The following is a 288,358-nucleotide window of genomic DNA, read 5'->3' on the forward strand; positions in this document are numbered from 1 at the left end:
CTGTTTGTTTAATCATTTGTTTTGTTTGGGTTTTAATACCTGAACCTTTTTCTTTTTTTTTTTCTTTTTTTTTTCTTTTTTTTTTTTTTGGTGGGGTTGGTGGTTGTTTTCTGCTGTTGTTTTTTTTTTATTATTATTAATTGGCAATAAATAAAATTCCCCAAGTCAAAGCTGTTTTACGCATGACATATCCAAATCATAATACTTGTGACAAGTGCTCTAAAACTTGTTCTTATTTCTTCTTACATGCATCAAAACACTCCAGATACATAAAGGACACTACATTGGACTATCAGGGAAAAGAATAAAATGAATATTCTATACCAGTATCACGGTTATTGCCGGTAGCAGTGTTACTAGCTATTCTGACTGGGGGAGTCATAAAAAAAAAACATTAGCGATCTTAATAGATAAACCCTGTGCTGATGGTTTTTTTTTGTTTTAGATTTTTTTTCCTCAGTGAAGAAAATAATGTAATGTTCAAAAGTTTTCTGGAAAAACAGCATCAGAAATTAAAATAATTATTGCATTTGAGGCAATAAAACTTACTTGGTAAATACTTCAACAGTCAATCCACTGTCTCTACCTTTGATACTTTTGGAAAACTGAAAGTATATCAAAGTCGTATGTGAGGAATCAATTCTAATTTAATTTCCTTCTTTCTTGAGCAAGACTAAAAAATCTGGGGATATGCATTAAAGAGTATGCCGTTTATACAGCACTTCCCTTTGGTTCTAAGGCATCTTTTAGCTGTCTACATGGGCATATCTATTTGCAATCTAATGCCAATACGAGTGCTCTAGAGCGTGCAACACATCAGCATGGCCAAAGATGATAAGGGACCTTCCACATGTGTGAAGCCAACGTGATTCGGAGGCACCAGCTGGCATCCAGGCAGCTAAAATAGACACCTGTGTTCAGGCAACTGAATCTTAGCCTGATGTCTCCTCTGTATGTAAATGACATAGTAGCCTGGGGAAAGGAGCTTAACCAGCACAGTATTGTAATTCTAATGTGCCACAATATAATGACAAGTGAACTCCTAATCACAGCTGCATAGGAAATAGTTCTCTGCCCACTGAGAGGGACTGAAACAAGAAACAAAAAAAAAATTGTGACAACAAAAAATAATATCTTGCCCTAAAATGAGATGAAAGTAAAAAAAAAAAAAAGTAAAAGAACCCAAAAGTACAAATAAAAACCTGTGTCTGAATCTTGAAACATTCTTGTTACAAGGGGTCTAAAATCTTTATCTTTTACCTCCTTTAAGAGAAAGACAGAGTAAAAAGAAAAAGGAACTTATCATTTTAAAGGTCATAATAAGATGGGATAATTTTGAACCTGAAGAGACAAATCATTTTTCACCGCTCCAAAGTCCTGTAATGAGCAGTATTCTTTTAGAATCATAGATTAACATTAATATTTTCATTTGAAATGTGCATTAATTTCTGAAGTGAAGTGCTGATGTTGTGTTCAGGATGAAGTTTGGTTCACATATTTGAGCAATCTTATAGAACATGATAAATATATATAAAAATAATATAAATATATATATATATAAAATATATATATATATATATATAAATAATAAAATTGAATAAAATAGTAAAACATGATAACATTAAACCGGGAGGTGTGCTTACCTAATGTGCTCTTCAGTTCATGGGACTGAACTATAACTGGTCTGAAGAAGATTTCCTGGAATGCATACAGTATGGATGTTGGGAGCTCAACACCAAATGCTTCCACTGTACAGAGAACCAAATAAAATAGACCCAAAATAATCGCTGATGTAGGTGTAACCATAGGCAATGTGGACTGTTTCTGCCTGTGTCCTTTTTGGTTCAGCGCATTCCTCTCTGGGCTGAATGAAGAGTAAAATACTAAGGTAGTTATGAAGAAGCAGCCTCAAACTACAGAGATTTCTGCTATTCCTATTCCCTAAATCTTCCCTTGGGGGAAGTTAAAAAACAAAACAAAACAAAACAAAAGCATAGTTCATCAAATCCTTCAAATCTTTCTACTCCTGAGTTGTTGATAATGTTTTTGCTTGATGCTTTAAGGTGGGAGGAAGAGAGATAGTTCAGGTCTACAGAGGTTAAAAGGCCTCGGGCCAAGCTTACCATCATCTCTCTCGCTGTGGACCACTTCTCTCCATTGGGAATAAGCCATCAGTGAAAATTAGGTTGTCACAGATCACAAGCTAATAACATGCTGACACTTTTTTGGATTCCTCAGTACCATCTTATTTAGGTCCCATGCCTCCTCGTGTTACCTTTTTTGGGGGGGGGTGTCTAGGTCATACTGTTATTTTTGCTGGAAATCAGGCTTTTAGTCTGTAGTCCTTGCAAGACTATTTTATGCATACTGTAAACTCCTTTGCAATCCTGAATACAGTTTGGTGTCTGCGGCTCTGCAGACAACAGTTTCCCAGGGAGTAGTCAGACACGGCAAAGCACAAATATCTTTATCTAAAACTTAAGTATGACAGAAGGAAACATATTATAAAAACTAAACAGCATAAATACATGACTACTAGTTAATACCCATCTAACTGCAGAGTCTATCAGAATCTTAAAGTGAGCATGTGACTCCAATCCAGATTAGGACAGTATGTCTCTATATTCCTGTTTCTGACACATTTTGCTGTCAGGCTTCCTAAGCCAGAAAAGCTGTTCCCTTCAGGAAGTAAAAATTTAAAAAGAGATCAGAATGTATACAAAGAGTATTGTGAATAGGCTTGTGTGTTTTTTTTTCTCCTGAATCCTCAGGAATACTGCAGTACTTAGCAATCATTAGAAATCCTGTAGAAAACTCAAATCATATAAAAATACTGCAACTTCAGCTGTTGTATGCCCTGTGTTGCGCATTTACAGTGTTTAACTTGAAACATCTATTGCAGATCCCTAAATCAGGAATGCAGGTTCTTTCACAGTGCAATTCACAACACCTAAGAAGAACCTGCGTCTCTCTATTGACTAAATAAGAGCTTAGGCGCTGAACTAAGAGGCTTGATGTTCAACATGGTGAATACCTCCTCTCCCTTCTGTCAACAGCGTTTATCACAATTTAATACAATTAATATGAAAGTGTTCTCATTTCCAAAGGAGCAAATTTGTGACATGGTATCATGAGCTTTTTTTTTTAAAACAAACAAACAAACAAACAAAAACCACAAATGAAACTCTTTAAAAAAAATTAATTGGGGATATATGCATCTATTTGCTTTTTTGCTGAGAATGAAGGTTAAATTTTCAGTCACAGTGAAAGGGCTTTTGAAGGCCAAAGGGCAACATGGCATTATCAACAGCAAGGTCTTCTTTTAGAAAAGTGCTTTCACACTTTGCTCAGCTTTTTCCCCTTTAAGTAAAAGGAAAATAGATTGTTTTGTGAGGAAAGGAAAAAAGGAAGGAAGGAGTACAATGAAACTGTCTACTATTGATCCTGTTAGTAATCGGTGAAAAGGTGGTGTTTACCCCAAATGTTACTGTCAAAAAAAAAAAAATGGAGAAAGGAGAAACAATTACAAGAGTGATATAAACTTACTCATGCAAGGCCAAAACGATTATCCCCACCCGTACCAAAAACGTTGTGCCCGTACCATCTCCTCATATTTCATTTCTATTTTTCAGGAAATAGGTGAAATATGAATTCCTGTAATGACCAGTATCTTGGAGGATTTGTGCGGGTTACTTCATTTGATGAAAGCTGTTTAGAAATGCCAAGTATTAGTATAGTTATTACTGTGAGAAAAAAGGCTAAATATATGCTCTTAGAAAGGGAACATAAAATACTCTGTTTATCCAGTCCAGAAAAGTGCTGGGTTTATTTTCTTTTGTTATGTTTTGTTTGTGGGTTTGTTTGGTTTGTTTGTTTGTTTGGTTCATTTGGTTTCCTTTTTTTAAAATTCTGTTAGAGTTTAATCCCATTAGTTCTACGCTAGAATTTAGTGGGTTTTACAGCACTAAAGTTTTATTACTTTGTATTTGTCAATATTACATTTAATACCTTCTGTGACAACCTATTTACAAATCAAATCTAAATCCCTTTTAAGTTTAGCTGTCTGTGTGATCTTCATTCATCATCTTTCATTTTTTTGTCCTCAGAAAATGCAACTAGATTGCAGTTGTTCTTTGTGTTTGTAGATCATCTTTCTGAATTAAAGTACATACATGCACAGCAGACTTTAAAGCATTAACCCCTATAGACCTGAAATAACGCTTTCTCTGGTTTGACATAGCTTCTTTCACAGGAACTGCTTTGCTATTTTTCAACCTGTTCTGTATCTCTGCCCATGTCCTGCCCTGAATCCTTGCTTCGTCTTGGAGATTAAGCAGGAACTTGTCATGTGGCATGTTAGAGAAGGCTTTCTGAAAAATCCAAATATATTATGTCATCTGTTGTGCCCTTAGCAACCCTGTCAGTACACCTCTGTGTAAATTCTTCTCCCCAAAAATGCAACAAACAAAAACACTAAGAAAATTATTAGACACAATTAATATATCTTTATTTACAGACAACTGTTTATATAGGGCTCACGCTCTGCCAGAAAGTTACCTTTGCAAACACTCCACCCTGCATTTTCCTAACTATCCCCACTAATAATAGTGATTACAGTAATAGTAATAATAACAACAATAAGAATAGTTCAGTGCTTCTTATCTACTGCCTTACAGTGTTTAATCTGTTTGATAACTCCAGAAAACCCCTATTTGCAAAGGTAGTCCAATTAAATACATATAAATGTATTCAAATGTTTAATTGGCTGGCAACGTAGTAAGTGTCCATAAAACATGGTTGGTCCTTAATCAGCAGACAAGAATGAGCTGTCAAATATTGTTATCCACTTGCTGTTTGAAAACCAAAGCTCTGAGGCAAAGAGGACGTTTTTCTTTTATTACCATGCCCCAACTCGGAATGAGCAAAGAAGAGAGACAGAGCAGATAACGGACCCCATTCATGAATGCAAAAGGCTATTTCTGAGTGGTAATTGCATTGTTTATGCCAGCAAAAATTGCATAACTCCCATTCTCTCTACAAATTACATGTTTTCTATGCTTCATTGGACATTTTACATAGAACACAAATGGAGCTTTTGCAATAGGTGGTACAAAGACTGCTATCAGAGCCAGTCTAAACCTCATTATTAAGGCTGGATGAAGCATTTGGCTTTCTTCAGGTTTTCAGCAAAGTCAACAGAATCCAAAACTCGCTTTATGGTTTCTCTTTTTATTTCTTCTCTGCTCCCGGTTTCCTGAGTTTTCTTAATGAAATGAAAATGGAGGTTGTCCAACCAAAGCTGTTCTAATTGCTTTAAGACACAGATCAGAGCTTAATGCGATCCATTAAATGCTGCCAGCCTGGGACAGGCAGAGGGTTTCATGTGCTGACTGCACAGCAGGCCTGCCTGGCCAAGGAAAAGGTCAGGCAGTTGCACAAAGCCAAAACACAGCACAACAAAACTTGTCAGCTGTATTGCTGCTGCGAACATGGGGAGGTCGTGTGAAAGGAACTTCCATTTCTCAATCCAAGTGCTTCTAAAGTGGTATCCATTCACCTCCGCATGATGCTATAGATTAACCTTTAGAAAGCAGCTTTGGACAGGTTTCTTTGATGCCTGATTTGACCCTGAAGTTCAAAAGAGCTGGTTACCCTGTACTTGTACAACTGAATTTGAAGATAGCAGTGAGTTCTGCTCTTGGAAATCATGTTCAATGCATGTACGAGGCTCAGTTGAGGCTACATTTGAATGAAAGGGCATGTACTTTGTACACGTCATTATAGCAATAGAACTGGATTAATCCTGACTGTGCTGCTTCTGTTAAAAGAGAGGAATTTACAACGCTGTTCCTACCTCTCATTGTAATTACTGTGTAGAAGTAATTTTTTATATATAGAGAAGCTTCTACGTATAGAAACAATTCTACTTGCGAGACTGACCATATGCATAAACAGATTAATTTTGATGTATTCCATTGTTTATTTCTCTTGCAAGCAGACTACATAACATTTATGCCAAACCTTTTTTCCAACATTTGATTCAAAGTGGATGCATATTTGTCAGTTTGATGAGCCTCTCTCTTTTCCCTTGTTGATAGTTAGACATGAAAATATTGCTGTTAGGTCCCATGGCTCTTTTTACAATTATTCCCTGAATAAATAATACTTAAAAACTCTTACAACTGAAGCAGTTTGTAAATGAGGAGATTTGCCAAAGTAGCAGCAGAAGTCAAGGCGGATGCCACAAATTGCATCTATCACATCTAAATCCTCCTTTTCACCTACTAATCAGAGACAGTACTGCCCAACCAGGACCAAGACTTTAATGCTCTTTCAAATCAAAAAGCATCTCTTCTCTCTTTTTCTTGTATTCAACTCAAGGAAACTGCATCTAAAGCACAGAAATTACCCATTAAAGTTATTTTTATTATTAGCATTTGCTTGCTTGGGTGGGGTGTGTGCCACGTTATTAGCTACTGTGAATTAGCTTCAGCCCCTTTGGTGCCTTCTCCAGAAATATTACTTTGGAATCACTACATTTCATTCACTGATGAGGTAAAAAGAACCTAATTATTCTGACAATTTTATCTAAGGCTTGCAGATTTTATGTACTGAGTGTATAAAAAATAACTTCTTGACGAATAATGCTCCAGGAGTACATTTTTGTAACCATCATCTGGAAGGGTCTTTTTTACAAGCAGATACGCAATTCTTCCAGTGGATGATAAATGCTAAATTTGCTTTACTTCAGGTATCACTGTCCTAATATACCTATATATAGATAAATATACATATATATATAATTTTTAATTGATATATAGCAGCTTCTCTACAGAACTGTGAATAGCAAAGAGACAAGTACCAAGGCTTTTTAATTTTCTCTTTATTAACCACGTGGTTCCTGTCTCATGATTCTTTGTCCTTCAGTTGAAATTGTGGGTAGCTTTTACTGCCGACATTTAAGAGCCCAGAACTAATGCAAAACAAGAGCCAGAAATGCTTTATTAATGGGTTAATATAAAATATCCATTCAAACAATGCATAAAAATAAAAATAACTTTAAAAAATGATGAGTTTTCAAAGTCAAGCTTTTAAAGGGGGGAACTGCTGGTGAATAGTGTCCAGAGAAGGGCAATGAAGCTGATGAGGGGTCTGGAGAACAAGTCATATGAGGAGAGGCTGAGGGAACTGGGGTTGTTTAGCCTTGAGAAGATCCTGATTTGAGGTACTGCCACCAGAAATAGCATTAAGTTCACTTTAACATTATTTTAAATGCAATTTAAAAAAAAAATGGATTAAAAGAAAGACAAAACAAGGAAAAGTGAAAAAAAATATCTTGGCCTCATCATCATGCTGTCTTCAAATTTCACTATTAATAAAGAAGTAGTAGAGGTAATGAGCGAAGTTTTCCCCTCGTTATCTACATGTGAACTAGATGTCTATACTCCTATTATAATCAATAGAGACTTAGGGCAGGATTCAACTACATCAACACAGGTATATACTGCCATCTCAGGTGCCAGTACACCTAAATGGAGCTGGCAAGTTAGAGACAAAACTTATGGAAGATCTGCAGCTGTTTGGAGATCGGCAGCTAGAGCCTGGGCATGACACCTTGTCTGTCTCACATTTTGGTACCTGAAGCCTGCTGAAGTGACTGCTTTAGTTAAAGCTGCAGAGATATTCAGCAAATCCTGATACCAGGACCTGGGATGTTAGTTACCAAAAAACAGGTGTCTATTGAGATTTGAAGTACTCTAACATATTAAATACACCTAGGTTAACATCCAAGACACAGGACCTACAAGAGGTGTATTCACTTGGCAAGTGACAGTTAGAGGACAATAAGCATCTCAAATACGTAAATATATTTAGGGAAACTTAGGCCAAAATATCTTCAAAATATCCTTTTTTTTTTTTTTTTTTTTCCCAGTGTGATATGTAAGAAATATCCTGTGATAAGTAAATGAAATATATCTAAGGTTAATGGAATTCATATAATGTGTGTATGTGCATATGCGCTTGTGCATATGGATGTGCATATAGTGTATGCATTTATGTTATGTAATGATTATTCTCAACAGACAATTCTTTTCCTGCAACCTTTATTCTTAGCTGTTTCAGGGCTTCTTCCTTTACGGAGCACTCAGAGGGAAATGAGTTTCTCTGCTACCAGTGTAGGTATAAACTGTTCTGCCTATCTGAATGTACTTTCCTGTGATACCCTGAAGCCAGAGTACCTCTGTGCCCTTTTCTTGGTAGGTCTATAACACAGTTTTAATGCAATCTTTCCTCCTCTTTCTACTAGGTTTATGAATACTACTAGGTTTATGAATTTTCTACTAGATAAATTAAGTTTGTTTCATTTCCAAATTGTATTAGCATTTTAATCCAAGAAACTCAGGGTTCTGTAATTACTTGGGAAAAATTAGTAGGGCATGAACATTTTTAAATGAGATTTGGAATCTCTAAATTCCAAGTTCAAACTTGTGGCAATTTGGGATCCTTCTCTCAGACAAAGATTAATTTAACTGGTCCCTGAGCTCTGGATTATTGCTGGAGAAGCCTAAAATTGATTTATACTGCCATTCTGGATCACAGAGTTCCTTATATGCCTAAACAGGAGCGCTCAGACATTTTGAGATCAAACTTAAGCTAAGCAGTTAGATGCTTGATGTTTTATCTAAGCTCCATCATGATTCAAAGACAGGCTGAGGAAGCGCGTGAATTCTAATCCCCTGGTGAGAATCCCTCTATTGACAACTTTTGAATCACCTTGTGAACATATTCCTTTGTTTCAGCTGTTTTAACATGCCGAGTAGGTACCTAAAAATAGCCTGAATCTTAGCATTTGATTTAAATGCTCAATGAAGTTTTAATAAATCTGACAAATCTCCTTTAAAAATTGGATCCCACTTCTCCCTCTCCTATCTGATAGAGTCTTCAAAGTGCATGTGTTCTCCTCATCCTCTCTGAAGATGGTTTGGTGGTTTGGTAGGGAAACCTTTGGGCTTTGTTGTTTGGTTTTTTTTTTTTTTTTACTTTACTCCATGTGGTTGGTTTTTTTTTCTTTCCTCCATGTTTTTTTTTGTTTTTTTTTTTTTTTCTTTACTTTCCTCCATGATACTCATCTCACGCTTTCAGGGTTGTGAGTTTTAAGGACAACAATCTGTTCTATATTTGTGTTTTTAAAGGCGACACAGGTTACTGAGTACCAGAAGCAACTCACGAAAGCGGAGCTAATTTGCACTTGTCCAAAATGTGCATGTCTGCACGTAAATGCAATAACTCCCGAATATCAGTTGCCAAGCAGGTACAGGTAAACCACAGGAGGATTTTTTTTTAACCAAATTGCCCATACTCCTATAAGCATATCTCAGAGTCTTTCATTAAAAAAGTTATTTGTCCATACGTGTGTTATCAGAATTTGGGTTTGTTCGCTGAAATGTGACTTCCATGTCTCTATGTTCTTTATGGATAAAATTTTGTAGTCATTGTTAGAAAATGTAGAACCCACAGGCCTGAAAATGCATCCATTTAGTCTAAGTGGCAAGTATCTTAACCTCTGTATACCTATTTTCTGTCAAAATAATGGATTAATATCTGAATTGTGTGGAGCAGGATATTTTTCACCAGCTGGACATCTCTGTTACAAACAGAATGTGTCTGGATAGATAATTTACACACTGCAAGATGAAACTAGCATCCCATCACTCTGAGAATAGGCTAAGTTCATACGAATTTTAATTCTCATTAAAATCATTGTGCTAGAGATGGAGAAACGTTGTGCTGTTTCTGTTTTCTAGTTTTTGGTTTTTGTTGTTGGTTTGCTGTTTTTTTTTCCCCCATTACATTCTTGTGCACTTAAAAAATAATTCAGGCTATTTCCATGCAAATTATACTTTTCCTGGATTCATTAAATGCTCTTTGCTGAAACCATAACTGGACTGTCTTCTCTCAAATTACCTATGCAGAATATTGAAAGGGTCAAAACAGTGCAGCATGCTACTGTATTTCACAGAATAGAAAAGCATGCAGATTGCTCTTGTTTCTCATTCTTGTAATAAGGGATAGTAACAAGAAAAGAAAATGTCTGAAAATGGTTTTGTTCCCATGTCTCAAATACCATAATTAGAATAAGAAATGCTACAAATTAACCCATTCTCATTACAGTCACTATATTATAATTTCACGGTCCTCTTCTGATGCTGTACTCTTGCTAAGCACATTTACATCTCATCAGTGAACACAAGCAGCCGATCTGCTGGCGGTGAATGCTTGATTCACTCCAATTTATGTCTTCTTTTCAGCTGGGGAATCCATTGTGTGAGCTAATAGCTGGTTTCCCATTCAAAATGACTGCAGATCTCTTCACATTTGGATACAGTGCAAGCATTGTCATTTTTTTTTTTTTTTAATGTGTCACATAATTGTTGCATTACACTACGTGCAAGCAGAAGAAAGGGAATTTTCAACATTAAATGAAACACAAAGGGCATTACTATGCTTTGCTCTCAGTGATGTGGGGGGGAAAGACAGGAATCCTTTTCTTTTAAGCCAAGTAGGGAGTATAGCTGCGATCTTTGTGATCAGCTGCGTAAAAGACTGAACTATGATTTCACCATCATCTACCCTACTTCTGCAAGGCTGGTTGTCAAAAAGAGGATTTTATTGAAACAATGACGTGGACAAATGTATCTTCTTATAGGCTGTTTAAATTTCCATGTCCCTACTACCTGACTTATTTGGGGATATTCCTGAAGCATAATTTCCAATCACAAAATTTTCATAGTATTGCTATTGCTAATGCAGTGCTGCACAAACAAAAATTGTACTTGTGTGCTTGTCTTATCTAACAATATTAGGTTGTTTTCTTGATTCAAGGTGTGTAGAGAGGAAAAGCTGTATTTGAGGTGTTTTGCTTCTTCACTTGTGCCTGGCTTGACAGCTAGAGAAAGAACAACCTACGGAAATCTCAGAGAGGTTTACTGTTGATGCTAATGGGATAGGATTTCATCGAAAAGATTTTGTCCTACCAGACAGGAGCGCTACATGCATTACCTTTGTAAGACCTTGGAGATTGACATAGGAGATGCACGATCAGTGACTCAAAACATGGGGTTATTTCACCTGTCCTTAATCATTAGTGCTTGGATTCACTTAATCTAACTTTAGACATTCCCAATACCAATGTTGACATCTGGGGCAGGATTGAGTTGCCTAAACATAGGAATTCAGTGCCACTTGAGTTTTTTTTTAAGATATTGAAGGCATACACAGGCCACTTATGTAGGGCACATAACTTACGGAGTGCCGCAGCTGGCCACCAGGTCTGATAGAATACAATACACAAAAATGTCAGTATATGCTTACATTTAGATGACTGAATATCACCTCTAACCTATCTGTTTGGATGTTCTAGGGTCAATTCAGTTGTCTATACGTTGGTGTATTTGAGATGCTCTGTTGTACCCTACCTACATCCTTATGCCAACCTTCATCACTCATGCCAAAGGGCACAAGTATTCTGCATGTATTGAATCATATGTATTTACCTTAATGAAAATGCCCTGGAAACCTTAAAGCTCTCAGTGGAACCATTTCTTGCTTTGCTAGTTAAATCTAGCTAATATTATAATCAATGAGAAAAATATTTACTTCCAGGTCATGGTTCTTCTCACCAGTTTTGCATATTTACCTTTAGATGAGATGAATGATACCCTGTAAATGTTTTTAACTGTTTTATTTTATTTTATTTTGTTTTGTTTTGTTTTGTTTTGTTTTATTTTATTTTATTTTATTTTATTTTATTTTATTTTATTTTATTTTTCTAGACCCAGTTTTAGAAGATGCAGGATTCTCAGCTGTGAAGACTGGCATGTCTCTTTGCCTTGCTTTTCCGTTCCTTACATTTCCTTGCTTTAGTTTTCATATAACTGAGAGCTCGGTAATTCAGTAATTCCACAATAATGTGCAAGCCAGGTTAACCACTGGCATGAAAGGGAGATTAGAGGTGAGAATCTGCCCTCACTTATGCCAACACAATTACAAGAACTGATGAGTCACAAAACTGAAGGTTATTCTATTCCATGATCCTATCTTTCAAAAGACTAATAGTATATATCTGGATAATACTTCTCCAGCTTCTGACATTAGGCTGTTTGGGATATACTGAGAATGTAGTTGCATTTGGATTACTGGGGGTGTAATCCCTTGACCAGTTAGTTTGAATTTGTCTGTTTCCTTGTGGAACCTTTGTACTTGCAACCGGCTTTGTCTTTGATTTCCATGCTTTAAACTACTAATTACAGGAAAAAGAATGCTATCATTCACTTTATGATTTATAGAGCTCTGCCATACACCTTTTGGTTATGCTTTCTAAGAGTGAAAAGTAATTTTTAACCCCTTCTCATACAGAAGAAGTCCCATACTTCTTATCATCTTTATCACCTTTCAATATACCTTCTCTCATTCTACCTTTTTTTAAAAAAAAAAAAAAAAAAGATTTAAACAAATGTGATATGAAGTAGTGTAACAACTAAAAGAAATACAGTAACAACTTTATGGAATTTCACCAGGAGCGCGGCAAACAGGATGGGCAAACAGGGCATGGCACAGCAGTTTGCGTGGCACTTTGTGTGGAGGGGCACATGAGAAGGGCACCTCTTTGAAGGAGAAGAGCATTCCACTGGTCAAGCACCATTTTGTGACCATCTGTATGGGTCAAGGACCCTCAAGGCACAATGGTGGGTGCTCGTCTGAGAGCAAAGGCTACAACTCAGGCTGGGGGCTCTGCACCATCCACCCCAGTGGTGGCAGATGTCTCCACCCAGATGGACCTGATGAAGGGAGAGGCTGTGGTGCAGATCTCAGACTGCAGGAGGTGCCTGGACCTTTCTCCAAGAGCAGGGCAAGGTGGCACAACTGAAAAAGGTGTGCCCAGGTGGAAGACCTCCTGAGCTGAGCTGCAGGAGGTGGTGAGGAGGCTGAGGAGATAGGCAGCTGGTTACAAGCACAGCCTGCAGTGCACCAGCAACCCACAGCCGGTCAAGAACCCCCACACTGGCACACGCAGAAGAAAGGGAGGCCAGTAACACAGAATGCAAGTTTGTAACTGAAAAGACCAATAGGAGGAAGAGACTTCCACCAAAAGCTGAGGTGCCCCTGCAGAACCTCTTCACTGCTCTGCCTAGTGAAGAAGCAAAACCTACTGTATCAGAAGAGGAGCAGGAGCTGAGTAAGACTACCCGATCTACCCCTGATATAACAACCAGTGTAACTAAGAAAAGGTGGCCAATGATAGTTGTAGGTGGCTCTCTTCTGAGAGGTGTGGAGGCACCCATTTGCCAGCCTGATGCACTCTCTGGGGAGGTGTGCTACTTGCTGGGGGCTCGTATCAGGGATGTAACTGAGAGACTACCAAACCTCATGCAGTCTTCAGACTATTATCCACTGCTGCTGTTCCATGTGGGCACCAGCGATGCAGCTGGGAGCAGCCTGAGACTATCAAGAAAGATTATAAAGCCCTGGCAGCAGTGGTCAGAGACTTGAGAGCACAGGTAGTTTTTTCATTAATCCTCCTGGTCAAAGGGAAGGAAGTTGACAGGGCCAGGCAAATATGGCTAATCAATAGCTGGCTACAGGACCAGTGCTACAGCCAGGGGTTCAGCTTCTTAGATCATGGAACTCACTTTGAGAAGCCTGATCTACTGGGACCAGATGGGGTCCACTTATCAGAAAAAGGGAAGAAACTCTTTGGTCAGAGGCTAGCCAACCTTGTGAAGAGGGCTTTAAACTAGAGTTGCCAGCGGAGGGGAACCAGATTTCATGCAACTTCTACCAGTACGATGCTGATACCAGTAGTAGAGACCCACAACCTGGAGAAGGGTTGCAAGTCAGCAGGAGAACACCTGGAGTGCAGCTTGAAGGTAAAAGAGCCACTCCAGCCAGGGAGCTAGATTCATCAGGGGGTCAACTTAAATGCTTCTATGCAAACACACATAGCATGGGGAACAAACAAGAGGAGTTAAAGACATGGGCATGCCTGCAAGGCTATGATCTAATTGGCATCACAGATACATGGTGGGATGGCTCCTGTGACTGGAGTGTTGAAATGGATGGATACAGGCTCTTCAGGAAGGACAGGCAGGGGAGATGAAGAGCGGGTGTTGCCCTCTATATAAAGGACCAGCTGGAGCGCATGGAGCTCTGACTGGAGACGGATGAGGAGCTGACCAAGAGGTTATGGGTCAAGATTAAAGGGAGGGAAGGGACAGGTGATGTTACAGCGGGGATCTGCTACAGGCCACCTGTCCAGGAAGACTGAGTGCATGAGGCCCTCTATAGACAGATAGGAGCAGCCACACATTTGCAAGCCCAGGTCTTTATGGGGGACTTCAACCATCCCGATAATTGTTGGAAAGGCAACACAGAAGGCCATAAACAATCCAGGCTGTTCCTGGAATGTGTTGATCATAACTTCCTTCTCCAAGTGACAGAGGAACTAACGAGGAGAGTTGCTGTGCTGGACCTGGTTCTCACCAACAAGGAGAGGCTGGTGGGGAATATCATGCTCAAAGGCAGCCTTCACTGCAGAGAACATGAGATGGTGGAGTTTCAGATCCTTAGCGTGGCGAGGAGGGCACACAGTAAGCTTGTTAGCCTGGACTTCAGGAGAGCAGACTTTAGCCTCTTCAGGGATCTGCTTGATGGAGTATAGTGAGATAAAGCCCTGGAAGGAAGAGGGGCCCAAAAAAGCTGGTTAATATTTAAGGACCACCTCCTCCAAGCTCAGGAGCGATACAGGCCTGTGTGGATGAAAATGGGGCTCCTGGACAATCTCAAACAGAAAAAGGAAGCCTACAGAGGGTGGAAACAAGGGCAGGTAACCTGGGAGGTGTACACAGAAATTGTCCGAACAGCCAGGGATCAGGTTAGGGAAGCTAAAGCCCAGATAAAGGTAAATCTGGCCAGGGGGCATCAGGGGCAACAAGAAAACCTTCTATAGGTGTATCAGTTACGAAAGGAAGACTAAGGAAAATGTGGGACCACTTGGGAACGAAACAGGAGACCTGGTCACCCAGGACATGGAGAAGGCTGAGATACTCAATGACTTCTTTGCTTTGGTCTTCACCAGGAAAATGTCTAACCACACTGACCAAGTTGCAGAAAGAAAAGGCAGGGACCGCAAGAATTGTAGGAGAACACCAGCTTCGAGACCATCTGAAGAAGCTAAAGGTGCACAAGTCCATGGGACCTGATGAGATTCATTTGTGGGTCCTGAGGGAACTGGCGGATAAGGTTGCCAAGCCACTATCCATCATATTTGAGAAGTCATGGCACTCTGGTGAAGTTCCCACTGTCTGGAAACATAACCCCCACTTTTAAAAAAGGAAAAAAAGAAGACCCGGTGAACTACAGTCCTGTCAGTCTCACCTATGATCCTGGCAAGATCACGGAGCAGATCCTCCTGGAAACTATGGTAAGGCACATGGAAAATAAGGAGGTGATTAGTGACAGCTGACATGGCTTCACCAAGGGCAAATCATGCCTGACAGATTCGGTGGTCTTCCACAATGGTGTTACATCATTGGTGGATAGGGGGAGAGCAACAGATGTCATCTACCTGGACTTGTACAAAGCATTTGACACTGTTCTGTATGATATTCTGGTCTCTAAAGTGGAGAGTCGTGGATTTGACAGATGGACCACTCGATGGATAAGGAACTGGCTAGATGGTCATACTCAAAGAGTCACAGCTAATGGCTCCATGTTCAAGTGGCAACCAGTGAGAAGTGGTGTTCCTCAGGGGTCAGCACTGGGGCTTGTGCTGTCTAACATCTTTGTTGGTGACATGGATGTTGGGATGGAGTGCATCCTCAGCAAGTTTGCCAACAACACCAAGCAGTGTGGAGCGATTGACACACTGGAGGGAAGGGATACCATTCAGAGAGACCTTGACAGACTTGAGAGGCGGGCCTGTTCAAACCTCATGAAGTTCAACAAGGAGACCAAGTGTAAGGTCCTGCATGTGAGTCGAGGCAATCCCAAGCACAAATACAGGCTGGGCAGGGAATGAATTGAGAGCAGCCCTGAGGAGAAGGACTCGGGGGTGTTGGTTGATGAGAAGCTCAACATGAGGTGGCAATGTGAGCTCACAGTACAGAAGGCCAACCTGGGCTGCATCAAAAGATGTGTGGCCAGCTGGTCAAGGGAGGTGATTTTTCCCCTCTGCTCTGCTCTCATAAGACCCCACCTAAAATATTACCTCCAACTCTGGAGCCCCCAACACAAGAAGGACATGGACCTATTGGAGTAGGTCCAGAGGAAGGCCTTGGAGATGATCAGAGGGCTGGAGCAGCTCTCCTATGAAGACAGATTGAGAGACTTGAGGTTGTTCAGCCTGGAGAAGAGAAGGCTCCAGGGAGCCTTCCAGTATCTGAAGGGAGCCTACAGGAAAGCTGGAGAGGAACTTTTTACAAGGGCATGTAGTAATAGGACGAGGGGTAATGGCTTCAGACTGGAAGAGGGTAGATTTAGAATAGATACGAGGAAAAAAAAAAAAATCACTATGAGAGTGGTGAAGCACTAGAACAGGTTGCCCAGGGAAATTGTGGATGCCCCATCCTTGGAAGTGTTCAAGGCCAGATTGGATGGCGCTTTGAGCAGCTGGTCTAGTGGTAAGTGTCCCTGCCCATGGCAGGGGTGTTGGAACTAGGTGAACTTTAAAGGTCCCTTCCAACTTAAACCATTCTATGATTCTATGATAATTGAGAAGACCACTGGACCTGCGACTATATTTGTACTTGTTCGGCGAAGACAGCAAATTAGTGTCAACATTAGCAGTGTGTGTCCAGCTGCAATATGAACCGTTGGAATCTGAAGTAAGGACCTAAATCTGTAATCGTTGAAGTAATTTTCAGCACTTCCATTAACTTCAGTGTTTCAGACTTGGGTTTTTTTGAAACACTAAGCCCCTTTTATGCACATCACGGAACAGCAATTTTCAGTTACCGCTGACCCGAGTTAGATTTCAGTGGGTAACCTCCAAGCGCAAGGCTCTCTGCTGCATTTCAATACCCTGAGCCATCCAACCCCTTCTTGTTTTTATTTTTAATGTTAATAAAAAAAAAAAAAGCCAAAAAAGAACAATCTGTCATGGATGTGTATGATAATTGACATAATAGACCCTAACAGCTACTTTGGAGCATAATAGACCATGACAGCTTCATTGGAGCTTACTCAGAGATTGAGATAAAAAGTTTTATTACTATAAAATACATTCACACTTACCATATTTTGCTATACTTTAATTAAAAATAAAATCTAGACAAAAATATCATTCTTTTATATACAGTGTTATTTTTTATTTAAATATCAGGCTGCTACACAAACACAAAAAATCAGTATCTTAAAAGAAATGGCAAGCAAGGATTTAACAGAAAGCCTTTCCAGAATTTATGTGTTCAGAATGACAGAGTACTGGATGGTCTTCTAGCTTGTCTAACCTTGCTAGGTGAAGAAGATATGGCATTGTGGTAATTGCAAGTGAAAGTGAAAATTTTTGTGCAGGGAGAAGAGAATGCAGAAGCCCCAAAGTTTATCTTAGCACTTTGATGAGCTGACCAAACTGGTAGCAAAATTTGGTTTCCCAGAGTTATGGAGAGAGACGTGCTAAGAGCAAACCATGCACAGAGGGGGTAATTTTTCAATGGTTCTAAAAGCTGCTTTGGGGAATCATCAAAAATGACAGGAATATGAGAAACTGGAAGCATTATTCAATCTCCCACCAGAAAAAAGAAAAAATCCCCCATCATTAGTAAAAGGATAGCTTTCTGTAGGTTGTTCATTTCCTAAAAAGCAAAAAAAAAGATGCAGGTTTACTGGTCTGGGAGGTGGCTACCGTGGGTAGGCAAGTGCAACAAATATTTGTGGTTATTTTTTTTTCTCCTTTTAGTCAATGTATCATCTTTTGGACACAATTAACTTTGTGACAATGTCGTGTTTTGCACCTTAATACCTCAAAACTCTGAAGAAAGAAAGAAAGAAACTTAGACCGAAATATCCATGCCCTTGAATGTTTGCTTGCATACTGAATCTCATTTTTTATTTAATTTTTGCCTCATTTTTTGAGGGTTCTATGTCACTATTTTAAGTGCTTAGAAATGGCATACAGTAAGGAAACACGGCTGAGTGAAGGAGTGCAAGGGAGAAAGCTTGGTCATCAGACTTTTGCTTAGCAGCGTTTACTGTTGTCTCACATTTGACTTGAGCCGTGAGGTCTGCAATGATGTTCCATTACACGCCAGGGGCCCTTAGACTCCACTCCATGGACCTTGAACTAAAAAAACAGGTGCATTAGCTTCAGTGAAACAGTTCTCTGGCACATCTGTACCCCTTCTAGTAATGGAGATAGCTAAGTCAGACGTTAATTACCATGTCTTGTTCCTTGTGAATGTACACCAAGTACACAACATGTATTTTAAGAAAGCAAAACTTCAGATTTAGGAGATCCGGATGGAGATACTGCTGCTAGGCAAATCTTATAACAGAATGGGGTACATCTCTGAGTTAATATAGAAGATTTTAGTATCCCGCCTCAGTACTTTGGAATCTCTCTGGAGCCAAAAGAAAGTGATCAGAACTCCCAGAGACATCTCACTTATTGCAGAACCCTCCTTAGGTTTGGGAATTCAGTTTTTCTCCATCAAGTAGAGAGGCACTCTTAATTGCCATCTTCCACTTGGTGACTGAAATTTATCCCCTCACTGACTAAAGAGGAAGCATGGTTGACAAGATTAGACTAGTTGCAAGGAAACTTCAGAGAGATTATTCCCTTTATGGAGACAGACATTCTGAATTGCCTTCCCAGGACTCCTGATAGTTTTTGATAGAGCCTGCAGGAAGCCATTTTCAGCAGGAAATATCTTGCCTCCTTCGCATGTAAGGAAAACACAGCTCGACAGGGGGGCTCATATTCAGGCTGAGAATACCAGGCTGCATGTTAGCTACCGCCGAGTTCCAGAGTGGGACTGAAGTTCAGACATATCTCTCTGATTAACTTTTCCTTCTTGTTTGTTCCATAAACAATTCAGAGGCTGAAAGTTCATTTAAATAAATTTAGAAATAAGCTGTGTATTTCATACAGCATTCTGAATCAACCAGCTGCAGCCAAGTAAACTCAGAGAAACCTGAATAATATTTTTAAAAATAGGCAGTCTCCCAACCAGCTACCTGAATTTGTCAGCATATAAAAATACTGTTACTTATCTACATAATAGAGTTATTTATTATTAGACTTTGTGAAGGGTTTATACATACTGTAAAAAAGTCTGATAATAATGGTAGACATGCTACTTTGAATTACCACTGTAAAGAAGGGGAACATTTTCTTGTATTACTTTTCTCTGGTTAATTTGAGATCAAATATTTCTAACACTGGCAGTAGGAAAGGCAAGAGTCATGGAAAAATGTCTGACAGAACTAATGTCTTAGGCAACTGAATTCTTTGAGAAAATTTCATAGAGATCACCTTTTTGGAAAACAGAGGAAGTGAAAAAATAGAATCATAGAATCATAGAATAGTTTAGGTTGGAAGGGACCTTGAAGATCATCAAGTTCCAACCCCCCTGCCATAGGCAGGGACACCTCTCACTAGACCAGGTTGCCCAAGGCCACGTCCAGCCTGGCCTTGAACACCTCCAGGGATGGGGGCTTCAACAACCTCTAAATAAATATAGCTGAGAACTTCATAGGGACATCAGAATAGGTTTGTCAACCAATGACCAAGCAGTTTACTACTTATCTCTCTCTGTGAAATATGAAATAATCCAGTCTCTGTTCAGTTCCACAGCAATTAAACAATTTAAACAATTTTCTAGAATAGGATGGAAACTTCCCATGTGTCCTGAACAAAACTCAATGTTATGTGTAAACTATGTACTTTAGCCAAGAATGCAAAATATGGACTTTGTTAAATTGTTAATTAGATCATATTGTTGGATTTTTTTTTTTTTTTTCTCACTTATGTTATAAATTTAAATAATTTAGGAAAAAAAATGGAGTGTGAAGATTGCATAAATATTTTACTTGCTTATTTGAAGGGCATACTGTTATTGGAATACCTATGGCCGTACATGTAAATGTAGAATTTGGACTTGTATCATCACTGTACTTGCACAAAGATGTCCTGGAGGTTATATAATTTAGGATAATGGATTGATATTGTCATATTTCATCATAGTAATAACATTTTTAAGTGTAATAGTTTTTGAACAATTCTTTCAGAGCATCTAAATAAAATAAAAATCTTTTTATATGGATAAGCTTTTTCAGAACCAGGCTGTGTCCTATTTTTGACTAACACTAGGGAGCATAGTGACTTGTTAACTAACTTGAGGGGATTGTCAGTCAAACTTAAACACTGAAATGTTTGTGTGTAGTAAGTTTAGTTCTGGTCACAGCTTTGAGATGCTCTGGTGAAAATTGCAAATGAACCTGTCTCTTTCTTCAGAGACAGGGTTCATCTGTACTAATAGGCAAGGTCTCTTATCAGGGGCTGATTGAGACAATTAATTAGGTACTTCTGCTGGAGAACTTTAGCAACTATGTTCTGAACCTATTTTATGGTTGCTTAGATCTTGCACAGTGCAGTGATATAATTTTGTATCTTGGTCTTCTATTGGTACTATGCAGAATAGCTAGTGCATGTAATGCCATTTTTCAGAGTTTTTCTGAGACATTGTGTTCTTTGATGTCTATAAGTAAGAGTAATCTAATTTCCCAGTTGTCATTTAAAAGATTGTCAAAAAAAAAAAAATAGAAAATATCAATATTCAGGTTTCTCCTTTTCCTTTCCATTTCTGTGAATAGTTTCAATATCATACAAAGGATGCTTTTAGTATTCAGAACAGTCCTTTTTAAGCAAAAGCCTTAAAAAGACTGATTTGAAAAAGTTCCTTATTTCTATTATGATAGTCATCAGATTTGGTTTGAGATGTGGTTAAGGCTTGTTATTTTGACACAAGAAGTGTATCTAAAATAAGTCACAATCAGTTAAATTTTGCACCACAAAATAAAACTGGGGTGAAAACGATTTTTTTCCCAATTTCCTTTTTAAAATTATTTTTTTTTCCATATTAAGGCTTTAGATATTCTGATCTATGCCTGTTGGGGTTGTTGCGAAGACGTAATGAAAGGAATACCTTACGCTCAAATGTTCTTTTCTTACAAGCTCTTTCCTGTCATCAGTTTTTAACACACTTGCTGCTACATCAAAATCTGACTACTGTTTTAAGCTGCAACTTAGACTTCTATAAATCAGCACCTGAGCACTATATAGATCCCTCTGGCCATGTAATTTGAACATGTGGTTTACATTTCAACGAAATAGGACCATACAAGAAACTATTTGCAGCAGCCTAAGCAAAAACACAGCTCTTACAGAATATAATGTCCGGGTGGGTCTACCTGTGCATTTTTCTTCCTACTCATTTTGCTCGTGCATTTTCAATGCTGTCAAAGTGTTACCCTTTTGGTAAATTATTTGGTGTAAGTTTCTGGTGGTTTGCTCTGTTCTGAATCAATAGATGTGTATGCTGGGAAGAAATCCTGGGGGTAGTAAAATCGTGCATCCATAAATGCCTCTGCTGCACACACCTGTAATGGCACCAGAAGAACTACCAGATGGAAATCCTTGCTTATTAAAAGCTGAGCTTTGTGTTTTTATCACCTCCTGTTTAGATTTATGAATGTCATTTGATTTCGGTGGGCCTTGTGGACATTTATCAAATAAATAGCAATTCTCAGAGTACAGCAGTGTGAATATACCAAGCTTTCAGGTGACACCATGCTCCATGACCTGAATTAATTACCTGAAAAATTTCATAGGGCAGAAATTTCCTGTCATAAGCACGTTCTGGCCCCTGGGTCTTCCCACTCGGATCCTTCTCCTTGTCTGTTTATTTGTCACCGTGAAAGTTCCAGGGTTTTCACAGCATATGCAGCTACTACTCGCCCTACTTTTGAATGCAATAATAGCTCTGTATATGCAAGGGGTAAAATAAGACAACTGCCACTGATATCAGTGGGGTTCGAATTTTGAGTTCAAGGTAAGTTGGACAAAGGAATAAATCTTGAACAGGAGTATTTTACTCATGCTACACCTGTCAGACTCTGTAAATTGGATTAGTTAAGAGGTCCAGATGTCTGGTTGGATTTTCTCACATGGAAAGCAGTATTTAAGTGATTACTTTTAGGAATAGTTCCTCCTGCATTCATTGCTATTGTTGCTACATGACAAAACCCAGATGCTTTCTTTAAAAACGCCACCAAAAAAGGGCCTCCCTTAGGCTGTTCTCACTGCTGTTTCAGCTGCCCCTTGTGTTGGTGCCTTTCTTGAGAACACAAACTTTCTTCTGTTTTTTGAGATCTCAGAATTATTAGTGCTCTGATAATAACTGCAGTTTAATAAAAGATATTCTTCTATCATTTCCATTGGGCCCCAGGCTGCTGAAAGGGGAGATCCAGTCATAGATTAAAGTACAGATGAGCAAGTCCTATTCCTTGTGGTAAATTAAATCCAACACTGCCCTCTTCCTTAGGAATCAGAAATGGAGGATCAGGTCTGGCTTTCCCATTGGTAATAAATGTGCTTTATTCCTTTTTCAGGGTGTTGATAGCTCATGATGTTTTAATTTTAATAGCTTAGTCTGATGAGTTCACCACTCCACCATTAGTATTAATTAGTTATCTAGCAGCATGTTGGACTGACAGATCTTAACACCCCCCTCCTCAGGGGTTAATATCAATTAATGTAGAAAAAGACTGAAAGAGAGATTGGAGAAGTATAAAATTTATACTTGGATACTCTTTCCACCCTCCTTTCCTTTGTCTTTTATTTTACTGCAGGAATTATATACAATTGAATTGCATGACTCAAAGGTTGCAATAATAATAATGAAACCCCCATACAAAATACAGATTAAGAGAAATGAGCACCTAGCTGAATTGTGCCTAATCAATGGATTTGTGTCTGCACTGAATGTGTGGTGACTACATGCTATGAAAACCTACAGGATCACAGATCTTTTAATAATAACATTTCCCCTTTTTTTCTGATCATTCTCATAAAGGGCAGAATAAAATGAAAAGTTAATTTCAAATGTAAAATTTCCCTTTTATTCCTAGTATTTCTTTTTCTGCTGCCATCCCAACTGGCTGTCATATCATTTGACAAAAACTTTGAGTAATTTCTGATATTCCCCGAGTATCTGAAGAGAAGCTAAAAAAGCAAGGATTCATCGCAACCCGTTCTAGGCTTCTGTAATGCAAAGACCTATACATGAACTGCTTGTTTAAATCTTTTTTTGAATCTTTGGTAAGAAACAGAAACTTGAAGGTACCTTTCAATTCATGGTACAACGGCTGCCTAAAATAAGTCTGCTGAATTGGACTCTTTGAATGTTTATTATTAATTAATGATTCAGGTATTTTGGAACATAAGAGTGAGCAAACAAGCCTAAGGGTGAACAGTGAACAGAAATATCACGGTTCAAGTCACGGCTCCAATCAAATCTTCTTCTTACTGTCCATAATATAACAACAAACTAATCTTATTACTAGTCTGTTTGATTAACTCATCAAGCTGTTGAGTTTATAAGGTTGGTATGTTACTCATTACAGAGCTGGGAATGTTTCTTCTGCAATGACTTTTGCTTAGGAATTTCTTGCCTCAGAGCACAATCAAGATAAAACCAAGAGCAAGTGCCAGATTCTGCACCTGGGATAGGATAATACTGATTATACATACAAAGTGGGGAAAGAGAGGCTGTAAAGCAGCCCCATGGAAAGAGATCTGGCAATTTGGCAATTTGATGGCAAAATGAATGAGTCAACAGTGTGCCCTGGCAACCATGACGGCCAACCGTCTCATGGGGTGCATCAAGCACAGCATAGCCAGATGGTAGAGGGAGGTAATTGTCCCAATCTACACTGCACTGGTGCAGCCCTACCTTGAGTACTGTGCGCAGTTTTGAGGTCCTCAATATAAGAAGGACATCAAAGTGCTAGAGTGTGTCCAGAGCAGGGTGACCAAGATGGTGAAATGTACCGAGGGCAAGAGGAGTGGCTGAGGTCACCCGGTTTGTTCAGCTTGGAACAGAAAAGGTCGAGAGGTGACCTCATCATAGTTGACAACTTCCTCAGGGTGGGTCAGTGGAGGGGAAGGTGCTGATCTCTCTCTGGTGACCAGCAATATGACATGAGGAAATGGAATGAAGGTGCACCAGGGAAAGTTCAGATCAACTATTACTAAAATGTTAGTCACTGAGAGGGTAGTCAGTCAGTAGAACAGGCTCCTCAGGGAAGTGGTCACAGCACCAAGCCTTTCAGAATTCGTGGAGCATGTGAACAATGCTCTTGGTCATATGATTTAGTTTTAGGTAGTCCTGTGAGGAGTTGGACTCAACGATCCCCATGGGTCCCTTCCAACTTGAGATATTCTATGATTCTGTGATTCTTTTTAATTGTTTGGACATATTATTTTGAATATTTGGGAATCTAAATTGAAATTTGTGGTTGATAAATATCTTGGTTTGCCATGATTTTATTCTCTTCAGAAATCGGCTAGGCATCTGTTTGATTCCATGGGGAAAAATTAGTTCTGTTTGTAGTTCAGCCTTTAAGGAAACAATTATTTAATCTATATTGCAGCTAGTTCTAGTCCTTGTTCAACTATCTCACCTCTTGTTTATAACTCCTAGAGTGTGTAGGCATTTCTAAGAACTCCTGTAAGACATCAACTTTTATATTCACTTTTACTTGACATCTAGATGCACATAAGGACAATGAGTTCTTCAGGATTCAGAGAAGAAGGCATTTTAAATATTACTTGTATATCATAAAGGTGAGAGGTTTCTGAAATATGTCTATTATTTCTTGTGCTATTAGTTCAGGCACAACCAAAAGGGTGGGATTTACCCGCTGGGTGCAAGTAAACACAGATCTGTAGAACAGTATGTTTGTAGCTTCTATAGATATTGCCATATTGAAGTTAATTCTATAAATAAGAAATTGATGGTACTATGCTTATTCATACCGATTAGGATGCTACATCATGTGTTTGCTCGATGATTCTGATAGGATAAATTGTATGGTACTGCTCAGTATTTGCAAATAACAGTGGGATTAAACACACACATGCATATAGTCATCTGCACTCTAAATGCTTAATTTTATGAATTTGTAGGTAATAATATAATTTTATGTCAGGTCTGTTAAGATGATATTTTTATTTGCTGTTGTACATATATGATTTTTATAAACCATTTGGTTAGCTTATATATTTTACTGGATTAGATGCAACATTTCAAATGAGTAAACATATTTTTAAAGTCTTCAAAACCAGAACTTGGAAGTGTAACATTCAAACTCCTCTTTAAAGAGATTTTTTATCAAACAGAATAAGACTTTTTAAAGAGCTTAGTTGTCATTGAAAAGACACTGATGCAAACTAGTTGAATAACTGGGACATTTTTGCCAATCAACTTTTTAACAATATTTTTTATTTTTAATCTCCTGACTGCAAAGCATAGCTGATGGGCTTTTATCATGTTTTATGTATAAAGTTGATATACATCAATTATTTCAGCAGCAAATGTATCATATGTTAAGCTGATTGCCAAGTATTGCTTGCCTTTCCAGAAGAAAAAAAAAAAAAAAAAAAAGACCAAAAGAAAAGACTCCAAAACACAGAAAAAAAAATCCAACTTTAAAGTGGGTGACTCTTTAAGAAATTATCAAGAGCCTACAAGGGAAAATATCCAGTCAAAAATATGGGAATTAGTTCAGTTTTATCTTGGGAAAAAGATGTAAATTAACTTCAGACCCCAGAATCCTAAACTTCCAATATTGAAGCGTAAAAAAGGCTTAGTAAGCAAGAGAACTGGGCATGTGTTATGCACGCAACCACCTAATAGTGCAAACCATGTAACAGGGCTCTTTACAGAGTAGAACTAAGACATTGTGTCACAAACCTGTTTGTGTTTCCACTTTTAGAACTATAATTCAGAGTTGTTTGAATTTATGGGCGTAACGGGGAGGAGTGGCAGCTAGCTGATACTGTGGGAGGTAGAAGTTTCACGTTGGAGAGCGTAGTGCTGAAATGGAAAGTTAATAGATACCCAAAAAGTATGGAAAGTTATTGATACCCAAAGCTTGACCCAGTGCATCTTCCACTGGAAAATTATGTTTTGAAGAAACTGAAGATTTAAAGACCCCCTGTCATGAGAAGGCAAGAAAAATACCCATGGCCACAGGGACGGACAGGAGATTTCTGGACATCATCACTCGAGCCTACTGCTTCAGAAGGACCTAAATGTGCAGTTGGAGGAAAGACAGAGCTGGGGCTACAACTGACTCTCAAATTAGGATCCTGTAAAGTAAAAATTTCTTCTGTGCCAGTGGGATGCCAAACACATGTCAGGGAAAAGGAAAGAGGAAAGCAAGTTTCCAAGGGGCCGTGCTTCCAAAGATCAACCTAACCTTAGCAGGCTTAGATTTTAGGAAGCTAAATGCAATGACAAACGGAGTTGGAGTTGGGTTTGAGTGAGACATTTCCTCATCAGCAGTTTTAGTGTTTGATGCTGACGCAGTTATCACACTGTTAAGGTAATGCTGAAGCCACTGCTGCAATGGAGAACTTAAGATGTAGTAGAAGGTAACTTGAAGTGGCATATTTCTTCCTAAAATTTATTTTCAATGAATATTTAAATAGACCTGGGGGCTGACCTCTAATTAACATGGATCAATGCAATATGCCATGTGAAATTAGACAAGCTCTCCAAATGACCCAGAAAACATAGATAAAATAGATATATATAAACAATTGTTTAAGTGTGAGTTTGCAGTGAGTGAAAGGACAATTCAAACCACCTAGCCATAGGTGCCTGTGTAAATAGACTAGTCACCTAGCTGACCCTTATAGAGTCAATGGAGAAAGGCAGACCCTTGCAGATAATGGCTCAGACTACAGGTGTGCGGAACTGGACTTGGGTGGCTCTTCTCCCTCTGCGATGTCTATACATGAAATACAAACTTGGCTGATTATGCACACATAATTCAGACATAATTCATGCCAGCATCTTAGTCTGTATTAAATACATGGCTACTGAAGGTAAGTATGCAACACAATTTCTATTTTTGCAATATTCATCAAGAGTGTAGCCGCAAGCCCTGCCACACCAGTCAGCTTCAACGGTATTTCCTGCTGAAAAGCAGGAAGAAATAAAGGTGTTTTATTATTTTATAGCATCTTTAGCTCTTCTGTGCTGACAGGAAAAAGCCAGATTGTTTTTTTAAGATGAAATCTGGTCTGGAATAGTGGTATGTTTTCTTTAGTCAGTATATAGTGAAACTGTCAAAGGAAGGACAGTTGATGTCAGAAAGGTTCATATTTATTCATGTTTAAATTGAAGTTGGCTGTGTTTGCTCTCATTACTGCTGTCATAAATGGTCAAGGACATCTAGGTATGTGTTTTCATAAATGATGTGATCATTCCAATACAACAATTCTGAATATTGAGTCCTATAGCTCCATTATAGTTTCCAAAACACTCCTGATGCAGCATTATTTAGGAATCTGAAACCTACTTATCTCTTTTAGAAATGCAATTGCTATGACAACTCAAAGCAGCTCAATATCCCTTCTTGAAACAGATTTGAAAATCAGAATTGTATGGTCAGCCAATCTGTTGTGAAAGTGGACAGTGTAGCGGAGGTGAATGAGAATTGCTTATGCCTTGGGGAACACATTTATTTATTGATACTGAAATAGTTTCATTTTAAATGGCAAGAACTGAGAGAAACAAAAGTTTAAAATCCCTTATGTAATATTTAACAATTTTAGACAAACATCTAAGACCACACAAGATTTGACTCGTTCATTACAGTGAACTTGCTCTTTGCTGCATGCAGTATCTGTGCATTTCATTTCAATTAAAATATAAAGGCACACATCAAATCATTCCTGCTTACAAAGACAAGACCACCTAGTGGTTTCTGTATGCTTAATTCACTCTCTCCTGCCACAACCGCTTGAGGCTTTGATTAGCTTTATCTTACTTGCAAGAGGCACCCCATGTAGAAGGAGACAGACTGATAAGCTTTCCTGTTGTCTCTGCAATTCTGAAGGAAGCTTGCTCCATTCTGATCATTGAGCTACCTGCAAAATACACTTTAGAAATCAAACAGGCTCTTATTCTTACCTAGCCTGTTTCAAACACTAAAGCAAAACTTGATGAATCTTCTGATGACTGACATGCTGAACTAATACTTGCTGAGGCAAGGACTACAATGTCCTTCTTTTAATCTTTTAAACAAAAATTCATCTTCAGTCCGAATACTTTTCTGCTTCTCTTTGTATTATTTGTGTGTGTGTGCGCCAATTTGTGTGTCTGCGTAATTCTTTGTAGTTTGTTTAGCAGACTTTCATAAACTTGGTAAGCTCATCTTTTTTCTTTTTCCTATAGGAATTTAAAGATGGAAGGGGAAAGGATTGAGCCTGAAAAGGAGAAGGAATGCTGAAAGAAGTAAACTTATATTTTTGAGAAGCTTTGGGTTAGGAGTAATATTAAGACTGAACTGTGTAAACACACTTTGCCAGGGCTAGGTATCAGCTATGCTGCAATTTATGGTTATGTCAAGGTTGTCTGCAGCATGTGGATCAACTCTCTTTTGTAAGGTATGCATACACATTTAAAGAAAAAAGGTTCCTCTCAAATTACCATTATAGTGTGGGTTTAAATAAAATACTGATGATCACTAGCTGTTTACAAAGCACCTTTAACTGAGGAATGAATCCTATTATGAATATAAAATGTTTCAGTGTTCACAAAAAAATAAAAGAAAACAAAAAATGGTGTATTACGAGTACTCATTTTTCCTGTTTTTTCTTGCTTCTTAGGTAGTTAGGTATACATTCAATGTACAGGTATTGAGGTTTTATATTTGTCATAAATACATATACACGTGGCACTGGATATGATGGTAATAAATAATTTTTAATTGCATGCTTAAAACTAATCTCTTATACTGATATCAATGTTATCATATATTAAATTGACTGAGGAAAGTGTATCCATAGCCTGTAATTTCTCTTCTTCACAAGATATTTGCAGATTCCTTGCCTTGCAAAGAATGTTCCTTTTATTTTCTTGGGTTTTTAGACTTGAAGTTTGCTTCTTTTAGACTTTTTTTTAGACTTGAAGTTTGCTTCTTTTTCTTTTTCTTTTTCTTTTTCTTTTTCTTTTTCTTTTTCTTTTTCTTTTTCTTTTTCTTTTTCTTTTTCTTTTTCTTTTTCTTTTTCTTTTTCTTTTTCTTTTTCTTTTTCTTTTTCTTTTTCTTTTTCTTTTCCTTTTCCTTTTTCTTTTCCTTTTTCTTTTCCTTTTTCTTTTTCTTTTCCTTCTGTGTTACATAATAATAAGGTAAAGACATACAGATTTGCCCCTGGAAACAGTTTTTGAATAGGTAAATCTTATATTTTCCATAGTTACAGGCATGGTCATAGCTATCTTTCCAGAGAAGTCTCAAAGGAAGAAATGTCCGTTACACACAGATGCTTGCACCATTTTTACTGATTAAATTATTAAAACACTTGACCATTAAAACAGTAATAATATGCCATGTGTCTTCTAAATTGGCTTTATTTAGTTCAGGAAACTATTAAGAAAACAAGATAGATAAGCATTTTTCCTCGCTCTCATTTGGTTACACCATAAAATTAGCAAATAATTTAAACTTAAAGTTCGCAGATCAGAAAAAGTGAATTCCAGTGAACTGAAAACTGAAGCCATCAGAATTAAAATGAAGAAAATTATGAAACTCCTCTAACACAAAATATTCTGTCTTAAAACATAGAATATTGAAACTGTTTAACACACGCTGTATTGCCAAGTGGAAAATCTTAACCTTTTCTAAAGGACATTTGAGGAAAGAAAAGACAGCCTATATAAACAAACTTGCCTGGTCCATGGGAATCTGAGAGTTCAAAACAGCTTCAGATGTCAGATTTTAATTTGCAGCGTATCTAACTCCTAATTAACCTAACTATGAAGCTCAGCTAGAAAGCGTATTGGGGGAAAAAAAAAAAACAAACAACAAAGCATGTTTCCAGTACAGCAGATAAATAGGTAGCTATTACCTAGGTGTTGTTTCTGGATAGTTTAACTCCATAGAGATCTTAAAATGGGATTGTTTACCAGTAATGAGTTTTCCCTAGGTGAGCAATTGTTTTTGCAGATGTATAGTATGTCGAAAGGCTCTATTTGCTTGTAGCCTGTATATACCTGTAATTTGCCTGTAAACTATACAGAGAGCATTTGCAGGAAAAAGCAAAATAAATGTACTTCATTCTGAAAGATTTTATTCTGGTTTTGGCTTCTCCATCTGCATTGTTTTCTTTAAGCATTTAGGTTAACATTGAAGTTCATTAAGATGCTTAAGCTTAGTTGCATAAGGGGTATAAGGAGTGGGACGGATAGCTTACTAAAATTGCAGCTCAGCTGGAGATTTTATTTCCGTACGTTTCAGAAAAATAATGCCTGTCTTGCAAGTTTAAACAAAATATGCTGTGGGTTTTTAAAGTCTTTAGTGGTTTTAGAATAAAGTAGCCAGCAATGCTTTCTGCCTCCCCGGATGTCATGCCTCATATCATCTAACAATGGAAAGAAATGAGGAAAGGTGGTGGTCTGGTGCATCAGGGCCTTATGTTTTGTACAGTCCCACAACACTGCTCCAGACATTAGAGAGAAAAAATGGAGACAAGAGTTATTGTGATTCTAGTGCCTCTGAACATGATGCCCAGGGCAGCCCTTTCCAGGAGCCTCAAGATGCTCAGAAATATCAGCCTAATGTTTGAGGAGACGGAGACAGGAGTCAAGCGCTGTGTCACAATGGATCTGTTTGAGGAGGTCCATTTGAGCAAGGGGTGTTTAAATAGTGTGAATATCTGTGAAAGAGCTGCAATGCAATCAAATGAAATGAATGTTAACCACAAACAAATAATATATTGAATTTTACCATCAATATGCCATTCACAAAGTTATAGCTAAGATTGTTTTGCATCTTTTCATCTATCTTTTCATAACTTACAGAGATCCCAAAAAAAAAAAAAAAGTACAGAGGTCCCACAAAAATTAATAGCACTTCCTATTTGTATACAGGATGATATTTTTAGTAGTGAGTTAAAATATGCAGAGAAAATGAGATTTAAAAATCAGGCCTTAAAAACAGAGAGCCTAGTATCAGATGGTTAATTCGTCCTGCCAGATCTTACTAATGCATCCGGTTTTCTTACTTATACAAAAAATAAAATTGAAAACTTGTGAATTTCTCACTTGAATATATCATGTGAGGTTAAGATGATTTTTTTTCCCATTCTGCATAAATAGAACTCCTCTTTTCATCATGGCCCAGTCTAAAGACAGCACTGGGATATAGCATTAAAATGCTGTCTTAGACTTAAACAACTTTAACTCTTGCAAAAAATGTATAATCAATGCATGAGAAGGAGAGAGAAGGTGAAAAATATGTAACCAAATGGGTTTAAAATCTGTTATTATAAAATGCAGTTCACCAAAACAAAATTATGTATTTTTTTTTACTTTAGACTAGCGACTGGACACAGAATCTATTAATGTGAAAGTTACTTCAGCATTTTTAAACATTTTATTTTTTTGGTCACATAATTTAAAACATTAAAATTCACATCTTATAGGATGCATTGGTTCTGAAAGCCTATTGAAATGCTGCTGTATTTCAAGTGGATATTTAAATCTTAAAATAATGTTAGTGTCTAAGCTTAAAGCTGTAAGCTGTCAACACAGACTACCTTTGCCTTGATTGAAGAAAGCCGTTAAACATTGCCTCATTAAAGTTTATTGACTTAAGCACATGCTTAAAGTCAATCATGTGCTTAAAAGCTGCTTCTCAAATAGGTCTGGTTTCCTGAATACTGAATTTAATTCTACGATGTATTGTGTTGAATGGATCATTGGCAATTAATACAATCACACTCTGTATCAGAAAAAGAAGTGAAAGACACTGTGTCCCTGAAATAGAAGGAAGTCCCTGGTTCCCAAGCGATCCTTGGGATCTAGTGGTGGATTCAAACAGAGAGAAGGGAAGCTATGAGGCAAAATGTCCAAACAAGAAGGAATCTGTAGATTTTTTTTTTTTCCCCCAAATATAGAAAAAGTTTATTTTTTGAAGGGGATAGAGATTATCCTTTGTCAAAATTGATTAATATCTAACAAAGGTCTCCTCTCCTCTCCTCTTACGTGCATTAGTACCTATTTCCAACCTCATACTAATGAAGGTCTTCTAGAGAAATTTAAGCTGCCCAGCATGTTTGCGTGGTTCATAAAAAAACACTGTCTTACCTTTAAAAAGGTGTATACCTTCATACTGTGAGTGATTATATCACACACTTCTTCACCTTACTCTACATCTTCTTGACAGCAGCGCTAAAACGCTCTTGGGATCAACGCGGCCACATGGCCCTGGGCAAACCCTGTGTTCTTTCGTTGGTTCCAGGATTACACCGAACCTGCTCCCCTGCCCCGGTAATGCATCATCGCAGCATCTTACTTTGATGATGCATTGCACCAATACATCACCACAGGACTGTCAGTCAGAAGATGGCACCAGCTCGGATAAACAGATCCAAAAGCAGGTTCAGTTTAATTACAGGACAGAAGGTGTCCTGATGTTCCTTGGAGACAAAATGCTTGTGCCAAGAATTAATATGCTTTGCATTGCTGTGCAGTGGTCTGACAAATACGCTGAAGCATCTGAAGAGAGTTCACACAGACTTTGTCAAGAGAGTAATTCTAAAACAAAGATGAAAAGTGAAAATCCTAATACCTTCTTCATAAAAAAAAAAATACAGACTCTAACGGTAATCTCTGTTTCAGTACTTCAAAGAAGCTTTACAAGGACGCTGTCAGGTCAGATTTGCTTTATCATGTAAGCTATATAAATATAAGTTGCTATTGGAAGAAACAGTTTCATCATCTTTCTTAAGGACAAACATTCTTTTTGTGGGAAGTTACACCAAGGAGCTACACCAAGCAGGTCACTGCTGCTTGTGGGAGCCAAGTTGCCCTAGGAAAAGTTATAAAACTGCGGACACCAATCCTTTTTAACATTTAATTTGATTTATGAGTCACTACCATATTTATTTGTTTATTTATTTTCTTATTTTGTTCTAAAAATAAACAGACAAGGAGATGTTCACAATTCATTCCTACCTAGCTGGTGATTGAAACCGTCTTTTATTATTATTGTTATTTTTCTCAGCTAGTGGACATATTTGCAACCTGAACACTGCAGCTTATTTCTACCACAAGAGCCTCAAAATGCATAATTACCTTTTTCAACAAGAGTTGTGCCTTCCTTTGCAAAATTAAGTACAATTTTATGGCAAGTTTAAACAGTAAGTTTATAAAGTCAAGTATAGAACAGTGCAGCGTATTTACGTACCATATAAATACACATATATTGATATATATGTAGGTATGTGAACTTCAGCACTTTCACATGCTTTTTTGTCTATGTTTATGTATATACATGTAATACATAACGAATAAAATCAGTACATTTTTCCACATGATATCATATTTTTGTGAAATTAGGTTTATCTTATATCATTCCCAGAGTGTCTGATGTTAGATATTTGTACTGACAGCACATCATTGCATTGTAAAGCTGTTAAGGGGAAGCTGGAACTTTTGGCCTCTGGGTTACATCCAGGTTTTGGAGGAAAAGGTTTGGCTTTTTGTTGGAAGTATTCTCCTGCTGTATTTGTAAATGTGGGGTTGGAATTTTGATTTTTTTTTTTTTTTTTTAACACATAGGCAAAAGGTTAAATTGTTGGGATTATCAAATCAGATGAATATTCTTTATCAGAGGATTATCAGTGAAGGAGTTTTAGGTGTTTCTGTTTTATCACTTTGACTATCAAAGTCCTTAGGAATCAAGCAAAACACATTGTTCTGGGCTCTGTGCAAGCAGAATAAAAAGTCTGGTGCATTTACAATCTTGACAAGGCAGCTAAAAAAATAAGAGAAAGAGGCAAACATAGAAGCAGCAAGATCAGCTCCGCTGTGTTTTATTGTGAGAGTTTGGGGCTTTTTTGTGTTCCTTTGTTTTGTTCTCTGACAGGTGTTTTTCTTTCCTGATTTGTTATTTTAGATTTCTTAGCAGGGATAAAGTTAGGAGGCAGATAATGGGATGAAAAATAATAAAGACAGAGAGGTTAACGATCTGGGGTCATGTCCGAACACTCTGGGCTACTGGGAATGAACCACACAGCCAGTTACTTCAAGGATAGAATATTCTTTATATAATCTGGAAAAAAATAAATAAAAAACTGAGACACCACCCCCCACCCCCCCCCCAAAAAAAAAAAAAAGCAAAAAAAAATAATCTGTTGAGAGATGAACTCTGTTCTTTGCTCCTTAAAATCTTTCTGCAACAGCTGTCCTGGTTTAAGTTTTTTCCGGGCTTATCTCTGTAATTCTTTTCTTGAGCATCACAGGGCTTAAGGAGAACAGAAGGGGGGGGGGGGGGAGGGGAGGGGGCGCGACTGCCCCCCGGGAACCTGGTTGCTCCTGCAACATCTCTAGTTAGTGAAATAATGTACGCAACACAAAAGAAGACATTCTTCTACAAAAACAACTATTGAGGGGTGGAGTGGATTTCAGTATCATCATGCCTGTAACATTGTCTCTCTATATTGCGTACTATACACTGAGTACTAAAACCCTTTCCATGTGTAAATGAACTAGATGTGTCCATTTAAAACCACAGTCTAAATTATACTAAAAATATTGTCCTGTGTAGGGCAATGTTGCTATTGACAGAGAAAACTTGTCTTACTAAAATTCAAAGTTAAAACTGCCTCGCACTTGAGAATAAGGGGAGACTGAGGATTGAGTCTGTCTCTAAGAAGTCCTACAGGTGCATTCCCTGCAGCCTTGACATGGAATCATGTAATTTTCAGAGTTGGAAGGGACCTCTAGAGATCATCTAGTCCAACTCCCCTGCTAAAGCAGGATTGCCTAGAGCACATTACTCAGGACTGCAATGGTCAGAGGACCATCGAAATCACAGACCTCCTTGGAGCACACCACTGATCTCATCTGACTTGTACACCTGCGTCACCTGGCTTTGTAGAGAGCAGGGCACACGGAAGGAAAGGCGGGAGGGACTTGGGTATGCTTTACCACGGGGTGAAAATACATTCAACATGTTCATCCAGACCTGTTTGCTTGGAGGTGTGCTTAGGTCCCTCACTTTAGACATAGCAGGAGTTAACCAGGCATTGAGACAAATGGTCCAGATCACCCACTGGACTAGGGTTTTTTTGGAGCTATTGTTTCAAGCTGTCAGCAATATACGAAAATCATCACTGTCCTGGTTTATACTCAGTTGATATTTTCATGGTTATTTTCATTACCATCTGTGCTAGAAATATTGCTTTTTAATGGACGCTCAGATTCTAGAGCACCAATTGCAAAGGATATTCAAAATGGACAACAATTTAGCTAAAAAGAAAACTATACCTGCCTAGATTTCCATTATTTAAATGAAAAGCAATAGAATCAGTAGGGAAATTTTTGGGGAGGGAAAGTTGAAAATTACCTCAGTTTTGGAATAATCTAAGGCATGATTTTTAAACATGTTTTTCCTCTATATTTCTTTCCCCAGCACACACATCTTTGATAATCTAACCAAGTGAAGCTCCTATTACTCTATGCTTGTGTTTTTTTCTCTCTCTGGATTCTTTTTTTACCATTTGACTGTAAGGATTTCTGGCACACTGTGTTGTTCCTATCGTGTGGTTTGCTTTAACTGATAGAGACATTTTGTGTGCTAAAACTCTGCCGCTGCACTGCTGTCTGCTAGTCTAAAGCTCAAAGAAACATACCACAGGAGGAGGGAATACGTTATAATTGTATAACTTTCTGAGCTTTTTTTTTTTTTTTTTTAATGTATTTTGTTTTCCTGAGGGCTGCGGGAGGAAAGAAAGGGCACAGAAATAGGAATACTAGCATGGTTCCTGATTTGTTTGTATTCAGGTCAGTAGACAGTGGCAGGACTGCTTCTGAGTGCTTCTCTCCTACTGTTGTACCCTATTCAGCCCTGTGACAGGAACATCAAGAAAACTTGGTTTGTATTTCTGTTTTAAAATATCTGCCAGAGTCCTGATCTATTTTCATCCTGAAGCACTGAGCAGCTAGAAAAACAACTGAATTATATAAGAAACCTTTTCCAAAGCAAAGATTCTGCGCTATTTGAAGAATAATTGCCAACAGCCATTCAGTTACCAATATATGCAGAGAAAGGTAATGTTCAAAATCTTTTAAATATTGCGTATCAAACTGTGGTGTATTTGGATACACATGCACACAGAGCACAATCATTTTTTACTACCACACTCCTCAGTTCGTAGAGCCTTGGACTGACTTCAAAATAGCTGATCTGAGTTCTGCGTCGGAACTGCTAAACTAACTCAGTTGCCCGACAGATATAGGAAAAGTTAAGCAGACAAACTGGAGGAAATTAAGATCTACATGTACAGCTGGGAATTTCTCAGTAAAATCATTTGTTATATGCTAAACCTCTGAGAGATACCTGGCATGGTCTATATTTTTTACTTGCCATTTATTTTTGTTGCTTGTTTTTCTTCATTTTAGAGACCCTATTGTAAAAGCAGTTTGTCAACAGGTTGCCAAGATTAAAAGTCCCAGTCTTGGGAACAGCCCCATTTTCATCATATCAGACATATCATTCTGTCTCATACATTACTCAGCTGAAGGAAAGAGACCAGAACCTAGGAAAATCTAAAAGCATAAAATGGAAATTATCGGTAAACAGATGAAATACATTGCTTTAATGGAGTCTATGGGGTTACTCTGACAGCCTTTCCCTAAAATGTTATGAGCCGCCTGGAACTTGGGGGAATTCAGAGAAAGGATAATAACAATACTTTGTAGTTTTTAGTGCCTTTCAAATAAGGGTCTCAAAACACTTCACAAACATTAATCAAATGTCATAACAGTGCTGTGAGATAGTAATCCATTATTATTCACAAACAACAAAAGATCCTTTAAAAACAAAAGTGAGTTAATGTTTCAAGTGTATTTGAGTGCAATCCAATTAAGCAGTCTCACTTGGTGTGTATAGTTTTAGCAGTGATTTTCCCCATATCGTGGGGAATTTTCCCCATATCGTGGCAAACAGCTAAGGGATTGGCTCAGTACTGTGCTAGGAACCAGTACTACCCCATATCTTCTTGTGATACTTGCGAGTCATACATGACTCTGAATCCCAGGATTTTATCTTGCTACCCTCATTTAACCTGGTCTAGTGGAAGGTGCCCCTGCCTATGGCAGGGAGTTTGGGACAAGGTGGTCTTTAAGGTCCCTTCCAACTCTAGCCATTCTATGACTCAATGATCCTATGATTTGAAAAATAGAGAACAGCACCTTTGTATCCAACCAAAACTTTGAAAATGTTTGCCTCGGCTTCCCCAGTCATGAACTGAAGCAGATATCCACATGAAGAGAAGAGAACTAGGACCAGTTGTGCATGAAAAACAGTCTGTTCAGGAAAAAAATGACTAGGATAAGATGATATCATGAAAAGAGTATATAATGTGATGGTTAAGTGGCTATCTAGAGAGGGCTAATGACTATGCAGTGTTTTACTGTATGACTATGTTTTATCATATAGCTGGTAAATCTAAAAATCTTTTTATGAGTGAGTATTATTTAGCTGTCCAATGCTAATAATTACTCAGCTTTGGATGATGTATGTACTATAGGTGATGCAGTTAATATATGTTGATTTGATTATATGTCAGAAAATGGACTCAAGTGAAAAATTAATTATAACAATATAGGTTATACGAAATGCCTGACTGCTTAATTTGTATCTAATTGTGGTTTTTAGGTTGGTTTTATTAGTATATCTTGCTTCATCTTACAACTCAGTTACTCAGTTAAAGCATTCATAAATACATCTCAGAATGTTAGTTCATTACTAGAAAGAGTTTCAAGAAAGCTTAGCAGTCATATCATGTAAACATCTATCTCATAATTAAAACTTAATTAATATGTTTGTAGCAACCATTTGCTCTTTAGGATGTATACAAAAATTGCCTAATGAAATCTAAATTTAATCCCTATTAGGAACACTTTAATTTAAATCTGATCGCAAATCTCTGTCTCCACTTTACTTTTTAAACATAAAAAGGAGCTCAAGAAGCCACAACATCTTAATCACAGATCTTTAGCTCAACTAGATCAATCTTTAAAAAGTTATGTTATTCTAGCAGTCTGCACACAAGGGCAAAAAGAATAACAAAGCTGCAGGAGAAAAAAAAAATAAAACAACCAAAGAAACCCACATATCCAAACAATGTATAATTGCTGTGTTTTTAAAACACGTTCTCTTGTTCCTCTCAGTTGTGTAAGGAGGCTTCACATTCTGCTAGATAGGCAGATTCGTTCATCCACTGAAAGCCTCGGAAAATCCAGGCACTCCTGCCTGTGAAATCAGGGTTTAACTGAGTAAAAGCATCAGGATTGGGCCCAGGACTAATATGTACTGCTGACAGCCTGAGCTGTGTCCCTGGTGGACTTACACATTTAGAAGTTGATGGTTATGGTGACATTACTGAAAGGCGAAAGAAAGTATAAAACATCTGCTGGGTAAGAGAGCAAAACAAAACTGGTATGTGCCCCAGAAGGCTTGTAAAGGGAAATGGGGTTAACATCCATAGCAAATGCAAGAGGAAATAATTCTCTCAAAAACTAAACAAGGTGAAAGTTAGCTTGGTTCCAACACTATGTATTAGTATTAGGGATAAGAAAACACAGCAGAAACAGGTTTTGTTGACAGGGAAAAAAAAAAAGAAAGAAAAAACAACCCACACACAAAACCCCAAATTAGAGTAGGGTAGCAGACTTAAATTTCAATAGCTGTTTTTCACCAATGAGATTCCTTCCAGCCAGAAAGAGAGGCAGGGTGGTTTCACCACTTTCCCACCTCCCCAATTCTCGCCCTTACCTTGTTGGGATGGGAAGGTTCAGGCAGCAGGAGATAAACACACAATACTAGGTAGGGTAGGGTAGTTCAACTTTTCTTCGTGAGCTCATATGTGCACTGAAGGAGGTACCTATATATCGATATTAATTGTGTGAAGGATCTTGCGGCACCTGGCAGTCCTGATTGCCAGTCTTTCCAAACCTGGCCAGACAAATTAAACACAAAGAGTATGTTCCCATGCCATACGTCCAGTGAATAAATTTGAGTTGTAGTTCCCATATGCTTTATTAGACTAGCTCCGTACATATATGTTGTGTTGAATATCTGTACCTGAGAGCACTCACTTTGCCGACTTTTAGGAAAAAGACAGGAAAATCTGCAACATGGCATTTGATCTGGTAATACAAGAATGCCTGAACTGCAGGCAATGCCTGGAAATCACAATTCTGGTTAATGGCCTTAGGGACCTCTTTCAAATGAAATTGTGTAGCCTGGTTCCTATGGAACTTTGCCTCACAGTGACACGGATGAGCAAAGATCTATCTCATCTTCTCTGCCACTGACCCTCAACACTACAATGAACTACGTGGTTCTGATTCATCTTCACACTGGTAAATGGCATTTTATGGGCCACTAACACGCCTGAACAAGCAGATGATGAAGGATGTTCCTGAACTGTTGCCTCATTTTCCTGCGGTGTCACTGTCTGTGTGTACGACTGCCCTTTTTCCATCTCCAGGCCAGAAAACTGCAGAAACACAGATATCATTGGTAAGATGGAAGAACAATAGGCCTGAAACTTCTCATTCTAGTAATGCCCTTGCTTTAAACCTTATATTTTCTCAGGTGCATGATAGGGGTTAGAAGCATCTGGCTACTATAAAATAGATAAACCACAGGTCTTCAGACATATTGCTGAGTGGCTTCAGGTATGAAGTAGGACTTCTGTCACTTTAAAATATTTGAAAATTTGTGTTTTATCATCACAGGCATTCAGATAATAAAATTCTGTATATTTTTCAATGCTTGGGTTAATTCTTTGCCTTAATGAATATGATGCTAGCATTTATTTGCAGAAAATATGTATAAGATCTGTTCTTCATATAGAAAAATTTTAAAAAAACTACAAGGAGGATTAATCTGTCCTAAAAACAGGTATGCAATCTAAACCAGCTGTGTAACTCCTTTTATTTTCACTGAAGAGAGACAAGCACTGCCAGGGAGCTACTTGTTTCCCTGTCTTAGTCACCTATCTTAGGACACAGGAATTACTCTCCAGATGTTGCCTGCATCTCTCCTTCTTACAGACGAAAATTTCAAAGCTCCTTTAAAAAAAAAAAAAAAGTCTACCATCTGAATGGCATTAAACCAAGGTGAATCTTACCCTTTGTATTCGTTTACTTTGATGAAGGTCCATTCACCTCAGTAAAAGGATCTATACAGAATCCCCAACCAAGTTCTTTTCATTCCTTAATGCAATCAGTAAGCGTGTCCAAAATGCAGTGTGGGATTTTCCAATCTGTTCAGTGTTCAAACATGAAAAAGTAAGTACCAAGACACTGAAACCTTCAAAACTTCTTCCTTCCTCCACACAAGCTGTTTAATTCATAATTTCCTTACCAAAACTTGTTTTGTCCTAGAAGCGACTGAACAGATTACAGTGCCCCCTATGGAGAAGTGAGTTCTCACAGTGGGAACCTCTACCTGGGAATGAATTTCTCTCTCAGTATTATGATAAATAATATTTGCCTTTCTACTGTACCACATTTATCTGCAGTTACAGTTTCTGATTTGCTGTTCTTTGTCACTCACTGTAGTACAAATATTTTAGCAGCAGAAAATAAGACCAATTTATCTGAATGATGTTCTTCTTGGTTATTAGATCTATTCATTGGACTCATAAACAAGTTGCTAAAGAGCTCTTTCCTCTCCTACTTTTCATATTTATACACTTGCTGCAGTCCTTTGCCTCTTTTACTCTCTTAATGGAGCAGCATAAAGGTGTTGTGGGTACAAAGAGCAGCCGTGAGGAAGAAGAGGAGGCAGTATCAGCAGCATTAGGTGTTTCACTTTCATGCATATACTTGCTCCCTGGTCCCGAAAGCATCGAGTTGTTGATGTGTAATCACAAATGGCTATGAAAAGAGTTGACAGTAGGCAATGAAAGGAGACAGCACAAGAACAGCGGTGCTAAGTGAGTGACTGTGCCTGGAAGCACTCTGGGAGTAAGTGTGAGAAGGCTGTGTCCTTATTTATTGCAGTAGTCTTATTAATATTCTTCTTGCTGAGCTGAAAATCAGAGTAATGAGGTGTAATTTTGTGTTTGCTTACCCACAGTCAGAAGACTTTATTTAACAGGTCCTATTACATTTAAAACTCAGGAAGCTGTGAATTTTAACAGTGGAGCAACTCACACCACTTCCATGAGCAAAGTCAAGACTGAGAACAAACAAATATTTGCTAATGTTAAATAAATTATATAGAGATATATGTGAGCATATACAGATATATGGGTATGAAGTCATGAATGTTACCCAGGAAATTTTAATTTCCCTTGTATTATTGAGTGGTTTTATCTTCATCATTGTCTTCTTTTATGGTTGATTTTCCTCTTATGACTTTGTCAGCTTTCTGACTGCAGCAGTAAATTTGCACTTTTATAACAAATGTTTAGCACTATCTGTTGGGTATCCACACATGTTACTCTTCTCAATGGGATCCCAAATTTTTGTAATGAGTATGTCATGGAGATTGTTATATTTTATTTCTAAGTATGAATTATGATTTTTTGTTCGCAGATGGAAATGTTAAATGCAGTATGTCTTGCAGATGATCACCTTTGCAAATAGACTCCTCTGTTTTTCATTTTCTTTATATAATAAATATAATAATATATTTAATGTTACTTTCAAAACATTTTCTCTTTTACCAGAAAATAAAACAGTATACATCTAAAAATCCAATCAGTTTAACACAATTTTCCAATTGTGTTTTGCTGCCAAGAGGTTGTCTCTATTATTATCAGTTCTGTAATAAAATTATGTATACACTTACATAAGACAATAGGAAGATGTTATCTCATAGTAGCTGTAGGTCTCCATCCTTTCCCATCTCTTTCAACACAAATATGTTTCAACCTAAGTAGGTTGAAATGCACTTTTCTAATGTAAAGTCAAATCACCGTCATTTCAAGGATTAAAAATAGCCAGGTTTGAAAAAAACGTAGTTTCATGAAAAGCAGAACTAAGGAAGCCTAATTTCCCACAGCTCTGTGTTTCACTTTATGACACATCAAAATATGCCCTCTCTTCTCTTGCATTACTCTTTTCTTTTTCTTTTTTTTTTTTTTTTTTTTTAACAAGCATCAGATGCTGTGACTAGATCTGAATTACAGTTCTATTGAATAAACAGTACGTGTGAGCCTCTGCCTTCTGCTTGCTGGAATGCTAAAAGAACAGGATTCTCCTATACTGTTAGAAGTACAAACAAATTGTCTGTAGCCTGTACAATAGATTATATAGGGCTATTGTAGGAACTTTACACCTTTGAGATCTCTTGCCAGAGTTGAATTTGGGCAGTGGGCTTAGAAAGACTAATATGCTTTTTTTTTTTTTTTTTTTTTTTTAATAGTATGATATTCAAATATGCACTTTTGGTGACTCCGCATCCGGAATTTTCAACATTTGCTTAACTAAATAATATGCATTTATTTTATTGCTGTTTAACCCATTCAAAACTTCTCAGTCATTCTGTTATTTTTATTCCAGTTTAAAGGACACCTGAATAATACACACTTAAACACACTCTTTTCCCAGGCCCTTATCAACATGGTTTCTCAGAGACTGTGTTGTTCCATCAAAATTACTTCTGCATTATCCAGACATTTCAGTATATTTTAGATTGCCAGTAGACATCCCTTTTACAGTCACCTTACAATATTAGATTTTGTAAATAAAAAACTGTTAAAGGTTCTCTAGCTGTGAAATAAGTGGGAAAAGAGTGAAGAAATGCATCAATGATACTGTAATTTTTTTATTTTTTTTTTGAGATTAAACATACTCTTGGCTTGGCATTAAAATTATATGAGTAGTATATGTGAAGACAAAAGAAGATGAAATGTAATAATGGATAATGACAACTAATAAGCATTTCTGCAAAAGCTGAAACCTCTCTTTTTAAGAACAGTAGAGGAAAGAGCATTAATTGGTGTGCATTAATTGGCTGCAACATTATTATGTTTCTCTACTATAATGTCATTATGAAAAAGTATTTACAATCACAATGGGTGCTTTCAGCAAAGAATAAGAAACGTGAATACTATTCAGCACCCTGATATGACCTTATCTGAAATTCTGGACACTATTCTGTTCATCCATATTCAAGATGCCCAAACTAAATGGGTGTGAAGAATAAGCATTAAAGTGATAGAGGAAGAGATACTCAATCACACACAAGAAAATGTATCCAGAAATATGAAGACTGAGCACTGACATAATTGCTTACAAAAATGGAAGTGGAGTAAAATGTCAGGTAGCCACAAGAAGCAGCGAAACGAAAGATACTATTGACAGAGAAAAAAATGGCTATAAATTGGGTCTGAATAAATTGAGTCTGGAAATAGAAGGGTCATACAATGGAATAAGGCTCTGGAGTGCCCTGACAGGAGGAGTAAGAAAAAGGTATCCTAACAAGCTTTAACCAGCCTATTAATTCTTATACTAACAGGTCAGCTGCTAGGTGATTGGAGTGTATGTTCTAACATACCTCTGCAGTTGTGTTCTCCAGCTATATTTCATAAGTATGAGATAGCTGTTTGCATTTTTTTTCTCAATGTGAAATGTCAAAAAGCACCTGGAAGAAAATTTGGATGGTCCAGTCACAGGCTGTCTAGGAAATAGTTGAAAAAACAGTTCAAATTTTTTCGTCTTGTTTGACTTGTGAAAGGACTGAGCTCCAGAGCTGCTAGGATGCTGGAATATGCAACGCTATGCCATACATAATTAACACCAGACTTAACCAAATCTGACAACTGAGCATAGACCTTGTATAGAAGACTAAATCTAGAAAAGTGCTTATGGCCTTTCTTCCTTAATTTATTTTTTGTTTATTTTATTATGTTCAAGAAAGAAGAAAACCTGCTGTACAGGGATGCTGCTGTCCTATGAATTTAATTGAAATTATTTATGACATATTATGTGTGGGGAAAAAAAGAATAAAATGCATCGTATTCCTCTCCCTTGCAAAAGTTAATACTTCATGGAAAAATGTTTTGAAACAGCATTATACTGAAACACTTATTACAGAAAGATAAGCAGGAAAGCAGATAAAAGAGAAGTGTCAAATTCTCTGCTGGTGTGCCTATGCCTGCTTCCTTCGTGGTCAGCAGAAATATGGTCCCCAGAATAAGCTAAAATCTTTAAGTGGTCATCAGCAGCTTCACTTCTGTGAATGCCTGAAAAAAAGGAGAACGCTCGTGACAACATTCAGGAGAAAAACTTTACTAAAGGGCAATTTGGGTCCCAGTTCTTCATAAAGGTTCACTTGGGCCTGTCGCATTTGCCTCCTTAGATCCTAGCAAAATCGAAGGTGCACCAGTCTCATTTCCAAGCAGCTGTCGTCTTTGTTCATTCTGCTGTGTGAGAGGCGTCAGTCAAGACTGAGGCTAGCACTAGTTCGATTCACGACTGCCTTATGCTTGCTAATCCTTTTTAGAAGAAAGAAAAACAAAATGTGTTTACCACTAAGCAATGTTAGTTCAACTGACTTTAAAATAAAGATTTATGATTTATGATAAATAATGGATAACTCCTTGCCAGACATTCATCCAGTCGAGTAGATATCAAATCTACTGGAAGATTCAAATGTTTAGCAGTTAGGCATGTAAGAGCTCTGTTGAGAGAATTTGGGGAAGTATTCTATGATTTCTCTGTGAGCATAGATGCAGGGATGCAGAAACACTTCACACAGGTTGGAGGTATGCTGGGAGTGTAGCAATTATTGTTAGCTATAATCTATAGTCATAGTATTAGTTTCTCAATATCTTTCTCATGTTATTTTAAAATAAAATAGAAGTATTCACTATTGTAGTTGGCAGGAAACAACTACTTTGTAACAGCTGTTCCATGCTGTTTCTACATTTCTAAAAATCTTATATGACATTGGTTAGTGGGATACGGGACAAGATAGGAAGGCCACAAAAGAGACTTAAACCTTGTTTGAAACACAGGTTTACGTATACATTGTCACATAATTTACAGCTGATGTACTCAGAGACTGATTTTGTTGCCATTTATAGTTATCCGTATTATATCAGGATAACTGAACTCATTGGTATTTTCTCTCTTATATGTAAGAATGAATTTGAGTCAGGCCCTATATTTTGAGAATGACAATAACAAATGTAAGTAGGTTAAGTGTATATATATTTCAGCTTTCTTTTTTCCTGCTTGCTGGGGAGTCTATCTGGTGTTTCGTGTAATATGGAAGTAAATTATTGACTATAATTTCCTACAGCAAATTAATTAAAAAAAAAAAACAAAAACAAAACAAACAGAGATTTTTTCACTGAGAAAGCTGAGACCAACAGCTTTTTCAGGATTCTGAAGTTAATAAAAATTACAAAGCAAAGAACCTTGCTCAGAGGTTGAGCTGACAAGTCCTAACATGACAGTCTGAGAGGTTTCACAGTTTGTGTAAAGAACAGCATACCAAATTTAAACACCCAGGGCATAATCTCCAGATGCACAGATGTGTATCTGTATGGAAAGATGATAAGTATAGTGCCACTTTTACCTTTTGCCTGTTCTTGAGGACAGCTGAAAGTTGAACTAATCCCTCAAATAGTCTAGAGCTTGTAGCTCAGACCTGTGCTAAATTGATCCAGGGGACGGCATTAATTCAGATTACATCTATAAACAATGGATTCAGAGACATTATTCCAGGTATTCATCCCATCCTATCAGACATGTTAAGGTAGCTGGAATGAGTTGCCCTCTGCAGGTTGCTTTTCTCCACTGGCAACAGTGGGAGATAACTTTAGGTTAGGCCTTATTTTTTGGAGATTAAAGTTAGGTGAGATCCTTAAGATCTGGATGTGACGTTAATGCAGTACTGCCCTCCTTCAGCCCAGAAAGCTTCTTCTCACCTTGCCCATTGAGAGTACCCTCTGCATTTGTAGAATAAGGAGGATGTGCCATAAACTGTAAGGGAATTTAACATTGGTTTAAGGCAATCTACTGAAGGCTGAAGACCCACTCTGCACTTCTTGTGGGTGATTATCATGTGGTTGTACCGGACGGTGTGTTATGAGCAGACTTGAGTTCATTGTATCAGCACCCCAGGGAACCTCCCGCCGAAATTTCAGTCACTGCTGTGCTGAGCCCAAGCTAATATGTCCTAATTTAGCCCAGTGGTATCGAGAGTTGCTTGTCTGCTAGATTTTCAGTCCTGTTCTTTGCCTGAGCTCTGGCAGAGCAAGCTCAATTACATTGCTGTTCTATATTCTATTCCTTATTACCTTTTTTTTTTTTTTTTTTTTGTGTGTCTGTGTGTGTGTTAACATGAAATTCTCTTAAGAGAATGGCACTCATCTGCGTCCTGTATAATCACATGAGCACATTTATATCTTGGCTGTATACTTCCCACAAATTAACTGTTCATTCACTGTGAAACAGTACGGTTCAAACATTTTATGAGCACCATTTTAATACACATGCTCACTGTGAAGATGATGGTGGGTGAACTGCATAACTATGCACTGGATCTGAGTTTCTTCTTTAAGCCTGCTAATTACTTTAATTGATGCCGATTCCAATTACTTTCTGGATAGGGCTTAGTTTAATTTATGCCTGTGCTGTTAATTTTCCCATGCAAATCCAACTTTTTGGCTGTGGAATCAAGTAACTTATAACTCACAGACAGCGCTTTTAGACCTTCTCCTTTCAAGAATTAATTAAACTGTATCATACAGTTTTACACATCAGTATGTAGAAGGGAGGTCAGCAACTAACAAAAAGTACCAGACATATCATGGATCTGATACTGCCTCTTTTAATCATGTTTAGTATCAGATAAAGTTCAATGACACTCTTTACTACCTTGGACATTAACATCAGAATTAGAACCAGTGACACAATCTTGAAGAAAACCTTTGGTTTGCCACAGCAGTCACTGCTTAATATTCTAGAAAACCAGATATTAATGAACTTTTCATTTAAAGGGGGAAAATGGTATCTGCTGAGGACAGAGAACGTTGCATCACTGAATAAAGCTATGCCAAGATTCCAACTTGCATATGTTTTACCAGGGCTTACCAACTGTCATTAAGGATAGGGGTGTGGGGGAGGTAGGGAAGATTTTATTCGTCACTGACATATTTATTCTTTCAAACAACAATGCTCCCCAAGTCCAGCTGTATGCTGAGAAATAAGTGGCGTCAATACACCATTTTCAAAGGCAATTTTATAATTTTCCTTCCCATCCTACTCTTATGAGGGTTTTCTTAAGTAGCCACATAGGAGAGGAGCTAAAATATAGTTTTGGAAGCATATTTTATTACACTTTGTCTACAAGCATGCATTTCAAAAAGCATTCTATTGGAGCACGTGGTTATTGTTAACACAATCCACAAGTCCTTAAGTACAGTAAATAATTTACACATCAGAAAATCGATTGTTACTCAGAAATGATTGCAACGCCTCTTTATCAGATTTTCAAATGTTTTCCCCTTACAACGGTCAAATACACTCACTTTGAAAAGTCTTGAATTTATCTGAAGCCCAAGGTGCTACAAAGTGTTAATACCAGTCTTTGTGCCCTGCATTCATCCAATGCACTGCATAGGCTGGTGGCAGAGACATGGGCTCTTCAGGGATACGAGATAGCTGTTTTCATTTTCATCTCAGTAGGAATTTTGCTTCTAAGAGACGTGAGAGGAATAAGGGTTAAAGTGAACACAAATCTCTTTCCCACTTACAATTTCCTTTTCTAGCTTAAAATCTGTGGTTTAGAACAGTTCACTTACTTGAAACCAGATTTCAGTCTGGATATAGAAAACAGCTTAAAATAAAAGATATACCCCAGTATCAGCTGGATTAAAGTACTGTATCATTTTTCAGGTTGCATAGTAGATTGGGAACAAAAGGATGAATAATTCAGGGTGTTACGGTTGTTTTGGTTAGGAGCAGAAATTGATGAAAAAGTCAAATGTGGGGTTTTTTTTTGCCATAGTTTTAAAATTTAAGCTAAACATTTTTTCTAACATATCTTTTTTTTCTCAGTGGGGATGTCACTGCCTATGTGGATTTCTGGTTCTTCTCAATCAATTTCTTCAGACTGTTCCCCTCTCTTTCCCTGGTGAACTGACCACTGCAAAAAAAAATCCATTCATGAAAATTCTCTGCCTGCTTGTTGAACATGTATGTATATTTTACATGGTACTAGGCACAACTTTTCTGTGGTGGCATTATCCAGTTTTCTTAAGGAACATATCTGTTTGTTTTAACCATACTGAAAGTAAAGTAACTGTTATGATGTATTTCAAATATTTTGAGAATTCTGACAAACTCAAACCAGCCATAACATATAAATTTGTATCTTATTTTCTATTTATTTGAATGCAAGTAATAATAAATATTAATAATCCGCTGAAAAATATTCTAAAGGTTTTCTATTTCAGAATAAGTATGACAGTGGTCTCATTTGGAAAGTCTCACCTTCAGGAATCAAGCAAGATATTGATTGTTCCAACCAATTATGTCACCATCTGAAAATGTAATTAAAAAGAGCTTTTGCATGACTTACTGTCTGACTAACCATGAACAAAGAAGTGCACACATGGGGACGTATTTTGCAGTCCTTAATCAAATGAAATCCTGTTGTTTTCAATGGTAGTTCCGCTCAATTAAGAACCACAGATTTGGGCCCATGCATTATAATGCACAAGGGCAAGTAGTGGCGTCAGAGATGGTTTTAGGATGACAATTAGCTTGTTTTCTGTTGAATATATGTATGAAGAAAATACAAGAGAAAGGGACTGATTCTGTACTTCTTTCTACATGGATTTTTACATATTCATCATCACATCAGAGTACCTTACCTTGCTGTGAGGATTTATACAGTGCTGGAAAACAAGAGAAGAAAAGTTTCTTGTCTTCTTGCCTTTTTGCTTACCTCAACCATTTGTAATCTTATCTTCTATTATTGCTCTGAATCAAGTTTTTAGAGCTGCATAACATGAAACATCTACCTAAAGCAATAAACTGAATATCTTTACTTAGCTCTCCAAACTCACTCGTTAGTTTGACTAGAGGCTGAACTGGATAGCTTAAGACTGGACACCTACTGCATGGACTGGCAGATGCGACAGCAGGATCTAGGGGACACCATTCTCAAGCACCAGACCGGGAAGTTTTTCCTTGGACATGGGCTCTTCCTTTGCGTTTATGCGACTGCACTGAGTTTTAGTATTTCTCTTGTTATCACATTCTAGAGATCAATCTTTCCCCAAGCTGAATACCTTTGAAGAAATAAGAGCACATCCGAGCATTTCTGATACTTAGTGGAAAAAGGACTTCCTTCAGGGGCCTCTATCAGCAGCACCAGCAGCTGGAGCAGGGATCACTGAATTCACCACACAGATCTCTACCAGCCAGCAGCATCTTCTGAATCCTCTGTGAATGGAGCAGACAGAAGAGTTTGAAAGTCACTGTCCTTCAAAAGTGAAGAACACTCTGACTTTTCCCATTCCCTTGTTTGGAAGTATGTTGTGTCATGGCAACAGTATAGCTTCGATACAGCACTTAAGTCAATGCAACTACTGAGTGAGAAGATGGAGCAGCTTTACAAGGCCCCGCAGAAAAGGTGAAACACTGTAATATTAAAGAAAAAAAAAAAAAAAAAAAAAGAACATGACTAAGAACTAATAATTCATGAATTGGAAATTACATTTCATTCTTGGCACCTTAGCCAATACTACTTGTGAGCAGTAAAAAAGGTATTCCGTAATTGTAATTAATTAATATTAAGTATTCCTTAATTGCTGTTTGAAAATGGCTTCCATTCAGACTCACCTAAACCTAGTCACTGTGTAGGATTCTCTGTGGTAAGAGAGAAATGCTTTGAAGGAAGCAGCTATAAAGAACAATGGCAATTCATGGTCTTGAACAACTGCAAAAAAATGAGTCAAGTAGAACTTCCCCAAATGTTAATCTCTTTTGCATCGGCAAATTAAAAAAAAAATAATAAAAAATATCCCAGATCATTTCCAGAGTATAAGCAAATGAGTCTGCAGGATGATCAGCTAAAAGTAATCTCTTGTGTGTAAGATGATTTTATCGTTCCCTGAGCTACTTGTCCCTTACTGTTCAGTTGGGAAACACAGTACCATTACAGACAGCTGCCACAGTGGAATAAGTCCATTGCACCAAATTCCTTGTATAAAAAACCCAAAATGTTGACAGGTGTGTCTTAATTAGTTTTGATATGTAATTAAGTTGTTTTCTTGAGAAGTGTCTTTCCCCTTCAGGTTTACTGTCTCTTGTATAATTTCCAGATCTATTCAACATATCTCAGAAGAAGAAAAATCTATTTTGGGAGCTATACACAGCCTGACATGAACTCACATATAACCTTATAAATACAACAAAAGAATACATGTCCCAGAAGCTGTAGAGGAATGAGATTTTATCATCTCAGGAGTACATTTCATTTTCTATTCAAACCAATATTTGGTCAATTTATTGTGGTAAGATATTGACCTTAGATTTTAGAAAATTAACCAAACGCATAAACCAATTTGATCTCAGCACTCTCAAGACCAGTATAACATAGGGTTGCACACAGCAAATCACAGAAATAGCACTGCATAGTGGAAGAATGTTTTCTGAGGTACTATTTATGGGGAGCAGGGCCCGATTGCATTGGTAGAATCTGATTAGTTAGCAAGAGAAGATGAGTTTTTTTTCTCTTGGGACTCAGAGGGAGATTGTAGTGAAGAAAGACGTAACGTAAGAAAAAGGAGGATTCTGGCCCCGTTGCAAAAGTATTAAGCCCAGTAACAATCTGTGAAGCTACCTGATTCCATCTTCCTCTTAGGCATTGACCTGTGTGGCATCAATCTAACAATTCAAATCATGACTAACTTGATGAGCTGTGAGCTTTGTGATGTTATATATTCTGTAAGGCTTCTTCACACCATCCTTAAAGGACTAGAAAGACCCTTGTACAACTTAAATGAAATACCTTTTCCTTTTCATGTTATTTCATCAGCCTCTTCTTCAAGATTCATTAGTGAATTACTAAGTAGGTAATAACCATATCAATAATAAAATGAATATGTAACAATGATAAAATCCCTTTTTAAAGATAGTAAAGAACAATTGGTAAATGTTTTTGTGACAATAAATCTGCTGTAACTTCAATACCCATTTCTGTTTCTATATGTTTTATCTAAGGAAAAAGGAATAGCATATAGTTATAATTTAATGGCAATAATTTGGCTTTACAATAGCTAGTCACCAGGACATTGGTTGACTGTCACTGTCACACATGATTATTGAACTATAATCCATATTCTGTAGTGCTCTGTTAAGACGATAAACTGTTACTTTCCGAGAAAATGTGTTCAGTGTAAATATCTTACTTTTAAAATTAAATAGTTATTTCACAGTTGAAAAATAATAATTAAAAAACCACTTTGACTTTTAATACCAAGTTAATACACACAATTGGGTTTTTAAAGGTGCGCTTCACCACTTTTTGGTGAATGAGTGTTTTTATTTTCTTTTAATTGGAAAATATTAATTTATAAATAGAATAATAACCTGTCAGCACTGGGTACCTGAAAGCCTAGATATTCAAGAACCAAGAGGAAACCTGGCTACGGTAATCCTCAAGAAAGTACAAGAGCTTTATGGATCTCTTCTTTCCCAGTGTTGTTATTGTACTTGTTTCAAACTGTTGCAGACTTCCTCCTTTCCCAAAAGGTCAAATTTACAAAGAAGCCCTCATCTTTTTTACCTCTAGACCAGTGGTTAATCCCAGTATTTGGCATATGCATTAGCCCTTTCAGCTGATGATACTGTTCAATGTGCCACTCAGGTGAAGTTCTGACCAAATTTCTTGTTGCCTTAATTCAGATCTTTTTCTTATTTCCTTTGACTTAGTTTTGTTTCATTTTGTTTTGTTTTGTTTTGTTTTTTCTGTTCCTTATATCCATCTATTTGACTATCACCCAACTTTTAACCTACCTATTCTTAATTCCAACACAGTTTCTGACTTTTTTCCTTGACCTTTGGCCTAAATTCTGAGCATAGTTGTTGCCTAGATTTTTGTACTATGGGACACCATTCTCAAGCACCAGACCGGGAAGTTTTTCCTTGGGCATGGGCTCTTCCTTTGCGTTTATGCAACTGCACTGAGTTTTAGTATTTCTCTTGTTATCACATTCTAGAGATCAATCTACTCAATTTCTCCTCAATTTTGGTTATCTATTTGTTGACTATATTTGCCCTTCAACAGGAAGATAATAAGAAATATGAAGAAAGTTGGGAGAAAACCCTAATGGCACAAAAGAATGAAGAAATCTAACCCATATATTGTGAAAATTCTCTAATCTAACAATATTCTGGGGAAAACAAATACAATCTCATAGTAATTCTTTTCAGTTACAGTAAAAAAAGAGGGGACATCAGCTCAAGGGAGCACTTTCTCGTGACACAGTTATTAGAAACAGCTAACTGTGGGTTTGTTTTAGGAAAAGGAAAGATTTAGGGCAACTAAGATGATTAAGGGATTGGAGCATCTCCCTTATGAGGAAAGGCTGAAGGAGCTGGGACTCTTTAGCCTGGAGAAGAGAAGGCTGAGGGGAGACCTTATTATGGCATACAAGTATCTAAAGGGTGGGTTGAAGGAGGATGGAGCCAGGCTCTTTTAAATGGTTCCCAGTGACAGGATGAGGAGTAATGAGTACAAGTCAGAACATAGGAAGTTCTGTTCAAATACACGGAAACACTTCTTTACAGTGAGGGTGACAGAGCACTGGAACAGGCTGCCCAGGGAGGTTGTGGAGTCCCCTTCCCTGGAGATTTTCAACACCCGCCTGGATGCAGTCCTGAGTAATGTGCTCTAGGCAATGCTGCTTTAGCAGGGGAGTTGGACTAGATGATCTCTAGAGGTCCCTTCCACCTCTGAAAACTTCGTGATTCTGTGATTTTTCACCCGGTACCAGAGCAACAGAGAAATATAATTTGGGAAATTCTTTGCAGATTAAAATATGAAATAGGCTCACACAGAGATGCCAGTTGATTTAGTTATTAAAGTTGTATTTAAGGCTAGATTTAAATTTTGAATGTCTTCCAAAAGTCACATTTTTTTTTATGAAGGAAAAATTTCTGAGGGAAACACATTTTGAGTTGTTCTAAAAATTTGCTTTTATGAAATCAAAACTTTTCCTTTCCATTTACTTTTTAGACATTATTCTATAACTCATATAGCACCACTGTTTTATTTTTTTTGATCAAATAATATGTGTTTATTACTTTGTTGGTTATTTTGTGTTGCTTTGGTAAATAGTTGTGCTACAGCAGGGAGAAAGGCTGTCTGTCTGTTTTGTCTTGCTCGCTGACCTCTTAATCATGTGTGATCTTCCAATCTTCTGAGGAAGACAGAAATTTTTCCTTCTTCTAGAGCAATGGGGGTTGTAGAGTGCTAGGTGCTGCAGACAGTATATGCATGAAGGACACAGCAAACTGTAAGGTTTCAGCATATGTAGGGACTGGGATGCAACTCATCTCACCAAACCAGGACAAATGTATCTTGTCTACACTTTGTGTCAGCCATAGAGGTTTATATCCTGTTCAAATGAACAGAATTCTATGACTTAGTTCAGCTGTTGATTCAGACATCTAGGACCCTATTCAGAAACACAAACATCTCATCCAAGATATCTAGATACATGTACGTACAACACAGGATACATAAAAGACCTTCTTAAAGTGACAGCCAGAGACGATGTGGAATTCCCTAGTGCATAAATGCAGCACAAACAAGCCTCCTGCACTGCAGTCAGTGCAGATCAAAGCACACTTCATCTGTCTAAAAACACGTTTGCTATAGCATAAACTGAATTCATCCTTTCACTGTATTGACTGACGGCTTGATTCAGTTACTCACATATAAATATCTAATGCTCTTTACCATGATCTAGCATATCCCAGCTACCTTCAAGCTTCCTACCCAGGAGATCATGGATCACTTTGAGTCCCTACGTCATAAATGTCAGCGTTACATAGATGCCTTAGATGCTCTAGAGCAGTTCAAAAAGCATCCCAATGGCGACTGAAGTCAAACTTCACATTTCTACTGACTATAACAGGACTGCTCAAACCTAACAAATAGATATCTGAGGAAGGATTATGCTACATTACCAAAATCATCTAGAGCCATGTGAGAGACTCTGGTTCTTTAAAACGCACGTACTAGGCTGGCAGACATGACACAAGATCAATGAGGGACTCATTCTCTTCTGGAGTGGTAGCTAGAATACTGACAAGGACATCCAAGACAAGACTGCAGCTGTTGAAGAGTGACTGAATTGAACCTTGGCTGCCTACATATGAGCTGGCCAGCCTGGTTTCTCTTTGTTGTTTGTAGAAGGAATTAAATTCTTTCTGGGGATGATTCATCTCATCATAAAGTAGACAACTGAAACAGGTCAGAGAAATAATGGCTGAAAATGACTATTTGTCATCATTGATGATAATGTAAGCCTAAAATCAACAGCTCAACTTAGACATCTGCTATATGGATATCTAGAGGTATGCATGATTAATATCATACCAGAACCCCCTTGAGAAAAGCAGGGAGAAGACATGCAATGAAGCATTACAGAACATCCCTATGGAACAAAGGGACTACACAGAGATATTGGTAACACAAGAAGTCATTTAAAGTTGAACTGAAAATAAGATTGGAGGACAGAACTTCTCCTGCAAAGACAAAGTAGGCTACATGTAGGTTTAATTTCAAATTATTTTATTTTATTTTATTTCATTTTATTTTATTTTATTTTATTCCAATCTGCCTCAACCAGTAAATAAGATTCTTTCTACATTCCAGGAACTGGGTTTGATCTGTTTTCTACTCTAATACCAGAAAGAATTAGAGAATTAAAGACATCTTCACTTTAAGGGAAAAGTGAAGACACTTTTCCCTTAAAGCTGCAGCTGAATCAGGCTTCTGATTTCTTTTTTCTGTTTCTTTTTTTTTTTTTTTTAAGGGAGACAGTCCTTTTAAAAAGACAGATTAGAACATGTCATTCCAAAAATAATAAATTTCCTAGCTTTTTACACATATCTTTTTTTTTTTTTCTTAGATTTTCTGCTAAAATAAAATGTTGCTAAACTTGACATGATTTTGGAAAGCAGTTTGATTTTTGGTTGAACCATATTTTCAAAGAGAAAACAGGCCTATGTATGGTTTTGTAATGAGGTCTAATAACAACATGTTTAGAATTTTAAATACTGAGGTGGTAATAACAGATTGGTTAGGCATTAATTCATAATTTAAATGTCAAAAATAGGGTCAAAATATGTTATTGCTTACCAATTTAAATGTTTAAAGAATATTTTTTTTAAAATATTAATTATAATAATATACCTAAAAACTTTTATAACTTCTAGAAATGAAATCTGAAGGAAAAGACCAAAGAGAATCTGCATGATAACCTCATCAGAAAACATACAGAATCTATACAAGGTGAAGATATGTGCCCTTTCCCTATTGGCATAGCTGCAGTCAGTCTGACTACTGGCAGGATCTTAAAGACAGGAGATAACCTTCTTATAAAACAGACAGACACAGCTTGAAGTGGAATATCCAGACCCCAGATAAAGCAAAGGGTTAGCTTGGGTTTGTTAAAACAATTTTGTGTGAGTTTTGTTACTTATTTTGAACACCACGATGCTATGATCGAATTTTTGCCATTATGAGATCCAAGTAGCTTCAGTTTAAAGCTAAAACATTTACCTTGTGCTTGATCAAGATGTAATTACTTTACCAGCAAGTTAAGGACAGCTGTGAAACATCATCAGGATTTGAAAGAATCTTTCATTATATATATATCTATACAATTCATATGTATGTATGTGTGTGTTTATATATGCCTGTATAAAACACTCTTAATTTTTTAGAATCAGCTCAACCATCTTCTTAGCTTGGGTTGATCAATATGCTGACAAACAATTCCCAAATGTAATTTGTAATTTAACCTGAACCAGACACCATACACAGTAAGCAGTAACTCAATTTTGAAGGATATACACGATTTTAGAAGCATGGATATGGTTTGTTCAGTACTATTTGCCCTCAGTTACAGAGAATATTCTCAGAAATATATCATTTATTAAAATATAGGTAGCCAGAATGTACAATGCAGATGATTCAGAGCTAACTCGTGGTATTTCCACTTAGAAATAGTTGTAAAATTTCTAGCAGTACCAAGTAGAAGATATATATTTTATATTTTTTAATAATAAAAGCTTTGTATTTGGAAATAGAAGTAGGTTAACTTTTCTGATTAGAAGCAGAGAAGAAAGACAACATTGCTCAAGTCTTCTCAGAAAAAAAAAAGATAATGTGATTTGTAGTTACAAAACTTCTTTATTCATCAGTTTGAACAAACTTTTGAATGGTAAAATAAATTTCAGGTAGGCAGAGGCTAAGATGCTGTGGTTGATATGCTATACAAAAAGCATAATGAACACTACCAAAATTAAATTCTTAAATGGGATTTTTAGAATCTGTGAAGGTCATTAGTGGGGCATGAAATCAAGCTAAAAGACGTCTAATGACAATAATTAGGAATGCTAGAATGACCCTACGAGTTCCCCACATAATTGCCAGTATCTGCCTGAAGTTTAGATACTTGCAAATACTATTTCTAAACTATTTTGATAATTCCTTGAGGAAAGAGAATAGCAGAAATTAAAGAAAGTGTGTAAAAATCTCTTCATCGTAGCACTGCTTTGTTAATTTTTCAGTTACTGGAGCTCAAATGAATTTTAGTTTTGGAATAATTATTGAGGAATCGGGGTAACCGTTCCCCAAATAAAGCAGCGATTTAGATACCCATGGAGAGATTTATGTATCTTACTTGCTGTCCTGCTGCTGTTCCAGATGTGTACAGGTCTTGCACACATCCTGGGTCACATCTGTTAGTCCTGTTCTGATGCCTTGTGTACTGCAGTGTCTAGACCACAGACACCCATGGGAGGCATCCAAAGCCTTCCTTTCTCCTCCAGAAGAAAAGTTCATTGTTACTGATCTGCAGAATTCACTTTGAAGGTCCACTTCAAGTTGTGGGAACAATTCCTGGCTTTCCAATTTAGGTACCTCTTTTGTCCACATCACAGCCTTATTTGAGAGTGAGGGTTTGAGTTACGTCAGCATTTAATTTTCCTGTATATTTAGCCTCTCAGCAATGAAGGGAATGCAATATGTTCAGTTAAATTACTGAATTCAGATGATCAAAAGGCCGGGATTCCCAGATATGCTGTGCCACGTACCTTCTTGCCCAGCCTAGATACCAAGTGGTATTGATTTGGGTCCAATTTGCAGCTGGAGAGAGCTGATTTATTAGAGCTAAGCATTCCTACTGAATGGGACAGCTAATTCCTATGTGGGCAAAGCAGCCTTTGTCGGACTGGGAAGCTGAGTACTTTGAGGTATCTGTCCGAAACAACTCTCTCAGGGGTGTCCTCTCTTAGAATCATAGAAACATAGGGTCTTGTCTATTGAAGTTGCCCTTTAGACGAGGAGAGCCAGAGCTCACCACTACAAATAGATATTAGCTAACTTTAAAATCCAAACAAATAAAAACAGGTAGGAAAGACTTCATTGGGAATTAGGGTCCTAAATGCATGTCACAGTCTAGGCCTAACCTCCTAGTTACAAAATTCTGATTAAAAACAAAATCCTGCCTCAAACGTTACCACCCCTTGAGGTATCTCAATTCATTAGGAAAAATGAGTCTTCTTAGAAATCTTCACATGACCAGGAAGCAATCTGGAGAACATACCTACCCAGCTCCCTAAAATACAGAAATTATTTGTACTTGGGTGTTCCTTCTTACTGGACTGATCCAATAACTGGATTATAGACATTCTAGTCCCTATGGACCATTTTTTTTGCAATATCTTTTCTACTTCAAAAACTCAGCAGATGCTGGCTTTCTTGTAAAAAAACGTCTGCAATGATTAGTGCAATAAATCAGTGTGGGGGTGCACACCCACCCTTGGCCAATAGCCTGGATAACATCACCTGTTAAGATAAGAATATGCGTGCACAAATTGTGTGGGGATTGAATAGACAAAACTCTCTGAATGGTGTTTGTCCACAAAATTATGGTGTTAAGGAGGAAACCTACCACCTGCCCCCAGGTGTTGATGTTAAGCAGGAAGGCAGTGATCAGCTAGATTAAACACTACACAAGAATTTCCAAAGACTTTTGGAACAAAGAACAAGGCAATCTGGAAAAAAGTATGTTAAAAAAATTAAATTAAAAAAAAAAAAAAAACAACCCAAAAAAACAACCAAACTAAACCCACCGTGAAAATATGTTACAGGAGAGAAAGATCTTGGAGAAGACGCAGCAAGAATCACACTGGATTTGTGCCTGCCACAGTGGACCTGCAGCACCCCAGCTTCAGCCCAGATCAGGCAGCACCTCTGCCCCATGGGGCACCAGGAGCAGCTTGCTTCTGGCAGTGGGGTGCTGGCATGGGACCAAGCACTCAGGGCCACCTCACTGCTGGGTGCAAGGGACCTTTTGGGGGTCCTCATCACACAGAGCTGGAGGCGTCACATCTCCTACACGGGGAACCTGAGGTGTTGGAAAGGGGTGCCAGCGACCTCTGGACAGGGAGCAGAGGAACTGTGGAGGAAGGATTAAATTTAGAGGGGTTTGGTTAAAAAAGAATGCTTAGAAATGTGTAGGTGCTTATTAACATTTTGTAAGCATCAAGAGTTGTGGTTTGTCTATTGCATTACTGGTATTGATCCCAAAAGTATAGCTCACTGATTGCTAGTTAATTATGTGACATTAATAAAATTATAAACTGTTTTGCTCCTGATTTTGGTTAAACTATTCAAACTGAGTATTTTTTTTCTTTTGGCAATCAGGAAGAACAAGTTCATATCCCAAAATGCCCTATTCAATCCTGGCCTTGTTAGTTTTTCTCACTTGCTCCGTGAGCAAATGAAAAAAGACAAGGATTGCATCCATTTTTCAAATATCAGACATAGACAGAGACATATTGAGGTCCAAGGCATACATGTCTGTTTGATTTGTCCAGGATATCCTGTTCTCTGTGTTTAGGAAGTACATATTAACTATAAATTATAAATTTTCAATATAAGCACTTTTACCTGGTTATCTCTGTCGTCAACACAGAGTAACAGGCTGCAATTCATTTGTCATGTTTTAGAAATCTGTTTAGGGATGAAATTAACTGCATCTTAAAACAATTTTTTCAGTGATTATAAAAGGATTCTAATGGATTAAATTATATCTGGTCAGGTGAATACTACTTCTACTGTTAACAATTTTTTTTTTCCACCATTCATATTTTGAATGTAAAAAGGTGCCTGCAGGAAAACCTGTCTTGGACAATTAAGCATGGGGAAATACTCATGAATAGCCTTCTGTTTAGCGTTTTCTTTTGCTGATTTCCGTATTTTTCTGGATTCTGGTTATTTGGATTGCATCCTTCAACACACCTGACTTTACATTCACTGTATTGGGAGTGTTTTGTATTGTGATCTATTGTACGGATGACAAAAAGGCAGGCAATGTGATCCTTATATCTTTGTTGGGTCCAGTGAGTAACTGCTACTTTAGCTTGAAGATTAGGATACACATTTGGGATGTACTGAAATCTTTTCAATTTGATTTTCTGGCTAATCTGAACCAGGAGCTTTATTATAGGTCTTCCACTTCATATTTTGCATGTACTAAACTTAGTTACTGATGCAAACTGGAAAGATTTTTTAAAGAAAAAAAAAAAAAAAAAAACTGCAGTAGGATGCTTACACTAAGATCAGCATGATGTGGAAACCCAGCTTCAAACTGCTGTCCTGAATCAGGCACAGTGCAACCTGAAAAACCTTCAGGTATTATAGGCCGTGTTAGCTCATCTGCTTAGCAGCAGAGGTCATGATGGAGCACATCACCCCAGTGGTCTATTATCTCCTCATGAAATTCAGAGACAAAATCAAGGATTCTTCTCTAGTATTAAGACTCTCTACAGGATTGGCACTAACTGGCAGAAAAATTGTCTTTCCCTGCATGATCCTGACCTCCCAAGGCATTACATTCGAGAGAGGATCTGAAACTCTTGACCAATCGAATAAAGTTCATGTGAAATATCTGACAGTATCTGGACACCTAACTGTGAATAAGAGTCACTATCATGCATATAAATATTTGTATAAGTAATGCAAGAGTAATTGCTTTTCTTTAGCTTTCCTTTAAGTTTCTTAAATGTGTATAACTTTCATATAGCAACAAAAAGGCAAACAACCTCCAGCCTCCTTCCCCCACCCAAGAAAAAGAAAACAAAAGAAAACAAAACAAAAAGAACAACCAAAGAACCGAAATCACCAAATTGATAGAAACAAGCCATAGGGCAGATAGAGAAGCAGAGGAAAGAGAGAGAATATTATTGACATTTTTCTCTTTATACACATGTGTTGAGGATTAGGAAAGTATATGAGATATAAGGGCTTATCCACTGGATTTTGAAAGGAACTAATTTTAAATTAAAACTGTCTATTTTTATTTTTTAGAAATAAAAAAGTAAAAAAGGCAAAGTATCCAGGTTGTGAGTTACAAAGAAATCTGTTGATTAAGTAATGTCAGTTTCACAAAGTGTACTACATAATGATGTAAAATATACCTATATGTATTACAATAAACTTTGAGGATTAACAACTAGACTAGTAAAGACCATGTCCATACAGTAACCTACAACTACTGCAAGGTATGTGTGCACCTTCCATATTGAGGTGGCACATAGACACAGCCTAATCCATGGTTCTCTCCCCATAGCCTGGTCTATAGACAAAGCAAATCTAAGTGCGTCGCCAAAAAGTGAGTCTGAATGAGAAAGGAACTGAGTCCCTAAGTCACTCTGCTCAATAGAAAGTAAACAAGCAAACTGCTGAACCTCATGTGCGAACCTCATAAAGTTCAAGGCCACATGCAAGGTTCTGTACATGGGCCAGGGCAATCATAGAATCATAGAATGGTTTAGGTTGGAAAGGACCTTGAAGATCACCGAGTTCCAACCCCCCTGCCATAGGCAGGGACACCTCCCACTAGACCAGGTTGCCCAAGACCACGTCCAGCCTGGCCTTGAACACCTCCAGGGATGGGGCCTCAACAACCTCTCTGGGCAACCTGTTCCAGTGTCTTTCCACCCTTAAAGTGAAAAATTTCTTCCTAATGTTCAATCTGAACCTGCCCTCTTTCAGTTTAAAGCCATTCCCCCTTGTCCTATCGCTACATGCCCTAAGCACAAATACAGGCTGGGCAGAGAATGGATTGAGAGCAGCCCTGAGGAGAAGGACTTGGGGGTGTTGGTTGATGAGAAGATCAACATGAGGTAGCAATGCATACTCTAAGCCCAGAAAGCCAACCACATCCTGGGCTGCATCAAAAGAAGTGTGGCGAGCAGGTCGAGGGAGGTCATTCTGCCACTCTGCTCTCGTGAAACCTGACCTGGAGTACTGCATCCAGCTCTGGAGCCCCTAATATAAGAAGGACCTGGACCTCTCAGAAAAAGTCCAGAGGAGGGCCACGAAGATGATCTGAGGGCTGGAGCAACTATTCTATGAAGACAGGCTGAGAAAGTTGGGGTTGTTCAGCCCGGAGAAGCAAAGACTCCAGAAAGACCTTATAGCAGCCTTCCAGTACATAAAGGGGGCCTGAAGTAAAGATGAGGAGGGAGTGTAGTGATAGAACGAGGGGTAACAGTTTAAAACTGAAAGGGAGTAGATTTAGACTTGATATTAGGAAGAATTTTTTTTACTGTGATGGTGGCTTCATAGAGGAGTTGTGGATGCCCCATCCTTGGAAGCGTTCAAGGTCAGGTTGGATGGGGCTTTGAGCAGCCTGGTCTAGTGGGAGATGTCCCTGCCCATGGCAGGGGGTATGGAATTAGATGATCTTCAAGGTCCCTTCCCATTCTAACCATTCCATATTTCTGTGAATGGAGGTGTTCTTGAATCCACTATGACTGCATCCTTAAAATCTTCACAAGTGCTACTTGACTGTCAGCACCAAAATATTTGCTGCTTGTAAGCATATGTAGATCAAAAATCAGGTGTCTTTTTGTTGATCAACACCTAGAGCTGGGATTGTCAGGTTGGTGGTTCTCCCCAAATCTCCACTTCAAGGTTAGTGAAGAAAGTATTCCTACGAAAGGCTTACTAGTCTCTGCCGAGTTAGTAGTTGACAGATAAGACTTTTTAGGTGTTACTTCTTCTCTGTTTTTTATGGTTTTAACTTTAAGGTAATTACGTAAATTTACATATCTATCTGGTTTTGTTAGAACTATAGAATTACAGAATATCTCAAGTTGGAAGGGATCCATAAGGATCATTGAGTCAAACTCCCTACTCCTGACAGGACCACCTAAAACAAAATTATATGACTAAAAGCATCATCCAGATGCTCCTTGAACTCTGAGTGGCTTGGTGCTGCAACCACTTCCCTGGGGAGCCTGTCCAGTGACTGACCACCCTCTTAGTGAAGAAACTTGTCCTAATGTCCAATCTGAACTTCCCCTGACATGAATTCATTCCATTTCCTCATGTCTTATTGCTGGTCACCAAAGACAGGTCAGCACCTTCCCCTCCACTGCCCTGCATTGAGGCAGTTATAGAATACGATGAGGTTGTTGTTGATGTTTTAATTTTTTATAACCAGAGTTTGAACTCAGGTCTGCTAAATTCTAGACTGTTAGATATTCTGAAGCAAAGTACGTTTCAGCTATTTCTCTATTAAAACTTTTGCAGTCCATATATACTATTAACTGTCATCAAAGTTGGTAGCTAACATTCGAAGATCTACTTTGCAGCTAGGTGGATAAGATGTTCCTCTGATATAAAGTGATGATCAGGTTCAACTTCCTACTCATTTAATATTCATTTGCAATGAAAGAGTGGTAAATAGTTTCAACAAATTAAAGATCAAGATCCACATCATCATATTCAGTAACTGAATTTTAGCATACTCTTCTAGAACGCAGGAGATGAGCATTCACATCTTTATGTCAGTCCAGCCAGAACAGAGATTTGTTAATGGGATTCCTCAGGGAAGATGTCATCTGGCAATGATAATAAGGGAGTAGATGGTAGCTTTACCCTTTTTTGGCATGTCCAAACAAAATCAAGCTGTGGAAGATGATTCCCAAATGATAGTTTTTCATGAAAAAGGAAACAGTTTTTGTCCTGTAATTAGGAATCTAACTGAGAGATGGGAAGGGGTGCTAGAACATGTTTCAGTGACCTTTCTGATTATCCAGCTCCTCCTATTCTTTACTGAACTTTGTAAATCTCTTTTTAGGTGCTCAAATCTTCCACAGTGTTTATCTGGGTGATAAAGTAAAGGCTGAGGATTCTATCAGAGAGTAGAGTGCCTGAAGTCAATTTCTGCAATTCATACCATCCCTTCAAAGATTTAGTCATAAGCACAGAAGGGTAAGCCTTCTTCAATCTTAGCTCTCTCTGTAAGCGCTAAAAGAAGAGCCAGTAGGTGCTAATTGAACTACTTCATACTTTGAGAATTGCAGAAAGGGGGAAAATACATTACATCAGCTGTTTGTTATAAACTGGAGCATTTTCACTTATGTTATGGAATCATAGAATCACAGGATAACTGAGTATGGGAGAGGTCTCTAATCCAACCTCCTGTTCTAGAATAGGGTTATCTAGGAAATCAGACCTAATTTCTCAGGTCTTTGTCCACTCATGCCTAAAAATATCCAAGGATACACACTGAATGTGCGTGTGTGTGCCCACACACATGCATATGTACATGTGAATCTGTATCAGCAACCGAAGCGGGACTGCAGCCTCAGGGGCTCATATATTCATATACCAGCAACTGGGGAGACTGAGATCAGGTGTAAACCCAGCTGCTGGAAGGATCACATTGTATTTACATATGTGTGTGTGTGTATCCTCATCCTGCTCAGCTAAAGAGGGAAGCAGAACGAGGCCATTACCGCTATTTGTGTTTGTGTGAGTGTGGAATGTGTCTGTCTGTGTCACTCTGTGTGGCCTATCATGCATATGTGTATATATATATATGTGGTGTAAAGGTGTGTTTGTGAGGTTTTGTGTTTGCGTGCCTATTGGAAATACAGGTTGAGGTACTAAATGCCTTCTTCACCTCAATGTTTACTACTAAGACCATCCTTCAGAAATCTAAGGATTCAGAGATTAGGCAAAAAGTTAGAAGCAAGGAAGACTCCCTTGGTGGAAGAGGATCAGTTTAGAGAATACCTAAGGAAACTGGACATACAAAATTCCATGGACTCTGACGGGGTGCATCCACAAGCGTTGTGAGAGCTGGCTGATGCCATTGCAAGGCCACTCTCAAGTACCTTCAAACAATCATGGTAATTGTAAGAGCTACCCAAGTACTGGAAGAAAGCAAACACCACTCATATCTTCAAGAAGGCTAAGAGAGAAGGACCCATAGAACTATAGACCCATTAACCTCACCTTGATTCCTGAGAAGGTAATAGAAGAACTAATCCTGGAAACCATTTTCAGGCACATAAAGAATGAGAAAGTTATCAGGAGTAGTCAGCACGGATTCACCAAGGGGAAGTCATGCTTGACCAACTTGATAGCCTTTTGTGATGAAATGATTGGCTTGGTAGAAGGGAAAGCAGTGGATATTGTCTACATCGACATCAGTAAAATCTATGATGTTGTCTCACCTAAGATCTTTATAGACAGTTTGTTGATGTACAGACTGGATGAGAAGATAGCGAGGTGAGTTGAAAACCATCTGAAAGACTGGGTCCAGAGGGCAGTGATCAGTGGTACAGTTTAGTTGGGGACCAGTGGCTAGTGATGGACCCCAGGATCAGTACTGAGTCTGATTCTGTTTTAAATCTTAAATAATGATCTGGATGATGGGGCAGAGTTCACCTCAGCAAGTTTTCTGAGGAAAAAACTTGGAGGGGTGGTTGATACGTCAGAGGGTTGTGCTGCTATCCAAAGGGACCTTGATAGGCGGTAGAAACAAGCTGAGAGGAACCTCATAAAGTTCAATAAGAGAAATGCCAAGTCCTATCTTAGGTGACCTTTTTCACGGTGATTTGACAGTCTTTTTAGTTTTAAATGTAGATTTCAAGAAATTACCTCCGAAGTAAATCAGTGTCTGTATTTCTTTACCAATGATAGGTTATCAGCTTTCAACAACTTGTGAAAATATTTATATATTTTTGTACACATGGGTATATAAACACAGACATATAAAATAATTTAACAACATGTATAGCCATCTATAAGTACATACAGACCTCAATGCATACATACACATACACATTCAGAGAGAGATTTTATAGAAAGATGTTTGTGCGTACACATGTATATACAGAGGTTTATTAAAAGTTAAAAGATCAGGCATTACAACAACGTAATGTAGACAAATAGGATTTGAATACAAATGACAAAGTAAAATAACTGTTTTAACTTCAGTCTTATCTCATGTGGTTTGCATGGATAAAACCTCTTTTCTATGGCTGGGAATTTAATTTCTGCTGAAGTATGCTAGTTTAAGCTCCTTGTGTTTCAGTCTTATGTTTTTTGTGAATAATCATTAAAAGAAAGTAAAATCAATACAGAGATTCCTTCTAGAACTCCAGAAATATTTGCAAATGCTGTAGCAAATACTGTTTGCTAGAATAGAGATAAATACATATATATATTCCATATACGTGGAATTCATTGCAGAGTTCTGGGATTAGAGCTCAGGATTGCATAGTAAACAGTTCCAAAAGCATTACCATAAGTCAGAGAATCAGAAGACTTCACACCTTAATATCCACCTGGGAGAGCTTTTAAGATAGGGGTGTCAGGAAGGAACAACAGATCTGAAACACTAACACAGCAGTGGGAAGTACTTCGGTGTTCTCCTGGGTAGAACCGGGCAAAATCCCTTCTGAACTTGACACTCACACTGTAATTTCTAAAATATACTGGATACCTTGTTTTGGTTATACTACAGTTATCTACAGGTATTTCATCTTAATGGAAAATCCCAAGTAATGTAGGCATCAGAACAGACCTTTGGTGGTTCTGAAGGGCTCTTTACTCACAACAGCATTTACTTTTCAAAGTAGTACAAACCCACTTAGTTGGACCACGCTACCGCTGATGTCAGATTGCCTTCTGTCACCTTTATAGCAAACAGTTGCCTTTTCAGAGTTCTTTCCTCCAAGAAACTGACAACCTCATTTTCAGTTCCACTATGAAATTCATGTGAAAAGGTCTTGGTCAATGTTTTGCTTTCAGCATCTCCTGTGTTGAACAACCAAGGATATCAGCTGGAAGAAGCAACCAATTAAAGGGACTCTGGAGATTCAAATAACTTGTGCTATTTTTTCACTGCTCATTGACTTTTAGCACACATTCAAAATCACAGACAAAATCAATGCAACTTTTCCACAGAGAGTGTCAGAATACCTCATGCATGTGCTTATTAATCTGTGTATGTAATGTAATTTAATATATGTGTATATAATGCATGCATTTTCATCTGCAACACAGACAGGATAAAATGTATCAACTTTTAAATTATGCAGAACCAACTTATTACAGTGATTGAATGGGGAAAATATAGCACAAATTTTCCATTTGTAAATACAAGTAGAAATTGATTCCATATAGAATAATTATATTATTATCAATAATATGCAGCCATCAAATAATAGTATTTTAAGAGGGTGCTGAGACATTCAGACATGTGTTATGATAGATATCCTTAATATTCCACAACAAGTAGTTATAGCATTTGGTGTTTGGATTTTTTTTTTCTCCGCACATATTACCCAGAAATAAACATACCATCTTGCTATGTAAGAACCACAATGGAATGTTTGTTTAAAGCTGGTCTACAAGAAAAGATCTTTTAAAACACCAGAATAATTTCTAGTACACTTGGGTTATTTGGAATTTACTTTACAAGAACAGATCTGGTCCAGTCATCCTCAATGAGTTATAGGACTGACCAGAACACAGTTCAAAAAGCTACGCCTCTGCATCCTGTAAAGCCTGGGTTGCGATGACAGCATTGCCACTTGGCATATAGTCCATAGGTAGCTGATCAAACTGCCTTCTGACAGCCTTTAACAGTTATTTTTGAGGGTAAGAGGCTCATTTCACACCAGCCACGCAGCACTGGGAAATGAGGCTTTGTGGAGTATTCTGTGTGATAGTATTTGAAGTGACTATGAAATGAGGTACAGGGAGATTGCTCTGCAGGATCGGTTACTGTAAGTACTTCAAATGTTTACCATTATACAGTACATTGACAAGCTCTTAACTCAGTGAGATGTCTGTTAATTCAGCATGCTTAACAAGAATTTCTGTCCTAATACTGAATAATAAAATAATGTTTAATACAGCCAAGCTAACTAAAAAACAAAATTCCAACCAGGACCACAGAGTCTGTAGGTTCTTGTGCTTTTAAAGTCTTCCGTTGGGTTTAGCCCTTAATATTTAGCTTCTACTGTAGGTTTTTTTTTTTTTTTTTTCTTTTTAACTCAACAAATATAGTTGCAGTTAACAGCTAAATAAGAGAGACACATTCCTTTTATACACAGAAATTCATAAAATCATAGAATGGTTTAGGTTGGAAGGCACCTTAAAGATCATCTAGTACCAAACCCCCCTGCCATGGGCAGTGACACCTCCCACTAGACCAGGTTGCTCAAAGCCCCATCCAGCCTGGCTTTGAACACCTTCAGGGATGAGGCCTCCACAACTTCTCTGAGCAACCTGTTCCAGTGCCTCACCACCCTCAGAGTGAAAAATTTCTTCCTAGTATCTAATCTAAATCTACCCTCTTCCAGTTTTAAACTGTTGGCCCTTGTCTTATCATTACATACCCTTGTAAAAAGTCCCTCCCTGGCTTTCTTGTAGGTGCCCTTCAGATACTGGAAAGCTGCTGTAAGGTCTCCTTGGACTCTTCTCTTCTCCAGGCTGAACAACCCCAACTCTCTCAACCTGTCTTCATAAGAGAGGTGCTCCAGCTCTCGGATCATCTTTATGGCCCTCCTCTGGACCCACTCCAACAGGTCCATGTCTATCCTATGTTGGGGTTTCCAGATCTGGACGTACTACTCCAGGTGGGGTTTCACGAGAGCAGAGTAGAGGGGAAGAGTCACCACCCTCGAGGTAAGTAAGCATGGAAACAAATTTTCACTGAGCGATAGGGGACAGGAAGTGACATATTAAGATGCATTTGCATGCCTAATGGTTTTGAAGATCTTGCTTGGCATATGGCAAATTTTTCCACCAAGCAAAAATACTTGTGATGGTTTTTTGTGCATCATGTAGGGCTAGCTAGAAACTTCAAAGAAACTGTGTTATCCTAAACCAAAGAAAAACAATCACTGTATTAACAAGTCAAATTATCTAAGTTATATTCATCATTTTTCACATTCTCAAGTCATTACGTATAGAGCCACAGTTCCCACAGAACCAAATGCAGACAGGTAATCAGCAATGCACAAAGAGTGCACCCAGTTGCTTACTTATAAACCCAAGTAAGGCTTAGATACAGTATTATATCTGCAGTACTTTTCTCAAAGCTGTAAGTCAAGAACAAATTTATTCACTATTATTAAGTTTATAAGGAATATAGTTCTCATGGATACAATAAAATGTAATGTTTTAGACTACTAGGGTGTTTATAGAAGATCTTGTATTTGAAATTCTGATAATGGCAAAACTCCCACTGGCATCAAGGAGAATTTTGCCTGCCAAAAGACTGCAAGATCAACCAGGCAGTATTTACAATAAATTTACAGTACATTTAAGGGCTTTTATGACTTCAAAAATCATTTTGTGATTTCCTACATAATAGGTCTCTAGACTTCTGATGAACTAATTTACAGATTCTTCTTCATGGATATTAGTTTACACACTTGAGAGAAAGGTACAAATTAGAATATCTTAGAGTAATGAATTTTGCCCTGTCTTAAACTTCAGGGATTTAGGATAAAAATGAACCATCAGATTTTTTTTTTTTTTTTTTTTTGGTTTTGGTCCAACCCTCCACATAACCAGACTCATAGTTCATCAAGAAGGTACTTTCTGCTGGAAAGAGAGCCAAATTTTGCCTAATTTTGTCATGGTAATCAGAGGTACTTACCTCTTTTATTTGCATGAAGAATACATTTGTGCTTTGTGCAGTCTCTAACTCTACTTTAGTTAATGCTAATAGTCTAAACATATATTTTCTAAATATGCATGAAAAGGGGAATATTAACAATATCCTACTGTGAGAGCCATTTAAAAGTCTCCTTGGTGCTCTATATTACCCAGGGAGTGGGTGAGAGGGAGACAGAGAAAGAGAGAAAAACAAAGGACAAAGAGAAAGAGAGAGGGGAAAAAGGGAGGCTAAGAGGAGGGGAAAGCTCTTCCAAAGGGTGATTCAGAGCAGAAACCTTATTGAAGTATTTTGATTCTGATTGGAAATTCCCACGTCAGTTGCCTGTGCTTAAGCACTATTAATAATCCTCAAAATGTCATGAAGAAAGAAAATAATGGAGTCATTTTTACTACACTTTGCACACTGATGATTTTATTCTGACTAAATGATATGGATTTAGACATCATGACAGATGTTTTCTGATACAGTAACATAAGGTGGCTTTTAGTCACTTGTTAATTTTGTTCTTTGGCCTCTCAACAACATCCTAGCAAAGTCAAATCTGAAGAAGACAAAAATACTACCTTGCAATTATTATCACTGTTTCATTAAACTGTTACAATTCCACTTTTCATATAAAGAAATCTAGAACTGGATAATTGCAGCGTGATTGCAGTAGTGATTTTCTCCTTCTGCCAATGACTTTGTATTGCAATTCTATTGCTCATAACCTTTGAATATCTGACATGTAATTTTGTTCTGATTTATTATACTTTAAATAATATTTGATTGGTATGAGCTACATGATGATATCATTTGCTCTGGGCTTTACAAATGCATCTGAGTGTTTGCCACACTGAGAAATTCATCTTAGGCATTCTGAAAAAGGTTACAGACACTAAATAGAATAGCTTATTTCATAAAGTGGCTGTTTTAATAGATTTCAAAATTTCATATCACTAGAAAAGTCAGTTTTAGAAATATTTTTTTTCTTAAGAGAAGAAAAAAAGCTCAATTTTCTATGTCTAGGTATACACATATAGATTACAGATGTGTTATTAAATTGCCTGCTTTTGAAAAGTATATACAGATCCATCAACAAATGGTGCAATGCAGTTTTATAATTCCCCTATCCAGTATGATCTCAGTATACTTTTTATGAGATTACATGGAAGAAAGTTACCCTACTGGACATCTTTGGATGGGGAATGCCAATGTGAACTATTTGAAGGAAATGGTCCAAAGGCGTACAGAAGCAGCTACCATTTTTGTTTAGAAGGATAAAATTCTCCTCTTCCCCTTAGCTTTTCTGACTAGTTCATACGAAGGTCGACCATGGGAAAATAGACCAGTGGCAGAGCAGGGAAAAAAGTGAAAAATTATCATCACACCTATTCTCTTCTCAGCACTGAGACAGCAGTGCTTTGTAAATACAAAAGACCCTTCCTGCAGCTCCAGCTTTAGCTAAGATCTGGTATTTGTAGTCATCTGGTATTTGTATGAGACCAATTCCTTTAGTTCAGTTGTGATCTTCTACCAGAATAATGTGGCTGGGGCTCATTTGCAGAAACAATATTTGAATCTCAATACAGGCTTTTCACAAACCTGTGAAGGTTGTCGTAGGGCTTTTGTGGGAGAACAATCCCTATTAGATAAAATAAAACTACTTTTTAAAATGATAACAGAGATGAAAAACAATAAAAAGAATGTACCTCTGCTATGGATTTTCAATGCTTGGAAGTCTATATACAAGTGGCCTACCAGTAAGTAGGGAAAAGCGTTTTCACCTTGTGTCTATACACACACAGACACCTCCACAGAACTTTGCTTTATGTTAAGAAACATGCCACTTCTTAGTTCCCTGGTATGATTCTTACAAAATTGTTGCATTTTTTTTTTTAAGTTTTAAAGGAAAGGATTATGCTGTAAAGTTTATAATTTTATCTTCAATTGGGAAAAAGATAATCTTTAAAAATAAAAGGTGTTTTCATGTTCTGAACGGCTTTTCTGCCTTTTTAAAATTTTACGTACATATGTTGTTACAGCAGCAGAAGGATTTATTTATAATGTTAGAAGTATAGATCACAAATATCTCATTGAAATGCAACTCTACAGCCAGCTGAGAAAGGAAGGCAAATGTTATCACAAGTTAAACTTGAGGAAATTAATAATATCTTAACACTGGGTACTCAAGCTTATGGGTAACAGAATATATAATAGGCAGAAACTGAAAAAGAACTTTTGGGAAAATAAAAGAATTAAAAATTAAAAATGTACAGCAGTATGCCTGTTCATTCACAGTGAACTGGCATTTGAAATATCTCATATTTATTCTTCTTTAATTATCGTTCTTCACAGATATGGGGCTTAGGCTGAACTGAAGTGTGTGCTACAGAACTAATGCTGCTACTAGCAACTTGCATTATATTGCCTGTCATTCATTTTATTAAGCACCTACCACCTTGAGTTTTATCACAGAGGACAGCGCACAAATAAGGGAATTTTAGGAATTTTGAAAACATTATTTTATTTACTTTTATTGTACAGATTTCCACTGCAGCTAAACGCGCATATTTAAAAAATTAAAAACATATAAACTGCATGTGCCACTCTCACTAACAAGAATAAATAAGACAAGCGTTCCTGCTAGAAATGTCATTTAGAGGCATCATTAGAAAACTCAGTAATACTTCTTTGAACAAAGTCTAGCAAACTAAGAAACTCTATTCATAAAAAAATAAATTAAATAATTGTCTCACAATGAAGACAGATAGGCTTCTCCAGCCATCAGAGGAGCAAATTCTAAAGGCAATGAGCATCCACACAGACTCCCTTTTGCTCAGCCTATAAAGATGATGTTCAGCACATCACGGCAGTGTCTTAATAGCTGTACTAATCCCTCTTCATAAGTGACAGGTTCCAAACTACACAGAGCTTTAGAAATTACTACAAATTTGAGCAGTGTACAGAGGAAAGGAAATACTTTAAAAGCATGAGAAAAGGTGGAGGATGGGAGCTTGTGAAGGTCTACCTACCAAAAAAGGACGGGGAAGTTCAGACAGTTTTCTGCTCACCTCTTTTCCCTCTGAGAAAATATATGTTGAAATAATCTAGTCTTCAAGGATTGGATACACCTGATCAAATATAAACATCCTTGGCACTGAAGTCACCAATGTCTTCCTCTAAATAGTTTCACTCAGGTTAACTAATGAATGGAAATAAGCGCTCATTCTTAAGAGAGAAATCATCTCCACCCCAACAAACGTGTTAAGAACAAGTAAAATGAATTGTGTCTTAAAAGTGCCATTTTTGTCCTCAAATATAAAGTCCTAGATGACTAGTTCATCTGTGGTTTCCTGAACTGCAGATGTTTAAGATAATTGCATACAGAGAACCAAAGTATTTATGCATTTCAGAAACCATGAGCTATGTTGAAAGGGCTGTAGACACATAGCTAGTCCTTTGTGGTAGAGGAATCTACCAGAAGGTACTGGAAAGATGCTGAAATCTATAGCGCCAAAAAATAACAGTGCTTTTTGTCACAGTCTAATTATCAGGGAAAGAAGCTGCGTGAAAGATCTTCCATAAAGACACAAACTTTCAGGTAACACCCTTAATTTTCTTCACCTCATATCTAAATGTGACAGATTCTAGTCACAAATGTTTTGAATCCTATGTTTGATGACACCTGGGCATCCTTAATAAATGCATAAATTGTATGTCTCCAAATTTTTAACTTAAAGTAATGACCTTCATGAAAAAGTTATGCTATAGGATTTCGTTCTTGAAAAAAAAAATGATGGCATAATATTCCTCCAAGCTTGCTGTCTGATTGAATATGTAATGTAACTCAAAATGTGAGAATGTCATAGGGCATCAGAGGAAAGAAGCTAGAAATACACACAAGGACATATACCATTACAACTTTGAAAAAATAGATTTTTTTTTTTCATCCTTATACTCAATTCCAACCTCCTTTCCCTTTTCTAATTAGCTTTCCTCTATAACTTCTCTTATAGCTCTTTAGCTTCTGGCTGGGATGACATGTAGAAAAATTCCTCTGAGGCCAATGTTAATGTGGTTCTCTGGATTGCCCAGTAGTAATCACAAAGTATTGTTGATAAAATCTCTCAAGCACAACACCTCCAGGATAACAGCCAGTGGCTAAGAAAGTAGGAATGACCCAAAGTTCATTTCCCTTTTTGTGTGAAAAGAGAATGACCCTCTCTCTCCTCTGCTGTTCTTCATTTCAAGGTCAACTCAGCTTACTATGATTTAACCGTGATAGATGATTACTCAGTACACGCCTAGCACTCTTACATTTTCTAACCTTTATTGTCCATGGTTAATCACTGAAATGGAAAATTAATACCATGCTATCATATGTATAAGTAGAGAATCTCTGTACCAGTGACCAATGACCAATCAACCAGTTCTGGTTGATTGTTGAATCTGATGGATGTTCTAAAAATCTATACCTTTGCAGCCTCCTGTGTTCATAAATAGGGTTAATGAGAGACAAAAGCTATATCTCCGATCCTAATCCCGAGAGTTCAGAATTCAGAATAGTCAGTGTTGTGCAGCATACAGTGTCAGTGATTAAATAAATATCTAACGTGTATTTTTTTTCTTATTTTCTGGGAGACCGCTTCATTTTATATTGTCCCGCTATGAAAACAAACTTGTAGATGTTGCTGTAAAATGCAGAACATAATTACTCTCTTGTTATAATTCTTTTGAGTCATCAATAATGGTATATAGATTGGTCAAGAGATGTGCAACATATAGAAGAACCTTTCCTTGTTTCTCAAATATGAATTATTTTAAAATTTCATTTTAAAAATAACACCATCCATGAGATTTCCTTTTTTAGTTAAAGTTCTCTACAAATGGAACTAGGATCAGAAATGCAGATGAAAGGCATTTGCAGGTGAAAAAAAAGAATCATTTGTCTCAGAAATTCCTAATGAAGTCTTAGTGCATACTGTATGCCTTCAGCACACAGGACTAGTGAATAGCAGCATAAGAAAAAAATCAAGCAGCCATTATCATTACTATCATCATCATCAGTCATCAGCTCCATCACACAGGTTTGTGCATATGCTGTAATGAAAAAAAAAAAAAAAAAAAAAAAAACAACAGAGAGAAAAGGAGAAAAGGCTCCTGCTAATTCTAGATTGCTGAATAATTTTAACTGAGCAGCAGACTATCCCTCTGAATGACCTCTTAAAGGAGATTACAATTCATCATCAGCTCTGTCATTAGTCTCATCAATATAATCCCATTTTATTCTCTTCTTCTTATTTATAGAGGCACTCATAGGAAAGGTTATCAGCACCCCCTGTGTAAGCATTCTTCTGTCCCCATGGATGCACAATATGTCACCAACTGTCAGTCAGATCATCACCGACACGGACAAGAAACAGTGGCTGTGTGACCGGCCTGTGCAGCATACTATATTCTTCCAGAAGAATAAACATGAGTCCAAAGGGACCATCGTAGATGTCGTCGAGCATGGAAATTTGGTGCAAATTCCCTGCTAAGTCAGTCAGACCAAATTATTTTTATGGTGTGTTCCTAAGGAGCCCTTGGTAAAGATAGTGGGTTTGCTAGTTTTGTTTTCTGCTAGTCTGCTTGTCAGGAGGCTCAAAAAATACTTTTTTATAATTTTCCCATAGTCCTTACAAGAATACAAATGAAAGCTGTGAGCCGCTGGAACTTTGTTGGAAATACGCTGGGCTGAGCATCAGCATTGCTATTTCCAACATAGAATACTAAAAAATACAGAACTTTATTTCCCTGTAATGACAGTTCTTTAACCTTCCTGACAAACCGTAGTAAGCAGCAGGGGTAAAAATGCCATTGTAGCTGGCTTAAAATTTGATGTGATTTTGAGAGTAAACTACAGGTGAGAAAATTCACATCCAAATTATGGGAAAATGCATTATAGAGGGAGATGTTTATACGTTGTTGTTTTGGTTTTTGCTTCGTATTGTCACAAATCACAGTGTTTCTGTGTGTACTGAGAGGGAAAATAATTGTGCAGGGTTAGGCTATTTCAGAGCTCTAGGAGCAGAGCTATGCGAAGTTTATGAGATATCCACATACCAACCTCCAAGAAAAATAATTTATAAAGCTTGGTGCAACCTTTATGTCCCAAAGTTCCCCAGGTAAGTTGGGAACAATATTTTATTAATGCTGTCTAAGCATTTACACATCCACCAAAATAAGATAGGAAGAAATTAGTTTATTAATCTCTCAGAAAGCATCTAACATCTAAATAAACACATTAAAAAATCTTATCTATCAATGCCACTGCAATATAATCCATTATCTTAGACATCTGCATGTACTTCAGAATTAGACACCAATACTTGTTGATGACTTTATGGACATGTCATCAGTTAAAGCTGATCGATACTTTCTTCTGACTTGCCTGGAATACTTAAAAAAGCATTCAATGTAAAATGACCCAGTATTACTATGAAAAGCCAAGTTTAGCAGTTGATGTTACGTATTTTCTCAAGTCTTAGCTGTCAAAACAGCTCTTGCACGGTTTGATGGCTTCTTTTCTTTTGTTTTGGTTTCAATCTATGAATATTCTGTGTAACTTTGTTCTAAAAGCATTCATCTTTGACATCTAAATACAATGTTTTAGGTTTTCTATAGATTTTTTTTTTTATTCTATTACTACATGATTTGTAAAATACCATATTACTTTAAGTCTATGCTGTGATGGTTTATATAGGTGTCTTTGACTTAGTGATTTTCTCTCTCAGAAAAGAACTGAGCACAAAGAGTTCTATGTTTGCTTTTTATTGTTCTGGTGAGAGGACATTAACTGCTATATATACAGAACAAAGCTCTTTCTAGGGATAAAACACACCTGAAATATCACCAGAAAAGCCAGAGATAGATAGAAAACTGGCAGCAGGTGGATGGCAGAAAGCTACTTCTCCAAGTCAGTCCAGACTATAGATGCTGAAGAACTCAGAAAGAAATAAGATCAGTATAAAAACGGTGCCAAATTATATTTTCTAGATCCTGTTAGAAGACAATATTCATACCTTGGACAGGGTTGTGCTATAGGTTCATTTTCACCAATGCACTTCAATGTGACTAATAAGACGATTTATCATAAACTAAACTTAAAACTATTTAATCAGGAAAATTATTCCTTATTATCAATTAACAAGTTTCTTCTGGCAACTCTGAGTCAAGTCCTCAGAGAAAGGAAAATAAACAGAGAATTTTACTGTAAAATATGTTCTAAATGCCAATCACTTCTACAATTTTCTCAATAAAGAATCAAGAAACTACTTCAACTTTTATGAAAAGGAAGAGATTCCTTTCTTATGTGCCATTAAGAATTAACTCAAATCTTTGACATTTTTCTGAGTAAATAAGGTCAATGATAGCAATGCATCCAAACCTAACTCTTTGTGAATAAACACTCGTCTAACAGATATTTCAGCAAAATTTTTAAATAAGCTGTATTTTATCAATATTTATGTATAATTTGAGTGATTAAAATAGGTTCCTAGGCCTTCTTTTTTTTTAAATATAGGTTTTTATTTAGAATCTTGCAGACAAAACTTATTTTTTCTTCAGGTTCTTATGCCTTCAAAGATACACTGCCAAATTTATAAGGAGTCCTTAAAACACTTGGAAGAGTTTTTCTCAAGTAGTAGATCACAATGAGGCAGTTCACAAACCATAACCAAACCAGAATGATTCAAAACATTTTAAGGCAATTTTTCATTTTCTTTAGATTTCTTGTATTATATCTTATAGTCTTTGCATTTTCAATAAATAAAGATTCATAAGAACTGTTTCAGCTCTTTACTCCTCTTATACAACCACACTGACCAAAAAAACCCCAGAGGAAATGGTGAAAATCAGAGAGTCTTAGCATGGCATCTTATTGTAGACAAACATTGCAAAAGATTTTCTGTATGAACCACTTCCCTTGTCAATATGGCATTACCACTGACTTTGGTTTGACCCTTGCTTTATATATTGTATGTATGATAACATGAAGTATCAAGAGTCCACATAATAAAGCCAGATGAAAACTGAGCAGAGTACAGCTTTTCTTATCTTCTCACGTGCTTATATAGCAAAAAGTTGTTCCTTTCATTAAATCAACTTAAAACACACTCCTGGGAACTTACAAATGAATTAGTGATACCGTTGACCCATGGTATTCTATCAAGATATTTATCTAGTTTTCATTAGCAAAGGAAAATAACTTAGAAAACCACTATCTATACAGAGTTAGATTTCCCATATTTGGTATACCTATTTTCAGAGAAGTGAAACTTTGGACTGTGCCTAAAACTGTAGCAATCTCTGACAGTTTGCATGTATACATTAGTGACTGTGAGATCAATTATTTCCAATGTATTTAGTATTTAGTTACTGTTGGATTTCGTTACTCAGAACAGGGATTTGCCTTTTCCTAGGCTTGGACAATGCATAAGTCATTCAGTACTGGCGGAAGCATGTGCATAATGAGCCCAAATTGCATTTACATTGACCTGCATTTTCCACCTGACTTAGGCTTTTTTCCCATATTGTGTCTCTTCTATAGCATATGATTCACAAACGCAGAGGAGACAGTAGTCATACACACCTAATGCCATGGATCAAACAAGGTAAGCATAAACAGAAGTGAGCAAATTTTAGCAAGTAAGTATTCGGAAGAAGTCTGTTACACAGTTTCAGAAAGATCACTTAGTCTAGACCTCAATAGCATTGGTAGGCATTGGCATTTTTTTCTAGGACTAAATAATGTTCTTTAGAGCTGAACAGCTGTAGACATAATGCTATCAGAATCAGGTTGTTAGCCAAAATAAGAAATGCAATTAAAATCCTTTTAAAGTCCATTTAATTAAAGCAGCAAAATACTCATTGGCAACTATGAAACCTACTTTAGAGATGACCCCAGTTGTCTTTTGATGCTTGTAAGTTATGTGTTTTCCACATGCAGCTTACAGTTCATTGTTACCCATACTTTTTCTATTATAATGAAGAGTGCAACAAATTGGCATGTACAATGGGTTCACAGGAGGAATGACCTCCCGTAAATGTATTTGTAAACACCACAGAGTGCTGCTGTTGTTCAGTACTATTTCATTTCTTCACTGGTTATTAGAGTTCAAATGAATTTAGTGCATGCGAAAGTTGCCAAACTGACCTCCAGGGAAGATACAGATTCTTGTATATAGAGGGAAAAAAAAAAAAAAAAAAAAGGATCCAAAGGGGGATATTATCCACTCCAATAAACTCTGGCCTTTTTATGGAAGGATTGTCTGAAACGTGCATGTCTAGACAGCCTTTATTCCATTACTCAGTTTGTTTACTTCCTATGCATTAATCACAGTTCTTTTAAAAATATGAAAAAGTTCATACACAGCCCTGTTTTTATACATAGAAGCAGAACTATGATGCATATGAGAACACAAAATCTTGATCTCTTTATTTATGAATGTTATATATGACTATATACACAATATAAGAGCTAAACCAAACCTTTTTTTCATGTGCAATGTAATTCGAGTTTTTATATGTCCATAAAGTTTCCTCTGAGGTGACAGATTCTTATTCAAGAACTAAAATTAGTTTTTCAGTACAAATAAAAAATTAACCATTTTAGAGATGATGATAATTTCTTCAAATTCTATTAACAATGGTTTTGAAAGATTGTGGCATTTGCCAAAAATTCATCCCTAGTTAAGCATTGTATTGTCATGTATCTTAGAAAATGAAGTGCAGGAATTTGTAACACACTGACTGTAACGTGTCTTTCCAGCGGGTATCATACATTAAAAGAGGACAAAGTTTTCATTATTCCCATCTAATGAAGTTATTTCTTCATTGAATTGCATGTTGTTCTTTTGACATCCATTTTTTTTCCCTCACATTTTCCCTTTCTTTCAGTTTTATAATACTTAGTGCCCACAGTCAAACTCAGTTGCACTACTGCAGTTACAGCCAAACTAGTCTCACCATATGCTGTTGATACTATCTGTAGTCTCATGCCTAACTTCTCTCTTTCCTCACAGCTCTCGGTTCCTTTCCAAATTGCAACTTTCCACATTTATTTCTCACAGTGAATATATTCATTATGTGAAATCTATCCATTGTCTTAAAACTTTACACTCAAGCATGTCTTTAAGGACTAGATTCTTCCAATTTAATTTTAGCTGTTTACTGCATCAGAGAATAGCAGTCACCCTGTAGCAAGTGGGAAGAGATAGGCTATTCTGGATCAACTCCTAGAAAACCTACAGTCCTAATGTAGATTTCTCAGATAAGTTCCTAAAATGGAATGGGATGGATCCAACAGTTGTGACTGATGGTGGCTCATGAGATGTCAAAACCTTTCCCCTAGGAATTGAAAGGAAGTCTCAACCTGAGCACAAGCATGGCACAGTAACGAATTTTTTTTTTTATTAACTAATTTTTCAGGATTTATGCCGCACACACTGAACAATAGGTCTGAGTCCACAAAATAATAGTGCTGTGTAAAATTATGATGTACCGCAGTGGATTTCTATTGGTTAGATTATTTACTGTACTATTATGCTTGTTTTGATTTTAGGGTTTGTGTTTGTTTTAATTCTGTTTAATACAGCTGATGGTATTTTCTACTACATCTCATTTTCTGTATCAGTCATAGGTGCAAAATCAGAATTTGTTGGTGACAACAATTTCTTGATGGCACAATAAATAAGCACTTTCTCATTTGTAACTAAGATGATCGCCAGAAAGATTCTCACTTTTGATGGATGATTCAGTAATATAAACAAAAATATGATCAGTAAATAATCATAAACTCATAGAATCATAGAATGGTTAGAGTTTGAAGGGACCTTGAAAATCATCTAGTTCCAGGCCCGCCTGTCCAGGTCCTTCTGGATAGCATCTCTCCTCTCGAGCGTGTTGACCGCACCACACAGCTTGGTGTCATTGGCAACCTTGCTGAGGGTGTACTCCATCCCAACATCCATGTTGCCAACAAAGATATTAAATAACACTGGTCCCAGTACTGACCCCTGAGGTATGGCACTCATCACTGCTTGTCCCTTAGACATCAAGCCATTGACAGCAACTCTTTGAATGTGACCATCCAGACAATTCCTTATCCACTGAGTGGTCCATCCATCAAATCAATGCCTGTCCAATTTAGAGACAAGGATGTAATGTTTTGCACAAGTCCAGGTAGATGACAACTGTGGCTCTTCCCTTATCCACCAATGCTGTAACACCGTTGTAGAAGGCCGCTATGATTGTCAGGCATGATTTGCCTTTTGTGAAGCCGTGTTGGCTGTCACCAACCACCTCCTTATTTTCCATGTGCCTTAGCAAAGCTTCCAGGAGGATCTGCTCCATGATCTTGCCAGCCACAGAGGTGAGACTGACTGGCCTGTAGTTACCTGGGTCTTCCTTGTTTCCCTTTTTGAAAATAGAGGTTATGTTTCCCCTTTTCCAGTTGGCAGGAACCTCACCTGACCTCCACGACTTCTCAAATATGATAGATAGTGGCTAATTATAGTGGATAGGGGACAATTAGAATTTCATGCAGGGTTAATACACAATTGATGGTTGTCATGGTTTAGGCTGGACTGGCCACTGAGGCAAAATGACAGATGTTGTCCCCTGCCTCTTTCTCCAAAGACAGTGGAGAGAGAGAGAATGAGACATGAATTTAGAGAGAACTAAACTACTTTAATGAAATTTAAAAAATAAAATAATAAAATGAAATAATGAAATATATACAAAACTGGATCAAGCTTCCAGGATGACAATCACATTGCCAGCAGGCATGGGGAAAGTCCCAGACTGGACTCAGCGATGTATGGGAACTGGATTCTGGATCTGAATGCACAGATCGGGAACAAAGATAGAGATCAAAGGCAGACGAGCAGACAGTCCTCCTCGGATGTCAGTCATTTAAGAAAGAGGGCTGAACCTTTGATCCCTTAGCTTTTATATGGAGCATGATACAGATGGGATGGAATACCTTGTTGGTCAGTTTTGGGTCACCTGTCCTGTCTGCTCCTCCCTGCAGGTGGGACCCCACTATGCTTTTCTGCTTCCGACCCTCCAACAGGGCATATAACAAAGTTGGTTGGCCTTGGGTGGTATAGCAATAAGTATAAGCAAGTGCCTCTCTGCCTACCATGCCTGGGCATCAACTATAAACATAGGTCTTATCACTCTGAAAGCAAACAATTTCTGTACAATATACTGTTAATTTCAGTAGTTAGAAGAGGCTTAGCTGCAAAGTAAAATTTACTGAACAGAAAATCGGTTCTGCTTTACCTCAAACTGGGACAATGGCATATGTACAGTTAATCATAACTTAACTGGATAACTTCTGTTAACTCAGTATAAGCAAACTGGTTGAAATAATCATTCTGGATAACAGGAAGCTTAACACCTGTCTGAAAAAAAAAAAAAAAAAAAGTCAGGGGAAAGTCAGGTAACTGTAGCAGAGAACTACAGATAAATTACCCTAACTTAAACTTTCTGAAATACTCTGCACCAAATAATAAACCAACCTATTGACAAGTACATAAGAGATAAGAATGAAGTACACAACACACAGAATGTAGTTCTGTGAAGAACAAGCAGGTTCAAACCAACCTAGACAATCCAATCTTTCTACAAAATGACAAATAGAAAGGGAACTCTGTGCCATGTAGGTTCACTTTTGTCACACATCTGTTGTTCTTTCATGTGACATCTTCTTAAGAAAATGGGAGAACTGTAGTTAAAGGACATTGGGGTGGTTGTAAACCAGATTGGATATCCATATCCACAGAGGAGGAAATAAACTGTCCTCCATATCCATGATGTATCAGACTGTCATGGTTGGCCAATAAACGAATGACAGATGCTCTCTTTAAGTGAAAAGTAAAATTACTGAAAAGAAAATTGGTTCTGTTTTACCTCAAACCAGGACACAGACGAGAAATAATGAGCTTCAAAGGCAACACAGAAAATTCAGAATAGACACTAGGGAAACATGTAAAGGTAAGGTAGTGAATTACAGGCGTAGATTGCTGGGGGAGTCTCTGTCATAGAAGTCTTTAAGAGAAATGGAAAAATGTCTGTGGGAAAATCATAGAGAGAGTTGATCCTGCTTTAGGGTATGGAAAAGGACTAGATGACCTCTCAATGCTGCCTTAGTCCTGTTTTTTCTGAGATTCTATTATGTAGATATCTAAATGTGAATATATTATTCGAAATGTTGTAAAAGGACAGTTAATATTTTATAATAATACTAAAATAGTTAATACTATCCAACAAATGTTGATAATGACACTTGTACTTTTTTTTTTTTACTTATAGTTTAAATTATGGTTGGTATTTGAATTAATATTACTGAGTAAAAGTGCTATCTATTATCTGAGATTTAATTTGTGAATCAATATCCAAAGAAAAGATTCAAGGTCACTACATTTTATTATAATTTCATAACGATAAATTTTATTTCCTGATAGGACCATGCAGGTTGATAGATACAAAGGTTTTATGAAAAAAAGAACCAGTGGAACAGTTCCAAGGATTAAGATCCATCTGCTCTGGTCTTTTTTATTGTCAATGAGATGACTTCTATTCATCCGTACAGTTTCTGTGTGGTAGAGTAAAAAAGTTGGGCTTCAGCAGTGAAGATAAGATTGAAATTCAGCTTTTTCAGAGGAATAATAGACAGGATCCCATGGGAGGCTGACCTGAACAGCAAAAGGGACTGATGAAATATGGTTTTCTTCACAGAAAAACTCCTTAAAACACGAGAATTTAAATCCCAATATGAACAAGAAGGTGTGGCAGGAGGCCAGCTGAGTCAATGCAGAAATCTTGGATAAGCTCAGACACAAAAAGAAAGTATACAGAGTGGAGCTGGGGACACTCCGCTCAGGAGTAATGCGGAAACATTGCCTAGGTGTCTAGGAAGACAATTAAAGAAACCAAAGTTCAGCTGGTGTTGAAAATGACAGGAGATTTGAAGGGGAAGAAGAAGCAATTCTACAGGTAAGTAGAGATTAAAAGGGAGATAAAGCAAAATATGGGCTTGCTGTTGAATAAGGTGGACACTTAGCTACATAGGATATTGAAAAGCCTGAAGTACACAACACCTTCTCTTCCCAGAAAGGTTTGCAACAGGCTACCCAAGTCTCTTTCCCTAGTAGCAGAGTATAGGGTAAAGTGCTACAAAATGTTCCAGAAGACCAATTAGATGGAAGATGTCTTAATGATATCTAGAGCAAACTTTACATACACAAGTCCAAGGGACCAGACTGTGTGCATCAAAAAGGGCTGATGACATTATTAGGCTGCTTTTATCATCTTTGAAAAGTTATAGAGACTAGAAGATGTCCCTGATGATAAGAAATACACAAATGTGATGCCCATTTTCAAGAAGAATGAAAACTGTCACACAAGGCTGTGTCACTTCTGCCTTTGAGATGATAAACCAAATCTTGCTGGATCTCATTTCCAGACTTATAAAGTACAAAAAAAAAAAAAAAAAAAGTCATTGGGAACAGTCAATATGTTGTGTGTGACCATAGTTCATGTGTAACCATGACAATTACCTTCTGTCATGAGATGACTGAGTGGACAAGAGGAGAGTGGTAATTGTCCTTTATCTTGACTTTAGAAATTATTTTGACACACTATTTCACAGTATTCATGTAGTGAAATTGGAGAGATAAAGATAGGCAGACTATGAGGTGAATAGAAATCTGGCTAGATTGCCAGACTGCCAAAGAACGCCAACAGACATCACTTCAAAGTCCAACTGACATCCAACTGACATTAGTGGCATTCTGCAGAAGTTGGTGTTAGAGCTGATGCACAACATGGATGATGGGATGGACTGCACCCTCATCAAATTCATTGACGACATGAACTTGGAAGAAGAGAAAGATATACTGGAGGATAGGAGTGCCATTTTGTCAAGCTGGAGATACCCAGTGAAATTCAGTAAAAACAAATGTAAAGTCCTGCACCTGAAATGGATTCAACCCATGCAACAGGATAGGCTAGAAACCTGCCGTGCAAAGGAGTCCTGATGAGCAGAAAATTGAACAGGAGACAGCAGAGTACACATGCTGAGTGCACAGAAGACAGTCAGATTGTCCTCAGATATGCTTAGTGAAAGATTGAGATACAACAGACAAACAAACATTACTGCAAAGAAAATTCTGATTAGAGAGAGAGATATATATAAAAGTATTCATGGTAATGGTGGTCAAGCCCTGGAACACTGGAATCTGAAATATCCAGCCCTGTTAGATATCCTCAAACCTAACAAATCTAACATAGCAGTCTAAATTCAAAGTTAGCCCTGATTTAATCAGGAGCTTGGGTAAGATGACCTACAGGGTCCCTTCATTCCTAACAATTTTTTGCTTGTATTATTCTTACATTTTTTTTTCAAAATTATAAGAAATCTACCTGTAATACCATATTTGTTGATTTAACCTTAGCTTCTTCTTTCAGAATTTCCTGTTCTTTTCTCTAGCTTCCTTAGCTGACTCAATTTTAAAAAACTCCTGTTGAGATTTATTTCCTTCAGATGTTGTACTCCATTATCATATTCACCACTGCTTGGCCATGTTGTGATTATTCTTTACATTTCATTCCTTTTGAACACTTAATCATTTTTGTTGCACTTTCCTGAACTCCCTCTGATTTGTTAATAAATGTGTGATATTGAGGTTCCCAGAACTGAACTTAGTCTTGCAAGTGTGATCACACTGGGGTCATATAGAAAGAAACTATTGTCTACCTGCTGTGTGACATGAATGTGACAGATTCCTTGGTCTCTAACAGTAATTCTCATTTCATTTAAAATATGAAGGGGAATGATCATTTCTGTGTTTTTGCAAGCCTGGTCCACAAACACAAACATGCACAAACACGCAGACATACACAGACGTATACAGACATACACAGTTCAGAGACATTAAGCTAATTTCTATATAACATCTCCTGTCAAAAAAGATTGCTCTAGGGGAAAAAAAAAATGTCTTGGCCTTTTTACAGTAGGAAAAATGGGGAAACTGGCTGGAAATAATAATAATTAATAAAAACCATCAGAACTAATATAGGGGTATATTAGTCAATGACTCATTTCCCGGGAATGGTATACCTGGTCATATAGTGATCTGGTGAAATGCTTTCATAAAAAAATTCAAATATGGAAGTAATTATAACACTTTTTGATTAAATAAATCACAAAGTATAACTGAGCATGAACTGGAGGAAGATATCTTGGGATACAAGGAGTAGAAATATTCTCAAAAGCTGTCTGCACTTAAAGCTAAGTTCTGCCTCCCTGGCAGACTGTCATCTGGTTTCAAACTAGCAGTGTCATAGAAGCCATCCCTTCTGTTTTAGCACAATTTTCTTTCTCTGGTCTTGATCAGTTTGGGGAATCTCTCTCAGACTATCCCATGAGAATCATCTTCACAGCAAAAGCTTCTGACTCCGCTTCACACCTGACTCTCAGTGAGATGAAGCATAGACTAAAGGATCTTGCTCCCCCTCAATTATATTCCTAGATGAAATACAGTTCAGACAGGTCCACAGGAGAAGGTTATGAACTACAAGCAAGAAGTGAGTTCAGAGGGTAAAAGTGACAATTATTTTTCTACATGAACAAAACTGAGAAAAGCATTGGCCTTTTCCTTAAAAATGTATCACGCTAAGTCCAATACTGATGTTTTTGTAGTCTTGCTTCACACAAATGTTGCAGACAAACTCCCTAAAAAAAAATCTGACAAACACCAATTTTTATATGATCATCTGATTACACTTTTAAAAAAAGAAATATCTAGAAAGCACTGCATCTTTTCATGACAAATAATTCTTTATAGATGAAGCAAAAACTCGACAAACTATGTAGAGGTATTTACCCTTATCCACCCATTTAAAAATCACATTTTGTACCTCCAGGAAATTCAATTGGAACATGACCTGCTTGAAACAGATATGGGCTGCGTTCCATATCATAAACTTACAGTCTTTGAAACCAAAAGGAGCAATAAAAAGTTGATTTTAAAGATATTTTTGCATGCACTTTTTCTGCTTGCACCTTTGGCAGGTGATCCTCAAGGGGTATAAAGTTAAATTAATTTCTGCAAATATATCTATGGTTTCAAAACTGCTCAAGGAGCTGACCTGGAGAAAAGAGACACCGATATGTGTCTCTCCAAGAGTTTCTGCCACTGAAAAGCAGTTTTCAAATTAATCTCTTGTCTCAGTTTGCTGAAGAGAGACTTTAAATCAAATGAAATGATTCAGACACAACTGAGTGTCTTCAGATAGGATCTAGTAGGGAATTGATATGTGACCATTTCACCCATTCTGCTCACATTCTGGGTTCATAGTCTTCCTCTGGTTTATTTTCCCCAAATGACTAAATATATTGCTTTGGCTATCACCTTAATTGTAATTTTCACTACTTGCTTAGGCACCTGAACTTCACTCTGAAATCATGCTAAGGCTCTTCTAGATGTTTGCTGAAGAAGAACACCATGAAATAATAATAATTTAAAAAGAGCATGTAGAAGAGCAACTCCTCCTTGAATACCTTGTGCTACAGTGTAATGGCAGTTGTAGTGTATGCTTCAGTTGTTCCACAAGGAATTTCAGCTGTAGAAACACATCTGCAGCCTAATTGCCTGCATAACCTTTTGGTTGTATTCCTTTGCAGTCATTTTTAGTTTTCTGTTCAGTGTGATCTCTTAATTCTGTCTTTTAAAAAAGCATTCTCCACTTTTCTTCGGTGTTTCCCCCCCCCCCCCCCAGATATGCCACTTATGTAAAAAAAATCTAAGTGATTAAAACTCACGTGACTTAAAACAGGCATTTTGCTGACTAGTTTCCCCTGCTTTCTGTACAGAAACAGTGGAAAATTGCATCAGATCTTCCACTGGTTTGGCTTGCATAACATCAAACAGACAAATTTTGTCTTGTATGTTTCTGCCATTTCTAGCATATTACTTTGCTGATCTTTCCATAAATATATTTTTTTAAAAAAACATATTAATTTGTTTTCCTGTATCATAAACCAATCCAAGGCCATTTTGAGAGTGACCATATTTAGTATAATAATGTTCTCAAAAATTCTTGTGGAATAAGGCATTAGAAACTAACTATTTTATTCACTATAATATTGCTGCTGGAGAGATCATAAACATATCAACATCCTTGTTTCTTCATCCCGAGTGTCATGATTGTGTCTTTTTTCACCAAAGCTCATGCGTTATTTGCCCTATTTTCCTGCTGAAAACACAGAGGCTTTAGTGGGTATTATTTATGCTTTGCGCTGAAGGATAGGCTTCTCTTTGAACTCAAGCTCTCTTCACATGTAGAGCCAGACAATAATATACAGGACAAATAGAATTAATTATAACGCCAGCTATGAATATTAATGCATGAAACATAATCTTACATTTTAGGATAAGTATTCTTATTCAAGACTTATAATCAGTATCTTTTTTTTCTAATGATGAGGCTCCCTAATCTCTTTTCAACAGCACTGCTTCTAATCAACATGAAGCAAACCACCACATTATTCAAAGAACAACTGTGCCTCTGTGGTCTGAACAGTAATGGAGTCTGACAACACATTATAAACCAAACTTTGTTGAGGCAGTAAGAAAGATGAGCAACAACGGCGATTCGCCAGATCACTGATAGCAAGCACAGGGTCGTAAGCAATGCCATCGCTCTGGTGGGCTATCAGAGACATGTCCGTGTCATCTGACAGCAACAGCCAATCGTGCATATGACTTTTGAATGCAGCTAAGAGTTGCGCCACTCCTTGACTCCACCAATGGGAGTGTGAGTTGAGAGAATCATACCTTACATGGCAGTAGCACACCCTACATGTCATCTCAGATGATGTGGGTGGCATCCTGCCTATGTGATGACGTTGAGCAGGGAGCAGGGAGTCCGCCTCCAAGAAAAGAGACACTCCTATAAAATTCCCAACAATTCTCAACTTCTGTTGTATTGTCAAGATTAGATCTGAAGGTACAAAGTAATATGAGTAAACATTTTTTTTCTTTTCTGTAGAGAGTTTTCTTTGGTATGGCAAACTAAAGGTTGAAGACAGAGCGAAGTTCAAGCTAGAAATAAGATAGAAAAATAAGGACAGCATATTACATGAACTGATTGTCTACAGCACCAATAGATATACATCTGGAAACTTTAGATGAATTGTGTTCATTTTTCCAAACAATATCCTCTGGTTCATTTGTTGTTGCTTGATAGGAACTCTGCACGAAATGAAGAACTGCCGCTTACCAAGTGTCAGACTTCTAGACAAAATGTCCATCGAGAAAAAAATCAGATATCAACATAAAATTATGGAATGACATTTTCTGAGCACAATGTTTTTGAGAAGTAAGGTATCATGATTTTTTTTTTCCCTCATTTAATTACGAATGAAGATTTGTGTGTGCAAAAAGTCGGTATAAGGGGTAGTAAGGACATGATTCTGCAGTGAAAGCAAACAAAGGTGTGGTTCATGATTATGCCTCCTAAAAGAGTTTTTCTGTTTGGTGCTCTGTGTATGATAAAACAAAACAACGTACACAGCAGCTTCTTATGCTTTTAAAGCCCATTCTCATTACACTGCACTGAACTTCAGGCTCTCTCTCTATCTGATTTACGTTCACCTTGAGTCAGTGCACAAAACTGGACCGGTACTCTATCTGCAGCCTTATTAGAGCCAAGCAGTGCAGAAAGATTAATTTACATACCTTATACACAGCACTTCCATTTCTATACTCCAGGACAGTAGAACAGCATGACATATTCAGTTCAAGTTCAATTTGGGAGCAAGTATGCTGACCAGATACTTTTCTTCAGAGCATCTTCCTGCCTGGTTTTCTTCTAAGCCATATTTGTACCGCTAATTCATTATTCCTGCCTAAGTGCAGAGCTTTAAAACTTTCTGTGGATTTTATTAGCTTATCTGCTTTTTTTCATTTCTGATCACTTCCCCAGTGGATCATTTGAGAAATTAAATAAATAATAATTCTATATTTCAACAATTAAATAATTCATGAAAAAATGGAACCGTACAGGACATATGAAAAGCCTCCACAGAACCTGTCTAAATACTACCTTCTGATTGACAGCCAATCACTGTTAATGACTTTCTGGGCACATCTGATCATTTTGCACATCTATAATAGTAATCATACTAAACTTATCTTTTGCTTATAAGTGTCATGTAAAGCATCTTCAAAAGATTAAGTAAATTCAAAATACCTAACAAAGCATATATATTTCTTCTTCTTTATCTGTAAGGCCGTTATCCTATCACAGAAAAGAAATTAGATTATTCTGACAAGCTTTGTTCCCAAGAAATCTGTTCAGGCAGTTACTCTACTGTTATGTTATCTCCAGGTGCTTATAAATTGTTTGATTATTTGTTCCAGCTTTCTATAAAAGGAACTAAAGCTGACTCACGTATGATTCCCCATTCCTACTTTTCTACCTTTTTGAAGATGAGAACTGTGATTTTCCTTTTTCCAACTCTCCAAAACTTCATAATCTTTCATGAATTCTGTAAGGTTTCAGCAAGTCTTTAAAGTTTTCTGAGTAAAATTCAATTGGACGAGCCAATGTAAAACTTCTAACTTACATTAGAGCTCTTTAATATACTTTTCCTTCCTCCAGACTGAGTCTTTACCTTTTTCTTGTTGATTATGTGTCAGTTGCCTGATCTCAGACAATCTTTTTTTAGAAAAATTCGAGGCTAAAAAGAACTTTAAATACTTTAGCATTCTTGGTATCATCATCAGTTGTTCCTTCCCTCAATCAGTTTTTTCCTTTATTTTCCTCGTGATACTAACATGCTTACTGAAAGATTTCTTATTGCTCTTTGTGATTCTTGCCAGTTGTGTCTTACTTTACATCTTGGTCTTTTATGATTTTTTCCCATATGTATTTGTCCTTAATAATTTGACCTCTTGTTCTGTGTTCTGTGTACTCCTTTCATGCAATTGAAATCACTGCAGAGTCATTAATTTACCAAATCTTGTTCTTTTTCTACACTTTCCTTCCAGTATTTGCATAGTCTGTGAATATGCTTTTAATATAGTTTCTTGATTAAACTCCCAAATTTCTTCTTCTTTGGACTTATTTCTCACAGAATATAAGTTCTCAAAATTCTTAATTATTGTTCTAATAAATTTGCATGTTCAAGTTTTATTTAATCTAATGTCTGAGAGTCAGGAGTTTTCCCCAAGGGAAATCTATAAAGGCAGTTAAAAGCATTTTAGTTTTCCTTGTTCTGTGGATTTTGACCTAGTTCCCACAATCTTCCAGATATTTTCATCTAGCAAATCCCCTGTTATTGAAGGACATAACCTGGATCTCTCCTGCTCTCTTGCTGTGGCACATTGTAATTTTTTTATTATAAACATCATTTGTCTTAAGGAACTAAACATAACCTTGAGGTTTGGGGATATGCAGAAATATGTGAAGTAAATGTTTAGAACAGCCTACCTATTATGAACTTATTCATAATTATCCAGGGACATTGACTTAAGGGCCAAGAGCTCTTATTAGTCTACTTTCCTTTCACATTAAATTAATGTATGTAGTTGTTAAATATTTTTGTTGCATAAAGATTATCATTTTACCTCAGTTCTGAATACTTGTGCGCAAACCTCTTACACCTAATGAGCTCTTTGCCATTTGTTAACCAATTATTTGCATGAAAACTGGGAACCTTAACTTGCCCGTTTTATAAGTTACTTTTATCTTCTCTCTCCAAAGATAACTAAAAAATAAAGGGAACCTCAAGAAAGCTAAAGTTTACTCTAATTTTCTGATGACATGTGAAAACTGTATATTATGGGTAACTGATATCTGTACTTCTGATGCAGTTGGATTTATACTGTGTCTGTCTTGGCCAGGACACAGGGAGTGAGAGGGGGGAAAAAAAAAATCTGAATTGTAGCTTCATTAAAACAAAATAACTGTTGAAGGTTTTCTTACCCAATTCAGAAATATCCACCCCAAAAATGCAACATATACTTGACCTAGAAAATGTGCTCATCGGATTACCATATGGTTTAATTCAAATCTATTTGTAAAGGAGGGACACTGCCACAGAGAATTAATCAGATATGATGCTCATAATGTAATACGAATCACAATAACAATCCTAAATAGCCATTGTGGTAAGAGCAGTGAAATGGAACTCAAAACGAACAGTGCAGATGAGAGTGCATCAGTTAGCTTGAAAGGACAGGAGATTTCCAATGGAGGAAGAGCAACCAAATACAGTATCTATTCAAAGACGATTACATGCAAATGTAAAGTGTCTTCCTAAAGCCAAGCACAGCTATTCTCCATATGAGTGGTAAAACACAATTAAATAGCTTTGTTGTTGTAGGATGTTTTCCCATTCATTTCCTAAGTCTCTCCCCTGTAGGATTCTTAGGCATCTAATGACATGGTTGAACTCAGATTACAACCTTACTCCAACGTGGGTACTAATCTGTCTCTATTCTGTGCATGTTTTCAGTAAACTTGTTCATCATGCTTTCCTACTGTGAAATCTGTTTATTTCACATTTTGCAACTGACTGAAAGATTCAACTGTTACTGGAGAATAGGGATAGTCTATCAGAGAGAAATACAAACAGGACAGTGTGATTTCATCATCTCCATTTAAAACAGAGTTTAAAAAAAAACAAAAGAGCATATCTTTTTGTCACAGGAGGTAAGGTAGACATGGAATTAAGAGGAATATCCTTATAACGGGCTTCCTTATTGCTGGCAACATAATAGATACAGGCACAAAACCTTGGGGACACTTGTAGCCTCAAATTCATACTTTCTGCTTAAATGGTTTTCTTATACTTTCAAAAAGGTCTCCACCCAGACAAATGAATTTGTCATTGCAGCGCAAGGAGACATCCACGGAGCCATCTTTAAGTGAGTGAGAAAGGGAAGCAAAGAAACAGTATTTGTGAAGAATAACCTGGTCTTGAACGTGAATTAGCAACTAGAGGAATACTCTCTGGCTGCTGACGTGCTGCATTCATGCTTCAGCGTCTTCACAGCTATTTTGTACAAGTAGCTTGATTAAAGTTGCTGCACAGTAAGCTGATTCATATTAGTCATGCTAGATAATAAAGGCAAGCAAATTTATTTTCTTAATACTGTTCATTCTTAACAGAGGACATTAGGCAGTCATCACTCTGCAAACACCACTGCTGTGATCTGGTTTGTTCTGTTGTATTGCCACTGTGTACCTCCTTTTAGTGAACTTTCACAGGACTTTGTCGTGCAAAATAGGAACAAATTGCTTATACACAAAGTTGCATTTAAGTGAAACCTGTTCAGTATGATTTCTTAGAGTACTGAAATATTCATCATAAGAAAAGGCAGGAGCTTTAGCAAAATTAATTTCTTACAAAAATGTCTGCTTCTTCAAGGTAATAAAGATAAAAATTTCTTTTCTGACTTTCACTTGATGACTGCAATACACATTATGGAGATAACGTTAAGATATGCCTCACTGTCTGCGGAGTAAATTATACACGTTTTTGGAGGGATATCAAAAGACTAAATTTATCCATATTTTCAGTTAGCCTCTGAAAATACTCAAAGCAGACTTCAGGTAAAATATTGAAATATGTAAGCTCATCACAACAACAGATATATGGGACAGGAGAAGAAAGCACACACAAAATTATGACTATATATATGCTATACTTTGACTCAGGATAATAAACCTGCCTAAGATATACAGCTCTATTCTGAGACCCAGCTGTGGAAATATTTCACCCATGCGCAATGCTGGTTTGGTTTCCAAGGCTGTCTCTCCAGAATCAAACAGACGTGTATAAGTAGCATGTAATATGTAAGTATGGCCAAAGGAAAAGAAAGACAATTGTCATTTATATTTATGTTTGATGTATACTGTGAAATGGAAATGCACTTTAGTGAGGAGTTAATCTTTAAAAGCGTTTGCACTTTCATTCAGAAAGGAGTCAAAATTCTGGCTTTCACCAGATGTTATCCAAGCCATTGTCTGGATAAGATCTCAAGAAAGCAAGGCTTCTTACAAACTTTGTCACATCTAACAAAACCACAAATATTGCCAATCCACGGAAACACTTTCAGTTAGGTTAATCTGATTTATTTTAGATGTTTGCATTGGGAAAACATAATTCACTGCAAGTGTCTATCTCTTTCCATTGACTATAAAAGGAGTCTGATACAAGTAGCCAAGGACTAAACATTTGCATTGTCTAAAGCTAGATTAAATGCATTTAGATTACAAACTGATTATTCAGAATTAATATCAGTTAACTACCTGAGTAATAATTACCTGTAATAATAACTAAATGTAATAATTACAGATGTGTATGAGCATTCCTAATAATGAGAATAAACTTGAAGGTAAAAAGTGTGCCTGAACTAGGCTTTGAGGTCCAAGACCCTTCCCAAGACCATGTATTCATCCAATGAAGCTAGAAATATAGTCTAAGAAGCCACCATGAGACATACTCCAGTGGCTATGAACCCAAGCTGGCTTGTTGAATGGTGTAGCCAGTTTTTTATACTACATTAACAGCTCAGGTATGTTACCAGCCCAGCTGTCCACAAAAATTTCTTCCAGCCATTTGTAGATCACCTGTCAACCTGCTGGGGTTTGTGAAGTAAATGGATTATGAAGTTTCTAGTGTGTTTTTTTTGTTTGTTTGTTTGTTTTGTGGTGTTATTTTGAAATAGATATTTAATTCCTGATTCCCTCTTCTCCTTCTCCTGGGGAAGGTCAAACATTGAAATCATTGTTACACCAACATCTCCAGCAAGTTATACTCAGAACTCAACTTCATCCCTGTAACTCTCTGGTAACTCCATTGTTTTTAACAGCTTTGCTATGTACCTAATCAAATAGTCTATGAACTAAATGAAACCAAAAATTGGCCCAAATCTCCTCTGTATTCCCTGTTGACATTTAAATCTAATACATAATAATTACTTAATAATTACTATTATAGTTGCTGAAAATGCCTAAAATGAATCATACAGTACATCATCGTTGAAATCAAAGTGATTTCTTTACAGCATGGTGCCAAAGGGGTAGATAGAGGGCTGCCCTGGGAAGCCACATAACAGTGAGGTGTTTGAGGGTGAACGGTCTGCACAGGTTAGAGGGAGTTTAATCCCATCCATACCACCTAGAAGGTACAGTTCCTAGAAACTCTGGAACTGGACCTTATTTTCACCTCAGACAACACTATTTGGTTCCCTACAAAACAGAGCCTGGACACTCCATCCTCAGCTTGGAATGGTAATATGGGTCTGGAAACAAACTGAACCACAAAATTATATGACAAAGAAAATGAATCTTATGTTATTGATACCTAAACGTTATGTAGTCATTTCACATCACTTAAAAGCTAGGGATGTAGTTTAAGTTTCTCATCTTGCTTGTTGACAAAGCTAGTCAACAAAGACACATGGATACCTCCAGAAAGAAAAAGCAATTTATCTTATGTGGCTTAGACATCTGTGTTCAAAACAGAGGTATTGGAATGGAAGCAACTCTTAGTCTTCATTGCCAATTAAATAAGCCTAGATGGATACACTGTTTGTTTATTTTTTAGGTTAACTAAAGTTAAATGAGATAAATCCCAGCCCTAGCCCTTAATTAATTACAAATGAAATTTAACAGGAACTGAAGCAATTCTTTCCAAACCTTCTCATTCCTATCATTACACCACGACACTATTTAAAAGCTACACTATGCTAGGGAAATTTGATTCTGTATTTTTTCTAATCTGATCACCTCCTCAAAATAAAAGGAAAAAAAGCTTCTTTTCTTCAGTCCGGAGACCCAGTAAAAAGACAGTGCTAGACCACAGCATGAAGAGTTATCTTCCAGATTTTCAACACAGGTTACTGAAATGTACAGCGAAGAAAATATTTTGCTAAAGTGAAGTAAGAATTTGTTAGTCAACACATAATTTATAACACGTAATTTATATATATAATAACACAAAATTAGCCATGTTAAAGCTGAAAAATGTGCGTTTATTTATTTTTTAATTCATTTTAAGAAAGGGCACACAATACTGAATTTGAGATAAAATCTCCTGGACCATCTGATATCTGTTCAAATGTGCTACAAGTTTATCACAGAAGGAATGAAGAATGGAAAATAACCTTTTAGGTCACACAGTACACACCTTGCTAGTGCAGTGTTTCAATTTTACAGTATTTTTTTTCTGTCAGTTTTGCTAACTCCAAAAACCCTCGTGTTGATTTAATCTTGCTTGTTTAATATATATAAATATACAGTATATGTACAAACACATTTAAACAAACATATGGGGGTTTTCAGCACGATGAATTCACGCTAGTGTATTTGGCAGTTATCTTCTCCTCCTACATTCAGGCTGTTCTATATAATGGGCTGGAATCTCTGCTCAGTACAGTAAATTATATCAGCGTCAGCCGGCATTACTGAAATTTAAAATCCCTCTTTTAGTTTCTCTTTTGAGTGTTTATGATTTCTCTCTCTTATATACATGTAAACACAGTCTCTCAGCTTCTCTCCCAAGCTTTGTATTCCCTCTCGCCCAACACACACAGAAACACACGTCTAACAGATTTTTCAGTTGCCTGAGATTCTTCAAAGATCTTCTGCCACAGAAATCCCCTGCATTTACCCCAAATTTTGTTGGTTAATTTGCTACCACCTCAACCTGCTTTTAATCTGCAGAAAGAGTCAGAGACTGTGGTGCCTAGGGAAGGAGGAGCAAGTGGCCAGGGAAACCTCTGAGAGGAAGGAGGAGAAATGGAGTGAGCTCTCTGGTTCACAGGCTTGAGGGGCCAGAGAAATGTTTTTGGATGTCGGCTGTGAGTTTCTCTCACAGTCAATAGGGTTCCTGATTACAGAATAGCATCAAGATGTTGTTCCCCTCACAGATATTGCCGGATCTCTCTAGATGTCTTATGTAAAATGAACAGGTTCTGTTCAAAATGGGGTGTTGCGGTTCAGACGCAGAATTCTGAAATGAGCAGATACTGTGAAGAGGAACACCCGATCATCCTGAATAACAACTCATGAGCAAACAGAGTAAGTATGTACTGTGAGGCATCTTCCATTCGCATTTCCATCAATACACAGAAAAAAAATGTGAAAGCCCCTCTAAAGTTTTATAATAATAATAATAAAAAAAAAACCACTAAACCAGAACAGCATGTTCATCTTTGCTTATTGAAATTCTCTCAGTCAGAGTCAATACAATAAGAAAATGTATACCATGGTGAGTAGGGGCTGCACATTCTGAATTGTGATCAGATTAGATCAACAACAATGTCTGAAGACCAAAGAAAATGGGTTTATTAAAATGTGCTCTGTCACCGAACTATAGCACGAACGGGGACACACACCAAGATTATAAAGGTTAACAGTTTGAATTGTTTACTTATTTTTAGTATTCATTTAAAAATACACTAAATTCAATGTTTTTAGGACAGAACTACTCCATGGATTCAAGAGTTTGACTCGAATATGCAGCAGTAATATTTTTACTGCTGATAACATCCATCTGTTAAAATGTACCTATAACCTATCTGGGCTTAGAATACTTTAGTCTTGTGAAAAGTGTATACAAATTTTTTTTTTTTTTTTTTTTTTTTATAGAGGAATGTAAATGGTACATAACTGATTAGCAAAACATTGTGCTGAATAATAGCTATGGGTTAGGAAATACAGTTTTTGTTAATTTACTTTATAGAAACAATAAGCACTCGGGCAAAGTCATCTCCCCTTGAAATTTTTCCCATTTGATTATTTGGTATTAACAAGTATTTTGTTTACCTTTTCTGATTCAAAAATGTTGCAATTGTTGTCCGCATTTAAAATAGAGATGTAAACTATTGAGCCAATTTCATTCTTATTGTAATTCCGTAGACTGAGAATTAAGTTTAAAATATGTGTATATGTATGTACGTGTGTGCGCGTGTGCTTGTATATATAGATATATATGTATGTGTATGTAGTGTAAAATTACAAACAGAATAAATGAGGAACTGAAAATTGCCAGTATTGTACTCAGTTGCTACCTGCTTTCTGGAGATAGTCACCTTGCAAGAGGAATGTTACAATAGAAGGTAACCGGGCTCTTCTGCTGTAAACATCTGCTTCTATTAGTTAAGCTCATCAACAGAAGTTTGGTGCAATTAATGTATGCAGCTTTAATGAAACATACAAAACAGTAATTGCAGCCATAATTATAATATAATTAAATTGTAATCATATAATTAAAGTAAGCTATATAAAAACTTTGCCTTTGAAACAGCTCAAAACAACACTGTACCTTTTTAACATCTCTTATCTACTTCTTTATAACTTTTTCTTCCAAATATATATAGAGACAATAGTATAAATTTAATAAGAAAGAACAATAACAGCAAAACTTACATCGTTTGCTTGACAACCTCGCATGGGTTTCCTGTGCATTTAATTTTTACTGAGCAAAGAGGTAGATACTCAAGTGCGGATACACTACTTATAGCCGTGGCCTTGTCACATTTCATTAGGAAAGCAAGTTTGGGTCCGGTCAACCCTCGGGTAGCAGACCTCCAAGGAGACATCAGGTGCTGCAGGAAGCGATATTACAGACTCCTTAAATAGCATCTTCTAAGTTGATCCCACAACAATGTTAAGTGACATTGCGATTTGTATGTGCTGCCATTGGAGGATATGACAGGGTATCTACTGTCATTTATGGATACCAAACAAAGTACAGCAGTGTCGTATTAGTAGAAAAAAAAAATAAAAAAAAAATCAAGGGGTCAGCATGCCTCTGAGGAAACATGATTGTTTATTCTTGGTATTTGGGTGATTTAATCTGTTCTCCTTGCTGCATAGTGACCTGTCCATCTTCTCATGTCATCTGTGATCCTGAAGGAGCAAAAAATGATTATAGTGTGGCCCATTTGTTTCAAACACAAGAAAAGGGAATTTGGTTTTGTTTTGTTGTCATCTTCCCAGTTTTTACAAAGAAGACAGTATTTAAATGGAGAAGTCTTGTGGGCATCTCTTTCATGTAAAATCACATTGTTTGGGACCTTTTTCATTTGTTGACTAGATATAGTAAGAAAATGCCTGACAACTTTTTTGCTTCTTCAGAACATGATACTTTGTTAAAAACAAGACATATCAACATTACCAACATTTTGTTTAAGAAGGATCTTTGCTCCCATGGCTGGCTGGTTATTGCTGAGTTGTATTTCTCCTTAGGTCTGCTTTGGAATGATCTAGAGTGGAAATCAAATATCATCTATTTTGCGAGTTTCTTTCTTCTTTTTCCTTTTCTTTTTTTTCCCCCCAACTGATTGTTGAAAGACGCAGAGCCTAGCTTTGAAAGTAATTTTTGTTTTATTTAAACAAGAAAACATAATAAATATTAGAATTTTTTTATGGCTTTGTACTTTTATTTGAATGAAAGCTATGAGCTGAAACAGGAAGAAAAATCAGCTTTGCATAATGAATGCACGGTTTATATTGGGTTTGAAAAACAGAAAATCATCAAGTCTTTTTATACTGTCAAGCATTTAAGTCAGAAGATGGTTGCAGGAAGTTATAATACAAAAGCAAATTTTATTAAAAAGGAGTCTCACAGAACTCTTCAAACCTTTTTCTCAAATATTCATGTCATAGGGAGCTTTGGTCAAGATACAAGAAGAATTGTAACAGGGTTAAAACACCAGGATGGAACTCATGAAGCCCACCTTCTAAACTCTTATTTTTTCTCCTTTTTTTCACCAAAGCCCATTCAACTTCAAAACTTCATTCTTAAAACTTCTAGTGGTTGAAGTTCCTGCCATGCATGAGGTTTATATGTGTACAGTTTATAAACCAGGAGCAGTTGCAAACCATTTACAGGCAAACATGCTGAAGATGAATTTAAGGGTGAGACAGTCAATTAATTATTGGCATGGTAAAGATCTTTATGCTTTTGGTTTGGGTTTTTTTTGTGGTTTTGGGGTGTTCTTTTTGTTTGTTTTTGGTTTTTTTTTGTTTTTTTTTTTTTTTTTTTTTAATTCTAGTTATTTAAGCATCATTGTACTGGGTTTGCATGGCAAGGTTTGGTAGTGGGGGGCTACAGGGGTGGCTTCCATAAGAAACTGTTAGAAGCTTCCTCTATGTCCGATAGAGCCATTGTCAGCCATCTCCAAGATGGACTCACCATTGGCCAAGGCCCAGCCCATCAGTGACCATGGCAACATATTTATGTGATAACGTATTTTAAAAGGGAAAAAAACCTGCTGCACAACAGCGGCCAGAGAGAGGAGGGAGAATATGTGAAACAACTCTACAGACTCCAGGGTCAGTAAAGAAGGAGAGGGAGCAGGTGCTCCAGGCACTGGAGCAGATTCCCCTGTGGCCCGTGGTGAAGACTATGGTAAGGCAGGCTGTCCCCCTGCAATCCATGGAGGTCCACGGTGAAGCAGGGGATGTTCCTAAAGGAAGCTGTGACCCCGTGGAGAGCTCATGCTAGGACAGGCTTCTGTCAGGAACTGCATCCCATGGAGAGGATCCCATGCTGGAGCAGATTTTCTGGCATGACTTGTGACCCAGTGGGGGACCCATGCTGGAGCAGTCTGATCCTGAAGGACCGCACTCTGTGGAAAGGCCACATGCTGGAGCAGTTCGTGAAGAACTGCAACCCGTGGGAAGGACCCACATTGCAGAAGTTTGTGGAGGACTGTCTCCCATGGGAGGAAGCCAGTGCTGGAGCAGGGGGAGAGTGTGAGGAGGAAGGAGCAGCAGAGACAACATATAATGAACTGACTGCACCCTTCGTTCTCCATCCCCCTGTGCCACTCAGGGTGGGAAAAGGTAGAGAAAATTAGGAGTGAAATGGAGCCTAGGAAGAAGAGAGAGGTAGGGGGAAGGTGATTTTAAAATTTATTTTCCCACTCTGATTTGATTGATAATAAATCAAACTAATTTCCCCAAGTCAAGTCAGTATTGCCTGTGACAGCAATTGGCGAGGGATCTCTCCCTGTCCTTATCTTGACCCATGAGCCTTTCGTTATATTTTCTCTCCCTTGATCAGCTGAGGAAGGGGACTAGAGTGCCTTTGGTGTACACCTGGTGTCCAGCCAGGGTCAACCCACCACATTTTTTTTCATTACTTTCTGTAACTCTTTTTTTTTTTAAATCTATTTACACGCAAGTCTATACTCCTGAATCCTTCTTTATCTTAACTAAAACTTGAAAATTATTCTGGTACAAACCTCTTAATAGAATTTTCTCTGTGACATCTGAAAACTGTAATGATATTCTCATCCTAAATGGATTATTTGAATAATACTGTGCAACATTAAAGAAGCATGCAATAGTGAGCTAAAGATGATTGCTGAATTTTCCCCAATCAGCTTCTTACCATTGTAGTTACATTTTACTTTGTTATCTATTCATAACTGCATTACCAAAAATATTAAACTAAAGTGAGAAGTAAAATGGATATCTATACACATGAGGAAATGTTTATCTCTACCTACCAGTGACCCCTGTGATTATGGCATCTCTGCTTCATGTATCTTACTTACCTGTGAAAATTATGACTTACTATCAATTATGACTTACTATCATTATGACTTACTATACTGTCCTTTAAATAATTTAGAAAATCTTTTTAAGCTCAGAGTTTCTGTGACTTAAGGGAGACATGCATTAGGAGTAGTGAACAGTAGCTCTCAAAACAAACAGAAAATGCATATTTTTATTCAGTTTGCAGATGGGAAACTAAAGCAACTATGTTTTAACTGTTTTTTCCAAGGTAATGTATACCAACCACCGCTGAGGTGTCTTGATACCCTATAAGATGTCTATTAGATTTGCTTGCTCTCTTAGTGCTAGCAGATTATGAAAAAAAAAAAAAAGTTTTTGGAGGTGCCTAACTATACTACATTTTGCAAGTGATTTTCAGACAAATTATTGTATTTATTTACAAGATGAAATTAGATGTGACGCACAGTTTGCACTAGCATCACCTTTTCAAAACAATGATAAGTGCGTCTTACAAATGTTTTCTATGTGAAGCCAAAAAGAATAATTTCAAAATGCACACTAGTCAGTTTGTGTATGACAACATTTTCTTACAGAAACTAATCTGAAGATATTTTTGGGAAAGTCTTTCTGTTATCATCAGCAACCAACTATTAATAGAGACCAACCACTAAAGCAAATATTCATAAATGTACACAGGATGTTGCTGACTGTCCAATAAAATCAGCATTTGACATATGGTGTCTATATAATTCATTGCTAATCCAAAATGTTTTTTGAAGCATTCATTTTAAAAGAACAGTATAAATACCAATGAAGTCACAACAGGAGGCACATGCTGAATAATTCCAGTTTCAGAATAAAGGAAAAGCAATTAACAAAAAAAAAAAAAGTAGTCTTAAACAGAGTATAAAGTCTTCAAGCTTTTTTTCTACTAGTTTTACAATTTTATCATAGGCTAGACAATTCTAACGATACCTTTTAGTTCTTCAAAACCCACTGCAATAATATAAGATTCCTCACCTATTTCAAGATGCTATTTCATGAGAAAAGTCTAATACCCTAAAACTTTTCTTTTAGTGGTCAGTGAGTAGGTCTGCACTGCTTATGGAAGACAATAACCTATACTGTGGCCAAAAATAGGAATATAGAAGGAGAAAAATGGCATGAAAATAGAGCAGAAAATAAATGGTCAAACAAAAATTTGCACTATAAAATGCTTAATTAGACAAAAAATAGTTTTCTGCATACAATGCGCAAAGGCGCATAAATCAGGTTTGATACTGGTTTCTGGTCTTGAGAATTTAGGCTATGATGAACAGACGCTCCTATACTAGATCTTGGGACTATTGTAAAATAAACTTTTCTGCAGTTTTGCAAAACGCTAATTTGAAGTTTTTACCTTTAACTTGTGAGTGCTTTAAGTTTCATTCAACCCAGAACATTACGATTGTCCTGAACATGAACAGGTAGTACCATCTTGTATGCCCTAGAGTATGTCTGATGTTATCCAGTGCAACTTGAGAAGGACGTAGCAATGCCAAAGGTCTCATGTCACATCCACCAGAACTATGTCTATTGTTCTGATATCCTAGGGTGTCTCAAGCAGTACTAGATGCCTGCATTTGGACAAGCGCATCAGCTCTTGCCGTCTTTCGCAGTTGTTCTTTCATTGGCAATACAACTTTGTGTTGGTTAGCAGTGGGTTGGTGGAGCAGACTGAATATTTTTGCTCAGTATCAATTTTTCTACTGTGGATGAGTGGTGGAAAGGAGCGGGTGAATATCATAGAAACATACAGACAGAAATACTTCACATTTCCCTTGTTTGTTGTTTTTTTTGTTTGTTTGTTTCTTTGTTTTAAGTTTGCTAATCTTTGTTTCCAGAACCAAAGGTAGCAGCTTTCTAGTGCATCATTTGCTCTTTTAGGCAACATTAGCAGTTACATGTTCCAGCATGGTGTGAAATTCCTCCAGTATATTTCATCTAGTTTTCTGTGCTTTCTCTGTGCTATCTGACCACCCTTCTGCTGCGTAATTTTCTATTTTAATGAAATAATATATTTCTAATATAAAGAAAATTATAAGAAGAAGAAACTCCCAGACCCAAATGAACCCATCTGAGGCCTGTAATAACCTCACAGCAAATGCTGACCTCTCTTCACTGGAAGGACACTAGGGCAGGTAAGCAGCTGAAGTTAGGTAAAATTTATTTAGGACCCAGGGTTCCTTTTACTGTTGCTTAAAAGTACATGTCCTCTTATGTGACACTTATAATTTTCTCTGAACAAGAGCAAACCTCAAATAATGTGATGTAACATAATGGATAACAGCAGAAAAAAAAAAAAAGGATTTTTTTTTCTAGTATTAAAATTCTGCATTGTCTAGATTTTTTACATGATTCCATCACAATAAATGGATAAATAAGTCCTTTTTCCTCAGATTTAAAAAGATATTAGTGGAAAGAAGAGATATTTTACCTAAGAGGCATTCAAAAGTCTTAACTTATAGTCACACTGAGCACTGATTTCGTTTTCACTGCAGGCTACTGATAGAAAAGTAATACAGTAATATATCCTTAACCTCTACCACAGCACACAAAGTCAATAAGAATGAGATGAATTTTCTAATATTGTTTTTCAAGTGTTATATACTTTCTATACACAATAAGTAACAATCCTAACTCAAGTAGTAGTATAACATAACTGTTCATTTAACAAAATAATAGTAATTTGGAAAAAAAAAAAAAAAAAAAGGAGGAGAGGAGGAGGTACTACAGGTGCTGGAGCAGAGATTCTCTTGCAGCCCACGGAGAAGACCATGGTGAAGCAGGCTGTCCCCCTGCAGTCCATGAAGGACTGTGATGGAGCAGATATCCACACTGCAGCAGTCGAGGACCCCACGTTGGAGCTGGTGGATAGGTCCTGAAGGAAGCTGAAGCCTACGGAGAACCCACACTGTAGCAGGTGGAAAGTGTGATTGAGGAAGGAGCTGCAGAGAGGAGCTGTTATAGACTGATTACAGTCCCCATTCCTCATCCCCCTGCACCGCTCACAGTGGGAGTAGAAGGAGTAAACCCAAGCTTTAGGAAAGGGGATAATAGTGGGGAATGGTGGTTTTGTTTTAATTTTGTCTTTGTTTCTCACCTTTATACTCTTTATGTTGGCAATAAATTAATTTTCCAAGTCATAGAATCATAAAATCATTGCATGGTTTGGGTTGGAAGGAACCTTTAAGATCATCTAGTTCCAACCCTCCTGCCATGGGCAGGGACACCTTCCACTAGACCAGGTTGCTCAAAGCCCTGTCCAACTTGGCCTTGAACACTTCTAGGGATGGAGCATCCACAGCTTCTCTAGGTAACCTGTCCCAGTGTCTCAAAAACCTCATCACAGTAAAGAATTTCTTCCTAATCTAAATTTACCCTCAGTTTAAAACCATTACTCCTCGTCCTATCAGTGAACTCCCTGATAAAGGCTGCTACAACGTCTTCCAGGAGCATTCTCATCTTTAGGCTAAAAAAACTCAACTCTCTCAGCCTGTCCTCGCTGGGGAGGTGTTCCAGCCCCCTGATCATCTTTGTGGCCCTCCTCTGGACCTGCTTGAGCAGGTTTGTGTCTTTCTTCTGTGAGGGTCTCCGAAACTAAACACAGTACTCCAGGTGGGGTCTCATGAGAGCAAGGAAGAGGGGCAGAATCACCTCCCTTGACCTGCTGGTCATGCTTCTTTTGATGCAGCCCAGGATACGATGGGCTTTCTGTGGCTGTGAGCGCACATTGCTGGCTCATATTCAGTTTTTTCCGACGAGTCTGTTTTGCCTGTGAGTGGTATCCCTGTCTTTATCTTTGCCCATAAGGCTTTTCATCTTATTTTCTCCCCCATACCCTGTGTAGGAGGGGCAGTGAGTGAAGAGCTGGGTAGGCATCTGGAAGCCAGCCAAGGTCAACCCACCACCCAGATTAAGAACGCGATGAGGAGGTTAAGGGATTTTAAGAACAGCCACCTCCTCTAGCAGGTTCAACCCAAGACTCCTTCTCCCCAGTGCCCGGAGGTCCCTGCTCAGGCTGAAGGGTGCAGCTGTCACTTTCCTGTTTTCAAATTCAACCATCATCACAGCTGAAAACTTATCAGAGACACAGACACACAGTTGCACACGCAGTTGCACACACGCACAGACACACACACAGAGGACACGGACATGGCTGGTTACACATGTGGCCACAGACAAGGTGCTGCTTCCAGCAGTACCCGCATTCAGGACTCACACCAGGCACAGGCACAGACAGACATGTCCCCTCCTCCTCTTGGGCTGGCAGAGGCAGAAGGTCACTAGTGCAGCACACACACACTACGCTCTTCAGGTTCACAAGCACATGCACATTCGCAGATCCCCCGAGCACTGGCACGGTCCCTCTGCCCACATGGCACCCCTGCCTGGATCCCGTTGTTAATGCCGTTATCTTGAAGAATCTTTTGTGTCCATACTTATTTTTATTTTGTTCCCTGGCATGTAACTTTAATCCTCAAACTCTCTGCAATGGCTACTAAATCTCAACTTACCCACTGCTCTCCCATGGTTATTTTAGCTCGATCTTCACTATTACTATGGACATAGCTCTTCAGGTGAGTGTTAATTATGTTTGAGGAGCTAATCCTGGTTTTGTTATTAATAGGAATGATAAAGATGAGATATAGTGATGTAATTCTGGCAGCTTGATGTACCAATTTTTAAATGGGTTTTTTTGCATTATAATGATGTAATTGTTTGACTCAGGCAAGAATAACTTCCATTATTTAGTTATCACATTTTCAAGGCTATCAATAATTCAAAAAATGAATTTTAAATCCAAATTATTTTCTTCTGGACTTCAAGGAAATTGGGTTACTTCAGTATTGTTAAAAGAGAATGTAGGCCCACAAACACATTCGTGACTTACAGGTCACATATGATAATTCCTATTGACAATCGCTGTCTGAGGCATCTCACTTTGTTCATTTTTAATACTTTAGATATACTCTTTATTGCTCATAAATCTGTGATCACAAAGAAAGGAAAGGCTGGTTTCATAACATTACTCTGTCATTAACCTCAGTTGTGTGTAAAGAACAGTCCCAATCTCTTAAATCTGTACATCTCATCATACTACCGTCAGCTGTGGTCATCTGCACTAGGGTGCCCAAGAAATTCAAACACAGAAAGCTTTAAGTCTTTATTGAAAAATTGTGACATTAATATATTAATTAAAGTGAAATTTGAAGAAATTGCACATGAAGGAACTTTGACAGTTTTAAGCAATAGGTAGGAAATCTATCCCAGAGCAAGAAACTTTGGGTTTATGCCATTTTTAGTGGATTGTAGAAAAAAGGATTCTGGAGCCAAACAGGGCAATAGTGTCATGAACCCTCAATTCCCCAGTTCCACCGATGGAACAAACCAATGGGCTTACATTTTCCACAAGCCAACAAGAACTGCCACTCATATTATTTAGGAAAATGTCTACAACATGCAGTTCAGATATACTATATTTTTAAGACTGACAGGACATTAGAAAAGTCTGAAATTCACAAAAAAAATCAGAATTTCAGCAGAAAATATCCACAGAAAAATTTTTTGGATCCCTGTAGGAAATTAATAATTCTCAAAGAATTCAGATGCCCATTTCAAATAATCACAGTGCTGAAATGCTACATATTTATGAAAGCTTCTCTGATCTTTGGACTTCTCCCTCTTAAATGTATATCATTAAAATATTATTTCTCACCCTAATCATATGCCTTATACCATTATACCTCCTCTGTATTTCCATGAGCTATCTGTGAATATTTACTTTTCCTGTTTGACTAGTGAATTCCCATCATCATAGTTACATCTGCAGAGTTAACAGGCACATGTTAAAAATGAAATATTTATTCCATTGTAATAAATATATCACCATGCTATTACAGTCTAGGAATAAAAAAAATATTGCAACTCATTAAAAAATAATATAACAATAAATATTTCTTTTAAAATATTTACAACTACATGCAACTTTCTACATCGCAGAAGTAGGGCAGGCTGCATAAACTGCACAATGTATTCAGTGATATTTTCAGCTTTGCCTAATAAAATAATAACACAATTTATTCTCATCTAAAAATTGAAGTCTAGAGCCATAACTCCATTTAGAAAACTTTTTCTCAACTAAATCAATGCGAATCATGTCCCTGTGTATAATTTAGTATAGATACCGTATATTTTAGTTACATTTGCCATCTGATGTTAACCACTATACAACATTAATATGCAAGACCAATGTATTTTTCCATTTTCTATCCCTTATGGTAATTTTTACTGAAGACTTAATTTTCCTCTAAAAAAATTTGATTAAATGGAGTTGGTAATGTATTGAAAATGTGCCTTTTGCAATTAAATGAATAGCAATTTGTTAAAAAAAAAACAAAATAACACCAAGGTACACAAAAATATTAAAGAGACTGTTTAAAGAGAATAATAAAATAAATTTTCCGAATGAAGATTTTTGGGATAACTTCTGAGGTTTTAGGAAGTCAGACTCTAAAAGGAAGAAAGAGGAACAAGACACACTGAATTCCAAACTTGTTTTTTATTTCTGAGCTATTAAAAATAATTGTGTATATATATCTCTGTAAAAATCCTGGAAAAATATTACTTTCTCCTTGATATTTGTTATGATTTCTAGAATTATTTCTGATTTGGGAAGGATCTTTGGTAACAGTCTTGCAACAAAGCTGTTTAACACTTACTCTGTAATGCTAATCTATTAATGACAGATTAATATAAATCAAAGCAAACACCTAAAATCCCTTAACGGCATTCACTCTCTATAGCACAAAAGCAAAACAATATTAGAAGAAGTAACAAGAATGTGAGGAAAATTGCTACTAAGTGACGACCTAGAACTTGATCTCGTTCTTCTGCCATTGAATGGCTGGAAGTGAAAAGACTTTGTCACATTCTCTAGACGCATTGACTGTGAATAAAACACACAGCTTAAGTTACTGAGGAATTGGTCAAGGATTAGACCTGACATGACATAATTGATTTTGAAGGCTTGAAGAGGAGTTTAGACCATTGTAGCTAAACAGGAAAACTGTCTAAGTAAATCAAAGAGTAACAAAATCCTGCCTTAAATGAAAGCTCACTGTTGATAAAGGATACATGCACAACCATTATCTTAAAATTAGTTACCATAAGTGAATTCATGAAATACCCAAAATTTGAGAAACATATACTCAGTTGAATTTGAGTTTGTTAGAAAAACAGAAACCCCAAGCCCTTGTGGTCCACTTAGACTTTCTGTATGGGCCTAATTAGGCGTTCTGGACTGTGTAGGCCACAGAATTTTTTTGAGGCATAAAACATATAACTGTGTTAGAAGGAGATGTTTTATTCTTTAACAGTGACAATTTCTCTGCGCTGACTGCAAAAAACATCCTAAGATGACTTTCTTTTAGACAGATTACAGTTGCAGATCCTTTCTAGAAGGAGAAGCTTTCAAACAGTCCTGGGGTAGGTGTGTAAACACTAGTAAGGAAATTACCTACACACTCTTCTTGCATGTTTTCTGTTTTCTGCAGTTTAGCATGCAAATCTGCTTTCTTGTTGTTTGTTTGTTTTCAGTTTCCTCATCAGACATCCAATACCCTCCATTCAAAGGCTACTGCAATTTTTAGCCTGAAAAGTCTTTGGTTTTCACCGGAGTCAGACCCGCAGACATCAAGATGCTTGAAATGAAAAAAAAGAAAAAGAACAAATCAAAGCAAAACTATTCAGACTTTTCCCTTAATTTCCCCAAACTTAGTTCTGAAGGTGTGTGAATAAATTTTATACCTCATAAATGATCTTTTATACAGAAAGCAGCGTTATTCTAAGTCATAAGAGGGAGTGAGACTGGATTAATGTACAAATGTTTCTTTCTATAGCTTTCCTGTTGCTTCATTTAGGGACCTTCTGCTCCATTTGCTTCTCTTTTTTTGCACGCTGTATCTCAGTTTTTCTTTTTCCACAGCTGCTGTTCCACAGGATGATGCCTTTCTTTTGTGCTATAGCACAATGGTTAGAGCACTCAGGATGTGGGAGAGCAGGTAAAGAACAAAATATAGTATGTGACTTAACAACATGATAGTTTATTTGAATGAAGCTTTCCAGAGATGATTCTTTGTTTAGCTTAAAACTGTTTCCTGTGTCATGAATAATATAAAAATTAGGTTGTCTTTATCTAAAGAAGTAATGTCTTTCAGGAACCTTCTCAGGAACAGAACTAAGAAAAAATGTGGCTTGGAATCAAATATACTACTTGGAGTCTGTCCGTTTTGCAAATCTGTTAGGAGTCTGAGCCTTATTGAATTTGCTTTGAAAGCTGCATCGGAAGTGATAAATGCTTAAACATTAAGATTGTCTTATAATTGCTAATGCCATATCCGAGGAGATAGAAACTTATTTATAGCCTTTTGCAGTCATACTGTAAGTGTCAAAAAAGATAGGTACAGTTTTCTTTAAAAAATTTAGCTATGTTGAGTTACGTAAATTATCCACATCATCCGAAGTGAAGATTGCTTTTTTAACTCAATAAATACAATGCAGCATTTTCCAAAGAATCAGCATTTTTCCCTCTTGAGTTGTCTGAAAAAGACTCTGAATTCAGAAACCATCTAGCAAAATCTTGCTTAGCTGTGAAATAAGCCTGAGGATGCTCTGCCAAGCATTACAACAAACTAGCTAAATCATTGACTATAACCCACAACAGAAAGGCTTCTAAATGGAAGACGATATGGGCTGGAAACCTTTTCCTGACCAGCAAAAATAGCAGCAGGACAGGGACAAATAAATAAAAGAATAGATTTCCAAAAGTAATATTCTATTCCACAGACAAATGAGAGCATTGTTATTCACTTTCTAATGACTTTACAACATTCCACTCAATTTTTATTTCTCAATATTTTATTTATTTTGAAATATGACATAAACATATATGAATATGACCTAAAATAGATCCTCTACTGTTTAATCTGATAATGTTAATTAATACATCAATTAAAAAATAATTAAGGGATTTAAAGTTACAGAACCATTGTTTTTTCAAGGCACGAACAGGCATATGTTTGTGGGTTTATCCTTCAGACCTGACTTGTTTTTTGAATTCATCTGGAGTGTAAAGTATAGCAATAGAGGCAGGTAGGATTCTTTAAATTAGCTTTTTTGTTGTTCCCAGTAGTCAAATAGTTTCCCAAGGGCATCTTTATCCTGTTCCTGTTTCACTGAATAAAAACACTGAATCTGACCAAAAAAGAGCAAATGAAGGTGGACGTGCTTTCTTGTCTCTGACTCTTCTACTTTCTCTTCCTTGCTGAGATTTCAGTAGAACACTGACAGCCAGCTTACACAGCAATGAAATCATTAGTTTTGCATTTATCACTATTAGTTTTGTACATAGAGATGCATATAAAATAACCTGGGGTAAAAACACACACTTGAAATTCTAACCTCTAAAGTCACAACACGTAATAGCCATTTTTAATTTTAAACATTTCTATCAGTCTTGTTATTTAATGAAATTATATGTTGTGTATAAACTTAAGCCTGATGATTGTAGGATCCTGATCTAAATGCCTAAATATACTTAAATGTACCTAAATAAAGGATAAGCATGTTAATCCATTCTAACCCTCAGCATTGGGGCTTTTATAAGAAAATGTAGTTTAAAAAAAATAATAGTATTTTATAGTATGTGTGTTGTAAAGTACTGCATGAAGATAAAAAAAGAAAAAGTTAGTTCATTTTTACTTCTGTTTCTATTAGTCATACAGAGATTTGAGAAAAATCATGATGCAACCAAAACTATTGTTCCAGGGTATCCTGTAGTAAAAGAACGGATACCAGTCTTCTTGACAGATGAGAAACAATTCCAGTGAAAGCTCAACTAATGTAAAAATGCTTAGAGGCCAGGGAATGACTGTGGCAATGGCTAAGATGCAGTGTTTCTTTTCATGGCATTTACAGTCACATCCCAGTTTGTACTAAGACCTTCACTTACCTTTTCTTCTCTCTTTAAACACGCTATTTCCACATTTATGCTTCTGCTCATTTTTGAGAAAACAAGCACAACACAAAAACGTGTTCTTTATTTCCCTCTTTCTTTCTTCCTTCCTTTCTTTCTTTTGTGCTCTAGGCAATCCTGCTTTAGCAGGGGCGTTGGACTAGATGATCTCTAGAGGTCCCTTCCAACTCTGAAACTCCATGATTCCGTGATTCCGTGATTTTATGCTTTTCTCTTTCTTTCTTTCCTTCTTTCCTTCTTTCCTCCTTTCCTCCTTTCCTCCTTCCTTCCTGCTATTCTTTCTTTCTTTCTTCTTTCTTCTTTCTTTTTCTTCATTCTTTCTTTCTTTCTTTCTTTCTTTCTTTCTTTCTTTCTTTCTTTCTTTCTTTCTTTCTTTCTTTCTATTATTTTTAGGTCCCCTGAACTTTGACGGAAAAGAAAAATATATTTAGTGTGAAAAAAGTGTTAGAAGTCTAAGTTGCATGTGTCTTGTTGTTTCCTTGCTTTTTAAAATCTCCTAAATTTACAGATAACTGTAAAAGTCTCATCAAAAAAAGAGAAGAGAAGAGAAAAGAAGAAAAGAAAAGAAAAGAAAAGAAAAGAAAAGAAAAGAAAAGAAAAGAAAAGAAAAGAAAAGAAAAGAAAAGAAAAGAAAAGAAAAGAAAAGAAAAGAAAAGAAAAGAAAAGAAAAGAAAAGAAAAGAAAAGAAAAGAAAAGAAAAGAAAAGAAAAGAAAAGAAAAGAAAAGAAAAGAAAAGAAAAGAAGAAAAGAAAAAAGTTCAAGCAGCAAAGCAGCATACCTGTAACATTATTGGAGACAGAAATAGAGGGAAGAAAGTCACCGCTGCATTGCATTATGTTACAGGTCCCTGATGGCAAAGACCTTGGAAAGGTACCATATGAAATACTGTGAGGTGAGAAGAAATTTCATTCTTACTATTTCATAAACAGAGCTACTTCTTGCAGGGAATTACATTATCTCCCCTGTGTAGAGGAAGGATTGGCAGCACGTGAGGGGAAGCAACAATTGTCATTGAGCAAATGTGTCATGCAAAATGGGAGAACGTTATTAGTGTTCCAGTAAGAAGTATGTCCACATTTTCACCATTTCCCCTGAGTCATCCACCATTTATTGGCTGAGGGGAAAAAAAAAGAACACTGTGTCTCTGTTTCTGAAGATACTTACCCTCATTGGGGAATGTCTCTCTCCTTTTCAATCTTTCCAACCACAATTCTTTATTGAGTGACTCCACAAAAACCAAACCAATACAAAGCATTCCGGAAGGACAGGAGCATATCTTGAGTGTAGGTTTAATGCATACTACTGCAAAAACATCCCCTCACACCACTACACACATGCACCAAATAAATACATTCAACATAGAAAACAGAGACTATCAGTATGAATTTCTTGGAAAAAAAGAACAAGATCTCATTTTCTTCCTTTGTTGTGATACCACGATGCTACATGCTGCCAGATCCTTCTCTTAAATTGCTCTCTAACAGCTAGGTGCCCTCCACAAAGCTGTCACCAGAGAAGAATAGCAAACACCAAGGTTGTTTTCGTTTGTTTAAGCTCCTGCTGTGCTGCTTGTCTCTAGTATCAAAGCATTCCTTTTTCAGAACAAATTTCTTTTAACATATTGTTCTCCCTTTCTAAGTTTCTGCTTGGTTCACATAACAAAATCTCCACCAAACACTCACTGATTTATTGAAAGAAGTTACATTTGCAAAAAAAAAAAAAAATAAAATGCTGCTGAGATATAGGTTCTCACACATTTAATCAGAAAGCAAGAGCTGATATATTGGTAACGTGATCCAAAATCACTATTATTAGGTTTCTGGACTTTGCTATCATGGACTAATTCTGTGGTCTATTTCTGTTCCTTCCATAGCAGAATTAGAACTTTAAACCTTCTGCTTCTGAAATTTGGAACAGGTTTTCTTTACCACTTACTTCTACGCAGCTTAGTACAATAAGGGCTAGTCTTTAAATATATTTTAAGTTCTGCAAATTTATATATACTTTATATATATACAAAAACAGTAATGTTAGTATAAAAAAGTAGGCAATATCTTTTCACTGTCAGAGCTAGTGATATTCCTGGCTTCAAACCCTATGGACCTTGTGTTTTTTTCAACTTTTTCAGTTTATGAAATATTAATAAATATGCAACACAACACAGTATACTAAAGTTACTAATGAAAAGTGAGGTCAACATTGTTTAAAAACACAGATAGAATAAGCAATTATTTAATAAGTATTTAATTGCTATATTATGTTCATTAATATACACTGTGGAATATCAGAGTTGTTAATAAAAAAAATGAAACCAGTAAGGAGATATACCCCAGAAAGAAAGCATCACCCTACTTGCAGTTTATTTTTCATCTCATAAATGATGTTTAAAAAGCAGTACTATTTAATTAAAACTGTAGTGAGAGCGCACTGCTTGATTCAGTCAATAGTGTCCTTCCTCCCAGAAGCTTCAGGGCAATATATGCCATTGTGTTCTCCTGGCCTTATCATTAGTCTTCCTTTTTTTCGATCACGTCTTGCCTACCTTACTTGCGACCGGCTCATCAAGTCAACATGATGAAAATGGATGTTATTAGACCTTCATTTTCACACTGAAATCCCGGAAGGGGAGCTATCCTGCTTACAGCTCTAATTGCTTTAACAGCACATCTTTCAGCACTTGTTCTTGCGGGTTTGATTCTGCAGCGCTTACTCAGCCTGAGTAGTGCTTTCTTCTGAGTAGTCTCATCGATACCCAGGAGCCTCCTCTCACGATTAAGTGCTACTCAGCAGGAGTAAAGATTGTAGAGATGAGCGGTGTGGGGTTATTTCAAAAGGGCAAAGCGACTAGGCACAGATTTGAGTGAAGAGGAATACAAACTTTGCTTATCTTACATTTGCCTTCCATGCACAGCTATCCCCCCTACCTGTCCTCACCGTCCTTCAGCTCACAAGTCTCTCAAGCACATAATAAGCAGAGTTCTAGTGAGTTGGAAACAGCCAATTCTGCTGATGCTGTAGCTCTAGTTCACTTTAAAGCCAATGCACGTTATTCAGGATATTTCTATAGAGCGGAAAAAGTACAGCCTAAAGTGGCTGCAGAGGTTCTGGTTTGCTCTCTTAAGATAATTCTGTTGAGGCAGTCTCCATTACAGTCATTAATTTAGACAAACAAGTGAAAATAATTTATAAAGAGTGAAAATATCTTTGACATATTATTTTATATATATTATTCGGTTTTCAGAAGGATTTAAGTCGGTTAGTCTTCCAGTTTGCCTTCAAAGTTTAGTAGAACTAGGTATCTAATTCTAATAGCACCAAGAACCTAAAGGAATCTGTTCATATACATTTGACACAAAGATAAAATTTGTCCTCTTCCATGAATGTTTAAGGCCGTTATATAAACTGGAAAATTGCCAAGAATGGCTCCTCCAATAAATAAAATGACTCTAGTAGGAAACATAATCTGTAATAGGAGCAGGTAACGGTGAGAAAGCAGCATGATACAGACCCATATTCAAATACCAGGTGCAAGACAGCAGTATTAGCGGACAAAGGTATTTCAGTGTAGAAAGATTCCTTCCCTAAAAGAACTGTACGGCTTTCCCTCTCATTACAAGCCCACTTACCTCCACAGAGTACTGCACTCTGTCAGCTTCATACACTCGGGGATTCACAAATCCGTGTCCTAACATCCAGAATTGTTCCCCAAATTGCAACATCAAGAACATCGCAACATCAAGAAAAAGAACTGAATGAAAGAAACACTGGTTTATTAAGTGGCCAATTAACCCAACCCGTATTTCACACACAGTCCATGATTTTCAGGCGAATTTCAGGTTGGTTAGCTAAAATCAAATCTTAAAAATACAGTGAATATGTTTCCTTCACCAGAAGAGCTTTACACTTACATATATAGCAAAATAAAATAATTAATCTGATAGGGTTTAGCACACAGCATTGCAATATTATGTAAAGAAACAAAATACAGTAAATAGTCTACTCATAGACATATACGGTCATAATCTCATTTCAATTCGGCATTGTTTTAAACAAGACAACATAAGTAAAAAATATCTAAGCTAACGTCTACTGAAATCAATGGCAAGATGCAGTGGATGTTGTGAAGATATATTATATATTGGCATATATAAGGTATACCAATTATCATTGTTATTATCTAGCTCTCTGTATTATTATCTAGCTCTCTGTAAATGCATATGCATGTTTTATGTTTCCTTCTTTGAGCTCAGAGCAGAAGGTAACTGTCTAATATCATCCAGAGTCTAATTCTTTGCACCAAAATGTAATAACCCAAACCACTTAGCTCAACGGGTGCCTGGGTCAGTTTCTGAAATTCCCTAAGAGATTACGAACTCCCAGTGTTTTCTAAACTTGTACAGTGCAAACTATAAAGACCAATAGTGGAGTTGAACATTGTTTTCTTTCTACGTTGTTTTTGTAATGAGGAGCTGTGGATATTTCATACCATTTTTGGGGATCAGTCATAAAAGCTAGTTCTAGATCGCTTATCCAGAGAGGATGTTTACGTCTTCTACAAGAGAAGCCTTTGTAACAGTCACCCGTTTTGTTTTTTTTTTTTTTTAGTGTTGGTGGCCCAATTCCTTTCCAAAAACTCATATTGTACCTACCTCCAGTAAAAGCAATGCTTTGTGTATAGCCTTTTTTTTTTTTCTTTTTTTTTTTTTTTTTTCAGGTACTAATACCTAAGGCAGTCGTGTCTCAATCAAGGAAAGGCTTCTTGGTGTCCGTTGTTACTTTCACGTTCATAACATTCTGGACTACTCACATTTTGTTCTTTGAATTACTCTGCTTACTAACAATTATGTTCGTTATTGCTTTTTTTTTTTTTTTCCAATGTTCTTCCTTCTGACATTATGGGCCTTGCAATGTTGCAAAGCTTTATCAGAATCACATTTCTGTGCAGGATTTCTAATAAGGCTTCCTTGATTAATTTTGCATGATCCTGTGTGCTTTTTCATACTGTAAAGCCTCTCTTTTCCAAAGTCTATTTCATTTTTTTTTTTTATCTTTTGAGATCTCTCAATTTAAGTTTCTCCTGTGTGGTTGAAGCTTTTATGATGTTTTTGTAATTAGTCAATTAAATTACAATATAAGTCATTCATCTATTCTCCAGCAGTCTCAACTTTGTTCAGCACCAGAATATAAAACTTAAATATAAAAATGCAACCATTGTTTAATTTTCTTATTTGATTTATAATCAGAAATCAGGTAGTATATTTCTAACTAGGTTCTTAGCAATTCTTGTGACCATTCATTTCCCATAACACATCAGCCAGATTTATCTTTCATAGTAAGATAGTAAACCTTCATATTACTGGATATTCAACATAGATACATTTAGACTGAAATTTGCATCATTGTCCTGCTTTTAGCTTCCCACTGGAAGAAATGGAAGTTTGATCGTGGGCTCCAATTTTGTGTGAATGTTGAAGCTGCTACCTGAAATGTTTCATCTGCTTCTTTAATATAACCTTGCAAGTACAATTTATGGCTTTGTTCACTATCTACTAAGTGTATTAATTAATCAGCATTTTATGAACCTAACACATTGTGGGTTTTGTTGCTTAGCAACAGAACTTCCTTCAACAAGGGGCTATATCTAGAGTCCTTTAAAAAGCTTTCATCTTTCATGGCATTTTTAAATTCAGTTAATCCCTTACTTTTAAAAAACAATGCATTTCTAATTTAAAAGGATAGATTATTTTATTTATTTTTTACTTCCATTTTAAAAAATAAAATGATGCTTAAGAATGACTATAGCTGCACTAACATAGTATGCATGGTAAATACATACAATAAAATCCAAACACCGGTAATCACATCAGCCAAATGTCAGAAGTTCTTTTCATTGCTGTGGGAAACATAGTCCCAATCTTTCCAAAATCCCTATCAAATCTGTATTAATTTCCTCCCTGTCTGGACACAAGCAATACAGTAATAAATTATACTTAAGTGTAAACTAAATTCCAAAATTGAGAACAGGACCTTTGTCATTTACAGACATTTTCATAGAATCATAGAATCATAGAATCATAGAATGGTTTAGGTTGGAAAGGACCTTGAAGATCATCGAGTTCCAACCCCCCTGCCATAGGCAGAGACACCTCCCACTAGACCAGGTCGCCCAAGGTCACATCCAGCCTGGCCTTGAACACCTCCAGGGATGTGGCCTCAACCATCTCTCTGGGCAACCTGTTCCAGTGCCTCACCACCCTCACAGTGAAAAACTTCTTCCTAATGTTCAATCTGAACCTGCCCTCTTTCAGTTTAAAGCCATTCCCCATCATCCTATCACTATATGCCCTAGTAAAAAGTCCTTCCCCAGCTCTCCTGTACGCTCCCTTTAGGTACTGGCAGGCCGCAATAAGATCTCCCCGGAGCCTTCTCTTCTCCAGGTTGAACAGCCCCAACTCTTTCAGCCTCTCCTCATAGCAGAGGTGCTCCAGCTCTCGGATCATCCTTGTGGATCTCCTCTGGACACGCTCCAGCAGGTCCATGTCCTTCCTATGTTGGGGACTCCAGAGCTGCATGCATTATTCCAGGTGGGGTCTCACGAGAGTGGAGTAGAAGGGCAGAATCACCTCCTTTGACCTGCTGGACACACTTCTTTTCATGCAGCCCAGGATATGGTTGACCTTCTGGGCTGCGGTCACACATTGCTGGCTCATGTTGAGCTTCTCGTCAATCACCACCTGCAGGTCCTTCTCCTCAGGGCTGCTCTCCAGCCATTCCCCACCGAGCCTGTATTTGTGCTTGGGATTGCCCCGACCCAGATGTAGGGCCTTGCACTTGGCCTTGTTGAACTGCATGAGGTTGGCTTGGGCCCACCTCTCCAGCCTGTCCAGGTCCCTCTGGATAGCATCCCTCCCCCCAGGTGTTGTCTACCTCTCCAAACAGCTTGGTATCATCGGCAAACTTGCTGAGGGTGCACTCGACCCCACTGTCCATGTCGCTGACAAAGATGTTGGACAGCACCGTTCGCAGTACCGACCCCTGAGTGCAACCTTCCAGCCAGTTCTTTACCCTCCGAGTGGTCCATTTGTTGAATCCATGTCTCTTCAATTTAGAGACCAGGATATTGTGTGGGACAGTGTCAAATGCTTTGCACAAATCCAAGTAGATTTTAAGTTCTAATTGTTGTTAAAATAGATGTTTCTCAGTCCATGAACTCTTCTGTGGCACATATAACAGCTCTGTTTGGTGCATCAAGGGTTCTGTTTTTAATTCCATTGTTATTCATAACATTATTAGAGTTAATATTAGTTTCTCTGTTTTATAAGTCTCATCAGCTTAAAGCTAAATTTATCCCCATTTGTGCAGGCAATAATTTCAGAGGGTACCTTCTAAGTTTCCATCCTTTGCAAGGAGTGTACACATTTAACAAACCTTTAGTCTGATTCTGGGAAATGTTGTATATCCACTTTATGTCTGTATCAGATGTTCAGGACTGGAATTATGTCTATGTCAATTTAGGAGTAGTTATAAAATCAATGATGTTAGCTCTTTATAGTAAGGTAAAGAGACCATATAGTAGATGAGAATAAAAACAGGAAAATGAAATTTACCCATTTTTAGCTTAGGCAGTATTGTCTTACCCCTTTTTCCCACTTGATTCATAACATAATTGTGTCAGTTTACCCACTTTTGTATACACATATACCACCATAGAAAGGATTTCGTTGGAGAGAAAATTGAGAATGCATAATGAGGTCATTTCGATTCTATGCTAATGAAGTTAGCCTTTGACAAGTGCTAAATAAACAAATATATTTTATGTGTACTTTTATGGTTTTCACAGAATTACAGAATCACAGAATTTTCAGAGTTTGAAGGGACCTCTAGAGATCATCTAGTCCAACTCCCCTGCTAAAGCAGGATTGCCTAGAGCACATTACTCGGGACTGCATCCAGGCGGGTCTTGAAAATCTCCAGGGAAGGGGACTCCACAACCTCCCTGGGCAGCCTGTGCCAGTGCTCTGTCACCTTCATCGTAAAGAAGTTTTCCCATGTATTTGAACGGAACTTCCTATGTTCTAACTTGTGCCCATTGCCCCTCGTCCTGTCACTGGGAACCATTGAAAAGAGCCTGGCTCCATCCTCCTTCAACCCACCCTTTAGATACTTGTACGCCATAATAAGGTCTCCCCTCAGCCTTCTCTTCTCCAGGCTAAAGAGTTCCAGCTCTCTCAGCCTTTCCTCATAAGGCAGATGCTCCAAGCCCTTAATCATCTTAGTTGCCCTTTTTCAGTTTTTTTTTTTTTTATTATTTATTTATTCATTTTTAATGACTGGGATTTCACAGTAGTGAAAGCTATGTTCTCTGATACACATACTCCACTACTGCTCATTGGTTTACTGTATGTAGTTATTTCGATAATTATGAGATCTTTAACTTTCTCTTTTCACATTATGTGAAATAATTCCATAAGCATAATCGTTCACATCCGTGGAGAATCTCCTGATAGGAAAATTAAATGGGAAAATTGAGGCATAAAAACGTTCCCCATCTGGTAGGTATTTTATTAAAATCTGTGTGAGACATAAAAGTATACTTTTTAGGGTCTTTTCTAGAATGGTGCATGCTTGATATATGCTGCATAATGTACTTACACAAGCTCTAACCAAAAGTTTGGATTACAGCAGTTATTTTTACAGACAGCTTTTGAGGGTTTTGGTGTCTTTTGTTTTGTTTTGCTGTTTTCCCTTTGGAGTGGCTGAATTCTGTTCTTATTTTTGATACAGATGAAAAGATAGAACATGGAGAGAACAAAGTTACACAGAAATGAAATATGACTCAAAAACCCTTTGTAATTCTTTCTTTTTGGTATTGCTCCTCCTTCAGATGCTCACTGTGTCTGTTCTTCACACTTTGTCTTCAGTCAGAACATTGTGAAAGATTGAGAGAACAAAAGATAAGTCATAATGTTTTTTTCCCTTTTTCACTTGAACAAGCTTGTTTCTCTCAGCTATTCAGCTAACGTCACAGGGAAAAGTCCTGAGGCCTACCACTCAGGTACATGACATTAATATAGAAAAAACTTCTTGCTAACCCAATGCATTGCATACAGATGATAAAGAATAAAGGTCTGTCTGCAGTTTTTTTCCATGTTGTTCTGTAGAACAACTGCTCAGAAGAAAGGACTGGTGAATGTAGTTTTGTTTTGCTTTTCATTTTTTGACACAACAGCTGAAAGTGTTGTGCCATTTTTCAAGTAGTTCAGTTTGCACAGCAACACTACCAGTGCAGTGTTTCTTAAAATGTTGATAGGGGATAAATATTGTTTTGTTAAATAATGTATTTTTGTTTTAGCAAAAAACAACAAATATTTAGAGCTTCCAATCACTTCAATGCAGTTACCTGTTGAAAAACTATTTTGCAAACAGAAAAGAAAAAAAAAAAAGCAGCAAGTTGTCATTCAGTTTTCATGGCTGGGAGTGAATATCTTAAAGTTTTGATTCATAGAATCACAGAATGGTTTGGGTTGAAAGGGACCTTGAAGATCATCTTGTTCCAACCCCCTGCCATGGGAAGGGACACCTCCCACTAGACCATGTTGTTCAAACCAGCCTGGCCTTGAACACCTCCAGGGATGGAGCTTCCACAACTTCTCTGGCCAACCTGTTCCAGTGCCTTACCACCCTCATAGTGAAAAATTGCTTCCTAATATCTAATCTAAATCTACCCTTTTCTGGTTTAAAGCCATTCCCCCTCATTCTATCACTACATACTCTTGCAGAGTCCTTCCCCAAGGACATTAATTGCATTAATGTAGAAAGGCAAGCAATTATGTGGAGTTAGAAGTTTGGGTGAGACTAAACCTATAGAAATAACAGTGTCAAAGAGATTTTATTACTGGATGTCATGGTTTCAGCTGGGATGGAGTTGACTTTCTTACTAGCAGATGGTATAATGATATGTTTTGGGTTTGGGATGGAAATGCTGTTGATAGATCACTAATGTTTGTGGTTGTTGCTAAGCAGTCAAGGCCTTTTCTACTTCTCACACTGCCCCACCAGCAAGTAGGCCAGGAGCACACAAAAAGTTGGGAGGCAACACAGATAGAACAGCTGACCCCAACTGACCAAGGGAATATTCCATATTATATGACGTCACGGTCAGTATATAAAGCTGGGAGAAGAAGAAAGGGAGGGACGTTTGGAGTGATGGCGTTTGTCTTTCCAGGTAATGTGATGGAGCCCTGCTACCCTGAAGATGGGAAATAGCAAAGAAATTCCTTGTTTTCCTTTGATTGCGTGCGTGGCTTTTGCTTTACCTGTTAAACTGGCTTTATCTCAACACACAAGTTTTCTCCCTTTTACTCTTCTGATTGTCTTCCCCATCCCACTGTGGGGGGAGTGAGTGAGCGGCTGCATGGTCCTGGCTGCTGGCTGGGGTTAAAGCACGATCCTTGGACCAAGCCATTATTATCACGTAGGTCTCTGCCACCTCTAAAGTAAATGTTATGAGCCTCCTACTGCTGACACAGTGGCTTTCTACATCATTCTATAGACGTACTAACTGCAGTTACCCAGTCTGGGAACTGGCTAGAATCTGTCTGCCTTGAGAATCAAAGACAAAAAGCCCACATCTGCCTGCAAAGTGACATGTAGCTTTTCCTAAAGAAATGCCATAATTCAGAAACAATTAACAGAACATTGAGAAAAGGAAGAATATTCAAGGGTTAGTCATGAAGATATTTAAGACAAGTTTTTCTGATTTGCCCTTTAGGAAATTAAAATACTACTCTTTATACACTGCCAAAATGTGGCTGAGTGTTTTACAAGATAATTATTAAGAAAATTCATCCTCATCACTGCACAATGTGTTAGTTTTTTTCCAATTTTCAAAAATACTGAACACCAAGTTGCTTCAGTTGAAGCTATGGAAGCCTTTTAATAGTCAGCAGCATTTGAAATAGACCTAAATATAATTTTCAAGTATAAGGTTGTATTTAAAGGTATCTTAGACTGCTGCTTGTTATGAGAGACTCTACTCAACTGACTAACCTTAGATTTCTGGTGCAGTTTCAAGACTGCTAGTATATCCAAGATATCCAGAGAGGGCTGGAAATGACATATGCAACATCCATGCATATAGATAACAATCAGGATACTACCAGGCATTTCAAATGACAATAGATGTTCATGTGAAAACAACTGAATCAAGTCCTATATTTTGATTGTAGATCCATTAGCTATAGTAGGAGCTCAGAAATAGTACCCAAAACTGCCTGTAACCTGGAGCTGAACCCTTCTCCTTAACTTAAGTGCCTAGAGCCATTTGAGCTGATGTAAAATATTTCAGCTGGCTTCCATCTGCCTCTTCAGAAAGATATCTCTCCAAGTTCTCCTTCTGGCCCTCTATGAACATTTTAGATAGTCCAGCAGATTTGATGTGGCACCTGACACTTATGTTTAGGCAACTGAAGTCCAGCATGGTTACAGTCAAAAGTAAAAAGAATAAAGAGTACAGGAAAGAGAGATTTTAGAGTGACTCATTCCATAATAAGAGATGTTTCATAATGGTAAATCATCCCACCAATGCTAGACTCTTCCGTTTCATCAGTAACTACAGATATCCTCCTTTTAGGAGGTTAGAGTTAGATGTTCTTAGTCCAGCTACAGGCTGATTTCTGAGCACCTTTCATCTATTCTATTGATGACTAAGTGGACAGACCCTTTTGGAAGGTTCCTGACATGATCATCTGCTTCTGCAATCACCCATTCACTGTGGCAATTAGCCAAATATCTGGCAGTTAATCGTTTGATTCAATTTTTAATAGTGTTACTTAGGATGAATACACTATCCTAAACAGAAGGAAGATTTCAAAAATAAATTGAGGTTCATAGAAAAAAAAAAGTATCATGTAAAAGCAATAGCAAATGCAAAGAATTTTTTAAAGTGCTATTTTGAGTTATTGTGATGGGAGCCAGAAGCTGAGAAAAAACTGCCTGTATCCAGAAACTACCTTATTTTTTCTTGTTTTTCAAATCTTTATTTCAGTCTCTAGCAAGTTCTGAATTATTGGTTTGCATGTTGAAAAAACTCACCCTAAAGTGAAAAAATGTTGAAAAGAGAAATTTGAATTGTAAATATCTCTATTAAAATAATTGTTTAGAAAAATGAATGAAAAAAAAAAACAACCAAAACAACAAAACCCATAGAATTTAGCATATAGGTAAATCATGCATGCTATCCAAGATAATAGTGTTTCATTTCAATAACTTCTTTAGCACTGAAGAATGAGATGAATACAGATTTCTCAGTTTTCGTGAAGTTATTTGTGTAGGGTTTTAACCTCTGATATGTATGGAGAAGAGCTGTGAACTGCTATCTTGTTTATGCCGTATTGACTTACTTCTAACTGCTTACAGAAATCTCTTTTTTTCCCATACTTCCCTGAAATATTATTCTTTAAACTTAAACTTATTTGTGAATGTGCTGGATACCAAACCTGAATGAATGGTACTTTTCCATTATGTTCTTTTACTGAAAAAAGTTTGACCAAATGCACATTGATTTTATCTTTTTATTCTTTTCTCCTTCTGTGGTGTGTCAAAAGACAAAAATTCTCTCTCTTGCAGATAGATAAACAGAAAAACTCTACCCACACCATACAGGCACACTACATTATCTTCTTTTACCTTCTATTTATGAAGTGGTGACATGGGTAGTGTTTTTAATTTAAATAAATTTCATTCAAGAAAAAACTGCTGAAAGGTGTCCAAGGACACCTCCTCTGGTCCAGGAAGTCTCTGGAGCATAAACCAGTATAAGCTCTAAGGAAATATTTGTCATGTTCTTGTAGTGGGTTCTCTGGGATTCTCCACTGGTGGTTTCTGCATGTCAGACTGATGGGTCTTTCATCTAATCTAATACAGTTTTGATGACATTAACAGAATGAACTAATGTTATACCACAGATCTTTTCTACAAATCTGCTCAGGTCTAAGGCAGGGAAGAAAATCTGAAATCCACAGCAACACCAGGATGTTCTGGTTTACACAATAGGCTGTTAAAAACAAAACAAAACAAAACAAAACAAAACAAAACAAAACAAAACAATAAAAAACAAGCCAACAAAACTTTAAAACATATTTTAGACTTTACACATTTAGACCTTTCATTAGAAGGGACATTTGTGTAACAAGGTATCTGCACAGAAGAGAAACTACAATGGAACAAAAATGGCCTTTCCTCAAAAAGATGCTAAGACATAAATTATAACTTATGCAGGACATAAATAAATGTACAAAAGTATAAATCAGAATATTTTTGATGATGGAGTGGTATAGCTAATCTTGTGACCTTTTCTTTGCTAAAGCTAAGAAAATGTCCAATATTTAAGCAATGACCATAACTTTCTATATTTCATCTTCCTTTTTATAAATAAATAAATAAATAAATAAATAGGGGAAAAGTCAACACCTTGAGATAGTCTGACTGGATGACTAATTCATAGAAGAACATTTAAAACTATTATTACAGAAACTAGCAAATGTATTGCATCCTTTTGCTGTTGTTGTTTATTAAAAAAGGTTGTTCAGAAATTGGATAGCGCTCATAGAACTGTGCAGACCAGTAAACTTATGGATATGCACAAACACAGACATAAAAAACGGTATTTGAGTATTTATTTATGAACTGTTTATAATGCTGTCCATATTATATTAGAAGAGAATCAGTGGCTCCTTGGGTTTTTCCATTGGCTGTTCCAACCATCCATCCATATCAATCTAAAAGACACAACCAATATCTAATGGAAATTCTAAAAGGCTTTGATACTTCAAAAACGTTTTAGGGCTTGTCAAGAAGCCACAAATAATATTTTCATCCAGCCAGGGCCAACCTCTTATGGATCTCCAAAGAACTGCTTTACCTGCTCCCTCCATCCTAGAACTGGGAAAATTGAAGCTATTCATCTCATCCAGGAGGATGTGATACTTAGAAAGACTTTATTGCGACCTTATTTTCTTTAATGTTCAGACAGACAGAACTAAAATATAAAGACTTTACAGATTATTTTCAGAGCGATTATAGGAGTGAAGCATCTGGCTTTTCTTTTACTACAATTAGGTGCCTTTCCTTGCCCTCATCCCTTTTCTGCCTGAAGTACTGGAAGTCACTATGAACTCCCGCTACTGAAAAATAATAAAAAGTTTGGCTAGACTTCTTGTTGACACTAAACAAAAAATAATAATAAAATAGAGCTAAAAGATCTTCATGTCTTTCAGTTTATCTCTATTTTAACTAAGTTTACTAGAAATTATTATTCCCCAAAACACTGCCAGTTTTTATTTTTTTTATATTCTTATTACGAGAACTTAACTTTTTGTTCAGAAGCTACGCATCATTTAGTTTCAAAAGTTTACCTTCCTCTTATATAGAATTTTTAGCAGATTTTCCATTGTCTGATTGTCCCGATCCAGTGTCGGGGAGGTTTCGTTATCATCCCAAGGACGAGATTAAGACACTGAAGTCGGTCAAATGTCATACAACCTTTTACGTAGTTTTCTTAACAAAAACCGAGAAAGAATGGTGAAAAGGGAAGGGAAGGCAAAGGGGAAAGGAAAGGCGAGTAAGGAAGGAAACAAAGAAAGAGAGAGAAAATTCGCTACTGCCACCCTGAGTCCAACGGTTTTTGGCTGAGTCTGGGGTCCGGAGATGCGCGCAGCAGGTAGGCGAGGAGAACAAAGAGCCCCGAGAAGCCCGCCAAAAACCTTATATATGGCTTGCTATCGACTGGAAGTGCTGGTCCCATACCAGCCTCTTCCTGCTCTTTTCGCGCCTTTAGTCCTTGCGCAGGCGCACAGAGTCATCCACTTCCAACACTGTGAAAAGATGATCCTTCCAGAAGATGGCGGCATGGTGGCAATGTCGAGACAAAATCACATCTGGTATTGGTTCTCTACACTGATTCAAGTATTAGTGTAGTAAGCTAGTGGATTTCCAACATGAAAGACAGAGCCATACAAGTGTAGCCTAAATTATCCCAGTTTCCTGTGATGCCATGAGTTAAGAAATATTACTTTTGGCCTTCAGATTTCAGTTCATTACCATGTTGCTTGGAGTAATATTTTTAGATCTGACTGCTTCTCTTTCTTATATCATATAGCTATTTTTCATATTTCTCAAAATCTTTTGAAAGTCACACAGTTTTCTATACCAAAGCATTTTAAGACTTACTGTATAGATTAATCTCTTTTTATTCAGAAGTATGAATTCCTTTTAATTTCTGTAAATCACTGACTTGTCTTTCCATGAAAGGACTGCGTGAATATTTTATAAAGCAATCTATTTTTCTTAATTTTTTATTTCAAGATGTTTATAGGTGTTCTCATTTCTTCATAGAAAACAAACCCAACAACAGAACATGAGGCAACTTTTGCTGTATTTTATAGTGGGAGTCTCATTTGCAATATATCTGGTGCCTTCAGTCATATAATGTTGCACAAATGTGATTGTGCTTGTCTGCCTCAGTAAAGTGTGCTGGGACTACCGAGGAAAACAACCTTCCAAAAACTACTCATCATACATATCTGGGAAAATGTAGACTGAAAAAACCTTCACTTCTATGGTTTGCCAAACTGAAGTGAAATAATGTATTCTTTAGATATCTGCTCTTGAAGAAGGTTGACTTTTCAGTGACAAACCTGATGTTGAGTCAACACCTGGAACAGGTTTAGCTATGTGCACAAGGGTTATTTGACAATGTTCATAGGTTTGATAAGGGTAATTTATTTTCTGTCTGCTGCATACAGGTCAGAACTACCAGCTGACTGGTTGCTTCAACCTCTTCAACTGGCAATGCAAGTCCTTCATGGAAGGGCAGGTGATCAGTTCTTTGTTATTCTGCCTTATCAGAGCAGTACAGAAGTATTGGTGAATTAGGCTCAACTTTCCGTGTCCGCACAAGAAGTTAGAAACAGGCAGGCCATGGGTAAAATCCTGACCTACAATTCTGTAATCATATAATATCATATTGCCAGTATAGTAAGAGGCCATAAGCTCTTTACTGAGTTTGTAAGACCTCAGGACTATGGATTGTCAGGCCTGCTCTTTCTGAACTTGTCTTGATCGAGAAAAAATTTTAGTCAAAAAAAATTATTACAGAGAGAGAAAGAACACATATGCAGAAAAAAAAAAATCAGTATGAATAATAATGTAGTTAAAATTGTTATACACAAACTCCTTAGTTTCTACCCTTTTTCCCGAATCACCCTTCCACTGCCTTCAAGTCCTGTCCCAGAAGGGCACAGGTTTTCTATAAGTTCTGTATCACATTCTGGGTACGTACATGTCTTGGTTAGCATTGGCCATTTCAAGTGATACCAGCATGTTATCCTCAGCAACTTCTGATTATATGTTGACCACAAAACCATTTTAGGGATTTTAGACACCTAAATGAAGTGTGTTCCTCAACTTCATCATCCACTGCAAAGGGGCGTAGGTCTTCAATACCCTACAATGTCTCAGAGGGCCCTCAGGTCGAGTCTTATCTCCGTGGACTGTAGCAGCAGCTGAAACACATCTGTACATACCTAGAAGAAGTTTTTGACATATTATTATATGTTAATAATAATTAATCTAAAATCAAATCCCATCATTATAGAAAAAAATAATAAAAATGCACAGAATCTACTTTAGAGTGGGGATCTGCTTGAAAAAAAAAAATCTATTCAATTAAGATACAAGGAACCTCAAATCAAATCCACCTTCTAAAGCAGACTGCAGCAAAGTCGTGAATCTAAGTTTCCTATTTCCTAGAAAACATTTATTTTAAGCACTTGCCTAACTAGTTACAGTGGGACTTTTTCCTTTTTATTAAGCTGAACTAATTAGTCAAATTCAGCATAGATTTGTCAGTGAATCTAGCTTTACCCAAGCTGATTTATAATTTGGGAGCATTTGTTTCATCAAACAAATTATGTGTTAAAATAGAAGCACAGATAACTAACTTTTCCTGTCCTAATTAAAATAACTGCACCAGAGTTCCTTTTCGGATTAGTTCTCTAGGTGCTATTCTGTGAAATACTGAGATACTTTAACTCTCTCATTAATTATTATATTTACATTGTATTAGCTGTCATCGTATTTTTCAAATCGCATTCCACTTGCCACATCTTTAACCCTTAGCATTGTTGCAGAGCATGCTGCATCAGGTTTGGAAGTGATACTGAGAAATCTACTTGGGGAAATAGTCTTTTTCTGTTTCCTTTCTTGTTTTTTTGTTTGGTTTTTTTTTTTTTTTTTCCCTCCACTTTACTCATTTGAAAAGGAAAGGATTAATAGTGTTTGGGAATTAATACTTTCTATTTCATTATGCCAGAGGGTTTATGTAGAGAAGAAAACGAGTGCCATTCGTACAATCTGTAACATCTGACATGTTGCACCAAACTCATTCACATTACTTACCATATCATATGCCAAACAGGGCCAGGATATTTCTTGATAACCAGCTTAATTGCTTATCACTCAGCAAAGTCAATTGAGCCACAATTTAATCTTTTAATTATCACTTAGGCACACCATTCTGACACAAAGTATTCACAATACATACCTAACTAATCACATTGCATACAAAGGTAGTAATTCAGAGTTTTGCCACGTATTTCATTACCGTGTATTTGCCAAGATTTTCATTGTTATTCGGGTGTTGTCACCTGTCACTCAGTGAAAACGCTTGGCTGGCATTATACTGCATCATTGATCTTACCTAGTGTGAAGGGGGTGACATAGCTTACGGCTTCTTCAATCATTTCCTGAATGTAAAAACTTTGCCAAGTTGCTTTAGATGACTAGGACATCAGGCTATAGCTGATAACTCTCTTTTGGAAAGCAAGGACTTTAATTCCTACCAAGACATTAACAGCCAAAGAAGGAAGGATTTTCCTATTATAATAGCGTACCTGGGATTTTCCAAGGATGAAAAAGTAAGAATACTTTAATAGAGGAAGGGATATTCCAAAACAAGATACCTTCTTGAAGGATACATTAGTGCTAACCCATTTTTCTTTGTAAGGGGTGTAGAACTGAACTTAGTCTTAAGGAATAACAAGAAAACATTTTATTTAAATAAGAATTAGCTCAAATTCTGCTTTTATCCACAAAATGAACCTTTTTATGTTTTGGATCTACCAAGAATGTTCTCTAAAGAGTACTAATATTTATTTCACAGCTTGCCTTAGGGAATTCAGTGTTTTAGAAATCCAAACGGTTTTCTCTGTCTAGACATGGGTAGGTGAGTTTCAAAACCTTGCACTACATATTTTTTTAGAACTGAATTGCTCTATCTTAACCTCAAAAGCTGTCACACTTTTATATTTTTATAGTAAATATGTATTTTGTTTTATAACAATTTGGTTTATAACAACATGAAGTAAAGAATACCTTTTGTCAAAATAATTTTGAAAACAACTCAGTTGAAATACAAGGTGTATAACAATTCAGTTTTCAAATATTATTTTGAAAATGTTGAAGACAATTTGATGACCTTCACCACCGTTGCTGTGATTTTAAAGTGTTTGTTTGATATTTTAAATGCAAAAACATTTTTTACATTTTGTTTTATAAGAAATTGATAGAGCAGCTTTTGATGTAAAAATATTCAATAAATGAAAGAAAGAAAAGGTACACAATAATGAACAAAAATAAAGATCAGAAGTTTATTGAAGAGTAATAAGATATGAAAGAGACACTGCAAAATTTAAGGGAATAGTAAGGCAACTATATATTTGTATGCAACACTGTCTTTTTTATATGCATATTTTCATGTATATATGTAGATTATATGTATGATTATTACATATATTTATCAACATATATGTATATAGCTAGGCACATGTATATAGACACACATATGTACATAAATTTATATTCCATTGCATTCATGTTTTCTTACTTTAAAAGTAAAAGAAATCAAAATAGTTGATTCCATTAACATGAATGAAATGTCAATATTAAGGAAGAAAAGCTGTTTGTTTGGTTGGTTGGTTTTTTTTTCATAAACTTCACTGTTTCTGTAAATAGGAAAAGTATTGATATAAAATAGACTTATACCAAGGACAATGATGACATTATTTATATCCTAGCAACATTTAAGTGTCATTTTAACAGCAGCTTCAAACAGTAATTCCAAAACCAGCAATTTCTGTAACCTACCTAAAAGGATTCTGAAAATGCTGGCTGAGGAGCACACTGACTCATTAACACTGATTTTCAGTTCGTATTATAACACTGGGGAAATCATAGAATGGGAACAAAGCTAATTTTGGATTAACACTTTAAAAACAAAACATGATCACCTGTGTCTGCCAATAAGATCAGCCCTGGGCAAACCAATAAATTATATTATATTATTTAATTGGTAAAGCATTAAAGCCATATAATTTATTCCACTGAATATTGGCAACTAGTTTGTTATCTGTCTTTGATAAGGCTACAAAAGTGGTATTCAAAATGTCATACAGTTTAGATTCTTTAAGGAATCTCACTCATTGCCAAATGATTTTATTACTGTGTGACATGTTGAATGGATTAAGAACTAGTCAACCCATAGATCTTGGCTTGATGCTATTCGGCACTGACAATCAGAGGGAAACAGAAGAGGGGTGGGATTTCATACAGCTTTGTACTAGTGTGACTGTCTCAGAAAGTTCTGTTCAATCCCTATTCCAAAAGGCATTCTGATATGCTGGAGAGTCAGTCTACATATATAAGCAATCAAAGTGGCACCACACATTAACAGACCCATGCTGCTCTGATTTTATCAAAGAAGAAAACTACAGAAAGGACTGACCAAAACCTTTTTGTAGAGGAATATGCTTAGTCAGACAGTAAATGATTCTTGAAAGTCCTCTTTAGGAGACTATAATATCATATTGCTAAATCATGGAAAGCATAGCATAAATAACAACTACTGTTATTATACACATAATGCAATTGGGTGTAAAAATGTTAATTCAGAAAAGACAAAGGGTTTAAATATCTACAGTGATAACTGTAGGAGATAATTTTCATACAGCACAATTTCACATTTGCCATGCATCCAGTTACAAAGGACAAAAGGCATGGAAGAGAAAGGAGAATTAATTTCTAACATAAGCAGAAAAGGGAGAAAAACTATTTGGAGAGATGTTATGAAAGGTGAGGGCCAGAATTCATGGAACAGATTGACAAAGAATTCCAGCTTCTCTAGTGAAGAAGAGTGTGCATAAGCCTAAGGAGCCATTTAAACTATCTTTATGTGTTCTTTGAGTTGTGCCTGTGGTGAAGAACAGCCACAGGAGATGTAAAAGCTGCATGGCTGGATTTGGTCATGTTGAATTGTGAGTCCTTTATTCTTTATTATAGGAGTTACCAGAGACATAAGTAGTGACATAGGCTACCTCAGTGTATGCCTACATATTACTGATATTTCCCTGCCAAATGACCTTATGTAATTGCCTTCTATCCGTGTATATCATACAGAAATCAAAAAGTTTATTGACTCTTCATTGAGTCTCATTTACATGTCAGAGTGCCAGGTTAGTTGCATATCTCTTTCAATAGTGCACAGAAGGATCTTGCTATTATTAACTAAAGATGGTACAAAGTCTAACAAAGTAAAACTGCTTAAAATGCATCTGCTTGAAAGAAATTATCAATAATGAAGACCTAGATAATTTTAGGGGTCACTTTTCATAATACGCTTTTATTACGGTATTGTGTTCTCTCCCAAAACACTCATGCAAGGCAAGCTATGTGCTTTACATTAACTTTTTAACTACATTTAGACTTCTTCCTTTTTACCTTCACTATAATCTCCAGAATGATTGATTGCTAAGGTGCAAGGAGTATATTTTTAATATATGATTTTCACAATATCTAAAGAAACATCTGTTTTTCCTTCAATGAAGCAGCTATGTTCTGGGACTTGCTCTCCAAATCATGAGGTAGTTTAGAGTCTAATATCAATGAGGAATGTATTTCATATGATGCATGTATTTCATTCAGCTACAGCTATTGGGCAAAAGAAAAAAAAATACAAATTCTTTATTAAAATTTTATTTCGAGTTCATCTCTAAATTCTAGCTACTCAAATAGTGAAAGCAGCTTTATGTAAATAAATCAAGTGCCTTCTCTGATGTTTTTATACTAACTAGAAAATAAAGTTAAAAATATGCAAAGAATCCAGGAACTTGAGTCAAAATACAATCAAACCAGGCATAAAGGTGTACCATATTCCAAGTACATCCAAAACATAGTAAGAGAAGAACAGGATAAATTCTTAAGAAGCTTAAACCATCTATCCCTATCCATATTATCCAAAGTTACAGGAGTTTCCAAAAGAACTCAAGCCCTTTCCTTATGCAAACAGACCTTTCAATTGAAACCTCTTTTTGTAGGGAAGTCCTTGCTCACCAACAGTCTTAGTTTCTTCCTCCTATTACATTTCCAGAACGTGCATGTAAATTATTTCTCTCCTCTGAGTTTTGAGAAAAAGGTTAGAGATATCGCTGAGTAGGTGAAATAGAAATTTTCTCAAATACAGTCAATATCTCATCTGAAATAAAGACACTTCAGTAGAATAATACTCATGTACATCAGGCGAAGGCCCAGGTCAAAGCACTGGAGGAGGCACAAGGGAGGATACTGGGATACAAAACCAGATTTCCAGTGCCACAGGTTCTCCTGATTAGCCTCCAGCTATGGCTCCAGCAGGGTGTAATTCATTTACACTCTGCTGTATCAACCATCACCATGTAAAAGTCTTGGATGTTACCAGGCATAGGAAAATCATACCATATGCTACGTAACAGGTGGATACATATATTACCTTAGAAATCTGGTGGGTTTTGTCTTTCAGGCCATCTTGACCTGATTCTGAATGTAATTTGATAAACTGGCTGGGGTGGTATCATCTGTAAGCTTCTCACTAAGTTATTGTAAGACAGGTGCTAGGAAAGAAAGAGATGTCATAGAAGAATCTAAAAGGTCACAAATATCTTGCATAACAACTGCCTCTATATATTGCTAAGCTGTAAAATGTGTGGAGCATACACATGGACAGAAGAATATAATTAGTATTAAAATGTTAGATATTCTATTATTTTGAAGTGAAAAGAGCTTCAAGCTTTCATTGTGGACATTAGTGTCTTTTATGATTTTATAGTACTTTCTTATTTTATTGTGCTTTTCACAACAGCTATTGATGGTTAGATATTTATGAAGTATATGCTTGATACGATTAAGCTATGAAAATTGAGTTCCATATAGAGTCATAGAATCCTCTAGGTTGGAAGGGGCCTTTAAGACCATCGAGTCCAACTATCAACCTAACCCTGCCAAAACTGCCACTAAACCATGTTCCTAAGCACCGTATCTACCCGTCTTTTAAATACCTTCAGGGATAGCAACTCCACCACTGCCCTGGGCAGTCTTTTCCAATGTTTGATAGCCCTTTCAGTGAAGAAATTTTTCCTAATATTAAATCTAAACCTCTCGTCCTATGATTTGTTACCTGGGAGAAGAGACAAACCTCCACCTTGCTACAACCTCTTTTCAGGTAGTTGTAGAGAGCAATAAGGTCTCCTCTGAGTGCCCTTTTCTCCAGGCTAAACAACCCCAGTTCCCTTAGCTGCTCCTCATAAGACTTGTGCTCTAGACCCCTCATCAGATTCATTGTCCTTCTGTGGACTTGCTCCAGCACCTCAGTATCCTTGTAGTGAGGGGCCCAAAGCTGAACACAGTATTTGAGGTGGGGCCTCACCAGTGCCGAGTACAGGGGGATGATCACCTCCTTAGTCCTGCTCACCACACTATTTCTGATACAAGCCAGGATGCTGTTGGCCTTCTTGGCCACCTGGGCACACTGCTGGCTCATATTCAGCTGGCTGTCCACCAATGCCCCCACGTCCTTTTCTGCTGGGCAGCTTTCCAGCCACTGTCCCCCAAGCCTGTAGCGCTGCATGGGGTTGTTGTGACCCAAGTGCAGGACCCGGCACTTGGCCTTGTTGAATCTCATACCACCGGCCTCAGGCCATCGATCCAGCCTGTCCAGATCCCTCTCCGAAGCCATCCTACCCTCAAGCAGATCGATGCTCCAGCCCAGCTTGGTGTCATCTGCAAAATTACTGAGGGTGGACTCGATCCCCCTGTCCAGGCCATCGATAAAGATATTAAAGAGAACTTTTAATGATGTTTGAAAATATAATCCAAACAGGAAACGTCTACACAATAGCTGCTCTTATATCACAAAAAAGGAAAAGAAAAAAAAAAACTACCCCTCATAAAGACACTTCTTCGCTACTTTCCTTTATTAATCTATACTTAACGAGAAGTAATCAACAGGCAGCAAGACATACTGGAGGAACTGCTGTATTTTGGCAAGCTGTGATCTCTGTCACATAACAGGTCTGCTCCATAATGGAAAAACAGCATTCTCCTGCATGCCAGTTTTTAATGGAATGATATGTCAGAAATTTGGAGCAATAGAAGAGATGTTTTCCTCCATTCCGACCTTTTATAGTAGCAGTGATGCAGTTAAACCAAATGAAAGCTGCAGCCCTAATAGCTTAGCTTCAGAGCAGAAATTCTTGCCAAATAGTATCTAATTATCTGCTGAATGTATTTCAGTATAAAAACATGTGTTAAAACCTTAAAAGATATCTCAGCATAGGAAAAATAATGTTGATAGGGAGAACAATTGTAAATCTTCAAATAATATTCCTTGGAATTATGACACAGGGAAATCAGGGCACATATAACGTCATAACCAAATAAAGCCCTTTGCTTTGGTCTGTGTTAGAAAAGTATTTCATGGAAATGCTGGAAACAACTGAGTGAAGGAATAATCTTTTGTCTAAAAATCATGTAAGTTGGAAACACTAAACAAAACTAGAGATTTCAAAACACACTAAAAAGTCCACTGTTGTTCCACTGGCTTGATTTTCCCCGGGAAATTGATGCTTTGATTACATCATTAAATATTTAATAACTCTGATTTAAAAATTTCCACTTTTATTATTCTATCATGAAATACGAATTAATATGTAAAACATAAGGCAGGAATGTCTTTCTGGAAAAAACAAAACAAAACAAAAAAACCAACAAAAAACCCTAAGCAAATTATCATTTACTTCTGATACTAGCCTTCCATTTCAAAGTGACTTATCTACTATTTCCAAAATTAGTTTGTCTACTTTGCCAAAACTAACCCCAGTGCCCAATAGCATTCTGTCAGGCAATATTTCGCATCATTGCAAGAAAGAACATAAAAAAACCCAAACCAAAACAAAACAGTATATTCTTCTGTGTATTGCATTATTCTTCACTTAAATGTAATCATTAAAATTATGGGAAAATAAATGCATCCTGGGCTGCATAAGGAAGAGTGTGGCCAGTAGGTCGAGGGAGGTCATTCTCCCCCTCTACTCTGCACTGGTGAGGCCACAACTGGAATACTGTGTCCAGTTTTGGGCTCCCCAGTTCAAGAGGGACAGGGAACTGCTGGAGCGAGTCCAGCGAAGGGCAACTAAGATGATTAAGGGATTGGAGCATCTGCCTTATGAGGAAAGGCTGAGAGAGCTGGGACTCTTTAGCCTGGAGAAGAGAAGGCTGAGGGGAGACCTTATTATGGCATACAGGTATCTAAAGGGTGGGTTGAAGGAGGATGGAGCCAGGCTCTTTTCAATGGTTCCCAGTGACAGGACGAGGGTTAATGGGCACAAGTTAGAACACAGGAAGTTCCGTTCAAATACACGGAAACACTTCTTTACGGTGAGGGTGACAGAGCACTGGCACAGGCTGCCCAGGGAGGTTGTGGAGTCCCCTTCCCTGGCGATTTTCAAGACCCGCCTGGATGCAGTCCTGAGTAATGTGCTCTGGGCAATCCTGCTTTAGCAGTGGAGTTGGACTAGATGATCTCTAGAGGTCCCTTCAAACTCTGAAAATTCTGTGATTCCGTGATAACAGTAGGAACAGTTAGCAAAAATTTAGTCCGAGGGCATATTCTGAACTCAGACAATAGCACTCTCTGCTGTCACTTGCCACATTTGAAACGCTATGTCACATGTGACATTATATGTTTCTCCACCCTTTTCCCCCATTAACTGTCAAATCAGAAAGAAAATTAGAACAAATAGAAACAAATAAGTGTTGTGCAGCATTATAACTATTTATGTGCTCTCTGTTAGTACCTACATCCCTCACACGTAGCTCAATCATACTAAGGTCCCACGGCCTCTGTCCATAATAATTTGCAATCTATTAACCTAGAAACTGCAGACAGAAAACCCAATCACTTATGTAAAGTTTTCTGGAAACTAAAACAATCTCAGGTTTGCTATGTTATATAGATTTCCAAGTTCAAGTCTTCTCTCAAGATATATCGAGATGACAAATAGATACCATCTGCAGAAGACCCAAAAGCACTTTTTTTCACAAGAGAGTTCTTACCCACATACAAGAAGACAGCGCAAGGAGGTTTGTTCTGAATTGCTCTTTCCTTCTGAATAGATTTTTCTGAATCTGTTCCACGTAATCTAAAATAATTAAATAGCTATTGATGCAGAGATAAATAGTAAGAGAAATATTAGGACACTTGTTCAGATGGCTAAACATCAAATATAGTCTTTACCTCAGGTAACCTTAGAGAACCAAAAGGTAATTATCCAGTCTACGATACTTACTTTTGGTTAAACTATCAATACAAGCACTATCTGAGGATGACTCATGCTACCTTAAATGCCTCTCTTAAAATGAAGTGTAGCAACTTCCAAAGGGTCTGTTTCTTTCCACGAATATAAAGGGAGTTTTGTTAACTACAATTCAAACATTAACTTTAGATATCTCAGTTAATTGGAATGAAACCTACCTAAAGATGTATCTCCAACGTAAGCTGTCTTTATTAACAGCAAGTCACTGAGTGTCATTCTGAGGATTTCTCACTCCTGAATACATCTTCCAGGGGGATACTCCACCACGTAGCAGGAGATGTGGTTTGACACACTCACCGGACAAGACTAACAACCTTGTTATCATAAAAATCTCACCTTTGAGTAAATGATGAATGCCTCTCTCTCAACCAATTTTTTAACATGTCCCATCACACCTCTTCCTCTCTCTCCTTTCTTTTTCTTACAAATATACCTGGAATCTTTTGTGCAAATAAATGTCAAATCCCTTGATTATTTTTTTTTCTCATTTTCATGAAAAGAACAGTAAATCCATATTAAAATCAAACTCTGATTGGGGATAGTGTCTTCCACCAATTTTCTGTTCATCCGCTGTACTGAGCACTTGATTGTTTGCATATGGCATGATGAAAGAGTACTGGTTTAAGTCCAGAGTTGTGGTCTTCCTTTCCTTTTCCATTTTTCTTCTCCTGCAGCTTTTACAGATGCTATACAAAGGTGAAAGGATGAGATCAACATGTAGTTCAGATAAGGTCTCGATATTAGAGACTGTGATATTAGCACATGGGCTGCAACTCATACTTAGGTTGTTCTTAATATATCATAGGCCACTAACGGCTCTAAAGACAAAACTATGTCAACCCTGTTGGATCTTTTTTTTTTCCTTAAGCCAATTACCTGAATTTATTTAAGTTAAATTATAGTCTCCATACTACAGGAAATTATGTCATGCTTCCATGTGTATGAGATTTTTCATATCTATGCTAAATGATAATGTTACCATGAAAATGCAAGCTCAACAATGAAGAAATTTTACAAAAACACTGTCCAGTGATCTAAATAATGAAGAAATCATCTAGCATAGTCCAAAATATGCAAAAATTTTAAGCAGCCTTTAGCACTTGGGGATTCCATTCAGATATTTCATTTTGAATGCATGTTTGTTAAAGCTTATGTTGTTACAGTATTGCGTAAGTATTCTTTCAGGTTAAAAAACAAAATTTTATAGTCTTAGGTTGTTTTGATTTTTTAGAGTCATAAGAGGGACTTTAAGCTTTCCTTGTGATACTCCTTAGTTCTTCTTTCACAGTGACTTCTATAACACATTTCAAAGTCAAGCAGAAACATAAATATGAAAATCACATTCAAGTCTCCCTTTGATTTTAAACCTATAATCAAGTTGTTGATGATAAATAAGGCAGAACAGAATTCAATTCTTCTGTTTCCTTCCGTCAGTTAAGGAATCTCTTCGAAAGATATCCAAGGTACAAGGATGACTATGAACATTGCTTTTTTAGGATCAGTTTATCTATTAAAGGTTCTAAAATACAACCAGATCCTTCACAGTACAGAGTTGCAATCAATGCCATGACATTTAATAAATGCTATAATAAATAGCATTAATATATTATATCAATAAAAATATTCATGGACAATATCTTATGAATTCTCAGATAGAAGCAACATAGACGTAGTGGACAAATAATAACATGACAGAAATTTTCTTATCTAACTTTATATTTCAAAAATAATCTAGGTAAATCATGCACATCCCCTAAAGTCAGCTACGATAAAGGAAATGTACTTGAGAGAAAAATTAATACCACGTGTTATAAGCACCTCTGTAGGGTGGGGGACAATGAATCACCTCTTTCTGTGTATTATTTTGGACTGTTAACTGTAGAAATCCTAGACAGCTAGTTTAAACTCTGTAGCAATGTTTTTGATTGTTGCAATTTGGACAGATGAGCTGGCACCCTTTGACTGCAGGACTGCCTAAGCTGTGGTGCACAAGTAGTATTGAGTGCTATTTTTAAGCTAATAAGCTCTGCTGTATGCAGCTTAACTGTTGCTACACTATGTGAATATATTTTCTCAGGTCAATAGTGCACAGGTCAGGTGCTTCACTGAGCAGTGCAGTCATACCCGTGTGTGTCCTAGGAGGGGATATTAGTACAGAGAGGACAGTAATTTTATCAGATAGACCTGAAAAACTGTGAGAACAGCATTAAAAAAAAAGCAAAAAAAAAAAAAAACCTTCCAAACCAGTCCCCCTCAAAAAACAAAACCAAACAAACAAACAAAAAACCCAAAAAACTAGAAAAGCAACCCCAAAACCACAGACCCCTCCAAAACAAACACAGTAGTGTTTCTGATTGCTGGAAGAAATAAATTCTGCAGATAATTTTCAGCCTGCTTGAAAGCTATTGCTTTATTTCATTTCAATCAGAGTGTTAAAGAAATTTTTTTATTATTATTATTTAATCTTTTAAAAATGGTCTTCTTATATGAATCCTAGATATTTTGTATGAAAAAATGAAGCTTGACAATATTTCTGTGGGGTACAGAATTCCTTGCTTAACAACAACGCTACTAGAATACAGAGGAAACAGACTTGAGCAAATGTTATATATAAAGCTCCACAACAATCTAACAATAGTTAGATGGTTCATTAACTAAGTTAGCTGCCTTTCAGTGGTTATTAAGCTGCCCTGGATAGAAAACAAATTCCTCTTTGTACTTAGTAGGCTATACTTTTACAGCTAAACTTTCATTGCAAATAATGCTCCTCCCTCCCTCCCTCCCTCCCTCCTTTTCTTCCTTCCTTCCCTACTTGTCCCTATTTGGAACTCTGTTTTCTCTTAAAGTGTTTGCAAACAAAGAGTCTTTAGCTTTTTTCTTATTCCTGCATAATTTGTCCTAAGACTTGTACAATTCAATATCTCATTGATTTCTGGGAAAACAAAACGAAATAAACCTAGTCTTTCTCTCTTACCTAAAAAAGAAGGCCAAGATGAGCTATAAAGCAGAGAGTGAGAGGACATGGTATTTTATAACAGAAAGTACTCTCCTGTTTTAACAGGCTTATTATAGCACTGTACAAATCTTATTAGTCTTAGTTCAACTATACTAAAAGGTTTTGTTGGGGTGATGTAGAAAGGATTTAGAAAATTGGCACAAATGAAATGTCACACGTTTTGAACAAAGTGTACCCACAAAGCCAGGTGAGCAGCTTGATTATTCCTGAACAAGTATGAAATATACACAACGAACAGGAGACAGACACTTCATCTACCAGGAGTGGATACATTTCTTTTTTTTTATGTATCTTAATCTAGATAAATATCTAATTTAAATTATCTGATGAGTAGTATGAGTATAGTAGATAAATAAGATGGAGTGTAGAAAGAGTGAGCTGCTAAGTCATCTTGAAAAAGAATCCCACCTCTGAAGACAGTTTTATTCCTTGTTAACATGTGTATAATAGTACTACCGCAAAAGACTATGAGTATGTGCAGGTGGGGTATATCTAGCTTCCATTATGTAGTGTAGCAATAGGTACACATTATTTGGCTAAACACTACACACTTAATAAATGCGGTGAACACATGACAGTAAATGCATATAGAGTTTAGTCCATTCTTTTGATTGAAAGAACAGAAGACATTATCTTATTAGTGAATGCAACAATTACTTTTTCTAAGGTCAATTAAAATCGGAGTTGTGTGTTTCTTTTTTTTAGGTGGCCTAAAGGGTGATATTCTTGCAAGAAACAGCTATGAATCTTAACCACAGAGCAAAGCCTATTTGACCTCATTTTAAAGACGCACATAACACTGTTCATCAAACTGTAACATGGGATACATTCCCACATAAAACAGTTCTATCTATCAGTTCCCATTCAATTTGAAAACAACACTGATGATGCATCCTCAAGGTGTTTGCCAGGTCCTCAAAGTCAATATTCTCACAAACATAGCAGATCATGACATGTAATTTATGTAGGAAATGAGCCAAGTTATAATTTTGTTAATTTAAGACCATCAGTGGAGTAAGTTTACCCACAAAAATCATCCTAAATATAATTAATAGATATAACCATAAATAGTATTAATGTGAAGCTGTTCTCCAAGTGTTAAGTGGTTGTTATGGTGATAACATATTAAACTAAAAATTACTATGAAAGTTACTCAATATTAATTCTAAATTTGCGAAACTATCAAGAGAGTTAGGAAATGAAGATTTAAAAAAAAATGATTCAAAGCACCTGCATGTGTTTCATGCGCAAAATTAATTGCCATATTAAATTAGCAGAATGACATTAAGGGACCATTAGTATCATTCATAATTATTCATTATCTTTAAGTTGAATCATATGTCATTTCCTTGACATAGTGAATTTATTATTTAAAAAGTTAGCTTTCCAAAATTCTAATTACGGGTATAGAGCCTATGGAAGATATAATATACATAGTAAGGAAACCCAAAGACAAATATTCTCAAGGAATTTTTCTGCAAAGAATGGAATATTTTATCTTGAAACTTAATCCAGTTGGGATGAAAGCTGGGACAGAGACAGTAAATTAGAATAGAATATCATGACAGAAAATAAAAAAAAAGGAAGAGTAATGGCATCAAGGGAATCAGTCACTGTTTTCCTTAATAGTCCAGATGTTACAGCACACATTTTTCATTTAATTCTTTAAACTAGGGTGTGACAAATGTCCCCAAAAGGCTATTAGGTGTATAACAGTTTCAAGAGCTCAGTCACAGAATCACAGAATAGTCAGGGTTGGAAGGGACCTCTGGAGATCATCTAGTCCAACCCCCCTGCCAGAGCAGGGTCACCTACAGCAGGTTGCACAGGACAGCGTCCAGGCGGGTTTTGAGTGTCTCCAGAGTGGGAGACTCCACACCCTGTCTGGGCAGCCTGTGCCAGTGTTCTGCCACCCTCAAAGTGAAGAAGTTCCTCCTCATGTTAAGATGGAACTTCCTATGTTCAAGCTTGTGCCCATTACCCCTCGTCCTATCAATGGGCACCACTGAAAAAAGACTCCTCCCATCCGTCTGGCATCCTCCCTTTAAGTATTTGAAAGTATTAATAAGATCCCCCCTCATTCTTTTATCTAGACTAAAGAGACCCAAGTTCCTCAGCCTTTCCTCATATGAAAGTTTTTGTTTTCTCATAAATTTAAATATTTTCACTGTTCATATGAAGATATTTGCTTCCTCTTGAGACTCTACACATAGGCTGTACAACCAGTCTGAGATGTACTTTTATTCTGGATTATTGGTTTACACACATATGCAAATATAATTCAACTTTTATTCCGGTACAGATTTCTGCTAAAATAAACTAGAGGTTGTAGAACCATGAGTTTAATCTTTACTCAAGTTCTCTGTGACAGATGGATTGGCTGCTTGGTCCCAGTTCTCCCCTGACATACCCCTAAGTGGCAATTAGTCTATGTCTTACATAGCCTCAGCTGTTCTGCACTGACAATGATAAACAATAACAAAAGCTCTAATGGCTGCAGTGGAGCCACACCAGCTGAAACTGTGATGCCATCTTCCCAAACAATATAGTGTCAGCTACCAACAAAAGCAAAACCATACATTTCAAAATTATTTTAAGGTTTTTAGGAAAAAAATAGAATTAAATAAATATTTTTTTAAAAAGTAGGCATTCTTAAAATACGTCACCAATTTCTTCATGTTCATACATGTGCAAATAGGTTCAATATGTTAAGGAGACTGAGGTGAAGTATTTTCTCCTCCTCCTCACCTTCTCACGTATACACAAACATCTTAACGCCCGTCACCCTCCTGGAGACAGCTCTGTTTCAGAACAGGAATTCCAGAAAGCAGTATCAGACTAGGAGTCACACACGCATTGTGTAAAGAATGGCAAGGAGTATCTCTTGAGCCATGGCACGTTCTTCTGCCTTGAGTCTTGTACTCTTTTCACACATTTCTCTGACAAAGTTCAGCACTATTCTTTCATTATTAGGCAGTAATATTATTTAGTATTTACAGGAGTGAACAAAGCTTAAGAAAATTTCCAAAACCAATGGATGGACTGTATCTTTCCCAAAATATACAAGTATATCCACAGAGTTCAGCTTTCATTTAGGGTTGCTTGAAAATCATCCCTTTTCTTTTAAGCCTTCTGCTAGTTATGAAAAATGGACCCCAGAACAACATCTATTATTCAGTTTTTCAATTAAAAAAAAACCAAAAACATATCCATGGACTTCAGGCCTTTCTCTGTAAAGTCACAAATACTGCAAATATAAGGGCGGCAGTTACTGCAATTAATTTCTTTTGATTTCAGAGCATTCAAGAAATAAATTATGCTATATCTGGCTCACCTTTGATGCTCTTGTTAAATTAAAAAAAAAAAAATCATTATTTTAACATAGGAAAAGATTGGCCATTACATCACCTAAAATGAACCTGTACCCAAAAAAGAATGATAACCTAATGAGCTGCAGTCAGCTCTTGATAATAGTGGAAAGATAGTGACAGCTTGTCATGTTGCAGTTTAGCTTCTCAGCCTCCCCTTTCTCCATGTCCTTACCCTCTCTCTGCTCAGCAACTACTGGAAATTAAGAAATTTATCTAAAATCCTCTTTCACAGACGTTCTGCAGCAAGACCACTGTCTGTCATATCCCCACTTTAATCCTAAAGGTGGGCACTCTTTTTACGACCCACGTAGCCTTACACGTCCAATGCATTTGGGTAAGAGAAACCAGCTATTCCACAATGGTCTCTGTCTTGAAATAACCGGTGTGTTCCTGGTACCCAGAACTGAGCCTCTGAGACAATTCAGTGTCTCTCTACTAGAAACCTACGCTCTCCTTACTTGCAGTCTCCTCTTTTGGCAGGACAAAAGTACCACCATTAATTTGGAACAGTAAACAACACCCATTCAACAAAATCAGTGTGTATGACCCGTCACTTACAAAGTCCTATTTCCAGCTGATCCCAAGGGCAAGGACAATGTTTGTTTGTTTTTCTTTTTTCCTTACCTTTTTCTCTCTGAAACACCTGTCCTTAATTTCATTCCTTTACAAGCTATACTGTGCACCACAAGTTACAAATAGCAAAATGCTAACTGAAGTAAGAAGAACTAAAACCCGTAAAAATGAATCTTCAACATTTTTCTTCAGATACCTGGAGTTTTTCAGATGAAATTGTAACCTTTCTACAACACATAAATTTTGAACTATCTTGCAATATTTGGAGCAATGATTTAAAAAGCTTTCTTTTTTTTTTTTTTTTTTCCTTACTTGTACAATCTTTTATTGTGATTGACTCTTCTCTGAAGTACCTATAGGCATTAAGTAAGCCAAGTGCAGTTGGTGAATTGGAATGGAGTCATTGACTGGAGTCAATTGCCTGTACACAATTATCATCTAAATTACTTTGTAAAACTATTTTACATGTTTCCTGCTTAAAAGCACAGTTACATCTTTATTCTTGATCTTTCTTCTGTTACTTTCAATAACCTTTAAGATGACTGACAATAGGATTTTTAGCTACTGTTTTTGTTCACAGTCAGCTTGGCCATTTCATACTTCTGCTTTCTTACCCACTTGGATTCTGAACAAACAAGATTTCTAAAGACCTCCCAACTCATTAACCCTACACCCTGTCTTAGGGAGAAACCAACTCACGTAATCAAACTCCCAAATCTTTTAAATTAAATTAAATAATTTCCCAGTGTAATGTTTTCTAACTGAAAAGTTTATTCATGATTTCTCTGGTCTTTCCACCAGTCCTTAGTCATATAGCATAGTTTTCAATCTCCAGATTCACTGCAGTTATAGGACTGTTCATTTTTCTTAATAAACAGTCAACAGCTATGCAGTTCTGACTGGTACCTGTGAATTTCAGCTTTCCTTGTTCCATCCACCTCAAGAGCACCTTGTCTAAGACAGTCTTTTGTCTATTCCTAAATTAGCGTCAATACCCTCCAGCTTAACCAAACAATTGCCACCGTCATAATTATTAAAAGTCTCTAAAACTTTTTATGTTACTAAAATAAACAAAAGGAAAACCTTGAACTTCCATTTTCCTTAGTCCAATGTAAACAAACATTTGAGGTACTTCTGCTGCAGAGCAAAAGCACTGCTTCCCTTGGCAAAAAGTCCTACTACTTTCATTAGACTGATCTTGAAATGCTGTGCAGGAGTCCATTTACTCCTCAAGAGTTGATCCCAAGTAAGATATTTGGTTAGTTCCAGGCATGTGACACTGGTGGTGCTATCTTCAGAGAAAGTGGGCCAACTGCTTTTGCATGCGTCATTAATGGAATGGAACCATTACCTGTTATGCCATTGTTCTTCTTTCTCAGGCTCCAGTACCTGAATATCTCACTTTCATCTTCCTCTTATCTCAAGAGTTATTTGCTCTATTCTAATTAATAATCTCCCTTCATCTTTTTCTTCTTCCCTATCTTTTCCTTTGAACTAGCATGAGTGAAAAAATAACCTTACAAAGTCTCTATGTAAGAAACTCAAATCAATGAGAATTCTGCAGGAATAGAGAATTACTTAATCATCCAAATGTTATTTGGCTGATGTTAAAAAGTCAGCAGGAGGAGCTCACAACATTAATTTTAATCAGTTGTTTAATAATTCTTCAAAACAGTGCCTTTTATATAAAACCTGTTTGCACAAATCCCCTTGGTGTTTCGACACAGCATATATCTGAATATAACTGAACTTGTAGTTAAAATTTAACAAATGTGATAGATGTCTCTTGGGGAGGAGCAGCTGGACCTCTGGATGTAAAATCTGTGAGTCCTTATTGCCTGAACTAAATGACCTAGCTTTCCTAGCTCAAAGGCTAGATTAGATTAAAAAATTATTTGTAGTTTAGTCACTATGGAGGGATTGAAAACCCCACTAAATGTGGGCTATGTGCATGTTCACATAATGTTTTCCTTTATTATTTATCCTTGGTTACTGCCTAGTTTGAGAAGACTGGTCTGAGTATGGCTTCAAAAATCTGTTTACTTTTTACTCCTGAAAGATCATTCGTTTCAACCTTCTTCCTAAGCCATTTGGAGGAGACTGCACTTAACTTTCTACCTTAGACACAGCTCCAAACGGAATCCCGTGATCCAAAAATCAGTTTTATGGAGGAATATACTGAGGAGAGGAGTCAGAGATGGGAAGAGACTATTAGGGCGTCCTCCAGCCATTACATTCACGCATACACTCACTTGAGCAAAACGCCTGGAGCAGAAAATTACACAATATAGATTTATAAAGTTCCTGTGTGTAGCAGTAAATAGGCAGGATTTAAATTTAAAACTGATAAAAGGATATACTTTGTTGCACATGCATAATTAACCAAGAGAGCTCATTGCCACAAAAATATCACTGAGGCCTTAAAGATTAGCAGAATTTTAAAAAGGATTAAACATTTATATGGATAATGAGAACATTCATATTTGCATGGAATTAGATTTATTTCTTTTAAAAAAAAATTTACAAACGATCTTATTTCAGGACATAAAACAACAGGTAGCCATTGGGAATGGGAAGAAAATTTCCCTCTCAGGAAAGTTACTGCATAATTGTTCATTTCAGATTCTTTATGAGCATGTGGTTCTAGTCACTGACAGCAGCAAGATGCTGGACTACACACAAATACTGCTTGATCAAGAATAGCAATTACCAGGCTCCTATTGACTTATGTTAATGACTGCACAGTTACTATGGTGGAAAAATAAATGTTTTGCCATTCAAATTTGTTCACGAGGAGATGAAGGTGGCACACAGACATAGAAATGTTTTATAAGGAATTCCTGCTTCTTTTGCAGCAAGGAATGCTTCTAGATAGATGTTTCAGAGAGTATTTAATGAGTGAGTGGCATAGAAATAAAATTATTGGCATGAACAAGTTAATGACCAATTAAGTACAAAAACAAAACTAAATTACTTGCATTGGTACCTAATTTAAAACTGTGATTGTAATCCAGGTAATGGAGCTCTGCTGGAAGTGTTCTTAGCACTCCCCTAACAAAAAAGTCATTACTGACTGGCCTGCTGCTTCGTATAATTGCTGTGATAAGCCACTGCAAATATAATTGGCTTTAGCTGAAAAATATTTCATCATAAAGCAAGAACAACAGTTGTACTTTGATTTATGTATTTATAGCAACTTAAGGAAGATCATTAACACATTTAGTTTCCAGACATTTCTGCTAAGGCAGAAAATGCAATGAAAAGATCTTAAAGGATCTTGAAGAAAGAATACACTTTTCCTCGAATTGTGTTCCTTTTGAACACTGAAATTACTTAAATAAGCACATTTAGTCTGTTAAAGCCAAAAGGGATTTCAGATTCATTTCTGTGCTCTTTTGGCAAGTTTTACCATTACAGTACAGTCTGAGAAGCTTGCTAGTCCTAAATGCATTCTGATTAATTTTGTATATTTCTCGTGCTTTCATGGATGTTCAATATCATGCTCTGTTCTCTTGCTTGTCCAGCTCAAACAAACAAGAATTTGTGGTAGCGATAGCTAAATATCTTAAAAATACTGAGTGTGAATATTCAATGGAAATCCACAAAACACCACAATTTTATTCTCTTGATTAAGACCCTTAATTCTAATTCTTCCAATGCTTGTTCTAAGGAATAAGTTTGTCAGTGGGAGCGTTCCTAGAAACATTCAATTTTAATTGAGCATTAAGCATATTCATGACAAGCTCATTTTAAAAAGTGTGTACACTGCAAACCTAATTATAAAGAGCTGCAGTCAGCCAGTCATGAAATACAACATCAAATCATAAAACACGTGACTTGTGTGTCCAATCAAACCTAATCAAAGCCATTTAAAAAATCAGTGCTGGCTACTCAATTAGCAGTTTAGCTAGACACTTTTCTGTATTCCTATTCTTCTATTGGCAAATACAAACACAGATACTGCATATGATTCTTGCCATTTCAATGGAAAATTGTAGAGACTAGTTTGATGTTTATATTCCAGAGCCTCAAAATTTCAACTAACTACATAAGTATATACATAAATAACTCAATAAAGCAACCAACTATACGTGTTTTTTTTTTTGGGGGGGGGAAAATCTTGAAAAAGTACACTTTTCAGTAACTAGCACTCATTATATTTGCCTTCATTAACCTGGCCCTGGTTTGATTGTTCACAGGAACAAATCTACAGCATAAACTGACGCAAGTAAAATTGATAAATTACAATTTAGGAAAGAGACATATAACATGACATTGTGTGTAGGCTGGTCGACACCTTTATTGCAAATTTTCATGCATATGCACAGGGAAATTACTGCATTTAAATTATTTTTTTAAATATGTTTCTGTTTTTATATTTATTTAAGTGAAATACTTTTAAAAATCACTTTTTCCTAAGCATTTTTTAACAATACTCTAATTATTTTGAAGCAAAGAATCAGAAATATTAGAAGGTTTTTTGTAGATTATAGTTGTCAATGTCAGCTAAGGGTCTTGATAAAACTTTATAGATTTTTTTACTAGGCACTCATAAAATTCTTCATAATAACCTGAAAGGTACATCTGGCCTAGTAATTCAGCACAGTCTTGCAAACTCTTTGGAGCATGCTGACCTTTGAGTATGAAAGAAGTTCCACTGACACTAATGGATTTTGGATCAAACCATAAAAAGAGCAAGCATCCAAAGTAGCACCTCTCATCACCAGAGAACTGCATCTGTTCTCTTCCTATATCATTAGCACAAGGAGCCAACCATTCATAAAGGTTACAATGTCATTGTGAAGAAATTCAGGAGTCACTGATACTGCATTATAATCAGTGTGTCTTTGGAAACGTTAAATCATCCACTGACTTAAAAAGTAGTCTGATCTAGTGCTTGATCCCATGTATAATATAATAGTACTACTTGATATTTATGTTAATGAGCTGAAGATAGGGAATAAGTATGATTATTTTAAGGCAAAAATATTGAAGCTGGTCTCCTCTACTAAGCAGTAAAGATACAGTGGAGGAAAACATGTCCTATTCCCATTGGAAAGAATATAGGAATTTTTATGTTAGCACATCTGTGTTTGAAATGCCACCTTTCTCTTACTGTGAATATGATTTCGTTAGAAACAATAACATCTTTGTAATGCTAGCAATTGTTTTTCCACTGAACTATTGTACTGGATCTGGCTGGCTGGAGTCAACTTTCCTCACAGCAGCCCATCCAATGCTGTATCTTGGATTTGTGACTAAAACAGAGTTGATAACACACCAGTGTTTTGCTGTGGCTTGGGTAGTGCTTGCACAGTGTCAGGGTGTGGTGGGTTGACCTTGGGTGGATGCCAGGTGCCCACCAAGCCACTCTATCGTTCCCTCTCTATTGAAAATACAGGGAAGAAAAATATGACAAAACACTTGTGGGTTGAGGTAAGGAGAGGGACATCACTTACCAGTTACCTTCACAGGCAACACAGACTTGACTTTGGGAAATTAATTTAATTTATTACCAACAAATCAGAGTAGGATAATGAGAAATAAGAACAAATCTTAAAAAACCTTCCCCCCACCCCTCCCTTCTTCCTGGGCACAATTTCACTCCTGATTTTCTCTACCTCCTCCCCCCCCCCCTCAAGCACCACAGGGGGACAGGGCATGAGGATTGTGGTCAGGTCATAACACTTTGCCTCTGCCGCTCCTTCCTCCTCACGATCTTCCCCTGTTCCAGCATGGGGTCCCTCCTATGGAAGACAGTGTCCACAAAATTCTCCAATGTGGGACTTTCCCATGGGCAACAGCTCTTCATGAACTGCTCCAGCATGGGTCCTTTCCATGGGGTGCAGTCCTTTAGGAACAGACTGCTCCAGCATGGGTCCCCCATGGGGTCACGAGTCCTGACAGCAAACCTGCTCCAGTGTGGTCTCCTGTCTCCACAGGTTCACAGGTCCTGCCAGGAGCCTGTTTCATCGTGGGCTTCCCATGGGGCCACAGCTTCCTTCAGGAAAATCCACCTGCTCTGGCATGGGGTCCTCCATGGACTGCAGGTGGATATCTGCTCCAACATGGACCTCCATGGGCTGCAGAGGGACAGCCTGCCTCACCATGGCCTTCACCACAGGCTGCAGGGGAATCTCTGCTCTAGCACCTGGAGTATCTCCTCCCCTTCCTTCTTCACTGACCTTGGTGTCTGCAGAGTTGTTTTTCTCATATTCTCACTCCTCTCTACCAGCTGCTGTTGTGCAGCAGTTTTTACCCCTTCTTAAATATATTTTCTCATTGGTGCCACCACCGTCATTGGGTGGCTAAGCTTTCACCAGTGGCAGGTCTGTCTTGGAGCCAGCTGGAAGTGGATCCATCTGACATCCAACCAAGGTCAGGTTGGACAAGGTTTTGAGTAACGTGGTGTAGTGGAAGGTGTCCCTGCTCATAGTGGAGGGATTGGAACTAGATGATCTTTAACGTCCCTTCCAAACCAAACCATTCTATGATTCTATGACATGGGGCAGCTTCTGGCATCTTCTCACAGAAGCCACCCCTGCAGCTCCCCCATTACGAAAACCTGGCCACGAAAACCCAATACACAGGGCTTTTTCTTTTTCTCACTCTTCCCACACAGCAAGTAAGCTGAGGTTCATCAAGAAACGGGGTGGGGACATAGCCAAGACAGCTGACCCATATTGATCAAAGGGATATTCCATACCATATAATGCCACGTTCAGCATTAAAAACTGGGGTAGACAAAGACGAAGGTGAGAGATTTTCTTCATTGTGGCTGTGGGTCAGACACTGACTGGGCATCAGTCTGCTTGTGGGAGGTGGTGAATGATTCCCTTTGCATTTTTTTTTTTTTCTCTCTTTCTTTCACTTACTAAACTATCCCTATCTTGACCCATGAGTTTTGTCACTCTTGCTCTTATTCTCTCTCTCATGCTGTTAGGGGGCAGGGAAGGAATGAGCGGCCATGCGGCTTAGCTGCTGACCAGGGTCAACCTACCATAGGTATGTGCTTGATAAAGTCATAGTTATAGTATAAAGTCTTGTTGTATAAAAACTTGCAGCCAATTGTCCAACATAAATGAACTGAAATGGTCTGAAATTATCAAGGAGAACATTTTGCTGCTGACATGTCAGTAGAATGATACCTTATGGGTTACATGATGGCATCTACCAGACACGCAGAGCTGGAAGAGCAGTGCCTGATAGCACTGTGCATGAGAAGAGGAAAGATCTCATCAACCTGTGGTCTCAACTAGCAGAACTGTCATGTTTAAGTAGGTACTGCAGTTTTCTAAAGTAACATTCAACAAACATGATGTGTTTGTATCAAACATCATTATATTTCTCTATTTTGAATCAGAACCACAGAATTCATTTGTTCCTGAAGCTATTCACCTGACGCTGTGTAACCTATTTAGACATAAAATTGTCACTCAAGAGGTAGTGGCACAGCTGGAGTTTTGATCACTGCTGTGTGTTGCCTATAAACAGCATCAGAAAGAAACTTCACCAAAAATCAGTATCACCCAAAAGAGCCTAACCTTTACTGTGTTGCTCAAGTTTTTGAATAGATTGAACTATGGTGTTGTTTCTGTGTCATACTCCAAATATACAAATCTGTCTCGAAATCTGCCTTCTCAGTTTCATGAATCATTTAGGTACACAATATGTTCACCCACACGAATCTGTGGTCTCTAGAAATTGTTTCATGGGCATCAATTCTTTCTCCTAATCTTACTCACTGCCCACAAGAAGCTACTACTGCCCGTATGAAATGTCTTATGAAAAAAAAAAAGGAAAAAATTATGTCTATGCAAATTCTGCTCTATGTAGGTGCTCTGTCACTTACTTTGTATTGTTGTCCAGGTCCAGAGAAATTTAGGAACTCATTGACCTCAATTCTTTGTTACAGTGTTTCTCAGTCCCTAGAGTGTTGTTTATTCTCTGCTTCATTAGAAATTAAAATAATTTAAGATTGTTCTTGACCTAGCTTTTTGAGAGTTTTATTGGGACAATTATGCATAAGAGAATTCCAGCAGAATGGAATGAGGAACAGCAATTGTAGGATAAGAATAGGTCACTGGGAGGTGGATGCATTAGGAATTAGCAGATACCCCTCTAACTGATGCATTGACTTAACACACTGAACAGTGCAGAAGACTCAATAATAAGAAAGAGAGCCTTGTATTACATTGATATGTCATTTTTGCTACCTTTCAAAAGGTGATTTTGGTTTTGCTTGCTAAATTTAAGCTAGTAAGTCATTAATCAATTAGAAGTTTATTTATTAGGCATGTCTTTAACAGATCTGAGATCAATGCAGGTTATCTACATCACAAAACAGCTCTTCTGAGCACAACATAGCACTTCTTTCAAGCTAAGGACTCCAGTGTTTATTTTCTGTGAAGGAGAATAATGTACTGATGATTATGTTTTACAAAACTAAAATAATTGGGAGAAGGTTCTTCATGGCTCTGTATGTGTGCGTGTTGGGAACATAGTTTGCAAAAGGCTAATTACAGCTTCTAGTATTTAAAACTCTAAGTGTTCCTGCACTTGCATGAATTTGAACAATTTAGGTATTGCTCTAAATTATGACTGTTCATTGTGATTCCCCAGGGGATCACACCCTAGCTGGGAATTACCAAAACAAGTCTCACTTTTTCTCCAGCTTGCAAACAACCTGATCGCATCACACAATGGCAACCTGTATGCTATCCTAAAGAAAAAGAAAAGCTATTAGGGATGGGTCCGCAGTTAATTTGATGTGCTAAAACAACCTCCTCTTCAGTAAAATTGCAATGACTGACAACAGCAAAAAATCTGGTCCCAAGAATTATACACCATTACAATTTTTCAATTTGATTGAAATATGCAATCACTTATACCATAAATACGTCATTTGTGCCTTAACTATACGATTTCAACAACTCAGGTCCTACATTCAGGGTGAATTTGCAGGATTTATTTTCTTATTCTTTTAATATAGCATGAATCTTGAACCACTGTAAATATGTTTTCTCCTTAACTTTCATTCCAGCTGATTCTAGCTGAAATCTTGCTGGCATTTTCAAAGAACACAGAGAACACGGCACAAAAATCCTCCTTTAAGTACCTTCAAAAAATAGGCTTCCCTCCTCATTCCTGCCCTCTCCTTTTCTCTCCATTCACAAGTTTAAAACATCAAGCTCAGCGATATTGAGAAATTTTGTCTTTCTCTCTCTTTTTCTAGACTTTTAAGAAAATCAATGTGTTATTTTCCCTGAATACAAGTCGCTGTCACAAAGCTTTTTACTAAGATTGAAGAAGTTCTGAATATTGCTCCAGAACTGACATTTCCACAATGATTGCCTGAAGTATTTCCAGTTTATTTATCTTTTCCCCTGCGTTGTCTAAGGGACTTGTATTATTTCAGTATCCACAAATTCATAATTCCCCACTGTCCTTCTCTGCCCCTGAAGAGCACAGAGTTTGTGGAATGTTCAACCTCTTTCTTTTAAAGTCAATTGAGGAAAAGCAATTTTTCTTCCCCATTATGCACCTCCACACCTCCAGAATCAAAGTCTTTCATCATCAAAAACCCGAGGCTCTGCCTCTTGCTATGGATAGATTGAAAAGCAATACTTTTGGATGGGCTTTTGGCAGAGTGTTTGTTTAACTTCTTGGTTTTGTTACTTTATTTCCCATTACAAAGTATGGTGAGACAACCTGTTTAAATAGCACTGTATAAACATTGCTGTTGTTCTTGAACCAACATTAGGTTCCATAGGTACCAAGCCATGGTAACACATGGATCTTTCACAGTTCAGTACCCAGAGTCACATTTTTGCAGGGGACAGTTCTAAATAATGCATGGTTACCAGTTCCCTGTAAAGTGACTGGTTGCCAAAAAAAGCCCTCATATTAAAGAAACACATATGGCAATTAAATATTTTCCAGTTTTTAAACTTGTCTAGTGATGATAAAGTGATAATTTGATTTCATGAGCTTGAACCATGCAAAAATTGTCTGCTCCTTTTTTTAAGAATGTTGACTTTTTATGTAATTGACAGTGCATTGTTGATTATATTGCTTTTGTCAGCTCAGATAAGACAAAGATCATATTAGCCTAAACAAAAAAGGACAAGATTAAAGAATCATCTATATCTCTTTCCTTCTGCATTCTTTTTCAAAAAATGATAATGCGTTCTTGTGCTGCTGGACCAATCCTGTCTACTAAACAATTTTTTGCATTAATTTATATGTTCCTCAGATCAGGCAACTCTTTAAATACATGAGTATATTGATTAGTTGCAATGCAACTGTAAGAACCTAAATCTCAGATTTTTATTATCTTCTACAAAATATAAACTTATAACCCCCCACAAAAACTAAAACTGACCAGCCAAAAAAACCTCAGTAAAATATTGAGCAGATATCCAATGGAAATGCATCTATAAAAAAAAAAGTTCATGTTGTCCCTTTGACTATGCATGTCCGCAATGTACATGGATTACTCCCAAAACTTTATATTTTAATGGGCATTTTTGACCTCTCCCACTACAGTCTTCTTTCTAATAAATACGTTAAGGGTCTGCAAAGATAATGGATTAAAGTTTACTTCTCCAGTTTTAGGAAATCCTCCTGTGGTAGAGCTGAACATTAAGTAGAAACCTACTGTGTTTGCACCTCTGGTGTTCCAGTTACCCCAGTTAGAAGATTACTTCCATGGGACCAAATCATACAGAACAGTCAGGTTGGTGCTCTGAGCCATGTCTAGACTGATGGTGATGTTGAGCCAGCTTTATATGCAAGGAGTCTGCAAGGATAACTGCTGCAATAAAGAATATGTTCTGGTTGGTATCAGTAATCTTTGTGGTAGGATTATAAAAGAGATAGTGGACTGGGCAGCAAAAGTACTATCACACAACAGCTAGAAACTAAAATGTCTGTGCAGTAAGTATGGTTTGTTTCTCTATTCGTATTTGTTTTAATTGTTCTAAAATAAAAAAAAATAAAAAAAAAAGGAAAAGTAGATTTAGCAAGACAATAGATGTGGAAGATTGCATTTTTTATAGGTAAATTGAGAGTAATTAAGATAATAGTATATAATCCATGAAAAGGGAAAATATTAAATTAATTGAAGGAGTTATTTGTTAAAAGCTTTTCATTGACTAACTCTAATAAACTTCATAAAATCAAATGAGAATTTGAAATACTGCTCCAAGCATGAGATGTGTCCTTGTCTTTTAGAGAAATCTTCTCTTCAGGTATTCAGATCACTTCATGAAATTCAGTTTTGTAGGTTACTGCAGTGACTGAGGTGGTTTTCCTCTGATTTTGGGGGTACACTGTATGGGTTATTAGCCATCTGGATGATTCTCTATACTTGGGACTTGATCCAGTAATATCAGCTTGTGTCAGGTAACACTATGAATGCAACATTAGCTGGTGTTATTTTAAGTCATGTTTGCTATGGCATAAGTGACTGTACAAAGTCTTAAACCATACTAAGTGTTAAACCATGCAAAGTGTTGTCATACAAAGTGTAAGACAGTGCAAAATCATTGTCTATGTCTTCAAACCTTCTAAAGGTGTCCATTATTATACTTATTAAGTTATGAACAGAAGTATCACCATACATTTATTCATCTCTCCATACTATTGAATTGTTTGAAACAGCTACATATTCCTCTTGTATGTCTATCAGCTTTTCTATAAATCTTCAAGTAAAGCTCTATCAAACACATCCTCACAGTCTATTCCAAACATTTTTTAAACATAAGCTTGATGGGATAACCACTGGTGTTACTTCTGCCAGTCATCCTTGAAGACTGGTCAGTTAACTGAAATTGGTTAAAAGATGTGGGATTTAAAAAGACACACAGGGAGTGCCTCATTTCATGGAAATATAGCCCTTTTAATGAGAAATCATTTAAGTATCCAGTAATTCAGGTACCAAAGTAAGAAATTTATTTTTACCTAAAATATATATTATTTTTTTTTTTTTTAAACTGGAGAACCAAAAACTTTCAGCTGGAAGCTTGAGATTAGCAGGGAGTAATTTATTTTTATATCTAGTGAATTGATATGGCAATTTAGGGAAACTATTTTTGAACTGATGGATGAAGGTAGGAAACATTGGTACTTTTCATACAGAATCATAGAATCATAGAATTGTCTAGGTTGGAAGGGACCTTTAACATCATCGAGTCCAACTGTCAACCTTACACTGCAAAAAACATCACTAAATCATGTACCTAAGCACCACGTTTACCTGGCCTTTAAATACTGTCAGGGATAGTGACTCCACCATTTTCCTAGGCAGCCTGTTGCAATGTTTGATAACCCTTCTTGTGAAGAAATTTTTCATAATATTAATTCTAAACTTCCCCTGGTGGAATTTAAGGACATTTCCTCTTATGCTATCACTTGTTACTTGGGAGAAGAGACCAACAGCCACCTTGCTACAACCTCCTTTCAGGTAGTTGTAGAGAGTAATAATGTCTCCCCTGAGTGCCCTTTTCTCCAGGCTAAACAACCCAAGTTCCCTCAGCCACTTTTCATAAGACTTGTGCTCTACACCCTTCACCAGCTTTATTGTCCTTCTCTGGACACGCTCCAGCACCTCAATGTCTTTCTTGTAGTGAGGGCCCCAAAGCTGAACAGAGTATTCGATGTGTAGCCTTACCAGCTCCCAGTACAGGGGAGTGATCACTTCCCTAGTCTTGCTCACCACACTACTCCTGATATAGACCAGGATGCCATCGGCCTTCTTGGCCACAGGGTGGACTCAATCTCTCTGTCCAGGTCATTGATATAGATATTAAACAGAACTGGACCAAATACTGAGATCTGGGGAATACCACTTGTGACCAGCCACCAACTGGATTTAGCTCCATTCACCACCACTTTTTGGGCCTGGTCATACAGCCAGTTTTTTAACCAGTGAAACGTGCACCCATCCAAGCCATAACCAGCCAGTTTCTCCAGGAGAATGCTGTAGAGACGGTGTCAAAGGCTTTACTAAAGTCTAGGTAAATAACATGCACAGCCTTTCCCTCATCCACTAAGTGGGTCGTCTTGTCATAGAAGGAGATCAGATTAGTCAAGCAGGACCTACTTTTCATGAAGCCGTGCTGACTGTGCCTGATCACCTGGTTGTCCTGCATGTGCCGCGTAATGGCACTCCACATGATCTTCTCCATAACCTTTGCCAGCACCAAGGTCAGGCTGACAGGCCTGTAGTTTCCCAGATCCTCCTTCCAGCCCTTCTTGCGGATGTGCATCACATTTGCTAACCTCCAGTCAACTGTGACCTCCTTGGTGACTGCTGATAAACGAAGAAAAGTGGCCTGGTGAGCACTTCCACCAGCTCCCTCAGTACCCTTGGGTGGATCCCATCTGGCCCCATAGACTTTTTTGTGTCTACGTGGTGTAGCAAGTTGCTAACAATTTCCCCGTGGATTATGGGGTTTCATTCTGCTCCCCATCCCTATCTACTAGCTCAGGGGGCTAGGTACTTAAGGAATGACTTGGTCTTATTATTAAAAACTGAGACAAAGAAGGCATTAAGTACCTGATCCTTTTCCTCATCCTTTGTCACTAGGTTTTCGTCCCTGTCTAATAAAGGATGGAGATTATCCTTAGTCCTCTTTCTATTGCTTATGTATTTATAGATTTTTTAATTGTCCTTAAAATCAGAACCCAGGTTAAGTTCAAGCTGAGCTTTGACCCTTCTAATTTTCTCCCTACACAGCCTCACTACACCTTTGTAGTCCTTGTGAGTGGCCTGCCCTTCCTTCCAAAGACCATAATTTCTCCTTTTTTCCCTGAATTAAGAAGTCATGACTATATGCATTCGGGTTTCGTGTTCTCTGATGTAATCCATAGGTGCCTTTAACTCTAATTTAAAGAACAAAGTCTGAATAAACTTTTGGGTTTTTTTTCTCTGCAAGCAAACAATTATCCTTAGGGTTGATCCTTCCCACTTTAAGATTGACTTTTGAGATAAGGTAGATAAATCACTCTCCAGATGTGCCTATTTCTCGTTATTGGTTACAAAGGGAAGTGATAGCCTCAGAAGTCTTATTTTCAGATACAGTAAGTCAGTTGAAATGGATTCTACCTAAAGGATAGAAATTCAAAATTTGTGATTCCAAAACCCTAATTATCATATTCTCATGTGCCAAAACCGAATTCTTCTTTTAGCTTGTTGCACTTCTACACATTTGTTTGGCCAGTGTTGAGGCTAGACCTACTACCGTAGGAAATTCAGGCTTTATTTCTCCCTATATTATTTGTCTTTTCCTTCTTCATAATAGATAGTTCTTTTTTACTGTCTTTAGAGTGAAATGCTGAAACTCTCTCTCCAAAATGAGAGCGGTTTCCATTCTGATTTGTATGGTTTCTCTTTTGGGGTTTTAGAAATGTAACACACTTTGAAAAGTCTGTAATTCTACCATAATAAAGGGAATTTTTAATATTTGCTTTTTAAGTTATGGCAAGGGTTCCCAGAGTAAAAAAGTGGATATGAAATCTAAGTAAATTAATTAAAGTTCCTTTAGGAAAATGATCCGCATATCCCCTGAGAGATATTTTTATATTTTTAATACAAAACCATCCTGCAATTTTAAAATAAGAAACTCCAGCTTAATAGTAATTTAAAATTTAATAGCATATTTTGAGTGTAAGTACTTTACTGGAAACAATGTTCAGTAACAAAATACATGACTAGGTTTGTCATGTGGTAATGTGCAAAATCCTCACCTGGGACACATTTTCTCATCATTAAAGGAGAAATTAACAAGTCAGTAATTGGCACTCTGAACTTCATTAGAGTATAGCTCACCAACAATCTACCTCAGTATCTGCAGGTCAGGAGACAGCCATTGTAGAACAATACCCACTTCTTATGAGGGTTTTAAGTGAAAGTATATGCATCCTTTCAATAACATTCACCTCTCTATTTGCATATATAAGGTTAGCTCCCAAGACCATTTTCATCTGGTCACAGAGCACAGATCTGTCTTGTAGAGGTAGAAAATGAAAAAGACTGTATTGGAGGAGCTCCAAAGATAAATATTGTCTTTTTTTTTGTTGTTTGTTTCAAACTAATACAAGGAACCACCAAGTTGCAAAAGGGCAGACATGCAGAGGGGCACGACAAGAAAGGAAGAAAACACTAAGAGATAAAACGAGAGAGAAAGAGAGGGTGAAAATGAAAGACAGAAAGAGAAAGGTAGAGAGAGAAGAAAAGAGAAAAAAATAAAAGAGAGGAAGAGCGAGAGGAAGGACAAAAGGCCGAGTGGGAGAGAGGAATGGTGAGAGAGAAAGGAATAGAAGAAGAGAGGAAGGGAAGGAAGAAGGGAGGAAGGGAAGGAGGAAGGAAGGAGGGAAGGAAGGAAGGAAGGAAGGATGGACAAAATGAAAAGAAAGAGGATGAGGCTGGGGTTGAGGAAGAGGAAGAAAGATAAAGAAAATTAGGTTATGCAGTGCATTGTAGTGTTTAGGTTGCTGGTTGAATTGTTTTCCTTTTGCTGATATTCATGAAAGAAAAATTTAAATATCGTATTATTGAATAATGTTAATCAGATTCAAACAAAATTTTTGTTTCCTGTTTAATTTATTTCTATTAGTGAAGTCCCTAGCAAATAAAATTTTTTGATTAATTGAACACATTCTACACTGAATTGTAAAAGGTTGTCATGAATGTGTGATGAAATTCAGCACAACACAATTTTAATTGTGAGAATTCAAGGAAGTTTTGAGGGGTGGGTTTGTTTTGTTTGTTTTGTTTTCTTAGTTTGTTTATGTGTGTCTCTTTTTGCTGTCTGATTGTGGGTTTGCCTGTATTTCTTTAGTGTACTTCTTATTTGAGTAGACAGCAGTTCTGTTTATACTGAACAAGGAGAGGGAGATTAGGTTTCTAATTTCTTAATAAGGACACAAATCTCAGAAGACCAACATAGACATATATACTGCTGAAATCAAATAGCAGGTAAGGTCCAGAGAGAATTATAAGATTTAGCTCACAATAGTTTTAATAAAAGTTGTAAATAATTATAATTATTTCAGAAGACAAAAAGAGAGAAGGATCTGTCACTGCAAACAGTCTGTAGAAAAGTACAACTGCAAACTCTGGCTATGTTAATAAATAAGATAGTTCAGGGACTCTTTGGACCTCAGGCTAATTGGCACAACGTAGCAGTTTTCTTTACAGTTAAGCTCTCTTAACCCCCTAAATAGACCAACTGTGTTCAAACTGCTGTTGAGAATGATCCTTGGCTCAGGCTTTTTCTGGGAGAAAGTTAGCTGGTCTTAACGATGGCATGCTAGGGACTATGCTAGCAATTTTGCAGTATAGGTAACTGCATGCCAATGTTCAGGCCCGTGCCATGTCCTATTCAATTAACTGTTACAGAAGTATCTCAAAATCACAAATTGCTTGGCTCACAATACTTGGGTCAGATTATTACCCGCAGTGATAACTACAAGGCCAAATAGGGCAGGTCTAGACCTATATAATTTTGGATCCTGACAGAGCTGACAAGTCTGCTAGGGCACTTACATGCAAATCTATTTTATCCGTATTTAAATTAAAGTTAGGAGCGCATTTACTCTATTTCTTTATACAGACAAAAAAAATAATTCTGAGGGCAGCATACACATACTTGGCCTAAATCACATTTTGAAGTCTAAGGTTGTTTAAAACCTAAATCAGCTTTCTGTAGTTGTTGTACCTCAAAGTAACTTAAGTAAATGGGACAAATCTGGTTGCTGGCAGTCTTTATTCTTCCTGAATCTTCCATGAATCTAACTGCTAAATGGTTAATGGTCCTACTTCAGGTTTTCTATTCAATAAATTATGTAAAAGAAAAAAAAAAAAAAAGGAAGATGTAATTTTGGATATTACCTTGTAATTATCTCTGTGTAGTTTCCCCTCCATTAAATCTCTTCATACAATTCAGAAATTCTTCTCATTTCTTGAAACTAATCAGGGTGGAAATTTGACACTGATGAAGACACCTGTTCTGCTTCAGTCCAGTTTTTTAGAAGGTGCCAAGAAAGGAACAAAAGAGATTTTAATCTTCTAAAAATTGTCTTATAAGGAGAAATGCAAGAAAATATTTAGCTTATTTAGAAGCGGGTTTTAGAAGTTGATGAAGATACCTATGGCAGTGATGGACGATGAATTCAGCAGAAACAAAACACAATAAATTCAAAGACTGAAAACCGAAGTTAAGAAATTCACATAAGGGTTGCAGCGCTAGCTTTTTAATAGTAAGAGAAACACAACACCGCAATAACTTGCAAAGGAATATGAGAAAGCACTTTCCGTTGGAAATGTATTTTCAAAAGCTTATGTTGTAACCTCGGTTTCTCTGGATGAGGTTGTAGCAGATGGCATGGGTTAAAACTTTAGGAAAAGGAAGTAACCTAATTTTAAGAATGGAGGAGCATCTCTGGCATGAACAACTCATCAGTCACTGAAAAAGTTGTGAAGACATGGAGAACCTTCCAGCGGGGGCAGATTTTGAGCACTGATGGTGGCAACAGCAAGGTGTTAAGCACCACAGGAAATTGAACAGGTTGATCAGGAATCACATTTTCTCTACCTGATCCTACCAGTGATGGTATCGAGAGAGAATGAAGCAAGAGGCCTGGGGACTCCAAGGCCCAGCTCAAGGACCACACTGTATGGCAAAGACATCAATGTTGACCTGCTCAACCTTCCTTCTGGACCCTGCCATACCTCCCACAGGACAGGAAATTCCTAAAAGTGTTTGTTTATTTGTGGTGTCAGAAGTGACATAATGATTAAATCAGTCACAGACACTTGTCAAAAAGGGAGCAAGAAAGAAGAACCTCTGGTCCCTGGATAGGAGGATGAACAGGACCTCTTAACATGCTCTTGGACCCAAATGCATGCCCCTGTTGGAAGGAGGAGGTAGAGTTTCCTGGGTTATTGGGAAATGAACTTCAGGCAGGGTTCAACCTGTAAAAGGGGAATAGGGAAAAAAAGTGAAACCTTAGTGTGAGGCTGTACCTTCACACAATACTTTAATGGAAAAAGTACAGAAACTGGAGGAACAGAAGGATGATCCAGAAAACAATGCAAGTGCATTAGAAAATACTAATGACTTGTTGAAAAGAAACTCTGAGAACTGCCCACCAAGACTGTGATATAGAGCAGAAAAATACATAGAGAACAGTGATGGAGCTGGCTTATCCCAAAGTGGAAGTGGCTGCCAAGTGAAAAGGGCTGTGTTCTTGATCTCTAAGGTCACTGCAGCCGTGTGATCCTGACTGGGACCTGGAACACCAGGATGGGGATGTCTGGTTTTCCTTTTTCTCCCCGTCCTCCAAGGACAGGGGGGTTTGTTGGCTCTACAGAAAGGGGCAGTCCCCATCACAATCATTAAATGACAAAGGTAGGGGTGGGGCAGATGTGTTTGCACCAGGGGCTGGCTGAGGCACATGACCAGGCGGACAGGACAAGGTGCTCAGGTGGCTGGAATGCAGCCTGAGTGGCCACAGTGGCGTGTCACCACCCATCCCTGCATCCCAAGGAGGATTGTGAGAGCTGGCAGGAGGAGTGATCACATGGTTGCTGCAGTGAAGGGAAGTCATGTAATTTGTAAAATTGCATGCATCTATGATTAAATGCTCTGGTATCCAAGTCTATTTAGTCTCCACACTGGAATTTGGTCTTGAACCATGACAGAGGTGGCAGGGGTGTGTGTCTGTTCCTGTCAGAAATGTTTTGTGATGCTGCAGCAGAGCATAGCTATAAAGCTCTTACCACTTTCCATCCACTTTCACTCATTATTAACATTTTTGGCTGTAGTTACAGATTAAAAACAAATCATTATGTTAATGACATGACTGCCTTTTCTGAAGAATTGGTGAAGCTGAATGGCCATTTTAGTTACTTCCACCCTTTGGCCAAAATTTATTCCAGTGAGCTGAACTTTCTCAAATAAGCACTAGCTTGAATTAGGTTCTTTCCAAAGGCAAATGTCAGAAATAAAACTCTCAAAGCACTATGCAAACAGATCTAAACTCTCGAACCAGACAGCTTGAACTAAGCATCCAAAATTTGCCTGAAGTCAGACAAGGTGAATCCATCTCAGTATTCCTTGCTTAGATGCTTCAGTTGATTGCCTAAAAGCAGGTGGAAGGAATATGAAACTTGATCTCAATTATTTCAAAAAAGAGTTATTTTCAATAACCTAGTGATAGCAAAAGATTATTATCTCATTACAGAGCTTTCCTCTTCCTACGTCTCTATAGTGAATTTACGCAAAAGACACCCATACAATTCTGACACAAAATCCCAAGGAGCTCTTAGGAATGCAGAGCTGAGATCAGACCATGGGTTGGGCCTAAATCAGTGGGGCCCATGCCTGGGCAGGGCAGGGCTCTGGTGGAGCTGGAGATTGGCATGCCCACGGCATCGCTGGGGAAGGGACTCTTGGATCTAAGCTGAGCTGGAATGAGGCTCCTGGGTCAATGGGTAGGGGCTGGGGGGAGGCCCGGCGGGATTGCAGGACTAGTCAGCACCAGTGAGGCCCATTAGAGCATTCAGACAGGGCCCTGACAGTTTTCATTAATGACAGCTGTACTTGCAAAGCAAATATGGGATGTTAGGCATGGAGAGGAATCTTAAACTAAGTTTGTGTGATCTTCATTGCACTGATTTTGTCTTACGCTTGTGTTTTCCCGGATATATTTCATCATCTCAGAGTGGAATAATTCAATAAAAGATCGTACATGTGTGACATTTTTTCTCTTGACACAGTTGCCTGGCAGTCCTTTTAAACTGCTTCCAACTCAAAGCTTCAATGTAGGGGCAGAGTACTTAGCAGCTTCAGCTGTAGCAGAGTGTGGGTTTCTTTTGGTGAGAGTGGCAACACAGTTAGCACTGAAAGAGTTATTTTTTTCTGTTGTTGCTGCTTTTATTTTTTTTTTTCCATAGTACTTTATTTGTCGACATTCATGTTCTTGCTAATGCTTCAGCAAAACTTAGAAGCATTCTTTATAGTGCCAAAGCTGTCAAAGGAAGGTTAGCACTTCAGTGTTAACATGGACAGCAGAAACATAGACAACCTAGAGATGAATTTCACAACATTGAAATAGTTAAACACTGATCGTAATGGCATGCCAATATAAAGTATAAATGGCTCACAGATTTGTGCTGACTGCCTACTTATCAAGGAAGTCTGTCGGTAGAGGTAAGGATATTTGTGCCCACAGAACCTCTACTTTCCAATTTAATTCTATTGATTAATAGGTTTATCTACTTCTTTATTACCTGGAGGCATTAGATAATGTGAATTTAAAAAACAGATCACAGTAGGAGACTGTAGCCCCATCCCTGTATTATGCTTCTTATTGTACCTTCAAGGAAGACCATGTGTCAGAATCAATACAGGAAGCAAAATGCCACCAGAGAAACTCTGGGAGTACTTGTGCTTGAAGCAAGAATAATTCTTTCTGTGACTTTGAAGAGCAGAGAGGAAGTGTGGATATCATACCCTATTTGCTGAAAATTATCATTTTAGTCTTTACCCAACAAGCTTTGGAATCAGGGAGAGTTTATAGACCTAGCACTTTGCAGAAACCAGTGACTATTCTAGGAGACACTTGGAATTTAGAAATCTCCTGCTCAAGAAAACTCAAACTTTCACATTTTGCCTGATCTTCATTTAATGAAACAAGATGTTTAGAAAAACCTTTTTCTCTCTTACTGTCAAAGCAAGGACAGTTGTACAAAAACGCTTTAAGGGAAACACAAAACTACATAATCTCTGTCAGTAAATGACACATCAGGTGTCCCATAATGTCAGCTTCTTTAAAATGAAACCTTTTAATTTCTATTTGAAGCTAAATGAACCACAGAAAATAACTCAATTAAAAGCACATCAAAATAAAATACAGAATGGATTTTGTCTGCAAGCAGCACACAGTTCATTCCATATCCTAAATTCTGCCCCCCCCAAAAACTAGGTATCATTACATTCTATAGCCATGGCAACAGCCTTGCTGCTATTTTTGATTAATTCATTTACCTGCTCAGGTTAAAACATCTTACAAGTTAATCCACAGTGTAACTGAATACCAGACCTTCCCCGTGCTATTGCTATGACAGCCAAGGTTTTAAAATCATAGGATCATAAAATTGTCTAGGTTGGAAGGGACCTTTAACATCGAGTCCAACCATCAACCTAACACTGCCAAAACCGCCAGTAAACCATGTCCCTAAGCACCATGTCTACCCGTCTTTTAGATACATCTAGGGATGGTGACTCCACCACTTTCCTGGGAAGCCTGTTCCAATGCTTGATAACCATTTCGGTGAAGAAATTTTTCCTAATATTCAATCTAAACCTCCCCTGGTGCAACTTGAGGTCATTTCCTCTTGTCCTATTTTAAGAAATAATACCCAGTGGATGGATTTCTCATCTGTAGGATGAATAGGTAAGTGTGAATTCTGAACTATGTCTTACAGTGTTGAAAAGTTACAGCTTCCAAAACTTTTGAGATTTTTTAATAACAGTTACTATAGATTATTATCTTTTCAGAAGATTTTATGACTTCCAAAAATTATTTGGGGAAAAAAAAAAAAAAAAACAAACATAAAACTTTTCACCCACTAAAAAAAAACCTCTGTCATTTGACCTTCAGTCAGCCAGTAAATCTTCAGTCATTTAGGAAATTCAAGGCCCTTCCAAGGTGTGGTTCTTCTCACTCTAAAATAGAATCTGAAATACGTCTAATGAATGGTACTCTGATGGTGCTTATTTCTCCTTTTTGACTATAAAAGGGCTGCTGCTGATGTCTTTGACAATAAACTTTAGACCTCTTTGGTGAGTTTTATCCCACCCAAGGAAATTCACTCTTTTGCCAATAAGACTCACAATCATAGCTGTGCCACATTCATCCTTTTTGGTGACACAACTTAGACTTATGTCCCAGTTTTAGAGGCCAGCTCAGACCACATCACGACAACTTAAATTGCTGAGACATGAAATGAGACCAGCAATCAGGTGTCCAAACCTCCATTTTACACATTATAGGTAATACAACACTGGCAATAGGGAAAGGTAGGGTTAAAGTGAAGCAATAGTGTTGCTCTGTATTCCTTCTGTGGCTTGGTTTTGAGATTTATGGGACCACACAAAGAACAAAATATACGTAACATCATATTAACCAGTAATGAAAGCATCTATTTGAAAAGGGAGCTGTCGTCTGTTCCAGGTAGAGCTCAAACATTTACATTAAACATTCACTGTATAAAAACCAAATAGATATTACAGTAAACTGTCTGTCTTAAGACATTCACCCACTGTAGCCTTTAGTGTTCATATTTATTTTTGTGGTTCTGGTAAATTTTCTTGAGGATCTACACTTTTCTAGCATCCCTTTTAAAATCTGGATTGTAACACTATAAAGTCTCCTAGCATATGTCCCAGAGCATTGGCTTTCAGTATAAAATATTTTGTTTTGGCATGGGTTACACAGGAAGTATGTATGGGCATCTTCCTAGTTAATCCCAAACCAAAGTTTCCACTTTCTCTAACCACCTTCTATATCCTGCAGCTCATCATTAAGTGTCCCATTGTCTACCTGGTCTCTCTGGGCCTTCCCATACAAAACTGCCCTTTCTCTGAGTCATCTCTGCCAAATTTCTTCTCTACTGCCAGAATTGCTTCAGCATTGCTAACTTACGGACATGCCATTTGGCACTCAGCAAGATCTATCAGAATTTCCAATTTATTGGATGCCCTCTATTCTCCGCTTGGCTCTCTCTCCTCAGATAATACCGTGCTTACATTTATAATCTTACAGCCACAATGCAGAACAAACTGACAAAAGCTTATGAGAAAAGAAAAGGAGCAGCTGAGAGGAAAAAGAATAAAGAACCTTGTTGTGTACCAGTCTGCTGCTCTTCATCTCTCCTCCCAGACTTCCTATTCTGTTTGGTCCAATCTCTTATGTCTGTTTTGTTTTTTTTTTTTTCTTTTTTATAGTGTCTGGATTATTTTCTACTTTAATAATTGTGTGTTTTTTTCAGTGTCTTTTCTTCAAATAATGCAGTATCTTCGGTTTTCAGATGGGCGTGAATAAAAGGCCAGTTGAAACATCCAAAGCTCTTGACATTCTCTTCCAAGTCAGGAACATATGCACTCCAAGTAAGCATATGCTCACTACACTTTAAAACCTGCCAAAGACTTATATAGAAGCAGATGTGTATATGAGTCTCCCTGTTTGAAACTTTGTACCTTTCTTATATATTAACATGTGGTCTCAGTTTCTACAATACGAATTAAGAGTGAACTTCTTTTAGTACCCCTAGCAAAGATACAGTCAACAGAGTCAATGATTTTTTTATGGTCTGGCAAAACATACATTCATGTTCACAAACAGGACTTTATTACTAGAATCAAAGGCTAATCGGCTCATAATCTATTTTTAAGATAAGCTGCAATAAGCAGCCCTTCAAATGGAAGGAAGTCCATGAATAATGGCTTGTCATCTAGCAGGAGCCAATAGTTATGTACTCAGGAATGACCTTAGTATGTTAATCCATTTTCAAGGAAAGCTGAGCAGTCACCTATCTGGGCTGCCTCCAAGGCTGACCCATTTAATTTTCTGCCTGGGAGACATCTCAGCGTTCTGCCTTCTCTTCCAGACCAAAGTGAATAGTTACTTGCCTGGAAGGCACTATACCAAGTTTGATGAATTGCCTCACAGGCTGACCCAAACCTATACCTGTCTGGAAGGCACTGTCTTTCTATTGACCTAATTATTAAGCAGACTGTAACAGTTACATATCCTAAGATGTGAGATGCAAATTATATCTAAAAGTGACTGTCTGTAGCTTTTGATTAATAATTTATATTTAAAATCATCTTGATTTTTAAAAGTAGCAGTGACTTTTCCTTCAGTAAAATATTAGAATAATCACTTAACCATTGCAAATCGTGATTCTTTTCTTTCTTTTTTTTTTTTTTTTTTTTTTTACTTGCTCAGTTTAATGAACTTTGTGCTGCAAAATGTAAAAGAACAGGCATTTATATTTCAGGTTTTCAAGGTCATTGTGAAGCTTAATTTATGACCATAAATGCCTTTGTAATCTTCATTTAAAAGATGGTATAAATTCAAAATAGTAGTGGTAGTATATCTTAAATCTGTTCTGAAGTTCACTAAACTCTTAAAAAATGAGCCATTGACCTGACAGCTTAGATTTCTAGCTGAACGTTGTCAATGACTACATAAGAACACACAGGTGAATTTGATAGTGAAAGAGTAATAAGATTTCATAACAAATTATGTGTTAAATAAAAAAGATAAAAAAAAAAAAAAAGAGCGGCAAAGGATGAATTGTGTAGTAAGATTAAAGGAAGATTAGAGAATATAAACAAAATTAGCACAGGAAAAACCATGACTTGAGAAACTTTCAGAAAGAATAAATTATCATCAAAAAGCAATAATCAATCCCTTAAGAAATGTTATCTCCACCATTATCACATTGAGGTAAATATATTTTCTCTGCACAAATTTTCAGAAGAAAGAATAGCAGAAAAAAAAAAAAAAAGAAAAAGATTGTTAAAATCAACTTCTATGTTATCAATAAAGGATTATTTAAATTGCAGTGATGAGCCCAGCCACACTTCACATGGAAGTCTGATGCTCCTCCCAAGACAACAAAGAAAATTTCTTCCATTCAACACATTTGGAGCTCTCTGTTATTACAGATATAATTTATCAAGCGAATGAAAAGGACAAAAATAAAACAGTCTAACCAGTTAAAACATGTATTGATATTTTTTTATCGGCTTTAGACTCATCTGATATTTTCCTTGTAGTACTCAGTGATATCTGCTTAGCTATTTTCTTTAATTTTCCATTTAGAAATAATATGATTTTGAAATAAGTGTATAAGTGATACAATTTCCATGTGTGATGAGTCAGATATCAAGTACCTGCACACATGCAGTCGATAGTGTAGTAGAGGGATTTAGACACATGATAACCAACCTTCAAAGTAAATAATTTATTTTCAAGGTTATGGACGTGAATATCATTACAGAATACAACAGGCAGAGCAGAAACTGCCTCTGAAATCAGAGAATACATCAGAGAGAGGAGGTCCAAGTCACAAAAGACAGACTATGACAGCTGACTGAGCTGTAGCCTATCTGTCTGGGATCCATAAATGAGATACTCTCTGCACTACGGACACAGTCTCAAGCAAAACTGCTCCATTCTCTTTCTGCATATTGTAGATTAGTCCAAAGAGTGCTCAGTAATCATTGCCGCGGAACCTAGGTGCAAAATCTATCCAAACAATTGACTTCTTTCCCCTGGCTGACAACTAGACTTTTTTTGGACATTCTGACTCCTCCAATTCTAAAGGCTTTCTGTCCCCTGTCATGTGATTTATTCTTACTATTACTGCTAGAACTGTTACCCCTAGAATTATTTATTAAATTGTGCCAGTGGTTTTATAAATTTCCAGAACATCAACTGAAACACATCAAGCAACCTGGCCTGTCATACAAACTGAGTTCAAAGGCAAAGCAACCTGACTCTTTTGCTGTTTAACAAAATCTATGAGAAAAAAAAAAAAAAAAGTAATATAATGCCCCAAGCCCTCTTTCTTTGTCTATGGAATCAAATGTCTAAAGAAGGAGATCTTATATTATTAATGATCAGAACTGTTGAGTAATCGAAATTTTCATGCCACAGAATTCCTCATATTTAAAAGACATCATTTTACTTTGAGTCAGAATACATACCTGAAAATGTAGCTCTTCCCCTAGAAGGGAAATTTTCAGAAATAATTAAGTTTCCTACTCACCCATTCCGTATTTTTTTCTCTTTTTTTAAAGCATATAAAAACACAGGGAAAAAAAAATATATATATTTTAGTGGTACAGACTTTCAGAAAACATATTTAAGTAGAAAAGAATACTACATAAATTAAGCACTCTCTTAGTCTTTAAATTAAATGCTCTCATTTGCTGTGTGCCATGGATCTCATGCTTTCTCATTTTTTTTAAGTCTTCCAACTGAAAACAAGACAGACAGGATCTCAATTTTTAACCCGATGAAAAAGTGAGTTTTCTATTTTTGCAAATGTGTTCGTGTTCAAAAATACTTTCAGGATTTTTTTTTTTTTTCATACTATAGTTAAAAGAAATAAATGCATAAGGAAAATGATCAAATACATTTAAAAAATAATAAAACAAAATACTGAAAGTTCAGGTCAACTTGAAAGATCTGTGTTAAAAATGGGGTTCTTTTAAGATGAGGTAGAAACAAAAACCCTGAAAAAAATCATCTTTACCTTGTGCTTAAAAGCCCTAAGGGCTGCACTTACAGTATGTCACCTTTATCACTCATGCTTGAAGTGGTTTACTGCTTAATCATGTGATAGTCTCAGCTTGAACAATATCTGAGAGAATGGAGAAATGCTGTCTTCTTCAACTCTCACTAGAGCACCGTGCGCGATAAAGTAGAAGGTTTGGTCAATACTCTTTTGCTTTTTGACCGCTTGTTAAAATTCTATAAAACTTACTGCAAAATTCTGAAGTGAGAAAACTCCCCTCCACCAGGACTTCTCTCAGCCCACTTTTAAACATGATCCATAATTTGATCAAATGCTCTTGGGCACTATTAAATAGTAATAATGAACTTCACCTAAAGCCCTTAGTAATTTTGTTCCACATTTCCTTCTCTAATTATCCACTATTCCCTATTTATTATTGCTTCATTCCCTGCCTTGAGGCCTTCTAAAAATACTAAGAATGATAAATTAAACAATACATTTTGGCACCAAGTTAACCAGTGGGGAGGGTTATAATTTAATGGGTTGTCTTCTGAATTAATTATTTCTGAATTATTTAATTGCAGCTTCTAAACAAAATTTCTTGCTGAAAGTGTGACACTGAAAGCCAAATTATCTTCCTATAGTCTCTAGCAAAAGGAAAAGCAAAACATTAAAAACATACATGTTTAAATTAAATTCACAACGTGTCTCTATGCAGATCAATAGAAACTTTCCATTTGCATTTATATTTATATTTTTGCTAATGAGCAGTGTCTTCTCCCAAGAGCCATAACAGTATTTTTCAGGGTAATCTCACAAGTGTAATCACTAGGCAAATGGCACTCTGGAGTTAATGACTTTTTTCCCCATCTTTATTTTTTTAAGTAAAAATAGACATTGGCTTTTATATGACGTCCTTATGCTTTTCATTCAAAATCAATTTTAAATAAAGCTCTGGTTTTCTTTTTAATGTTAGAACTTCCTGTTCACTCCCTGTTCTTTTCTGGTTTTGTTATTCAGTCCTGATATAACTTCACTTGTTCTTATTTTCTAAACTAAATATTTTTATTATTTTGAGGAATATGACATTTGGAGGAATGTTAAGTGGAGAGTGGCATTTGTGTGCTTTGTCTAACCAAGTTCATATGGATTAACCCATACAAAAATTTTGCTGAGATACAGCACAGCAAATCTGTCCCTATCTAGACACATACTCTAGACTTGCTTTTTTCTATTGATACTGAAAATTCTTACCATGGAAATACTTAAACATGCTATGCAGTTTATAACTTCTTTGGGATTGACAAAAGGAAGAGAAAATCAGGTCATGTGAGCCATTTAGTATGATGCCCTACATTTTACAGGACTATGTTCTTTCCTGTATAAAGGAAGATCATAAAAGGCACGTGGAAATCTGAGATTTATTCTTCATCCTACTAATTAATGTCTCTTTTTCAGAATAAAACTTTCAATACCATTGTGTTCTTCAGTTTTCATGCTTTTATACTTCTGTTTCAGTTTGTTTTCCTGCTATTTTTGGTGCTGTGGCTATGAGGTGCCAGACCAATGCTCCATTATTTATCATCCTACCAAAACCTGGTGCAGAGGAGGAAAGGAAAACATGTCCCAGTCTCCCAGAAACTCCAGATCACTTTAGTGATAATGCAATGGCTCCTGAATAGCTACAACAGATAAAAATATATTCTACGAAGCATGTCCTGTTTTCACCATTTAAACAGAAATTTACTAAAGCTTTTGTTGACATACTCTTAGCATGTATTAAGCAGGGTGGTTCCATCAAACCCATCCTGTAATTAATTGTGTTTCTCCAAATCATCCTAGGGCATGTCTGCAGGCTCATTCAGGTCCATTTTAAGATATTACCTATTTTTGAATTAAGAAGGCAAAATTCTTGTAGCATGTTCAATAAGGGATAGAGCAAAAAAAGTCCCACAAAAAATGTGTGAGAATCTATGAGCTAAAATTTTGCCTCTTACCATTTGATTTCTGTCTTCACCACTCCTGGACCGGTATTGTTTTTTCACTTTTAATTTACCAGCATACTCCCTCCAAATATATATGTGGATTCTGTAGGTGCACCAACCACTTTCTCGTGTACTAGAGGAGAGGCAGAGAAATCCTCTGATCCAGTTTTTGTCACTTAACATACCACTTTTCTAGCTCAAACCTCAACTGAGTGGTGGTGTCTGTAGCAGCTGCCTTCCTGGCCTAGGAAGAAGATAATGATGATAAAGTGATGTGGGCTATACTTGCCTGGAGGATCCCAAGCTTTAAGGCAATGCAGCAATTTAAAGCATCTGAGGCTGCAGTATCCTGGAAAATGTCCATGTATTATCTGAAGCAAGGTGAGAGCCTGTGGGCCAGAGCTCTCCTTACTGGTAGTCCAGCAGTTCTGCCTAGCCTACTCTGAATTTCAGTCTGAATCCCTTTGCGGGATATTGGTCCAAGAAGGGCGGACAAAAGCCTAACGACCCTCCGCCACTAGAAAAATGTCCAAGTATTTGTGCTGCTACCAGGGACAAATCCTCACTGTTACACAATGCTGTTGAGTCTCAGGGCTAAGAAGGAAAGTGTGACAGATCACAGAGGTGTTTGTGGTACAAGGACTAAATATTGCACGCTTTTTGGCTTGGCAGCAGTGAAGAAGGCTAGGTCTTTGCATTGCTTGAGCTTCTGATTTTCAGATCAAGAGACAATTAACTATGGATAACTGTCCATGGCCAGTTGGAAGAACTTTCTAAAGACTAGAGAAACAGAAGCAGTAAAAGGGATAGATCAAACTGTGATCTTTAGGCACTGGGTGAGGCTAGGAAACTACTGAGTGTACCTTCTTGCATTGAGGAAGATCCAAGTCTTAGAAATGATGAAAAGAAACAAATTATCCAAAATACTCAAATATGACTGAGTGACTCTTTCTGTTATTCACAAATTCATAGACTGAAAAGCACTGGAAGAAAAGTCCTGCCTTTGAAACTGCAGAGGGGTAAGTTTGTTTTTATTTAATTTGACTCATCATGACACCTGCAGTTTTCTCTGTTTAAAGAATTGTTCTGTTCTAGTATCTTATTTTCTGTTTCAAGCATATCATTCATCTAAAGCCTGGAAGCAAAGGGGAAGACCGGCTTGCTTCATAAAATAACCATAAAATAACTCTGATCTCTATGAGCCACTTAGAGGCAATGGGTTGATGAGTATCTTTTATTTTGTTGTTAGGCTTGATCATCCAGGACATAATTAGTGATAAAGTTGCTCTAAATTGCAGATCTTCCAAGTCCAGCTGATTAAATCTAGACATAATGGCCTCAATCTCTTTAATAAGCTTCCTTAATACGTCTTCCTTAACTCAAAGTCTGGAAGCTGTTAATCATATCTGTATTATGTGCAGGTGATCTAGCTTTCCTTTAGTCGTCTTTTTATAAATACTTGGCACATATCGGTCAATGAAGTATCTTGTTTGATAAAAGCATGCAGTCATATAGACTTACAGCAGCATGCCGTCTTGACTACAGCCAATAAACGTATCTCATTTTCTGGAGACCAATAAAAATTATTTAAAGAAATCAGATTACAATAATTATACTTGATAAGATTAATATATTAACCAGTTCAGAAAATAAAGGTAAAACAGGAAAAAAATGTTTCAAACAACACAACAACAGCAAAAAAAGTATTTAGAAATGTTTTAATTACTGGTATATTATTGTTTTACCATTTTGTATTAGAAAAAAACTGTGGGAACAACGTTGCAGAACATATTTATCCACTTACTAATAGTTTGGTTAAAAACATATGCACAGATATATGTTTCTTAGAAAAAAAATCCTGTTTCACATCTGAAAATAATGAACACGAAAATCCTCAAGTATTCAATAGGTTATACAAAGTCCAAAATGGCTGTGTAATTTTTGAACATAAAAACATAATTTGACTTTAAATAACTGCACAGAAGATTCACCATATGACATTTACAGACAGCTATGTTTGACTTGCTCTGTTAATTTTGAAAAGATATTTATAATTGTCTTAATTGTTTTGAAATAGTATCCACAACAATACTGGTTTCTTTTTATTTATTTTAAAAATATCATAATATATTTTTTTGTTCAAATAATCTATCATTTAATAGTAAAATAACATAGAGTTCATATATGCAAAAATAAAATATTTTCAGAGTATTTTATTTATTTTTAAGAAGCTTTGTATCTGTGTATAAAACCACTTCCTGCTTCTGCAGTCAAAACCATAATGCTCCTGATTAATTCTCTAAATAAAATTTTTATGCTATGTTTTGATGCAGTATTTTTCGTACTGATTTAGGAGAGTACAAGTACTGTGTATTTGCTTTTGCTAATGTCCTAAGCTGGCAAATGGACTAATGCTACTAAAATATATATATATGAGCTTTTTTCTTTAATAGAAGAGGATGAAAAAGAACTGCCATTCATAGCTGAGGTTTGAAATAAAGATTAGAGTGATTCCAGTAGTCAGTATGATCACAAAATAAATCTTTCTTACAATTTCACATGATTTTACTACTAGCTCTTTCAGCACAACTATGATTTTTTTTTTCTTTAATTTCATTGCAAGATTCATGAGCTGAAGCCTGCTACATCTTCTGTTCTATTTCTGCATTTTTCATTATCCCATTGTCATGTACCTGACATCCTCATGCAAATGTACAGTGACCTGTTCTATTCACTGTCATTCAGATATAAGTACTGTAGTTATTTAGGGGTGAATGCAAAAACTGAAGTAGCATTTGTAGTCTCAATGTGGATTTTTCAACTGAAACACCACAATAACATGTATGTATGCTCTCTATTGAGCTTCCTATTCCTTTTGTACAAAAGTGGTATTAAAGTTCTTTGATCATTTTAAATCTCTCTGTGTTCAAGTTCTTGTACAAATACTAAAACCATCTTCAGGAATTAGGTAAATTTGTAATTCTTTTGTGTACCAATAAAAGCTAATTTGCTTGGACATTTTTTCAGAACAAATAATCTAATCAGTTTTGAATTAAGTAACATATGCACAAAACTAAATGCTTATAGACAAGTGTTAGCTAATTGAGAAATTAGAGCCAGGTCTTGATACATTTTCTGGCTTTTCTGTCATTTCAGAGATAAAGATTTCTCATTATAATGGCTGCTATTCCCCTGATATGTAAAAGCTACACACTTAAAAAAATTATGGCATCCACATATCTACCCAGGAGTTCCTGAGCAAGAGTATGTACTCAAGGCCTACAAAGTTCATGTATGTGAAGTGATTCTAACATAGTTATGTGGTGAATTCCATGATCCAGACTCTCCCAGACTTGCTGTTTATCTGTAGACCTTAGGCATAAATTGGGGACAAAATAAAACACACAAAAAAGGAGTCACCACACAAAAGCTACTGCAAAAAGTAGCAGGTATCGTGCTCCTCATAGAGTATCCCTATCCCAATTATTTGTGTTTCATTGAGTATCTGTGTCAAATAAAAGCAAATACTGCAACCTGATTTTTTCCAAAGAAGCACTGGAACCTTTTATGAATGGACAATATGAAAGACGCTATGTTAGGAAACTGAATCAAAATTCCAAATGTTTGGAACTGCTCTTCTTAGAGAGAATATTTCCTTTTAGAGCAGCGTGTGAGAGAGAAGACAAGGACCAAATTTGCTTTCCATCTATACTTTCTAGCTGGTAAGGAAACTTTATTCCGTGCTAGGACTGTTGCTCTGTCTGAGCTACTGGGAGGTCCTGAAATTTCTTAAAGCTTGGAGAAGATGGGCTTCTCATAACACTGCATGTTCAGCTCAGATGAACAGCCGGAAACCTTATTCAAACCCTGAACCTAGAGCTGGAAAGATAGCTGATACAGTATGAGTAATAATGAAGGCCTCTCTATCAGAAGAGCTAGCCTGTCTTGATTCTTTCATTAATATTGAAAATCTTAACAGTGTTCTGCTCTGCAGGCTGCCCTACAGACACCTCTTTTGTATCTCAACTTGTACTAGGATTACCCCTATGTTTTTCTCTTCGGTCCTTGTACTGTGACATGTAAAGCAGTGAAGGTATAGGGAAAAAGCAAAGTTAAATCATTTCTTTGCCCTCCTTTCTGACATAAGGACCTTGGGAAGTCATATTTGGTCTCTGAAGTTTAATTTCTTCATCAGTAAATTGGAATGAGTTCCAGTTCTTCCTTGGCAAAGAGTTTTTTGTTCCCTGGCTGAAAAAGAAGCAACAGCCACTAATTAGGTATTATGGAAATATTAAAGTGTTTAATAGCAAGTACTCCTACGTGTACTAGACAGACAGATAGTTCTCTTGTACTTTATTTATTTGTAAAAAAAAGTATTGTGTTATGATTTCTAGAATCACCAAGTGAATCTATTATTGACATGTTTCTAACTTCATTGTATGATTTGAAAGCATCTTTTTTTATTTAATGTTGTTACCCTGAGGGAGGTAGAGAAAAAAGCAATAGAATAAGATTGACTGTAAATCACTGAGGACTCTCAGAGAGCCAGATCTCTTCCAGGGCTCTGCTATGGGGAAGACCACAGTGGTATTGTTTTATTATCTCTGCTTTCAAGATAACATGCTATGAATACTAATGTTAAGTGGCAACACCGAACAAGAGGTGGGGTGCAGGTATATAATAAGCAGCAATAAAGTGGGCTTGTCAGCTGTTATTTTCATCTTTTACTGAATAACTAAGTCTAATCTATAAGCAATTAATTTTGTTAAAAATGGTTTACGTGCATGCTGTACTGAATTGATTCCAAATTCTTGAGCTGCTCCTAAATAAGCTCATGTTTTTCATTAGGCATGTATAGTGTTTTGAAACTGGAAAAACTCACAGTTTCTCTTTCAGAGGAAATTTAAGCAGCAATGCAGCGACAATATACTTAAAAAATTCCCCCAAAAAAACTCTAAACAAACCAAACCCTTAAAATTTCAGCATTTGTCACATAGCAATAGTCATGGATAGCAGGCTATGTGACAGGATAAGACATGCTATATTACGTTGTTGCTAAATGTATGCCACAAAACAAAGTATTAAAGGAAAAAAAAAAAAAAAGTAGAATCATAGAATCATAGGGTTGGAAGGGACCTCTGTACAACCTCCCTGCCAGAGCAGGGACACCTTAGAGCAGGTTGCACAAGAACGCGTCCAGGCGGGTTTTGAATGTCTCCAGAGATGGAGACTCCACCACCTCCCTGGGCAGCCTGTTCCAGTGCTCTACCACCCTCAAGGTAAAGAAGTTCCTCCTCATGTTTAGGTGGAACTTCCTATACTCGAGTTTGTGCCCGTTACCTCTTGTCCTGTCACTGGGCACCACCGAAAAGAGCCTGGCCCCATTCTCCTGGCACCCACCGTTTAAGTATGTATAAGCACCGATCAGGTCCCCCTCAACTGTCTTTTTTACAGACTAAAGAGACCCAATTCCCTCAGTCTTTCTTCATAAGAGAGGTCTTCCAGTCCCCTAATCATCTTGGTAGCCCTATGCTGCACCCTCTCCAGCAGTTCCCTGTCCTTGAGCTGGGGAGCCCAGAACTGGACACAGTACTCCAGGTGTGGCCTCACCAAGGCAGAGAAGGGGGGGAGGATGACTTCCCTTGACCTGCTGGCCACACTCTTCTTGATGCACCCCAGGATGCCATTGGCCTTCTTGGCCACCGGGGCACATTGCTGGCTCATGGTCATCCTGTTGTCCACCAGGACTCCAGGTCTCTTTCTACAGAGCTGCTCTCCAGCAGGTCAGCCCCCAACCTGTACTGCTGCATGGGGTTATTCCTCCCCAGGTGCAGCACCCTACACTTGCCCTTACTGAATTTCATACGATTCCTCTCCGCCCAACTCTCCAGCCTGTCCAGGTCTCTCTGCATGGCAGCACAGCCTTCTGGTGTGTCAGCCACCCCTCCCAGTTTTGTGTCATCAGCAAACTTGCTGAGGGTGCACTCTATCCCCTCATCCAAGTCGTTGATGAATATATTGAACAGGACTGGACCCAGTACTGACCCCTGGGGAACAAAAATAAGTAAATAATGCTCAGATTTTTTTTTTTTTCTGACATTCCATCTTTTTTTCTTTTTCTCTCCAAAATATTAAGACTTTGACCAAAATATTTTACAATAATTGTGATAGTTTAGGTTGGAAAGTCATCTGATCTCACCTCCTGGAATTTCCATTATGGCAGATTTTGACCATTGCCTCTTAATCTTTCTCTTTGCACTTCTGAGAAGACTCTGGCTCTCTCCTCTCTGTAACTGGCAAAAGATAGGTGAATGCAGCAAACAGGTTGTCTCATAGCCTTGTCTTCTCCATGTTGAAGAAACCCAGCCTCTTCAGCCTTCCTTTGTTTCATGTGTTCCTCCTGCCTCTTCATCATCTTAGTAACCCTCTGTTAAGACTTGATCCAGTTTGTCAATATTTCTCCTGTATTGGGGAGCCCCAAACTGCAAACAATACTTCAGGTGCAGCCACAGAAGTGTCACACAGAGGAGAGCAATTGCTTCACTTTGCCTGCTGGCTATAGTTTTCCTAATGCAGACCAGTAAGTTGTTAGACTTCACTGAAACAAAGGCCCACTGCTGATTCACTTTCAATTTGTTGACAACCAGGACCATGAGATACTTTCACACAAAATAATTCCCCATCCAGTCAGCATCCACATGCATTGTGCACGATGTTATTACATCCCAAGCATGGGACTTTGTATTTGTATTGGTTGAACTTCATGAAGTTTCTGTCAGCCCATTCCTCCAGCTCGTAGAAGTCTTTCAGAATGACATTGTACTAATTAGTCCCCAAATTTGCTATTTTTCTGGAAACTTACAAAGTACATTCTTTTCCACAGTCTAGGTCATTGATGAAGATCTCACACAGGATCAGCCCTAGTAATAATCCCAAAGGAACATCACTCAAAAAGATGCTTTTGAACTGCTGACTACTTGTGATCAAGTTTTTCATCAGTCCAGTTGGTCTTACCTACCTTGTTCTCCACATTTCTAGGCCATTTCTCTGCAGTTATACTACAGGGATACTACAGATGAACCCGCTGAACTTGCCAACCCAGACAGTTAACTCAATGTAGAAGACAATGATGTTGAACAGGCGTGATTTGCCCTTGGTCAATCCATACTGTCTGTTTCCAGCTACCTTTTTGCTTGGAAATAACTTCCAAAAGAATTTCCTGCAATTTCTTCACAGACACTCTGTTATTATCTTGGATTGTCTTTCCATTTTAGAAGATAGGCATGATAATTGCCTTTTTCTGGGCCACAGGGAACTCCTTTGACAAGTACAACCCTTTGAAGATGACAGAGAGGGACCTTGTAATGGCATCTGCCAGGTCTCTCAGCACTTTTGAATATCTTTACTCTGTCCCCATTGTATGTTTACACAGTTTGTTAACATGGCCCCTTCCTTGATACTGTTCTGCTATTAAGTTGTCCTTCATTTAGGCATACATGGGAGGCCTGGCAGCAGACATTGCAAGTACAAACTGACACAAATGAGTCAATTAGTATCTCTGCCTTTCAATTCTCCACCATTAGCAAGTCACTTGCCTCGCTAATAACAAGTCTACGCCATCTTTAGTTTCTGTTCTTGTTGTTGCCAACATTCTTATGGAAGTAATTCCTGGTGCCTTTCACATCCCCCAGTTTCAACTACAGCTGAGCTACAGTTTGCCTAATTCCATCCATGCATCTCATCTAATATGTCTACTTTCCTCCTGGCAGGCAGTCTCTGTTTCCTCCTTCCATACATTTCTTATTTGCATTTGAGTTCAGTCAGGAAGTTTCATCCATGCTGGCCTTATGCCAAGCCAGTTTGACTTCAATACAACAGGATGGACCATCCTTGTGCTTTGAGGAATTTATCCTTGATGATAACCTGCTCTCTTTGGTTTTGGTTTGTTGGTTTTTTGTTTGGTTTTGGTTTGGTTTGGGTTTGTTTTTTTTTCTTTTTGCCTTCGAGGCAGCATCCAAGGGATTCTTTCTACCCATTCCCTCAACAAACAAAAGTCTGATTGTCTGAATCCCTTGTCTTTATTATGTTTTCTCTCTTCCTCATTTGCCTGAGGATATTTAATTACATAGTCTCATGGTCCCTGGAGTGAAGGCTGCTGTTGACCATTCACATCTCTCATTTTTATTCACAAGTATCAGATCTTGCAGATCTGACCTCTCAACTTCTGTCCATACAACATCTGCATCAAACTATTGTCCTTGACACACTACAGAAGTCTCCTGGTTTGCTTGCATCCAAACATATTGGTCTTCCAGCAGATGTTGGGGTAGTTGAAGTCCTCCATGATAACCTTGTATTGCCACCGTGAGATTTCTTCATGTTTTTTGAAGCATTTAATCAACTGTTTGATCAGGAGGTCAGTATCCAGTGCTTGCCATGAGGTTCTCCCTGGTTGTCTCTCCTCAAATCCAGTCTCAAAAGCAGCTAATCAGCCTGTTGTATGTTCCACAGCAAAGCTCCACGTATTTAGTTAACTTCTTGACATAAAGCACAACATTCCTTTGTTTTCTTCCCTGCCTCTTTTTCCAATATCAACCCATCACAACATGCCACACATTCCACTACTGCACGACTGCAAATGTAACAGGATTTACAATAACATTATAGCTAGGTTTGTTCCTGAATTATCCCTCTACCACAAAACCTGTTTGCGTCCTTTAATCTCCTATTCATCATTCAATTACACTTCCCTTAGAATTCTGTATTCTCTGGGCATAAGAAATCAGGTTTTATCTCTGAAGTTCAATTCAACACAACTCCATAATGTACTTCCCTGAGAACGAACATGAAATTTCTGTAGTTTGTTCAGGTTTGTTGTTTTTGTTTTTTGGGTTTTTTTTTGTTTGTTTGTTTGTTGTTTGTTTTTTTTTTTCCAATTCACATATCCACATCATGAGACAAATATGCCTTAACAACACAGTGTGCTACAATACAAAGCTGCCTTTTTGCTACAAGATATCAGTGAAATCCACTAGGTTTCCTGTATTCCTCTGTTCATGCTTACATTTCAACTATCGTTAAAAAAGACCTTTTAATTTAATATTTGGACATAAAGTGAGCAATTAACTATAACTCCATGACATCATGCACATAAATTAATTCTGTATTTATTATCTGAGAGAATATTAATGTGAAAATACACACACACAAAGTCTGTGAAAACTTCAAAATAAAACCTCTTTGAGAAAATGCCTGTTTCTGGACCGGAATTAGATTATCAACACTGTTAATTGCTATAATGACCACTGTATGTTTTTGGTACATCCAACTTGCACTTTCCAAAACAATATCTCAGTGTGATTTAGCAGTCAACATGGCTAATGGACCGTTGGCAATCAACAGTTTGGATGTGACCGACATATTTTAGAGAGTAAAAGAGATTAAAAGTATCAGCACAGTCTAGTCTGTGCCAGTTGGCCTCAGGGACAGACAATGGTCATGTACATATTTACTTTGTTAGTATACACAAGTACAGTAGGTGATTCATCGTTACTTGTCACTCACATTGAGTCCTAATTTAAAAAAAAAAAAAAAGAAAAAGATTATGCATTGCAAAAAATCTAAAGATTGGATATCTTAAAAATATAGCATAGGAATTCAGTTAATAATCATGTGAGGGGAATTACTCATAAGTAGGGGAACACAACATAAAAACAAATAAATCATGATGGCACTGCAGATGAATTAATTGTCCTCAGTACTTTTCTGTCACATTGATTTACAAGGCTTCTTCTTTTAGCCTTAGGTTTAGGAACATCTTATTTTTAGTCAACTTGGAACTGTAACTTTATTTTGAGAATTAATCGCAACTATTTTATAAAACTGCTCTATGAAATTGCATGTCTTATGATGTAGATTACTGATTGGTGCGGTGGAGAGGTTTTATTGCCCTGATGTTAGCTCTCATTGAAAGATGATTAACTGGATTTAGGATACTCTTCAGCTATTCAGATCACAGCTTTCATCCAAGTCATTCCCTATTTTCTTTTTGTCAATTTCAATGTTTCCATTCCATTTATGAAACTGTACAAGCTGTCACACTTTATAAATTTAATATATTCACAATCTATCCTTTCCTTAAATCGAAAATGCTTTAAGTTAGGCTGGTGGTTAACATGACTGAAATGAATTAAAAGATAACAGGACTGGTGTCTTATGCTTTTATTTTAATTAGAAACTTGTTGAAGTGGGTGCTAGGCAGGTCTCCACAAATGAGTGAAATTAAGTCCTAGCTTTTCTGTTCCAAGATATATATAGATGTGAAACTTTAGTGTGAAACTATGCCAACTTAAACCAGCACTCTTCTTATTTTGCTTCTCATCTTTACTCAACATTCAAGCTGATTTTTACTTTCTATAGCTCTTATATGCTATGGCTAGTTTGAAAATATTTTAGTAGTCCTTGCAGCTGCATTGCCTGGCTCGTTGTGGGGACACTATCAATTCTCCTTTTATTACCTTAACGTCTTTTCCCATTGCCCTCCAGTCTTAAGGTAGAGGTGAAACAAATGTGTTTTTTTTTTTCCATAAGCATAAGTTGTGTGATGCAGGTAGGCGATGTAGGGTTATACGATCCCTTTAGATTTCCCAAACCTGACACAGGAGATAAATAAATCTCACCATGAAAAATAAAAGTTCACATTCTGACCTATGTTGACTTGGGCATCTAACAGTTCATTGTCTAACAGATTCATGTCGTGTATTGTTTTTGCACTCAGTAAGATACAGTTAGCTACCTCCAGAAGGTAATTCATGTCATGTTAGGATGGGCAATAAAAATTACATTGATTGTCCTCTGGAGGTGTCTATTTTTTCTGCTAGAATGTGAAAGAAGACTTAAGATGACTACACTACACTATAGATGTCTAACTTTTAGACATACAGAAAGAGGTGAAAATATTTTTACCTTGTGTCTAACAGCTGGTAAAGTTGTTTTACATGTGATAAAGATTATATTTAAACAAATTATACAGTCACATAATAACACCTTTTTTTGTTTGTTTGTTTTTCATTGAAACACAAGTCCTGGACAACAGCTTTATATTGAAACTCTTAATTTTATTTTTAGAACAAATTTGAAAGTCAGATTTTCTGACAAAAATGCAGTCCATGCAAGTTCATAATATAGACAGTAATGTTATTTTTTGTGGGTTGTTTTGGTTTTTTTTTTTTTTTTTTCCTAAAAGATGAAATTTTAATCCAGTCTCTTGACTCTTGAAAAATCTGTGTTTGGCAATATTATTATTTTTTTATAAAATACTTGACTATTGTTTAATTACAGCAGGTCAAAATAGATAACGGTCTTGTCCTTCAGTGTAAACCCCCTTAAAGCACTCTTTATAACCAGTCAGGCACTTAGCACATACAAAATACCAGCAGATTCTATCATGACTACTACTCGTATCTGCGACATTTTTACTAAGTTCCTGATTGCCAGATGGGGAAAGAGAGGAACTGATAATGTTGCAGAAGGTACAATACTAGATGTATCAGCTTGCCAAAGGGGTCATCTCAGGGTAGAAAGAGAGATAAAAATCAAAGGGGTAGATAACACCGTCTTATTAATCGGTGTCTTACAGGAGGAAAGACCTGGGAGGAAGTCCATGCTCCTTGAACAAAAGGATAGATTTAAAAAAGAACACAGGCTACTGAAGCAGGATTTAATGGGAGTTTGACACAACACCATTTGTAATTCTATAAACATACATGTATAAGCACTTAAATACATTTAAGATACAGTTAAGTAATTCAGAGAAGATTTAACGCAAGTCTTTATGACTATGCACAGTAGAGGTAATATGGACATCTATCTTTGATAGAAAGGTCAGACAGGTTTAAACCCTATCATGAAGACTCATTTGGTAGTGTATGATAAATGATATATATTGACTAAAACCTCACACCCCTATTACCTTTAAGCATAAAACTGGAGACTTGGTCAAACCCTGCCTGTGTTGCCCCACATGCTCACCCTCCCTGTCCCCTACTCCTACCCTGAGCCACTTAGGTGTTCCGCAATTATTTTTTTTTTATGCCAGATCTGGAGCTTCCCTTAATAATCATCTGTGGCCCATGCACATATGCAAAATGAGTGTTCAGATATAATCTTGCACCTTTTGAATGAGTGTGTCTATGTATTGAGACAGACAAAATGGAACAATCACAATAATGACAGTAGGTTTTTGTCAGAAAATCTGTTTATGGGTATCTAAATCTGCCAGAGGTGTTGTAAACCTCCATTGCAGAAGAGGAAGAGGTGAAGACTTAAGACCTAGTCTTTTAAACATTGACATCCATATTGGCAAAAACATTGTCATACAAAGATCTAAAATTATTTCTTTACATTTCCTCTGGAAAAAGCAGATAAATATCCCTAGCTTCTCCGTGAAAGCACAGTAAAATGTCAAGATAAACATACAACCAACTTCTGGAGGACTTTTATGTGATTATTTTTTTCCAAATGATATTTCAGTATATGTTGAATATGTCCAATAGGATAATAATTTCTAACAATGCAGCAAAAAGTGTATGTTCCACATGTTAAATGTGAAGAAACTGTTAGTACTGTAAGAAGTGGTTTGTTAGTGCAAAGCTAGCATCTGTTCCCTTACAAAAAGGACCTTAAATGTCAACACTTATCAGGAATATTCAGATTTACAATCAGGAAAATGAGCTTTATTATTCTTGCTCACACAATCTGTGACCTGAAAGGGTATTTTTCTTTCTTTTTAACAATCTAAGGAATATAGTCTTTCTTTTGTTTTATGCCCCCACCTGAATTTCTCACTTCATTCTTCACGTATATGTCTACAGGATAGAAAGGGAGCTGATAGCATTTCAGATTAGAAGAGAGAAAAGAAAAAATACCACCAAAAATCCCTTAGATAGAGATGTCAAAGTATGATAACCATAAGAACGGATAACATGGATTTCATATTGCCATACCTTTTCTTCCACTTCATCACATTTTATACAAGCAGTTTCACACTGAGAAGATCCAACAATGTATGTCAGAGGTATGGAGAGAAAATTTTAACTCTTGAGTTTATATGAGAGACATACGGTTCTCTGCACTATAATTGATAATTTAGCTATGAAAACCTGTCCTCATGAAATCACTTGTGGTTATAGAGGTATTGTTTGTCTATATTTTTGACACTGCACTCTTAACTTATGCCTTTTCAGATGTCTGGTGAATAAGTATTCATAAAATAAGTGCATAAAATCTCTGTCAAATCAGTGGAGAGGATGTCCCACATGTGAGCATTTTGGTTCATGCTTCTTTGGATTCACAGTCAGAAATCATGCTGATGAGTTTCACACTTAAGAACAATGACTTATTCCTATGAGAGAAACTTTAACCGCAGGGTTCTAATTTTGAGCCTTTAGAAACAATCGCACTTCTTATCTCTTCAGTTCAGTAACCTTTGTATTATTTAAGTAAAGTGGATTAGTGTCCACTTGAGAGAGGAAGAGACTTCCCTCTATTTTTCTCCAAGTAGTTCAGAATAAAAAAGATTTGGGTACAACTGCCTTCTATTAGTCAGGCACCTGAGAGCATATCAAATAAATTTTATTGCTTTTTAGTCATGAGGTTACTGGAAAAAAAGTGCTGCAGCCAGCATTCATTCTTAACTTTCATGCAAGGGTAGCTCTGCCCGCCATTCCACAGAAGCTCCCACCAAATAAGGCTCTTGCAGGGGGGATACTATGGAAAACTGGTAGTTTGCTGTAGGATTTAGGTATAGGATGACTAAACACTGAGATTCAGACGTTCATATCTTACTGATGAACACTGGGGAATTTCAACTCCTTTCATAGTTTAAAAGACATGCTGAAGATCTCAAAAATGCTGTAGGTTGATGCAGTGGTTTGATTTTTGCTGGTTGCCAGTACCCCACCCGACCACTTTCTCACTCCCCTTCCTCAATGGGACAGGAGAAGAAAACAAGATGGAAAAGCTCATGGATTGAGACAAAGACAATTTAATAAGAAAAACAAAAGCTGTGTGCAGAAGCAAAACAAAAAAAAAGAATTTGTTCCCTACTGCCCATTGGTTATTAAGTTGGTGCTTTGTTTTGGAAGACAAAGAGGAATGAGAACCAAGATCAAATCCAGTGCTGCATGATGAGCAGAAACTCAGCCCAGAAAAAGGACAGGATCCAAGGCCAGAAATGGGAACTGGAAGCAGGGCACTTGCTGCATAGTCAGGTATGGAAGGAAAGGAACCAGTTTATGCACTAATATGCAACTGGAAGTACCTCTTCCTCCACCCAGGACTGGGATAAAATCCTCCTGTTGTACACCACCTGCTGTTGCTTCCTTGGTCCTTCCTCTGTAGGCATGAGAGTTGCATGCTGGTATTATTATTAGCTGCCTTGTTTTGAACAGTTTTGTCATCTACAGCTACTGAAGTTAATGGGACTGTTTATATGCCCTAAAGCATAACTGTGCTGAATCAGTGTCTTAAATGATAAATTGTATTGATTAAGTCAGAAATGATGACATACATCATTGCAGAGGAATTTCTTATGGTCGTTCGCACAGTTCAAACTGTCATCTCCAAATGTTATAGTGGTGTCTGTTCACTGAGAAACCAACAAGTCTACCCAGAATTTCTTAACATCAATTATTTGATGAAATTATGATAGGAAAATAATGTTTCTTTTGTCTTCAAAACAGAAGTTTATGCTTCTACAAATGCTTCTCCGTCAAAATCAGAAGTTTTCCCAAGCAGAATCCTGGATTCCACAGAGGTTTGTCACAAAACTAATGATTAATGAAACTTATACATGTAAAACCCTCCAAAAGATTGTGATAAAAAAATAAGACATTCCCACTTGCTTGGCATCAGAAGAGGTTTAGAAAAGGAAGCCCAAAGCAGTGTGTTTTCCACTGAAAAGAGGTAGAAGTTAAAGATCAAAGGAAAGGGTAATATTTACCTTTTCGCAGATAAAAAGCCATGTGGTAAGTTTAATGTAAGACAGATTTAATTGTGGATTGTTTCTTTTCTTTTCTTTTTTTTTTTTTTTTTTTTTCCTCCCCCTGCACAACTTTTTAGTTTGGAATCCTTAATCCTCATTTCTCGGTAACTGAAAACATGGAGTGAAAACTAAGCAGAATGGCAACAGTTGCTGAAGCGAATAATATAGCTAAAAATGTGATACATACTGGCTGGGATTCTAGACAATGTGTTGCATTCCTTTTATTCTCTGGACTGAGAGAACCATAAGATTCTTCCTATAAACAGTGCAAAAATTTGATGTGTAATGTATAGAGGTCATAAAATTTGATTCAGCTGGCAATATAAATAAATAAAATAATTCAGTCTGACATGCTTGCTAAAACCTGGACTGTAAACATTTAAAATAGTAATCACAGAGTATTTTTTTTTTCAGGTGAAAAAAGGAAAAAAGAAATAACTAAGCAGAAACTTTCCTGAAAGTACCAATGTTAAGTTTCTTTTTCTGAATGGTAAACAAGCTTTTTTAAATTAGTTCAGATGTGTATTTCATAGAAAACATTGAATGTATGATTATTTTTTAGAAAATATTGACCATATATGTTCAAATTGAGCTGAGTTCTCATAACCTTACAGTGAAATCAAAGAGATTATATAAACTATATACATGATATAAACAATATACACTGTATAAACAAAGAACAATATAAATTACCACACATGTTTACTTTAGGGTTTTGTCGGCATAGCATTGAAATTAATTTATGGGTTTCCCAATGTTAATGATGAGCAACCCCTACCCCAGTAACAATACTGTCTGAAGTAAGTAAAATATTTCAAAACCTATACAAGCTCTCTTTTTAAAAATTATTTAATATACTTTTCTTTTATCCTATATAATTTTATAAAAAGTAACCTACTTTGATATTTAATATAAGAACAGAAATTTTTTAGCTGTTTACTCTGTCCATATATGTCCCGTTTTGCAGTTTTTATTTGAACAACACCCAAGAACGGACACTTCATTTTGATACAAGTGACAAGATTTTGATAAAAATTGAAAATTTTCATAGAGCTACAGCTGGAATACAGAAACCATACCCATTTAAAGTAAGAATATCCATACCCCCTTCCCCCTTATCTTTCAGATATCAAAAAACGCTGGTTCTTTTACTGATAGTTCTGCCACCAACTGCTTCGAATTATATAATACTGCTCTCTTACCTTTCATATGTACTAATACACAACAAGAAACAGAAAATGAAACAAAACCCTAATAAAGTAATCAAACTATTTATCCCAAAGCTTAGGATGGAAGGAAGATGAGAGAGGTTTATCTCTACAAAATACAATTTTCAAGTCTTGCAGTAAAAAAAGGTATTGATTTTGTTTTTAAAAACACACAAGAGAATGGGAAAAAATGCAAGCCACTTTTAGTCAAATACATAATTTAAAGGACCTCTTAAAACTTGCAAAACACATAAACACCAAGAGATCTTTCTGCTGGCAAGCCTTTTCACCTCCCTGCTAGCTATTTTACCTCCCTTATTTCTATCACCCATCTCTCTGTCAAAAAAGCTTGACAAAATTGTTGAGCTAAGGACGACGCAGTTGATTGAGGGACTGGAGCATCTGGCATATAAGGAAAGGTTGAGAGATCTAAGACTGTTTAGCCTGGAGAAAGGAAAGTCCAGGAGAATCTTAACAATGTGTAGAAATACCTGATGGGGGCCGTAAAGAAGATGGAGCCAGCCTCTTCTCATTGCCCACTGATGGGACAAGAGGCGACGTCTAAACAATCAAAATTCATGAAATTCTATTTGAATGTAAGAAGACTACTTTTTCTGCTGTGGAGATTGTCAAACACTGGAAGAGGTATTCCAGAGAGGCTGTGGGGTTTCCGTCCTTCTCGATATTCATTACAAGACTGGACATGGTCCTTCTGTAGCTGACCTTGATTCCAGAAAGTGTTTGGAATAGACAGTCTGCAGAAGTGCCTTCCAGCCTCAGCAGCTCTGTGATTCTATGATTCTGTTATTTGTCACATCTTGCTTGCAAAACTGCTTGTCCAATTCAGTACCTCTTGTTCTGTTTATTTGTTTGTTTGCTTGCTTGTTGCAAACATTTAGAAGACAGATTTTGCTCTGTACAAACATTTCAGAAAGAGCTTTAATTAATAGAAGTACAGAGACTGATGTGCAAATGAGCATTCTTGTGTTTGATTACACATTCTTGAGTGCAATTATGGGGATTCACTTCAAAAGTGCTATCATACCCTTCCATAATGTATATTCATGTCCACTGGCACAACTCCTATTTCAAACCTCTGAGCAGATCTAATCAGCCCAAATTTAAAAGTAAATAGCTTGCTGGAAAAACATATTTCTCTTCTTTCTCCCTACATATGAAGCACATCATCATCACCAGAATTCAATCCTTAAACCTATAACTGTACCAGTTATACCACAGACTATAGGCTAGTCACGTGCACCACCAGCTTGCCTTCTATCTGCTCAGACATGGCAGGTAGAGTGCCTATGAAGAAAGTATAAATAAAAAACTGCGGCATTTTCAACGGTCACAGCTGGAGTCCAAGACAGTGTACTCCAGCACTGCACACCTGCGTTTAGGCAACTTAATACATCCCAACTTCGCTCAGGTGACTTGCTCTGTGAACTGTAGTAACTGTAATGGAAACTCAGACACCCAGCATATCTGCATTGCAGGCAACTGAATGGGCATCTGAATCCCAGGTCATTGTGTGTTATAACTAAAGTTTAGTAAAAAAAAAATGCACAACATAAAAATTTACATCAGGGAGACAAGGCAGCACTGTCAGCCATGATCTGAGCACTTTTAGCTTTACTAGAGCCCAATAAAATTAACAACACAATCCTTTAGATATTATTCTCTGTTCTCTGAGTTGAAAAAAATTCAGAAGAAGGACTATAGAGTCATATGGGGAAACTTGAAAGCGAAAGACTTACATTCTAAGCTTAAAAATGGCTTTGGAAACAGAGTTGACACTCTTCCTATAACTAAATAACTAACTAAATAAATAGGCACAAATATTTTCCCATATCTAGCTATGAGACTATTGTGCAGATACTGGGATGAAGGAAGACCTGCGAATGACTAAGGAAAATAGTATGAGTTATCATACTCCAACAAAGTCTAAGTAAGGAAATCTAATCAATCTTCAGCAAAACGCAAGGAAGAGACCTGTGTGGTTTTGAACAAAATTTTTACAATTTATGCAAAGCTTTAGAAGCAAGAGAGCGCTAATATTTTGTAAAGTTATGTGTAGAAATGACATCAACTGCAAGTAAAATGTGAAAAAAAGGCAAATTTGAAAAATATTTTGTAAATAGCTTTAATTTACCTGTTGGGTACTGGTAGAATTACCTTATATACACATATCCTTGTAAGAAGCAGAACTTCTGTACAATTACTATGAACTAGCTAGTGAGGTATGTATAGAGGCACAGTAAAAGAAAGTTAAGTTGGAGTTATTTGTGTTTTTATAATTTCTTAAAGTACAGCCTACAAGTTGATCATGAGTGTAACAGCAACTCCTTTGGTAATACTCCATCATCAAATGAAGATGTCTCTATTAAATCTCAGCATAATCTTTTCACTGTCTGGAATAAGTAATAATTTCATATGAGTCAGTAAAAATAGCCCCTGTAAGGTAGCTGTAGCAGAAGTGACTAGAATGTATCATAGTGTTTCCCACGGTCATTCATGTAGAGTATTTAACTGTAAAAGTAAATTACAAAGAGATGTGTTCTTACGTTCACGCATAGCTAAACTCTACATTTTGGCATGACTTTGCTTATTGTCAGCAAAGTATTTTTTCCTCTTTCAGTTGAAGACTTTGTTTAAAAGAGCATAGTTGGTAGTGCCTCAAACCATGAAAATATTAAAATGCTTTGATATATATTTGTTATTGTGCATTTAAGAGTGAAGTAATAATTTGCCCTCTTGATTGACTTCAAGACAGCAATTACACTGAATGTTTGAAAATGTAAGAAGTATACTACAGTAAGGTAGTCTGAATCTCCCTTCACAAACTATTATAATTTGCATCTCATGTTGATATTAACTTCAAGATAACTACTCTATTACTTAATAAAAAATAAAAATGGTTGTTCCTAACTACTGTCCAGCTCATCTACTGCACAGAAGCAAAGTAAAATCTGAATAAGTCAAGCTGTGATAACCTACACCAGAGTCAGAAGGTGAGTGCCTTCCTTCTTTCCACAGAAGTGCTTGGATGGAGATGAAAAGCAGATAAAAGGAAAATTCTAACCTTAAACTCAGCAAAAGTTATAGAATCTTTTTGAAAACTTAAGGTAAGATTAAATTTGCTTCCTCCTTAAATGAAAAATATGATTTCTAAGTCTGAGTTGGTCTCTATTAACTTCCTTCATAGTCAGTGGAAAGAAGTAGTGAAGTAGCTACTTCTAGAGAGCAATTCTTCTCATCCTGAGACAGGAAACTATAGTAGGTCAGATGGATCACCTTTAAGGATTCATGGGACTGCTCTGTTACACAGTCCTGCGGCTATAAAGGGAAACTGAAAAGTTGTCTTAGATTAGACAGCTAGATAGCTAAAGTTAAGTAAGATTAATCCTACCCTTGGTACCTAGTGTTTTGTATGCTTCCCATGTCATTCCAAAACATGAGACAACAAACACAACCTCAACATGGTAACTACAATCTATGCTTTTTGTGGCACTGCTCTAATTTTTAGATGATGTCTCTGCTATTTATTAAGTGAGAGCGGGTGATAAAAATTACTGAAGGAGAGAAGAAGATTAGCAAACCACAAAGATTTATCCCTATGCTTCTCCAGAGTGAACCATGTATTAGAACTACCTTAGCAATAGAAGCATAAAATTGCTGAGTTGCAGCTCTGATCTGTACTGGAAAGAGCAACGTACAACTCTCACTGTTTAATTCACCTTAGTTAGAGAGTTGTTCCTCTTGATCTGAGAATTTTAATGAGGAGACTATAGGATGGAAATACACACAAAAAAATTAAAATAAAAGGAAGCAGTTAATAAATTCAGAATGAAGAGTACTGGTGAACCTGTGACTTTGTTTTTAATGACTTGCTGCAAATTTAAATAACAGTTTAATATATACCATTCAAATAAGATGCTTGGTGAATAAGATTCCAAGAGGCTTTGCTTACCCCTGCATTTATTTTTTTATTTTATTTCTTAGCCTGATTAGAGGAAATTCCTTAATATTCAAGGCATTTCAATGAGCAGTGTATGGTATATTATTAATAGTTTGAGATCACTTTTAGAAAGATTTCTACAAGAAGAAGGTATAATTCCCTTTTAAAATGCAAGACTGATTTGCTGACCATAAGGGGTATTATTAGAGGTCACCATGTTGTGTACAATATGTCAGAGGATTGCCCATGCACCCACTGCACGAACAGAAAGAATATTGAATATTTTCCTTGTGTGGATATAGATTAAAAATCTATGATAATACCGTTCCCTTGAAAACACAGGCAAGTACTTTACTGAGCTTTTTCAGACATTTGGAAATTCATCCAGTTGGAAGGCTAGTGACAAATTTAAGGGTCTGTACGCCATCATAATTTTCCTCACCCAAACTCTGAAAATTGTCACTGCTTCCTGAAAAATGAGAAACTTCAAACATAATGGTTATTCTCTTTCTTATGGAATATAACGCATTCTCAAATTAGTTTTCTTGACTCTTGTTCTCTTTGTATACGTCAGAGCCCTAAAGGCACTATGGGATTTGTTTCCTCTGCCCAAACTCACCAAGGACCTCCCCACACCCTATCCATGGACCCAGGAGCCCCGTTTCAGCTCATCCCAGGGCCGCCAGCCCCTGCATCAGTAACGCCACAGGAGTGTTGGTCTCCAGCTGTGTCACAGCCTTGTCCTGCCTGATCATAGAATCCTTTGATCTGAACTCCAACTGGTGGCCTGAGTTCCTGGTCTGATCTCAGCCCCCACTGTCACTATGAACTTCCCTGACCACAACCAGACCTCATCCTAGCTCTAACCTATGGATTGGCTTTCAAACTTAACGTCAGACCTGCCTCATCACTACAATACGTCCTTATCATCTGGACTCTTGGTTGGCCCTGGCCAACCTCGCTGGGTCCTGTGGGACAGGACATGATGGCCCTGGGATTTCCCCTTGATGCCTGGCTCATCTTCTCTGACAGTGTATCAGCAGTACTTAATCCAACAAAAGAAGCTTATTGTGGTTTTCAGAATTCATTCAGAAACCTAGGTTTGTCTTGCACCCTCGTAGAGACACCACCTGGAAATTCAAAATAACATATCCTCAGGAGTCGCAGGGGAGCATTCAACAGAAAGCACAGAAATTAAATGAAGTAAAAGGCCTTAGGTAGTCCGGTTATACTTTTTCTTACTGACAAATGGATAAATAAAGGACATCTTCCAGACAGTCAGATCCTTTTTGGAAATGTTCTTGTCCCAGTGACACACAGCAACACATCAATAACAGTTGTTTATACTCCAGGAGGAAATCTATAAACATGACTAACCAAATACAAGATGCAAACAAACAATGCTAAAAAGCATGTTCCAAGTCTTATTGACTTTATTCAAAATTTAGAGAAAAATTGGAGTAGAAATATGACCTTGTATTTTTCTAAATGTTTTTTATATTAGTATATAGGCAACATATGATATGAAAATTTTCACCAAGTGGTTTCCCAGAAAGCCACAGTACAGAGAAATAAATTTTGAATTCTACATATTGTATCAGAGTCTACCTCAACTGAGATCTACTTGGCTGTGTGAATCCTTTTTATGGCTTAACAGTTCTTAAAGATTGTTTCTGCTTTCTGTTCCACTGGCAAAGGTATATCTGTTTCTACAACCCATTAGGTAGTCATAGCATATAACAGGTAGTTTCTGTCTACCAGGAATAAAGTATTAATTTAAGAATGTGGTGCAATATCATATGCTAGACATGTACATTTCTTGTTTCTGTGTTATTTTTTATCATCTACTCTAGCAATCTCATCTAAGGAAATATAAGGACTTCCTGCACTTTCTACTTTTAGAAAATACAGAGAGAATTGATTTGGGTCATAAAAGTCAGTGCATTAAGAACATTAACCAAGAATACAACTCTTGGAGATTTATAAATTAATGTGTGCCCTACTGACCATTAAAAAACATGAACCTTGCTTTTATCCTGTTTATAAGGTTGCTGTGAGGTTGAACAGAACAAAGTTGACATATCTGTAATCTCCAGTGGGTCTACTAATCCCTCCCTCTACTGCTGTCCAGACATTAACCTGTGACATGACTTGAGATGCAGCTTTCATCAGTGCCAAATGTCTGGCAGGTACAGTACATCTATTCTTTACAGATGAGTAGAGGTTTTTAACATTTAATACAAATCCTGCAGCATTTGTATTTATATTCTTTATGTTAATGTGGACAATCTTTTGACTCACAATGCTGAGCTCAAATACATTTTCTTCTGAGCTCCTAAATTCCTATGAGATTAAACCAAAACGGATTTGTCCATCACAACAAATCACATATTTAATATGATAGACAAAGGGAATTTACTAGGATATACTGATTTTTAAAAGCTTTTGGTTCTGTAAATCAGGTTTTCTGTTTTTGAGACTAATGCAATATGGGATAACTGATAAAATATTACCATGCCTTTGTTCCTATTAGAATATGAAAGCAAAATGTAATTGCCGTAAGCCATAAAATACAATAGCAATTTTAAACCCCTAGTGATTTCTTTTCTTTCACCTTTCCCTTGATTTTATTGCTATTATTAAACAAAGTTTGGAGTGGAATTGAAGTTCTGGGTGAGATGCATCAAACCAACCTCCTTCAAATCTCAGAGAGGGCGGGGATGAAAATGGGGGGAGGGAGGAACAGCTCAAGCCAGTGTGCCTCCCAGATTCCTGTTCAGCTATTAAAGACCTGTATTCAAAGTGGGGGAAAATCCTCTACAGATCATGACCCTCAGTGCAGTGAACCATCTAAAGAGGAGTTCCTATGTAAACAAACATTCATAAGCAATACCATAATCAGGAGATGAATATTGAGGACAGTGAAGGAATAGATGTTGGTGAGCTGTAAATGAAGATGTAAAATAGGATCGCGTGGAAAAATGTGTGATCTCCCTGCTATTTAACTTACCTTCATGACTTGTGCTAGGAAGTAAGTCTGAAAATGGCCAGTAATTGTATTTTTGTATGTGGAAATTGAATTGTTTTATTATCAGAGAGTAAAACTAATGAGGAGGGGAAAAAAAAATGTGACTTCAGAGCAATGACAGCACAATTGAGTTTTACTCTTCTCCCTGCCAATTTTGTCATTGACTTTATAATTAAAGCTTGAAGAGTTTCCTGCCTTATTTCTCTAGATTTCTTCAGAAGAGTAAAAAAAAAGATTGACTTAAACTGCAAAGTTCACCCTTTCCTGTTACTTGCACTAGAACCTTTCATTCTTTCAGGCCAAAATGTTTTGTTTGAATCATCTCGGGCTTGACAAACTTTCAGTAAATCTGAGGCCCGCTACAGAAACAATCTGCACCTGGACCATGAAATCTGAATCTGTGGCATTTGTGTAGGAACTCCCCCTCCACACAGTGAGGAAGGTTATTTTAGAAATCACGCAACCTGCACTTACCTGGGCTCTGTCTCAGCTTGAAATGTTTTCAGCACCTTGTAAAGGTGGCTGCTCCACTGGCTGTCTTCTTCTGGAACACAACATCCCAAGGAAACAGATACTAAAGATGGAATGTAGCATAACTCCCTGAATGAATGTTTTTCTTTTTTATCGTGTGCATCTGGTCTGCTTAACTTGTTTGTTGGATAACTTGCCCCAGTACTTACGTAGATCTGAGAGAGTTCATCCAAGGTTGCTGGATGCAGACACTCCAGGCTGTAATTTATTGATAATTGTGGAAGCTTCACTGCCTTTTCCTAGCAATCTTAATCTTATCTTTTTCTAGAGCTCCTGATTCTCCTGCAGTCTAGACCCATAGATTGTGCCAACTAAATTCCAAATATATTTGTTTCTTTGTGGAACATAACAACAAATGTAAAGGGACATAGAGACTTTGAAAGGCTATCTTAAAAAATCTTGTATCTTATTTTATACAGGACAAAAGTATAATTACGTGTATTAAATATACAACACCTATGCATGGCACAACACTTAATTTCTGTCTATTGAACCAGTCACTTGGATAATAACAAGTCATCTAGGTATCTCTGGATGCTTTATATTTTCCTCTTTTTCTGTATGAGATTTGTATCACAGAATACAATTTTTCTTCCCCTTCCTTATCTGTAGTAAAGTTCCTTCCATTCTGTTTCTCTAAAAGCAGCTTGTGAGAGATGTCTTTCAAAGTTTCCAGAACTCTTATCATAGGAAGTTCCTGCTGGTTCATCTTTACTATGTGAACTTATTAGTTCACTTGATTTGGCCTCTTTGCTATTATGATACCAGTGTATGTGCACATGGAAGACCTGTGGAATCCATAGGTACCTGAACTACATAGCTGTCCATTAGACACATATTCCTTGCATACAGTGAATATCTCAGGATAGAAAATAGCATTAAATTAAATAACTAAACAAAGAAACATAATATTTCACAATATTGGATTTTTAAAGAAATCTGATTTTTTAATTATTAGATGTCTTTCTATTTTTGAAGGAATAGCTATTTGACAAAGTAAAATATTATCCCCTATTTCTTAATTGGTACTGCTTCCAGATTTGGATTATGCATAACTGGGATTATCTTTTACCCTTAAATTGGAGGTTGTCAAAGTTAGCATTAAAATTTGAACATATCTATACCACAAAGCAAAGAAATACATTAGAGAGCTGCAATAAGAACACACCAGAATGCAGCTGATGAATACCGGAAATCAGTTATGTTAGCTAGGGAACAAAGAATAGAGGATGAAAAGCTCCTTGTAGAGAAACCCAGAAACAGCATTGTATTTTCTGGATTCATTTTCCATAAGTTATATTCAATCTATTTGTAAAAAGATTTCCTGTCATATTCTAAAATAAAAGTGGTTCTGAAAAAATGAAACAATTCTTTAAAATGGGGATTCCCAATAGTGGGAGAAGGTTGTGGTGCTCAGAAAGCATCACATTTTTGTAGTATGCAAGTCAATGGTACTGGTCAGTTAACAAAATTCAGGGGGGGGGGGGGGAAATCACCAAAAAACCCCACAACAGAAACCTCACTAACATTTTGCACATTAAGCACATTTGGCTTAGGTCAGTACCAGCTGTTCTTGGAGAACATCCAGCTTCTGTAGAAAATGGTGTTACAGGATGTAGAGGTGTTTCAAGGTCTTTGCAAAAAAAGAGAAAATTAGCTCTCCCTCTCTCTCCTTCGCTTTCAGGAAAAACAAAACAAAACAAAACAAAACACTATAGGGGTCTTTATCTTCCCTTCACCTTCGTGTTTTAACATGAGAAAAACTGTAATTTCTTTAAAGATAATACTACTTCCAGGGTCTATTATAGGTGTTGTAAAAGATGATCAGTGTACAGTACTGGGACCTTACACTTCTTTCTGAAGACCTCCAGAACAAGTAGTCTTAGCACCATTGTATTTTTTTCACGTCTCTTCTGACAGCACAGGGAAAGCTTCATTTCACCTCACAGATCTGATGCTCATTACTGGTGTTAGTTTATTTATTATCTCTTTCTCATAAATCCTACTGTTATCCAAGCTAATAGATATGGTACAGATGTCTTTCAGTGCACCGTGAGTGACCTCAAAGGATGGGAAGATAGAAATGCATTACTGTTCATGGATTGTCATGGCTACCCACAAGGACCCGTACTTCACAAACCTCCAGTCTTGTCATACTCAGCAAATTAGTTCAGATACTCACAGCTGAAATTGATGGTAAGTACCTGATTCAAAGTAGGTTTTCTTTTAAGTTGCAACTGTCGTATTAAATTAAATCATATTATGCTGTGTCACATCAGTATACGAGATTCTACTAAAGCAATATAACCCAAGATAACAGAAAAAACAAAAGGACTATAAGATACTTACTGCACTACCCAATTTAGAAACATATTGTACTGGCGTTTACTCCCCAAAATTTAAGAATGTTTTATCTACTTTGAAAGGTACAACTCTCCAGATTCCCAATTACCCATTTATAATGGTTACTTGACACTTCTGCTGTGGTCCATACAGTTTCTAATGCCTCAGTTATTTTCTCATGAAGGCTTCCGCCATCTCTTACTCTGTGATTTACTTATGATTTATCTCTCTTTCTTTCTAAAAAGGCACTATTCTACAACAACATATATAAATTCGTGCTCTGAGTGTGCAAAGCCATCCCATTTTACTGGTAAATTCAGCACTGGTAAATTTCGGTGAGTGTTTTAAATGCAATACAACATCGTGTCAAACTCACTGAGAGATCAGTGAATATGGAGTTGTGGTACTGAGGAAAACACCACATCCCACTGCTCCGCTGCAGTCCTTCTGGCCAATGTAGGATTCAAAAAAGAAAGTCAGATCATCTGTCCACAAGCAGAGAGCAATCACAGCAGTTTGGATCCCTGCAGGAAGAAATAAAACGATGGCTAGAAAAGAGGAAAAAAACGATGGCTAGAAAAGAGGAAAAAAAAAAAAAAGAAAGAAATCATAGAATGGTTTAGAGTTGGAAGGGACCTTAAAGATCACCTAGTTCCAACCCCCCTGCCAGGGGCAGAGATACCTTCCACTAGACCAGGTTGCTCAAAGCCCCATCCGACTTGACCTTGAACACTTCCAGGGATAGGGCATCCACATCTTCTCTGGGCAACCTGTTCCAGTGTCTCACCACCATCACAGTAAAGAATTTCTTCCTAATATTTATTCTAAGTCTGTTCTCTTTCAGTTTTAAAACATTAGCCCTTGTCCAATCAGAACACCCAAACAAATAAAACAATTTGCTTACCTTTAAGGAATGCTAGGAAACATGACAGCCCACAAAAGCTATATTTCAGAAATGTGGATGAATACAATAAAGAGAGAAAGAGATGAAAGTATTCTACACTTAAATAAATAAATAAATAACTACAGAAAAAGAAAGCGTACAAGTATCTAAAGGGTGGGTTGAAGGAGGATGGAGCCAGGCTCTTTTCAATGGTTCCAAGTAACAGGACGAGGGGCAATGGGCACAAGTTAGAACACAGGAAGTTCTGTTCAAATACACAGAAAAACTTCTTTACGGTGAGGCTGACAGAGCACTGGCACAGGCTGCCCAGGGAGGTGGTGGAGTCCCCTTCTCTGGAGCTTTTCAAGACCCGCCTGGATGCAGTCCTGAGTAACGTGCTCTAGGCAATGCTGCTTTAGCAGGGGAGTTGGACTAGATGATCTCTAGAGGTCCCTTCCAACTCTGATAATTCTGTGATTCTGTGAAAGTGCCAGGGTCAGGCCTTGATGACCACAGGAAATAGTTCAGTCAAGGTCCTCCCTTTTCACTGATTAGGTTATTATTTTTCCCCTACCCAATATTGTTCCTCTGATTGTCCCTTATCTTTGTGTTTACTGTGATTACCTTTTTATCGTATGAGCTAATAGCATGTAAGGTACAGAATATTCTATAACTAACAGTATGACACATACTCTGTAAATAATATGACACTATGACATAACATACTATGATTAGTGAGTCAAACATGTCCAGGACCATTTTCTGGTGCAGAGGTCATTTGGTATGGAATTGTTAATCTACATACCATCATATACTTTTGCTACCCAGAACAGCGTGGTCACATAAAAACAACATAGTAGAAAAGTCTCTTCTAACTATATTTGGGAATTATCTGAAACAGTTCTAGCTGGCCTCTGCCAAAACTGTGCCAAAAAAAAAAAAAAAAAAAAAAGACATTCTAACAAATTAGTAACATGGATCACTGGTTCTAGTTCCAGGAATATTTTTGGGTACTATTTCATATACTAGTACAGCTGTAACATGTATTTTCCCACAAAATGTTTATCTATAAAGCCAAGGGACAATTCAGGGCTGTGAACGTTAATTTGAGAAGATCATATTTTGTTCTAAGACATAGACGTGCAGGAGAACAGTGAGGATTAAGCTGCATGTGCACAAACATCACTACCTCCCATCGTATTGGGTGCATACAACATTGGCCAGACCTAATGAAGGCTGTTAACTTCTAAGGCCACTTTCCCCCCACCAAATTGGAACTTGCTTGTTCTCATATTCTTGGCTTGTTTAGGTAGCTCCACATTGCTAGCTTCTGTAGATGCCTTTCTTTGGTACAAATCTAACCATTAAGTGAGAAAAAAGCTTAGTTTTCTTTCATTAAGGCACTGAGGTTACCACTCTTAGGACTGTAAATCTAAGGCAGTTTTGGAAAGACATTTTGAGCATTTAAGTGATTTAGATGCTTCTGAAAATTGCCACTTATTCCTTAGACATATACCTCTAAGCACAGCTATAAAATTCTATGTGTGTTATATATAAGCTTGCTTCCCCCCAGCTCTTTTCAAAGAAACAGCTATCAGTTTTTCACAAATAATTATTAGCTAAGTAGTTAATGTAATTAATGCAACTCAGTAGTGTGTTAATTTTAAAAATGTTTCTTGATCATGGACATTGCTCTAGTCTATATTCTGCTTAAAAAATATTGTTCTTGCTCTTATATATTTAAGTTGTACGGCTGAATAAATATATTCTGACTTCTGCATTGTCATCAGGTTTTAGGTTTGGTCTCAAAGATAAATTCTTGATCTTTTTCAAAATTTATGGTCATCAATAAGTTTTATTAAGCTGTCTATTCTTCCTACAAATTATAGAATACTTTCTGCAGACTTGATTATGTCTCAGGGAGGAGAACATTAAATAAAAATACAGATGTATACATAGCATTTGCTAGGGGGATCATTAGCAGATTCTTCAAGAATGCTTCATATTTTACATGCTGTACCATTAGATCATAATAAAATATTATGTGAAAGATAGAAATATCTTGAATGAACATGAAGTACTCTTCAAGCTCTCTTTTCACACAAGTTTTGTATTTACTGAGGAATTTCTTGACATGTAATACACAGGTCTTCCATTCAGTAAAAAAAACCCCCAGAAGTTGTCACTTCTGAAGATGGATAACAATGACCAAACATTTACATGCACTTGAGACGGCTGAGAGGATAGTGAAAGAATGAACAACATTCAAAATGTCTAATTTCTGTCTGAATCATCCTTTTACATTCAGTGTGTTTGCTTTACACTCGACCTGCACAGAGTCACTCAGGGCAGAATTGCAAACTATGTGATTTAAGGTTTCTTCTAAAGGGCATACCTCTCCCTCACTGCTGGAAACAGAGACCTCTAGGTGAACAGTTGCTAACATCTGTTGGATAAATCAAGTATCTGCAATTGAGTTTGAATGTTCTTGTTCTTCATAAAATTGTCTTGCGCGGATGTCATTAAAACCAAAATCTTGGAAGCAATTAAAAAAAGTTGACATCCAGAAAATTTAGTTGGAGACTGGGAGAAAAGCCTGCTGGGATTACTTGCCAGTAGCTCTAGCACTGAATGATTGTTACTGTCATTAATAACTGAAAGACCTGAATCACAAATACCTGACTTGCAGTTAAAACTACATTCAATTGCATTTTCAAAAACTATTAGGAATTCAATTACAAGAAAAAAAGTAAAAGGAGATTTATTTCTTTAAAGATGCAAAAGAGCATGACAATTGGGTTGTCTGAAAAGGGAAGGATGGGCTTTCACTGACCAGTATGTAGGAGAAAACAACTTTAAGCTCTGATTCTGTGGAAACCAGATGTAACTTTATATCCTATTTGAAAGACGAAGCTTAATTTTAGAAATACACTTACAATATAAGTTAAGGCTAAAGCACTGTACTCATGATATTTAGGCTAATGGTCTTGCTCTGCCACAGACTTATGGTATAGTCTTGGCAAGACATGTGATTTGTATGTGGTTTAGCCTGGTATGGGGAATGTAAGAGTAATGTATTCTCTATGAAGAAGGAAGGAACTACCGCAGTAATTCATTTTATTCTACTGTGTAATAAAAAGTGTAAGTGTACTCTTAATCAGTTCCTCCCAATTCTAAAATACATATTTTTAAATAAAAGACATCTAATCTTGTTGAGAAATTGCTACTGATATAAAATTCATTATAGACATAGATAGGTAAAGCTTTCATTGACAATTCATAAGTCATTAACATGAGTATTAAAAAGTGTATTTCTTCTAATGGGGATACATTGTTATTTCATTGTCTATTTTTATGTAAAAACTGTAGTCACAGAGCCTAAAATCAGAAAGGATATTTACTCTGAATTCTTTTATATCCATAAGCTTAACTTTAAAATTATGGTGAAGCCTTTTGGCTAGACCGTCAAATATTGGAATAACCTGGACACTTCAGAGACATTTTATGAAGTACACAAGATTAGAGAGAAAGATGGTTTATTATCTAACCTTCCTTGACTCCAGGAAGAGTCAAGAAGAGTTGAACGTCTAGGTCCTTGCCTCCTTTCAACAAATTTCTGCTCTTCTGGAAACAAAAGATTAAGCTAAGGAGCCAGTAGGATTTAAAAAATGTTGGCTGTGTAGCACATCAACATTATAAAAGTTAGAAGAAAGAAAGAATCAGGAAGACCCTAGGGCCCTTATGAAATGTATACATAAATATGACTATTCACAATAAGCATATTAAGCACAAATGCATGAATATGGAGAACCAGGGCTATATGCCTATAGATATCGAAATTTCTTCACCTCAAATTCCAAAGAAAAAAAAAGTCCTTTATTATGCTCTCTGTGTGCTCCTCTAATCATTTTTTCTCCATCTATTTAGCCTTCTTCCTGCCTTCATATACATACATGTAAACCCACATATATGTATATACATAACTATTTTTAACTATTAACGGAATCACGGAATTTTCAGAGTTGGAAGGGACCTCTAGAGATCATCTAGTCCAACTCCCCTGCTAAAGCAGGATTGCCCAGAGCACATTACTCAGGACTGCATCCAGGCGGGTCTTGAAAATCTCCAGAGAAGGGGACTCCACCACCTCCCTGGGCAGCCTGTGCCAGTGCTCGGTCACCCTCACTGTAAAGAATTTTTTCCGTGTATTTGAATGGAACTTCCTGTGTTCTAACTTGTGCCCATTAACCCTCGTGCTGTCACTGGGAACCATTGAAAAGAGCCTGGCTCCATCCTCCTTCAAGCCACCCTTTAGATACTTGTACGCCATAATAAGGTCTCCCCTCGGCCTTCTCTTCTCCAGGCTAAAGAGTCCCAGCTCTCTCAGCCTTTCCTCATAAGGCAGATGCTCCAAGCCCTTAATCATCTTAGTTGCCCTTCGCTGGACTTGCTCCAGCAGTTCCCTGTCCCTCTTGAACTGGGGAGCCCAAAACTGGACACAGTATTCCAGTTGTGGCCTCACCAGTGCAGAGTAGAGGGGGAGAATGACCTCCCTCGACCTACTGACCACACTCTTCCCTATGCAGCCCAGGATTCCATTGGCCTTTTTGGCAACAAGGGCAATTTGCTTGCTCATGGATAATTTACTGTCTACTAGGACCCCCAGATCCTTCTCCTCAGAGCTACTTCCCATCAGGTCCACACCTAACCTATACTGGTGCCTAGCATTCTTTCTGCCCAGGTGCAGGACCTTGCACTTGCTTTTGTTGAACCTCATTATGTTCTTCTCTGCCCAACTCTCCAGCCTGTCCAGGTCACGCTGCATGGCACCACGGCCCTCTGGGGTGTCAGCCACCCCACCCAGTTTGGTATCATCAGCAAACTTGCTGAGGATACACTCTGTCCCCTCATCCAGGTCATTAATGAATATAGTAAACAAAATTGGACCGAGTATTCACCCCTGGGGGACACCACTGATTACAGGCCTTCAACTAGACTCTGTGCCGCTGATCACAACCCTCTGAGTCCTGTCCCGCAGCCAACTCTCAATCCACCTCACTGTCACCTCATCTAGCCCATACTTCCTCAGCTTCCTCATGAGGATGTTATGGGAGACAGTGTCAAAAGCCTTGCTAAAGTCAAGGTAGATGACATCCACGACTTTCCCCTCATCCAGCCAACCAGTTATAACATCATAGAAAGCTATCAGATTGGTCAAGCGTGATTTACTCTTGGTAAATCCATGTTGACCACTTCCAATAACTTCCTGTTCCTCAAAGTCTTTGGAGATGACATCCAGAATGAGTCGCTCCATTACCTTCCCAGGGACAGAGGTGAGACTAACTGGTCTGTAGTTCCCTGGGTCTTCCTTCTTGCCTTTTTTGAAGATCGGAGTGATGTCAGCCTTCCTCCAGTCCTCAGGCACCTCTCCTGTTCTCCATGACTGTTCAAAGATGATGGAGAGTGGTCTAGCAATAACATCCGCCAGCTCTCTCAGCACTCGCGGGTGCATGCCATCAGGGCCCATGGACTTGTGAATGTCCAGCTTGGCCAAGTGGTCTCTGACCCGGTCCTCCTCAACTGAGAGAAAATCTTCCTCTCTCCCCTTTGCCTTCAGAGTATGGGATTCATGAGGGACAGCTTTAGCAGTGAAGACTGAAGAAAAGAAGACATTCAGTAACTCTGCCTTCTCTGTGTCTTCTACCACTAGGGCACCTGTCTCACTCACCAGTGGGCCTACATTTTCCCTAGCCTTCCTTTTTCTATTGATATACTCAAAGAATCTCTTCTTATTGTCTTTAACTGCAGTGGCCAAGCTGAGTTCTGATTGAGCTTTGGCCCTTCTCATTTTCCCCCTACATAGCTTTGTTATATCTTGATAGTCCTCATAAGTAGCCAACCCCCTTTTCCAGAGAATGTAAACTTTCCTTTTTTTCCTGAGGTCCAGCCAAAGTTCTCTATTTAGGCAGGCTGGTCTTCTTCCCTATCTGCTCGTTTTTCGAGACAAGGGGATGGCCTTCTCCTGCGCTTTTAAGAGCACTTGCTTGAAGTATGCCCAGCCTTCCTGGGCACCTTTGCTCTTCAAAACTGCCTCCCAAGGGACACTCTCGACCATGCTCCTAAACAGGCTAAAGTCTGCCCTTCGGAAATCCAAGGTGTGAGTTCTGCTGGCTCCCCGCCTTACTTGATCAAGAATTGAAAATTCTATCATTTCCTGATCACTCTGCCCAAGGCGACCTCCAACCTTTACATCCCCCACAAGACCTTCTCCGTTAACAAACAGTAGGTCCAGTAGGACACTTCCCCTAGTTGGTTCCTTCACCAGCTGGGTTAGGAAGTTGTCTTCCACACACTCCAGGAACCTCCATGACTGTTCCCTCTCTGCCGCGTAGTATTTCCAGCAGACATCTGGGAAGTTGAAGTCCCCCACAAGAACAAGGGCAGATGATCGTGAGACCTCTGCCAGCTGCTTATAGAATACTTCATCGGTTTCTACATCCTGATTGGGAGGTCTATAACAAACTCCCACCACAATGTCTGCCTTCTTGGCCTTCCCCTTAATTCTTATCCATACACACTCAACACTGTCAGTCACACTGTTAAGTTCCAGACATTCAAAACTGCCCCTAACATAGAGGGCCACCCCACCACCTCTCCTTCCTTGCCTAGCCTTTTTGAAGAGTTGGTAGCCATCGGTTACAGCACTCCACTTGTGTGTGTCCTTCCACCACATTTCTGTGATGGCAACTATATCATAGTTTCCTTGCTGTACAATGACCTCCAGCTCCTCCTGTTTATTTCCCATGCTGCGTGCATTAGTATAGATGCACTTCAGCTGGGCTAATTGCCCTGCCACTTTCTCGGGGGGACAAGCCCTAATTCACACCTGATCATGCTCAGACACTACTGTAGCTACCCAATTATCACTACCCCTCATGTCTTTGCTGCCACACAATTCACCATCCCCCACCACCACTGGGACAGGCTGCAAGACCCTGCTAACACTTTTACCCAGAAGCACTGGTACGCTTCTCCCAGGTACCACTTTTGTAATCCTGGTTCCATCCCCATCCCCCTTCAAACCTAGTTTAAAGCCCTATAGATAAGCCCTGCTAGCTCTTGTCCCAGGATCTTTCTTCCCCTTCGGGTTGATCAGTAACTACCAAACCTGTCAGGAAGAAAAATATCAGAAACAATTGCACTAGGCATTTTTAATTGAATAGACAGGAACAATCCAAATTAGTAAATCTCATTCTTTATAGATTTACGCTGAAGGAGAGACTACCAGAGCTAAGCTATCATGTAGTCCAGGCAGAGGCCAGATAACCAGTAGGCAAACATACCATTTTAGACGTGACACACACATGCCACATTTTATTGTTGAAAGTGACATATGTGAAAGGAGTAAGAGGAAGGCTGAGAGATATTTACAGAGGAAGATGGAAGTGAAGGACACAGATGTGCGGAAAGCCAGGGTGGTTTGTTAACTCTATTGTGCATAGAAGTTCTTTGGAGATCGGACCCTGCCCTCCCTTTAACCACTCATATGATATAAATAGGGATAATAGATACTACTTATCACATAAAATAAATATATAAATAAATAATCTTTCCCACTTTGGAGTTTTCCTGTGATGAAAATGACAGCTGTGTGTTGAAGTACAGAAGAGACAAAGTCAAAGAGCATTATGTTAGCTGTGTTCACTTGAAACACCATACATAAAATAAGAGGAATTTTTTTCAGTATGCAGAGACATCAGAAGGAAGAATACAGTCAGGTGTAAGTAAAGAAACATCAGAAGGGAACAGACCAAACAATTGGATAGAGGAAGTTGAAGCTGCTTATTTGGTACTAATTCTCTGACCTGTAAACTCAGATGTTCTCACAACAAATACATATGTAGAAATAAATATATTGTCTAATTTTTACTGAAGAAAATGAATAAAATGATGGAATTTTATGAGGTAATATTTGAAGAACAAGTGATTTATTTTCCAGTAGGGTATATCATAAAGGAGGGGTCTCTGATCCAGAATGCAAATCAGAATAGGAGATAATGAGCAATTAAGTCATGAAATCAGCATTGACTATCAACTCTACTACCACCTGTATATCACTGGTGTCAGATTAGGAATATTGAATCACAAACATTTCTTATTCTCACTTATTTTAAATTAGGAATAGCTTCTCTATTTGAGTGATTCTGTTGTTGATGATATTGATGAAATTTTTAATTTTTCTCAGTGGATAGAATTTAAAAGTGGGAAAGAGGATCAGAATTTGTCTGTCACCAAACATCACATCATCTGTCAGCCACATGTTGCCCAAGGAAATGGGCAAGCTGTTAGCCTGTTACTAATTTTAGTTTGTTTTTATTCAGCTTGGCTTGTTCTCTTGGGTCACTAATTAAAGTTTATGTGCTATGATTCAAAATAAAGTTGTTGTTTTTTTCCTCCTGAAAATACTCGTTACAATTAAGAACTACCTCAATTTTTTTATGAAAGTATACCACAGATTACAAGGTGTTAATTTTTTGGCTTTCAGAAACAGAGAAGGATTTGTAGGACTGATCTAACAGTTCCCATCATAATTACTGCTGTAAAGAGAGTAGTTCCTGATGAGCTTGTATTTATGTGCTCCCAAAAATCTGAGAAAAATAACCATCATGGGGGTGAATTTTTGACTAAAAGGAAATTTGAGAAAAATACAATGTTGAATTCTGTGAAGAATAAATTACACCTTCACCTTTAAATTGAATGCAATCAGCATAAAAACCAAAATCGACTCAACTCTTTCTTTGGTTGTACCATTTTCTTTTCTGATAATCAATAGCATGATTTGAAAAGTTTATATGAATTGGAATTAAAAGCTATTGCTACTTTTTTCTCCTTCTGTTAAGCACTGGTTACTAATCAGAGGATAATTTTAGTCTGAAGGGACCTCAAGAGGTGATCTGATCCAACCTCAATAAGTAATGCCACCTTAAACTGTTCAAATAGAATGGAGAATCTGGCCTAGTATTTTACGCAGAATGTCATGTAATAAGATTATTAACATAAGTAATTATGCATAATTATCAAGATACAATTGTTCTTAGCCTGCAACATGGTACCACATTGCTACCAACTGCCATTTTTGTTATTTTCCAGTTGTCGTGGTTTAAGCCAAACTGGCTACTGGGGACATGGGGCACCCCAGATGGGACTGACAGATGCTTGCCTTTACCCCTCTTCAAAGAGATAGGCAGAGGAGGCAAAAAGAAACTTATGAGTTTAGAAGGAACTAAATTACTTTAATGAAATATTGATAATAAAATAAAAAGAAAACAATGAAATATATGCAAAACAGTATCAAGTTCTCAGGATGACAATCATGTCACTGGCTGGCACTGGGGATGTCCCAGACTGGACTTATTGATGCATGGGAACTGGATTCCAGATCTGGATTCAGGATTGGGATCAAAGGCAGAGGAACAGACAAGAGTCCTCCTCTGACACTGGCCATTGAAGAAAGAGGGCTGATCCCCCTGATCCTTAAGCTTTTATACTGAGCATGAGGCAGATGGGATGGAATACCCTGTTGGTCACTTTTGGGTCACCTGTCCTGTCTGCTCCTCCCTGCAGGTGGGACCCCACTATGCTTTTCTGCTTCCGACCCTCCAACGAGGCAAATATCAAAGTTGGTTGGCCTTGGGTGGTATAGCAATAAGTATAAGCAAGAGCCTCTCTGCATACCATGCCTGGGCATCAGCTATAAACAATTGGTCTTATCACTCTGAGAGTGAACATTGTCTGCACAATATGCTGCCAATTTCAGTATTTAGAAGAGGCCCAGCTAAGAAGCAAAGTTACCAAACAAAATTTATCCTGTTTTACCTCAAACCAGGACACCAGTATACAATTTTGCAGATATTAGCTCACATGAATCTGTAACGTAGTTTAAGTTTTCTATTAATGTGGTGAAAGGCTAAACATAAGGAGATTGCCCTGAGGTTTATTACTCTGACCTCTCTACTTCATACTCTAATTGTTCCCCATTGTCACATAAATGATGACTGGAGAAGGAGGACAAGTCAGGTTTATTACTCAGAACCATTCAGAAACAGGAGTCATTGACTGGATGGGAAAATCAACTTTTTCCACTCTGTCTACAAGAATGGATAGTTTTTCCTCCAGTTGTTAGCTCTTCCTAAATCAAGGCAATTAATGTCTCTAAAGACCCTAGTACAAAAAACCATAAAAATAGTAACAAAATTACTCTATTTTAGACCCAAAGAACATGTTACCTTCATAAAGTTGATGTATTTTTTAATGAATTAAATTGTTATATATAAAGGCCAAGACTGCTTTAGAGTTTAAATACTAAGAAAATCACAAGAATATGGGACAAGTTGATCAAACTATATGAATTTAAGGTGAAGTAAATGTTATGAGGGCAGTTATTTATGACCAATTGCTAATATAAGAAGGAACTGATCTATACATTTTTTTCCCAAAGTTGTCAGCAGACTTGTTCACTTTTGCATGCTCTGCTTCAATCCATGATTCACGAAAACATTCTTGTTCATGCTGAGATATATGCCCTATATGATGTGTTTAAGCACCAGTTTAAATAGGGATTCATTTACACATATCCCTTCATGCCACCTTAGTCTTGTATTAGAATCATTAACATCATATACAAAATTAATAATGCCATGTGGGTTTTTTTCTATAGAGATTTTTTTTTAATGTAACTGAGTAGATGCATAGATGAAATTTTAATCAAATTATTGAATTTTACAATGTAAACAATTTTAGCAAACTATATTGTATTCTTTTGTTAGAGATACAAGTGACTTGAATTTTCTTAACAACTTAAATGAAATTTGAAATAGAGGAACCACCAGAAACTAACGCTTATCTTTCTTTTGGCAGAAGTAACATTTTTAATAGGTAACTAGAAAACAGGGGGAATAAAATCGTGTGGTTAAATGACAAAACATATGAAGACTAAACAGATCAATGCCCTGTTCTGCTGAATATGAAAAAATAAACGGTGTAGAAATTGTTTCTGCAGTTTCAATGTGTTGGAGAATAAGGAAAATATGTAGTATGACTTTAGGAAAATCCAGTAGTTTGAACCCCCTCAATACCTAAAAGATATTCCAAGAACTAAAAGAAAAAGAAGAAAACCCACCAATATTCTCTCTGGGGTCTGTCAGTTGTCTTTTTGTTTCCTATCTTACTAATTCCAACCGCATCCATCTGGAAGCTCTGATTCCTGAAACTTGGTAAAATGAAATATACACAGACGCAGCAAAAAGCTGAAAATTCTCTTCTTTGGAAATTTATTTCCGGGCAGTGCATGGTCTTCACATTTCTGCGTCCTCTCACTTTTCACCAAGCATGACTCTTTGGAGAATGCTACAGAAAAAAAAAAAAAAAAAAAAGCACAAGCTTTATAGAATCATATTTTTCATATTTTAGAGGTTAGCAGGTCATATACATGATTCCTATGGAAAAGGATTAAATAGGAGATGTGCCTGATTATCATGTGATTCTATGAAGTGAGGAAAAGGGTAATGCCTAAGAACATGTTTAATCTTCTAACTCTCCATAGCCAGACTTTTTTTTCTTTGATTTTCTTAACATACATCTTTTAGAAGGATCTCCACTATGGACCACAGAGACAATCACACGTGAGTATGAGCTTTGATTTGTTTGGCTTATTTTTTCCTCTTATTCAGTCATATATAAGCACAAAGAATAAGAGAATCTGAAGCTAATGATTTTGAACTAATTCTAGAGAGAAGGGTGACATGCACAGAGGAAGGGAGCTCATCTCCAAGAATATCTTCACAAAGCTTTGTCTTCCTTCATTGGATATCCTATGAAATAAAACACTTTATTAACCCTCTTGTAAGTGTGGATCTTGTCTTTCCTTGCAAGAGTATTGAATCTCAACTTAAAAAGTTCTAAATTAGTGGTTATGTTTCTAAACATCTCAAAACTGGTGTTCTGAGTAATTTTACAGACTATGTTAACCTTTATCTGGCCAAAGAATATTTTCTAGTTAAAGCTTGCTTAGTTTATCAATGCGTATTTACAAACGTGTTTTCTCTGTGCATTGCTGTAAAAATAAGAAGTGAGCAACTTGTGTTTTTTTTCTAATTATAGTTAGGTTCATGCAGAGCTGTCCCTAAGAGATACACACTCAGCTGAATGAAATGCCTAGAATTTCAAAGAGTCTTAGAACATACATAAACATTCAGGAATCTTTGTTATGTCTTCTTGAGCTGATGTACTTGAATTCTGAGTAAAGCTGAGGATTAATTGTTTCTTATTCATGATTACAGCTAGAACCCACAGTTTAAATCAGGAATGGAGCATATCCCTAGGGCAGAACGAACTAATTGTGAGAACAGGATGGCCCAAATTAGACTTCATGTAACTTAAGTACTAATTGGAAACAACTAAGTTAGGAGACTAATTAAACTCCATAATTCATGCAGAGTGATATTTCAGAAGCCAAAAATTCATTAGCTTTTCTTCTTAAACATGCAGAAGATCCTTAATACCGACAGAAAAGAGTGTAGAGTCATGTCAGTGATTACTGAAGTACTCTGAAAGACAACGAAAAGCTTTAAGCCTGCAGTCAATGATCACACCTCCGTGTGACAATGGACTTGTACACAAATAAGGTGAAGACTACTTTTGTGAGAGAGATTTTTTTTTCTTTTTTCCACTAACTGAAAGGTAATAAGGAAAGGAAATAGCAATAGGGAAGGGAAACAATGGTTGTTACCAACCTCCCTACTTGTGCTGTTGTTGCATAGTGTCTCTTCACCTTTGCTTTGAGAAATATCAGAAATTTTAAAAGTGAAAAAAAAAAAAACACAAACAAACTAAGAATACAAACAAAATGTCTCTACTCAGATATGCCTCTGAATATTGAAAAGTGAATAAATAAGATGTGAAACCTACTAATTGTATTCCTTTGTGCATTAATGGAAATATTTAGATGAACACTGAAGACGGTATAAAAATTATAGGTAGAATAAAGTAAGATGCAAAAAGGGATTAAATGTTGATAACGTATGGGAAAATATGATTGTTCAGGATAAGTCAAAGTAGAAGAGTAAATTATATAAATTACTTTCTAAAAGATTTACTTGTAGAGGTTAGTAGTTATGAAAACAACCTAGGCAACAGTGTCCATGTTCAGCACATACTCGTCCCAAGAGATTTTACTTCAGCTTTTCTTTACGTGTGTCATTCATTGAGGTCACACTACTACATAACCTGCTACAGGTAATACATTTCCTACTCTGAAAAGATGTTGTCTCTTTCCAGTCCATGTTTTTGTATTAATCATCTGCTCTCAAAAGTGATAGTTTTTCTGGTTTGCATCCAGACTTCTACACACTATTACTTCAAACACAGTAACGAGCAAAAGAGACATCTAGGTTCAAAGGAGGGAAAGAATAGGAAAAAGTGCTCAAGATTGTCCCAAAGAGTCCTTCACTGCTGCCAGGGGAGTCCTAGGAAAAAAATATTTTCATAACGCAAAGTCCAAACAAGCTGCTTATCATCACAGAAAATAAAAAAAAGTGGAACTGATATGGTCAGTGGGCAAAAATATATTGCAAATCACATCTAGCCAAAAAGAGTTTGTTTTTTCTTGTTTTTTTTTTTTTTGTTTGTTTTTGTTTTTTGTTTTTTGTTGAGACCAAGCTTCTCAACAACTTAGTTTTCTACATTTTTAAGCAATACAGAAACCTAGGATAAATGATGCAGTTTAGCTGGGCATTGCTCCTTGAAAAAGAGAGGTCTGAATGTAATGTGTAATCTCGATGCAGTATAAGCAGGAGTGTAATTGGGTTTTGTTTATCCAGTATGTATGCCAATATGTGGACAGTACAACAGTCTATTGTGTTTGCTGGCAGGTAGATTTCTCATTTAGTGAGAAGATAGCTCTTCTAAAAAGCAAACACAGAACTTAATTGATAGTGAATGTTTAATTCATTTTCATAAAAATCAATAGTGTTTCTCAAGGGGATAAAGGTGAATTAATTCATTTATCTAGATCTTTAAGGCTGATGCATAGTAAACACAAAACGTTTAACAAAGGTTAAAGAGTGCTTGTTGAAAGGCCTTCAAGATAGCAACACTATTTTGATTTGTTTGATTTCTTAACACAGGGAGGATTATTTGTATTAAATTATCACTGTATTGTTCCACAGTAGAACAGGTGCTTCCGCATGTTATAGTCCTATTACTAGATATTTGCCACTCATGTAAATTCATAACACCTGCAACATGATCAAAACAGGCAAAAAAACCCTATCTGGTTGCTGAATAGAAGTGAAATTAATTGGTTTAACATGAAAAATATGAAAAAAAAAAAGATTATAGAAAGAAGAGGCTGGATACTAAATGCCAATAATAGTCTAAACAACACAAAGATCCAAAATACAGTAACCACTTCTACAAGCTTGTTGTTAGACTTCTTCTGTCTTGAGAGTTTTAGAGTCTCAATAACAATAAAAAGAATGAAGGACAGGAAAAAGGGTAAAAGCCAAAAGCCTAAAAATTGCAGGGCTTTCATACTGGTCCATTATTATTGATTTGCTTTGTTATTCCCTCTTTTGATTATTCAAAGTGTTTAAAAACTTGTCTTAAATTTAAATGTATTAAGACCTGTATTTTCCAAATCTATTTGCACAAGTATAAATCCTCCCTCCAGGACGTGCCTGGAATTTTATGTTATTAAAATTGCTACTAAAAATTGTGAGATTGTCACCAAGAGAGGAGATGACCTTGTTGAGAGTGAACAATTGAAGATATAATAACAAAGATATCACTCCTCTTCATATTCAGAATAAGATAAACTGAACACCTCAGTCACAGCATTTCTTTAATAAAAAAAGCATTGTTTGATCTGTTTTCCTTTGAAATAAGAATTAAACAATTTATTACCAATGGTCAAGCAGGTCTTGGTTGTTAACAGCACTAAGTGCACACTGCATTTCTAAATTCAGTCTGCTCCCTCCAAAAAAATGGTAAAGTATAAGCAGAACTATTGGTTCAGATTGCTTCAGCTGCACATGTAAAACATACACTTCCAAATTCAACTGCCCCATGTATACACGCTAAGGACTCAGTCACATTGGTATTTATCTGATGATGAATGTTTGCAAACACAAAAAAAGTTACTTGAGAGGCTGTTGGTTAGAGCAAAGTTTGTGTCTCATTATTGTCAAGAATTGCCAGAAATTTTAAGTATAAGTTGACTTATTTCATCAGCTGCAAATCGGCTGAGGAATGGTGTAACTACTAAACCTTAGTGGAACTCAATAATCAGGAACAGGGAAATGTGCCTCAGTTTTGTTCCTCTGTCCAACATTGGGAACTAGGGAACATTTTGAATCCTTTGCATTCAGCTTTGTAATTGGGTATGATGTCATTTAATCAGGTTTATGATGATTGATCCAAACATAATTGCCCATCAATAAGATAACCAGAAATAGATTGCAAGTTCTTATATGAAGGTCTAGTCAAGGTCTGACTTTCAGCACACAGCTACTACAATACCATGAGGCAAGCAAAAGTCTAAATCAATAGGATATTAGCTGTGTATTATATCTAATTAAAAATATAGGAAGCTATAGGCAAATCCAGCTGTATAGCAAATGTGATACAATTTATTCATCTATGCTCAGGTATTTTTATTTAAAGAGGATAAAAAATGCATCTGGAGGTTGTTAAAGAGTAGTTAATTACCTAACATGTTATCTTATCTGTTCTGATTGACTACACAGACTGCTTTAAGATATCTTGTTTATATGACAGTGCTTTTATTCACAATATATAGGTTAGTGTTTTCTTTGTCACTGCAGTAAAATGGTCTGCATGTAGTTTTGTTAGATTTTTTTTTTTTTTTTTCCATGTGATGTTGAATCTTTCTAATGAAGAATCACTAGAAAGACTCAGCAGAATGAATCAGCATATTTTTCTAGGAGTAGTTTAAATGAAGATGAATCGATTTCTCATTTACTTAGAAATTTAAGAACAACGTAAGAATGGCATTTAGTGCAATCCACTGCTGTATTCTTAACTATGATATCCTGTTTTGTTTATTATTTGGGGTGGGAGTTAATTAAAAGTTTTCTCTTTTTTTTCCCCCTGGAACAGCTGGAATAAGAGCGTTCTTTAAGGAAAAAAAAATGTTTTGGTTTGGGTGAAGCATCCTCTCCCAGAGGTTTCTGCTGGAAGCTCATTATCAGCCACCACATAATTTCAGTATGTATACATAAATATGTTATAATTGGGTTCAGTATAATAGCATAGCTGTTACATCACTTAAAAAACTGTACCTTCATATACAAAAATCAAGGGTGGGTTCATGACACTGCATCACTCAGGCCCATACAGAGATATTCAAGCCATCCCAACACAAGCTGGAGCTGGAACTAGAAGCAGTACTGTTGTGCCAACATTGTGCTGTGCCATAGCCAAGTAATCCTGTTTGGAGGCTACTCTGATACCAAGACCCAAGTGTGTATCTCTATATAGTGCTGCACAGTTCTTTATAAACAAACTAGGTTGTTCGGACGTTCTTTACATGGTACTGCATTGTGTGGTAAAGGAATACTCAAGTACTCTGATTTACTGTGCAAAACACTATGACTTTTGAAATATTAATGCAGCATTTAGTGTTTAATCCCATATTGCTATGAAAAACTAATTACATATTCAAAAACTAATTATATGGCAACAGAATTTCACAGCCTCTCAGATTAGGATGGTTCCAACACTACTTCAGAGAAAGGTTGGTACTATTCCAGGGTAGTGTTTTAGACTTAATTTCTAAAGGTTTGTCTATGTCCTATACTGAGGTTCATATAAACATGAGAAAACAAACAGCCAAACCAGCTAACCCTGATACTTCTGACAGTCTAGCCATGACAACACAGATGCCAAAGTGAGGACACTATGAAATACTGGATAAGCATTCAGAGAATAACAACTGATGTGTTGTAGTCCTAAGGTGCAGAATTCACATTTGTTCAAGGATATTAAGAAGACAAAGCAGCTATTTTTGTATACTGCTATTAGTGTTTAAGCTGATGACTTTCAAGAGACCTGAAATTTGCCTACATAAGCTTTAGTTGCACATTTAAACAGCAATGTGCTTGTACAGAGTTAGTCATTTTGTGTGCAAGCCTTAATTGTAAAATTAGGCCTGCTCTTGTTAGCAAAGAAACATTTGTTTCTCTACAGCAGAGAACAAAAACCAAATAATCATTTAATGGAGATCTTGCCGGCTCTGAACACCTCGTATTTTGAATGTTCTCTTTCCCGTATGATTTTGATACTGTGTGTTGTTGATCCTTCAAGCTATTAAACTCTGACTGTATTTCTGTTCTATATATATATCAGTACATATACTGCATGTACACCTTAAATAGATCATGTAAGGCAAGAAAGCAATTACCTTTAAGACAAAATATTGTCAAATACAACGTAGAGTGCATGCTCACCTCAGGTGTGAAGTTGGCCCATAGCTTATTAATATTGAAAATACTTCAGAAACATTTATCTCTAATGAAAGGAAATAAGACATAGTAAGTTTTCTTCACTTTGGACTTTTACAAACGCTAAAAAGAATACAGTTCCGTACCTGTATCACTGCAATAGTAACTGTAATATAAGGCGTCAATAAAAGTAAACAAGATATATGCTATCTGAGTGGCAAAAAGGATCCAGATCTTTTGCATGGTGGAGCCATCTACAGCTTTGTTTCATATTTTTCCAGCTGTTTCTTTATGGTAGCCTATGTTACTTAGAAGTTCAATGGGCAAATTTTGCCCGATTCTAAGTGTGAGTAAATACGAATACTTGCTCAGGCTGCAGTGAGATAGAAACGCTTTATGTATGCACCACGTTCTATGACTCTGTACCTGAATATCTTGTTAAGCAACTTGTCCCATACACGGTTCCAAATATACCATCTCTTTATGCAGAAATAAGAACGGTGGTCTTTCAAATTAGGTTCATTACAAAGAAAATGATCACTTGATTAAAACACTTAGATTAAAAATCTTGGTAGAATGTGTTTATTGTAAGTTCTGATTTTGCTTATTTTCTGACTATCATTTTGTGTCTTCTCTATAATTCAGAAATATAATAAAAAAAAATTCATATCTACTGCACTTTAATCTTTTCTTAATAAAATAGTTCCTCTTTTTTAAGAGGCAGACCCAATTGTTATATCCTCTTGTCAGACTTTTACTTTACTCTTATGATGATTTGTCTAAGGTAAAGAACATAAATACAGGAGCTGGTATGTTATATAATATGGCTAATTTAAGAAAAAAATATTTTTTCCATATCTAGTAGTATAAGAAATTGCACGGAATCAAGAACCAGAAAAGGAGTTTGGAAAACTTTTTTCTGCAATGACCCTTCATTTCCAAGTGACTGTGCTATCACAGTTTGCTTCCCTGTAGTTTTAAAAACAATATTGATCCAGAAGCTTCCTAAGAACCCATGCTGACAACTCTGCAATCACTATCTTTTCTTTTTAATTTCCTTGAGCAAGTGGAACTTCAGTAATTTAAAACTGTATGTGAGCAGCCCCGTCACAACTAATAGGTCTTCAGGACATTGGCATCTCTGGAGAAGCACCTTAGATCCTAATCCTAATGTCTCCAACTATTCAGTGATGTAGTAGCAATTACATAGGTCAGTGCATATCTTACATCAGTAGAGAAAATGTGACAGTCTAGTGTAAAAGGAAATAAGCCATTTTAGTGATACATAAAAGCATATATAAATCAAATATACTTCAGTAGAGAAATATATATCAAGTAGAAACTTATTTGTTTGCAGCATATACTGTGTTCCTAAGTGCATATCTTTCTTGGTTTATTTGTAGTCAATAACCAGTCAAGTGATTCAAATAATCTGGGGCAAGGGAAGGGTAGGCATTATAGACTATTTTGCTTCAAATACGTGGTTTTCTTGGTGGAGGATGGGGAACAGGGGGGCAAATTTAATTTTTAATTAGAGGTTAATAGGAAATTGTTTTCCTATTCCACAAGAAATTTGGAGATGTAAACATCTAGGTTTCCCATTAGAATGACAAGAAACTTGAACATTTAAAGTGGTCCTTCTTGTTCTAAAAAATGGTTTCATCTAATGTTTTGAAAATATTTTCTTTCTTTTTTTAATCTTTTTTTACTTGTTAATTATAATTAATGTTTTAAAAGGTGACTTTCTTCAAATGAACAATTTTTTCCCCATTTGCAAGATATTAAATGTGGTGCTTCAACAATTTTTAAACTTCCTTTAAAAAGGCTTTTGAAATGGAAAATTCTTTTAAACAGTCTTTTCCTCATAAATAGTTTCACTTTCAATAAGTGAATATATATAGGAAGAGGGAGGATGGGAAGCTTCTTTCAAAACCATAATAAATTTTCCAATCTGATTTCCAAAACCACTGCTAGTCTACACCTCTGCAGTGTGTGAAGGGGCATTTTTCTGAAGCAGGTGAAAAATGACATTGTGATTAACGCACAAGGCTGTGATTCAGAAGATTAGTAAACATGGGCGTTTTGTCACAAGCTTCCACTGTGATGTTAGATAATTTACTTACTTTCTGTTTCAGTCACCTCTTTTTGAATGAAACAGGTCTACCTTGCAGAGGTATTGTAAGGGTAAAGGTATTAACATCAAGTTGCTGTGGTGATGAAGGTTCTTTTAAGTGCCCACATAAAAATAGTGAATGTACTTGGACTGCAGTTCATTCAACAATTAATGAAAAACTGTATTTTCTTGCATATAAGTAGAGTGGAACTGTTCAATGCAGTTGCTCATTATGGTAATATATTACTGATTAAAGTATCAGTTTTATCTTTAAACTGAAATAGTCCCTGCAAATTTGTCCTGTGTGTCCTTAGCTCGCCTGTTAAACACTATTTGGAGGAGTATTTTAAACATCTTAATATTTGAGTTTCTTCTGAATTTAGAAAAAATATAAAAGTCCTATGAATTTTTTTTAAGTACTACAGTTATAAGTACAATCAATACCATTGCGTGATTCAGATGGATATGTAAATCCACACTACTCCACTTCCCTTAGATTTCAGGGTTTTCTCTCAGATCAATTTTATATTTACATTTCTATATTGGTAAAAATACATACCCATTACACATAAATATATATATAAAAATATGCAATTAGACATATACATATATAAAATATATTTTTAAAGGTGGTTTGAAAATACCAAATATGTTCTAAATATATTATGCCAAATATTCTCAATTCTGCATTTAATCAACTGGAGATAGAAGTAGTATTGACCAGATTTTGTCCCACCACAGTCATGGTGCTTTTATTTTTAAAAGTCTTCTGCTGCTTCCACCTAGGATACTTAGATACAAAACCAAATGTAGGCATCTAATATAAGACAGAAAACTGCTCCTCTCACGGCCTTGTCAGCGAGTAGGCCAGGAGTGCACAGAAAGTTGGGAGAGGATACAGCTGGCCCCAACCAACCAAGGAAATATTCCATACCATATGACATCATGCTCAACATATAAAGCTGGAGGAGCAAGGAAGGGAGAATATGTTCAGAGTGATGGCATTTGTCTTCCCAAGTAACCATTACGCATGATGGAGCCCTGCTTTCCTGGAGAAGGGTGAACATCTGCTTCCAATGGGAAGCAGTGAATGAATATCTATGTTTTGCTTTGCTTGCGTGCACAGCTTTGGTTTTACCTATTAAACTGTCTTTATCTCAACTCACCACTTTTTTCACTTTTACTTTTCTGATTCTCTTCCCCATCCCAGCTGGGGAAGTGAGCGAGCAGCTGTGTGGTCTTAGTTGCTGGCTGGGATTAAACCATGACATACAGAAACTCTTATTTTGAAAGTAAAATAAAGTTGAAAATTTTAATTCCAGAAATCTTAGTGACTTGTACTTTGCTTTTTTATTTTTTTATGTCAAGAATGATATGTTTATGGCTTATACAAAATAGCCACATTGTTTACTAACTTTATTTCAGAATATTTAATTAATGAACAAAATTATCTACTTTTAAAATATAGCTTGGATATTTTCTGGTTGACAAGAACTAGAAAGTTAGATGAGGAAAATAAAATTCATTCCAATAAAAACATATAAGTAACTATTATTATGAAAGTCCTGAAAACAATCTTTTGAGGATTTAAGATGCATGGTTACTCTTAAAGAAGTTTATTCTTTAAAAGCTGCACCATCATGCATTTTGTCTAATATAACTGATGCATATATTTTTTGACTAACTATTCTAACAAATAGGCAACTTTTTTTTTCCTGTTTATATTCATAACCACTCTTTATGCTCATATGACTGACTTGACTTCTTAATTTCCTGGGTTTTAAATGTCTTTTTTTTTGAAATGTTTGTTTAAGGTAGTTTGTCAAGTAACTGGTAATCTTCCACTTCACAAAGCAACTATAAACTTCTTTTGTTGTTATTGTTTTTTTATTCTAATCATGCTTGATTTGTTGTATTTTCTCTGGAAAGCAATATTTCACTGGTATCAAAATAGACATCAATCTTATGACAGCAAATGTGGTTAGCAGTGTACCGTACAAGCTATAAGGTCATTTTTTTTTAACAAAAAATACTTGGCTCACGAAGTCAGAACCTTTTCCTCTATTCCTCCCCACTCTTATGCTACAGAATTTTAATTTTTCTCAGCTGTCATAAACTCCATTTGGGAAGTCAGTCAGTTTCTGGGGTGGAAACCAGACTGCTGTGTCTCCTTTAGTTCATGCCCTGCTAGATGCCCACTGAATAGGCACTTATATATGGCTGTTACCTTGGGTTTCAAAAATGATGAATCAGAGAAAGGGCAGTAAAAGTGAATTTAGTTTCTCTGTTATGCTCGAACATCAGCATCTGAGGTTACACGTTATGCCATCAAAAGTCATAATCAAGGACTGGACATAGCCTATAGGTGCAACACTAAGGAAAGGTATAAACTCCTGTGTTCTAAAGTAGTCATGCAGTGTTTCTCGTGTTCAGACTTGATCATTTATTTTATTTACCCTTAAATGCCACCTTTGGAAGTAAAATGTGCTATGTAATCTGAAAGTTAAGGTTTATTGTCTTAGGTTTATCACACATACATTTTGATCTGGGTATACTCATCTAATTAATTATCATGGAATCAGAATCATAGAATCATAGAATGGTTTAGGTTGGAAAGGACCTTGAAGATCATCGAGTTCCAACCCCCCTGCCATAGGCAGGGACACCTCCCACTAGACCAGATTGCCCAAGGTCACGTCCAGCCTGGCCTTGAACACCTCCAGGGATGGGGCCTCAACAACCTCTCTGGGCAACCTGTTCCAGTGCTTTACCACCCTCAAAGTAAAAAATTTCTTCCTAATGTTTAATCTGAACCTGCCCTCTTCCAGTTTAAAGCCATTCCCTCTCCTCCTATCGCTTCATGCCGGAGTAAAAAGCCCTTCCACAGCTCTCCTGTAGGCCTCCTTTAGGTACTGGAAGGCCGCAATAAGATCTCCCCGGAGCCTTCTCTTCTCCAGGCTGAACAGCCCCAACTCTTTCAGCCTCTCCTCATAGGAGAGGTGCTCCAGCCCTTGGATCATCCTTGTGGCCCTCCTCTGGATGCACTCCAGCAGGTCCATGTCCTTCTTATGTTGGGGATTCCAGAGCTGCATGCGGTACTCCAGGTGGGGTCTCATGAGAGTAGAGTAGAGGGGCAGAATCACCTCCTTTGACCTGATGGACACACTTCTGGTGCAGCCCAGGATACGGTTGGCCTTCTGGGCTGCGGTCACACATTGCTGGCTCATGTTGAGCTTCTGGTCAATCACCACCTGCAGGTCCTTCTCCTCAGGGCTGCTCTCCAGCCATTCCCCACCGAGCCTGTATTTGTGCTTGGGATTGCCCCAACCCAGATGTAAGACCTTGCACTTGGCTTCGTTGAACTGCATGAAGTTGACTTGGGCCCACCTCTCCAGCCTGTCCAGGTCCCTCTGGATAGCATCCCTCCCCTCCAGCGTGTCTACCTCACCAAACAGCTTGGTATCCTTGGCAAACTTGCTATGGGTGCACTCGACCCCACTGTCCATGTCGCCGACAAAGATGAACAGTACAGGCCCCAGTACCAACCCCTGAGGAAGGCCAATCATCACTCCTCTCCACTTGGACATTGAGCCGTTGACCACAACACTTTGAGTGTGACCGTCCAGCCAGTTCTTTATCCACTGAGTGGTCCATTTGTTGAATCCATGTCTCTTCGATTTAGAGACCAGGATATTGTGTGGGACAGTCCAAGAAGATGACATCAGTTGATCTTCCCTTGTCCACTGCTGCTGTAACCGCTTTGTAGAAGGTCACCAAATATTTCAGGCATGACTTGCCCTTGGTGAAGCCATGCTGGCTGTCAGCAATCACCTCCTTGTTTTTGATGTGCTTCAGCAGAGTTTCCAGGGGGATCTGCTCCATGATCTTGCCAGCCACAGAGATGAGACTGGCTGACCTGTAGTTCCCTGGGTCTTCCTTGTTTCCCTTTTTGAGAATAGAGGTTATGTTTCCTCTTTTCCAGTCGGCAGGAACTTCACCAGACTGCCATGACTTCTCAAATATGATAGATAGTGGCTTAGTGACTTGATCTGCCAGTTCCCTCAGGACCTGCAGATCTATGTCTTCAGGTCCCGTGGACTTGTGCATCTTCAGATTCATCAGGTGGTCTCGCACTTGATCTTCACCTACAGTGGGCGGTTCTCCATTTTCCCAATTCTCGCCTTTGCATTCTGCGTCATGGGCAGTGCAGCTGCAGTCCTGGCCAGTGAAGACTGAGGCAAAAAAGTCATTGAGTACCTCAGCTCTGTCGCTGTCCCAGGTAACCAGTTCTTGCTTTTCCTCCCGGAGAGGGCCCACATTTTTCCTAGTCTTTCTTTTCTTGCTGACATACTGAAAGAAGGACTTTTTGTTTGTCTTAATGTCCCTGGCCAGATTTAGTTCTATCTGGGCTTTAGCTTGTCTATCCTGATCCCTGGCTGCTCGAACTATTCCTCTGTATACCTCCCAGGCTACCTGCCCCTGTTTTCACTCCCTATAGGCCTCCTTTTTTCCTTTTGGTCATGTCCAGGAGCTCCTTGTTCATCCATGCAGGCCTCCTGGCTTTTCTGCCTGCCTTCCTCTTTGTAGGGATGCATTCTTCCTGAGCTTGGAGGAGGTGGTCCTTGAATATTAACCAGCTTTCTTGGACCCGCCTTCCCTCCAGCACTTCATCCCATGGCACCATACCAAGCAGATTCTTCAAGAGGCCAAAGTCAGCTCTCCCGAAGTCCAGGGTGGTCAGCCTGCTGTGCACTTTCCTCGCTGCCTGAAGGATCTGAAACTCGACCATTTCATGGTCACTACAGCCTAGGCTAACCTTGAGTTTGACACTGTCTACCAGCCCCTCCTTGTTGGTAAGAACAAGATCCAGCGTAGCTCCCCTCCTCATTGGCTCCTCAACCACTTGGAGATAAATGTAAGCATTTCTTAATTCTATAAGGCTGGGAGAATTTGCAATTTGCATTCAAGGTTTTTACTTACTTTTTCTTTAAGTGGTGTAAAATAGAATAGAACAGTTGGTGAACTACAACATTTGATTCAGCCTTTCAGCTCTCTCAGATAACTTACTAATATTTTTAAATTGAGTTGAAATCTATTGTTCTCTCAGTCCTACACAGACAGGTAGCCGGGTGAGGCATGAGTTAAAAAGGGCAGAAATTGGACTCACAGTCAAACATAACATTGCAGCATAGCTATCTTTTAGGCTCAGAAACCTATGCAGCCTACCAGCAGCACAACAGGGAGAAAGACCACAGAAGGAAAGAGGAGAGCAGGTAAACAAGATGTTTAGCCAACCACGCTCCCTATTCAAGAACTCTGAACATCATGAGGTTTTGTTTGTTTGGTTTTTTGGGGTTTTTGTTTGTTTGTTTTATTTAATGATGTAGTGAGGTTTATGATTCAACTGTATTGCCATTGGTTCTCCAGAATTTGTTTTGCAAACCTGGACATTGGATAACTTTGGTTTCAGAAAGACAAATTGATGACAAAGGGGATGATGATTTTCTTCCACATTGGTAAAGTACTTCAAAAATTCCAGTAGAAACAAATGCTGCTGAAAAGAATATACATGAGAATGATGTTCCTGACACTCAAACTAAATTCATTATGTAACAGATCTTGTAGGAGTCACCCCGTCAAAAGAATTGTGAGGTCTAGCAAGAGGGTTCCTTCTCATAGAAACACTCTGCCTTCTGGGTGGAGCTATTTTCCCTAATGCTTGGTCTCGGTATTTTCCTTAATTCCACAGGGGAGCCATCTGCAGGAAGTGTTACTGGGTTAATTTGCTATATCATCAAGAAACCTTTTGCTTTAGAGAGGCTAGATATGACCCACAGACAACATGAAAATCAGACAGATGGTAAAATTTAAGCTACATAAATGGTGACATTTATGACTGTGGTTAATGTATTTCATCAGGCAGAAACATTAAACCCATCTCTAGATCTCAGCATTTTTCAGTTTCCATATATTCCAAAGTGAAACCTGCCATCAAACATTAAAAAAAAATCTTTCTTGCAAATATAGCAAATTATCCTTATCTGTAATGATCAGAGCTGGATACATTTGCATGGTTTCTCTACTGAAATTATTTATTCAATAAAATCCACAAACTCATAACCAAAGGCTCTCATACTTAAATTCTCTTCATTAAGCATTGCATTTTATGGCCTAAAAATGTTTTCAGCTGAATTTGAATAAAATGACTGCACATATGTGGTTAGTCAAGTTGATCTTACAGGGGAAAAAAAAAAAACACCAAACTAAAATTCCCTGTGGGTGATCAGCATATACAGTTATCCAAGGCCTGACTTCTGCTAGAAGAAGGCATTCTTAAATGTAATTTAATATCCTACTTTATCAAAGTAAAAAAAAAAAAATCCAAAATACAGTTTTTAGCTTTGCATTTTTCTCTCAGTATGTACACACCTTGATTTTTCTCCCACTCCCTTTATAATCTACTGCCTTTCCAAATAACTTTTTTTCCCAATGGTTCCTCCAGGTTCTACCTTCTGTCCCCTAACTTTTTACTTCAGACTCTGCTCAACCAAGTTCCCTTTCTCAAACAGGTATCCTAGCTAACTCCTTTCAGACTTATACTTCATGTTTTTTTTTTCTCTCATCTCCTGAGAGAAAACATGACATAGTAGGAGTCAACAATATTTTGTTGGTGACTCAGATATTGCTCCCTGTGAAATGTGCTCTCTAATTTTGTGTCATTGTATTCAATGAAAGAAGTTACTGTCACAATTTTGGGGTTTAACCAAATCTTTAATAGTTAGCCCTCAGTGACCTGAGCTGTGGAAATATGATTCTGCAGATGCTTTTCCAATTTTTAATTATACCTTGTCCATGTTAAAATATTTTACATTCCTTTACCAAAGAAGTTTTGTGAGTTGATAAATTCATATAACAATAAAAACAGAAAGAAATTTGCCTGCCACCAAAATCAATTATTAAATTACAAAATTAAAAAATAGAATTTGAAAATAAAATCTGAATTTTACATGCATAAATCATAGTTTCAGTTTTACATTGTTGGTGAGAAATTGCAAAAATTGCTGTTCATTTTCCAGAGGTCAAGAACAATGTGTCGTTCATTAGTTCCATTTTGGTTGTTTCTAGCCTGCACCTCAAATATATATAATTAGAAGTTTCCTAATGGTAGTGAAAGACTTATAAGCTAACAAAACTGCACAGGTAACTTCTATCAACAAATAAAGGTTGCACAACTTCTTATGTGCAAGAAGAGGACAATTTCATTAAATAAATTATACATCCTGAATGGTCTTTCAGGCCCAGTGGTATTTCATTTTAGGCATCATAAATCTGTCCTTTCACTTTGCTAGGCTCTGACCAGCTATTCTATGAAAAGCTTGAATACACAAGAACTTTCCTGCTTTAGAAAATTCTCTGAGTGCACTGCCCACCATTACCTCAAACAACTTTGAAATTAATGAAATCTGTTTCTGGTGTCCCAGCAAAAAGTTAGATTAGCCAAAGCCACCAAATGAAAAAAAACTTGCTATGACACAAATTGTGTTTTCTGTAAATAACACTGTACATAGTTAATGTTGGGCCTGAAGATTGAAAGTGTTAATAACACAGATTATTTTTTTGGTAAATTGTTGTTTGGCCATAAAGAATAGGATATCTGTTCCTTAGATCATCAGAATGACCAGATAGAGCCACAGGTTTTTTTTAGATTATTATCCAGATTAAGATTAATATTTCATTATGATAACAGCAACATCAGCACCACAGAATCACAGTGGGGCTGAGGTTGGAAGGGATTTCTGGAGATCATCTAATCCAACTCTTCTGCTCAGGCAGGGCCACCTAGAGTCCTGTCAGGCAAGACAGGCTCATTATTATCAAGAGGTGTGTTGAACATAATTTTTAAATGTTTAAAGGATTTAATGGAAAACTTGTGCTCATATAGTTGTGGGGAGGGAAAAAAAATACTGGTGTATTTGCATCTCTTTCACTAAATGGTGTTGAGTCAAAAGATGATCAGGAAGTACCTAGTCTCTGCTGTGTTCCCAGGCATCTGTTTATATGCATGTAATCACTGTGCATAGACATCCTGTTTGTAAGTTTGTGATTGCAATGCCCCATATTTCATAGATGTGTTGTGACTGTAACTGCATTAAAAGGGAAAATTAAATGGGGGGAATAAGATTCGAGCATCTTAAATAAAAAAAAATTAAAAAGCAGATCTCTGTGTCAATTAGATGAAGACATGGGGTTGAAAAATGGGAGTAGCAAGGAAAGGACAGAAACAGATAGGATGTGCCATTTGAACAAAAGAAATGCTGATTCAGGAAATAAAAGGTTTCAGAAAACTAAGTGTCCAGGTTAGGCTAGCCCCTGTGGCAGAACTAATTTGCCTGAATGATACTTGTATAGCAGAAAATCCAACCTGACATTGACCTTGCCGGTATTGCTGTGACAATGTTTTCACAAGGAAAAAAAAAATCTTGAAATAACGATTTCAACAGAGTCTAAACACATGGTTTTCTTCCACATAATGTAAATTTCTTCTTTTCCTACATAAGCCAGTCATGAGAAACAAAGGTGATTTCTGTTTTTTACTTGCATCAGTATTCTGCTTCCTTTATAGGGGTAGAGAATCAATGAATAAACTTTTATCAATTTTTCAAGGTGGTTCTAGTATAAGCAGAGGATTAGACCACAACTGTCAGAGGTTAGTAACCTCCTACACCCATTTCTTACTGTTAGGGTTTTTATAACTTGTCTTGTAGGAAACCAAACTTTTGCCTTTTCTTATTCTTGCACTACAGTCATGGAAGAATTTTAAAATGGAAGCAACAGAAAAAAAAAAAACAACAAAAATGACAAAACAAAACAAAACAAAACAAAAACCACAACCAAAACCAAAAATGGAATCTTCAAGAATTTTCAGTGTAAGCTTGCAGTACTCTGATAGCAGTATCACTGAAGTGAGAGAGAAACATTGACTGCAAAGCCAAGCGTTGTTGCTGCACAGCTCATTGAGAAAGGATAAGCATTCTTCTTGCAAGTGAGGTTGAGATAGTAAAAGATAGGAAGGACTGTTTCTCTGCAGTCACTTTGTTTTTCCTGTCTTTTCTTGTTCCCCACAAAACCTTTTCAAAGTTTCACATTATGAGAAAATGTGTTTCCAGCCAAGACAGTCAGAGCATGGCTCCTTCTCCATGTAAGCTCTTTGGGAAGCTTACAAATATAACGAGTGCAGATTTTTTCCCATCACTCAGCCATGTTCTGAGGCTCAAGGAGAAGAATGGCAAATGACAAATAGCTCAAGAGACCCAGACCTTGGACTCCCAACTGTCATGGCATTGCCACTAAATAGTTGATATGACACATCAACTCTTTGTTCACATGATTGTATAGGGTTGAAATAATGCCTTTGTTGAGTCTTTTCTAGAAGCATAATTATTTTTCTGACTTTGTTTATACTCGTCTACAAAACTGGTAGTCATATCACCTTTACAGTATTAGCTGGGTTTCAACATGTTCAGGTCAATGAGCTGAAAAATCACTTTGAAAGTCCTTAACCAGTATTTCTTGTAGACATAAAAAATAAGTCTGCCTGTGTCACGTAGTCTTATGCTTGCCTCTAAACTCCTTAAAGATGGTCACCTGGGGTTACTTACTGCTTCATATTTAAAACTTTGTTTACAGTAGAATGAAAACACAGTATGAGATACAAAATGACTTTCTGTGGAAAGAACTCTTTCTCAACAGCTCAGATTAAACAGTAAAACTTGATCAGCAAAGAGGTACAGTGATCCTTACTTTTAGGTTTAAAGTAGTTGATTTGACCCAGCTTTAGTTAGTACTAAACTATTCATGTCATTTGCCTATTTAATCAGCTTGTTTCCTCGGGTAAAATTCCTCTAGCCTAATTTTAGACTTAAAAACCCTTAAGGCTTCCAAAAGGTGACTTGTATCATCCTAAGACTGGTATCCAAAATAGAACATATGAATCACAGTTCAGTCATGGTTATTTTTCTTCTTCTGTAAGTGGATTTTGGATGACTTAGTGACACTTCACTACCTTAAATTTCTGAAACTAGGTAAGATAAATAGCATGTACAGTATCAAAAAATGTATTTTACAATGAGTGCATAAAAAACACATTGATGCCAATCAAATCAAAGCCCACATTACAACCACATAAGTGAAACTTTCCTATAGCATCATGATTCTCTGTATGCAGTTGTCAGTTCTACCTTTGATTATTACCTTCTACTTCTACCCAGTAGTAGGTATCTTCATTTAATTAACTCCTGTGAACTAGCATCTTCCACTTTCCCTGCCTTTTCTTCATCTTCAGACATCACTTTGTTGAACTCCTACAGGCCACTTGAAGTTCTGTTTATCCTTCTCCAACTTCCATCACATCCCTTTGAGTCTACATCTTCTGCCTATACCAAATTCCTTGTTCTTTTCACCTTTTCCCAGAGTCTCTCTTTACTTCTTTTCATTTAATCTGTGTTTCTCAGTCATAAGGCTCAACTGGAGAGTAAGACAGGTAACTTGACAGAAGATTTCTCTCTTTTACCAAGTGTATTGTCAGCAGGGAGTAGCTTCAGGCACTGTATGAAACAAGCTCTTCAGTGGGACATGGGAAGCAGAAGCACCTACCATTGTATTTGAAACCTTCAAATAACTAAGTGGTACTGCAGTCTTAAGTAAAATTTAAGACCATAGTAATTTAAATGGTGTCTATATCGGGGACTTCACTCGAACAACTCTGTTCAAGAATAAAAGAGTTCCAGCATAGATTTTGTTTGAACCTACATATTTTTAACTCAAGAGAGTAATGTCACTCTTTATTGGAACTGTGTGTATAAGTTTCAATTTTATTTCATGTAACATAAAAAACCCAACAACAACAAAACCAAACTTGTGCCAACTTTTATTTTTTAAATAGAATTGAAAGGTACTTTAGTTTTTTTCAGCTGCCATCTTGCAAAACACCTGTATCTAAAGCAGAACTTTTCTAGTGAAGAGCAAACCACATGGAAAAGTCACTTCACTGTTGCTGCTGCTGCAGTTTATGCCTTACATATGCCAAAACCATCCCTTTGACATCTGAAACAGAATTCCATTCCTGATAATAACAGGGTTATGGAGGAACAGTGAGTGCCTGGAACCTATGAAAGTGGCAATATTTGAAATCAAAAATCAGTTTTGTACTAGTTAGAAAATAGGTATCATCGACAATATTTATGAAATATGGTGCTCTGATGAGAGAGGCAATAGATCTATTTATTGAAGAAATGGTGGATGACAGTAGTGTTAAGTCTGGCTTTTTATCATCTAGAAATTCAACTAAAGTAAACCAAATATTTTTAGTGATTTTTAGTGTCTTCTGTTTCTCACAGAACATGAGGACAAATACACCTAATGCCTCAGTTTATTTGTAAATCAAGTAAGATTTTCTGAGTTGGCATTTATTGTCACATTTTAATTATATGTTTTTTGCTGAATATATGTTGCCTTTCCTCACAGGCTTGTCTCTAAAAAAAACCAAAACGTTAATTTACTAACTTAATTTTTAGGTTATTTCAAAGAGTATTTTCCTTATATGCTTATGAAGTTGGAATATTTATTAAGTTTACTTCCAGGACAGTGATATAAAAATGCATATTTCCTTTTTTAATAACACACGTTTTGTTTTTCAGATTACTTTTTTTTGTTTGTTTCTTTTGATGAACTGTAGGAAACGAACCTTAGGAGTTCTCCTATACTTCTGCAGCTTTGACCACATCCCTGGAGTCCATGTCTTGTCCTGTCCATATTAAATTCCTTGTTCCTTTCACGTTTTATCCAGGGTAAATTCTTACTTATTGCGATATTTTTTCCAAGTCTTTTATACATTTCTTCCTCCTTCTTATCTGAAGAAAATGACGCTTTCTCTAGTTCTCTCTAATGCTATCAGAGTTAGAATCATGAATTTCTACTTTCTGAAAATCTTGATATGCTGAAACGTTTTCGGGCTCTATTTATTTGAATTCAGCCACACTATTAAAAATATTGATGAGCAGATATTTATAAAGCAATAATTCTGAAGCTTGAAAAAATACCTTATAGACAGTTGCATTCAAAATCAACTATTTTATCTGAAGATTTTATGAGATTATTATTCAATTTCAGATGACTTCAGATGACATTTGAGAAAATTCCCTCTCTTGTTATATTCTTAGAGGATTTAAGTTTATAGCTGCAAACTACTCAAACTTGGTTTAGCTGAATTCCACCTTAAGCCCAGAATAAAATTCATAGGCTAAAATATGTGAATTCTAAATCAAGCAAGAAATAACAAATAAAAAAATGAAACACCACAATAAAACTAAGAAGCTTCGTTTTTTTCTCCTTCCTCCTTGAAAAAGCCAGTAGATTTTTTAAGTTATTGGCAGTTCTCAACCCCATAAAATCTAGTTACCAAACACAGAGGCAAAATAGCCTTCAGGGCTTTCTTTATGGAATTAAACATTTTTCTTTAAACTCTCCAATGAGCATGACCGTCTTTATTAACCTGTTTTACTAAACTACTTTTCCTCTTTTTGTTTTCATTAGATTTAACTCTGAGTTTGAATCACATGATAGCTACGTAAAATAATTTTGGAGTAATTCTGGAATTCAAAAGGGGGCAGAGAAGAATGTTTTTTTCTGTTATTCAAAATTGTATTTAAATTGTATTTCTTTCTACTGGTGCTGGTCATAGTCAGAAGCAGAATGACAGTTATTCAGGCTGCTCATCTGGGCTGATATATCAGAATATAAATTGATGAAAAATCACTTGTCAAAAAAAAACAGTGACAGATTCTAAAATCAGACTTCTAGTACTATTCTTTCTGCTGCCCTTGTCTCCAAATATTTTTTCCAAGTATTTTATTGTGCATTTTAAATCATTCGCTGACAAAGTTCTTCTTTCACTAATATTTTAGATGCTAGAAAAAAATTCTGTGTGTGTCTACAAGCTGTTTCAAATTCATTTTATTTGTTCATGTGCAGTCCTAAACTTTACAGCCTGCATCCATAACTAAAACTATATCCAGCAGAGAGGGCAGGCATAGGAAGAGTTTGATCTCCCATCTGTAATTCTTTCCTCATCTCAGCCTCGTGTTTTGATAAACTTCAATATTGAGACAAAAGGACAGTTAAATACCTGCTTCATATTAGTAGCTTTGATTTGCTTTGTTCTTTTTTTTCTCAAAGTTTCATTGTCATTTTTCTTTTACCATATCTCTGAAGTATCTTTTTCTTTTGAGGATTATGGCAAATACAAATCCAACTTGGGTATTGAAAACAACCTAATATATCAGTTTGGAATGCTACCAACTGTAGAAAAATCTGATTCTTCTATTTTCTATACATTTCAGAATATTATCTGCCACAAATGAGGTCTTTGATTCACCAGTTAGAACTGCATTTTTGTTTTGTTAGCTGATTTTGCAGATAATTTTATCATTTGTTCTGTTATTTCTCATTTTTTCCATGTACTATACAACAGCTGGTAGGTACATATAAAAACAACTAGTTAACCTCTCTATGTCAGAGGTGCGTACGTACAACTTTAACGGAAGCTTTAAGGGAAATGAGGCTTCAATATTATCATAACGATCTCAAATATCTTCAACAGAAAGGAAATTTTGCGAGACTTGACACCAAAAAAAAAAAACCCAAACCCTGAATTAGAATCATAGAATGAATCATAGAATGGTTTGGGTTGGAAAGGTCCTTTAAAGACCATCTAATGAGAGCTGTCTGTGTGACGGAACTGAGAAGATTGTGGTCAGTGGCACAGAGTCTAGTTGGAGGCCTGTAACCAGTGATGTCCCCCAAGGGTCAACACTCTGTCCAATTTTGTTCAACATATTCATTAATGACCTGGATGAGGGGACAGAGTGTATCCTCAGCCAGTTCACTGATGATGTCTACAATCTCATTGGCATTGTAGAAACTTGGTGGGATGACTCCTATGACTGGAGTGTTCCAATTGAAGGCTACAGGCTCTTCAGGAGAGACAGGCAAGGGAAACGAGGAGGCCGTGTTGCCTTATATGTCAAGGAGCAGCTGGAATGCATGGAGCTCAGCCTAGGGATTGATAAAGAGCCAAATGACAGCCTATGGGTCAGGATTAAAGGGAAATCTGGAGCAGGGGACATTACAGTGGGGGTCTGCTACAGGCCACCCGACCAAGAAGACCAAGTGGATGAAGCCTTCTATAGACAGATAGGGGTTGCATCACGTTCACAGACCCTGGTTATCATGGGTGACTTCAACCACCCTGACATCTGTTGGAAGGGTAACACAGCCAGGCATAGGCAATCCAGGAGGTTCTTAGATTGCATCGACGACAAATTCCTTCTCCAATTGGTAGAGGAGCCAACAAGGAGAGGAGCTATGCTGGATCTTGTTCTTACCAACAAGGAGGGGCTGGTAGACAGTGTCAAACTCAAGGGTAGCCTGGGCTGTAGTGACCATGAAATGGTCGAGTTTCAGATCCTTCAGGCAGCGAGGAAAGTGCACAGCAGGCTGACCACCCTGGACGTTGGGAGAGCTGACTTTGGCCTCTTGAAGAATCTGCTTGGTATGGTGCCATGGGATGAAGTGCTGGAGGGAAGGCGGGTCCAAGAAAGCTGGTTAATATTCAAGGACCACCTCCTCCAAGCTCAGGAAGAATGCACCCCTACAAAGAGGAAGGCAGGCAGAAAAGCCAGGAGGCCTGCATGGATGAACAAGGAACTCCTGGACATGACCAAAAGGAAAAAGGAGGCCTATAGGGAGTGAAAACAGGGGCAGGTAGCCTGGGAGGTATACAGAGGAATAGTTCGAGCAGCCAGGGATCAGGATAGACAAGCTAAAGCCCAGATAGAACTAAATCTGGCCAGGGACATTAAGACAAACAAAAAGTCCTTCTTTCAGTATGTCAGCAAGAAAAGAAAGACTAGGAAAAATGTGGGCCCTCTCCGGAAGGAAACGCAAGAACTGGTTACCTGGGACAGAGACAGAGCTGAGGTACTCAATGACTTTTTTGCCTCAGTCTTGCCTCAGCAGGGGAGTTGGAAATCAATGATCTGTAATGTCCTTTCCAACCTAAACCTTTCTATGATTCTATGATTCTATGATACCTAACTGGGAGGGGTGCCTGACAACCCAGAGGGCCGTGGTGCCATGCAGCGTGACCTGGACAGGCTGGAGAGCTGCGCAGAGAAGAACCTAATGAGGTTCAACAAAAGCAAGTGCAAGGTCCTGCACCTGGGGAAGAAGAATGCAAAGCACCAGTATAGGTTAGGGGTGGACCTGCTGGGAAGTAGTTCCCAGGAGAAGGATCTGGGGGTCCTGGTAGACAGTAAATTATCCATGACCAAGTAATGTGCCCTTGTTACCAAAAAGGCCAATGGTATCCTGGGCTGCATAGGAAAGAATGTGGCCAGTAGGTCGAGGGAGGTCATTCTCCCCCTCTACTCTGCACTGGGGAGGCCACAACTGGAATACTGTGTCCAGTTTTGGGCTCCCCAGTTCAAGAGGGACAGGGAACTGCTGGAGCGAGTCCAGGGAAGGGCAGCTAAGATGATTAAGGGCTTGGAGCATCTGCCTTATGAGGAAAGGCTGAGAGAGCTGGGACTCTTTAGCCTGGAGAAGAGAAGGCTGAGGGGAGACCTTATTATGGCGTACAAGTATCTAAAGGATGGGTTGAAGGAGGATGGAGCCAGGCTCTTTTCAATGGTTCCCAGTGACAAGACGAGGGTTAATGGGCACAAGTTAGAACACAGGAAGTTCCATTCAAATACACGGAAAAACTTCTTTATGGTGAGGGTGACAGAGCACTGGCACAGGCTGCCCAGGGAGGTTGTGGAGTCCCCTTCTCTGGAGATTTTCAAGACCCGCCTGGATGCAGTCCTGAGTAATGTGCTCTAGGCAATCCTGCTTTGGCAGTGGAGTTGGACTAGATGATCTCTAGAGGTGCCTTCCAATTCTGAAGATTCCATGATTCCGTGATTCCGTAATGCAACTCCACTGCCGTGGGCACAGACATTTTTCACTAGATCAGATTGCTCAAATCTCCATCCAACCTGACCTTAAACACTTCCAATGTTGGAGCAGCCACAACTTCTCTGGGCAACCTGTGCCAGTGTTTCATGACCCTTACCATAAAAATTGTCTTCCTTAAGTCCAATCTAAATCTACCCTCTTTCAGTTTAAAATCATTGAAAGAGAGGTCTTTTGCTACTTGTTTTTCATGTGAGCACAAATCATTTTATCATAGACATAAATTTGTAGCTATGCTTGTCCTCATGCAACTATAAATGACTGTGCCACAGAATTAGTTAAGCAAGAAACTGGATGTCTCAGTCTCACCATGGAGATTTTGTCTTAGGCAACAGTCACTCACCAGATTACTGCTTAACTGATTTTGATCAACAACTTGCAGGCAACATCGTCTCTCTAGCAATTTACTACAGTCATATATGCTTTCATAATATTCCTCTACATAGACTTGGATAAATAAGGTCTTAGGCTGCTTCTACCTCAGTAATGGCTAGAATCCACATTTCAGATAAAGATAGGAAAGTTCCTCATGACTAAACAACTGCAGGACAGCTTGTCCATGAGGAAACAGCTAAATAATGAAAGATTTTAACCCTAATTCATTTTTGTTTTGTTTGATTTTTCTATGCTGAGGTGAAACCCTTTATGGCAACCCTTTGTGAATTGTATACACTCTTTGTCTACTAAAAATAAGTTTTTCAGGTTAATTTTTCATTTTAAAGGTGTTTTCTTTGTTACATGCAGCTCTGAAGGTTTTGGTCTTCATCTGAAACTATTCTCTGTCCAAAGACTTTTGTAGTTTAGTTACTTTTCTCTGTTGATATTGTCATCAATGCTGAACCTTTAGGTGACTGTCATTTCACATGGCATAGCTCAGTCTCTCTTAGTCTGTTTACTTGTCACTGAAACTTCAGCTTTAAGGCACAGGACTGTGTTTAATGCTTCATTCTTTACTCAGACAAAATGTCACTACTGATGGAGATTTAGTCTGAAAACTGCCAGATTAAGGTGTCAGAAATCTCAAGTGGGCATATCATCCCCAAAAGTCCAGCCGCTGGCATAGTCAAATGTTCAGGACTCAGGTTATGAATCTGTTACAAACTCAAGTGTTTATGAACCCATCAGTGTTTAGTTAATCTTATCTACAATTAAATATCTGCAATATGGCTATACATAGCTGAGCTAGCTAAACATAATCAGCTAGATCACTTTGTAATAGAAAGAGAGGTGCATTTCTCATCCTGATGAGATTCATCTCATCCTGATGTAGATAACTAAACAGGCTGATAAAGAAAGTGCCTATTTCCCTCCTTCAGCTAAGGTTGGGATTTTCAACTTAGATGTGGATAGACATCCACTGTAAAGATCTGAGATAGGATTCTGTTGTGGTTTAACTCCAGCCAGCAACTAAGCACCACACAGCTGCTTGCTCACTCTCCCCTGGTGGGATGGGGGAGAGAATCAGAAAAGCAAAAGTGAGAAAACCTGTGGGTTGAGATAAAGACAGTTTTATAGATAAAGCAAAAGTCATGTATGCAAGCAAAGCAAAACAGGGAATTCATTCACCACTTTCCATTGGCAGGTGGGTGTTCAGATATCTCCAGGAAAGCAGGCCTTCATCATGTATAGTGTTTACTTGGGAAGACAAATGCCATCACTCTGAATGTTCCCCCTTCCTTCTTTCCCCAGCTTTATACGTTGAGCATGATGTCATATGGTATGGAATATCCCTTTGGTCAGTTGGGGTCAGATGTCCCAGCTGTTTCCCCTCCCATCTTCTTGTGCACCCCTAGCCTACTCGCTGGTGGGGTGGCATGAGAAGCAGAAAAGGCCTTGATTCTGTGTAAGCATTGCCCAGCAGTCGTTAAAACATCCCTGTATTATCAACACTGTTTTCAGCACAAATCCAAAACATTAACTCTAACCCAGCCAAAACTAGCACAGATTAGTTTTCATAACATGATACCTTCTTTTAGGTCTTTATATGTAGAAGTCTTTGTATGAGATGATGTCTAGGCTACCATGTTCCCATAACAGTAAATGGAAAATTTAATATAACTAATAAAGCATAGAAAATAATGCAGTATACATCTAATGTTTATTTACGTTATCCTTAGATAGACCCACATTGTCATTTGAGGTGTTCTGGTGTATCTGTCATATGGTTAATACGCACATTAAAGTTCACATCTCATACACTGGAGATCTCAAAGGGAGAGATCTCCTTACACAAGCTTTCAAGAAAGACAGGGAAAGTGAGGAGGACCGTTTGTACTCTATGCAAAAGAGCATCTAGAATGCATGGGATAGGTGAGCCAGTCGAGAGCTAATGGTAAGGATTAGAGGATAGACCAACACTGCTGCTGCTTTAGTAAATGTATGATACAGGCTGCTTAATCAAGAACAGGAAGTAGATGAAGCCTTCTTTAGACAACTCAAAAAAGCCCCACAATTGCGATCCCTGGTACATAACAAGAGACATCAACTACCCTGATAATTACTTGGAGGGCAACATGGCTGGGCAGGAAGAACTGATCAGAGACATAAAAGTCAAGGAAAGTCTTGACTAAAGTGACGATGAGATAATAGACTTTAAGATCTTGAGATAAGTGAGCCAGACAAATAATAAAATCGCAAGGCTGGATTTTGGGAGAGCAGATTATGGCTTAGTCAAGGATCTGCTTGGCAGGGTTCCATTGGAGACCTTCCTGGAGGGCAAAGGGCCCATGAGAGCTTGTGGATCATGAAGGACAGTCTCCTCAGAGCAGAAAGACAGTCTTTTTCAGTGGACAGAAAATCAAGCAAGCATGGCAGAATGCCAGACTGGATGAAGAGGGACCACCAAACTGATCTTTAACACAGAAAGGAAATACACAGAAGATGGAAGCAGAAGACATTTTTTGAATGCATATAGCTGGAGTTAGGAAAGCCAACACTCATCTGTAGCTCAAATTAGCAATGAATGTGAAGGCATGGGACTTTGTGACCAAGGACATGGAAAAGGATAAGGTAGGTAATGCGTTTCCCCCCTCCCTGACTTGTTTTTCACTGGTAAGGTGTGCCATCTGGCCTTCCAGTTTCCCAAGACTTCAAGCAGAGTCTGTGGGAATGCATCATTGCTTGTCTTAGAGCATGTAAGAGACAACTTGTAAATTCCCTGAAACAAATGGTGAGAGACGAAAGAGGGGGGAGGCTCTCTGAGCCTTACAGAGGAACATCTCAGACACTTGCAAGTACTTGCAAGAGATGTCTGTAGTCAAGGGGTGGATAACGTGGAGCCTGGACAATGTAGGCCTTGTGGTCAAAGAACTGATAAGGCCTAACACTTGCTTATCTCTTGTGTGACTTAGAAGAGAAAACTCATCTGGATATCACAGGAAGCATTTGCGAGGGGGAGAAAGTCTTGTGAAGACAGGGCTTTCTGCTCAACTTGTGAAGCCTGTTAGTTCTCTGTTTTCAGGACCATTGTGTCCGATGAATGACCTTTGCCTCATTACCTGTGAAGTGCATATTAAAGTTCACATCCCTGCATATGTTGATGAAGATTATTGCGATCATGCCAAACATATGACTATAGGACTCATCTCTCCACCCAAATCATGCCACACATTACCGTGGGGGGAGAGAAACCTGAGCACCGTAACAGCAGGACGGGTCATACTGATACCGTGAACATAAAAGGGGAAAATAAGTGCTCCTGGAGAGACTTATTTTTCCCTGGGGATCCACAGAGGAGCACTTCTACACACCAGAGACCCTTTTGGCTGGACCAATGCTGGAACCAGGACCGATGATCTCTTTATCTCTCTCTTTTTCTATATACCTCTGTTACCCTTTCTTCTCTTTTTCTGTTAAAGTTAAGTACATAACACAAGTCATAACTTACCACTTGCCATAATTCATGGTATATCTGTTGTTAAGTACCGCTTGCCATAATTTGTTGTATATCTGTTGTGAAGTAACGCAAAACATACTTCACCACTTGCCATACTTTGTTTTACCATTTGCCATAATTTGTTATATGCCTAATCAATTATTGTGGACTTAGTTAAGACATATATTAATCACTGTGGGAATCTAATAAATGTTTTTGTGTGGACCTTGAGAGTTATCTCACCTTAGTCCACACTGCTGGGGATTTGCAAATCTGAGTCACTCCCCCCTCCCCCCGTCTCCTGAGTCCAGCGTGACAGAGCAAGATAGAATCAGAGAGCACTTAAAACAGCTAAACATATAGATGTCCATGGGACCAGAAGGCATACATCCAAAGCTGATGAGGGAGCTGGCCGATGTCACTGAAACTGTTTTCCAGAGATGATGATCTCTGAAAGGTCGGTGGTGTTTGTGGAAGTGTCTGCTGATTGAAAAAAGGTTGTGGTGAGTTAACCTTGGCTGGTCACCAGGTGCTCTATCACTCCTCCTCCTCAACAGGACAGGGGGACAAAATATGAAAAAAAACCCTCATAGGTTGAGATAAGGAGAGGGGGATCACTTACCAGTAACCATCATGGGCAAAACAGACTAGACTTGGGGAAATTAGTTTAATTTATTGCCAATTAATCAGAGTAGGATAATGACATATAAGAACAAATCTAACACCACCTTCCCCCACCTCTTCCCTTCTTCCAGACTCACTTCACTCCTGACACTTTCTACCTTCTCCCCTGCCGAGCAGCACAGGGGGACGGGGAATGGGGCTTGCAGTCTGTTCATAACACTTTGTCTCTGCTGCTCCTTCCTCCTCACACTCTTCTCCTGCTCCACTGTGGGGTCCCTCCCACAGGATGCAGTCCTTCATGAACTGCTTCAACATGTGTCTTTACCACAGGAGCAGACTGATCCAGTGGGGGTCCCCTACAGGGCCACAGGTCCTGCCAGAAAACCTGCTCTAGCCTGGGCTCCTATCCATAGGCTGTAGCTCCGGACAGGAACCTGTCCATTGTGGGCTCTCCACAAGCTGCAGCTTCCTTCAGGGCGTATCGACCTGCTCTGGTGTGGGGTCCTCCATGGGCTGTAGGGTGGATATCTGCTCCACCATTAACCTCTGTGGGCTGCAGAGGGACAAACTTTGTCACATGGTCTTCACCACAGGCTGCAGGAGAACGTCTGCTCCAGTGCCTGGAGCACCTCCTCCCCCTCCTTCTCCACAGACCTTGGTGTCTGTAGGGCTATTTCTATCACATACTCTCACTCCTCTCTCTCTACTGTTGCAGGGTGGTTTTACCCTTTCTTAAATATTTTGTTATGGAGGGGCTACCAACACGACTGGTTGGTGCAGTTTTGGCCACTGACAGGTCTGTCAGAGCTTGCTGGAATTGGTGCTCTCTGGCACGGGGACAACTTCTGGTGTCTTCTAACAGAAGCTACACCTGTAGCCCCTCCACCACCAAAACCTTGCCATATGAACCCAATACACAGGTAAACAACATAGCCTCCTACCTACAGCCCAGTAAGCCTCACCTTATACCCTGGGAGAGTGATGGAGCAAATAATTCTAAAAGCTATTTTCAGGCACATGAAGGATGAGAAGGTGACTGAAATAGTCAACATGGATTTACCAAGAACAAATTGTGCTTCAGTAACCTTCTGTGATGGGATTTCTGGAGGCATGGATAAGAGCTAACTGGCAATCAGGCTTAAGGGGTAGTAATCAGCGGGTACAAAGTCCAACTGGTGGCCAGTTAACAGTGTTTTCCCTCAGGGATTGATAAAAGGGCCAAATCTGTGGTTATAACTGCTGTGTAGGATGGGATGAGCGCACTCCAAGGAGATAACACCAAATGCCATAGAATCAAAGATTCATAGAATGGTTTAGGTTGGAAAGGACCTTGAAGATCATTGAGTTCCACCCCTGCATCGAGTTCCAACATATCTCACTAGACCAGATTGCCCAAGGCCATGTCCAGCCTGGCCTTGAACACCTCTGGGGATGGGGCCTCAACAACCTCTCTGGGCAACCTGTTCCAGTGCCTTACCACCCTCACAGTGAAAAACTTCTTCCTAATGTTCAATCTGAACCTGCCCTCTTCTAGTTTAAAGCCATTCCCCATTGTCCTATCACCACATGCCCTAGTAAAAAGTCCTTCCCCAGCTCTCCTGTAGGTCCCTCTAGGTACTGGAAGGCCGCAGTGAGATCTCCCCGGAGCCTTCTCTTCTCCACGCTGAACAGCCCCAACTCTTTCAGCCTCTCCTCATAGGAGAGGTGCTCCAGCTCTCGGATCATCCTTGTGGCCCTCCTCTGGACATGCTCCAGCCATTCCATGTCCTTCCTATGTTGGGGACTCCAGAGCTGCATGCATTATTCCAGGTGGGGTCTCACGAGAGTAGAGCAGAGGGGCAGAATCACCTCCTTTGACCTGCTGGACACACTTCTTCTGATGCAGCCCAGGATACGGTTGGCCTTCTGGGCTGCAAGCACACACTGCTGGCTCTTGTTAAGCTTCTGGTCAATCAGCACCCGCAGGTCCTTCTCCTCAGGGCTGCTCTCCAGCCATTCCCTGCCCAGCCTGTATTTGTGCTTGAGATTGCCCCGACCCAGATGTAAGACCTTGCACTTGGCTTCGTTGAACTGCATGAGGTTGTCTTGGGCCCACCTCTCCAGCCTGTTCAGGTCCCTCTGGATGGCAGCCCTCCTCTCCAGCGTGTCTACCTCTCCAAACAGCTTGGTATCCTTGGCAAACTTGCTGAGGGTGCACTCGACCCCACTGTCCATATCACCGACAAAGATGTTGAACAGTACAGGCCCCAGTACCGACCCCTGAGAAACACTACTCATCACTGCTCTCCACTTGGACATCAAGCCGTTGACCACAACACTTTGAGTGTGACCGTCTAGCCAGTTCTTTATCCACTGAGTGGTCCATTTGTTGAATCCATGTCTCTTCAATTTAGAGACCAGGATATTGTGTGGGACAGTGTCAGACACTTTGCACAAGTCCAAGTAGATAACATCAGTTGGTCTTCCCTTGTCCTCTGCCACTGCAACCCCTTTGTAGAAGGCCACCAAATTTGTTAGAAATTTGGGGGACCAGTCAATATAGGAATGCAAGGCTGTTGTTACAAAGAGGGACTTGGACAGGCTAGAAAAATGGACTGACAGGAACCTTGTGAAATTTAATAAAGGCAGACACAAACTGATGCATTTGGAAAACAGAAACTGTATGCAATGGTACAGAAACAGGATGTCATCTTTTCAACGAGCACAAATGCAGTATCTTTGGCAAATGCAATATCTTTTTTTCAAAGACTGATGAAGTTCCAAAGAAGCTGTTAAGAAACAAAAAATACAAATAGTATAGAAAAATCTAAGAAGTAATATATGATTTATTAATTCATTATTCATAAAAAATGGAAAATACAGGAAGTTATCCCCTAAAATATTTTGTTTATTTATCATTTCAGGTAAAATTGTGGGGCATTTAATTAGTTCAATTAAAAGAAGAACAGTGTTTTTATTTTTTATTGATTCTAAGCAGTAAGAAGACAACCTAAATTATCTTATTTATAAAGATTTTAAATTGGCTGTCCAATTAGTCATAGAACAAATATCTAAATAGAAAAACAGCAGCATGAGTTTGGCCAGGAATAATGATATTTAGCAGTGCATTTGATATATGATTACTGATACTGCTTTATTCTTTCCCTTGAGTTTCAGCACTGATTAAAAAAGGAGGCAGGATGCAGGTTTCATTATTGATTACATTGTCTCCAACTTTGCACACATATTTTTTTTCCCCAGTTTATAATAGCAATAATTACCTCATTAAAAGAATTTCCTAAAGATTAATGTAATTGAATGGTTAGGCTTGATAAGCCTTTTCAACTAAGATTTTGGTTGTCAACTCATCTCCAAGAAATGTTCTAACATTTTTTATGGATCTTCAGGCTCATCTTTGAGATTGGTCAAAAATTGGCTTGACCACATTAACCAGCACCTTCAACGTAAGCAGGAGGCTCACAAATGCTGGAGGCAAAAAAAAGACAGAGGCTCATCTCAAATGCATTTAACCACTAGCCTCTCTTTTCTAATTATTCACAAAAAAGGATGTTTCCCAAGGCAATATATATAAATACACTACAAGCAAATTATAACATTTTTTTTCAGTTTCTCAAATAAGCAGTTTACTGTTAAACTGGAACTGGGATCAGCAGTGGACTAATAGTCTTGAGAGGATAAAGATTATTGCATTTTCTGGCAAATGAGGGATTGTTCATATGGAATCTAGCTCAAAGCTTCAAAGTGGAAACAAAAAGATGGATATATTTCCTTAAGGATGCCATTGATAGGAATCAGTGCTGAGCAAAGGAAGGCTCCTAAGGATGAAGTTCCAGAGGAATGTGTCCTGCTAGTTCTCTGCCTGAAACCTGCAGGTAATTATTCTTTAAGTACATATTAGAATCCTGTACTATATTTACAGGTTTATTATTGATGATTTCAGGAAAAAAAAATTGAATCTTCAACCTCAAATTTAGGTTATTCATTTTTAATAGGTAGAGTCTTTTGGCCTCTTTGTACGTAAAACTGATCTCAGAAAAATTTATAGAAACAATGCATGTGCATACATTCTATTATGAATAACAAAGAATTTTGAATTATGTTATTTTATTCATGATTAAAACAGTATCACATTTTTCCAACAAATATATTTGTATTAGAAAAGAAGAAAGCACATAAACACTTATTCTATTTTATTCCAGGGGCAGACAGCAAAGCAATACGATTATCCAGTTGTCTTTAAAAAGTGCTGCACTATTTACCTTTCCCAAACAAATGAAGATTGTGTACAACAAGTTCTTTCAAAATAAAAATTAAGTACCAATTCACGTCACAGCTAAATGGCCTGAAGTATCTGAGAATTAGCTGCAACCAGTGAATACAGAGGAAATCGTCAAAAAAAAAAAAAAAAATCCTTGGAAGGAGGTAGAGATTGTTCTCTGCTTATTCTGTTTGTTAGCTGGTCACATACATTGCTGGAATAGGAAATTATGAGTTGTAGACTGAACTCTTGGAAAGTGCAATGGCTCCCTCTCAGCTCACATACTTTCCTTTCCTTTCCATGAAAACAAGGGCAGGGTGGAGAAGCTTTTCCTGTGCCCAGGTCTTATTCAATATATAGTCAAGACTCAGTAAACCACAAGGGTAACATAGACACGCCTAAGGGTGTCTTTGCAGCAAACAGGTGAAACTGAGCACAGGGAAAGAAACTGGAAATGAGAAGAGGGAGGAAGACACAAGAAAATTAGATAGAAATGATTAAAAAAAAAAAAAGGAAGAAATCATTTGAAAGAGAAATGTTCAGAAAGCAGGCTATCATTGTTTGAAATCTTTGACATAATATCCCTGAATTATGCAAGTTTTCTAGGTCTGGTTTCTTTTTTTTAATTAACAGCTTACTTTGAACTTAGATATTGACTAAGGAGTGGTGTTCAGTAACTCTCAAACCCCATACACAAAGTCCTGTCAGAGATCTTCTTCCTTAAGGTAGTTATTCAGTTGTAAAGCTGGCAAATTAATTGATAAAACCTTGACACAGGTAGCACATCCTTCCTCAATAGTTCATTCCTGTGTCTGCTTCTACAGCTTACTTCTCTCACGTTACATGCAAATAGTTTTAAAACACCAGGTGGAACAGTAAAAAATAGGAGATAAACTTTAAAATTAGTGTATGTATGAGGAAAAACACAAGAAAATGTATAGTTACTTTTAATTCTTCATTAAAACAGTGTTTGCCTCCCTGTTCTGGCTTTTTCTTCCAGAGCTTCCTAGGAACAGCTGCAGCCTAAAGTGAAAGGGCACCACAGGTGCCCCTTCCTGCTGTGTCAGTCAAAGTGAGAGGAGGCCACAACTCCGTCACATCACTTGACAAGTGAAAAATATGTATGCAAGTAGAGCTCCCCACAAGATAGGTACATTCTCTGCCTGCTGTTTCTTTTTATGGGATTTGCTCTTAACATAGCCTTTGGCATGTGAATTTTGGGAACCAGAGCTAAGAAAGGTAATGGAGAGTGGGGTGGAAGAGAACTAATCCTTCATTATCCCCTAGAGGAAAACCTGCAGCTGGGTCCTTAGTCTACTTGTACTAATGTTAACTTATAATGTCATGTTGTCTTTGAGGTCCCATACCTTACATTTTGTTTTAAGGGGTTTTGTTCACTGGAATAAATATTTAAGTATATAGCTATATTTTATCCCTTTGCAAATTAAGTATATTTCTGGTAATAAGGAGTAAGCTTAAGCACTAACACAAGTGCTAACATAAGAAATGTTTTTACACAGGTACGTATTTTGCATTAAGAAAAAGCAGACAAAGTATGGATATGTATTCTGGTATGTAAAATTCCCTAAGATATAAATCACACAGAAAAAAGGAGGAATTCATTTGGCTAAATATACACATTGAGAGTGTGAATGTCTGCACCTGAGCTAATCACTTTCAGCTCCCTAGTAGTCAAAGGAGAGAAACAGGCACTTCTAGGTCACAATTCCTCTTATCCTAAAATAGGCATCTGAAGTAGGTCAGATGAACTGTGCCCTGAGAGTGCCTATTATTCTCTACCAACTATAAAGGGAGCCCTGGTTGATTAATTCAGATTCAATGTAGATGTTTAAGGAAGATGAGATGAATCCCATTCAGGGAATCCAGAATGACTATTAAGAGACCAATAGCAAAAAGTGAGAATTCCTGTTTTTCAGATATATAGAATCCAAGATAAATGCATTCATTTAGACACTGACTTTAAGTTTCTAAGTTATTTAGACATTTTGGAATATTTTATCTTATTTCATACTGTATTTTCTTTTTATTCAGAGAAACTACTATCGACTTTTTATCACTGTATTTTAATCTTATGATCCATGACTCATATTCTCTTTCGTTAAGAAAGATGAAAGCCTTCCCCAACCGTAACAGACTTTTATGAATAAAAACTTAACAAAGCAAAGCAATTCACCTTTTCATCTGTTAAAAGGGTGCTGTGCTACCAATAGCTTGGGAAATATAACATTAAAGACAGATGTGCCATTAGGCTCACCAGTATAACTTGATTTCAGAAGAGGTGCAATGAACATTTTACCAGATGAACACCCAAGTTTCAAATCAAGCCAAAATGCCTTAGATTTCCTCTTTCAAATCTAAGTGGAGAAAGAATGGAGTCCAAACATATTTCTCCTCCGTAACTGTGACTCTGTTTCGATACTGAAAATACTGGCTTATTTAAGAAATGGTTGGTTTAAATGTGAAAACAAAACAGTAGATAATAGAAGAGGATTTTTAATGAAAAAGATTTTTAAGCAGATACAATAACATCTTAACTACAGCATACCAGCCAGACCTTTATCCATTTGAAGTACACATGGATAGTTTATAATGCCTCTATCAGTAAATTTTCCAGTGTCGGTGAAAAATTTCTGATCTAAAAGGTTATTTTTAAGTCCCTAACTATTTATCATAGCAAAGAAAGTATTCCGTTCCGTTTTATCACTGTCAATGTGGGTATATTATGATCATCTTAAAAAGAATATTTTTTTTTAAATAAACCAAACCGATGAATTTTATCGTTTTTCAAGTTATTTGCTGGAGAGGAACTGAAATAGTAATTTTAGATAACAAATGTTTTCCAGTCTTTGGTATCCCAAACAAGAGAATAAGCAATGAGGATTATAGAAGAAATATTAATAGGATTTAAAGCCCATTGAATTGAAAGGATACTTTCCATTGACTTCTTTGGGATTTTGATCAGATCCTAAAGTAATGAAATACATTGAATTACTTTGGGTTGCTCAGGGCTTGCTAACAAAACGAATTCTAGGATATGGTGGTTTGAAAAAAACAAGCAATGCTGTAGCCTTTGAGACCTCTCACCGTTCTGTCTTTCTACATACATATACTTGTAGTAAGCAAGATACACCAAAGCACCAAGTAAGAATGAAATTATTGTTACTTAACTTTTATCATCATCTTAAAATCTTTCAAGCATCTAAAAATTAAATGTCTCAGCAATTTATGAAGGCTCCTTCTACACAAAATAAGAACCTCTAGAAAGTGCTGCAAATGACAGAACTTCCATACCTTTTTTCGATTAATCCCTTTCTGGTTGGTGGCTCTCCCTACTGACTGTGGATGAAGTTTAGACACCTAGTTAATAGAAATTGCCAGCTTCTGAATAGCTGGAGTTTGTTTAGTTCAGCCCTCCTGAAATCCTTGAAACCTTGAACAAGCCAAATAATGACACTTGTGCATGTGTATTCTGGTAGTAGGGTGCACTAGAAAGAAATTGATGTATAAAGAGAAGAGAAAAAAACATCTCTTCTTGTAGAGAATTTACTATGCCGCACAATTATTTAAGCTCTTTACTGACATATTTAATGTATTTCATGTTTGAATCCTTTTTTGGTGTTTTGGTGTTTGTTTTTGGGTGTTTGTTTTTGGTTTTGTTTTTTTTTTTTAATGTTCCTACAGTGAGGGCATTCCTAATGTCTCACTTTGCTGCATGGATTACTTTCGTTCTAAATTCAGCAAAGCTCAGATTTCAATTTTTGCTTCCATGGGGGCATAATGGAGATTTGTCAGCTTCTGTCTTGTAACTGAGAACCAATTTTCATAAGCAATGTATTAATTCCATAGCTTAACCCTTCACTGTTTAGCTCAGCTGAAATTATCCAGATCATTAAGTGGTTTACGTGAGACAGACATACAATCACATGAATGCATGTGTATGCATATAGGAACGCAACAATGCATAGCGGCACCCACACGGAAGTTTTACCTTTGTTCCAAGCGCTTGAAATAATGTAAGGATGTGTTCTATCCCACCACACAGGTATTTTAATGAAGCTAGGGTATGCAATTCATGCCTGAAGGTGTAAGATGTAGACATCTATCAAATTTCAAAGCCCTCTGAGATACTACTGAAGAATTCCGTAAAGCAGAGAGAAGCAAACATAGAGCAACAAATCTGGCATGTTTTAGAAGCTGTTCTGAATGTGAAAATGAGTTGTTCTGAACCCCAGAAATTTACCTGGATCCTGTCTGGAGAGGCAGCTGGATGGTTCACTCCAAAAGACAGTCAGGGGACAAATTAACAGTTATACAATAACAAGTCCAAGTTTAAGCATGTGGGGAATAATCTGGAGAACTATGTTGCTTGACAGTCTAGGTATACCTGCTGGCGCTAAAAACTACTGTTTGGCAATGACTGCCAAGGAAATTTGAGCTCATTTATGCTATGTAGCAGAGGTTATTGAACTGTTGAAGTTGCCACATAAGATTCAAATCCATTGCTTTGTCCAAAACATTTATACATAACAGTGTCTGTACATACTCTCCTCCACTCAACATCGCTGAGGCCACACCTGGAGTCGTGTATCCAGTTCTGGGTTCCCCAGTCCAAAGGAAGTATGGACATACTGGAGAGAGTACAGCAAAGGGCCACAAAGGTGATTAAGGGACCGGCACATCTGACATATGAAGAAAGGCTGAGAGAACTTGGACTGTTCAGCCTGGAGAAGAGAAAGCTCAGGGGAAATATTATCAATGTGCATAAATACTGGAAGGGATGGTGTGAAGAAGATAGAGCCGGGCTCTTTTCAGTGATGCCCAGTGAGAGGACCAGAGGCAATAAGCACACACTGAATGGCAAGAGGTTCCATCTGAACATCAGGAAACACTTTTTTCACTGTGAAAAGTGACTGAGGTCAGGCTGACTGAGCACTAGCACAGGTTGCCTGAGCAGGTTATGGAGTCTCCCTCCTTGCATTATTCAAAAGCTATCTGTACACAGTCCTGGGCAGCCTGCGTGAGCTGGGTGGTTAGACCAGAAGACCTCCAGAGGTCCCTTCCAACCTCAACCATTCCATGATTCTGTGATATCAGAACCAATATAACGTAACAATATGCTGAACCAATACAATGTGAGTCAAACCTTCTCTGTAAAGCTAGTTTGTTTCTACTGCTTCAGTAATACAGCTCTGTGGTCCCTGATTCCATAAATGATTTACTAGGAGCTATCTTGAGGATGTCAGCACCACAAAACACGTTTTTAAATCAAACACAGATCATCTAGACCATAGATTTACATCTAATTATTTTAACATGATACAACACACCCACAGAGAAAACGACAGAACAAAATTGGATACTGTTATCTAGACAGCAGATTTTTACTTTTAGGTGTTATTAAAAGAAATGAGGAAGCAGTTGGCAGACTTATCAGATCATCTGTCTGCACGTCTGTTTCTCCTTCTTTCCTTCTGTGTAACTAAAGTGTCTGTAGAGTCTAGCATAGTAGTCACTGGAAATCGTGCCTTTTGTCCAACCAAAATATTTTTATATTATAATACACATTTGCATTCCCTATTTGACATAGCCTCAAGTGTCCATCCTATTTCTATACCTGAAAAAATAGATAAAATCATAATCCAAACGGTATATTAAAATTTGATAAATTTGTACTCTGTAAGAAGACAGAGTCTGCATGTTCCTGAAAGTTTCTATACATTTTCTTGAAGGGATGTAGATGGGACTCAAATGTTTCTTGCATTTTTTTTGGAAGAGCTGGACTTAGGATACACTGGTAGATGCCATACTTTCCATGACTTTAACTGCACTCAGCAGACAGCACAAATTAGAGGTGTTAAGATGGCTAGGACTCTCCCATCTCAGGCACTTCTGCAAGTCAATTTAAATGCATGTCCATGAGTAAGCATAGTGGATGGAAGACAAGGCTAGATTAGAAAACAGGTTCAGAAACAAATTTAATTAACACATATAAGGCTTGAATTTTAGGAAGTTAGTCTTGTTCCTACTTAAGCATTCCCATTGCTACAGTTTTAGCCTATGAAAGTTTACGAAAGTTTACATTCTAAATAACTATTAAAGATAGAACATCATGATCTTGATTAAGTCTTTTTGGTTTAGTATTGGTCTCTGTTTGAGGGAGAGTTCCAGTTTCAGAAATGTGAGGTACCAGTTTCTAGATCCCCGCTTTATAGGATGAGCATGTATTGCTAACAGAAATTTAGAAAAAATAATAAAAATCATTGACTGATCGGTAGAACAAATTTACAATAAAGAACACTAAAAATATTTTTTCTTTTTCTTCCAAATGAATATCAGATCATAATTCCATAGACTTTATAAAACATAAAAGATTTGGTTTATTTTCCTTTTTCTTTCTTTTTTTTCCCTGCTTTTCTATTGCTCTCCTATTGTTAAAAAAAAAAAAAAAAAAAAAAAAAAGTAATCTATTTGAAAGATAACAAGAATTGCTAACACACTTAAGCAAACTCTTTGGGAGAGAAGTACTGAGGTTACCCAATGATTTGAACAAAAATAAGCTACCAGCTAGTAGGGATAGTAGGAAATATGAAAATGTTTCAAAGGAGGCAGAGAATGAATCTCCATATTTTGAACAAGAAATGAATAAAGCATATACTCACATCTTTAGACTATCCTGTTCAAAGACTATTGAAAACTTCTCTTTCTTTCTTTTAAACCTGTCCATCTAATCTCTACAGGACATAATTTAATTCTAGTATATATGTATGTTTTCTCCACTCCCATCCCTGTGGGCTGGAATATCACACTATGCATTCTGAGACAGAATTGTGCTTTCTCTTTTGGACAATCACACAACATATGTTACCGACAGTGCAAAGAATGTACATCAGTGGTTCAATATATAAGTTCTGTAAAATTTATGGAATAATGAAGACAGTATCTCCATCCAAGGGAATAATTGCTTCATGGGGAGCCTGCGCATCTCAAATTGGTTGATTCCTGGACTTTAAATTGGCCCCTGTTCCTGTTGTTTAAAGCCAGCAAACAGTAGCACTGGCACGAAGGCTGCCTGCCAGGAAAGGGCATTTTCAAAGTCACACAGCATGAACATTCTCTTGTCAAGACCCATTACAAGAAAAAAGTAAGTGGCATTTCAATGAAATCATCTTTTTTTTTTTTTTTTTTAATATATATTATTTGTAACTACCTGGGGATGAAGTACTTACTGACTCTGAGAACATAGGGGCATCTGTCTGTTACAAGAAGGCAGAGATATGTTTGGAATAAGCAGATCCCAGTATTATATTTTTTACTTTCTTCCACTTCTTTTAAATTTTGTCTTAAATTATTGCTTTGATTTTTTGATGCAGACATTGCACTTATATCACTTTGTATTAAGTTAAACATATTCTGTGAAGTGACATAATTTGATGTGACCTGATGAAACCAGATGAAAATGTCACGTTGTATCACTTATTTAAAGAGAAAAAAGTGGCTATACTTTAATTTACTTTTAAATCTATTAAAAAATTATTTATGGAAAGTTTAACAGCTCCTCTTACATGTGTCAATTTCTTACAGTCCTGTGACAAATAAAGTAACAAGAGTTTACTCTAAGGTGTAGATTTATACATTAAAAAAAAAAAAAGCTTATTTTATATATAATATTGAATTTCTACTTATTTCTTAGACATTCTATAGGATATTGCATTGTTTCTACTTGTGCAATTATTTTTTTAAGATAATAATCAGTTTTGAGAAGACTTATTGATTGACAAAAACTTTTGCAAATACAAATTCCCGATTGGAGTTCAAGTGGCAGTATCAATTCCTATATAACATTCTTCACCATATTGTAGAAGTGCAGAGTTGGGACTGCAATCTTTCTTCCAGTTCTGGTCAACTGTGTTATGATTCTGCTGTTAAAACCTCTTTTTCTTGTAGATGTTCTTAGCAAGGGGGAAGATGTTTTACAAATTCCTATGAGCCATGTACTTTTTTTGTCTAACACTTTAAATCATCCAGCAGCAGTATTTGAGAAGAAAAATACTGAAAAAAAATGGAGAAGGGTATCAGTAGCTGACTCTTTACTGGTAATTAGCAGTATTGTGCACTGTTCTTTTAATATTGGGACCATCGAAAATCCCAGAAACAGTAGTTGCTATACTTGTGATTGCTCAAAAGACCAGGACTGCAGTTGTTTGTATTTCTGCAGGAAACCTGGTTAAAACAAGGGGCTTTTGCAAGATCTACTGGAATGAAATAGTGATTTTAAAATCCCCAATTGTTCTACCCACTGTTCAGATATGGTCACGATCCTTCACCAGCTCACTTTGAGAGGTAAATTGACAGAAAGGCACATCCTAGTCCTGTGCATCTACAGACCCACATCTGTCTTCATGGATAGGTAAAAACAGATGAGCTCTCTGATAAAGGCATGTCATTCAGTTCTGGTATGAGAGACTTACACCTCTTTAGTGAGCTTCTTTGGGATTCTTTGGTATTAATATATTCTTATTTTCTTACCTTAAGTAAAGCGCTACACTGATGAAGACACAAAGCTCTGAATCAGCAGGTGCTGATTTATATTAGTCTACTTTCTTACAAGTAGAGGAATTTGTGTTTGCCTGCACCCATCCATGAAGATCTGTTTTCCAAAGGCCACAGTGCAGCAGGGAATACAGCATTTATTGTGCATGGAGAAGTTTATAAGGCATGATTATGTAGAGGACAAAGGCAACATCCAGGGGATTTCAGGAATTCTTTGTATATCACAAAATGATGCTCTGGGAGTCCCTAGGTTGGAAAGTCATGAATAGTTGATTACACAGACAGAAGTTTTTCCAGAGTGCATATCCAAATGACTGCTATTGTGTGATGTGGATGGAAAGATGCGGTCTGGCTCTCTGGACTCCATGTTCTTGAACTCCTGATTGTGAAGAAGTGTAGCCATGTAGCTCTGTAATATGGTATTGCCAGTCGTCGTGGTTTGGGCCGGATTGGCCACTCATGTGGAACAACAGATGCTTTCTCCTATCTCTCCAAAGACAGGCAGGAGAGAAAGAAAGAGACTTAGGAGTTTAGAAGGAACTAAACTACTTTCATGAAATATTAATAATAAAATAAAAAGGAAACAATGAAATGTACACAAAGCCATATCAAGCTCCCAGGATGACAATCACATCACCGGCTGGCACTGGGAAAGTCCCAGACTGGACTCAGCGACAGACAGGAACTGGATTCCAGATCTGGATTGAGGATCGGAATCAAAGGCAGATGAACAGACAAGAGTCCTTCTTGGACACCGGCCATTGGACAAAGGGTGCTGACCCTTTTATCCCCCAGCTTTTATACTAGCATGAGACAGATGGGATCGAATACTCTGTTGGTCACTTTTGGGTCACCTGTCTTGTCGCAGGTGGGACCCCTCTGCATTTTTCCACTTCCAACCCTCCAACGGGGCAAATAATAAAATTATTTGGCCTTGGTTGTTATAGCAATAAGTATAAGCAAGAACCTCTCTGCATACCATGCCTGGGCATCAACTATAAACATGGGTCTTATCACTCTGAAAGTGAACATTGTCTGCACAATATGCTGTTAATTTCAGTAGTTAGAAGAGGCTCAGCTAAAAAGTAAAGTTACTGAACAGAAGATTTGTATGGTTCCACCTCAAACCAGGACACCAGTGCTAGTAACAGACTGTAAACTTTGTACTGAGTTTGCATTGGCCTCAGGACAGAGGCTTGTCAGGCCTTCTCTGACTGGATTTTTCTTGGCCTGTCTCCAGGTCTTACTTGATTATGCTGTGGAAGCAGTTTGTTTAACTGACCAGGTGTCCATATCTAATTTGATTTACTTTTATTTATCTTTGTGTGGTATTATAGTTTTATATAGAAAGCAGTAACAAACAGCTTTTCTAGGTAGAAAGAGATATGATTCTAACATTAGAATGTAGAGACATACATGCTTGGAAGGCCAGCAGAGGCTTTCAGAGTCAGAGACACAGGAAGCAGCACAGACAGCACAGGTATGTCATGACAAGGAATGGGACACAAGCTGGTGTTAGGTTACATAGTGAAAGCTCACCTGCACCCCACAAAAGAGGACAGAGACAACAGCAGATGGGAGAGCTCAACTTCTGCCCTAGCTCCTCCTAGGCCCATCATGGGAATTTTCAGCACATCAGAAGCCTATCTCCACAAGTTCAGAGGAACACAGGGACACAATGGAGGCAGGGACCCAAATTACAGACTCCTGAGGAACAAACAGTGTGTCCAGGATCATTCCACTCAAAGTCACTACTGGCAGAGCTGGGGGTGTGGAGCTGGGGGGCATGGAGCTGCAAGAGCCTTACCTCTTTTGAGCTGCCAGATGCAGCTGAGTTTCCCCTAGCACTGGAGATCCCACAGCTATAAACAGCTCAGTAATGGTCAATTAAAAAATAATGCAGACTAGAGCTGGACAAAACTCATTTTAGGGGTAACAAAGAAAGCAAAGAAACAGTATCTGACACATGTAAAAGACACCATACATAGTAAATTTGGATGTAACCTGGAGCTGCAGACCAGTGAAGAAAGAAAAAGTTGTAAAAGACCCTACATGGGAAAAAAAAATATTAATAGAACCATAGAATGGTTAGAGTTGGAAGGGACCTTAAAGATCATCTAGTTCCAATGCCTTTGACATGGGCAAGGACACCTTCCACTAGACCTGGTTGCTCAAAGCTTCATCCAACCTGGCCTTGAACACTTCCAGGGATGGGGCATCCACAACTTCCTTGGACAACTTCTCTCAGTGTCTCACTACACTCACAGTAAAGAATGTCTTCCTAATATCTATTCTAAATCTACCCTCTTCCAGTTTGAAGCCATTAACCCTCATCCTGTCACTACATGTCCTTGTAAAAAGTCCCTTTCCAGCTTTCTTGTAGGTACCCTTCAGATATTGGAAAGTTGATATAAGGTCTCCTCAGAGTCTCCTTTTCTCCAGGCTGAACAACCCCAACTCTCTCAGCTTGTCCTCATAGGAGAGATGCTCCAGACCTCTGATCATTTTTGTGGCCCTCCTCTGGACCTGCTTCAACAGGTTCATGTCCTTCTTATGTTGAGGGTTCAGAACTGGATGCATGGGCTCCAGAGCTGGACGCAAGGGCATTGCGGAAGAGGAAATCATCAACATGAGTACGGTATTCCTCCCAACAAAGGGACTCCAGATGTTGACAACTCCTTATAACACCTCCCTCACTACCATGAACATCATGGGGAAACCATTAACCCTAGGACCCAGAGCAGGAGTAGAAAGAAGAGCACAACACCAGGGAAAGAGTAGAAACTAAGAAGTATATGTGTTACTATTTTAATTATACTGCTGGTTTTGTACCTTTTTCTGTATTCTACCTGGGGTAGTGGTGTTGGTGGTGTTTGTTTGTTTGTTTGCTTGTTTGCTTGTTTTTTCTGTAATAATTATATCCAGACTAATGATGATTCCAGAATTAGACTGTAAAGTTTTCCACTATATTAAGAATAAGGTCTTGGCCTCTTTTACATATAGCATGTGCTTCCTCTTTGCCCATAAAGAAGATCTGGTACATAACAGGTGATGCTGTTCTGTTAGTGACCACATACTTTCTTCATAAAATCTCTTGTGGATTTTGCTTGTGGGTTACCTGACACCCATGTGTATTAAAAGAACAACCGCCATGGTTGCTCATTTTAGACTTTTCATTTAACTCAAATTTTCCAGTAAAGTGTTTGTAGATTAACTCCTGGGAGTCAAAACTAATTGCATGGCGCTAAAAAAAAAAAAAAAAAAAAAAAAGAGTAAGTTTTGTAAGTCTGCCAAGGTTCCAAGAAAGCATATCTTGTGGTGTCTATTCTACTACACTATTTAGCAGCTTTCTGCTATAAAGAAGCAAAATGGTCCTGTTCTGCAAATCTAAGAGCTAACTACTGCCTCATAAATGCAAGTACAACTAGCTAGAAGTCGATAGGCAGTACCATTCATGTCTTAAAATAAAATGATTGTACATTAATACAGTTTTCTTACGTATTAAATATATCTTCCATAATGTTGGCAGTGGATACCATGAACACGTATTTTATACAAAAGATAAAAATCCTTTTAATTTTATCCGTTCTATGGAGTGTTAATGGTCCCCAAGCTTTAGGTCTAACTTAAATGTAGTAAACAAAGAGTTATTTCAGTGGTTTTAGCTGTGAAAAAAACTCTTCTTGTAAAGAGAATTTCTTAGTTCTGTTAGTTGAGCAACAATTAATCAGTATTTCCAGAAGCAGTATATGCAGAATAAAGGACAATGTGCAACGGCAAATGAAGCATGTCAAACATTGACCCTGAAGTCATTATGTTCTCCTGAATTTGGAAGAACCCGAATGGTTGAAAAAATTAGTTAAAATGTCCCTGATTGATTGAAGATTTGTCTTTCTGTTGATGTCAGCTGAAATTGAATTGTAAATTAAACCAGTAATTTACAAAACCTAACAGAGGAGGAGAAGCCAAAGGCACACACATTCAAAATATATCAAGTAGAGACACAGCTATGATATTTTTTTTATTTCACTGTGTTGAATTATCATGAGAATGATATAATTACAAATGGGCCAACCTACAGTCTCTTTGTCCCTGAGGAGTTGTGGCACCATTGGGCTCCAGGTGGACATAAGAGTATTAGATTTGGACTTATATCCATGGGTTTCAGTCTTAAAATTTTCTGACAGAGTTAAATATATAAATTTTTATAACCTCATATGTGATACTCAGTGGCATAGCAAGTCCTCCAATGTCACTGGATATAATAATTTGATCTTTAGAAATATGAGGTTAACTAGCCAAGAGATCTTTCCATAACAAAAAATAATTACTGTTATACCAAAGGCACATCAAAAATCAAGAAATGAAGCCCCATGTTAACCATTTATAGTAGTAAGGCAAATAGTAAGTTTGATAAATGTGGCTGAAATATGGATAAGAAGACCATTTTGTGATAGCAGACACTGGAATGTGTTAAAATCTGGGACAGAGAGATGTGCAAAGTGCCTTTATTCATCCTGATGGTGGCAAATGCTGGTAACTACTGACCCATGCAGAGCATAAATATAAATATTATTTTACTGTAGGCCACAGGTAGCTGCTTCTAAAACACAGCATTTCTTTAAGGTGAATCTGACAGAATTTGACATGCATAAAAAGTACGCAAACATTATGTATATAGCATGCATCACTGTGACATTCACACAGACAGTCTGGGTTTGGCAACAGTTTGGTTTTGTAGGTTTCTTTTGACATTTAAACAGAAGCTAAGAATCTTTCTGAAAGGAGCTGGGGTTGTTTGCCAGGTATGAATATATATCTTTGCAAAGGCCGTTCTCAGGTGAAAATGTCCGTAGTATTGTGGTTGGAGGTGACATGTTGCAGATGAGAGATTTTGAGGAAAAACAGCTTGAATACCACCTGATAAAAATACACTTAGGTCTAACTATGAATGCTTAAATTATATAAACAAGACCTTCAGCTGGCATAAATCACCTGAAGCTCCCTTGATTCAGTTTTATCATTTTCATTTCACTTTATTTATGATGTTTATTTATCAGGATATTATATTGTACCAGAGGGTTCTGATGAATTTTTATGTTATTTGGGAATTTTCTGCTTTGGGAATTAGTGTTCAAATTTATATATGCATAAAATATACTAATGGGAGATAAGCCTCCACAAAAAAAAAAAAAATAAAAGTGCTTTACTCTAACCACATAATTTTTTTCCTCAAGTTGAGCTGAGGCATGGGTGATTTATTTTCTATTTTTATACTATTGTTATCTCTAGTAATACAGTACTATGTATGACCTCCTGGAAATGGACTTTTAGGAACTAAAATGTTTTAGAACTGTGTAATAGATATGAAGGATCAGGTTCTCAAGGATATAAACTACTCATCATTCAATAAACCAGATCTACATGAATTAGCATGTTGCTATGTGCATATAAATTGCCCCCAGCCATGCAATACACACACAAATATCTGTATTGAGTTTATGTGGCAAGGTTTTTGTGGTGGTGCCTGCAGGGGTGGCCCTGCATGACTGTCCAAGCTAGATAAAGGCCACCACTAGATGGAAGGGCAGCGTAGCTCCTAGTACCTGGAGGATTTCAGGGTTTGCTCGTTAAGGTATTCACTGTAAGTGCAGGTTGTGCGCGTGTAGTCTCTTTGCCAGAAGGACTTTAGGAGGATAGTTGGCCTCTACATCTTTTCTGTTTTCCATCCTTGAAGGTAGTAGAAATGTTGCTTGTCATATGCGTGTGTGTATATATATTCGTTTGTACATACATGCTTTGGGGTTCTGTACAAAATAAAGTATTTTATTTTGTTTACTTTTGCCTACAATGATTAGTGGGTTTACGTACTCTGTTTATCCTTTTGCTCATTCTGTGACTCCCAGAACTATGAACCCATCTGCATTTTCTTTTATCCTCTTCCCAAAGGTGAGAAAAACTTTCCCAGAGGCAAGAAGCATAGGTCTGTTGGGTACTTTCAGTTCTTTTCTGTATTCTATCAAGAGCTTGTGTTTCCCCTGGAGACATTGCATGCTTCCTCAAGTCCTCTTCTACTCCAATGGGTAACACACCTTCTTGATGAGACCCAGTGCATGCAACAATTTTAACTCCATGATGAACATTTTTTTCCCTCTTGCTCTTTTCAGATGCAGCATACATCTAATTGATCCAGTTCTTCTGAGGATACAGCTTAGTATATTAAGTTATATTTATTCATCTTCATAATTTGTGCCTTGTCATTGGGCTCACTGAGAGCAGCTTTTATTGTTCACCTGTAACCAGCTTGATATTAACCAGAGTAGTCAATTCCAGGACAACCACTTGTTGTTTGGGGATATCTTGGGTGAGCATGGTTTGTGTTCACAGGGTAATGATGCTTCAGGGAAGTGTCAGACCTAACATTAATTCCCAGAGCAAGTTGTACATTTTTCATAAAGCGTCAGTGCCCTAGCATTTGTGCTATACATTTGTAGAACATGTGTGAAACTCTCTGTTTTTAACTTCTGTATCCTCTTTAAAAGAGATATATGATATACAGGTTTTATTTTTTTTCTGAAGTAGCATACTCCTGAAACTTCTGCAGGATAGTTAGAGGATTCACAGGAACGTGAGTAAGCAATTTGAGTTAAAAGAAAACTGCATAAAGTAGGTTGAAATAGGTTCCTTCCAGAAAAAATAAAGTTTTCTGGGGTAGCCCTCTTTTGAATTGTACCATTAATTCTAAATTCAAAGTGAAGGTGTGTTTAAGTCTTCTCTGTTTGTGACTCAAATTTCTTTGCTTGGGCTCTAAACAACTGGCTCCCTATTCACACGTGTGAGTTGCTTCCCTGTGTTCAGTAGTCACTCAGAGCTGAGAAGACTGAGAGAGGTTTGCAGCACTCAGTGGCTGGAATTGATCAGCATTGTATAATTGCTCTGCAGCTGGTGCTGCAGGGAGCAGAAACAACAGAAGCAAGAACGAAGTCTGTTTAACTGCTGTGGCTTCATTCTTTGTCTACTCACCTACAAGATGATATAACTGTGCACGATATAACTGTGCAATTGACTGGGCTTATGCACTAGCTCCAAGACAGAGTTCAGATTGAAGTATACTTCATGTGGAAGAGATGTGTGTAATCAGGTATATGCTTTTCTCTTTGGCTTTTTATATGCAATATTGTGTGTAAATACAGTCCTTTTATCCATATTATTTTTGATTCAGGTAGCCTGTGCCCAGTATGCTTTGTGTAGGAACCTGGTTAGCTCATTTTCATAGAATCATAGAATCATAGAATGGTTTGGGTTGGAAAGGACCTTAAAGATCATCAAGTTCCAACCCCCCTGCCATAGGCAGGGACACCTCCCACTAGACCAGGTTGCCCAAGGCCACGTCCAGCCTGGCCTTGAACACCTCCAGGAATGGAGCCTCAACAGTCTCTCTGGGCAACCTGTTCCAGTGCCTTACCACCCTCAAAGTGAAAAACTTCTTCCTAATGTTCAATCTGAACCTGCCCTCTTCTAGTTTAAAGCCATTCCCCTGTGTCCTATCGCTACATGCCCTAGTAAAAAGTCCTTCCCCAACTCTCCTGTAGGCAATTTTGAGTGGTGTCTTCTTCAACCGTTGGCTAAGGTTGGGCATGATGATTTGACTAGTACAAATGATATGCAATTCTAAGGATTCAGGCCAGAGGTATTACTGATATCCTGCTATGTGATGTCATATAGATGAGTCAGACAAGAATGTATTTGAGAAATTACTGGTAAATATTATAGGTAATATCTTCATATGTTCCAACAGTTTGTACCCATTGACTCTGCAACTATTTTTGCAACTAGGTGAGAGGAACAAAAGATAAAGGCATAAACACATACTAATTAACATACATAAGTAGACCTTATCTGTCCATTAGTAAGTAAATTTTTCAGCTTACAACACAAAAACATATGTATAAGTGATGGACAACACCATTTGAATCTTGCACATTATTGAGATCAAAATAGTTAACCCAATTCTAGCAAATATTGTGGTGCTATTAACAATTTTGGATGAGAAAGAAGTATGATTGGAGGCCTGTATTTCCTGGCTACCTCCTTCTTTGCAGGTCATCTGGTCTCACTGGGAAGCTGGCATTGTTGCTGGAGGCCTCCAGCCTGTGATGGAGGCTGCCTCATACATTGGTCCTGTTAATGCTGAAATGCCCTTTCCTGCCAACTTTTGGGATACAAGAGGAGATACCCCAGCACAGATCCCAACAGTACTTTAACCACAACAATTATGCTCTATTTTGTCACTTCGAAAGCAAAAAGGAAAAGAGCCCTAGGGACAGAAAGGGAAGATTTCCCCAGTTTATTCTTTTAACAGCACTAGAGCAGTAAGAAACATGGATCTGCCAAATGGGTTTAGAAAGCCAGAGGCTATACAGAGCGTAGCAGGTGATAGCAAAATTAGGGATTAATCATTTTTGGTATTGTATTTAGTATTGAATTTCATACATTTATAATCATCACCTCTTCAGTACCAGCATCTTACCCATTATTGATATCCTGGCAGATATTATAAATTAAGCACGTTAACTCCACTTTTCAATGTCTACAGAAAATGCAAAATTGTTAAAAATGGACATATAATTGATGCAGTATTTCTATTCTTTACTGAGTTCATGGGGTTCTTATTTCTTATTTGCTTTGTGACTTTATATGTTTAATAACTTTGAGTTACAGAACACTTGCTTTTATTTATTTCTAGGCATACTACATTAAAGATTTTGCTCAGCATAAGCTACAGGAAATAAAGGAGAACAGGAACAAGTGGTGTTGTATATTATTTGTTTATTTCAGATCAAGTAGTGTTTAATGTGTGTGCTTGTGTTTACATAATAAATTCTACCACCTTGAATATTTGCCTTGTTCTGAAAAAAAGAATAAAAGGTATTTTACTCCAAATTTTTAGCCTATTTCTATGTAGGAAAAAAAATATAAAATTTTATTTACAGTTTTACAAAAGCTTTAGCACCAGATTAAATTTTTAGATATATATATATAAATCCAAAATGACACTGTGAAATTTTTCAGAATATATAGTCATTCCTCATTTTCAGTCATTTATCACAGAGAGAAAAGAAAAAAAAAAGAGTTTTTTAATTTGAAATTTACACTTAGATGCTTATTTTACTTTATTTTATTATGAGACATGTAATGGTATATGTTTGTTGTATAATACACTTTCATGTATATGTGTGGACCTACTGCCCCCACCAGACTCTTGTATGTTGAAACAAGATGGAACACCTTCAGTTAAAGTATTGGTAAGGGCAGAAATGTTAAGCCCAAGACTAAAGGTCATTGAATGTTTACTGTAGATGCCTTTCAAAAGATGAAATAATTCTAGTGTTAACTTGCAGTCTTCCTAAGCTGGTGTTTATATTGTGATACTGGAGTGTAATGTAGACACTTGTATATCCCTGTACTGAGAGACATCTGTAAATGACTTGGCATTTCACGTTCATGTATCGTATGTGCTTTGTCCCTCTTCTGGCTGACTTTTTAATTTTATTTTCATTCTCAGTTAAATTTAAAAGTATCTACTCTTAGGAATATTTCAATCAAATACACTAACCTCTTCTCTTGACTCTCTTTTTCCCTTTCAGATAGGCAATTGCAAGACATTATTGTTAGAGAAACAGAAATTTCACATGGTTCATTAAATAGCTAACACTCTATTTTTATGTATGAAGAACAATGTTTTTAAAATAACTTAATTATTTAGGCCAGATAAAATTTATTCAGTATAATAGCTGTAACATAACATTTTACAGACACATTGCAAGACATAACAATATTACTGAAAGTAAAAGTAACCTCGTGTTATAGATTTTTTTTTTTTTTTTAAATAGAAAAATGAGAGATCCCATTAAATTCTGCTTATCTTTAAATGCAGGGTCCTAGCAGAGGGACTAAGACACAGATAGCCAGGCCTGCTATGATTTAATCTTCACTCCATTCAGTGGACATTGCCATATATTTTTTACCTTTTGTCTTTGACATGAAATGTACATTTGGTGTAGAATGGTGCCCTTTCTTGTCAGGAGCTGCTAAAGAGTTTTAAAGCAAGTATTAAAGCCTGCTTTGAAAAAATTTAAATGTTATTTGATTGTATTTTCAGGACTGTAGTAACATTATGCCCATCCTGTGCAACACAAGTTAAAGGCAAGCATGGATCCCAATGTGCTATGTATTTGACAATGTCCTCTTAAGTTTTAATGTATTCTTTTTGTGCCCAAGTATCCCAAGGGTGTAGAGATGTATGGTCTGTCTTTGTCTTACCTAACCCATACTGCTCAGTACTCAGGAAATCTTAGTGCACATCAGTAGTGACAAGAGTTATTGACTGAATATTCACAGGATTCCTTTTATTTTAATACGGTTTCTCATTCTTGTCTCCCTGTAATCTTTTCCTTTTCATAAGACTTTTTGCAATGCAGAATCCCTCGACATATGTTTTCCCTTCTTGATTTTCAAACATATGTTGGGCAATGTTGTAAAGCTTATAAAACAATAGTTCCTCCTGTCCTGAGCAATTGCCAGATTGCAGATTTCCTATGAATAAAATATTACATTTTTAAGTACTGAAACAATACAAAAACAACCTCACTGTTGAAGATTCACACACCAGACAGATACCAAGTGTACAGTTCACTCGGAGTTATTACAGAAGTCACCTAAAATGGTCATGTTTTTAGCGCTGCTAACTGATTTCATCCAATTGCTATTCCAGAATGACTGAAACCAAGAACACTTTAGATTTTGTATTTCATTGCTGAATGAATACATTCATCCCAGAAGGAATTGCACAACTGGATCTTTAAGGCTTCAAATCTCAACTATGTCTAATCATTCAGTTGTCAGGTATCAGTCTCAGCTTCAGGTTGAGCAATCAAGTATCATATAATAACATATTTAAAAGTATCATCTGCAGAAGGAAGCTAATCCATCCCTCAGAATGGTACATACAGAGAGAGGAGGCCTGTACTGAGCAGAAATGTTTTCCTAAAGGAGGATCAGTTGCAAAGCAGGAATCACTGGGAGTGTCCCTGTAGTGAGAAAGGCGTGTAGGAGACAACACAAAAATCTTTAAGGAAATAGCTTTGAGGGATCTCTGAAGAAAAGTCCTAGAGTTTGGTGACATTTACAGCTTAAAGGATAATGGGAGCTGGAGATAAATTAGAATTCAGATTACTGGCAGAAGTTCAAAACTATGAAGGGAGTCTGAGCTGATGGCAAAGAGCTAGAACAACCGCTTTGGTAGGCTTCCTCGTTGATGCAAGAAGCAAGAAGACATTTTAACATTTCTGTCAAAAGCCGCATTGTTTGGAAACACTAGGCACCGCTCACCCAAGAAGGGGTGGCAACAATCTTAAGTCTCACGATGAAAAACTGAAACACTGACATCTACATTCTGAGGTGCTTCTGTAACTTAGGATGTAATTAGGGGTGAAATCCTACAAACAGGAGCCAGTTGCAAAACTGTTGCTCACCTCATGGGTGCTGTGTTTGACTCAAGGCTACACAGTCTGTGCCTTCGTCTCTAGGGATACACATTCTGTAGTAGAACATGAATATGCACAGTTTACTTTTAGTTTTCTTCGTAATTAATCAGAAACTATACCATCCTTACCCTGCCTTCACACATGCCTTCCCTCAGAGACTCTGCGCTCCTGATAGTCAGGACCTTGAGATGAGTGCTGTGAATCATCAGCACCGCCACGAGACACGACAGAAAGCAGTGTTGACATTGGCACACTCTTTTAAAGAAGTTTTCTATTTATAAACCACACATCAGGGGCTACAAAGCTCACTCAAAACCCCTGTGAGCTCCAGGCAGAGACCTCTCCTGTTTTACAAACAGCACCGTGTTCTGCCCTGAAAACTGATGGTGTCAAAAGCAAATACAGAAATCATCCTGCATCCTCCTCCTGACAACAGTATTCCTCACAAATAATTTTTATTTTGGTTCAAAAAGATTACATTTTGTTATTGTCCTCTTTGTTAGGTACAAGCACATAGCAATTATCTGGCTTCCTATCTCTGTCCCTTTTACTGAAAGAGACAAGTTGTTTTTTTTTTTCCACTGGAATGGAAATGCAAATATTATTATTGAAAGCAACAAATGAAAACTTCAGGGATGAAAAATGAGCTTTATCCACTAACATTTCAGTGATTCCAAATATAGGATTGTGACCTTTCCAAATTACAGCTTTTACACCATAATGCAAGGCCTTTTCAAAAAGAAAATAATTTTAATTTTATTCATCTAAAATAAATGTGTGCCTTTGTATGATCAAAGGAAAAAGTGTGTGCTTTTTACCGCTGCTGTACACATCAAAATAAAAGTGTGGGGAGAGACATCAAAAGTAGGGGATATCTTAAGCTTAATAAAAGCTGTATATTTGTAGTGTTAAACACATATTCTTGTACTGTCTTACAACAGTCCTGTTTCTGTACACTTTCAGTAACTGGATTTACAGGAGCTTATTTTTATTCATAGCTAGATAAAAAAAAAAAAAGAAAAAATACATTCCCTGAATCAAAGTGAATTAAAAGGAAATGACATGTAAGGGGAGAAGGTAGCTCAGATTTCTCATCAGCAGTCTAATCATGAGAGTGACCCACAGGCAACTCGAAAGCTGCCCACACAATTACTCACAGAGTCTGCTGAAAAACGGGCATCGCTGCCAGTAAAATCTCTTTCTTATCTTGAATCCAAGTCTAGTGATTGCCACCTAAATAGGAATCGGGGGGGAGGAATACGAAGTGCAAAGCACTGCCTTAAACTGACACTATATATCACTACTTGGCAGGCTGTACATTTTTATGCGATACGTTTTACGGGCACAGATAAATACACATAACTAGGGTAGGTATGAGCAACAGGGTGATTCCTAGTCTAGTTTCTCTTTTCAGTTATACCAGTCTAACTGAAGTTAATAGAGCTGCCCCAGTACAAAAGACAAAACTTTTGAGTGTGCTGGGTGGGAGAGCGGTACTTTCGTATGACGCTACGGGCACACTAAACACTGTGAACTTCCAAGTAATGAAAAGCTGCGAGATCAAAGCACAACTGCCTCCGTAACCACCACGGCTAAAACCTGATCATGGTTTAAGTGACTTCAAAAGCATTATGTGAAGGATGACTTTAGCATTTGAACTTAAACTACACTGATACTCCAGCAACATTATGTATATAAAGGAGGTTTTACTTTTACTGCTGTCTATCACTCTGTTAGGGACAGATGTGATGAGCTTTCAACTGCTAGAGGGGAAGTCTTTATTAGCATTTTTTTCACTGAATAATTTTCTACCCCAAAGTAAATATATATTGGGATGGGGGAAAGGTAGGATTCAAATTATTTCTGACATCATATAAAATTCTCTGAACAATTTCAACAAAAAAAAGCGTAAGAGTTAAGAAAGCCTGGATTTTTCGACAATTTAATTGTTCATTTTTAATGGAGTAAGTATAAAACAGCAACCGCATGAACAGCATCAAAAAGCTTTAAAAATAACAATAAAACATTAAAATCTTTTATTTTCAGCCTACCAAAATATGCCTCTGTACCTGGAACAAACTTTTACTTATAGTTACTTCCCTGAGAAAAATACCACTTTGACTAACACTTGCAGCACTGTTTTGTGATAACCTGAAATTATTCTTTGCACTCATTTGACAACCAATCTGAAATAATTGATTCACATATTCATTTGCACAGAGACAGAATGATGATGATGAATAGAATATCTTAATATATTTTAGTAGTACAGTGTTATGTATCCACATGTGATGTTTTAAAGTCTCTGTATTCATCGCAAACTCTGGCTGATGTGACTATACAATACATTACACATTAGAAACACGATATTCAAGTTTGGCAGGAAAATCCAAAAGAAAAGAAAGAAATAGGCTGATTAAATTGTGGAAAGTGGTGTCTTCTTATGACATTATTGTTCTCAGCTTTTTACTAGCTAATTATTTCTTTCAAATGGGAAGCAGGGTTTTTTAATGTTATTTATTCTACCACCAAATTACCTTTAAAAACATTAGTTTATGTATGGCAAATCAATGGTGAAATAATTTTTTTTTCTTAGTCTGAAAAATGTAGGGTGCCTATGTATTGCTGTTTATACTAATTGAGTTCAAATGCTTTTATATACTTTAAACACTTTTCTAATAACTAATTGAATTATTATAGATGTCACTCAGGGTGACTTCTTTAAATAATCTGTGGAGTCACCTGTTTTATTACTCTGTTATAATACTGAGAGATGTACCTTTTAAAGTTTTACACTTGAAGAAGGATATTACAACGTCAGTGCTTTTTAATCGTTAAGGATTTTATAAGAATTGAGATCCTTAGCTGGACTGATTTGCAAATTCTGAGAATTTGTGCATAAAATTAACTTTTACCTTTCCATCTCCAAATAAATTTAGAATCTAATTGTTTAATAATAAACTTCCTTAAGGGATGTACTGCTGCAATGAAAAATGCATAAGACCCTATAAATTACAGTTCCATAGTGTCTTCAGAGAAAAGATAAGAGATTGTTGTGTGGACTTTCCTTTTTTTTTAGGTGAAACAATCAGCATTGGTGGGTCTGAGATAGTAAGGTTATTGCAAATCAGCGAGACCAAGCCAAGTTTCCATTCAAATCAATGGCAAACTCCTGTAGACTTATATTGACTGTTGTGTTTAAGAAGGAAGACTCAGCAAATTCACAGTGTTTTCTAAGAAAAAGGTTCAGGCTTAGGTAATTTTTTTAAGAAGTATAGGTAATGATAAGAAAGCTACTGTAATAAGTGAAATGAAAAGGAGACATAAAAAAGACTTCAAAAAAGGCAAGAAGGAGGACCCAGGGAACTACAGACCAGTTAGTCTCACCTCTGTCCCTGGGAAGGTAATGGAGCGACTCATTCTGGATGTCATCTCCAAACATGTTGAGGAACAGGAAGTTATTGGAAGTGGTCAACGTGGATTTACCAAGGGTAAATCATGCTTGACCAATCTGATAGCTTTTTTTGATGTTATAACTGGCTGGATGGATGAGGGGAAAGTTGTGGATGTCATCTACCTTGACTTCAGCAAGGCTTTTGACACTGTCTCCCATGACATCCTCATTAGGAAGCTGAGGAAGTATGGGCTAGATGAGGTGACAGTGAGGTGGATTGAGAGTTGGCTGTGGGACAGAACTCAGAGGGTTGTGATCAGCGGCACAGAGTCTAGTTGGAGGCCTGTAACCAGTGGTGTGCCCCAGGGGTCAATACTCAGTCCAATTTTCTTTACTATATTCATTAATGACCTGGATGAGGGGACAGAGTGTATCCTCAGCAAGTTTGTTGATGATACCAAACTGGGTGGGGTGGCTGACACCCCAGAGGGCTGTGCTGCCATGCAGCGTGACCTGGACAGGCTGGAGAGCTGGGCAGAGAAGAACATAATGAGGTTCAACAAAAGTAAGTGCAAGGTCCTGCAGCTGGGGAGGAAGAATGCTAGGCACCAGTACAGGTTAGGGGTGGACCTGCTGGGAAGTAGCTCGGAGGAGAAGGATCTGGGGGTTGTGGTAGACAGTAAATTATCCATGGCCCAGCAATGTGCCCTTGTTGCCAAAAAGGCCAATGGAATCCTGGGCTGCACAGGGAAGAGTGTGGCCAGTAGGTCGAGGGAGGTCATTCTCCCCCTCTACTCTGCACTGGGGAGGCCACAACTGGAATACTGTGTCCAGTTTTGGGCTCCCCAGTTCAAGAGGGACAGGGAACTGCTGGAGCGAGTCCAGCGAAGGGCAGCTAAGATGATTAAGGGCTTGGAGCATCTGCCTTATGAGGAAAGGCTGAGAGAGCTGGGACTCTTTAGCCTGGAGAAGAGAAGGCTGAGGGGAGACCTTATTATGGCGTACAAGTATCTAAAGGGTGGGTTGAAGGAGGATGGAGCCAGGCTCTTTTCAATGGTTCCCAGTGACAGGACGAGGGGCAATGGGCACAAGTTAGAACACAGGAAGTTCCATTCAAATCCACGGAAAAACTTCTTTATGGTGAGGGTGACAGAGCACTGGCACAGGCTGCCCAGGGAGGTTGTGGAGTTCCCTTCCCTGGAGATTTTCAAGACCCACCTGGATGCAGTCCTGAGTAATGTGCTCTAGGCAATCCTGCTTTGGCAGTGGAGTTGGACTAGATGATCTCTAGAGGTCCCTTCCAACTCTGAAAATTCTGTGATTCTGTGATTCTGTGATAAAAACGGTGATGTACTGGGAAAAAAAAAAAGGTCTAATTTAGATGTATAGATACTTTGTAGCTTAGTTTTCCAGACTGGCTCATTTACTGATTCTGAACACATAGAAGAGGTTTCAATAAAAAGCAAATGTGACCATTTGATTTTGAACTCTGATCTCCTTTGCCCTTCATTGCAAAGAGCTGCTTCCTGCTTTCTTAAGCAAATTACTGCTAACACCAGAAGTTATTCAGTTATATTGGGGGGTGGAGGTGGGCAATTTCCAAGCCCAAGTTTGTCATTATTGCTATGAGTGTGAAATTGTTCAAAACACTACATGCACCGTACTTTATATTGTTGGAAATGCATGAAAAAAAGAAAATCCTCAGTATTATGGAGAAAGCCTCTGGGACCTCGGATGTCAGTTCTAAGAGAGAGATTGCTCTACCTATAAATTCATCTCTCATAGAACTGACATCCAAGGTCCCAGAGCCTTTTTCCATATCACTAAAGACTTTTTTTTATGCGATTCCAGCAACGTAGTGCATTCCATTCTTTACAAGAAATGTTCAGCCATTCATATTGCAGACAGCCAGACATCCTGCTGACTGTTTGAGAATATTAGAGAACTTTTGGGAATGGAGATACCAAAATACCATATTGCACTAAATTTTCAATAAGCCTTCGTAAACTAAAATCCACTACATATTTCAAATGAAAAATGTCACGTGGAAAAAAAAAACAAACAAAATAATCCTACCAAAAATAAAAAGCAAGTGAAGCATAAGCTGTTAAAAATGTTGTATGCCTACATTTGAATTTGTGTGTGTGCCTCTCTCTCTCTCTCATGAGGGTAAGTTGAGAGAAGTGCAAAGGTATCTCTCATGGGCCATCAATCTCACTTTGGTGTTACTGCACAAAACTTTCTTCCATGTACTGAAAAAGCTCTATGCCTTCAGCTAATAACAGTCACAGATCAACTACATTAAAAGAGAAAAGAAATGTGCATTTTTGTCAGTAAGACTTGGCTGTGTTCAAATTTACTGCCTTAGTTACAATTGGAAAATGCTACAAGGACTTTAAGACAATTTTTATCTTCATGTGAATTGTCAGGGAAAGCAATAAAAAGCAGTATTTTAAGCATGCTAGAGATGTGCTACTAGGTGTAGCATACAAGCATGCTGCTAGGAGCTCAGAGATATTAATTTGGGCAATACAGTTTCCCAGTTGGGAGCATATGGTTACTAGTAAACTTCGAGTCAACAGAAAAGCTTTTTCAGATTCACACTAAAGCAGGTACATGTTGAGGGATCCCTGGCAACTGAACAGCTCCAAGGTACCATTACACTGTTTTTTAGGCATTAATAGACCAGAATAGATCTGTTATATGATCACAATATGAGCTCCAGACATATCAGTAGTACTGTCATATAGTACTTAAACTGCTTTACAGGTGAATATTTTAAGTCTTTAAAGAGTATTTCTAAGGGTCGACGTGAGTTGATTTAGTCGAGAAAATAAACATGAACCTAAGTGACATTGCAGTCACTTACCTGAGCGCACCCTTTATTCCTAGGGTTGTGGGAGGGGGAAGGAAAGAAAGAAAAAAAAACCAAAAAGAATAGGTGAAAAACAAAATAAAAAAGGAGAAAGGAAAAAAAGAAAGGGAAAGAAAAGAAAAGACAAATGAAAAACGGTAACAAGAGGGAGGGAGGGAGTGGGGGAGGGAGGGAAGGAGGAGAAAAGTCTTGATTTGGTTGTGATGCTCCTCTGAAAACCTCTACAAATGGCCCTAAGGATATGAATCTGTGCAACACAGCAAATCCCAGCTGAGGTCAGGGAATTTCATGGAGACTAAAACATCTGCTGTTGTGTAGTCAAGTGGGAAACTATGACTTCAACTGAGAGGAATTCTAAAAGCAGCTGAGATTTTGATAACTATTATTTTTATACATTTCTAACTGAAGTTTTGGAAGCTTAAGCGATCCAAAGAATCAATATCAATATACTCTAGGATCAGAAAAGTCTGAGGATAGACATGCCTGACTCAGGTATTTTTGTTCCGAGATTAGGTCTTTCAGGAAATTTTTCAGACTCTTTTGTCTGCCTTCCAGAATCACAAGGTCTTTTTTCAGTCATTGTCATGACTGTAGCACAATAGCTGCATCAGCCATCACTTTTGAGAAGATGCATGCTTTCTGGCTGAACTGCAAAAATGCTTGTTATTGTTGACAACCACTTAATATCCAGAACAAATAGTTTTTCACATTGGAAACAAAAATATTAATTGGTTTAGATGCAGTTATGTGGATTTTTTTGACAGCAGATTGGACAACTCTGCAGTCTGGGAAGCAGCTAAACAGACTTTAGTTTTCTTTATAGTAGACTTGCATAGATATCTGGGAAGTGTACTTTGTCTGTCACATACTTTCTCACTGTGGTTAGTAGAAGGCTAAATTTGCCTACGTCTGGCTTCATGACAGATGAACTAAGCTTCCCCTCCCTTTTACCTCCATGTCTTACATGGATTGTAATTACACAAAAGGGATACCACTGCCTTGGTGTCGTTGTTTAGCTCAGAACAGTACCTAGAACCGCGCAGCTGCTGCCTCACTCCCCCTGCTTGGGATTAGGGAGAGAATCAGAAAAGTAAAAGTGAGAAAATTTGTGGGTTGAGATAAAGACAGTTTAATAGGTAGAGCAAAAGCTGTGCACACAAGCAAAGCAAAACGAGGAATTCATCCACTGCTTCCCATCGGCAGGTGGGTGTTCACACATCTCCAGGAAAGAAGGGCTTCATCATGCGTAATGGTTACTTGGGAATACAAACGCCATCATTCCAAATGTCTTCCCCTTCCTTCTTCTTCCCCCAGCTCTTACTGCTGAGCATGACATCACATGGTATGGAACATTCCTTTGGTGAGTTGGGGTCAGCTGTACCAGCTGTGCTCCCTCCCAGCTTTTTGTGCACCCCAGGCCTACTCACTGGTGCGGTGATGTGAGGAGCAGAAAAGGCCTTGACTGCTTAGAAACAACTAAAAACACCAGTGCTCTATTAAATAAATTTTTCATCCCAAATCCAAAACATAGCATTACACCAGCTGCTAGCAAAAAAAAAAAAATAACTTCATCCCATCCAAAAGCATGATACTTGGTAAGGGGTCGGTGGGGCTCTCAAGGGTGAATGGAATCCATTCCCACCAGAAAGTTATAACCCTCTCTAAAATCTTTCTGAGTCTTATTTCCTTCCTTTTTAAAACTAGCACCAGTCCCAGCACAGCAACAGCCCCAGCAGGAACGAAGAGGAAGCATATTGCACCTGCACAGTGGCAGGATTTCCCTGAATACCACCAAGCTCCCAGCACTGGTCAAGTGGCAATTTGGACTGAGCACAAAAGGGGACGTAAAAGATAGAGTAAAAAGATGCTTTACAAGGATGGACATTTCTTCAACATGTAAGATGTAAATATTCTCATCTTGCTAATATTTTCTTGTTGATGATTGTCGCATATTGTTTTGTATGATACTGTACTTTTAAACTCCATTGTCTTACGTGTGCGCATACACACACAAACATGTGTACATGCACAATTCTAGTAACTTTTGTAAAAAAAAGTTGAAATTGGCTAAAAAGCAATAAGACTGCCACTGATAAGGACTCAAATGAAGTTTCTAAGTTAGAAAAGCGGTTAACTCCCTCTATAGTAAATGGAGAGAAAAAGACAGCACAAGAGAGTAGTTCTTAGGTGGGGCAACTCTAGACCTTAACCTCAGTGAAAAAGAGCAGAAAAAAAAAGGAGTTTGTCAGCAGTTATTGAAGTGAAAGTGTCCTCAGTGACTGTACATTAATGTTACATTCACAGGCCTATGTATCTGACCTTATTGCGAAAATGCTCAGCTTTATGCTGATCTAAGCCACTGCTGCTCATATGACAGTGTCACGCTGTTCAGATATATTGTCGTAGTCCTGCAGGTAGAATAGAATTACTATTTCTGCTTGATCCAAGATTTTATCCTAGTGACAGCATCATATCTCTGCTGCATCTGGTTCTGGGCTCTTTGTAGCAACTACTGGCTCTACAAATGCATCACTGGAAAGTTTTCACTAGACGGTTAGGTAGTTTAGATATGAATTAAATGCTTGATTTGGGACACTATCCATTGGAAAGAAGGGCAATAAAAGAACTACATAACAGGTGAAATTCATCCATTTGATAGAGACCTACTTAAGGCCTAAGAATATCTTAGTTAGGTAAAACATACAACCTATGTTCTGCCATTTTTCTGCCTTGAGGCATAAGCAGAACTCAGACAGTAATGAAGGATGGTTAAAAAAGTAATGTATTTTACATAGCAGCAACATTTTTTGGTTTAGCTGCTCCTTTTCCTTGTTTGTAGAGGATTGCTTGTTTTGCCTTTTGTCAAAATTCTCTAAACTTTTTGAATTTTGCTCAGCTGAATATCAACTCTTCTGTATTGGCTTCCCCTAAGCCAAAGTCTCAGAGTCTGAAAGCAACTGTGCAGACACCTATTAAAGAACAAAATTCAAGGCAAAACATTATTTTTTCCTTTTGTTTCATTAGTCATGAATGTAGGTGTGTAGGAGAATATGACGCCAAGGTTTTGCTCTTCCAACATTAAAGTGTGCAAAAGGTTAAAAAACAGAGAGAAAGGGGGGAAACAAACAAACAAAAAAAAAAAAAAACCAAAACAAAACCAAAACCCAGAGAGTGTAAACAAAGGGGAAAAGATTGTAGAGCAGGAGAAAATGAAAAGTTCCAAGGCAACTGCCTGCAAAGATGTACAAATGGGAGGAACAGCAGAGGTACAACAGAGAGAAGCAGAGTCCAAAGGCCCATGAAACCACATCAGGAAATAACAACGGCCATGGCTTCAGGCTCATCACTTTGCCACGATTTTAATAACCTGACATCTCTAGAGTATACATCCGTCATCTTTCGGTACCGCCAAGACAGTCCACCTGTGAACATTGATGGAACTGGTGTTTTACTGAGGAAATAAAAGCAGCATATAAAAATTCAATCCTAGGTTTTATTATTTGGCATATAGAGCAAATGATTAGTCTTTATTAATTAATCTGGGCTTTCCTAAAACCACCAATGTATTTGAGAGGGTTTTTTTTCACTCTTTTCAGAGGAATAAGTAGCATGCAGACATTTTAATAACCTCACGTCTCAAGTGTATATATTTCTAGTACCTGCAAGCGGCGTGATTCATCTGTCGACCACTTAATTTCCTAACTTGAAGGTAGTAAGCTATTTAAACAGAAGGTGAGAAATGCATGATGAGAAATAAAGAAGTCATTCTATTTATACGGACTTAGCCCCCACCTCCTGGTTTTACTCGTTATGTATTCTCATTCTTGATAAAATTATAAACTACCTGCTGTCAAGCAGAAATGATCATATGAGTAAGAATAACCAGGTAAAATGTAACCAGGCAGCCGATCTGTTTCTTGCATCTTCATAGCTTATGGGATTAAAGCATGACAAGCAGAAAAGTACAGGGATCACAGCTACACAGATCAATCTTCATTTGGGGTTGTTACTTTGATGTGATCCAAGTAAATTCCTTTTAAGAAGTAAGGATGTGGTTGCCACTTATGGTGATTAAGTGTAATCTAGTTTGATTCAATATATTACAATATAACTTTCTTTCCAGGTTCTTTTCTGACAATTCGGGAAATTTCACACTTACAAGACTGCTCACTGGGAACCTATTTCTACAAACTTGTTGAAGGGGTAAATTGAATGGGGGAGAGAGGTTACCAGTTTTCCTTTTTCAGAAGAATCAGACTCTCTTCTGAGAGGTATGGACGCACCCATTTGCCAATGTTATGCTCTAGAGAGGTGTGCTGCTTACTGGGGCTCGTATCAGGGATGTCACCGAGAGACTGCCAAAGCTCGTGCTGGCCTCAGGTTATCTGCTGCTGCTGTTTCATGTGGGCACCAGTGTTGCAGCCAGGAGCAGCCTGAAGACCATCAAAAAAGATTACAGAGCCCTGGGAGCAGTAGTCAGGGACTCTAGGGTGCAGGTAGTTTTTTCATCAATCTTCTCAGTCAAAGGGAAAGGGGTTGATAGGGCCAGGAGAAACTGGCAAATCAATAACTGGCTACAGGACTGGTGCCACACCTAGGAATTTGGCTTCTTGGATCATGGGACTTGCTTTGAGAAACCTGGTCTATTGGGGCTAGATGAGGTCCACCTGTCAGAAAAAGGGAAGAACATCTTTGGTCAGAGGCTTGCCAAGCTCATGAAGAGGGATTCAAACTAGAGTTGCCGGGACAGGGGAACCGCCATCCATCCCATACCTACCAATATGATGTCAATACCAGTAACAGATGCCCAAAACCTGCAGAAGGGTTGCAGGTCAACAGAAGAGCACCTGGAGTGCAGCATAAAGGAAAATTAGCCACTCTACCCAGGAAGCTAGCCTCATCAGGGGCCCAACTTAAATGCCTCTATACACATGCACATAGAATGGGGAAAAAGCAAGAAGAGTTAGACACATGGGCATGCATGCAAGGCTATGATCTAATTGGCGTCGAAGAGACATGGTGGGATGGTTCCTATGACTGGAGTGTTGAAATGGAAGGATACAGACTCTTCAGGAAGGACAGGAAGGGGAGATGGGGGGGAGACGGGGGTTGCCCTCTATGTCAAGTACCAGCTGGAATGCATGAAGCTCTGCCTGGGGATAAATGAGGAACTAACCAAGAGCTTATGGGTCAGGATTAAATGGAGGGCAAGGACAGGTGATGTTACAGTGGGGGCCTGCTACAGGCCACCTGACCAGGAAGACTGAGTGTATGAGGCCCTCTATAGACCAATAGGAGCAACCTCATGTTCACAAGCCCTGGTCCTAATAGGGCAGTTCAACCACCAATATAGAATCATAGAATAGTAGAATTGAAGGTTGGAAGGGACCTTGAAGATCATCCAATGCCCCTTCCATAGGCAGGAACACCTCCCACTAGACCAGGTTGCTCAAAGCCTCATCCAGCCTGGCCTTAAACACCTTCACAGATGGAGCTTCCACAACTTCTCTGGGCAACTTGTTCCCGTGCCTCACCACCCTCAGAGTGAAACACTTCTTCCTAATGTTTAATCTAAACCTGCCCTCTAAACCTGCACCCACTGTCCATGTCACCCACAAAAATGTTAACAGCACCAGTCCTAGTACCAACCCCTGAGGAATACCACTTGTAACTGGTTTCCACTTGGAGATTAAGCCATTAACCACAACTCTTTGAGTGCAATCTTCCAGCCAGTTCTTTATCCACCGAGTGGTCCATCTGTCGAATCCATGTCTCTCCAATTTAGAGACCAGGATACCATGTGGGACAGTGTCAAAGGCTTTGCACAAGTCCAGGTAGATGACATCAGTTGATGATATCAGGTAGATGATATCAGATGATATCTGTTGGAGGGACAACACAGCAGGGCATAAGCAATCCAGGAAGTTACTGGAATGCATCTATGATAACTTCCTTCTCCAAGTGATAGAGGAGCCAATGAGGAGACGTGCTATGCTGGAACTTGTTCTCACCAACAAGGAAGGGCTGGTGGGGAATGTGAAGCTCAAGGACAGCCTTGAGCTTCACACACCTTGGACAGGTGACCACGAGACAGTGGACTTCATGATCCTCAGGGCATTGAGGAGGGTGTACGGTAAGCTCGCTACCCTGAATTTTGGAAAAGCAGACATTGGCCTTTTCAGGAGGAGGAGTACAATGGCACAAAACCCTGGAGGAAAGAGGGGCCCAAAAAGCTGGTTAATATTGAAGGATCATCTCCTCCAAGCTCAGGAATGATGCATCCTGACAAAGAGGAAGTCAGGCAAAAATGTCAAGAAGCCTGTATGGATAAACAGGGAGCTCCTGGACAATCTCAAACAGGAAAAGGCAACATACAGAGGGTGAAAGCAAGGACAGGTAGCCTGGGAGAAATACAGAGAAATTGTCCGAGCAGCCAGGGGTTAGGTTAGAAAAGCTAAAGCCCAGATAGAGTTAAATATGGCCAGGGAAATTAAAGGCAACAAGAAAATCTTCTATAGGTATGTCAGTGACAAAAGGAAGACTAGGGAAAGTATGGGCCCACTCAGGAAGGAACCAGGAGACCTGATTACCCAGGACATGGACAAGGCTAAGGTACTCAACGACTTTTTTTGCTCAGTCTTCATTGTACTCTAGCTACACCATCCAAGTCACAGAAAACAGGCAGGGACCAGGGAGAATGAGGAACTGCCCACTGTAGGAGAAGATCAGGTTTGAAACCATCCAAGGAACTTGAAGGGGCACAAGTCCATGGGACCTTATGAGATACATCTGCAGGTCCTGAGGGAACTGGCAGATGAAGCTGCCAAACCACTATCCATCGTATTTGCAAAGTTGTGGCAGTCTGGTGAAGTTCCCACTGACTGGAAAAGGGGAAACGTAATCCCTATTTTTAAAAAGGGAAAAATGGAAGACCCAGGGAACTACAGGCCAGTCAGACTCACCTTTTTGCCCAGCAATGTCATGGAGCAGATCGTCCTGGAAACTCTGTTAAGGTACATGGAAAATAAAGAGGTGATTGGTGACAGCCAACTTGGCTTACTAAAGGCAAATAATTTCTGACAAACTTGGTGGCCTTCTACAATGACATTACAGCATTGGAGGATAAGGGAAGAGCAACTGACATCATCTACCCGGACTCGCACAAAGCATTTTATCCTGTTCCATATGATATTCTTGTCTCTAAATTGGAAAGACATGGGTTTGACAGATGGACCACTCAGTGGATGAGGAACTGGCTGGATAGCCACACTCAGAAATTTATGGTCAATGGCTCCATGTCCGAGTGGAGACCAGTGACTTGTGGTGTACGTCAGGTGTTGGTACTGGGACCAGTGGGCCACAAAGACAATCAGAGGGCTGGAGCACCTCCCCTATGAAGACGGGCTGAGAGACATGGTGTTTTTCAGCCTGGGGAAGACAACACTCCAGGGAGACCTTGTAGCAACCTTCCAGTACTTAAAGGGGGCCTACAGGAAAGATGGGGAGGGACTTTTTTATCAGGGAGTTTAGTGATAGGATGAGGGGTAACAGTCTTAAACTGAAAGAGGGATAGATTTAGATTAGATACAAGGAAGAAATTGTGATGGTAGTGAGATACTGGAAGACGTTGCCCAGAGAAGGTGTGGATGCCCTTCCCCTGGAAGCGTTCAAGGCCAGGTTGCATGGGGCTTTGCGCAACCTAGTCTAGTGGAAGGTGTCTCTGGCCATGGCAGGTGGTTGGAACCAGATGATCTTTAAGGTCCCTTCCAACCTAAACCATTCTATGATTCTATGATATACAAATTTGACAGCTCAAGAAACATTAGAATATAAAACATAGACAGTCCATCAAGAAGTAAGCTTCTATATCATCATTTTTCCCTTTTTCCAGAAAAAAAAAAAAAAAAAAACAACAATATGTGCTTTTCTCTAAGACTCTCATGACCACAGTGATCCCATGGATATGTTTGTACTGATGAAAAGTGTTTACAAAGAAGAAAAAATGGAGATCTGGTATTTTCACATTTTCACACTTAGCATGACTAATCAAATAAGGTACATGAATTTACCCTTTGCAAATTGCACTGCATATATAGATCTGATTGATGACTATGATGTACAGTTTGTGAATTACAGCATGATTAATGGAAACTGGTAGATTTCAATCCATGCTCTTGCCAAAGATATGAAATAGTGTGTGCAGTTGTATATGACTCCCTGGCTGAAGGCTTGACATTCAGGCAATTAAACCAGCCTGACAAGCATCTGGCCACTGCTTTGGTAAATGAGTCTGCGCATGTCTACGCAAATGAAATTACTCGAAAAAACAGAACATAAAATCTGTTGATTAGCTCATAAATTTTCGACTTTCCCTTTTTCACCCCGCCTAAGTCAGGGAGATACCCAGATAGTTTTAAATTGGGGAGCCTTATATAGTGGTCTTTAGGGTCTGAAAGATATTAAATCTGCTAGAGTTGTCTAAGTGTGTCTATTTTATAGAGGCATTCTCCTTTCCAATTTGTTCTTTTTTTCAGCCTGCTTCTTAATTTCATTACTTTGTTGAGACAATACTGATATTTAGTACATCTCTTTCTACTGAAGATCCTCATTCTAATGTTTAAGTGTTCTCCAAATAATACCACTAATGGAAACTTATAGGCCACGTGAAATCTCTCATATCCTTTCAAGGCAAAACTATGTTTGGGGTAAGTGAGAAGAGAGTGTAAGAGACAGAGCAAGCACAGGAAAAAAGACTATTGTCAATTCTTTTTCTCAATTACAATCAAAGTCTATCTTTAGCTCACCTCCCGTATTGTTAATCTTTAGTCAATATCTGAGTCTTTTCTCCCCCTGCAGACTTATTCTTTCTTAACTCTCACATCTTTCCCTCCCTTAAGTCCTTCAAACATTTTATAGCTAGAAGCTCTTTCTTCATGTCCTCTCCCCATGATGTCACTCTATTACCTGAGTCCCACACTGGCTTCTAACTTCCTTCCGCAATCACTCTCTTAATCCTTATTCTTCTCTTCAAGGATCTATTCCAGCCTATTTCTCTCTCATCTCTCTCCTATTTTGGTGTTTGTCTGTATCTTGTATTCTTTCAACTCAGAAGCATGAATTTCTTTAGCTCAGCTGTGAAATCTATGCGGAAATAACATCCACTCATCTCCTACAGTATTTCAGCATCCACTCATTCCCTGTAATATCTCAGCTTCTGAGACTCTGTAGAGAATATACAAAATTAAAAACAAAACAAGCAATCCTCAACGTTGTTATAACAAAACTACAGACAAAAACACATAGTAGCTGGCTTTACCATAACAAAATTGAATATAGCTCCTGCCACTTTTCAATTTCATCATAACAAACCACATAAAAATAGTTTTGAGAAAGACTAGGAGGCTGAAGCACAGTATTCTCTGACAGCATATAGACCTTCATCTCACGCGAGCTTAATTATGTGTCACCCCTCCCACATCAGTACTTCTGAAGTTGCTTCCTAAAATGAAGGAAAATGGGTCCTGGTCATTGTTCCCATGGGATTTCTAATGAAATAATGGCTTGCCCACCTGCTCAGGTGGTCTTTGCTCTGGATTAGAGATTTCTGCCAGAGCAGAAAGAAAACAACAAAACCACTCACTGAAGCTGCAGCAAAATCACATCTTTTCACAAGGCAGTAAGGGCAGCCCCAGTGTTAATCTAACAGGGGAAGAAAGGAATAAAACAGGAAACACAGGCTTTTCTAACAGATTTGAAGAAGGCACATTACTGAAAGTAGTTCCTCCAAAGAAACAACAGAAAATTAATCTCCTGTTCAAAGTCTGCAAGAAGAAGGAGGAAGCACAACTAATTAAACTTCAGTTGCTAAAATTCCAGCCTGTGAAAATTAAAATTTGTAATTCAAATGCTTCATAAAAACCTGCCCAAAATCTCCATGGGCATCTGGACAGTGATGATGTAGTTCCAAAACTGGTGAAAATTCAACTGAAAACAAATGTTCTATCCAAAATATTGAAGATAAAATTCTTGACTTTGTTGAAATCAATGATAAAACTCTCATGGGTTTCTTCAGGGCCAGGATTTCAAACTGAAGCTTTGAAAGGACTGTGAACCTGAAGATAAATTGTTAGTGGTTATAATTTTGCACTGAAGGTATTATATAGCCTTCCTATATATATCTCCATATTCTCAGAGAAGTATATACACAAATTTCTTTCAGCATTTTAAGAGGTAAAAACACAGCTAGTTCAAATATCTGAGGGAAGGAGAAGGGTGATTTGTGAAAAAAAAAAAAAATCTGAAAGTGTCATAGCTCTATGTCTGCTCTACTATATTCTTTCCAAACCTCATTCGTGGAAAAAAAATGCAGACGTTCAAAATTTATATTTTCCATTTCTTTTAATTTTTCCTTTGTTTAGCCCACCTAAAGCTACCTTCCTTTGGAAAGGACTTTGAAGCCTTGCTGAAAAGCACAGTGTACTATTTCACTTTTTTCAACAAAAGCTTGGAAAAACACATACATATACAAACAAATCTTAAAAGCCTTCCTCATAGAAAGGTTGACCCTGAAGGCCAAGGCCATTTTAAATGGAAAAAAGGTTTTAAATAAGCACATAAATATTGATCAGCTCAACTCATAAAACCCTTGTAGTGCAGAAGGGCCACTATGCTGCCTTTGTGGGGTGCAGATACAGCTCTGCCCAAAATGCAGGAATAACACAGGAAAGCAATAAGGGATTATGCAGTCTAAAACATCAAGTGCTGAAGTCCTCTTTTTATCTTTCCAAAATTTCAACTCTATCCGGCAGTAGATATCCCCATATGAACCTTCAGTGTGCCGCCGTCCTGACAAGGCGAGCTTACTTCCCGTGAAGATAAGACTCACTCCCACAATTTGACTTTGAGTGAGTAAAGCTCAGACTTTTCTGCAGCTGTGCATGATGTGTCTGCTGCAGCATGCTTTCTCAGTCACCTGGAGAAGAGAGCAGACTGGAGCATGCAGGAACACGACTATCCTCTGCCCATACCACGCAGCAGAAAGCACGTCTCAGGAGACAATGTATTCCCAAGCCGTCTCTGAGATATTCAGTCATCACATCACTGGTTACAGGCAGCTGAACTTGGGACCTGGGATAACTCTGGAGTCCCACACTATGGACATCTGTCCACCCCATGCCCTCTACTCACACTGCCTTTAAAGATGGGAGTTATATTTTTGTGATGAAGCCATTTATCTTCAGAGACAGATTCAGAGAACTGCTTTCTGGAAATGAAAATACCTGTAGTAATTAACAACTTTTGCCACTACTGAACTCTAGTGGGCTGGAACTTTTAACCTGAGGAGAAGATTTTAGATGTCATTATCAATCCCATGTGTCATAATTCTTTCAATCATTCATTGACACAATGTCTTGAGGACATGTGCTTGCAGAAATAATTGGACTGTGCCTTACACTCATATTTAATGCACATTTTCTTTCAAGCTGCTTTTTGTGATTCCTTATGAGCAAAGACTGAAAAAAAACTTAAGAATACAGGAAATTTCTTTTTGTTTTAGAAGCTGAAGAAACTAATACCTCAAAGTGACCTGCTGCAGCACTTCATGAAAACCAGGTTTCAGTTGCCTTTGACCAGATTGCAAGAAGACAGATTTGGAAATGTTCAGAGTAGCAATTTAGAATAAACTGTTCTGGAAACAAATGTGACAGTAACAATTTTAACAAAAAGGAGAAAGGCTAGAAAACTCAGGTTGTGCTTTCAAAGTCTCTGAAGTCTCCAAATGAGATATTCACTGCCTCAATAACAAATGCAAAAGCTGCAATTTCAAAAGAAAGTGTAACAAGCAAGAATGAACATTAGCCTGACAAAAATCACTAGGCAAAATCACAGACTGTTTGTGCAGAAAACTTATCATACTGACCAATGCCACTTGTTTATCATCATATATTTCTTTGTCTGAGTCTACTTACCTGGGGTTTTTGTTGTGCTTATTTCCGCTCTTAAAATTTAGTTCTTATGGACACTGTCTGTCTTTTTCCATTCCTTTATATTCAGTGTCTTGCTCATCAGGGACACGGTAGAGGACTGCAGATTTCAAATGTGCCACAGAACAAAAATAATCTATATAAATTACACATCCTAATTTTGTTTAAGTGGAAGTTACTGTATTGATGTTTGCTGAAATGATGAAGGCAGTCTGTGCTGATTTCATGATTCCTGTTGCAAACCTCTCAACCTGTATATGTATTCATTTATTATTACTGCTATTATTGTTTTCATCACTTGCAGTAATTATTGTTGTTGTTGCTATTACTGTCATTACTATTTATGTATTTAATATTATTGATATTATTTGACCCAAATCAGTGACCAAAGTGCTGAGCTAATAACTGTTTTAGGCACTGCTTGAAAAAAAAAATAACAAAAAAGGATAAAAAAATCAGTTACTGCCTCAATTGTGTGAATGTCTTTATTTAGATGCATTGTTACTCCCTGGACAAAAGGCATACTACTGCATTTAGGTCTTATTGCACGAGAGAACAGATTGGAGAAGCAATTTAGAGACCAGCATATCATGTGGGACGGTGTCAAATGCTTTGCACAAGTCCAGGTAGATGACACCGGTTGCTCTTCCCTTGTCCGCTGCTGCTGTAAACCCTTCATAGAAGGCCACCAAATTTGTCAGGCATGACTTGCCCTTGGTGTAGTCATGCTGGCTGTCACCAACAACCTCCTTGTTTCTATGTGCCTCAGCAGAGTTTCCAGGAGGATCTGCTCCGTGATCTTGCCAGGCACAGAGGTGAGACTGACTGGCCTGTAGTTCCCTGGGTCTTCCTTTTTTCCCTTTTTGAAAATAAGGGTTATGTTTCCCCTTTTCCAATCAGCAGGAACCTCGCCAGACCGCCACGACTTCTCAAATACGATGGCTAGTGGTTTAATGACCTCATCTGCCAGTTCCCTCAGGACCCACGAATGTATCTCATCAGGTCCCATGGACTTGTGCACCTTAGGTTCCTCAGGTGGTCTTGCACTTAATCTTCACCTACAGTGGGCGGTTCTTCATTTTCCCAATCCTCACCTTTGCATTCTGTGTCATGGGCAGAATTTCTTTCTGAATTTTCTTTCTGTGTCATGGGCAGCGTTTTTTTCCGAGAGGGTGATTCTTATTTTGATGATCTGTGTAATGACATAGCTATTGCTTAAAAAAGTGATAGCAAGCATTTATTGTCTTCACAAAATTTAAATTGACAATGCATAAATACTTTAATAACCACATTCACAGAAGAAAAATATGAGTAGAATCAGAGTACAGTGTGAGAAAAGATACTGTGTAGGAGGTCTCATTAAGATATCTCTGAGACGAATGCATGAAAACAGCAGGGCCATTGATAATTCATGCTTGAGAAATGGTGAGCTATTTTCCAAGAAAAAAAAGAAAATGAATCACTTATTTTTAAGTACTTGATTATTATAGATCTGGCAGAAGGGGTACAATGCCAGAAGATATGTCTTGTTTGAAGAGCTAAAATATGTCACATCCTAATCATTCCCCACAGTTTTGCCTGGTTCTACATGTGCAAGAGCAAACTCACCTACACCACCTAACAAAGCTCCCTCTGTTAGTCATCATCCCCTTCAGCCATATGGGAACCTTTGTGCATTAAGTCATATAAATATTGAATGAAGAAAGTATTGAAGCAAATAAGAGGGCCTGGCAAGGAAGCAAATAAATTAATCCCACCCAAGTATTTCATTACCAAAACAGAGACCAAAGAAGACACTGGAAAAGAAAAATACTCCATCTAGCCCTTGACATAAGAGAATTCCTGCTTTTGATTTTAAATTTCTACATATTTTACTCTTTTGAATTACATTTTTTAAATAGCTTTATTAAGCCACATGGATCCTGAAGTGTGTATGTAAGCCAAAAAAAAAACCTGCATTGACCTGAGTCTTGCTCAAGTAATTCACTGCCTACCCGCTGAGACATCCTCTTTCTCCAGGCTTTATCTGAACACTGCCCTTCTGCCTTTCTGCTCTTTTGACACACATTATTTTTTGTCCGCAGTGACTGGTCTCCATCCTGCCGAGTGCCACTGACCGATCTCTCCACCTTTGCTGATCTGATGTAATGTTACCCAGCTATACTTCCTCGCATAATGTTCCTTTGTCTTGTTGGAAGCAGGCTGTCAACAGCACAGTATGAGTAATAAAGATCAGAATACACTCTTACATGGCTTTAGTTACCGCGTTTTAGTATATTTCTCTATCACCTTATAAAAATAATAAATTAAAACAAACAAAAAACCCAAACAAAGAACCCCAAAACAAACAAAACAAACTGTATAAAGAACTAGACATGTTCTTCTTTTTATTTTCTGAGTCTTATAGAAATAAGAATAATTTATAAGCCCTTGGGATAATTCTTACAAGTCAAATAACATCAAACCGCTGCATCCATCGGGGAAGCCATATGTCTCATATATAGATTCCTGTGAACTATTGTTTCTGCACAAATTAAAGATAAATGAATAGTGGACTATGCCATCATAATTTTACATTTTTTATTGAGTTACTGTAATTCATGTTAATATTTAATGGTCTTTTCCCTCATGTCTGGTAAGCAAAGAAAACTATCTTGGGCTGCCAACAGTTTACCTGTGCTCACAGATCAAGAGTGAAAAAAACAAAGCGGTGATACCAAGAAGTTCCTATATTACTAGCTGGTTTCAACTAAAAGGATTAACACAATATTAAAAGTTCTGAAGAAGACAGATATTATGGCAACTTAACCTTTTCACTTAGAAATACAGAAGTGAGGGAAAAACATCTATTTTTCTGGGGAATACAGAAATAATAAAAAAGACACCAACTGTTTCCAAGGTCCACTTGCCTCCTGTTAGAAAAGCTCAAAGTTGAGAAATATATATCATCTATCAATATCTCTAACAGATACATTACGCATGCTTACATATCCATACTAATGTATATGTACAGGAAAAAAATTGAAGTTAGAGATCAGAGCTTTGAGAATTTCTAAAAAGGCAGCTTTTATTTAGGATCTGTAAGAGTTTGTGGAAAGTTGCTTTTTAAAACAAAAATAATTTTTACTTTCTAGCCAAACAGGAAATAAAAAAAAGTATAGTAAAAAAATTGCAGGAGTATTCTAAATATCCTACAAATATAACCATGTGTTCACAATTATGAACAAGGGCTTTGTTTTAAGGAGATTAAATTTGGGAAAATTATTTATCCTTTTGTCCCTGCAAATTATGGAAAGCAAGAAAACATGAATCAATTTTTAATCATCCTATGCAGTCCATAAAGCATATTTCCAACACTTCGAATCTCTATGAGGAATATCTTTTCTCCTCCAAATGATAATGAAATTGTGTATGACCAATATTTACACTACACATTAGCATGGCACACTGTAAATTCCTTGCATTTTCACCATTGATATCACCCCACAGAGCTGAATATTTGACCAATCAACAAAGGACCTTATGTTCTATAACTCTTAATTTGGTAATGATGAAAATCTGTGACTACCTCTGCAAGTGAAATTCACTGTTATTGCATTACTGAGAACCTCTGTACTTCAAATGGACAGTTAAACAGGCATTCACAGCAGTCAGTGAGTCAAGCCCAAGGCTATCACATGTGGCAAAGAAAAATACCAGAAGGAAAGGTACAGATTTCAGAAAAGTGAGTTTTTCATAAAATGGAGATCAAAGAAGCCAAAATCTCACACCTTCCTGCTCATTTTGCAATGCAGCCAAATTTTAAAATGCCTACAAAGAAAACCTCTCTTGCATTTGTTCTTGTGCCTCAAATTTTGACAATTTCAGTACTAAAATTTCTCATCAAATGGTATCAATCAATTTGAGTATATCAGAAAGAGTATTGGAAAATTTCCTGGCCAGAAGCGCGAAACATCGAGATAATTCAGACTGTACTGACCCTGTGGTTTGCCATTTGGTAAGAAACAGAACCGAAGGACCCAACAACTATACGTCCCCTAGGATATTGCAATTGATCAAGCAATTAAAGAGATGAATGTGTGCACAAAGTTGAATAAAATCTTTAGATCAGAATTCTGCAAAAATCAACCTTCCTCTGTAAGCTGCTATTAGCTTATTCAAAAGGTAAAAAGATTCTATCTTGATGTTTTACAGTCAGTCTTGGTGATGTATTATTTGTTGTAAAAAAATCCCTATCGTGATAAGCAAAATGGTTTACATCATATGATGAGGAAGACTGATAGATGATAGTCTCCTATGTGCTGGAAATAAAGACATTGCTCATATTCTTGCAGAAATACTTTTAAAAACACCTTCACCCAAAAATTTTCATTTTACTTTTGAAGAACGACAAGAACAGCACAATAGTTAGGTTAGGATAATTAAATTATTATTTCAGTTTGACTTTGCCCTGGAAAACAAACATTGAAATCAGGGGAATATTGCCAAGGTTGTTCCCAAGACTCTTTTTCATTTGAACATGTTCATTTAAATATAATTGAAAATTATCTATTCCTTAATCCCTATCAGGTCGAAGCCAGAAGCTGCAGCAGAAAATAATCAAAACTTTCTGATCACTTGGGTTTTCTGGGTATTGACTCTTGAGAGAGGTGAGTATTTTTGTTGTTGTCAGGGGCGGTGGTGTTTTGGTTCTGTTTTTAAAAGCAGCAGCTGCTTGAAATGTATTTTAGTATTTTTGTATACACCAAAGGGCTCTGTTTTGCACAGCAGTCTTCAGGCACTAGCCCTCACAATTGCATGAAGTCAATAGGACTGTCTGAAAGCAGAAAGGAGCACAGACCCTGTTTTACATGGTCAGAGACTAATAAAGCAGCTTCGATAATTAAGTATTTTTCTCAATATCTGAAGTAAATTGTAGGGTGTCCATGAGGAGATGCGTCAGACAATGAAGTAACCTTCTCCATTTAACAAAGGCAAATTGATAAGTTCTTAAAGATGACCAATGGATGCTAACCTTATCCCTTTAATTTTGTATTGCAGAAGATCATCTCATCAGAAAAGATATTTGTATTATTGAGATGAAGTTTGTGTACTTAGTCCAGCTGGGAACGCCTGCCAGTTACGGTGCGGGGAAAAAAAAAGTGCACTAACATGTATTATGTTTCATGGTGAGATGAAACGCAAGTTTAGAAACAGATTTGACATTTAAGATTTCCCTGTGTTGCAAAGGCAGAATTTGTTGCAGACATAAAAACACTCAGTATATGCATCTGGAGGAAGTTGTGCACAGTTCTTCGAAGTACCCCTGGCAGCTGATAATGGAGAGTTGTTGGCAGTGATTAGAGAGGCAGATGCTTACCTGTGCTCCAACAGTGTGCAGTCTTGGCTTGATGACAAGGTGAGAAGAAGGACAAGCCATCGCAGAGTGGGGGCAATTGGCAGCTGGTACCCTACTGGGGAAGGGTAAACGGGTCACCTAGGGCTTCTTGCTCATCTGTAGCAGAATCATCAATCCATGCCAGAATATGCACTTTTCAGAAAATAAAACACTTCCTGATACAGGATAATAGAAAGAAATTAAAATGTTGATAATTTAAACAAAATTAAACAAATTGGTTTGCAGCTTGGCATTTGATATATTGCAGACCGAAAAAATACCATCCATACCATAAAATTGCCTCCAGGTTTATCTATAATGCAGGACTCATCACACCAAGTGGCAGGTGTTTCACTGGCAGTGTTCAATGTCAACTGGATGCTACTGAAACTCCATAGAGGGCACTTCTCTACAAAGTGCTTCTTCGTGGCTTTCTCTTGTCCAAGCTGCAGGGCAGGTTGTCTTATTTCCCCTTTTTATGAAAACAGATTCTAATCCATGAGTTGTTCATCATGACTCACTGATAGCGTGGAAGGTCAAAACCAGGAAAAATATACAGTAAGGTAGACGACAAGGAACCCACTTACAGGAAAAAAAAAAACAAACAAAACCAAAACAAACAACCCAACCAACCAACCAACAACAAGAAAAAATAAACAGAACACCTGAACCCTTTCCTTGTAGCGGTGTTAATTCCTGTTGTGTATCAAAGGTACCATGCCAGATCACACTATTCTGAAGTTGAAAGCTGAGTGACAAGTAAAAACATCTGGGGCATGCAAGCATATTTATTTCATGCTTAGCAAGCAGGTTTATTCAGAAGTTCACTGTCAATTTTAAAATTGGCAGCAAGGTTTTCTTAAGCATTTGTAAAATCTTAGAGTACCAAATACTGAGGTATCTTATGAT

The sequence above is a fragment of the Vanellus vanellus genome (genome assembly GCF_965231255.1).
Source record: "Vanellus vanellus genome assembly, chromosome: 1".
In the NCBI taxonomy this organism is placed as follows: Eukaryota; Metazoa; Chordata; class Aves; order Charadriiformes; family Charadriidae; genus Vanellus; species Vanellus vanellus.